The sequence below is a fragment of the Rhinoraja longicauda genome, chromosome 23 (assembly GCF_053455715.1).
Source record: "Rhinoraja longicauda isolate Sanriku21f chromosome 23, sRhiLon1.1, whole genome shotgun sequence".
Classification (NCBI taxonomy): Eukaryota; Metazoa; Chordata; class Chondrichthyes; order Rajiformes; family Arhynchobatidae; genus Rhinoraja; species Rhinoraja longicauda.
The window spans coordinates 34,069,736-34,358,093 of NC_135975.1; the positions used below are offsets into that span (position 1 = coordinate 34,069,736).

At 47.3% G+C, this 288,358-nt stretch overlaps 5 protein-coding genes across 9 annotated transcripts in view; 3 read left to right on the plus strand and 2 right to left on the minus strand.

The window, feature by feature from the left end:
* LOC144605131 (suppressor of cytokine signaling 2-like) overlaps window positions 1–5,950 on the plus strand; it is a 30,630-nt gene extending 24,680 nt beyond the window's left edge. The window contains exon 2 of the mRNA XM_078420203.1: window positions 5,177–5,950. Coding sequence (XP_078276329.1) covers window positions 5,177–5,637 — 461 coding nt within the window. The 3' untranslated portion in view covers window positions 5,638–5,950. The remainder of the gene's footprint in view (window positions 1–5,176) is intronic.
* A 13,785-nt stretch (window positions 5,951–19,735) lies between these two features.
* On the plus strand, window positions 19,736–43,457 carry cradd (CARD and death domain containing adaptor protein). Its single transcript, XM_078420033.1, has 2 exons — window positions 19,736–20,127; window positions 41,516–43,457. The coding sequence occupies exons 1-2, from the start codon at window positions 19,824–19,826 to the stop codon at window positions 41,815–41,817; spliced, it is 606 nt and encodes a 201-aa protein (XP_078276159.1). The 5' UTR covers window positions 19,736–19,823; the 3' UTR covers window positions 41,818–43,457.
* Window positions 43,458–94,215: 50,758 nt separating this feature from the next.
* plxnc1 (plexin C1) lies at window positions 94,216–224,640 on the plus strand. Of its 4 annotated transcripts, none has more exons than XM_078420034.1 (34): window positions 94,216–95,255; window positions 107,182–107,334; window positions 130,247–130,381; window positions 140,162–140,262; window positions 143,048–143,168; window positions 145,945–146,116; window positions 147,204–147,309; window positions 150,671–150,755; window positions 150,839–150,928; window positions 161,985–162,080; window positions 172,268–172,355; window positions 176,082–176,143; window positions 179,207–179,346; window positions 180,684–180,872; window positions 188,625–188,715; window positions 189,681–189,872; window positions 189,979–190,134; window positions 190,878–190,983; window positions 193,310–193,411; window positions 195,414–195,523; window positions 196,256–196,315; window positions 200,029–200,156; window positions 202,290–202,485; window positions 206,676–206,822; window positions 209,905–210,091; window positions 211,753–211,856; window positions 213,401–213,458; window positions 214,001–214,032; window positions 214,116–214,217; window positions 215,577–215,740; window positions 217,576–217,723; window positions 220,121–220,261; window positions 220,350–220,424; window positions 222,881–224,640. In XM_078420034.1, the coding sequence occupies exons 1-34, from the start codon at window positions 94,278–94,280 to the stop codon at window positions 222,980–222,982; spliced, it is 4,917 nt and encodes a 1,638-aa protein (XP_078276160.1). In that variant the 5' UTR covers window positions 94,216–94,277; the 3' UTR covers window positions 222,983–224,640. The 4 variants fall into 4 exon arrangements, with proteins under 4 accessions (XP_078276160.1, XP_078276161.1, XP_078276162.1 ...); XM_078420035.1 differs by having other exon boundaries at window positions 200,038–200,156; XM_078420036.1 differs by lacking the exon at window positions 180,684–180,872.
* Window positions 224,641–235,194: 10,554 nt separating this feature from the next.
* On the minus strand, window positions 235,195–278,382 carry cep83 (centrosomal protein 83). Of its 2 annotated transcripts, none has more exons than XM_078420039.1 (16): window positions 278,022–278,382; window positions 270,787–271,065; window positions 266,608–266,758; window positions 263,199–263,291; window positions 262,955–263,086; window positions 260,225–260,476; window positions 256,012–256,143; window positions 254,669–254,783; window positions 247,247–247,391; window positions 245,695–245,844; window positions 244,728–244,803; window positions 243,249–243,406; window positions 241,106–241,235; window positions 240,912–241,012; window positions 239,122–239,308; window positions 235,195–237,385 (listed from the first exon to the last, which is right to left on the minus strand). In XM_078420039.1, exons 2-16 carry the CDS (start codon window positions 270,936–270,938, stop codon window positions 237,284–237,286), a joined length of 2,076 nt encoding a protein of 691 aa, XP_078276165.1. In that variant the 5' UTR covers window positions 270,939–271,065; window positions 278,022–278,382; the 3' UTR covers window positions 235,195–237,283. The 2 variants fall into 2 exon arrangements, with proteins under 2 accessions (XP_078276165.1, XP_078276166.1); XM_078420040.1 differs by having other exon boundaries at window positions 270,787–271,055; window positions 278,022–278,085.
* Window positions 278,383–286,777: 8,395 nt separating this feature from the next.
* LOC144605042 (transmembrane and coiled-coil domain protein 3-like) overlaps window positions 286,778–288,358 on the minus strand; it is a 28,055-nt gene continuing 26,474 nt past the window's right edge. Inside the window, exon 3 of the mRNA XM_078420083.1 lies at window positions 286,778–287,572. Within this exon, the coding sequence (XP_078276209.1) occupies window positions 287,267–287,572 (306 nt within the window). The 3' untranslated portion in view covers window positions 286,778–287,266. The remainder of the gene's footprint in view (window positions 287,573–288,358) is intronic.

The window sequence follows — 288,358 nt, forward strand, 5'->3', positions numbered from 1 at the left end:
TATGCGGTGAGATACTCTCTGGTGATGCCGGGCAACGGCAGCGAGCCACAGCTCCCAGTCGGCCACGCCATCAGCTGTATTAAATGCATTTTCGACGAGCGATATTTCCGATTTACGATGGGTTTATCGGAACGTAACCCCATCGTATGTCGAGGAGCACCTGTATTGACCAACTACTCAGTGTGATGTAGCCGACCATTAGCATGCTGCAACAAAGCTTCCACTCCTTTGAGTGTTTTGGACTATTTGACATGGGGATGTGTGAGGAGTCGGGATGGCGGGCTGCATGCGGCACTGAATGACCATCGTGCCAGCGTTATACGCCTCTCATGGATACGCGAGGACCCGGCGGGCAGGCTTGGACCACCCGACTCTGGGAGATGAATGAATGTCCCCATGTGACTCCCAGTCCACATCACACGGCACAATGAGGGCAGCACGGTGACCTCTAAATGATGTGCCGTTGTCAGATAGTCACTGTGAATACGATGTCAAGGACAGTGAGCTTTCATAAATAGCTGTTCCACTGCACCCGCTGCTCCAGGTGTCAACTTCTCTACATCGGCGAGACCAAGCGCAGGCTCGGCCATCGTTTCGCTGATCCACTTCCGCTCAGTCCGTCTCAACCAACCTGATCTCTCGGTGGCTCAGCACTTCAACTCTCCCTCCCACTCCCAGTCTGACCTTTCTGTCCTGGGCCTCCTCCATTATCAGAGTGAGGCCCAGAGCAAGTTGGAGGAACAGCACCTCACATTTCACTTGGGTAGTTTATACCTCAGCGGTATGAACATTGACTTCTCTAACTTCAGATAGCCCTTTGCTTGCCCTCTCTCTCCATCCCCTCCCCCTTCCCAGTTCTCCCACTAGTCTTATTGTCTCTGACTAGATTCTGTCTTTGTCCCACCCCCTCCCCTGACATCAGTCTGAAGAAGAGTCTCAACCCGAAACGTCACCCATTCCTTCTCTTCCAAGATGCTGCCTGACCCGCTGAGTTACTCCAGCACTTTATGTCTACCTGCTGTTCTACACTGGCTAGGATGCTCTTCTGATTATCTGAAATAAAAAAGGGATAAAGGTAATCATTTTCTGGTAAGGCAAGGTCAGAAATGGAGCCTTCAGCCCGACACATCCGTGCTAACATTTTTATCCATCCACACAAATGCCATTTGCCCACAGAGTACCATTGAATGTGAAGACTGGTGAATATCGGGTAGTGACCTTGCCCTGGGTTCAGTTTCAGTTGAGTTTAGTTTATTGTCACATATACCGAGGTACAGTGAAAACCTTTTTGTTGCGTGCTAACCAGTCTGTGGAAAGACAATACATGATTGCAATCGAGCCATCCACAGGGTAGATACGTTATAAGGGAATAACGTTTAGTGGCAGGAGGGGAGTGAGAGGAGAGATGGGACAAACGGAACAGGGGTTAATGTGTCACATCAACTATGGTGGATGGGATGCCATGATTATAGAGGAACAAAACGCATTTCAGTAGTACTTGTGCGGAAAGCCATCATCTGTCGAGATTAATTCAAGGAACCAGGGAGAATGGGTTGGATTGCCATGGGAAGCCGAGTGGGAAGAGTTAGCTCGGGGCGTTGGTGAGCTTGCAATCAACCGTCACTGCTAGGCTTTCCCATGAGATATAAGAAGTTGCGAACAGGATGGGAAGATGGAGAGAGGGCCAGCACATTGCTGCAGCCAATATACTGCATTGCTGCCTCACAGCGATGGGGCTATGGGTTTGAGCCTGTCCTCGTGTGATCTCTGTGTGGAGATTTCAATCCTTGCCGTGACTGCACGGATTTCTCCTGGTAGCTCTGGCTTTGTCCCGGACCCCAAAGATTATGTACGGTAAATTACCCTCTCATGTGCTCAAGTGGCAAAATAATTTAAGGGGGGGGCGGGTGGATGGGGCATGTCAGAAGGAATATGTTGTAAGCCAACAAAGTAAATAGCAAGGGGATGGTCTGAGAAAGGGTCTCAACCCAAAACATCACCTATTCCTTTCCTCCTGAGATGCTGCCTGACCCGCTGAGTTACTCCAGCATTTTGTGTCTACCTAGGGGATTCAGATTGACAGATTGCTCTATTGGGGGCCAGATTCTACACAATGGGCCGAATGGCTTCCTATTTCATAATACATAAGAACCTTGCGAAAGTTGACAGTGGAAGTTGGCAGTGAAGGTTTCACGTTCTGTGTGAGTGCATTAAGCAGCCTGGATGTGGTCATCAATATACTGGAGTTCGAGGTGAAAGAGGAACCGATCTGCTACCTTTCACATTATGTCTTAATGATTTGGATGAGGGAATCGATGGCTTTATGGCCACGTTTGAGGATGGTACAAAGGTAGGCAGAAGGGCAGGTAGTGTTGAGGAAGGAGGGAGACTGCAGAAGGACTTGGCCAGGTTGGGAGAGTGGACAAAGAGGTGGTGAACAGAATACAGAGCAAACTGGCACAGACTACTTTCTAAAAGGGGAGAGGATTGAGAAATTGGAAGTGCAAAGGGACTTTGAAGTACAGGATTCCCAAAAGATTAATTTTCAGGTTGAGTCAACAGTAAGGAAGGCAAATGCAATGCTAGCATTCATTTCGAGAAGAGTAGAATATAAAAGCAAGGATATAATGCTGAGGCTTTATAAGGCACTGATCAGACCACATTTGGAATATGAGCATTTTGGGCCCCGTACCTAAGGAACCATGTGTTGGTTTTGGAGGAATAACTGGGTTAACGTATGAGAGTTTTAATGGCTCTGGGCCTGTCCTTCCTGGAGTTTAGAAGAAATGAATGAATGAATGAATGAATGAATAAGTTTATTGGCCAAGTATGTTCATATACAAGGAATGTGCCTTGGTGCTCCGCTCACAAACGATAACACAATCATACAGTTAACAATTAAGAATAAAGCATAAACACATCAAAACAATAGGGATACAACATTACGGTCTAAACGTGTGGGTGAAAATAAACCAGAGCAAAAAATAAACTACAGACTTTGGTTATTGAGTAAAACTACTACTTGTGGAAAAAAGCTGTTTTTATGTCTGGCTGTGGCTGCTTTGACAGTCTGGAGTCGCCTTCCAGAGGGAAGTGCTTCAAAGAGATTGTGGCCAGGGTGAGAGGGGTCAGAGGTGATCTTGCCCGCTCGCTTCCTGGCGCTTGCAGTGTACAGTTCGTCAATGGGGGGAAGGTTGCAGCCAACAACTTTCTCAGCTGACCGAACGATCCGTTGCAGCCTCCGGATGTCGTGCTTAGTGGCTGAGCCAAACCAGACCATGATGGAGAAGGTGAGGACGAACTCAATGATAGCAGTATAGAATTGGACCATCATTGCCTGTGGCAGATTGTGTTTCCTCAGTTGCCACAGGAAGTACTTTGAGCTCCGGGTTGTTGCGATGGCACCAGGACGCCTCCCCAAAGAGGGGGGGGGGATCCCATTAAAACCCTCCAGATAATGCAAGGCCTAGATAGAGCGGACGTGGAAAGGATGTTTCCAGCAAAGGGAGAGTCTAGAACCAGAGGGCACAACCACAGAATAAAAGGACGCTTTAGAATGGAGATAAGGAGGAATTTCTTTAGACAGAGGGCGGTAAATCTGTGAAATTCATTGCCAAGACATTGGGTATTTTTAAAGCGGAAATTGATAGGTTCTTGAGTTAGAAAGGGCGTCAAAGGTTATGAGGAGAAGGCAGAAGAATGGGGTTGAGAGGGAAAAATAGAACAGTCATGATTGAATGGCGGAGTAGACTCGATGGGTTGAATGGCCTAAATGACAAGGACATTGAAGGTGGCTTGTATCCTTGTCACTTTTATCACTAAAAGTAGCTGAAACCATTTGTAAATAATATATATTTTTTCCTCTAAGGACCATCACTTAAATTTGCATTGGAATCATTTTATAGAGAATAGACAGTAGACAAAAGACAATAGGTGCAGGAGTAGGCCATTTGACCCTTCGCGCCAGCACCGCCATTCACTGTGATCATGGCTGATCATCCACAATCTGTACCCCATTTCTTCCTTCTCCCCATATCCCTTAACTTAGCTATCTTTAAGAGCTCTATCTAACTCTCTCTTGAAAGCATCTAGAGAATTAGCCTCCACTGCCTTCTGAGGCAGAGAATTCCACAGATTCACAACTCTCTGGGTGAAAAGGTTTTTCCTCATCTCAGTTCTAAATGGCCTACCCCTTATTCTTAAACTGTGGCCCTTTGTTCTGGATTCCCCAACATTGGGAACATGTTTCCTGCCTCAAGCATGTCCAATCCCTTAATAATCTTATATGTTTCAATAAGATCCCCTCTCATCCTTCTAATTTCCAGTGTTTACAAGCCTAGTCGATCCAGTCTTTTAACATACGACAGCCCCGCCATTCTGGGAATTATCCTAGTGAACCTACGCTGCACTCCCTCAATAGCAAGAATGTCCTTCCTCAAATTTGGAGACCAAAACTGCACACAGTATTCCAGGTGCGGTCTCACAAGGGCCCACAGAGGCGTTGCTTTCTCTTTGCTCCTATACTCAACTCCTCTTGTTATGAAGGCTAACATGCCATTAGCTTTCTTCAATGTCTGCTGTACCTGCACGCTTACTTTCAGTTTTTTGAGCTGATATATTGTGCTGGTATCACACCGGAGTTTTCAAAAGCCAAGTTACCCCTCAGGTTCCTTTTAAATCTTTCCTCCCTCACCTTAAACCTATGTCCTCTGGTTCTTGATTCCGCTACTCTGGGCAAGAGTCTCTGTACGTTCACCCGATCTATTCCTCTCATGATTTTGTGCATGATTCCCCTTAGGTTTTTAATGTTCAAAACATTTTGATTGGTTAAAATAATTAATTTATCTTTTGAAAATGTGATAAAAACCGATAAACAGGTGGTGCAGCGGTAGCGTTGCTGCCTTGCAGCGCCGTAGGCCCGGGTTCGATCCTGACTATGGGTGCTGTCTATGCGGAGTTTGCACCTCCCATGACCTGCGTGGGTTTTCTCCGGGTGCTCCGGTTTCCTCCCACTCTCCAAAGGTATACAGGTATGCAGGTGTATGTGCAAATTGTCCCTAGTGTGTGTAGGATAGTGTTTGTGTGCGGGGATCGCTGGTGGGCCGAAGGGCCTGTTTCCGCGCTGTATCTCCAAACTAAAACTAAACAAACTGTTTATGTGTATTGTTTATCGTAGGATGGTACTGGGGAGCTCTTAATGCGAACGAGGCAAACGAGAAGCTAAAGGAGGCGCCTGAAGGCACCTTTCTGGTGAGGGACAGCTCACACCGCGATTACTTTCTCACCATCTCTGTGAAGACGGTTTGGGGACCGACCAACCTGAGGATCGAATACCAAGACGGCAAATTCAGACTGGACTCTGTGATTCTTGCAAGACCAAAGCTGCAGTGCTTCGACAGCGTGGTGGACATGGTGGAGTACTACGTGATCCTATGTCAGATGATACAGAATGCCCAGCGTCCTGCTCTGCAAAGCGGCGGTGTCCAGCTGCAACTGACCAGACCACTGTACAACCAAACACCAACACTACAACACTTCTGCCGGGTTAACATCCACAGAGCAACCAGAAGGATTCACGAACTTCCTCTCCCGACCAAACTCAAGGAGTACTTGTTGGAATACAAGTATCAGGTTTAAAAATCTTTTCAAAGGGGAAGGAAGTGCAGGAGATAAATTGTGTTCAGTGCCTTCCCCAAACAGGAACTTTGCCCAACATGTTCCCCTTCGAATGTTTTTTTTTTACATAGAATATTATGTAATATTAAGAATAAGGGGTAGGGAGGCCATTTAGAACTGAGATGAGGAAAAACATTTTCAGTCAGAGAGTTGTGAATCTGTGGAATTCTCTGCCTCAGAAGACAGTGAAGGCCAATTCTCTGAATGCATTCAAGAGAGAGCTAGATAGAACTCTTAAGGATAGCGGAGTCAGGGGGTATGGGGAGAAGGCAGGAACGGGGTACTGATTGAGAATGATCAGCCATGATCACATTGAATGGCGGTGCTGGCTCGAAGGGCCGAATGGCCTCCTCCTGCACCTATTGAACAAAAAAACCCCAAAAGAACAATCTCTGCTGTATCTGCTCCCAAGATGATGGTTTTATTCCAGGACATCCACGGTGTATTTATTAAACGTGGTTTCCTCCCTTCTGTAAATGGCCCCTTCACCTGTGTCTCTGCTGCATCCCATGGTTCTGCTCTTGCTCCCCTCACACCTTCAGACAGAACAAGCATAGAGTCCACCTGGAGTATCGTGTGCAGTTTTGGTCTCCTAATTTGAGGAAGGACATTCTTGCTGTTGAGGGAGTGCAAGGACATTCTTGCTATTGAGGGTAGGTTCACGAGGTTAATTCCAGAGATGGCGGGACTGACATATGATGAAAGAATGGAGCGACTGGGCTTGTATTCACTGGAATTTAGAAGGATGAGAGGGGATCTTATAGAGACGTATAAAACTATTAAGGGATTGGACAAGCTAGATGCAGGAAAAATGTTCCCGATGTTGGGGAAGTCCAGAACCAGGGGTCACAGTTTAAGAATAAGGGGTATGCCATTTAGAACTAAGATGAGGAAAAACCTTTTCACACAGAGAGTTGTGAATTTGTGGAAATCTCTGCCATAGAGGGCAGTGGAGGCTGATTCACTGGATGAATTTAAAAGAGAGTTAGGTAGAGCTCGAGGGGCTAGTGGAATCAAGGCATATGGGGAGAAGGCAGGCACAGGTTACTGATTGTGGATGATCAGCTATGATCACAATGAATGGCAGTGCTGGCTCGAAGGGCCAAATGGCTTCCTCCTGCACCTATTTTCTATGTTTTCTATTATCCAATCTTTTCACTTCAGTGTCTCCACACCCTGCTGTTCTGCTCCTTCTTTATTTGGAATGGGAAATTCAGGTATTACAGCAGCAAAACTGATTCATTTGTCTGAAGAAGGGTCTTGACCCAAAACATCACATATTCCTTTTCTCCAGAGATGCTGCCTGACCCGCCGAGTTACTCCAGCTTTTTGTGTCTGTCTTTGGTTCAAACCAGCATCTACAGTTCCTCCCTGCACATATTCATTATTTGGTTCATGAATTGGTCTGTCCTGAAGCAATCTAACCTTGGAAAGGCCTCCAGAAATCAATATTTAACAGTGTTACCCTTGGAGTTGACTTTCATAGAGTCATACAACATGGAAACAGGCCCTTCAGCCCATCTTGCCCACATCCACCAACATGTCCCATCTACACTAATCCCACCTGCCTGCGTTTGGCGCATATATCCCTCTAAACCTGTCCTATCCATGTACCTGTCTAATGTTTCTTAAACGTTGCGATAGTACGTGCCTCAACTACCTCCTCTGGTCACTCATTCCATACACCCACCCCCTTTGTGTAAAAAAAGTGATCCCTCAGTTTCCTATTAAATCTTTCCCCCTCACCTTAAACCTATTAGTGCCCTACCTGCACCAAAACACCATCCTGGAAAGTTTCCAGTCAGGTTTCAGAGCCCACCACAGCACAGAGTCTGCCTTGTTGAAGGTACACAACGACCTGCTTCTCGCCATCGACACCGGCGACTGTGCAATCCTGCTCCTTCTCGACCTCAGCGCAGCATTCGATACAGTGGACCACACCATCCTTATTGACCGTCTCCGGTACGCGGTTGGCATTGATGGCACTGCCCTGAGCTGGTTCGCTTCGTACCTCAAAGATAGGAGTTTCGCCATCAACATAGGCAGTTATTCCTCTGCTCCAGCTAGCCTCTCCTGCGGAGTTCCACAAGGCTCCATCCTAGGCCCCATTCTCTTCTCTCTATACATGCTCCCCCTTGGCCAAATCATTCAAAGGCACGGCATTTCTTTCCACTGCTATGCCGATGACACTCAGCTTTACCTCCCCCTGAAACCCAACAACCAGTCAAATTTAAACAGCCTCTCACACTGCCTTGAGGACATAAAATGTTGGATGGCACAGAACTTCCTCCAATTAAATGAGAGCAAGTCTGAGGTCATCCTATTCGGCCCCCCCGACTCCATCAAATTGATAACAGGCAGTCTTGGAAGCCTATCCTGCCTAGTCAAACCGCATGTCATAAACCTCGGCATGATATTTGACTCTGCATTAAAATTTGATAAGCAAGTCAACGCTGTGGTAAAAGCCAGCTTCTTCCAACTTCGAACCATAGCTAAAATCAAACCTTTCCTCAAATTCGACGACACAGAAAAAATCATTCACGCTTTCATTTCCTCCCGCCTAGACTACTGCAACTCCCTATACACTGGGATCAGCCAATCTTCCCTGTCCCGCCTGCAACTGGTCCAAAACGCCGCAGCGAGACTCCTGACGGGTACCCGTAAAAGGGACCACATCACCCCGATTCTGGCCTCTCTCCACTGGCTCCCTGTACGGTACAGAATCAACTTCAAGCTCCTCCTATTCACGTATAAAGCCCTAAATGGACACTCCCCCCCCACATCAAAAATCTTCTAACCCCCCTCTCTAACTCCAGGTCCCTCAGATCGGCCGACTTGGGGCTATTCACTATCCCGCGGTCTAGGCTTAAACTCAGGGGTGACCGCGCTTTTGCGGTTGCAGCTCCTAGACTGTGGAACAGCATCCCTCTCCCGATCAGAACTGCCCCCTCCATCGACTCCTTTAAGTCCAGGCTCAAAACATATTTCTACTCCCTAGCGTTTGAGGCTCATTGAGGAGGCGCTGTGAACTGTTTGCGTGCTACTGTATGTTTTCATTTTTTTTTTCTATTGGAACCTAATCAAATGTACAGCACTTTGGTCAACGTGGGTTGTTTTTAAATGTGCTATACAAATAAAATTGACTTGACTTGACTTGACTTGACTATGTCCTCCAGTTCTTGATTCCCCAACTCTGTGCACGAGACTCTGTGTGTCCACCTGGTCTATTCCTCTCATGATTTTGCACATGATTTCCCTTTGGTTTTTATTGTTCAGATCATTTTGATTGGTTAAAATAATGAACTAATCTGCAAATACACCTTTCAATCACAATTAATCACATTAAATCAATACACTTCATTTGTATTACTATTTATTTATGGAACAACTATTCCTCTTCAGTCCACCGTCCATTATATTGAACATAGACACAAAGGGCTGGAGTAATTCAGCGGGTTAGGCAGTGTCTCATGTTCCGAGAACATGGATAGGTGACATTTTGGGTCGGGACTGTTCTTCGGGCTCACCTGTCCATGATCTCCAGTGGTGCTGTCTGACCCGTTGAGTTACTCGAGCATTTTGTGTCTTTTATGTGGTATAAAGTGGCATCTGCAGTTCCTTGTTATTTATATTCCGTTACATTGGTACTTGTTTGCCTGTATTGCAATTTGCTCCTTGCAGTTGTTGAGGGGTCTTTGTTGCTGTCATTGTCCATCTCACCTTCAGCTGTGTCATAATGCAAAAATAAATACCATTAAAAATAATTTCAAACCAGGTTTATAAAAGAATTCATGCTGTGTTCACAAGTTATTGGAGTAGAATTAGGCCATTCGGCCCAACGAGTCTACTCCGCCATTCAATCATGGCTGATCTCTGCCTCCTAATCCCATTTTCCTGCCTTCTCCCCATAGCCCTTGACACCCGTTCTAATTGTCTGTCTCTGCCTTAAAAATATCCACTGATTTGGCCTCCACATCCCTCTGTGGCAATGAGTCCCACAGATTAACCACTCTCTGACTACAGAAGTTCCTCCACACCTCCAGGGCCGTCACGGTGGCGCAGCGGTAGAGTTGCTGCCTGACAGCGAATGCAGCATCAGAGACCCGGGTTCAATCCCGACTTGGGGTGGTGTTTGTACGGAGTTTGTACGTTCTCCCTGTGACCTGCGTGGGCTTTCTCCGAGATCTTCGGTTTCCCCCCACACTCCAAAGACGTACAGGTTTGTAGGTTAATTGGCTTGGTAAATGTAAACATTGTCCCTGGTAGGTATAGGACAGTTTTAGTGTGCAGGGATCGCTGGTCGGTGCAGACCCGGTGGGCCGAAGGGCCTGTTTCCGCGCTGTATCTCTAAACTAAAACTCCTTTCTAAAAAGCGCCCTTTAATTCTGAGGCTATGACCTTTGGTCCTAGACTCTCCCACCAGTGGAAACATCCTCTCCACATGCACTCTATCTATGCCTTTCATTATTCTGTAAGTATCAATGAAGTCCTTCCGCAACCTTCTAAACTCCAGCGAGTACAGGCCCAGTGCTAACCCACTCATTCCTGGGATCATTCTTGTAAACCTCCTCTGGACTCTCTTCAGAGCCTCTCCAGAGCCAGCACATCCTTCCTCGGATATGGGGCCCAAATTTGCTCACAATATCCCAAATGCAGCCTGACCAGCACCTTATGAATTCTCAGCATGTTACATGCAAAAGGTAAAATAGCATTCTGCGCATGTCACCGCTTGTCTTCAATGTCCCTTTGCTTCCTGATGCATCCACACAGACCCGACCCACTCACTATTGTTTCGTATACAACGCACAAAGTATGCAAAGGGTCACCACATATAGGGCACTGACAAAGTTACAAAAAGTGTTCAATGTAGTCCCGACGGTCCCTCTTTGTTCTCGGTGGGGTGACCTTGGCTGACCGCTGGTACTCACGGGAGCCTTTCCTGGGCCGACCGATGGTCAAAACGGCTTTTGGCACATTGGCCTTCAGCATTCAGAATATTGTAGAGAAGTTGGGAGGTCATGTTACAGTTATACAAGACGTTTGTAAGGCCGCATTTAGAGTATTGTGTTCAGTTCTGGGCACAATGTTATTGGAAAGACGTTGTTAAATTGGAAAGGGTACAGAAAAGATTTACCAGGATGTTGCCAGGACTCGAGGGCCTGAGCTACAGGGAGAGGTTGAGCAGGCTAAGGCTCTATTCCGTGGAACCCAGGAGGATGAGGGGTGATCTTACCGAGGTGTATAAAATCATGAGAGGAATAGATCGGATAGACGCAGAGTCTCTTGCCCAAAGTAGGGGAATCGAGAACCAGAGGGCATGGGTTTAAGCTGAAGGGGAAAAGATTTTATAGGGACCTGAGGGGTAACCTTTTCACGCAAAGGGTTGTGGGTGCTGGAGAACGAACTGCTGGAGCCAGGTAGTATCACAACATTTAAGAAACAATTAGACAGGTACATGGACAGAACAGGTTTAAAGGGATACTAGACCAAGTGTACCTGTTGGGCCCAAACCTCTCCTGCATTTGTTGCCAGGCAGTGGCATATCTAGGGTATGGCACGTATCGCACATGCCCTGGGCACCACTTGAAGGGGGACGCCACAGAGCAGTTTCTATTAAAGTCAGCCAAGCCATCCTCAGATAGTGAAAAAATAATTTTCTTCAGATGTATGATCTGTCTTTGATTATCATGAGGGAGAAGCACTAGGATGGCCAGATAACTTCCTTCAATTTAGTGGAATGCCTTCAACTTATAGAATTGTACAATGATTCAAACTGATGAGTCCCGCCAAAATATTGCAGACTACAAGACTACCATCGCTACAAGAGTATTATGGCGTTTCTGATTCTGACTCCATCTCTTGAAGGCAATATTACTTTGTCCAGGATCAGGTACCAAGAATGACATGGATGTTCACAGTCTTTGCTCTTTCAGCATTAAAAATGGAAATATTTGCAACTTGTATACTCTTTGTATCTGTGTGGTTCATTTATCTGTTTAATGTTCTGTCTGATATGATATGCATTTTTCCCTGCACTAAGTGTGAACTTAAGATGACATTTAACTCCCCAGGCTGTGTGGTACCTGGGCTGCAGTTCATCTCAAGTCTGCTCGTGGAAAGTCACAGATATTAATTACAGTTAAAACACAAAGTACGTGTGCTATAACACCAGGATAAGCGCTCGGCCAAGGAAACCAAACCGAAAGCCAAAGTACTAGTCCTTTTAGATGAGGCAGAGGTTCACTTGCACCTCCTCCAACCTCCATTGTACTGTATCCATAGTTCAAGTTGTGGACTCTTATACATCGGCGAGACCAAACGCCGACTGGGCGATCGTTTCACGGAACACCTTTGCTCAGTCTGCGTGAACAAACCTGATCTCCTGGTTGCTAAACACTTTAATTCTCCTTCCCATTCCTACACAGACCTTTCTGTCCTCGCTCTCCTCCATTGTCAGAGTGACACTAAATGCAAATTGGAGAAACAACATCTTATATTTCGCTTGGGCAGCTTACAGCCCAGTGGTATGAGTATTGATTTCTCTCACTTCAAGTAAGCCCGGCTTTCCCTCTCTCTCTATCCTTCCCCCACCCAAGCTTCTTATTTTCACCCTGCAGCTAACAATGGCCTGTTTCCTTTATCATCATTACATTTTTGCATATCTGTTCATTGTTCTTTATATCTCTACATCATCGTCAATATCTCTTGTTTCCCTTATTCCTAACCAGTCGGAAGAAGGACCTCGACCCGAAATATCACCCATTCCTTCTCTCCGGAGATGCTGCCTGTCTCGCTGAGTTACTCCAGCTTTTTGTGTCTATCTTCGGTTTAAACCAGCATCTGCAGTTTCTTCCTACACATTCTGTCTATCTACTATCTAAACTGGTTATGCAAACTTATGCTAAGGACAATAACTGACTCCATATTCGATAATAAGCTACCTACATGTTAACAAGTACATTAAAGCTGCTTGTGTAGATGCAAGTATATCATTGGGGTTATCAAGTGGGCACCTCACTTCGTAGGTGTTTCATTCAGTTAGGCCCACGACACCTAGGGGAGGCTCAATCGTTACTGTCGAACAATCTGGGTCGCAGTTCATCTCAAGTCTGTTTGGGGAAAGGTACAGAACAGAATCACAGAGGGGGAGCAGTGAGAGAGGGTTGTGGCGAGTCTGGAAGCCGATGTGTGTTGCAGACGGAGTTTATTGCATGGGCAAACCTCCGTGACAATCGCAACACTCAAAACTGTAGACAACCAACAAAACGTCTTCATCAGACGGAGTTCAATACTAGACTGCTTGTCCCTCCCGCGCTGGCACACCGCGTGACCTCGCTAGCCAATCCGAGGGTTTGAACTCTCCCAGCCAATCCCTATGTCCCTACAGGGTGATGCAGAGAGGAGAACTTCTTCAAAGTACCTTGAGGAGCTTTCGCAGTGGAGCAGACAAAATGTGTAGGAGGGAACTGCAGATGCTGGTTTATACTGAAGATAAGACACAAAATGCCAGAGTAACTCAGCGGGTCAGGCAGCATCTCTAGACAAAAGGGGATGTGACACAAAATGCCAGAGTAACTCAGCGGGTCAGGCAGCATCTCTAGAGAAAAGGGGATTATGACACAAAATGCTGGAGTAACTCAGAGGGGCAGGAAGTGTAAATTCCTTCAAGAATGTCCTTTTTATCTATAAGGGACCAGAATGTACACTTTACTCAATTTGCATCAAGGACCTATATTGCAAGAATATCTTTTTACTCACAGACTCAAAGCCTCTTGCAGTCAGAAGATAGCCCTATCTGCTAGAGTTGTGCATGTAAATCTTGGCTGAAGATGTTTTTTAAAAAAAATTGTTAACTTGTCAGCGTTTACATGGGTGAAAAGTTTTGTTTCACACAGTGGTTTAGTAACTTGACTCACTGACAGCAGACAGGGTTTGACTTTGTACACACACTGAGATTTTGTTTAGCAAATTTCAAGCGAGAATACAACACTTGCCACAGGAAAATTTGTGCGATAGGGCCTCAGCTCTCCATTTTGATCAAGCTTGATGACGATTGTAATGCATTTTGCTTTCATCAGTTCTGAGCGTACGCACTCTGTTCTCATCAATGGGTCTGTTTTTCTTCCACTAGCTCTTGCTTTCTCCCCACTTCAAGGGAGTGCTCTTGAATGGAAGTGGTGGAGCTATTGGAGTGTTTACATCATGGCTTTGATGTGCTTTCATGCAGCGATCAAAGGAGTGTGGAGGAGACATTACATATTAATGCATTTTATACATCAAATGGAGCGTTCACTATGGTCTGCTGAATCTTCTTTGACTGGAAGGTGGCACCGGGTGGCGCCAGCAATGGCTGCCTCGCCAAGTCTCTCTGTCCTTTCCTTCTTTGTGTTTTAATAGTACGTGTTAAATGTATGTTTTTAGTGTTCTTTAGTTTGTTTTATGTGGGGGTGGGGGTGGGGGTTGGGGGAAACTTTTTCTAATCTCCTACCTCGACGGAGATGTGATTTTTCTCCGTACTGTATCTCCGTCCGCACTGCGGCCTAACATCGAGGAGTTGGCGGCCTCTGACGGAGACCGACTTTTGAGAGCTCCACCGCGTGTGCCTACAGGACGTTAACATCGCGAAGCCCGCAATCCCTTAGCCAGGGATCGATCTCGGAGCTCCAACCGTGGGTACTTACGGACTTAACATCACGGAGCCCATGGTCTCTGGTCAGAGACCGACTTCAGGAGCTCCAAGCCGTGGGAGTTTCGACCTCCCCGACGTGGGAGTTTCGATCGCCCTCGACACGGGAGCTTCGACTGCCGGCTGCGGGAGCTTTGACGGATGGTTCAACTACCCCGACTGCGGGAGAAATAAAGAGGAAGAAGCTTGGACTTTTTGGCCGTCCATCACAGTGAGGAATGTGGGGAATCCGCTGTGGTGGATGTTTATGTTAACTTTTATGTAGTTGTGTGTCTTGTTGCTTTTTTTCCGTACGGCTGTATAGTAATTCGCATATCACTGTGCAAGTTGGTACACGTGGCAATGAAAGACCTTTGATACCTCCTTCCAGAATTGGTAGCATCTCTCTAAATATAGATTTTAGTTTTAGTTTTGGAGATACAGCGTGGAAACAGGCCCTTCGGCTCAACAAGTCCACACCGACCAGCGATCGCCGCACATTAACACTACCCTACACACACTAGGGCCAATTTTACATTTTATTCCAAGCCAATTAACCTACAAACCTGTAGGTCTTTGGAATGTGTTAGGAAACCGAAGGTCTCAGAGAAAACCCATGCAGGAGAACGTACGAACTACGTAAAGACAGGCAGCCGTGGTCAGGATCGAACCCGGGTCTCTGGCGAGGTAAGGCAGCAACTCTACCGCTGTGCCCTTTCCAGAATCGGTAGGTTCTCTCTATACATAGATGTGGCCTTAGTTCATGAGATGCCCTTCCATCTGAATTAGAGGGCAGTGGATTCACATCCCACTGGAGATTTGGATGCATAAACCCAGGCATGTCCTCCCAGGATGGAAGCAATCCTGTTGCACTATTTAAAGAGCAGAGGAATTTCTTTGGGACTCTGGCAGGCATTCACCCTTCCATTAGCAGCACCAACAGGCTGCATCTGTTCATTATCACTGTGCAGCTAGGGGACCTATTGTCTCTGCACAAATCCACTGCCCTGTTTCCAACATTTCAACGCTTGCCCAGCGATTGTGCAAGATGTGGGAGAAATAAAGTGTCTGTACAGCTCCTGACATTTGAGCGATTGGATGGGGGCAGAGAAAGGAGGGGGTGTGCGTGGAAAATATTAACCCACACAACCCTCGAACTGGCTGGAATTATGTGGGACAGTTAAAATGTCGCGCTTCCAATCCTGACCGACGCTATCACATGCACGTCAACCGTGCACCCCAACATTGAATGGAGCCCCTTCCCCGGATCACCCCCAAACTATGATCACCCCCAAACTATGATCACCCTAGGGTGGCCAACTGTCCCGTATTAGCCGGGACATCCCGTATTTTGGGCTAAATTGGTTTGTCCCGTACGGGTCCGCCCTTGTCCCGTATTTGGCCCGGGGGGGGCACTGTAGGATCGGACGCTGTCGGCTCCGACACTGTAGGCCCCGACGCTGCAGATCCCGACAGTTTAGGTCCCGACACTCTTAGGTTTCCGACATTTAAACTCCGGACAATCTCACCCAGCCAGCGGCCACGTGCTCCTGCTGCATCAATGGCCGCCTCCTGGCCCGGGTGGCCGCTATTTGGTGGAGCAGGAGCACGTGGCCGCTGGCTGGGTGAGGTCACGTGGGGCGCGGGGCGGTGACGTCACCTTGTCCCGTATTTGGGAGTGAGGAAGTTGGCACCCCTAGATCGCCCCCAAACTATAACCCTGGGGCAGCAAGGTGGTGCATCGATAGAGCTGAGATGGGTATCGTCCCGAAACGTCACCCATTCCTTCTCTCCCGAGTTACTCCAGCATTTTGTGTCTGCAGCGATAGAGCTACTGCTTTACAGCATTAGAGACACGGGAAGCTAAGAAATCTAGCAATATAGATAAATAGTAACTAAGAATAGCTTCAAGTAGCTTCGGATGGCACAGTGGCGCAGCGGTTGAGTTGCTGCCTTACAGCGCCAGAGACCCGGGTTCGATCCTGACTACAGTTGCTGTTTGTACAGAGTTTGTACTTTCTCCCTGTGACCTGCTTGGGTTTTCTCCAGGATCTCCGGTTTCCTCCCACACTCCAAAGACGTACAGGTTTGTAGGTTAACTCAGCTCATCATTCATTCTACAGTTACTTTGTGGCCTTTGCTTTCTAGTGCCTCTGCCAAGGTAAACAGGTCCCTCCTATTTACTCTGTCCACGCCCCATTGAATTTCATACTCTATTAAATCTCTTCTCAGCCTCTATTGTAAAGAAAACAACTATAGGTTATTCATTTTGTCTTTGGAGCTAAATGCTTTCAGTTCGGTGTACATCCCAGTCACTCCCTCTTTCCCTTCTCCCGTCAGACAGAAGATACGAAAGCTTGAAAGCACAAACCACGTACCAAGTGCCAATTCGCTTTCCAGAACCTGTTGCAAGAATCTAAAGATAGGCACAGAAAGCTGGAATAACTCAGCGGGTCAGGCAGGATCTCTGGAGATGCGCGGTGGCGCAGCGGTAGAGTTGCTAACTCTAGCGAATGCAGCGCCGGAGACCCAGGTTCGATCCCGACTACGGGTGCTGTCTGTACGGAGTTTGTACATTCTCCCTGTGACCTGCGTGGGTTTTCTCCAAGATCCTCGGTTACCTCCCATGCTCCAAAGACGTACAGATTTGTAGGTTAATTGGCTTGGTAAATGTAAATATTGTCCCTAGTCTGCGTAGGACAGTGTTAGTGTGCGGGGATCGCTGGTCGGCGTCGACCTGGTGAGCCAAACGGCCTGTATCCGTGCTGTATCTCTAAACTAAACTAAAAGGAATAGATGACATTGCGCGTCGAGACTCATCTTCAGACTGAGAGTCAGGGGAAAGGAAAATGAGAGATATAGATAGTAATATGCAGAGATATAGAACAAATGAATTCAAATATGTAAAACAGTAATGATGAAGGAAATAGGCCATTGTTAGCTGTGGGCTAGGTGAAAACGAATTACAGACAATGACACTAAACAAGTCGACTTTGAAACTAGTACAACGACTTGGGTAGGTTGGGGGGCGGAGAGAGAGGGAAAGCAAGGGTTACTTGAAGTTAAAGAAATCAATATTCATACCGCTGGGTTGTACGCTGCCCAAGTGAAATATGAGGTGGTGATTTGTATTTGGCCTCACTCTCACAGTGGAGTAGGCCCAGGACAGAAAGGTCAGTGGGAATAGACATAGAGACAAAGAAAGAATGGGAAGGGGAGTTAAAGTGTTCTGACGCCTTGCTCTGGATCCCTCAAGAAGTGACACCACAATGTCGGTGCTTCTGCTCTCAAAACACCCTCCGTCTGATTGCCTGCACTAAAGGTGACAAAGATTTTTTTAAGAGGTTGCATATTGTATGTTCTAAAAATAAAAGTCCCACGCCAGTGAGCAAAATAAAAGGCAGCACAGTTGCGCAACTGGTAGAGAGTCGCTGCCTCACAGTGCCAGAGACCTGGGTTCAATCCTGACCTCGGGTGCTGTCGAGAGGGTCAGAGTTTAGTTTAGTTTAGAGATACAGCGCGGAAACATGCCCTTCAACACCACCGAGTCCGCGCCGACCAGCGATCCCCATACTCTAGCACTATCTTACACCAGGGACAATTTACAATCTTTATCTAAGCCAATTAACCTACAAACCTGTTTGTCTTTGGAGTGTGGGAGGAAACCGGAGCACCCGGGGAAAACCCATGCGGGTCACGGGGAGAACGTACAAACTCTGTACAGACAGCACCCGTAGTCGGGATCGAACCTGGGTTTCTGGCGCTGTGAGGCAGCAACTTGACCCTGAAGAACTAATGGATAATTTTATTCTCCACACTGATCTCACAGCTTTTCTTGTCCTTCTCCTTGGTGAAAACAGGTGCAAAGTACTCACTTAATACAAGCACAAATTCCCTCCTTTATTTTGAGTGGTCCTATCTTCTCCCGAGATACCCTCTTGTTTTTACTATAGATATTATTTTTTCTCTTTCTTTAATCCAACTCGCATTGGTGGCCCCCTTTTGGCCTTTCTACTCAACCACTTTTCTTTACTGCTTTCCTTATATTCCTCAAAGGCCCTGTCTGTGGGAATGTACAAACTTTCTGCACGGTGGCGCAGTGGTAGAGTTGCTGCCTTACAGCGAATGCAGCGCCGGAGACCCGGGTTCGATCCTGACTGCGGGGGCTGTCTGTCCGGAGTTAGTTTGTACGTTCTCCCCGTGACCTGCGTGGCTTTTCCCCCGAGATCTTCGGTTTCCTCTCACACTCCAAACACGTACAGGTTTGTAGCTTATTTGGCTTGGTACCAATGTAAAAAATGTCCCTAGTGGGTGTAGGATAGTGGGCCGAAAGGGCCTGTCTCCACGCTGTATCTCCAAGTTGTAACAAATCGAGCTGTGTCCAAAGACAGGCAGCTCGATTTGTTTCAAATACCTATGAGAGAGAAGCGAGTGTTACCAAACTTCTAAAGTCATTGGGGTGGAACCTGCACCAAGTCAGATGTAAAGCCCACCTTTTGACCTGTTTTTACAAAATGTTAAATGGTCAATAGACAACAGGTGCAGGAGTAGGCCATTCGGCCCTTCGAGCCAGCACCGCCATTCACCATGATCATGGCCGATCATCCACATTCAGTACCCTGTACCTGCCCTCTCCCCATATCCCTTGACCCCGCTATCTCTAAGAGCTCTATCTAACTCTCTCTTGAAAGCATCCAGACAATTGGCCTCCACTGCCTTCTGAGCCAGAGAATTCCACAGGGAACTCTCCAACTCGACATAGATAACCAATCTACACTTAAACCCAAACCTATCAGGAGCAGATGAGGGCATTCGATTCAATTCGAGATACCAGCTACCAAGACAGATGTGTAGAGCAATTAATTCTTCCCTCGCACAATCAAAGCATGGAACAGTCTTCACCCTACTACAGTTAGTTACTCAACCAGACGCAACTACATTTAAGGAAGCTCTTCTTCTGCAAGAAGCCCTTGTTGCTCAAGTCCATACTCGGCCACCTCCAGTTTAATGGCATTTGGGATATTTTGGAGGACCAGGGCGGAGGATGGGATGTAGGTAGGTGGGAGGTGGGTGGGCCCGGGGCGGGTGGGCGGAGGGAGAGAGGGAAGTGGGCCCGGGGAAAGGGGGGAAGGAGGGAGGTAGGTAGGTAGGTGGGAGGGTCCGGGAGCCCCGGTGTCCGGGAGAGGGAGGTGGGCCGGGGGAGGGAGGGAGGGAGGTGGGCCGGGGGAGGGAGGGAGGGAGGTGGGGAGGTGGGCGGGCCGGGGGAGGGAGGGAGGCGGGCGGGCCCGGGAGCCCCGGTGTCCGGGAGGGAGGGAGGGAGGGAGGCAGGCCGGGGGAGGGAGGGAGGGAGGGAGGTGGGCCGGGGAGGGAGGGAGGTGGGCCGGGGGAGGGAGGGAGGTGGGTAGGCCCGGGAGCCCCGGTGGCCGGGGGAGGGAGGTACGTAGGCGGGTGGGCCCCGGTGTCCCCGGTTTCCGGGCCGGTGATGGAGGCGCGGCAGCGGCGGGCCCTGCGGCGGCTGCGAGGTGAGCTGGCGGATGAGCTGCGGCTGGACGGGCCGCTGCAGTACCTGTACCAGGAGCGGGTGGTGAGCCGCAGTCTGTTGGAGGAGCTGCAGGCCGAGCCCGTGGCCGCCCGCCGCAACCTCAGGCTGCTCGACTACCTGCCGGGCCGCGGGCCGCGGGCATTCGCCACCTTCGCTCACTCCCTCAGGGACGAGGCCCCGTGGCTCAGCCGCCGGCTGGAGGAGGAGGAGGCGCGGGAGGACGGGGACGACGAGACGCCGGCAGGTGAGAGGCTCCATCACCGCCATCGCGGCCCCTCCACCCGCTATCCGGGCCGGTGTCCCCACCCCACGACCCCCACCCCCCTCACCACGACCCCCACCCCACGACCCCCACCCCCTCACCACGACCCCCACCCCCCTCCCCCCTCACCACGACCCCCACCCCCTCACCACGACCCCCACCCCCTCACCACGACCCCCACCCCCTCACCACGACCCCCACCCCCTCACCACGACCCCCACCCCCTCACCACGACCCCCACCCCCTCCCCCCTCACCACAACCCCCACCCCCTCCCCCCTCACCCTCCCCCCTCACCCTCCCCCCTCACCACGACCCCCACCCCCTCACCACGACCCCCACCCCCTCACCACGACCCCCACCCCCTCCCCCCTCACCACGACCCCCACCCCCCTCACCACGACCCCCACCCCCTCACCACGACCCCCACCCCCTCACCACGACCCCCACCCCCTCACCACGACCCCCACCCCCTCACCACGACCCCCACCCCCTCACCACGACCCCCACACTTACATAGTGACCCCCACCTCCGCGCAATGATCCCCACCCCCTCATATTGACCCCACACTCACATAATGCCCCCCTCACCACGACCCCAACCCCATCACAGCGACCCCCACCCATGGTATCCGGGCTGGTGTCAGCCTCCATCCCCTCACAACGACCCCCCACTCCTACATAGTGTCCCCACCCCTTCACCACGACCCATACAATGTCCCTCACCCTCACACAATCTCCCCACCTGCCTCGACAACGGCCCTCGCCCCCGGTATCTGACCCTGCTGTCAACCCCACTCCCTTCATGACAACCTCCCACCCCTACAATGGCCCTCGCCCCCAGTGTCTGACCCATGTCAGCCCCACCCCCCACAAAGACCCCACCCCCCACAAAGACCCCACCCTCCACAAAGACCCCACCCTCCACAAAGACCCCACCCCCACAACAACCCCCACAATGATCACAAAATACATCACCTCACATTTATCAGGGTTAAGTTTAATTTATTATTTTCAGGTGTGCCGAGGTGCAGTGAAAAGTTTATTTGCTCCGTGCCAGTCAGCAAAAAGATTATGTATGATTGATTATTATCAAGCCGTGCACAGATACAGGATTAAGTGTATAAAGCATAGTGCAAGTAAAGTCCGATTAAAGATAGTTTGAAGGTCTGCAATGGGATAGATAGAAGGTCAGGACTGCTCTCTTGCTGGTGAGAGGACAGTTTAGTTGCCTGATAGCAGCTGTGAAGAAACTGTCCTTGAATCTGGAGGTATGCTTTTACAAACTTCTGTACCTGATGGGAGTGTGGAGAAGTGGTGTGTCCCTGATTATGCTGCCGGGCTTGCCAAGGCAGTGAGGCGTAGATGGAGTCAATAGAAGGGAGGTTAGTTTGTGTGATGGTCTGGGCTGTGTCCACAACTCTCTCTGCCATTCCCATCTCTCCGCCAAACTCCACCTGCCATTTCATAGCCCACTTCACCAACACATCAATCTCACCCTGTAGTTGAAGACCACCCTCCAAACTGCCAACAAATCCATCAACGTTCACGTTGTCTGCAAACTTACTAATTTTTTCCCCTACATCCATATCCAAATCATTCATGCCTATCACAAACAGCAAGTGATCTCTGTGGAACTGTACGCAGGCTTACAATTACAAACCTCGGCCATTATCCTCTGTCTCATATTGTCAAGTCAATTTTGGATCCAATTTAACAATTAATTCTGGATTTATATTTTGGAATAGTCTCTTTGTGTGACTTCCTCAAAGGTTTCACTGAAATCCATGTAAACCATATCCACTGCACTGCTCTCATCAACGCACTTTGTTACCTCCTCAATAAAATGCAGTCGGATTGGCCTGACAGGATCCTCCAGTGCCAAAGACATGCAAAATTATCTCTGATTAGACCCTGACTTTCCAATAGATAATTCATCCTGTCCCTCAGACCAACTTTACTATCACTGACATTGGCCTCATGGGTCTGTAATTGCTGGACATTTCCCTGCTGCCCTCTGGAACGGAAGGAAACACATTTGCCATCCTCCAATTATCTGCTGCCGCCCTTGATAATCCTGGCCAGCAAAGATTTGAGAATTACAGCCAGTGTCCCAGCAATCTCTCTCCTATCTGGGTAAATCTCATTGACCCCAGTGATTACGTTTAAACCACTAAGGTATTGTGTACCTCCTCTTTATTTATGAGACTTGCACAATACTTTCACCTTCCTCTTTCCTGAGTTCTCCAGTTACAAAATCTGCGATCCCTTATTAATACTGATGAAAAATATCATTTGGGAACTTGCCTACACTTTCTGTCTCCAAAGCGGAGATTATTAATGGGTTGGACACGTTAGAGGCTGGAAACATGTTCCCAATGTTGGGGGAGTCCAGAATCAGGGGCCACAGTTGAAGAATAAGGGGTAGGCCATTTAGAACGGAGATGAGGAAAAACTTTTTCAGTCAGAGAGTTGTAAATCTGTGGAATTCTCTGCCTCAGAAGCCAATTCTCTGAATGCATTCAAGAGAGAGCTAGATAGAACTCTTAAGGATAGCGGAGTCAGGGGGTATGGGGAGAAGGCAGGAACGTGGTACTGATTGAGAATGATCAGCCATGATCACATTGAATGGTGGTGCTGGCTCGAAGGGCCGAATGGCCTACTCCTGCACCTATTGTCTATTGTCAAACACAGATTGCCTCTTTCGGCACCTTTCTTTCTCTTGTTATCCCTGTGTCTTTAACATACTTATGAAATGCTATCAGATTTACCCTAATCGTAAAATAGACACAAAATGCTGGAGTAACTCAGCGGGTCAGGCAGCATCTCTGGAGAAAAGGAAGAGGTGATGTTTCAGGTCGAGACCTTTCTTCAGACTGTGAGTCAGGGGAGAGGGATAGTAGAGGTATAAAAAGGTGCAGAACAAAGGGATTGTGCAGGGGTGGCACAGTAATCGAGTTGCTGCCTTATAGTGCCAGAGATCCAAGTTTGATCCTGACTAGGGGTGCTGTCTGTATGGAGTTTGTATGTTCTCCCTGTGACCTGCGTGGACTTTCTCCGAGATCTTTGGTTTCCTCCCACACTCCAAAGTCGACGGGTTTGTAGATTAATTGGCTTCGTAAATTGTCCCTAGTGTGTGTAGGATAGTGTTAATGTGCGGGGATCACTGATCGGCGTGGACTCAGTGGGCTGAAGGGCCTGTTTCCGCACTGTATCTCTAAACTAAACTAAATCACAGCCGGCACCGATGACTCAATAAAGGTGAAGACAGCTGTGGAAGAGTCCTGTCTGCCTTTGATATTTTGTGATCTCTTTGCCTTCCTAATATTCTTCATAAGCATCACTGCTTTGAAAGGTGGTGGTGGGTGATACAGTTGTCTGGAAGTAGAGAAGTGGCATTGTTGGAAAGCATGACATAGGTTTCCACATGCACATGGCCATCAGCTCTGCATCCACCCCTTCCCTCCACCGTGTTTCTGAAGGGTCGGTTTAATGTCATCTGACATCTAGTGACTGAGCGAAGTCGTACTCTGGACTAAATGTCCAAAGATTTTGTCCTCAATTCCACATAGGCTCAATTCTTCAATTGGGAGAGTGGGCAAAGAAGTATCAGATGGAATACAGAATAGCAAAGTGTGGAGTCATGCATTTGGGTAGGTGGAATAAAGGAGTAGACTATTTTCTAAATGGGGAGGGAATCCAGAAATCAGAGGTGCAAAGAGACTTGAGTGCCGATGCAGGATCCCCAAAACGTTAACTTGCAAGTTGCATTTTTTGTTCATTAATCAGTGGTAAGGAAGGCAAATGCATTTATTTCGAGTTAAAGACTTGTGAGAATGCCACGTGGTTTTGTGAATGTTCGGTCTGGCAACTGACCATTTTTTGGTCATTAATGTTAACGAGATGATTCAGCAGGTGATGGTAAACATGAATTATTAATGAGCAACAAAATATAAATGCTACCAATTTCAATGTAATTGCATTTTGAAGTGAATGGTTTAGGTGTAGGTTTATTATAGACACGTGTACCAAGGTGCCATCCAATCAGATCAGATACTATCTATCTATATACTAAAACTCTCAATTGTTTGTTCCCGAACTACAGCGAAAACGGTACACGATAGCGCGACAATTTTAAGCCCACCTTACTCACCGTCGTCCCTTTGGTGCTAATGGAAGAAGTTTCATTAAAATCAGTTTTATATTTTTTAAGTTATTCACATTTTAAAGTTTAAATCTATCTCCTAGGGAGGGAGGGAAGGAGGGAGGGGAAAGGGGAAGGGAGAGGAGGAAGTGAGGGGGGAAGGGGAGGGAGGGAGAGGGGAAGGGAGGTGCTACACCAATGCAGGGAAGGTTTGGGCCCAACGGGTCCACTTGGTCTAGTACATTAATACAATCAAATAAAACTAAAGTAAAATAGGTAGAGCAAAGGGGCAGCTACTGAGTACAGAATATAGTTCTCAGCATTGCAGCACATCAGTTCCATAGACAAAGTCCAATGTCCGCAATGGGGTATTGGTGAATGGGACAGCACTCGATCTTATGGGCAATGGAGTGATTATACCTTGATTATAACCTAAACTATCTGATTTTGCTGAACACATAAAGAAAGAAATATCCCAGATTGAACCAAAGATATAAGAACTTGAGGTCCTTGGAACACCCGCCTTGATTTGGCATTGATCATGCCCATCCATGTCAAATAGTTCCATCTACTGGAAGCTTGGGGAGGTGTGTGTGAATACTGCTGTGAACAATAAATGAACAGTGTTAGAAGTACTGAGCTGGTCAGACAGCCTCTGTGGAAAAACACGTTAGAGCTTCAGGTCAATGATCTTTAATCAGTTTAGGAAAGTTGTAAATCGTAAATGTTTTCAATTTCAGGAAATGTGGAGAGGGCAGAGTAAATGTCATTATTGTGCTGGAGACCAAGGCAGACTGAATGACACAAAATGGTGCTAGTTTGGTGAGGGTGTTTAAGGCTTCTTAATCTGAGTAGAATATGAAAACAAAGGTGAGAGGAAAGAAATGCTTGAATTTTAAGTATAAAACAATACAGTTGCTGGAAATCTGAACTAAAAGAATATGGAAAATGTGGTTGCAGGCAACATCTATGGAGAGTGAAAAATGGTAGAGGTTCAGCGGAATTGTCCATTTCTGATTTGCATGTTGTTGGTTATCTGAAATTAGTAAATTCAATATTAAGTCTTTAGACTTCAGAGATACAGCGTGGAAACAGGCCTTTCGGCCCACCAAGTCTGCGCTGACCGGCGGTCTCTGTATGCGAGCACTATCCTACACATTAGGGATAATTTACAATTTTACCAAAGCCAATTAACCTACAAGCCTGTAGATCTTTAGAGAGTGGGAGGAAGCTGGAGCACCTGGAGAAAACCCACATGATCATAGGGAGAACGTACAAACTCCGTACAGACAGCATCTATAGTCATGATGGAACCCGGGCTCAGGCACTGTAAGGCAGCAACTCTACCGCTGCACCACTGTGCCGCCCTCTTTTACTATTAGTGTAGTCCCTAACATATGCACAGTGCACACATGTTGGAATTATGCAGAGCAAGCAGATGAAGATGTCTGTGCATCTGGTGATTTCACACCAGCACCACTCTCAATGCACCAGATGATGCCCTCTGTCCTGAGGACAGCTACTGCCCTAAGATGGAAGATGGAATTCTGCTCCTCAAGCTTATGTTGGGTCTCATGGAACAGCATAGGACATCAAAAATCAAGTTATCAGAATGAGATTAGAATGGAAAATTCAAGTGACGAACATTGGAAGCTCATGGTTAACCCAGCAGACTGAATGTTCTGGAAAGCCTTCACACCATTTGTTTTGCTAATGTCGGGGAGACCAAGCAGACCAACCTCCCTTCCATTGACTCCATTTACACCTCACGCCACCAGCATTATCAAGGATGTCGCACCCCGGCACTCCCTCTTCTCCCCTCTCCCATCGAGCAAGAGGTATAGAAGTGTGAACACGCACGCCTCCAGATTCAGGGGCAGTTTTCTTCCCAGCTGTTATCAGGCAACTGCAACATCATACCAACAACTACAGAGTAGTCCTGAACTACGATCTACCTCATTCGAGACCCATTGTAATCATGCATTGTCTTTCCGTTGACTGGTCAGTACCCAACAAAAGCTATTCATTGTATCTTGACAATAAACTAAACTCAGACATTGTGACCTCAAATGCAGGAACAGCAGTTTGATCTGGATTGAGTGCTTGGTGCTCGGAGGGTGGGAAGGGAAAAGACAAATGTGCAGATGATGCTTCAGAGAACAAGGGATTGATTTGTATGATAAATGGTGTACATTATGATATCAATATGATATTATGATATAGGGCAGCACGGTGGCGCAGTGGTAGAGTTGTTGCCTTACAGCGCCAAAGACCCAGGTTCCATCCCGACTGCGGGTACTGTTTGTACGGAGTTTGTACGTTCTCCCCGTGACCTGCGTGGGTTTTCTCCGGGTGCTCCGGTTTCCTCCCACACTCCAAAAACTTACAGGTTCGTTGGCTAGGTACAATTTTTAATCGTCCCTAGTGTGTCTTGGATAGTGCTAGTGTGTGCGAATGGGTGGTTGGCGCCGACCTGGTGGGCCAAAGTTAAACAGCAGTGCCCTTCTGCCTTCTGGAATAGAAGTAAAACATTTCCAGGTTCTGGTTAAAGAAGACCTGGGCAGATTTTCCTGGTGTCCAAAGATAATATTTATCTCTGAACAAACATCAGCAAATTAGATTATTTGGGGATGAATCACATTGGAGATTATGGGCTCCTCTGTGTGCTTTGGCTGCTGTTATTTTTTAGGCATCTCCACAGGGTCTCTGGATCAGGCATTACACTATATACGACTATATATACTACAGGCATAATTTTTATTGCTATTGGTTTATTATTGTTATCTGTACTGAGATACCGTGAAAAACATTTACTTTGAACTCTAGAGATACAGCGTGGAATCAGGCCCTTCGGCCCACCGAGTCCACGCTGACAAGCGATCCCTATACACTAGCACTATCCTATGAACACCAAGGACAATTTTTACCGAACCCAATTAACCTACAAACCTGCACGTCTTTGGAATGTGGGAGGAAACCGGAGCTTCAGCAGTAAACCCATGCGGTCATGGGGAGAACGTGCAAACTCCATACGGACAACACTGTAGTCAGGATGGAACCCGGGTCTGGTGCTGTAAGGCAGCAACTCTACCGCTGCGCCACCATGTGCATGCTATCCAGTCAAATCATACCGTACACGAGTACAATCTCAGCCATATACAAGTACAACAGGATGTGCAAAGAGAAAAATACCAGAGTGCAGAACATTGTGTTACAGCGCTGCAGTAGAGTTGCTGCCTTACAGTGAATGCAGCGCCGGAGACCCGGGTTTGATCCTGTCGACGGGTGCTGTCTGTACAGAATTTGTACGTTCTCCCCATGACCTGCGTGGGTTTTCTCCGAGATCTTCGGTTTCCTCCAAACCTGTTCCATCCATGTACCTGCGTAACTGTTTCTTCAATGTTGCGATAGTCTCTGCCTCAACTACCTCCTCTTTCCTTACACCCGCCACCCAGCTGGCAGGGTTTTGCAGGTCCTCTCACACGTCCCGCCCTCAGCGTTTGAGTGGCTGCCCTCAGGACGCCGGCTTCGCTGCCCAGGCTGTGGGACACAGAGGAGAAGGGCAACCTTTGTCCCCAAGGCTAATCACCCCCCCTCCCCCCCAAGAGTGTTTGTACTACTCTACACGTCTTTGTAAATTGTCCCACGGGGACAAATAAAGTGTTTTTGAACTTGATCTTTGAACTTTGTGTGAAAAAGTTACCCTTCAGATTCCTATTAAATCTTGTCCCCTTCACCTGAAAACTATGTCCTCTGGTCCTCGATTCCCTTACTCTGGGCAGGAGATTCTGCATCTGCATGAACAAATAATTCAAGCAACAGGTTTAGGACTTCACCATTAGGACCTGTCGTCTCCCACAATATTCTCATTGGGTCCATGCTCTCCATCTATCCATGGATATTTTTAAGGCAGAAATAGATAGATTGATTAGTGCGGGTGTCAGCGGTTATGGGGAGGAAGCAGGAGAATGGGGCTGAAAGGGAAAGATAGATCAGCCATGATTGAATGGTGGAGTAGAATTAATGGCCTAATTGTGCTCCTTTAAATTATCAGCTTATAAAGCTCATAACACCGGTCTAGCCATGTAAACTGAGCTAAAGCCTTCAACTGACAGCAAAAGAAAGTGGAATGGGTTTTATCTGCAATGACAGCTTGCAAGTCAAATGGTCAGGACACATCTGCCTTACTCCGGAATCATTGAGAGCTCTGGAACTGTGTCGTCAAAGAAACAGGCCGAGAGATAGAGATCAGAACTGGAAGTGCGAGTGAATATAAGCAAAGCTGGAATAGTTATTCACAAGTGTTCTTTTTATGATGTGTAGTGTAAATATCTGCACTGTAATGACTCGGCATCGGGGGACAAATGGTTGAGGAATGTGGTGGTTGGACTCTGGATGGAAACACTGCCTCGTGGCAATCCCTATGCAACGGTTTTGTTTTAAATGGGTGGATGTCATGTTTGTTGGATCTTAATGTTTTATGCTTTCAAGGAGTGGTTGCCATGGGAGATCTCCATGTTGGCAAGCAACAAGTATTGTATGTTTCTTTTCTGGGTGTAGGCCCACAAACTAGGCAACGTGGATGGGAAATTAAACACGCCACAACATTAATAATGCCCTCATGAAAGGGAAGTGTGTTCCTGATGTGGCCCAGCTTGGAACACAGCTTCTTGTCCTCAGGAGCACTGATTGCTTCGCCATTTAAGAGAACATTTCAGGAGAAAATTACCTGTTTGTAGGTAAACCGTGCCAGCTTTAAACGTTTTATTAGTTTGATAGCTCATCATTACAACAAGCAGGTCAAACTATAGAAGGCTGACCCTCACATCAAGGGCAAAAGCAAATACTGCAGATACAAGAAATCGGAATTAAAAAAATGAAAATCTTGAAATTCCTCAGCAAGTCAGGCAGCATCTATGGTGAGAAGGGGGATTCAACATTTTCTCTTGATGAACATCCATCAATAACAAGGAAAAATTACAGAATAACAGACTTTATAACTTTCCTGCCATATCTTTAAGCCTGTGTAGGAAGGAACTGCAGATGCTGGTTTACACTGAAGATAAACACGAAATGCTGGAGTAACTCAGCGGGACAGGCAGCATCTCTGGAGAAAAGGAATGGGTGACTTTTTGGGTTGAGACCCTTCTGACTGAGAGTCAGGGGAGAGGAATACTAGAGATATCTTTAACATCTTTATGCCTGCTTATCTCTATTTTTCCCATAATAAAGCTGAGTAACCTGAATGTGAACTCCGTTTTCCCCTCAACAGCCACTGGCTGACATTGTGGTGAAAGATAGGCTGAGAAAATTTGTTTCTTGTTTGATTCGTGACTCGCAACCAGTTTGTCAAGGTAGGCGCTGTAAACTGCAATGCTTTGTTTGGATGTTTTAATCTATTGAAGCATATTGTTAGCATTATCACCACCCATCCTGCTCTCAAATTTACTTGGACCATCTCCGACATCTCCCTACCGTTTCTGGATCTCACCGTCTCCATCACAGGAGACAGACTATTATCATATCATATCATATCATATATATATACAGCCGGAAACAGGCCTTTTCGGCCCTCCAAGTCCGTGCCGCCCAGTGATCCCCGTACATTAACACTATCCTACACCCACTAGGGACAATTTTTTACATTTACCCAGCCAATTAACCTACATACCTGTACGTCTTTGGAGTGTGGGAGGAAACCGAAGATCTCGGAGAAAACCCACGCAGGTCACGGGGAGAACGTACAAACTCCTTACAGTGCAGCACCCGTAGTCAGGATCGAACCTGAGTCTCCGGCGCTGCATTCGCTGTAAAGCAGCAACTCTACCGCTGCGCTACCGTGCCGCCCTATTGACCGACATCTACTACAAACCTACTGACTCCCACAGCTATCTTGACTACACTTCTTCCCACCCTGTTTCCTGTAAAAACTCTATCCCCTACTCCCAATTCGTCCATCTACGCTGCATCTGTGCCCAGGATGAGGTGTTCCATACAAGGGCATCGGAGATGTCCTCATTCTTTAGGAAACAGGGGTTCACCCCTTCCATTATAGATGAGGCTCTCACTAGGGTCTCCTCAATATCCCGCAGCTCCGCTCTTGCTCCCCCTTCCCCTATTCGTAACAAGGACAGAGTCCCCCCTGTCCTCACCTTCCACCCCATCAGCCGTCGCATACAACATATTATCCTCCAACATTTTTGCCACCACCAACGGGATCCCACTACTGGCCACATCTTCCCATCTCCTCCCCTTTCTGCTTTCCGCAGAGACCGTTCTGTCCGAAATTCCCTGATCCACTCGTCCCTTCCCACCTAAACCACCCCCTCTCTAGATACTTTCCCCTGCAACCGCAGGAGATGCAACACCTGTCCCTTCACCTCCCCCCTCGACTCCATCCAAGGACCCTGCTAGTCTTTTCAAGCGAGGCAGAGGTTCACCTGCACCTCCTCCAACCTCATCTACTGCATCCGTTGTTCCAGGTGTCATCTTCTCTACATCGGCGAGACCAAGCGCTGAACACCTCTGCTCAGCCCGTCTTAACCTACCTGATCTCCCGGTGACTCAGCACTTCAACTCCCCCTCCCATTCCCAATCTGACCTTTCTGTCCTGGGCCTCCTCCATTGTCAGAGTGAGACCCAGCGCAAACTGGAGGAACAGCGCCTCATATTTCGCTTGGGCAGTTTACATCCCAGCGGTATGAACACTGACTTCTCTAACTTCAGATAGTCCCTGCTTTCCCTCTCTATTCCTAGTTTAGATTTTAGAGATACAGCGCGGAAACAGGCCCTTCGGCCCACCGATTCCGCGCCGCCCAGCGATCCCCGCACATTAACACTATCCTACACACACTAGGGACAATTTTTACATTTACCCAGTCAATTAACCTACATACCTGTACGTCTTTGGAGTGTGGGAGGAAACCGAAGATCTCGGAGAAAACCCACGCAGGTCACGGGGAGAACGTACAAACTCCGTACAGCCGGCGCCCATAGTCAGGATCGAACCTGAGTCTCCGGCGCTGCATTCGCTGTAAGGCAGCAACTCTACCGCTGCGCCACCGTGCCGCACCAGTTCTCCCACTAGTCTTGCTGTCTCCGACTACATTCTATCTTTGTCCCGCCCCCTCCCCTGACATCAGTCTGAAGATGGGTCTCGACCCAAAACGCCACTCATTCCTTCTCTCCCGAGATGCTGCATGACCCGCTGAGTTACTCCAGCATTGTTTGTCTATCTTCATATTGTTAGCATTGTTGGATGTGAAGCAATTTGTATACTTCACTATGAATCTGCTACTTTTGTAAGTAAATAACCTGCAGGTTCAATATCAATATTGTCCGTTGTGCCCTGCAGTGGAACTGGGGACAGATTTGACTACTGTTACACATGGATCACCAGCCAAGCGATCACCATCCAGCGCCTGGTCTCCAGTCACCTTGGACCTTGTTACCATTGGACCAAGGGTGTGGGTGTTTCCCATTCATGTGGTAACTGGTGTACATTGGCTAATCCCAGTTTGAAAATGTGAGGTTCGGTCTTGCAGCATCAGTTACCTAATGGACAATCCCACCATAGACCAACGGGAACAGTGCTTTTGTTTTGTCTTTATTTTAGTTGTTAGAGATACATTGCGGATAGAGGCCCTTCGGCCCACTGTGTCCGCGCCGACCAGCGATCCCCGCACATTAACACTATCCTGCACCCACTAGGGACAATTATTACATTTACCAAGCCAATTAACCTACAAACCTGTACGTCTTTGGAGTGTGGGAGGAAACTGAAGATCTCGGAGAAAACCCACGCAGGTCACGGGGAGAATGTACAAACTCCGTACAGACAGCACCGGCAATCTAGATCGAACCCGGATCTCCGGCGCTGCAAGTGCTGTAAGGCAGCAACTCTACCGCTGCGCCACTGTGCCACCCAAGGCCTATGTTCTGAAACTTGCTGATGATTTGATAGTTGATGGAGAAGAACTTCAGTTGCAAATCTGCAATCTCATTTCTTAGATCTGGGAAGAGGACATGCCAGGGAACTTGGAGATGGTGCAATCATGGTCATCTGATGATCATTCTGCAACCTACAGAAGGGTCTCCCTGAAGTCTGCCACTGGGAAAGCCATCACCAGGATCCTCCTCAACTACGTCCCCCCCAAACCTTCACACAAAGGGTGGTGGGTGTATGGAGCGAGTTGTTGTCGGAGGTAGTTGAGGCAGGTACTATCGCAATGTTTAAGAAACATTTAGACAGGTACATGGATGGGCCAAATGCAGTCAGGTGGGACTAGTGTAGATGGGACATGACGGCCGGTTTTTCTACACTGTATGACTATGAAAAGCTTAAATTCGCTCATCAAATAACAGCCTGAATTCAGTCCACGTTTTGGCACAGTGATCATAATCTTGACTGTGCCACAACTCCGAGAAGAATATAGGGAACAGCAGCAGCTAATGTACACAACCTTTTTTTGATCTTGTAAAAGCCCTTGACTCTGTCACCTGAGGGATTTTGGAATATGCTCACATTTAGTTGCCCTCGGGACTTCATCTCCTTCCTGCATATGCTATATGGTAGCACAAGGTTCGTGGTCTCAACCAACAGACCCCATCTCAGCGCAGTCCCATGGACAGCAAGGTTGCTTGATCATCCCAATGCTTTTCCCAATCTTTCTTGCTGCAATATGTAACCTCACCTCCAACAAACTCCCCACTGAAGTGTAGCTAATGTATAGGGCGAATGAAAAACTCTGCTGGAACAGCTCAGCAGGTCAGGCAGCGTCTGGGGTGCGAATGGACCGGCCACATTGCGGGTCAGGACCTTTCTTGAGTTTGAAGAAGGATCCAGACTCAACGCCGCCTTTCCATTCCCTCCCCAGATGCTGCCTGACCCACCGAGTTCCTCCAGCATCTTGTGTTTTGCGCAAGATTCCAGCATCTGCAGTTTCTTGTGTCTCTGAGGAACTATTCAATTTGTACAGCCATCTCTCTGAAGCCAAGGTCACTCTAACCTCAGTCATCAAACTGCAGTACACAGATGACACTGGCAAATGCACAGTCAAAGGCTTGGCTGTGATTTATTGCGGAATTATTCTCTCAAGCATATGGGGAAATTGGCTCTTACACCAAACACCCATAAATCACAGGCCCTCAGACAGTTAGTTGGGTCAGTTCAGTTCAGATTAGTTTATTGTCACGTGTACCGAGGTACAGTGAAAAGCTTTTGTTGCGTACTAACCAGTAATTGTGGTAGGATGATTCAGTTGCCTGATAACAGCTGGGAAGAAACTATCCCTGAATCTGGAGGTGTGTGTTTTCACACTTCTGCACCTCTTGCCTGATGGGAGAGGGGAGAAGAGGGAGTGGCCAGGGTGCGACTCGTCCTTGATTATGCTGCTGGCCTTGCCGAGGCAGCGCAAGGTGTAAATAGTCAATGGAAGGGAGGTTGGTTAGTGCGGTGGTCTGGGCTGCATCCACAATTCGTTGCAATTTAGCTCTTAAGGATAGCGGAGTCAGGGGGTATGGGGAGAAGGCAGGAACGGGGTACTGATTGAGAATGATCAGCCATGATCACATTGAATGGCCGTGCTGGCTCGAAGGGCCGAATGGTCTCCTCCTGCACCTATTGTCTATTGTCAATTTCTTGAGGGTCTTGGATTGAGCTGTTCCCAAACCAAGCTGCGATGCATCCTGAGAAAATGCTTTCTATGGCGCATCTGTGGAAGTTGGTGAGGGTTGTTGGGGTAATGCCGAACCTGCTTAAGCCTTCTAAGGAAATAGAGGCGTTGGTGTGCTTTCTTGGTCGCTGCTTCAACATGGGTGGTCCAGGAGAAGTTGTTGGTGATATTGAATCCGCAGAATTTGATGTTTTCAACCATCTCTACTGTGGTGCCGTCGATGCAAACTGGATTGTTGGCTCCTGGTGTACAAAATGCCTCTTGGAAAATGCTTTGACAAAATGCCTCTTGGAAAATGCTTTGACAAAATGCCTCTTGGAAAATGCAGCTCATTCCTATATCTCAGGAGCTGCCTCTCCACAAAGATGGACATTGACGATAACATTCACCATCGTCATCGGTGTTGCTGGATAGCCTTCTGCAACAGTAGGAAGAAAGAGGTTTGCCGATCAGGATCTGAAACCTGGCACAAAGCTCATGGCCGACTGGGCAGCCGTGATTCCTACTTTCCTGTCTGCTCCAGTGTCGGGACTCTCTTCAGCAGACACCTTAAAAAAAAACAGGGGGGTGGTTCATGGCCAAAGAAGCATGCAGCACGGAAAACAGGCCCTTCAGCCCCTTCACCTATGCCAGCCAACCTGCCCCATTAAGCTAGTTTCATTTGGCTGTACTGGCCCAAACCTCTATAAACCTTTTCTATCTGTATCTGTCCGTGTGTCTTTAAAATGTCACGTTTATTCTTGCCTCTACCACTTCCTCTGGAGTTGTAGATAACCTTCAGAATCCATTTTTCAACCAAATTTAGTGTTACCTGTCAATTTACTAACCCTGCTGCCTTCATTCACATCCAAATCATGAATAAAATTACTGGAAAAAAGTGACCTGGCTTAACAGTCTCTAGCCTGGGGAAAAACAACCCTCCACCATAAGTCTCTGTTTTCTGTCATCAAGCTAATTTTGTATCCAATTGTCTTGGATTCCATGTGATCCTACCTTCAAGATTAGTCTACCATGTGTACCTTGCCAAAGGTCTTGTTAAAGTACCCGACCCTATACTCTAGATCAGTGATGTTTGTGTGCCGGACACCTTCACCACCATGTCACCCTGTGTTGCTGCTTTCATGGAACTATGTGCTCCCTGCATCCCAATGTCTCCATTCTGAAGAGTGGTGCCACCATAGTTCTATCCACCAAACCTTCCAAATCAACTGGCAAGATAAACAAGCCAAGGCCAACTCTGAGCGCAGCCCATGTCTACAAAAGCCTATGTGCCAGGCTCCCAAAGTAGACATTTTACTCCGAGCTGTGTCACGGCAAGAGTTATCCTGGTGGATTGCAAAACCAATGCAAGGTTGTACCCAAAGCCTCTCTGGAATAAATGTAACATCACCACAGACTCACACGAATCAATGGCCCTTGACATCTCAAAATGGGGAAGGAGCACTCTATGACACAGAGCCCCAAGCCCTTCTGTTGGGAGAAATCTGAAGCCCAACAATAACTGCAGAAGCCCCCCCCCCCCCCCCCTCCCAATCTAATGACAGTCTGGTGTCTCAGTGGCCATCTCAGAACCTCATGGACCTCAAATGGAAGCAAGGCAACCTTGACCCCAAGGGGTTGCCGGAGATGTACTCATTTTTCTCAAACTATTTATGACTCCTTTTTAATTATGGCAGAACTTGGAGGAACCTTACATGAGGTCTTTTACCTTAAAATACACAAAAGCATCAAGGTATTTAAAAAAAAATCAGATCATTGTGGTTACGTGGGAAATGTGGAAACTAAGTTGTGCGCAGCAAAATCTAACAATCATCGGATAAATAAACCAGAGTTTATTTTTAACCCTGTGTTAATTGTGGATAAATGGTGCCCCAAACTGCAATCTGAACAGTACACGTCGCAACTGCAGCGGAGCAGTAATGCAGCAAGTGGATATCAAGGTATTGGCAGAGGTGCAGGTTGCACTGCTTTAGGGATAGTGCTGAGCTGTGACAACTGCGGCCTAATGCTGAGTGGTTGCCATTTCTTCCCTCTCCTTGTGTCTATCGAACGTAGAGGGCTCTGACAAACCAGAAGGAAGCCTCTTTTTTTTGTAACAAAATTTAATTTGTTCAATTATTTATAACAGTTTTTAATATATTTGTTTTTAGTTCATCATTTGTTAACCCACTCATTCCTGGGATCATTCTTGTAAACCTCCTCTGGACCCTCTCCAGAGCCAGCACATCCTTCCTCAGATATGACTGGGGAGTGAACCTGCCACTGGGCCACAGCTAACACTGACGGGGAATGACTGACCAGTGCAGATGCAGGTTCACTTATGTCTCAGTGTGCGCTGTTCAGATGCACTGCATTTCCCCGTGATAAATCACTTCTCACGTCATTGAGATGAAGCAGATGGTTATTGTTCCTCACTATATCCTGCTCAGGGGTGAGGTTTTCCTGCTGTTTTATCATGGGCCAACCTGTGTCTTAAAACCTACACTTGGCTTCCAGTGGTTGTCAGCATGATTCAAAGTGTTCAGTCTTTGAGATCTGGGCATCAGGAGTAAGGAATAAATCTACTGTCGACACAAGGAACTGCAAATAAGCTCTGAACTACAGAGCCGAGGGACCTTGGTTTTGTCTTTTTGCACTGTTATTTTTTTGTTTTTGTGTGTTTATAAATAAAAAAATATATATATGTATGTATAAAGAAAATAGACACAAAATGCGCAGGACAGGCAGCATCTCTGGAAAGAAGGAATGAATGGGTGACGTTTCGGGTCGAGACCCTTCTTCAGACTAGAGTCAGGGGAAAGGAAAACGAGAGATATAGATGGTGAGGTGGAGATATATATATATATGTGTGTGTGTATATATATATAATTATAAAATATATATGTGTGTGTGTGCACATATATATATATATATATATATATAATATATATATATATACACACACACACACACACACACACAAAAAAAACAATAATACTGCAAAAAGACAAAACCAGTGCCCCCAAGTCTATGTAGTTTAGAGCGTATTGGAGGTTGTAGTGTTTAATAGCCTGATGGGAAGAAGCAGTTCCTGAACCTGGACGTTACAGTTTTCAGGCTCCTGTACCTTCTTCCCGATGGCAGGAGTGGGTGGTGTGGGTCTCTGATGATGCTGGCTATCTTTTTGAGGCCTTCGATGGTGGGGCGGTCAATACCCGTGATGGACTGGGCAGTGTTCACAACTTTTTGCAGACGTCTTTGCTCCTGGGCATTCAAGTTGCCGAACCAGGCCATGATGCAAACCAGTCAATATGCTCTCCACTGTACACATTAAGGTAGTATTTGCGGGAGATTTCGAATTCCTAATATTGTCGGGGTCTCCCATAATGTAAAGGGCTTGGACAGGGTGAAATTTGTTAAATGAGTCCCAAGAAAGCTTCCTTCATTATTTTATTGAGGGCTCCATTAGAGAGGGCATTATACTGAAGATACACAAAAAGCTGGAGTAACTCAGCGGGACAGGCAGCATCTTTGTAGAAAAGGAATAGGTGACATTTTGGGTCGAGACCCTTCTTCAGACTGAGAATTAAGGGGGATGGAAACGAGAGATATGGAAGAGTAAGGTGTGAAAATAAGAGATCAAAGCATTAAGGAAATGTAGAATGGTTCATTGTTAGCTGAAGAGAAGGTGATAAGGCATACTATAAGAAAATAACTGCAGATGCTGGTACAAATCAAAGGTATTTATTCATAAAATGCTGGAGTAACTCAGCAGGTCAGGCAGCATCTCAGGAGAGAAGGAATGGGTGACGTTTTGGGTCGAGACCCTTCTTCAGACTGATGTCAGGGGGGCGGGACAAAGGTGAAGGATATAGGTGGAGACAGGAAGATAGAGGGAGATCTGGGAAGGGGGAGGGGAAGAGAGGGACAGTGGAACTATCTAAAGTTGGAGAAGTCGATGTTCATACCACTGGGCTGCAAGCTGCCCAGGCGAAATATGAGGTGCTGTTCCTCCAATTTCCAGTGGGCCTCACTATGGCACTGGAGGAGGCCCATGACAGAAAGGTCAGACTGGGAATGGGAGGGGGAGTTGAAGTGCTCGGCCACCGGGAGATCAGTTTGGCGAACGCAGACCGAGCGCAGGTGTTGAGCGAAGCGATCGCCGAGCCTGCATTTGGTTTCGCCGCTGTAAATAAGTTGACATCTGGAGCAGCGGATGCAATAGATGAGGTTGGAGGAGGTGCAGGTGAACCTCTGTCTCACCTGGAAAGACTGTATGTCCCGCCCCCCTGAAATCAGTCTGAAGAAGGGTCTCGACCAGAAACGTCACCCATTCCTTCTCTCCTGAGATGCTGCCTGACCTGCTGAGTTACTCCAGCATTTTGTGAATAAGGCATACAGTCAGTAAATTAATCAGCAGAACAGTGAAACTAGAAGGAGAACTAGGGTGGGGGAGGGACGTAGAGAGAGTGAAAGCATGGGCTACTTAAAGTTAGAGAGATCAATATTCGTACTGCTGGGCTGTAAGCTGCCGAAGCGAAATATGAGGTGCTGTACCTCCAATTTGCGCTGGGCCTCACTCTGACAGTAAAGGAGGCCCAGGACAGAAAGGCCAGTGTGGGACTGGGAAGCGAAGTTAAAGTGCTTGGCAACCAGGGGATTGGGTAGACCTAGACATGGGTGGCCTAAACCCACCTGCGTGGGTTTTCTCTGAGATCTTCGGTTTCCTCCCACAGTCCAAAGACGTACAGGTATGTAGGTTAATTGGCTTGGTAAATGTAAAAATTGTCCCTAGTGGGTGTAGGATAGTGTTAATGTGCGGGGATCACTGGGCGGCCTGTTTCCGCGCTGTATCTCTAAACTAGACATCTGCAGTTCTTTCCTGCACACACAAGGCATTATACTGATCTGTCGTTTTCACCCCTTCCATGCCTCTTGTTTCCCTCCCCCCTGACACTCAGTTTGAAGAAGCATCTCAACCCAAAACGTCACCCATTCCTTCTCCAGAGATGCTGCCTGTCCTGCTGAGTTACTCCAGCATTTTGTGTCTATCTATTCGGTGTAAACCAGCATCTGCAGTTCCTTCCTACACAATAAAAGAACCCGTGTGGCATTGACATCAGGAGTAGCTGCAGATCAACACTCTCAATGATTAGATGGTGTTTGCAGATTTGTGAGATGTATTGGAGTGTGCTTTCCAAGGAATTACAGGATGCTTCCAACATGAGCTAATTCTTGGGAGAATATGGAAGGAAAAGAATGAAGAATATTCCTGAGGGGTTATGATGGGAACAGCACAAAATTACTTCATAGTTTATAGTTACAGCATGGAAACTGCCAACTGTGGCTGCACCGACCAGCGATCCCTGCACCTTACATACACTAGGTACATTTATACCAAGCCAATTAACCTACAAACCCGTACGTCTTTGTAGTGTGGGAGGAAACCGAAGATCTCGGAGAAAGCCCACGCAGGTCACGGGCATAACGTACAAACTCCGTACAGACAGCATCCGTAGTCGGGATCGAACCCGGGTCCCCGGTGCTGTAAGGCAGCAACTCTACCGCAGCGCCACCATGCTGCCCAGCAGCACCACAGTCATCTTGCAGCCTCTGAGTTAAGGGTCTGCTCTGCAATCCAGGTACAATTAATCTCTGATACCAGATGCAAAAAAATCTATACTGTCTAGACTTGCGAATAAAAGCTAGTTGGAGACGCACAATAATCTCCTTCAGTTAAACATAAAAACACATATCCCTCGTATCAAAATGAACTTCATCTGGGCCATCTCACACCAGCACTGATTCATTGTGCGGTTTTGAAACTCTTTCTTGGCAAGTGGGACTGTAAACATAAAACACATCGTTAATTGGTGCTGCACATTCCTAGACATTTTATGTGCTCCGGGGAGCAGTCAATGTTTCTACTCCAATAAGTACATTTTGGGCCTTATTTTCTCATTGTCCGTAATGGTGGAGAAATGAAGGAACATGAGGCAGCGCAGTACACAGAGAGAGAATGCTGCCAGTCACATAAGCCTCTAGCTGGATAGACAGTGCTCGGAACTGTGCTTCATCCTCAGAAAGTGTCTGTGAATCTTGGAAGGATACAGTAAATGTTCCCCAGTATTAAAAGTATGAGGGACGGCACGGTGGCGCAGCGGTAGAGTTGCTGTCTTACAGTGCCGGAGACCTGGGTTCGATCCTGACTACGTTGTACGTTCTCCCCGTGGGTTTTCTACAGGTGCTCCGGTTTCCTCCCACACTGCAAGAACGTGTAGGTTTGTAGGTTAACTGGCTTCAGTATAATTGTAAATTGTCCCTATTTAGGATAGCGCTGGTGAATGGGGGTGATCTCTGGGCGGCGCGGACTCAGTGGGATGAAGTGCCTGTTTTCCCCGCTGCATCTCCAAAGTGTTATGGATGATGATCAGTTACATTCACAAGCCTGTTGGCAATCCCTCGGAGGGGAGTGCAATGGAAGTGTTCAAGAACTTGGCAGAGATTAGGGGAACTATATACTCTGGTAGGAAAGTCAAGACAAAGGCATTACTAAGCTTAGAATTGGAGCCAAGCCATTGTGGGGAGATAACAGCAAGCAGTTCCTCACATTCTGTTACTGGAAATCCACTCCCTCAACCTGCTGGGGGTCGGTTGACAATATCAGTGCTGGAATGGGAAGCTTTTAAGGCTGGTGACTGGAGTTGCCTTTGTTGAATTGAATGATTGAGCTGCCTCGAGGTGCTAAGGTCCTGTGAGAGCCAGCAATTTGGATGCTTTCAGCAACTTTCTCTGTTGTCTTCCTCTCATCAATCCGCAGAGCATCAACCGAGCAACTATTCCAGGTCAGATTAATGCAGAGTTTCCTCTCGTACTGAGAATCCCTCCTCTCCAGACAGCAAAGTGCTGGAGTAACTCAGCGGGACGGGCAGCATCCATGGAGAGAAGGAATGGGTGGCGTTTTGGGCCGAGACCCTTCTTCAGACTGAGAGTCAGGGGAGTGGGAAGGGGGAGATACAGAGATAAGGAAGTGTCAGGTGTGATAACGAAACATCAAAGGGGGTAGTGATCAAGGAAAATGTAGAATAGATCTTTGTTAGGAGAAGGTAACAACAAAGCAAACATAAAATGTAGTCGGGGACAGTCAGACTCTTCCTACACTCTCCGTATAGCGGCTTGGCTCGAAGAATGGAGAGTGGAGGAGGAGGGGCCGCTGGTGGTGACGGACACGAGGAGTGGGCGGTTGGAGAGGGGTGTTGCCTCCAGTGCCTTCATGGTCGGCTGTGGGAGGTTCCCCTGGGACACAGAGGCGGTCGGCCGGGGCGAGGGGAGGGACGTTGGGTCTCGGCCTGCTGCAGCCTGGGCTTACCTGGATCGGGGGCACTCCAGTACTTCCAGCACCTGGACCCCACTTTAGACTGTTGTATTTCTTTGTAAATGGCGATTGTGCATTTGTGGCTTGTGCAAAAGGCCTTCACTGTGCTGTGCACCCGTGACAATGAAGAATGATTGAACTATATTGAGCTGCACGGAAAGCTACAGTGTCACTCAGTACCTCATTCTCTTTCTTCCAGATGATGTGCTGTCGACCATCTCGGACCACGTCTTGAACGGCGTGCCCACCGACAAGCAGTTAAATCAGCTCTCGGGCCAACTGGGAGGAGAATGGGAGCAGGTCGTGATGGATCTGGGACTGAGGAGTTCAGACATCTACCGATGTAAAATGAACAACCAGTACAACGTGCAGGCACAGATCTTGGCATCATTCATCCTGTGGAAGCAACGGCTGGGAAAGCGAGCGACAGTGCGGACCCTGTGTACCAGCCTCACTTCAGCCGATGTGGACCCCACAGTAATAAAGGATGCATTTCAGTGAACAGTCTGGGCTGGGTTTACCCACTGCTCAGACTCACTGTCTACCATACTCACTTCCCGGCACTAAAAGTGGAGGGCCAGTCGTATTTGACAGGGTGCAGTGAATAGCAGACATAAAATACTGGTGTAACCCAGTGGGCCATCTCTGGAGAAAACAGAACCCTTCCTCAGACTGAACGATAGAGAAGGCCACAACAAAACAGGGCCGGCAACAGATGACCTCAGGAAGGGTGGAGTCCACAAAGGCCCGTTGTTGGTTGGGGAAGATGTGACAATGAGAGGGATACAAGGATGCCAATGGTGGAACTAGTAGAACGACTAGGGGAGGGCGGGGGGGGGGGGGGGGGGAGGGGGGTAGGGAATGCAGGTGCTACTTGAAATTAGAGGAATCAACATTCATCGCGCTGGGTTGTAAGCTGCCCAAGCAAAATATGTTTGTCTAATTTGCGTGTGTCTCACTCTGAGGATGGGAATAGGAACAGGAGTTAATATATTTGGCAACCAAGAGATCGCGTAGGCCAAGGCGAACTGAGCATGTGTTCAGCGAAATGATAGCCAAGTCTGCGCTTGGTGTCGCCCATACATAACAGTCCACAGTGCGAACACCACATACAGTAGATAAGGTTGAAGGAGGTGCAGGTGAATCTCTGCCTTACCTGAAAGGACTGTCGAGGTCCCTGGATGAGGCCGAGGCAGGAGGTAGAGGACAGTGAATAGTGTGGGCTGGTGCTTGACGTTGGTCTCCCCTCTGATATTCAGAGACTTTTAAAACAGTAAAAATTAGTATATAATGAATATCTAGTCGGAGAGTGGTGACTGGAATTAATTGCCACAGATAGCTGTGGAGGCCAAGTCAATGGTTATTTGTAAGGCAGAGAGATGTTTGATTAGTGCGGGTGTCAGGGGTTATGGGGAGATGACAGGAGAATGGGGTTGAGAGGTGAAGATAGATCAGCCATGATTGAATGGTGGAGTAGACTTGATGGGCCAAATGGCCTAATTCTGTTCCTATCACTCATGAATATTTAAATATTTTTAAATACTATAATGAGAAAGATAACGTCTCCAGTTTAATGCTTGGCTTTTACAAACTCTGCCTTTGGGCTCCCATTGAATTCCATAACTCCAGTACATATCTGCCTGGAATGGCAAATTGTCAAATTGACATAGACCTTCAATGTCACCAACCCTGGGCACTGCAGCGTGTATCATGTATGCAGCGTGTATCATGTATGCAGCGTGTATCATGTATGCAATATGTGACAACTGAAAGAAAATGTCCTCCTTGTGACTCTGCTGTAAACTGCAACTCTACGGATAATCGAGGAAACAAGGGAGTTACTTTGAGAAAGTAAATGGTACAGAATGTCAGTGAAGTCTTTAGATTTTAATTCTGTTTTAAGCATTTTGGTGACTTGAAATTGTATAAAAGTACGAATAAACCAAGATATATATTATTCAAGTTTGGAAGTGTTGCTGAGACTGACCTCCCTCCCCCCCCCCCCCCTCCCCAATGTTTGCACATCCCCAAGCCTTTCCACTCGTCACTTTAATTTCATGTTTCATGTATTTTTTGTTTTTATGACTGTTGGCAGATCAATCTCCCTCCTGGGATAAATAAAGTTCTATCGTTGCATATCGTATCGTTTCTCAAACAAGTTGATTTATTCAAAGCCCTAACAGTACGCACGAGGAAACACTCTGAGAGAGCCCAAAGCGTTTCAAAAATTCAGAGCACCCACTGCATTTTTATATTCTCACGACACAATAATTACACGTGGATTCTACATTTTTGAGATAATTCATCATTGATCAATGTCTCTATAGCTATTCATTTTTTGTCTTTCCCCAGAATTATCTATAACCTTACAGTATGTTCCCCGCTATTTAGAAAACCACTCTCCCATTTATCTAACAAATGGGCGCAATAAAATGTACTACTCCCTGATCAGTCTTATTGCCCTCAGCTGACTTTACAACTCCCAGTGTTTATTTTAATTTAACTATGGTGTGTAATCTAAATACCATGATAAATTCCCTTCACTATGTTCAAATTCCCATACATCATGCTCCAGCAGTATGTAAGCTCTTGGGTTGAATATATTACATCTTCCTTATTCACAAAATGCTGGAGTAACTCAGCAGGCTAGGCAGCATCTCAGGAGAGAAGGAATGGGCGACGTTTTGGGTCGAGACCCTTCTTCAGTCTTTGCTTCTAAGTACTTTGGTGTTAGATTTGCAGTAGGGTTATTAATTCATTGATTTTGTTTTGTTCATTATATATTACCTATATGTATTTTTAGCGATTGTTGTGCTGATTAGGGGTGTCAACTATCTCACTCCCAAATATGGGACAAGATGACGTCATCGCCCCGCGCCCCACGTGACCTCACCCAGCCAGCGGCCATGTGCTTCCGCTCCACCAATGGCGGCGGCCTGGGCCGGGAGGCGGGTTGCTCCACGGGCCGCTGTCAGCTGGGACAGTGTAGGCTAACGGAGTGTGTTCGCCTAACGGAGGTTGCGTAGCAACCGGCCTCCCGGGCCTAATACAGGACAAGGGTGGTCCTTGTCAAGGGACAAACCAATTTAGCCCAAAATACGGGATGTCCCGGCTAATACGGGACAGTTGGCAACCTTGGTGCTGATGCAAGTACGAATTTAATTGTTCCATTGTCGGTGCTACGACAATGAAATACTCTTGACTCATCACGGTAACCGAGGAGTGTTGGCAGGCAAACCACTGGCTTTCGCGGTGAAAATATAACCTGCCCTAATGACCACCTGTTCCGAGGGGAATTTATTGACCAGCCGAGAGGTGGGGAGGGAAATAAATGCCGAGTGCTGACTGGAAACAGATTGCTTGGAACAGCGTGAGGAGACTTGTCTGCGTACTCGAATAAATCTGCCACAATAAAACAGACAGAGCATTTGGTGTTGATTCCAGCACTTCGGGAACACAAAGAGAGAGGCAAAGAAGGCATTGAAAGAAGGCAGCCAGGCCGGATGGATACATACATAGCTTTGAATCTTTGCCAGAGTCTGGTTCCCAGGTGGAATCTGGGTCTTTTCACTGTTCAGCCAGTCCCTCTCACTCTGATGTTATCATCTCTTCCTCCTACATACACAGGGCCCTTGAACCGTTGCACACAGTCTTATCTCACTGAAGAGAAAATATTTTTCTTGTCACTGGAAGTATGGCATCTGTCTTAATTTAGTAGCTGCAAACACCATCAGGAGTTGCAACCCAACCATCTATAGGAAGATAACGTGTGTGTGTGGGACTTGGCAGGTTTGCCACTAAAGCCGCAGCTGAGACAGGAATTGTGCTCAATGTCGACACAAAATGTTGGAGTAACTTAGCGGGTCAGGCAGCATCTCGGGAGAGAAGGAATGGGTGGCGTTTAGGGTTGAGACCCTTCTTCAGACGCTGAGTTACTCCAGCCTTTTGTGTCTACCTTCGATTCTAACCAGCATCTGCAGTTTTTTTCCCGACACATTGAGCTCAATGCAGCAGAAAGCCAATTGCAGGCTCGTCAACCTCCCCTTAGAGTGGCAGTGCGGACAAAAACAAAACAAATAGTTTCTGCAGCAGATGACCCATTGAATGTTTCCAGGAAGTGTGCTGACAACCTCATCTGCTGCTTTCTTGGAAGTCAGTGCAAGGCTGGCTTCCCTCCAAGGACCTCCAGGCATGGACTGGACGACTGCCCAAGGCTGGGAGAACCTCGTTAATATGGGTGCAATGACCACTTAATCGCCCTCCTGCTTTGTTAATAGCATGGAATGCATTAAATGTAATGAGGTGCAAATAACAAGAGGTGTTTGGGCAGTTCATATTACATGGACTGGAATACTTTATTGTCACGTGTGACCAGGCACAGTGAGATTCTTTGCTTGCATATCCAATGTACACAAATAGCAGCCACCTACGGCACTGACAACGTTACAAAGCACGCCGGCTCCGCCTTTTGTTCTCCCCCCCCCCCCCCCCACGCCGGCTCCTCCTTTTGTTCTCCCCCCACACACGCCGGCTCCACCTTTTGTTCTCTCCCCCCCACCCACCACATGCCGGCTCTTCCTTTTGTTCTCCCCCCCCCCCCCCCACACGTCGGCTCCACCTTTTGTTCTCTCCCCCCCCCCCCCCACATGCCGGCTCCTCCTTTTGTTCTCTCCCCCCCCCACGCCGGCTCCTCCATTGTTCTACCACACGCTCTCGTCGACCGTGAGTCAACCCGCGAGGCTTCACCGCCGCCGGGGCCCCACCGTCGCGAGGCTTCACCGCTGCCGCCACTTCGCCGCCACCGCCGAGGCCTCAGCGCTGTCCACGCCCCACTTCACGCCTCCGTGGTGCCCAGCCGTGGGCTCCGTCGGCCGCTCCGCCCACCCGGACTCCAACCCGCGAGGCCCAGCTCCTCCAACCGACCCGCGAGGCCCCAGCCGGGCCCCGACCCGGGCTTCTACGCGGCGATCCGGGACGCATCGAGACCGCAGCACCTCGGTAAAGGCCTCCGGCCACGATCCCAGTCCGCAGCCGCCTGGAAATTACAGCACAGAAACAGCCATTGGCCCCACTGGCTTGTGCCAGTATTAATGTTCTCTCACCCTCCACCTAGCCTATGTCATCCACACATCCTTCCATTCTGCTTTTCCTTAAAGGCCTATATGATCCTCACCTCATCTACTCCCCGCGGTAGCCTTCTCACCATGCTAATGGCATGGTGGCCTTTATGACAAGAGGAGTTGAGTATAGGAGCAAAGAGGTCCTTCTGCAGTTGTACAGGGCCCTTGTGAGACCGTACCTGGAGTACTGTGTACAGTTTTAGTCTCCAAATTTGAGGAAGGACATTCTTGTTATTGAGGGCGTGCAGTGTAGGTTTACTAGGTTAATTCTCGGAATGGCGGGAATGTCATATGTTGAAAGACTGGAGCGGCTAGGCATGTGTACACTGGAATTTAGAAGGATGAGAGGGGATCTTATTGAAACATATAAGATTATGAAGGGATTGGACACGTTAGAGGCAGGAAACATGTTCCCAATGTTGGGGGAGTCCAGAACCAGGTGCCACAGTTTAAGAATAAGGGGTAGGCCATTTAGAACGGAGATGAGGAAACACTTTTTCAGTCAGAGAGTTGTGAATCTGTGAAATTCTCTGCCTCAGAAGGCAATGGAGGCCAATTCTCTGGATGCTTTCAAGAGAGAGCTAGATAGCAGAGTCAGGGGGTATGGGGAGAAGGTAGGAACGGGGTACTGATTGTGGATTATCAGCCATGATCACATTGAATGGCCATGCTGGCTCGAGGGGCCGAATGGCCTATTCCAGCACCTATTGTCTATTGCCCGAATGAATGTGTCTGGGGCGGCACGATGGCTCAGCAGTAGAGTTACTGCCTTCCGGCGCCAGAGACCTGGGTCGATCCTGACGACAGGTGCTGTCTGTTCGGAGTTTGTGCGCTCTGCGTGACCCGCGTGGTCTTTCTCCGGGTGCTCCAGTTTCCTCCCACACTCCGAAGACGTACAGGTTTGTAGGTTAATTGGCTTTGGTAAAATTATAAATTGTCCCTAGTGTTAATGTGCGAGGATCGCTGGTCGGCGCGGTCTCAGTGGGCTGAAGGGCCTGTTTCCGCGTTGTATCTAAACTAAACCACACTAAAACACGAGCAACTGTAAAAGAACCAAGCTCCGTATCTGATTAGGAACAACTTAAACTCGAAATATCAGTAAACGATAAAAGCTTGAAAATTGAGGGGAAAAAAGTTGATGAGTTTTCTGCCAAGACCTCTTCATGACTTCAAGTTCAATTTTTTTGAGTGTGTTGATTGATTAGATATTTGTTCATTAACTGCCCTTAACGCATCAGGAAGCAAGGCAGACAAACAGTCAAGGTATAGAAGATAGACACAAAAAGCTGGAGTAACAGCGGGTCAGGCAGCATCTCTGCAGAAAAGGAATAGGTGATGTTTCGAGTCGAGACCCTTCTTCAGATGAAGAGGCAAGGGAGAGGAAAACTAGAGGTATGAAAAGGTTCAGAACAGAACCTTTGGGCGGTCAAGGTGGCGCAGCGGTAGAGTAGCTGCCTTGCAGCGCTTGCAGCGCCGAAGACCTGAGTTAGATCCCGACTACGGGCGCTGTCTGTACTTAGTTTGTACGTTCTCCCCGTGGGTTGTCTCCAAGATCTTCGGCTTCCAAAGACCTACAGGTCTGTAGGTTAATTGGCTTGGTAAATGTAAAAATTGTCCCTCGTGGGTGTAGGATAGTGTTAATGTGCGGGGGTCGCTCGGCAACCTGTTTCCGCGCTGTATCTATAAACTAAACACACAAAGCGCTGGATCACAGCGGGCAAGGCAGCGTGACAAGACAACGTCTCGGGTCGTGACCTGCATGGGTTTTCTCCGAGATCTTCAGTTTCCTCCCACACACCAAAGACGTACAGGTTTGTAGGTTAATTGGCTTGGTGTATGTGTAAATTGTCCCTAGTGTGTGTAGGATAGTGTTAATGTGCGGGGATCGCTGGACGGCGTGGACTCGGTGTGCCGAATGGCCTGTTTCCGCGCTGTATCTCGAATCTAAACCCTTCTTCAGACTGAGAGGCAAGGGAGAGGGAAACTAGAGGTATGAAAAGGTTCAGATCAAATCAGAGTTGGCACCGATGACCAAGGAACGGTGGAGCCCACAATGGTCCATTGTTGGCTGTGGAAGAGGTGACATTGCCAAGATACAGATCAGCAGGGATCTCATTGCATGCTGGTGTAGGCATCAGGAGTTGAAGGACCTGCAGAAGTCACAAGACATTCCTCAGCATGTTGGGAGGTAGGAGGCACCCTATCTAGGAAGAAACACCGGAGAACTGGGGGTGTAATAAATGCCACTGAGAGGAGCGAATGAGAATTTTGAGGAGATGTGTACTATTAAAAACGGGTTAGACAAGTGAAGTATAAAGAAACCTTTTTTTCATTTATTAGGTAATTCAAATAATGTTATAGAGTCATATAGTGTGCAAACAGACTTGGCCCAACTTGCCCACACCGACCAACATGTCCCATCTACACTAGTCTCACTTGCCTGCGTTTAGCCCATATCTCCTATCCATGTACCTGTCTAATTGCTTCTTAAATCTTGCCTCAACTACCTCCTCCAGCAGCTTGTTCCATACACCCACCACCCATTGTGTGAAAAAGTTACCCCTTAGATTCTTATTAAATCTTTCCCCCTTCACCTGAAAATCTACACTCTACAAATCTACAACTTCAGGAAGAGACTCTGTGAGTCTACCCGATCTATTCCTCTGATGATTTTATACACCTCTATAAGATCACCCCTTATCCTCCTGCGCTCCAGTGAATAAAGTCCCAGCCTGCTCAACCTCTCCCTATAGCTCAGACTTTAGAGTTCTGGCAACAGTCTCGTAAATCTTCTCTGCACTCTTTCCAACTTAACAAAGCCTTTCCTAGAACATGGTGATCAGAACTGAGCACAGTCCTCTAAATGCGCCTCACCGACGTCTTGTGTAACTGCAACATGACCTCCCAACTTCTATACTGACTGATGAAGGCCAATGGGCCAAACGCCTCTATGACCCCCCGATCCACCTTCAAGGAACTATGTACCTGCACTCCTGGATCCATCTGCTCTACAACACTCTCCAGAGCCCAACCATTCACTCACATTCACTGTGGAGTCACATTCACATTCAACTGCTGGAGGAACTCCGTGGGTCGAGCAGCATCTGTGTGGAGGGCAAAAATCCATGCAGGGTCTTGACCGGAAACATCCGCATTTCCTTTCTCCCCGCAGATGCTGCTCGGTATGTTGAATCCTTCCAGCGGTTTGTTTTTTGATTGATGAAATATTTAACACATGGACAACAGTCGAAAGACAGTGACGGGAGATGTAAAATGCTAGACCGCCTGGTGTCTGTGACGATTAATAACATAAAGGGTGACACGGTGGCGCAGCGGTAGAGCTGCTGCCTTACAGCGCCAGCGGCCCGGGTTCAATCCTGACTGCGGGTGCTGTCTGTACGGAGTTTGTACGTTCTCTTCGTGACCTGTGTGGGTTTTCACCGGGTGCTACGGTTTCTTCCAACACTCCAAAGACTTACGGGTTTGTAGGTTAATTGGCTTGCTACAAATGTAAATCGTCCCTAGTGTGTAGGATAGTGTTAGTGTACGGGGACCACTGTTTGGCACAGACTAGGTTTGCCGAAAGGCCTGTTTCCGCGCTGTATCTCTAAATTAAACTGAAAGACCATGGGACTTGGATATCGTGTTATACCTGGAATAATTCTGTAAACCAGTCACTGTTCTGGCTCTGCTCCGTTTCCAGGGCCATCCTCTGATGCCAGCCAGAACCTCTCCTAAAATCCGATTTTTCATGAACGCCTTGGATGCAAAGTTGTTAGAGAATTGTTAGAAAATTGTGGACAAATGGCTTTTTGACTGAAGACAGGCACAAAATGCTGGAGTAACTCAGCAGGTCAGGCAGCATCTCTGGAGAAAAAGGAATTGGTGACGTTTTGGGTCGAGACCCTTCTTCAGTAACTGAGATTCAGGGTCTCAGGGTCATCAATTTCACCCCAGTTTCACTGCCAACACAGGTGTGGGGGGGGAATTAATTAAAAATGTGTACAAAATCATGAGAGGAATAAATGAGGGTGGACGCACAGAGACTCGTGCCCAGAGTAGGGGAATTGAGAACCAGAGAACATAGGTTTAAGGTGAGGGGGAGAAGATTTAATGGGAATCTGAGGGGTAACATTTTCACACAAATGGGCGGCACGGTAGCGCAGCGGTAGAGTTGCTGCTTTACAGCGAATGCAGCGCCGGAGACTCAGGTTCGATCCTGACTACGGGTGCTGCACTGTAAGGAGTTTGTACGTTCTCCCCGTGTGCTGCGTGGGTTTTCTCCGAGATCTTCGGTTTCCTCCCACACTCCAAAGACGTGCAGGTATGTAGGTTAATTGGCTGGGTAAATGTAAAAAATTGTCCCTAGTGGGTGTAGGATAGTGTTAATGTACGGGGATTGCTGGGCGGCACGGACTTGGTGGGCCGAAAAGGCCTGTTTCCGGCTGTATATATATGATATGATGATATGAAAGGGTGGTGGGTGTAGGGAACAAGTGGGAAGCTGGAATAACTGCAGTTGCTTTAGCATTTTGTGTCTATCTTCGGTGTAAACCAGCATCTGCAGTTCCTTCCCACTCTCTGTTTGACTGATATCTGGCACAGCATGTCTGCCCTGGAGATTACAGACCAGCTGCTGTTTATTGAGGTTTATGTTGCTAAGTGCAACTGAGATCTAAACAAGGGAAACAACCACGTTTCCATATCTTTAGGTTCCCTATGGCTTTGTTCAACTTGATTGGAGTCTGATGAAGGGTGCGATTTGAAACAGCGCCTGTATATTTCCTCCACAGATGCTGCCTGACCTGCTGAGTCCCTCCAGCAAGTACTCCCAGCACACTTCCACCAGGGGGCACCTCGCCTACAGTCTGTCTGTTCTATTTGAACTCCTTTTGTTATTTTTGGTAAGTTTTTAAAGTTTGTGTTAATGTTCTCTGGTTTGTTTTATGTTGGGCTTGGGGGGAAGGGGGTCGGGGGAAACCTTTTTTCAATCTCTTACCTTGCCGGAGATGCGATAGCTTTTCGGATCGCTTCTCCGGTCGCTCTGCGGCCTAGCATCGTGGAGCTGGAGGCCTTGCCTGGGACTGACTTTGAGCCCCATCTGAGCAGGCGATCCCTTGCCTGGATCGACGCTCCAACCGCGGCCTGCGGACTTTAACATCGCGGAGCTCGCAGTCTCAGATTGAGACCGGTCGGGAGCTCCAAGCCGCACGACGATCGACTAGTCCCTTCCCGGGGTAGATCGCCCAGCGCAGGGGAGCTGAGATCACCCCCCCATGCAGGAGCTTGATCGTCCTGACGAGGAAGGCCCACCGCCGGCTACGGGAGTCAAGATCCTCCCGCCAACGGAAGGTTAGAGGCCCCCGACCGCTGGAGGACAAAGAAGGGAGAGATTGAGCTTTTTTTCGCCCTCCATCACAGTGAGGAATGTGGAGGAGTCACTGTGGTGGATGTTCATGTTAAAATGTATTGTATGTGTCCTGTTGCTTTTTATTGTTATGACTGTGTGACAAATGAAATTCCTTGTATGTTGCAAAACATTATTGTGATTGTGATTGTGACCATGTGGGTTTTCTCCACGCTGTATCTCTAACCTCAACCAAAACAAGGAACTGCAGATGCTGTATTTACAACAAAAAAAAACACACACTGCTGAGGTATCTCAACGGGCCAGGCATCTCTGGAAGACATGGATAGATGACGATTGGGACGTCTTCAAGCCCTTCTTAAGATGCAGGCTGACAGAAAGGGTGAGAAATGGAGACTAAATGAGGAGATGAGTCAAGAGGGTCTCAGACAAGGCCAACTTGTTTGCCATTTTGTTATTCATGCACCTTTCAAAACGCTGGGGGGACTTACCTACCATGTTCCACCATTTGAAACAACTAACATGTTATATTACACATTGTTTAGTTTAGTTTAGTTCAAAGATACAGCCCGGAAACCGGCCCTTCGGCCCACCGGGTCCGCGCCGACCAGCGATCCCCGCACATTAACACTATCCCACACCCACTAGGGACAATTTTACATTTATACCAAGCCAATTAACCTACAAACCTGTACGTCTTTGGAGTGTGGGAGAAAACCGAAGATCTCGGGGAAAACCCACGCAGGTCACGGGGAGAACGTACAAACTCCGTACAAACAGCACCCGTAGTCAGGATCGACCCCGGGTCTCTGGCGCTGTCAGGTTGTTATACCGCTGCACCAATGTGCCACCCGTGTTAAAAAATATATCCATTTTTCAGAACTTAGGACTTGAACATTAAGCTGAAATTTACGTTGATTGTCAGGTTGCTTTTCTGCCAACTTCCTCACAGTCATTTAATATGGTGATGGTATATTATTGCCACTTTTGCAGGCTCGAAGGGCCGAATGGCCTACTCCTGCACCTATTTTCTATTTTTCTATGTTTACTTTAGACTTTAGAGATACAGCTTGGAAACAGGCCCCTCGGTCCAACGAGTCCGTGCCGACCAGCGATTACCCGTACTCTAGCACTATCCTACACACTGGGGACAATTTACACATTTTTATTAAAGCCAATAAACATTCAAACCTGTACGTTTTTGGAGTATGGGAGAAAACCGGAGCACCCGGATGGGGGACGAGGGGTGATTTTATAGAGGTGTATAAAATCACAAGAGGAATAGATCGGGTAGATGCACAGAGTCTCTTGCCCAGAATGGGGTAATCGAGGACCAGAGGACATAGGTTTACGGTGAAGGGGAAGATATAATAGCAATCTGAGGGGTAACCTTTTCACACAAAGGGTGGTAGGTGTATGGAATACGCTGCCAGAGGAGGTAGTTGAGGCAAGGACTATCACAACGTTTAAGAAACAATTAGATAGGTACATGAACAGGACAGGTTTGGAGGGATATGGACCAAACACATGCAGGTGGGACTAGTGTAGATGGGACATGTTGGTCGATGTGGGCAAGTTGGGCCGAAGGGCCTGTTTCCACACTGCATCACTCTATGACTCCATGAGCAGTTTGTTTTTTGCTCTGGATTCCAGGATCCGCAGTGTCCCGAGATTCACCAATTGTGTTGCAGCTTGCGTGGATCCGAGTCTCAATCTGTAATATTGCCACATCCTCACAATAGCAATGGTGCAGGACACATTAACTGTGTGTTTCATAATATTAATACATCAGTATTTAAGAAATATTTGTTACATCTTTTGGGATGTCGCAGCTGTGTACAACAATATGAATTCTAACAAATTATTGTACTGTGGCGCAGCGGTAGAGTTGCTGCCTTAGAGCGCTTACAGCGCCAGAGAGCCGGGTTCAGTCGTAGCTACGGGTGCTGTCTGTATGGAGGTTGTAAATTCTTCCCGTGACCGCGTGGGTTTTCTCCAACATCTTCGCTTTCCTCCTACACTCCAAAGACGTACAGGTTTGTGGGTTAATTGGCTTGGTATTAGTTTTAAATTCTCCCTATTGTGTGTGGGATAGCATTAATTGCGGTGATCGCAGGTCGGTGCGGACCCGGTGGGCCGAAGGGCCTGTTTCCGTGCTGTATCTCTAAACTAAAACTAAAAAAAGGATTGTTTGGCTTAAACTTGCATTTCAGAAGCACCTCAATAACGGTGGGAAAAAAATCTCTTCGGCGAGTCCCGATGAAGACTTTCAAAAACACCTTCTTATTTACTGAGCGATCATTTGAGAGAACTGTCCCCAAGCAACCAAACATCCACATTATCGTGTGCTTCTCGGGGTTCAACAATAGATGTGGAGTGAAACATTATTTATATAAAAGAAACATTGGCTGGGGTAACAGCTGGGGTTGCCAACTTCCTCACTCCCAAATATGGGACAAAGGGTGATGTCACCGCCCCGCGCCCCACGTGACCTCACCCAGCCAGCAGCCACGTGCTTCCGCTCCACCAATTGCAGCCGCCCGGGCCGGGAGGCGGGTTACTACGCAACCTCTGTTAGACGGCGCCCTGGCCTCCGGGCCTACAGCGTCCGGGACTACAGCGCCGTCCGGGCCTAATACGGGACAAGGGCGGTCCCGTATGGGACAAACCAATTTAGCCCGAAATACAGGATGTCCCAGCTAATATGGGACAGTTGGCAACCCTAGTAACAGCTCCAAAGGTTTTGGAACCAAGAACAGGCTAGGCTGGGACTCTATTCCCTGGAGTGCAGGAGGACGAGGGGTGATCTGATCGAGGTGTGTAAAACCATGAGAGGAATAGATCGGGTAGACGCACAGTGCCTCTTGCCCCGAGTAGGGGAAACGAGAACGTGGGTTTAAGGTAAGGGGGACGATTTTATAGGTTACTTCAAGTTAGAGAAGTCAGTATTCATACCGCTGGGCTGCAAGCTGCCCATGCAAAATGTGAGGTGCTGTTCCTGCAACTCTGACAGTGAAGAAAGTTAAAGTGTTTGTCAACCCGGACACACACACACACACACGCACGCACACACACAAATGCGCGCACACACACACACGCACACACACACACACAAACATACACACGCACGCAGCCACACACACACACTCGCACAAACACACACAAACATACACACGCATACACGCAAAACAAACACAAACACACACACACAAACATACACACGCACACACACACACACGCACACACACAAACATACACACACAGACACTCTAACTGCTGTGAATGTCCCTCACGGGTCATTGCTGATGAATCAGTTGATCTACCCTGACTCATGTTTCCTTGCACCAGCGAGTAGTTGAAACCAATGAATGTCAACACAGGAAGCCCTGTCATTGGGAATCCCACCCACCCTACACGATGGTGCAGCGGGTAGAGCTGCTGCCTCACAGCTCCAGAGATCAAAGCAAATTGAAGGAACAACACCTCATATTTTGCTTGGGCAGCTTACAATCCAGTGGTATGAATATTGATTTCTCTAACTTCAAGTAACTATTGCTTTCCCTCTCTCTCGGCCGCTCCCTCACTCTAGCTCTGCGACGGGTTTCACTGTCCTCCTGATTAATGTTACTAACATTACTGCCTCGTTGTCACCTTCCCCACAGCTAACAATGAACCATTCTACGTTTCCCTGAGCATCGTCTGCTTTGATCTGTCATTTTCACACCTTACCCTTCAATATCTACAGACTCCCTCTCCCCTGACTCTCATTCTGCAGAAGGGTCTCAACCCGAAACGTCACCCATTCCTTCTCTCCAGAGATGCTGCCTGACCCGCTGAGTTACTCCAGCATTTTGTGTCTATGGCTAGGTTTGATCCTGACTTCTGGTGCTCTCTGTGTGGATTAGTTTAGTTTAGTTTAGTTTAGTTTTGTTAGTTTTGTTAGTGTCCGCGCCGACCAGCGATCACCACACACTAACACTATCCTATACACACTAGGGGCAATTGTACACTAATACCAACCCAATTAACCTACAAACCTGTATGTCTTTGGAGTGTGGGAGGAAACCGAAGATCTAGGACAAAGCTTAGACAGGTCAAAGGTTTCAAAGATTTTTTAAGGGCATGTCCCACTTAGGCGATTTTTTTGGCGACTGCCGGCGACTGTCAAAGTCGTAGCAGATCGGCAAAATTTTCTTTTACCCGACGACAATGACCACGACAATGACCACGACAATGACCACGACAATGCCGAGTCAGGTCGAGATTACACCGTCTTTGGAAACATCGTGAAATTCTCACGCTGTCAATGCTTCTCCGGCGTCCTCATTTTCGATGAAATCACTGACAAGTCAGTAAGTACTTGAGAGTTTTGAACTATAACATTTTGTATGGGTTACTTAAAAACCAAGCTTCACTGTAACAAGGCATAAACTGGATTTACTTCCAGTTTACTAATAGCTGTATTAAAAATAATAATTTAAAAAGTGGTTAAGTGGATTTTTGTGAAAAGTGTGTGGCCATTCTTTGGAAATGTACGGGAGATGCATATCTGGTTTCTGAGTTGCATATCTGGGTTGGGAGCCCACTTTGTAATGGCTGATGGCCATAAACATCGCAAAATTCCCACACTTACAGAGCGTCAAACTGTCGCCTCCAAATGTCCTGACGATAAATAAATTGGTTAAACACAAGCATTTTATGGTATTTTGAAATGGCTTTACTTATTTCAATATTATGTGCTTCTAAATGCATCTTAGAGAACCTAGCAAACCTGGGGACAGCGTGTGACAGCGCCCGCAATAAGCAACGATACCTGGCGACAAGCCAGCTGTCGCCGAGAAATTTCAAACCGGATGATTTCTCAGCGACGCGCTGAGATCCACTACGATCTTTGGAAGACTCCTCACGATCATGCCCGCGACACCCAGCGAACTGTCGGCGACAGCCTAGTCACCGGCAGTCGCCTTAAAATCGCCTAAGTGGGACAGGCCCTTTATTGTCACGTGATTAAGGTACGGTGATATGCGAATTACCATACAGCCATAATAAACAAAAAGCATCAAGACACACAACTACATAAAAGTTAACACAAACATCCACCGCAGCGGACTCCCCACATTCCTCATTGTGATGGAAGGCAAAAAAGTCCAATCTGCTTCCTCGTTATTCTCCCGCGGTCGGGCCGGTCGAACCATCTGTCGGGCGATCAAAGCTCCCACTGCCGGCGATCGAAGCTCCCGCATCGGGGTGATCGAAGCTCCTGTGTCGGAGCAATCGAAACTCCCGCGGCTTGGAGCTCCTGAAGTCGGTCTCACCAGAGACTGCAAGCTCCTCGATGTTAAAGACCGCAGGCTCCCGTAGTTGGAGCTCCGAGGTCGATCCCCGCAAAGGGATTGCGAGCTCCGTGATGGTCAGTCCGAAGCCTACTCTCTGTAGGCTTCGAGAGTGGAGCTCTCGAAGCCGGTCTCCAGCAAAGGCCGCCAACTCCTCGATGTTAGGCTGCAGTGCCTACGGAGATACGATACGGAAAAAAATCGTATCTCCGTCGAGGTAAGAGATTAAAAAAAGCTTCCCCCAAACTCCACATAAACCATAAACCAAAGAACACTAAAAACATACATTTAACACATACTATTAAACAACAAAGAAGGAAAGGACAGACAGACTGTTGGTGAGGCAGCCATTGCTGGCGCCACCTGGTGGTCACCGGGAGAACGTACAAACTCCATACAGACAGCCGTAGTCACGATCAAATCTGGGTCTCTGGCGCGGTAAGGCAGTAACTCTGTGCCACCGTTCCGCCCTTAAGGGCACCTGGAAGCCCAACCTGCCCACACTGGCCAACATGTCGGATCTGCATTAGTCCCACCTGCCTGTGTTTGGTCCATATACCTCGAAACATAGAAAATAGGTGCAGGAGTAGGCCATTTGGCCCTTCGAGCCTGCACCGCCATTCCATATGATCATGGCTGATCATCCAACTCTGTATCCCGTACCTGCCTTCTCTCCATACCCCCTGATCCCTTTAGCCACAAGGGCCACATCTAACTCCATCTTAAATATAGCCAATGTACTGGCCTCAACTACCTTCTGTGGCAGAGAATTCCACAGATTCACCACTCTCTGTGTGAAAAAAAACGTTCTCATCTCGGTCCTAAAAGACTTACCCCTTATCCTTAAACTGTGACCTCTTGTTCTGGACTTCCCCAACATCGGGAACAATCTTCCTGCATCTAGCCTGTCCAACTCCTTAAGAATTTTGTAAGTTTCTATAAGATCCCCCCTCAATCTTCTAAATTCCAGTGAGTACAAGCCGAGTCTATCCAATCTTTCTTCATGTGAAAGTCCTGCCATCCCAGGAATCAATCTGGTGAACCTTCTCTGTACTCCCTCTATGGCAAGAATGTCTTTCCTCAGATTAGGAGACCAAAACTGTACGCAATACTCCAGGTGTGGTCTCACCAATACCCTGTACAACTGCAGCAGAACCTCCCTGCTCCTATACTCAAATCCCCTTGCTATGAATGCCAACATACCATTTAATGACTGGTGCACCACGACACCCAGGTCTCGTTGCATCTCCCTTCTTCCTAATCAGCCACCATTCAGATAATAGTCTGCTTTCCTGTTCTTGCCACCAAAGTGGATAACCTCACATTTATCCACATTATACTGCATCTGCCATGCATTTGCCCACTCACCTAACCTATCCAAGTCACCTTGCAGCCTCCTAGCATCCTCCTCACAGCTAACACTGCCCCCCAGCTTCGTGTCATCCGCAAACTTGGAGATGTTGCATTCAGTTCCCTCGTCCAAATCATTAATATATATTGTAAATAGCTGGGGTCCCAGCACTGAGCCTTGCGGTGCCCCACTAGTCACTGCCTGCCATTCAAAGTCAAAGTCAAAGTCAAAGTCAACTTTATTGTCAATCCTCAGCCAGTTTACACAGACAGAAAATCGAAATACCGTTTCCCACAATCCCGAGGAACAAAGTGCATAAAATTAAGTTAAAATTAAAAAGGCACAGCAAACAACAATCAACATAAAATATAAAATATAGTCACTTCAATGACTTCAGATGAAGATGAATATATTACAATACAGTAGTGCAAAGCCTGTCCATAGCAGCGTTAAAAAAAAGTGTCTGGTGCTGGATGTGCGTGTGTGTGGGGTGTTAAAGTCCAGGTCCAATGGGGGCAGAGGAGAGAGGAGGAAGGGAGGGGAGAGAGTTCAGCATCCTGACAGCCTGGTGGAAAAAACTGTTCTTTAGTCGGGTGGTGCTCGACCTCAGGCTGCGAAACCTTCTCCCTGAAGGCAGGAGGGTGAAGAGGCTGTTGGAGGGGTGGGAGGGGTCACCCACAATGCTCAATGCTTTGCGGGTGAGGCGGGTGGTGTAAAGGACCAGGAGTGTTGGGAGTGAGGCGCCAGTGATCCTCTCAGCAGTGTTCACTATGCGCTGCAGGGTGTTGCGGCTGGAGGCTGTGCAGCTTCCGAACCACACAGTGATGCAGCTGCTGAGGATGCTCTCGATGGCGCCTCGGTAAAAAGTGTACATGATGGGTGTGGGCGCTCCCGCTCTCTTCAGTTTGCGGAGGAAGTAGAGGCGCTGCTGGGCTTTCTTGGCGATGGACGTGGTGTTGTTGCTCCAGGAGAGATCCTCGGTGATGTTCACCCCCAGGAATTTGGTGCTGCTCACCTGCTCCACAGCAGCACCATTGATGGTCAGTGGGTGGGGGTGTTGGGTGTGCGTTCTCCTGAAGTCGACAACAATCTCCTTTGTTTTCTCCACATTCAGGAAGAGATTGTTGTCTGTGCACCACGCGGCCAGCTGGTTCACCTCCTTCCTGTAGTGGGTCTCGTCGTTGTTGCTGATGAGACCTACCACTGTTGTGTCATCCGCAAACTTGACGAAGTGGTTGGAGCTGTAGGTGGGTGTGCAGTCGTGGGTCAGCAAGGTGAAGAGCAGGGGGCTTAGCACACATCCTTGTGGGGCACCCGTACTCAGCGTGATGGTGTCCGATGTGTTGCTGCCGACCCGTACAGACTGAGGTCTGGCAGTGAGGAAGTCCAGCAGCCAGTTGCAGAGAAGGGGGCTGAGGCCCAGATTTGTTAGTTTACAAACCAGCTGCTGGGGGATGATGGTGTTGAATGCTGAGCTAAAGTCTATGAACAGCATCCTAACATATGAGTTTTTAGTGTCCAAGTGGGTGAGGGCTGGGTGTAGAGCAGAGGAGATGGCATCCTCAGTGGACCGCTTAGCTCGATATGCAAACTGAAACGGGTCCAGGGAGGGGGGGAGGTTGGATCTGATCTGCTTCATGACCAGCCTCTCGAAGCACTTCATGATGGTTGAAGTCAGCGCTACAGGGCGGTAGTCGTTGAAGCAGGATGGAGAAGACTTCTTGGGCACAGGTATGATGGTGGTTTCTTTGAAGCACGAGGGAACAACAGCCTGGCTCAGGGAGATGTTGAAGATGTCTGTGAGGACATCTGTGAGCTCAGCTGCGCAGTCTTTTAGCACACGACCAGGAATGTTGTCAGGTCCAGAAGCTTTCCGGGTGTTAATCCTTAACAGTGTGCTCCTCACACTGCCTGGAGACAGACAAATAGCCTGGTCGTTGGGGGGGGGGAGTTGTTTTCTGCGCAGGTGTGTTGCTCTGTGCTTCAAAGCGTGCGAAGAAACCGTTGAGGTCGTTCAGGAGAGAGGTGTCACTGTCACAGGTCTGTGGTAAGCGTTTGTAGTCCGTGATAGTCCTAATACCCTTCCACAGGCTCCGTGTGTCTCTGCTGTCACTGAAGTGGGCTGTGATGCGCCGGGTGTAGTGTTGTTTGGCTTTCCTGATGCCACTGAAAAGGTTGGCCCTGGCTGCTCTGAGACCGGCTGGATTGCCCTCTCTGAAGGCAACGTTGCGGACCCTCAGCAGCCCATGGACCTCCCCTGTCAGCCATTGCTTCTGGTTAGCCCGGATGGTGATGGCTCTGGTGTGGGTCACATCATCAATGCATTTGGTGATGTAGCCTGTAACTGTCTCTGTGTATTCCTGAATGTTGGTTGTGTTGTTGTATGTTGCTGCCTGCTTGAACATGTCCCAGTCTGTAGTCTCAAAGCAGTTTTGGAGTGCAGCTGTGCTGTCCTCTGACCACACACGTACCTCTTTTGAAACCGGTTTGGTGTCTTTCACCCGGGGTCTGTATGCCGGTTGCAGCAGAACGGTGAGGTGATCAGAGAGGCCGATGTGGGGGAGGGGGGAAGCCTTGTATGCTCCTTTGATGGTCCTGTAGACAAGGTCCAAGGTGTTGTTTTCTCGTGTTGGGAAATCAACATGCTGGTATACTTTGGGCATGACAGTTTTTAGATTAGCATGGTTGAAGTCCCCAGCTACGATGAGAAAGCCATCTGGGTGTGCTGTCTGCTGCTCAGAGATGGCCCGGTACAGTTCGCAGAGTGCCTCCTCTCTGTCCTTGTTGTTGGAACTGGGAGGGATGTAAACAGCGACTAACAGGATAGCTGTTAGCTCCCTCGGGAGGTAGAAAGGCCGGCACTTCACAACCATAAACTCCGCCAGCGGTGAACAGTGTTTGTAGACCAACACAGCGTCCCGACACCAAGCATCACTGATGTAAACAATCACACCGCCGCCGCGAGTCTTCCCCCCGCTAACCGTAGCTCTGTCCGATCGGTAGCATGTTAGCCGGTCGAGCTGAACAGCGGAGTCCGGGATGTTGTCATTAAGCCATGTTTCCGTAAAAACGTAAACACAGCATTCCCTCACCTCACGCTGGGTCGACCGGAGAAGTCTTATAGTGTCCATTTTATTGTCCAGTGAGTGTACATTAGCCATTAGCATGCTCGGAATAGCCGGTCTGTGTGGGCTAGCCGCTAGCCTAGCCCGGATGCCTCCGCGCTTACCTCTCTTCTGCTTCCTCTCACACCGCCTGCGGCGTCTCCTTTCCAGCCGGGGGGCAGCACTCGAGGCCGAGGTCGAGGTCAGGCAGAGTATTCTGAGGCCGCTAAGTTCCTCTGCAAGCGTAGCGTCCAGTGTTGATGATGTTGTTTTCTGAAAAGGACCCGTTTATTCCTACTCTTTGCTTCCTGTCTGCCAGCCAGTTCTCTATCCACATCAATACTAAACCCACAATACCGTGTGCTTTAAGTTTGCATAATAATCTCTTATGTGGGACCTTGTCGAAAGCCTTCTGGAAGTCCAGATATAACACATCCACTGGTTCTCCCTTGTCCACTCTACTAGTTACATCCTCGAAAAATTCTATAAGATTCGTCAGACATGATTTACCTTTCATAAATCCATGCTGACTTTGTCCAATGATTTCACCACTTTCCAAATGTGCTGCCATCCCATCTTTAATAACTGACAATTTGTGCACTGCCTTAATCACCACTCTCGCCACCGGTGCCTATAACAGGGTCATTTAATTTAGTCGTATATTTTTTTTAATTAGAGAGGTTTTAAAGTTTAAACATTTAATTTCTAACCGATTTATAGGTCTTCAGCGTGTGACGTCACAATGCCCCTGTGAGATGAGCTCGCGCTGCCCCCCCTCCCCCACAACTCATGCAGATATATGTATAACATGTGGACCTGCAGCCACAACGGTAAACCACAGCGCCACAATGTTAGCGCCACCTTAATCACCACTGCCCTGGCCACTGTTTATAACAAGTTCTGTTTAAATTGGTCGTATATTTTTTAAGTTACAGACATTTTAAACTTTAAAACTGTCATTTCTAAACACATTTTTCCAAAGTGCTGTGCGTCTGACATCACCACGCACGGCCTCTCCTCACTCGCACTAACAAGATGGACGCCGTTAGTGGAACCGCCCGCCCGCAATCACCGCCTCCCCTCCCCTCCCCTCACTCTCCTCACTCTCCTCACTCTCCTCCACCCGGGGGACATTCCCGAGCAGGAGGGAGATGGTCGGACTAATGGTCCAATCATCCGTCCCTTCAACCCACTCCACGACGTCCTCGAGTCCCCCCTCCCGCCCGTGCCCAGCACCGTCACCGCACACAGGCCGCAGTGCAGCGGGCAGCTTCTTCTCCTCCTCCTTCAGCGGCCGCTTCCACCGATGGCGGCGTCGACGATGGCCGCTGCCACCGACGGCCCGTCGCTACTTCAGACAGATGGCGGCCTCCTCACGCTCCGCCATCTTGTGCGCGCCTCTCGCCGCGCCTCTCTCCCCTCCCGACGCTCCCAGATCCGCCGCTGCCCGCCTCGAGTAGTCCCACCTCCTCCTCCACGCTCGGTAAGTGTCTTTCGCCGCCAACGGCTCCACGGAGGGGAGTGGACGTGGGGGCCGAGTGGGTGGAGGGAAGGGTGGGGGTAGGTGAGGGTGGGGGGGAGGAGAGAGTGGGGGAAAGGGTGGTGGGGAAAGGGGGGGACAGTGAGAGTGGGTGAGGAGAGAGTGGGGCGAGGGGGAGAGTGGGACTGGGGAGGGGGTGGTGGTGGGGAGAAGAGAGGGTGGGGGAAGGGGGACAGTGGGGGTCAGGGAAGAGTGGGGGGAGGAAAAGGGGGAGGTTGGTGGGGGAAGGGTTCAGTGAGAGTGAAAGGGGAGGAGGGGGAGACAGGGAGGAGAGGGTGTGGGGGGAAGAGGGTGGGGGACGCGGGGACAGTGGGGGTGGGGAAGCGGGGACAATGGGGGTGGGGCGAGTGTGTGGAGGGGAGGGTGGGGGTGAAGGTGGGGAGGAGAGGTGGAGGAGAGAGGGGGGATGGGGGAAGAGAGAATGGGGGAAGGGAGGGGAGGAGAGATTGGCGGGGAAGGGGAGTGTGGGGGGAGGGAAAGGGGGAGAGTGGGGGGAGGACAAGGGGGAGAAGGTGGGTGGGGGAAGGGGACGGTGAAAATGGGGGTGGGGCGAGTGTGGAGGGGAGGGTGGGGGGAGGAGAGGGGTGGGAAGGAGAGAGGGGGATGGGGAGAGGGGCTGGGGGAGGAGAGAATGGGGAGGGGAGGAGAGATTTGCGGGGAGGGGAGTGTGGGGGGAGGAGAGTGGGGGGAGGGAAAGGGGGAGAAGGTGGGTGGAGGGAAGGGGACAGTGAGTGTGACAAGGGAGGAGGGAGAGGGTGAGGGAGGAGAGAGGGGGTGTGGGGAGAAGGGAGGAGGGGGAGGAGAGGGGTGTGGGGGGAAGAGAGTGGGGGTGGGGGGAAGGGGGACTGACAGCGGGGAAGCGGGGACAGTGGGGTGGGGGGAGGGGGACAGTGAGAATGGGGGTGGGGCGAGTGGGTGGAGTGGTAGGAGGGGGTGAGGGTGGGGAGAGGAGCGGGGGTGGGTGGGGGAGAGTGGGGCTGGGGGAGGAGAGAGTGGTGGAAAGGGGGGTGGAGGGGAAAGTGGGGGTGGGGAAGAGAGGTTGGGGAGGAGAGAATGAGGGGGTGGGGAGGAGAGAGGGGGTGGGGAGGAGAGAGGGGGTGGGGAGGAGAGAATGGGGAAAGGGGGCTGCTGGGGAAAGAGGGGTAGGGGAGAGTGCGAGTGGGGGTGGGAGGAAGAGTGGGACTGGGGAGGAGGGCAGAGTGCGGGTGGGGAGGAGGAGGGGTGGGGGAAAGGGGACAACAGGGGAGGGGGTGGTGGTGGGGAGATGGGAGAGTGGTGGGGGGAAGGGGGACAGTGGAGGTCAGGGAAGAGTGGGGGTGGGAAGGAGCAGAGAGTGGGGGTGGGAAGGAGGGGGGGCAGCGGGGGAGAGGGGATGGTGATGAGGGGAAGAGAGAGAGGGGGTGAGAGGGAGGGAGGGAAAGGGGGGGAAGGTGGGTGGTGGGGAAGGGAACAGTGAGAGTGAAAAGTGGGGGGGGGGGGTTGGGGGGAGGAGAGAGGGGGGGTGGGAGGAAGGGGGTGGTGGTGGGGGAAGAGAGTGGGGGGAAGGGGGTCTGTGGGGGTCAGGGGAGAGTGGGGGTGGGGGGGAGGGGACAGTGAGAATGCGAGTGGGTGGAGGGGAGGGTAGGGGTGGGAGGGGGATGAGAATGGGGGAGGAAGGGTGGAGGAGAGAGAGGGGTGCGTGAGAGGGGCTGGGGGAGGAGAGAATGTGGGGGGTGGGGGGAGGAGAGAGTGGGAGAAAGGGGGGCTTGGGAGAGTGAGAGTGAGGCTTGGGGAGGAGAGAATGGGGGGAGGGGAGAGTGGTGGAAAGGGGGTGGTGGGGAATGGGGGAGTGGAGGAGAGTGCGAGTGGGGGTGGGAGGGAGAGTGGGACTGGGGAGGAGGGCAGGGTGGGGTGGGGAGGAGGGAAGAGGGAATGGGAGGAGGGGTGGGGGGGACAGCAGGTGTGCGGAGAGGAGGGGTGGTGGGGGATGAGAGAGTGGGGGTGGGGGAGAAGGGGGACAGTGGGGGTCAGGGAAGAGTGGGGGGAGGAAAAGGGGGAGGTGGGTGGGGGAAGGGGACAGTGAGTGAAAGGGGGAGGAGGGGGAGACTGGGGGAGGAGAGGGGTTGTGGGGGGAAGAGGGTGGGGGACGCGGGGACAGTGGGGGTGGGGAAGCGGGGACAATGGGGGTGGGGCGAGTGTGTGGAGGGGAGGGTGGGGGTGAAGGTGGGGAGGAGAGGTGGAGGAGAGAGGGGGGATGGGGGAAGAGAGAATGGGGGAAGGGAGGGGAGGAGAGATTGGCGGGGAGGGAGAGTGTGGGGGGAGGGAAAGGGGGAGAGTGGGGGGAGGGAAAGGGGGAGAAGGTGGGTGGGGGAAGGGGACGGTGAGAATGGGGGTGGGGCGAGTGTGGAGGGGAGGGTGGGGGTGAAGGTGGGGGAGAAGAGGGGTGGGGAGGAGAGAGGGGGATGGGGAGAGGGGCTGGGGGAGGAGAGAATGGGGAGGGGAGGAGAGATTTGCGGGGAGGGGGAGTGTGGGGGGAGGAGAGTGGGGGGAGGGAAAGGGGAGAAGGTGGGTGGAGGGAAGGGGACAGTGAGTGTGACAAGGGAGGAGGGAGAGGGTGAGGGAGGAGAGAGGGGGTGTGGGGAGAAGGGAGGAGGGGGAAGAGAGGGGTGTGGGGGGAAGAGAGTGGGGGTGGGGGGAAGGGGGACTGACAGCGGGGAAGCGGGGACAGTGGGGTGGGGGAGGGGGACAGTGAGAATGGGGGTGGGGCGAGTGGGTGGAGTGGTAGGAGGGGGTGAGGGTGGGGAGAGGAGCAGGGGGGTGGGGAGAGTGGGGCTGGGGGAGGAGAGAGTGGTGGAAAGGGGGGTGGAGGGGAAAGTGGGGGTGGGGAAGAGTGAGGTTGGGGAGGAGAGAATGAGGGGGTGGGGAGGAGAGAGGGGGTGGGGAGGAGAGAGGGGGTGGGGAGGAGAGAATGGGGAAAGGGGGCTGCTGGGGAAAGAGGGGTAGGGGAGAGTGCGAGTGGGGGTGGGTGCAAAAGTGGGACTGGGGAGGAGGGCAGAGTGCGGGTGGGGAGGAGGAGGGGTGGGGGAAAGGACAACAGGGGAGGGGGTGGTGGTGGGGAGATGAGAGAGTGGCGGAGGGGGGAAGGGGACAGTGGAGGTCAGGGAAGAGTGGGGGGTGGGGGAGTTTGGGAGGAGCAGAGAGTGGGGGTGGGAAGGAGGGGGGGGCAGCGGGGGAGGGGGGATGGTGGTGAGGGGAAGAGAGAGAGGTGGTGGGAGGGAGGGAGGGAAAGGGGGGGAAGGTGGGTGGCGGGGAAGGGAAAAGTGGGGGGGGTTGGGGGGAGGAGAGAGGGGGTGTAGGAGGAAGGGGGGTGGTGGTGGGGGAAGAGAGTGGGGGGGAAGGGGGTCTGTGGGGGTCAGGGGAGAGTGGGGGTGGGGGGGAGGGGGACAGTGAGAATGCGAGTGGGTGGAGGGGAGGGTAGGGGTGGGAGGGGGATGAGAGTGGGGGAGGAAGGGTGGAGGAGAGAGAGGGGTGCGTGAGAGTGGGGCTGGGGGAGGAGAGAATGTGGGGGGTGGGGGGAGGAGAGAGTGGGAGAAAGGGGGGCTTGGGAGAGTGAGAGTGAGGCTTGGGGCGGAGAGAATGGGAGGAGGGGAGAGTGGTGGAAAGGGGGGTGGTGGGGAATGGGGGAGTGGAGGAGAGTGCGAGTGGGGGTGGGAGGGAAAGTGGGACTGGGGAGGAGGGCTGGGTGGGGTGGGGAGGAGGGAAGAGTGTGAATGGGAGGAGGGGTGGGGGGGACAGCAGGTGTGCGGAGAGGAGGGGTGGTGGGGGATGAGAGAGTGGGGGTGGGGGAGAAGGGGGACAGTGGGGGTCAGGGAAGATGGGAGAGTGGGGGGTAGGGAGGGGGAGATAAGGGTGATTGAGTAGGGGGTTGAGGGTCCTGCACCAATGTAGGAGAGGCTTTGGGTCCAAGGCTCGGTCACACACTCCCCCTCCCCTTCCCTGTACCACCTTTAATTGCGCTCCCCTCCCCTGGAGGAGCATGGCAGCACAGTGAAGGAGAAAGAAGATGGCCGCTGGCAGGACGGTGTCAGTGGCTCCCTTTCCCCTCCCCCACCCCATTCCCCCTCCCCCACCCCATTCCCCCCTCCTCACCCACCCCAACCCTCTCCAACCCCGCCCCTCCTCTCCCCCCATTGAGATTCATTTAATTTTTTTAAAGAGACAATTTATTTTAATTAAAAAACGCGATTTCCCCAGGTCACAATGGAAACCCTTGGAGGGGCATGGTAGGGGTGGGAGGGGGGTGAGGGTGGGGGGAGGAGAGAGTGGGGGATGCGGGGGTGGGTGAGGAGGGGTGGAGGAGAGAGGGGGGTGGGGGAGAGTGAGAGTGGGGCTGGGGGAGGAGAGAATGGGGGAGTGGGGCGAGGAGAGAGTGGTGGAAAGGGGGTGGTGGGGAATGGGGGGGTGGACGAGAGTGCGAGTGGGGGTGGGAGGGAGAGTGGGACTGGGGAGGAGGGCAGGGTGGGGTGGGGAGGAGGGAATGGTGGGGAGGAGGGGTTGGGGGAAGGGGCAGCAGGGGTGGTGGGAGGAGGGGTGGTGGTGGGGGGATGAGAGAGGAGGTGGGGGGCAAGGGGGACAGTGGGGGTCAGGGAAGATGGGAGAGTGGGGGTAGTGAGGGGGGCCATAAGGGGGATTGAGTAGGGAGTTGAGGGTGCTACACCAATACAGTAGAGGCTTTGGGTCCAGGGCTCCTCGGTCACACCCTCTCCCCTTCCCTGTACCGCCTTTAATTGCGCTCCCCCTCTCCTGGTGGAGCATGGCACCACAGTGAAGGAGAAAGAAGATGGCCGCTGGCAGGACGATGTCAGTGGCTCCCTCTCCCCTTTCCCCTCCCGCACTCGATTCCACCCTCCTCACCCACCCCTTCCCTCTCCTCTCCCCCAGGGGGATCGAGTAGGGGGTTGAGGGTGCTACACCAATACAGTAGAGGCTTTGGGTCCAAGGCTCGGTCACACCCTCCCCTTCCCTGTACCGCCTTTAATTGCGCTCCCCCTCCCCTGGAGGAGCATGGCAGCACAGTGAAGGAGAAAGAAGATGGCCGCTGGCAGGACGATATCAGTAGCTCCCTTTCCCCTCCCCCACCCTATTCCCCCTCTCCCACCCCATTCCCTCCTCCTCACCCACCCCAACCCCATTCCCCCCTCCGCACCCACCCCAACCCTCTCCACCCCCGCCCCTCCTCCCCCATTGAGATTAATTTAATTTTTTTAAAGAGACAATTTATTTTAATTAAAAAACGCGATTTCCCCAGGTCACAATGGAAACCCTTGGAGGGGAGGGTAGGGGTGGGAGGGGGGTGAGGGTGGGGGAGGAGAGAGTGGGGGATGCGGGGATGGGTGAGGACGGGTGGAGGAGAGAGGGGGGTGGGGGAGAGTGAGAGTGGGGCTGGGGGAGGAGAGAATGGGGGAGTGGGGCGAGGAGAGAGTGGTGGAAAGGGGGTGGTGGGGAATGGGGGGGTGGACGAGAGTGCGAGTGGGGGTGGGAGGGAGAGTGGGACTGGGGAGGAGGGCAGGGTGGGGTGGGGAGGAAGGAATGGTGGGGAGGAGGGGTTGGGGGAAGGGGCAGCAGGGGTGGGGGAGGAGTGGTGGTGGTGGGGGGATTAGAGAGGGGGTGGGGGGCAAGGGGGACAGTGGGGGTCAGGGAAGATGGGAGAGTGGGGGGGGGGGGCCATAAGGGGGATTGAGTAGGGGGTTGAGGGTGCTACACCAATACAGTAGAGGCTTTGGGTCCAGGGCTCCTCGGTCACACCCTCTCCCCTTCCCTGTACCGCCTTTAATTGCGCTCCCCCTCCCCTGGTGGAGCATGGCACCACAGTGAAGGAGAAAGAAGATGGCCGCTGGCAGGACGATGTCAGTGGCGTCCTCTCCCCTTTCCCCTCCCGCACCCAATTCCCCCCTCCTCTCCCACCCCTCCCCTCTCCACTATTTTGCAGATAGTGAAGATGGTTGTGAAAATTTCAACAGGATATTGATCGATTGGCCAGGTGTGCAGAGGAACGGTTGATGGAATTTAATACAGAGAAATGTAAGGTGTTGCATTTTAGGAAGTCTAACCTAGGCAAGACCTACACAGTGTTCTGGGGCTCTGGGTAGTATTGTAGAGCAGAGGGATCCAGGAGTGCAGATGCATGGTTCCTTGAAGGTCGAGTTGCACGTGGATAGGGTGGTGAAAAAGGCTTTTGGCACATTCCCGATCAGTCAGCGTATTGAGTGTAGAAGTTGGGAGGTCATGTTGCAGTTGTATAAGACGTTGGTGAGACCACATTTAGAGTATTGTGTTCAGTTCTGGGCACCCTGTTATAAGAAAGATGTTGTCAAGCTGGAAAGGGCACAGAGAAGATTTACGAGGATGTTGCCAGGACCGGAGGGTGTGAGCTAAAGGGAGAGGTTGAGCAGGCTGGGTCTCTATTCCGAGGAGTGCAGGAGGATGAGGGGTGATCTTATAGAGCTGTATAAAATCATGAGAGGAATAGATCGGGTAGATGCACAGCGTCTCTTGCCCAGAGCAGGGGACTTAAGGACCAGAGGACATAGGTTTAAGGTGAGGGGGAAAAGATTTAAGAGGAATCTGAGGGGTTACTTTTTCACACAAAGGGTGGTGGGTGTATGGAACGAGCTGCCGGACGAGATAGTTGAGGCAGGCACTTTCGCCATGTTTAAGAAACAATTAGACAGGTACATGGATAGGACAGGTTTGGAGGGATATGGAGAACAGAGACAGGTGACTTTTCATGTCAGGACCTTTCTTCAGACCCGAACCCAAAACATTGCCTATCCATGTCCTCCAGGGATGCTGCCAGACCTGCTGATTAACTCTAGCACTCTGTGTCTTTTTTTGTAAGCCGGCATCTACAGTTCCTTGTTTCTACAAATTACATGCTCATTTAGCTCCATCATGTGGTCAGTCAACCAATTAAAGACTGATGTTTGACAAAATGCAATCATTTCTTCCAACTATTTAATTGTATTGATGAGGAGAGCTCACAGTTCGATTCCTTTAACATCGCATAAGGTAATGGAAGAAACAACAAAATAATTAGCATGCACAGATTCATTTCATCCCAGACACAAGGATTGATGTTTGGGATTTTTTTAGTTTAGTTCAGTTTAGTTTATTGTCACGTGCACCGAGGTACAGTGAAAAGCTTTTGTTGCATGCTAACCAATCAGCGGAAAGACAGCACATGATTACTATTGAGCCATTTACAATGGATTAAAAAAAAAATTGTTTAATCAATTTTTTAATTTTTTTTATTTGTTTGTTTATTTATTTATTTTCTGGTCAATACAATACAACAGATTGAGCATACAGTTGTGAAAGTTAAATAGTGCAAAATCATTGTATCAATAATAAAACAATATAATCACACATGATATTTTCTGACCGAAAAAAAAGGTGTAGGCAGAAGCCAAAGCTTATTGTGCCTACCCTTAACACTTAACAAAATATAATTAAAAAAAACACAAGATCACAAGTCAGAAGCAGATAAACAAAACATAGAAAGAAACACAAATATAGTCAAGAACCATCATTTCTGTCATGTCAGTCATTTCTCAGTGCTAATCACATATTTTGTATCTTTCAAATGTAATATTTTTGAAAATTTTCTTGAATTTACACATATTACTAGACTCTTTTAATTCATTGTTGCAACTATTCCATATATTGGCCCCTTTAACAGTCACACTTCTGTTTTTCACATTTGTCCTTACCCACTTTTTCTCAAACATATAATTACCCCTGAGTGGATATACCTGCTCTCCCTCAATGAAAACAAACTTTGGATACAGTCAGGAAGTGTTCTTTCTTTTGCTCTAAACATTATTTGTAGAGTATTAAAGTCTACTAGGTCCATCGAGTTTAGGGCATATGATTTCATAAATAATGGGTTGGTTGGGTCATTTTAACCAGCCTTATTGACAATTCGTATAGCTCTTTTTTTCAATATAAAGATTGAATTAGTGCTAGTTTTGTAGGTGTTTCCCCATATTTCCACACAGTTTGTAATATATGGAATAATGAGTGAGCAATATAACGTAAATAGTGAATTTTGATTCAAGATGGCCTTAGTTTTGTGCAGTATTGTAATGGATTTAGACAGTTTTGATTTGATATGTTTTATGTGAGGTTTCCAACAGAGTTTATGAGTTTATTTATCACTCCCAAGAATTTATCTTCATACACACTTTCAATTTCTACATTATTAATCATAGGTGTCACCTCCGAATTTATTTTTCGATTTCCAAACACTATAAATTTTGTTTTACTTAGATTTATTGACAATTCCATTCACTCATCATTAGAAGAAAGGACCTGCCTTGTGTTGTTCACACTTGGACTTACAATGAGAGGGGACCTCATTGAAATGTACAGAATAGTGAACGGCTTGGATAGAGTGGATGTGGAGAGGATGTTTCCACTAGTGGGAGAGTCTAGGACCAGAGGTCACAGCCTCAGAATTAAAGGACGTTCTTTTAGGAAGGAGATGAAGAGAAATTTCTTTATTCAGAGGGTGGTGAATCTGTGGAATTCTTTGCCCACACAAGGCTGTTTTTGGCCGTCAGTGGATATTTTTAAGGCAGAGATAGATAGATTCTTGATTAGTACGGATGTCAGAGGTTATGGGGAGAAAGCAGGAGAATGGGGTTAGGAGGGAGAGATAGATCAGCCATGATTGAATGGCGGAGTAGACTTGATGGGCCGAGTGGCCTAATTCTACTGCTATCACTTATGACTTTATGACCTTATGACCTGACCACAGTGCAGATAATGACACTGACCACTCATTCACCTAGAGCAGGGTGAAGCTACTCCCACATACAGTACATATGTCCAAACAGAAAGGCCAGCCCCGTGTCAACAGGATAGCACGCAACAACAAGGCTTGTCACAGTACCTCAGTACACATGACAATAATATGCTAAACTAAACAACCACAGCACCTCAGAACCGCTCCCCCAAGCGCTCCCAACTCTGGACCCTCCCAGGAATGCCTATGCAGCCTGGAAATCCCTGAGAACGGTCATCTAGGAGGCAGCATTGCTTGCCTTTGGGAAAGAAAAGCCTAAGAATACCGACTGGCGTGTAGGGTTGCTAACATTCTCACTCCCAAATAAGGGACAAAAGGTGACGTCACCGCCCTGCGCCCCACGTGACCTCACCCAGCCAGCGGCCGTTTGTTCCCGCTCCACCAATGGCGGCCGCCCGGGCCAGGAGGCGGGTTGCTACACAACCTCCGTTAGGCGGTGCCCGGGCTTCCAGGCCTATACTGTCCAGGCCTACAGCGGCCCCATGGCCTACAGTGTCCGGGCCTACAGTGCCCCCCGGGCCTAATACGGGTCAAGGACAGTACCGTACGGGACAAACCAATTTAGCCCAATATACGGGATGTCCCGGCTAATACAGGACAGTTGGCAACCCTACTTGCACGAGGCACACTTAGATGAAACGTCACCCATCATTGAAGCTAAACACTCTGCGTGCCTCTCCCGTGATGTACAACCAAACCCCAGCATGCACACAAGGCCTAAAGTTTGCAAAGACAGCCACCCAGAGAGCAGCAAGGCATTATGCCAAAAGGTACTGGAGTGATAATCTGTAATAAAAAACTGCAGATGCTGGTTTAATAATAATAATAATAATAATAATATTCATTTATTGTCGTTGCAACAAGTGCAACGAAATTAAAAAATAGCAATCCTGACGGTGCGTAAAAAACATATATGCAATAAATGCAAAACAAATAAATACCAATATATTAAATACAAAAGTTTTAACAGTGTGACCTATTGCAGAAAGTGGTGTTCAGTTCTCGTATGGCCCTGGGGTAAAAACTGTTCTTGAGTCTGTTTGTTCGGGATTTGATCGACCTGAAACGTCGACCAGAGGGCAGAAGAACAAACAGACGGTGGCCGGGGTGGGATGGATCTTTTATTATTTTTCCTGCTCTACTGAGGCAGCGCAGGCTGAACAGGTGCTCCAGGGAGGGCAGTGAGCAGCCGATGATCTTCTGGGCCGTCGTGATGACCCTCTGAAGGGCCTTCCTGTCCTTTTCTGAGCAGCTGGCATACCATGTGGTTATACAGTATGCCAGCACACTCTCGATGGAGCAGCGATAGAAGGACATCATGAGCTTCTCCTGCAGGTTGGTCTTCCTGAGGATCCTCAGGAAGTGGAGTCTCTGCTGTGCCTTCTTCACTGTGGTAATGGTGTTGGTAGACCAGGTAAGATCCTCTGCGATGTGCGTACCCAGGAACCTGAAAGCGGGTACCCTTTCCACACAGACCCCATTGATGTAGAGTGGGTCGTGTTCTGCACTGGTTTTCCTGTAGTCTATTATAAGTTCCTTTGTTTTGGAGGAGTTCAGGACAAGATTGTTCACTGAACACCATGCTGCCAGCCTTTGGATTTCATCCCTGTAGGCTGTCTCATCTCCTCCTGAGATGAGTCCAACCACAGTCGTGTCATCCGCGAACTTGATGATGGTGTTGGTGGGATGGGTGGGGGTGCAGTCGTGAGTGTAGAGGGAGTAAAGGATGGGGCTCAACACACAGCCCTGTAGTGAGCCGGTGCTCAGTGTAATGGTGGAGGAGAGGTGAGGGCCTATTTTGACGGTCTGGGGGCGGTTGGTCAGGAAGTCCTTGATCCATTGGCAGATGGTTTGGGAAAATCCAAGGTCAGAAAGTTTGGTAACCAGTCTGCTCGGGATGACTGTGTTAAAGGCAGAGCTGAAGTCTAGGAAGAGCATCCTCACATAGCTCCCCTGGTGTTCAAGGTGGGTCAGTGCAGTGTGAAGAGCGGTGGCGATGGCATCCCCTGTAGACCTATTTGCTCTGTAGGCAAACTGGTATGGGTCAAAGGTGGGTGGGAGGCTGGCTTTGATGTGCTGGAGGACCAGTCTCTCGAAGCACTTTGTGATGACCGGTGTGAGTGCTACCGGACGGTAGTCGTTAAGGCCGCTGATGACAGACTTTTTCGGCAGTGGGATGATTGTGGCGGACTTCAGGCAGGGGGGGATGGTGGATTTTAAAAGGGACAGGTTGAAGATTTTTGTGAAGACCTCAGATAATTGGTCTGCACATTCCCTCAGCACTCTGCCCGTCACACCATCGGGGCCTGCAGCTTTCCTGGGATTCACTGCTCTGAGCACGCGCTCAACATCATTCTCCTGCACAGTGAAGATGTGGTTGTCGTGCTGGAGAGGGTGTTGTATCTGCCACTGTAGCTTTCACCTCGAAACGAGCAAAGAAACAGTTAAGTTCCTCTGCTAGCGAGGTGTCGCCGTCGGCAGTCGTGCAGTTGCTGGTCTTGTAGTTGGTGATGTGCTGGATGCCTTGCCATACCCGCCGTGGGTCATTGTTGGTGAAGTGGTCCTCAATCTTCCTCTTGTAGGACGCTTTGGCATCCATGATGCCTCTCTTCAGGTTGGTTCTAGCAGCACTGTATAGAGCTCTATCACTAGACATGAAGGCGGTGTTACGGTCTTTGAGGAGAGACCTGACATCCTTTGTCATCCAGAGCTTCTGATTGGGATACAACCGGATATGTTTGTCGACGGTGACATAGTCAACACAGTTTTGGATGTAGCAGAGTACAGTTGATGTATACTCCTCCAAGTCCTGATCCTCAAAAATATCCCAGTTGGTCCTTTCGAAGCAATCCTGCAGCTGCGAGGAAGCTCCTTCAGGCCATGTCTTAACAGTCTTTATGGTGACTGGAGCTTTCCTCCTGAGTGGGGTGTATGCTGGAGTTAAGAATATGGACAGGTGATCTGACTGCCCCAGGTGTGGTAGTGGTGCTGACCTGAAACCCTTCTTAATGTTAGAATAATACCTTGTCTAGTGTGTTTTTTCCCCTGGTAGTACATCTTATATGTTGTTCAAATTTCGGAAGAACTGTCTTTAGGTCTACATGGTTAAAGTCCCCGGCTATGATGTGGGCTGCTTCTGTATATGTGCTCTGTTGTGAGTTTATTGCACCGAGCAGGTAGCCTAAAGCTGTGCTAGCGTTAGCATTTGGTGGGATGTAGACTGCTGTTACTATAACCACTGTAAATTCACGAGGAAGGTAAAAAGGCCTGCATTTAACTGTCAGGAACTCCAGATCAGGAGAACAATGGCTATCCATGATTTGGATGTTAGTGCACCAGTTGTTGTGCACGTAAATGCATAACCCCCCCCCTTGCTCTTACCGGAGTCGATGTTTCTGTCCCTGCGAAACGCTGTACGCCCGGCTAGCTCAATGGCTCCGTCCGGGATAAGTGGATGAAGCCATGTCTCTGTTACTAAGAGAATACAACAGTCCTCAACGAGTTTGTTTGCTGATATTCGTAGTTTTAATTCGTCCATTTTGTTGATGATGGATCTGGCGATGGTGAGAAACATGCTAGGTTGCGGTGGTTTGTGTGGCTGTCTCTTTAGCTTGGCAAGTACCGGCATCCTCGCTTTTGCTTCCTGTCTCTCCTCCGCCTGCGACGCCTGTTCGCGCCGACAACTATCCACGGAGAGCCCGGTGTCCTGGCTATCTCCTCCGGTATATTTCGTGGGTGTGGAAATTCGTTCGTAAGGTCCCGATTGCACTGGAATCCTATGATCAGAAGATCCTTACGGTTGTAAGTATTTGCGTGATTAAAATTGACTAACAGACATAACACACATAACAGACATAACACACATAAAGAGCACCGAAAGGGAGAGCTGTGAGCCACTGCATCTGTGCGCGCCGCCATTTTACACCAAAACTAGACACAAAGTGCTGGAGTAACTCAGCGGCTCAGGCAGCATCTCTGGAGAAAATGGATAGGTGACGTTTTGGATCGGGAGTCTTCCTCAGACTGATTGTAGGAGGGGGAGGGGGGGCGAGGGACTGGAAACAAGAAAAAGACCAGGACAAATCAGGGCCTGTACGTCTGGAGTTTGGGAGGAAACTCCACACAGAGTGTGCAAACTCAGGATCGATCCCAGGTCTCTGGCGCTGTAAGGCAGCAACTCTACCGCGGTGCTACTTGTCGAACCATTTACGGACTCTAAAAACTCAGAACCCAGTTCATTTATCAAGATGAGAAGATGGTGTCTTGACCACAGTACCACTGAAACAGAGGGTCAGGTGGTCCTCTCAGTGCGGGACCTGGCTGCACACAAATTGGCTACCATGTTTCCTACAATTTGAAACAATGTCAGTGGGCTGCCCTGAACCCAGGGCCGTGGAAGATGCTGCATTAATGCTTTTTGTTTAAAGTACGTGCGTGGAATCCAAGGATGAGGCAGAAGTCCATAGTCAACTGATTCTTCACAGATGTCTGATTGCAGCTGAAGAAAGGCTTTAAATGCTGGAGTAACTCAGCGGGTCAGGCAGCGTCTCTGGATAAATGAATAGGCGACGTTTCGGGTCAAGACTAGGGTTGCCAACTGTCCCGTATTAGCCGGGACATCCCGTATTTTGGGCTAAATTGGTTTGTCCCGTATGGGACCGCCCTTGTCCTGTATTAGGCCCGGGGGGCGCTGTAGACACCGACGCTGTAGGTCTGGACACTAAGTCCGGACGCTGTAAGTCCGGACAGTGTAGGTGCAGAGGCCCGGGCGCCGCCTACTGGAGATTGCATAGCAACCCACCTCCCGGCCCGGGCGGCCGCCATTGGTGGAGCGGGTGCACGTGGCCACTGGCTGGGTGAGGTCACATCACCTTGTCCCTTATTTGGGAGTGAGATAGTTGGCAACACCAGTCGTCAGACATCAGCCTGCAGCTGCGGGCTTGTCGTGCACCTGAAAGCACCGGCGTTTCTAGGTCTTTGTTTACAATGCGATGCGATCATAAAAGAGCCTGCAGTTTCTGAATGCACTGGGTAGGGCTGTGGTTTCCTCGGCTGAGGTTTTTGCCAGTCAAGCCACTTTCTTCTCTTTCTGTGGTACCTTGTTTTTTTCCTGTGAATGGGAGGGTGTTCTCTTCTCTGGGATCTCCTATTTCTCCTTCAATCCCCACTGTGAGCCAGCAAGATGACGAGGCAGTGCTCACCAACCCTGGAAAACCAGTGGTTTATCCTGGTTCACCACTGAACGTGGTGGAGGTTCTCTGCTCCCCTTGTTGTCTTTTCGAGTCCCTGTAACCCCAATGAAACTATCTCACAGTGTTAACTTCCTTCCACTGAATATTGTTTTTAGACTTTACAGCGTGGAAACAGACCCTTCAGCCCAGCATGTCCGTGCCGACCAGTGATCCCGATACACTAACACCATCCTACACATGAGGGACAATTTACAACTGTTCCCAAAGCCAATCAACCAACAAACCTGCACATCTTTGGAGCATGGGAGGAATCCGGAGCACCCAGAGAAAACCCACGCAGGTCACGGGAAGAACATACAAACTCCGTACAGACAATATCCGTGGTCAGGATTGAACCCAGGTCTCAGGCGCTGTAAGGCAGCAACTCTACCGCTGCGCCACCGTGCCGTTTTCACCCCCCCCCCACGGTGGTAGTAACAAGGTACAGGACGTTTATCCTCCAGATGTTCAATGTGAGATCTATCCTTATATACACTTCAGTGAAAAAAACACCAATGGCTTGGAGCTCATACTGTGACAAGCCTTCCTTATGTCTTGTAACGTGAAGACTAAGGTTGGATGATTTTGGTCGGAGTAGAGACAACTAACCATGAACAGTTTCCCATTTATCCACCAGTGGTGAGCTTGTGAGAGGAGTGAAGGAAGAAGGTTTGGTGGAAGAGAGACACAAAACGCCACAGTAACTCAGCAGGACAAGCAGCATCTCTGAAGAAAAGGCATTGGTGACGTTTCGGGTCGAGACCCTTCTTCAGACTGACAGTCCTTCAGTTCTTCAGACTCTCAGACTGAAGAAGGTTCTCAACCTGAAATGTAATATAAGACAATAACTGCAGATGCTGGTACAAATCGAAGGTATTTATTCACAAAATGCTGGAGTAACTCAGCAGGTCAGGCAGCATCTCAGGAGAGAAGGAATGGGTGACGTTTCGGGTTGAGAGGAGTGAAGAAGCTCAGTCTGAAGAAGGGTCTCGACCCAAAACGTCACCCATTCCTTCTCTCCTGAGATGCTGCCTTACCTGCTGAGTTACTCCAGCATTTTGTGAATAAATTCTCAACCTGAAACATCACCTATTCCTTTTCTCCAGAAATGCTGTCGGATCCGCTGAGTTACTCCAGCATTTTGTGTCTCTCTTTGGTGTAAACCAGCATCTGCAGCTCCTCCTTACGCAAGACGGTTGGATCGATGAAGCAGCTTTATTTGACCTCACCTACACTTGCGGTTGATCTTTTGTTGAGGTTGATAGCCTGCTTGCCATCAGGCAACAAATGTAGACTAGTGATGAACACAAAACGCTGGAGTAACTCAGCGGGACCGGCAGCATCTCTGGAGAAAAGGAATGGGTGACGTTTTGGATCGAAACCCTTCTTCAGACTGAGAGTCAGGGATGGGGAAAAATAGAAATAAGGAAGTGTAAGGTGTGATAACGAGACATCAAAGGGGATGGAGATCAAGGAAAATGCAGAATAGATCATTGTTAGCTAAGAGAAGGTAACAAAATAAACAGGTAAAATGTAATCAAGGATAGTCAGGCTGGTCGGAGAACTGGGAAGGTGGAGGGGATGGAGAGACAGGGAAAGCAAGGGTTATGAATGTTATGGGAATAGCGCACCCGGTGGTGCAGTACCGGGGATATATTACCCATGAAGCTGTAGCCAGGGTGATCCTGGATTAAAATGGCTGAACCCAAGACTCGAGTGTAAAGCCTCTGTTAATTAGTTGTGTAGCTGTACTGTAGCAGGTTACAGAAAGGAAACACACTAACAAAACATGGTGTCAGATCGGGGCCTGCTTCAGGATCAATCGAAAGGACGACAGCAGACGACATTTGTGAGTAATTACTGCTGAGAGACGACTGTGGGGCCTACATTGTTTCCATTGATAGAGGGGCGGATTTATCAGGAAAATGGAGCAGCTGAAGCCCCCTAGGCAAATGAATTTTGAGGCAAGGGACCTGCCAATGGAGTGGAGACAATGGAGGGAAAAATTTGAGCTCTCTGTTGATTTGAGCATGGAAGGGAAGGAGGACAAGACAATGAGGAAACTGCTAATGTACCTAGTTGGACCGCAAGGGAGAGAGCTTTACCAAACGCTCGAGACACGGACGCCGGAGGGCAACGTACAAGAAGTTACGCTAGCGCAGGCACTCGATGCTTTCGAAAAGCATTGTCAACCCGTGAGGAACGTGACCATCGACAGGTATAGATTCTTTATGCGGAGCCAAGAGAGAGGGGAGACTTTTGATTCGTTTTTAATAGAACTGAAGCTCTTGGCAGCTCATTGCGGTTTCAGAGAGTTGAAGGATTCACTGATACGTGATAGAATAATATGCGGCATAAGGGATGACATGCTGCGGGAAAGACTTCTCCGAGAAACCTCACTTGACTTAGAAAAGTGTGTGAAGGCATGCCAGGCTTCGGTGCTGGCCAAGGCCAGAGTTGATGTCCTGGTAGGGGACCAGCGACAAGATGTCTGTGCAGTGAGGCAGGAGGGGAAACGATACCAGCCAACCATAGAGTGCAAATACTGTGGATACAAACATGAGAGAAAGAAGGAGAAATGTCCGGCATATGGCAGGGAGTGTTTCAAATGCCATCAGAAAGATCATTTCGCCTCACAATGCAGGGAAAAGCAGGGGCAGCAGAAGAAAGAAAAGAAAGGGTAAAAACCTGTGCATGCAGTGGTGGAAGTGGAGAGTTCCAGTGATGAGTATGATGACAGTCAAGAGGTTGATGAAATTCACACAATGGAACTGCAACCAGAAGCAGGAAAAGCAGAAAGTGTGCACAGGTTTGAGGAGACTCAATTCCCAAAGAAAATCTTTGCGACCATGATGCTGAAAGGGAAGGAAGTAAAATTCCAGGTGGACAGTGGAGCCACATGTAACATCATTCCCAAGATGTATGCGAAGGATGTGGATGAAACCAAGCAAGTATTGTCCATGTACAACAATACGACAGTGGTGCCTCTTGGGAAAAGCACGATGAGACTGGTGAACCCGAAGAATGGAAGGAAATACAAAGTAGAGTTTGTAGTCCTGGAGGAAGACTGCATTCCAATCCTGGGAAACAGGGCAGCCCAGCAGATGGGGCTCATCTCAGTGTGTACAGGGAACATAATGACACTGAATGGCAGTGAAATCCCTCTGACCAAGGAAAGATTGATAGCGGAGTATGCTGATGTGTTTGAAGGGACAGGTAAATTTGAGGGCAAGTATCATCTGCTGGTAGCTGACAGCATAACGCTGGTGATCCACCCACCACGAAGAATCCCTGTAGCCTTACGGAGTAAGCTGAAAGAGGAGTTGGGCAGACTGACAGAAGCGGAAATAATTGCCCCAGTAGAGACCCACACACCATGGGTATCCAGCCTTGTGTGTGTGGAAAAGCCCAATGGGAAGTTGAGAGTGTGTTTAGATCCGAGGGATCTGAACAAGGGGCTTAAAAGAAGTCATTACCCAATGACGACGATCAAAGATGTCCTCACCGACCTGAATGATGCCAAGGTCTTTAGCACGTTTGATGCCAAGAATGGGTTTTGGCATGTGGAACTGGACGATGAGAGTTCTCAGCTTACGACATTTAACACACCATATGGTAGACATAGGTGGAGACGCATGCTGTTTGGTCTGTCCACGGCCCCTGAGGAGTTCCAGCGACGACAGAACCAAGTGCTGGAGGGCCTGGAAGGAGTGAGGTCTGTTGCTGACGACATCCGAGTGTTTGGGAAAGGAAAAACGGCAGAGGAAACAGAAAGAGACCATGACAGGAAGGTTAAAGCTCTGATGGAGAGATGTCGTGACCGTCACCTGAAGCTGAACATAGAGAAGGCAAAGCTGAAGGTGAAGGAAGTCACTTTCATAGGACATAGAGTCTCTGCTGCAGGACTGAAACCAGATCCAGGGAAGGTAGAAGCTGTGCTACATATGCCTAACCCAACGGATGTCCAAGGAGTTCAGCGATTTATTGGCTTTGTTAACTACTTGAGCAAATTCCTTCCTGGATTAAGCGACCTATGTGAACCGCTACGCAAGCTGACACAGAAGGATGTAGTTTGGTGGTGGGCACAGGTGCATGACAGGGCGGTGATGGCCATAAAGAAGCTAGTAACTGCCGAGACAGTATTCAGATACTATGATCCATTCAAGGAGCTGACAGTACAGGCCGACGCGTCAGAAACTGGACTTGGTGCGGCGCTGATGCAGGAGGGCCATCCAGTTGCCTATGCCAGCAGGGCCCTGACGGATGCGGAGACCAGATATGCACAAATAGAAAAATAATTGCTGGCAGTGATGTTTGGTCTAGAGAGGTTCCATGTGTACACATATGGAAGGCCAGTGAATGTGCAGTCAGACTATAAGCCACTGGAGATAATCGCCACAAAACCACTTCATCGGGCACCAAAGAGATTGCAGAGGATGCTGGTGAGGATGCAGACCTATGATGTGACAATAAGATACAGACCAGGGAAGGAGATGCACCTTGCAGACACGCTGAGCAGAGCATATATTCAGACTGACAAGACCATGAGAGAACTGGAGACTGTAAACCTGGCAAGGCACATCCCAATAGCACAGCCTCTGCTAAATGGCATAAGGGATGCAACAGGAGAAGATGAGACTATGCAGAAACTGCAAGAGGTGATCAAACGAGGCTGGCCAGAGAACAAGAAGGATGTTGACCCAGAGCTCATCTTCTATTTCCATGTGAGGGACGAGCTGAGTGTTGGAGATGGTCTCATATTTAGGGGAGAGACAGTAATCATCCCTAAAGCCAGGAGTCGCGACATGCTCACAAGAGTACATGATTCCCACATTGGTGTGAATGGCTGTCTAAGAAGGGCAAGAGAATGTCTGCACTGGCCCGGAATGAATGCAGAAATCAAGGACTTCATACAAAAATGTGAGACATGTCAAGCTCAAGGGAAAGAGCAACCAAAAGAAACGCTGCATTCCCATGAAATTCCAGAGAGACCATGGGCGAAGGTGGGTGCAGATTTGTCCCACTTGGATGGAAGGAATTATTTGATCACTGTGGACTATTTCTCAGGGTATTGGGAAATAGACTATCTAGAGAAAACACTGGCAGTGAATGTCATCCATAAAATGAAAGGCCAGTTCGCAAGATATGGAATACCAGATCAGCTCATCACAGATAATGGGCCACAGTTCACAGCTGAGGAGTTCAAGAGTTTTACCAAGAAGTGGCAGTTTGAACATACGAGCACATCACCCTATTATCCACAGAGTAATGGAAAGGCGGAGAGCAGTGTGAAAGTTGCGAAGTCATTGCTGAGGAAGGCTAAGGCTGCCGGAGCTGATCCTTACCTGAGCCTACTAGCTTTTCGCAACACACCAACACCTGGCATGAGTATCAGTCCAGTTCAAAGATTGATGAACAGACGTACCAGGACCATTCTACCGACTACTCAGACCAGAAATTCCAAAAAAAGTAAGAGATGAGTTGAGAGCAGCTAGAGACAGACAAGCAGACTACTACAACAGAGGATCTCAAGATCTGATTCCCCTGAAAGCTGGCGATCCAGTTCGAGTGAAGCCGACCGATAATCGACATCAGTCCTGGAGGAAGGCTGTGGTTGTAGGCCGTGTTGCGCAACCCAGATCTTATGAAGTCAGAACCGAGGACGGCGTCATCTATCGTCGGAATCGGCGCCATCTGAGGAAGACCAACGAGCCATTTCATCGCGTTGATGTTGACCTAGATGACCTGGTGACGTTGCCTGAACCGGAGCGAGAAAATCGACCTATGAGCCGACCACCGGTCCCCAGGGAGCATCAAACCCTGACAACAAGATCTGGTAGATGCGTTCGAAAACCACGCTATCTGCAGGATTATGTGCCCACATAAGGATAGGGCCTGTACATGTAGTTAAATATAGATGTAAAGGATATTAGGTTATGGTTAAAAAGTTAATGTTATATTTTCGGTTATAGTTTGATATGCATTGTTTTATGTAATGGCTAATAAAACTAAATAAATAAACAAACAATTTAATAGATAAAAAGGGAAAGGGAATGAGGAACCAGACATGTGTTGTTCAAAGTTTAGATAATTCCGAGCACTGAACTGTCGCAGATCCAAGGGAGGAAAATTTGGAAGCTACCACGGAAATGGATTGTCAAAGGCATGTTGGAAAATGGACTGTTGGAGACATGTTGGACTCAGTGAAATAAGATACCATGGAAGAATTTAATTTATGGCTATACATGTAAAGTTCCTGTACATATCTGTTTTGTATATAAAGGGGGATGTTATGGGAATAGCGCACCCGGTGGTGCAGTACCGGGGATATATTACCCATGAGGCTGTAGCCAGGGTGATCCTGGATTAAAATGGCTGAACCCAAGACTCGAGTGTAAAGCCTCTGTTAATTAGTTGTGTAGCTGTACTGTAGCAGGTTACAGAAAGGAAACACACTAACAAAACAATGAAGTTAGAGAAATCAATGTTCATACCGCTGGGGTGTAAGCTACCCAAGCAAAATATGAGGTGCTGTTCTTCCAATTTATACTGGGCCTCACTCTGACAATGGAGGAGGCCCAGGACAGAAAGGTCAGTAAGGGAATGGGAGGGGGAGTTAAAATGTTGAGCAACTGGAAGATCGGGTACGTTTAGGCGGACCGAGTGGAGGTGTTCAGCGAAACAATCGCTGAGCCTGCGCTTGGTCTCAATGTAGACTGGTGATGTATTTCTGACCAATCCCAAATTGGAAAAGAATTCTTCATAATTCTTCAGATGTTTTTGTGAGGTTATAAAAAAGTGTTGAAGAGTAGATTGGGTTGGTCCTAGGTTTTTCTTGGATTTGCCACAGAGAAGATCCTTTGGGTCCGGAGATGTGGGCCACACCAGGAGCGCTGAAGAAACAGCAACAAAGAGTCTCCGCAAAATCCTCTGCATCCACAGGTGGTCTCAACGTCCTTCCCAGGTCAACGTCCCCAGCATCACACCAAACTGGATCCCGTCACCACAGCCCCACAGGAAGTACTTGCGCAGAGCTCCATCGCAAGACCACGGCCTGTAGAGGGCGTTCCCAAGCCCAGTCACGGCTCATCACCCGAAGACCAGAGAACCGAAGAGGAGAGAGCCGGAAAGGACGGACACGAGGAACATAGAAACATAGACAATAGGTGCAGGAGGAGGCCATTTGGCCCTTTGAGCCAGCACCGCCATTCATTGTGATCATGGCTGATCATCCACAATCAGTAACCCGTGCTTGCCTTCTCCCCATACCCCTTGATTCCACTAACCCCTAGAGCTCTGCCTAACTCTCTTTTAAATTCATCCAGTGAATCGGCCTCCACTGCCCTCTGTGGCAGAGAACGCCACAAACATGGTGGTAGGAGTTGTCTCTCGGGGTCTTTCACCCAGAGTGTTGTGAATCTGTGGAATTCTCTGCCACGGAAGGCAGTGGAGGCCAATTCACTGGATGTTTTCAAGAGGGAGTTAGATTTAGCTCTTAGGGCTACGGAATCAAGGTATATGGGGAGAAGACAGGAACGGGGTGCTGATTCTGGATTTCAACCATGATCATATTGATGGCCTCCTCCTGCACCTATTGTCTATGTTTCTAAGTCTTAACTTCCGCGCCCTCAAGGTCGGCTGTGGGAGCACCCCTGGGACACCGGATGAGGAAAGGTTCATGGGGCTAAGGCGACGGCTGGAGGCCCCACACCTGGATCAGGCACCGCTCCGTGCGGACCGGACAGTGGAAATGGCGACAAACCTGGACACTCGGAAGAAGATGTTCACGGTGTTTTGCACATGTGACAGTAAAGCACCATTGAACCATTGAGATTTCCAGAAGGGCAGAGGTAGGGTTGCCAATCGTGGCTGATCCTTCAGCTCAGTGTCAGGTTTACCCCAGGTAAGGGGACCAACACTGCACACTTCTCGAGATGTCACGTCACCAAGGCCCTAATATGATTAAAGTCACAGATTCAGAGCACGGAATTTGCCCCAAGATGCTCGCCAAGATGCCCAAACTATGCCAGTCTCATCTGCCCTCATTTGGCCCATATCCCTCTAAACATTTCCTGTCCATGTACCTGTTCAAATATCACCTAAATGTTATTATAGTACCTTCCTCAACTACCTCCTCTGGCAGCTCGTTCCATATACTTACCACCTTCTGTGCGAAAAAGTGCCCCTTGGGTTCCTATTAAACCTTTTCCCTCTCATCTTCAACCCATGTCCTCCTGTTCCTAATAGACACAAAATGCTGGAGTAACTCAGCGGGACAGGCAGCATCTCTGGAGAGAAGGAATGGGTGGCATTTCAGGTCGGGATCCTACTTCAGACTGATGAGAGCAGGGGGAGAGAAAGTTGGTAGAATGGTAAAGGTAAGCAACTTGCTTGGCATGGACGAGTTGGGCCGAAGGGCCTTTTCCTGTGCAGTGTGACTGCTGATTATGATACCAAACGGGATGTGAAACCTTGAATTCCAGCTGCTTCATTACATCTTGGAATTTATTACATCTTCACGACATCTTCATTACTTACAGGAAGTGTCGATGCTTCCGCATGGCACTGGGTACACCTGCCTTCAGCTCAGCTCCCTGCTTGTCTCTCCTTCACTATCACCTTCAAAGCAGAAGCCTGTGCAATTCATTGCTGCAGACAGCTGCGGAGGTCAAGTTAATGGACTTTTAAGGCAGAGATTGATAGATTCTTGATTAGTACAAGTGTCAGGGGTTATGGGGAGAAGGCAGGAGAATGGGGTTGAGAGGAAAAGATAGATCAGCTATGATAGTTCATGTTCATAAGTTCTAGGAGCAGAATTAGGGCATTTGGCTCATCACGTCTGCTCCGCCATTCAATCATGACTGATCTATCTCGGCTGATCTACTAATCAAGAATCAGTCAATCTCCGCCTTTAAGGTACCCATTGACTTGGTCTCCACAGCCGTCTGTGGCAATGAATTCCCCAGATTTACCACCCCACTGACTAAAGAAATTCCTTCTCATCTCCTTTCTAGAGGCACGTCCTTTTATTCTGATGCGGTGGCCTCTGGTCCTAGACTCTCCCACCGGTGGAAACATCCTCACCACATTCAGTGAATGGCGGAGTGGACTTGATGGTCCAAATGGCCGAATTCTGCTCCGAGAACCCATGGGCTTATGAACTGTCAGCATAATCAGCAGCTACTCACCAACCATACTGCAAGATCACGTTGTCAGACCACTGCCCTGACCACTCTGCTCAAACCACTCAGTGCTTTAGAAATTGTCTTTTTATCATCTAATCACCACTGACCTGAGCTCAGTGGACTGGCACCTGACAGCAGCGGGTTTCAAACTACAATGAGAGCCTTCTCACAACGTTACTTGTTCACCACGCCAACTGAAAGCCACAAAACGAACAGGATATTACTTTTACGGTAAACAAGTAAAATAGACTCACTTTGTCCTTGCTTTAGTTTAGTTTAGTTTAGAGATACAGCGTGGAAACAGGCCCTTTGGCCCACCAAATCCACACTGACCAGCGATCCCCGCACACTAACACTCCCACACACACTAGGGACAATTTACAATTATACCAAGCCAATTAGCCTACAAATCAGTACATCTTTTCAGTGTGGGAGGAAACCGGAGCACCCGGAAAAAAACCCACACATGTCACAGGGAGAAGGTACAAATTCTGTACAGACAGTACCCGTAGTCAGGATCAAAACCTGTTTCTCTGGCGCTGCAGGGCAGCAACTCTACCGCTGCTCCACATGTGCCTCTATGTTGCCCAGTATGGTGAATGAGGTGGTGTTCTCTGGATTGCACAGAGGTGATTATTGTGGTGCTATTACTCACCCATTATGTTATTATCCTCAGTGTTGCAGTTAGCTCCATTAGGATTGCTGGATGGCATTTAAATGTTTGTAAATCTAATTCTTTGAAATGTTATTGTCGTCTGAATGGAGGAGAAAACTGTGTTACCTCCTGACTTTCTTATCTACTCTTTCTAATTTTCATTAACTTCCAGCTTTATTGTCTTTGTTTAAATTCTTTGTTTTCTTGTCGCACATAAAGGGCGCTGATAAAGTTACAAAATATCCCATGGCAGGTCCTCCTTTGTTACCCCGCCGCTCCCGGCAGTCTCCCTCATGTTGGTTTTATGAAGCATTTATGAAGTACCTTGTGTTCAATTAAAGCATCTGGTAATTATATTAATGGGGTAGTAATAGAGGGATTTCCACATCCACTTGGTCTGCTTCAGGGATCCATTTTGCTTGATTATCCCCTGTGTAGCTGGATCATCTGTCTTATGTCTTGCACAGAGTGATGGAAGAAAAGCGCATAGAGTGGTTATAGACAATAGACAATAGATGCAGGAGGAGGCCATTCGGCCCTTCGAGCCAGCACCGCCATTCAATGTGATCGTGGCTGATCATTCTCAATCAGTACCCCGTTCCTGCCTTCTCCCCATACCCCCTGACTCCGCTATCCTTAAGAGCTCTATCCAGCTCTCTCTTGAATGCATTCAGAGAATTGGCCTCCACTGCCTTCTGAGGCAGAGAATTCCACAAATTCACAACTCTTTGACTGAAAAAGTTTTTCCTCATCTCAGTTCTAAATGGCCTACCCCTTATTCTTAAACTGTGGCCCCTTGTTCTGGACTCCCCCAACATTGGGAACATGTTTCCTGCCTCTAACGTGTCCAACCCCCTAATAATCTTATACGTTTCGATAAGATCTCCTCTCATCCTTCTAAATTCCAGTGTATACAAGCTTAGTCGCTCCAGTCTTTCAACATATGATAGTCCCGCCATTTCAGGAATTAACCTACTAAACCTACGCTGCACGCCCTCAATAGCAAGAATATCCTTCCTCAAATTTGGAGACCAAAACTGCACACAGTACTCCAGGTGCGGTCTCACTACGGCCCTGTACAACTGCAGAAGGACTTCTTTGCTCCTATACTCAACTCCTCCTGTTATGAAGGTCAACATTCCATTGGCTTTCTTCACTGCCTGCTGTACCTGCATGCTTCCTTTCAGTGACTGATGCACTAGGACACCCAGATCTCGTTGTACGTCCCCTGTTCCTAACTTGACACCATTCAGATAATACTCTGCCTTCCTATTCTTACCACCAAAGTGGATAACCTCACATTTATCCACATTAAACTGCATCTGCCATGCATCCGCCCACTCACACAACCTGTCCAAGTCACCCTGCAACCTCATAGCATCTTCCTCACAGTTCACACTACCACCCAGCTTTGTATCATCTGCAAATTTGCTAATGGTACTTTTAATCCCTTCATCCAAGTCATTAATGTATATTGTAAATAGCTGCGGTCCCAGCACCGAGCCTTGCGGTACCCCACTAGTTACTGCCTGCCATTCTGAAAGGGACCCATTTATCCCCACTCTTTGCTTTCTGTCTGTCAACCAATTTTCTATCCATGTCAGTACCCTATCTCCAATACCATGTGCTCTAATTTTGCCCACTAATCTCCTATGTGGAACCTTGTCAAAGGCTTTCTGAAAGTCAACGTACACCACATCCACCGGCTCTCCCCTTGGAAGAGAAGCAAAAGCTGCAGAATCGTACCACGGAACTGGAGGAGAGGTACTGCCAGGCCAAAGAACGACTGCAGCGTGCAGCCTTAGGTCAGAAGAAGGTCTTGCCCTTCAATTTAATTCATTTTGAAGCCTAGTTCATTGAAATCCAAGTTTGCCGTGAGAAATTCTGACTTCTCTGCTTCTGTTGACAGAGGAAAACATTGAATGAAAGTAAACAGAAAAGATTACAGGAAAAGGTACAGCTGCTGGAGGCAAAAAAAGAAGAGCTGGAGATTGAGAACCGTACATTTAAGTGAGTGTGCTTCTATTATTTTTATCATCTAACGTCCATGAAGGTGCTTCATTGAGAGGCAGGAATGGGTGCAGGCCCTTTAGCATGCCAAGCTTACACTATGGCGAGTCGTAGGCGAAGTACGTTGAGGTAGACGTTTATTATAACATTAACAACCGTGACAATCAATGCATCAAACGACAGACAACCATAAATCTTACTGTCTCCGCTGGAGGACTAAACGAGACTGCCTCGTTCCATTTACCTGCGTACCACCTCACCTGGTCTACCAATCAGAGGGTTCGATGGCCTGGACCAATCCCTGTGTCCCTACATGACCCCCCCCCAGAACCCTCGGTGCGGTACCGGGCAGGTGCCCGGACCACCCGACCGGAGCGGGTGCGGAGAGGAGAGGGGGGCCCTGCCGGGGGTGGGGACGGGGAAACCGGCACCACGGGAGGAGGGGAAACTGCCGGAGCCTGAGGGGGCAGTGGCAAGGAGACCGGGGGAAGCGGGGTCCCGAACGGGAGCAGCGAGGGGGAAAACTGCTGTACAGGAGCCGCGGCCGGAGGGCGGCCTCTGCGAGGAGGTTGAGCCGCTGTGACGGGCTGGTCTGGGTCCAAATAGGCAGGCTTAAGGCGGGATACCGAGACGACCTCTTGTCTTATACCCACTTCTAATGTGAAGGTGACTGTGCCTCTCTTCACTACCCTGAACGGACCCTGGTAAACTGGTCGGAAAGGGGGGCGGTGGGCATCTATGCGCCGGAAAACGAACTCGCAGTCGCCCAAAGCCGGCGGGACGTGTGAAGGGGGATCCCCATGACGAGAAGCAGGGACCGGGGCCAGGGACCCCACCCGCGCTCGGAGTGCAGCTAAGAGTGCTGTCATGGAGGGAGGGGGGGTGGAGCATTGGGGGAGAACGTCACCTGGTACTCGCAGGGGCGAGCCATAGACCAGGTCTGCCGAGGAAGCTCCGAGATCGTGCTTTGGAGCCGTGCAGATACCTAGGAGAACCCATGGGAGCTGGTCGGCCCAGTCGGGGCCGGACAGGCGGGCAGTGAGTGTGGCTTTAAGCTGCCTGTGGAACCGTTCCACCATCCCGTTGGCCTGGGGGTGATATGCGGTGGTTTGTTGTAACCGGGACCCGCACAGCTGGGTCAGAGCCACCCACAGGGATGAGGTGAATTGGGCGCCCCGGTCGGTAGTGATGACGTCCGGGACGCCGAAACGGGCAATCCAATTTAGCGCCAGAGCCCGCGCGCAGGAGGCTGCTGAGATGTTGGACAACGGGAGCGCCTCTGGCCACCGGGTGAACCGCTCGACTACCGTGAGGAGGTGTGTGTAGCCCCTAGAGTGGGGTAACGGGCCGACGAGATCTACATGGATGTGGAGGAATCGGACTGCGGGGATCGTGAACTGCTGGACGGGGGGCCGAGTGTGTCGGTGGACCTTGGAGGTTTGGCACGGAATGCAGGACCGGGCCCAGGAGGCCACCTGCTTCCGCAGCCCGTGCCAGACAAATCGAGCCGCAATCAGAGCCGAAGTGGCCCGTATGGACGGGTGTGCCTGGCCGTGAATAGTGTCGAAAACCTGGCGCCGCATGGAAGTGGGTACTACCGGGCGGGTGCGCGGCAGGGAAACGTCGCACCAGAGTTTAGTACGCGTGGGACCACAGGCTACCTGTGCCAACCGCAACCCCGAGGTGGTGTGGGGGTACAGGGATGGGGTGTCTTCCAGGCGCTGAGCCTCCGCGAGTTCCTGGAAATCCACCCCGGAACTTACCTCGGCAACCGGGCAAACCGCCGGTCTGGACAGGGCATCCGCGACGGCGTTTAGTTTTCCCGCAATGTGCCGAACGTCGGTGGTAAATTCTGAAACATAAGTGAGGTGTCGCTGCTGGCGGGCTGACCACGGATCGGAAACCTTCGAAAAAGCAAACGTCAGTGAACGCCACGAAAAAGTGACCCTCTAAAAAATAGCGAAAAATACGGATCGCCAGGTAGAGGGCCAGGAGTTCCCGATCAAAGGCACTGTAAGCTATCTCGGGGCGAGTAATCTGGCGTCTGAAAAAGGCCAAAGGGTGCCAGAGGCCGTTAACCTGCTGTTCTAAGACGCCCCCCACCGCCACGCCGGAGGCATCGACGGTGAGGGCGGTGGGGGCAGAGGCGCACGGGTGGACGAGCATGGTGGCGTTCGCGAGGGCCAGCTTGGCTGCTGCGAAAGCCGCGTCGGCAGCAGGGGACCACACGAGCTCGGTGGGGCTACCCGCGAGGCATTGGAAAAGGGGGCGCATGATCCGGGCTGCTGCCGGGACGAAGCGGTGGTAAAAGTTTACCCTCCCTACAAACTCTTGTAACCCTTTGATAGTGTCGGGGCGGGGGAAAGAGCGGATCGCAGCCACCTTCTCAGGCAAGGGAACGGCACCTGCCTGTGTGATCCGATGGCCCAGGAAATCTACTGAGGATAGTCCGAATTGGCATTTGGACGGGTGTAGGATCAGACCGTGGTCCTGCAACCTTTGGAATATGGAGCGCAGGTGGGACCGGTGTTCGTGAGCCGACCGACTTGCCACGAAAATATCGTCTAGATATATGAATACAAAAGGCATACCCCGACCCACATGGTCCATGAGGCGTTGGAACGCCTGGGCGGCGTTTTTGAGGCCGAAAGGCATCCGCAGCCACTCGAAAAGCCCGAACGGGGTGATGGTGGCGGTCTTAGGAATGTCTGCGGGGCGAACCGGGATCTGATGATACCCTCGGATTAAGTCCAGTTTTGAGAAAACCGTGGCACCCTCTAGGCTGGCCGAAAAATCTTGAATATGCGGGATCGGGTATCGGTCAGCCGTGGTGATGGCGTTCAGGCGTCGGTAATCGCCACATGGTCTCCACCCCCCAGATGCTTTTGGGACCATGTGTAACGGTGAGGCCCACGGGCTGTCTGACGGGCGTATGATCCCCAGTCGTTCCAAAGCGAGTGACTGCCAGCTTATCGGTGGGTAGGCGTCGGGCTCGGGCAAAAACAGGCGATCCCTCCGTGGGAATGAAGTGTACGACTCCGTGCTTGGCAGCAGGTGTGTCGTATCGCTGGACTAGGAGCTCCGGGAAATCAGCGAGTATCGCAGCAAACGGGTCGGAGGTCGTAGTGACGGCCTGGACGGTCGGGCTGGATGACACGGAAACCGAAGGAGCGGGAGGGTCAACGCTACTGGACGACGGCTGCAGGCTCTTCCCGCGGACATCAGGGATTAACGAGAAAGCCCAAAGGAAATCCGCGCCCAGGATTGCTTGGCCTACATCTGCGATGATGAAAGTCCAGTTGTAGGTCCTGGAACCAAAGGACAGGGACATGTCCCATGTTCCGTAGGTACGGACAGGGCTGCCGTTGACCGCAATGAGTGGGGGGGCCGGTCTTACCTGATCGCGCTTCTTGGCAGGATGGAGGCACAATGCTGACGATCGCCCCGGTGTCCACGAGGAAAACGGTACCCGTATGTTGTTCCGCCAGGTAGAGGCGATGGTTCTGGCCGATCGAGATTGCCTCTACATTTGATCAGCCGAGGCATTTCCCGAGAACGTGCAGGGGCTTCTACAGTTGCGTGCCGCTGCTCCCCATCTTCTATGAAAGAAACACCAGCCGCGCTGGTGTGTTTCTGTGTCGCGGGCCTGTTTCAAAATGGCTGCCATCGACGTAGCAGCTTGGCGGGGTTTTTGAAAAGTGGCGGGCAGATGGGCGCCATCTTGGCCGCGCGGTCGGTCGCTCATTTGTGTTGAAACCCGATTTACTGACCCGGGGCGCCTCGCCTTTGCCGCGACCAGTGCATCTGCCTTTTCTGCGAAATCCATCGGGTCCCCGAAAGTAACGTCTGCTAGGACTACGCGGATGTCCTCTGGCATCTTTTCGCGGAATGCCTCCTCGAACATGAGGCATTTGGTGTGTTCTCCCGCTAGAGTCATCATCTCCGACATGAGGACCGACGGCGGTCGGTCCCCGAGCTCAGGTAAGTGCAGGAGTGTGCTGGCCCGCTGTTGTTGGCTGCGCCCGAAGGTTTTCAGTAGCAGCGACTTGAGGCCCGCATACTTATCGGTTTCTGGTGGGTCGGTGACGTACTGCGCGACCCGTGCGGACGTTTCCGACGGCAGGACGCTCAGTAGGTGGTAGAACCGGGTCGCGTCCTCCTGTATTCCCCGGAGGTGGAACTGTGCCTCCGCTTGGGCGAACCACAGGCGTGGTTGGTGGGCCCAGAACGGGGGCAGATGAACGCCGATTGCGTTTGGCGTCGATGCCTCCCGTTGGGACATCTTGGTGATCTGTGATCACGTCGGGGTCACCACTATGGCGAGTCGTAGGCGAAGTACGTTGAGGTAGACGTTTATTATAACATTAACAACCGTGACAATCAACGCATCAAACGACAGACAACCATAAATCTTACTGTCTCCGCTGGAGGACTAAACGAGACTGCCTCGTTCCCTTTACCTGCGTACCACCTCACCTGGTCTACCAATCAGAGGGTTCGATGGCCTGGACTAATCCCTGTGTCCCTACAACACCACCTTTCATAATTAGATAGATGGATGGATGGAGAAAATAACTGCAGATGCTGGTACAAATGGAAGGTATTTATTCACAAAATGCTGGAGTAACTCAGCAGGTCAGGCAGCATCTCAGGAGAGAAGGAATGGGTGACGTTTCGGGTTGAGACCTTTCTTCAGACAGGTCTCGACCCGAAACGTCACTCTGTCTGTCTGTCTGTCTGTCTGTCTCTCTCTCTCTCTCTCTCTCTCCCCCCCTCTCTCTCCCCCCCTCTCTCTCCCCCCCTCTCTCTCCCCCCCCCTCTCTCTCCCCCCCCCTCTCTCTCCCCCCCCCTCTCTCTCCCCCCCCTCTCTCTCTCCCCCCTCTCTCTCTCTCCCCCCTCTCTCTCCCCCCCCCTCTCTCCCCCCCCCCCTCTCTCCCCCCCCCCTCTCTCTCCCCCTCTCTCTCTCTCCCCCCCCTCTCTCTCTCCCCCCTCTCTCTCCCCCCTCTCTCTCCCCCCCCCCTCTCTCCCCCCCCCCCTCTCTCCCCCCCCCTCTCTCTCCCCCTCTCTCTCTCTCTCCCCCCCCCCCCCTCTTCTGAAATACCAGCAGGAAATTCAAACGGAAAGGGAAGCGGGCGCTGGGCAAGTAGTTGCCATTGCACAGTCAGTGCGAGTAGTGAGCGCAGACAGTGGGAGCGGGGAGCCGGACACATCTCGCATCCATGCATCGTGCAGGGGCTCTGCGGCTCTGCCTGTTGCTGCTGTTCTGCAGCCCCCTGTGCGGCCGGGGCGAGGAGGACTGTTACCGCTTCGAGAACAGCATCAACAACATGGCCATGAGCGGCGGGGACGGCGGCAGGGTGTTCGTGGCCAGCAACAACTCCTTGCACCAGCTGAGCCGGCGCCTGGCTCTGCAGCAGTGGGTGCGCACCGGGCCGCGGCTGGACGGGCCGTGCGCGGTGAGGCAGGGGTGCTGTCAGCGCTGGGTCAACACCACCAACGTCAACCGCATCCTGGTGGTGGACGAGCAGCGAGGGCGGCTCCTCACCTGCGGCACCGTGAGGAGCGGCGCCTGCGAGCTGTGCCCGCTCAGCAACATCAGCCGCTGCCAGCAGGACGACAAGGGCCGAGTGGCCACCATGGACCCGCGGGCCTCCACCCTGGCCTTCCCGGTGCCCATCGGCAGCTCGACCTACCTGCTGACCGCCGTCACCTCCATGGCCGACGGCAGCAGGTTCGTGCCCGCCGGCTGCGAGAAGGCGTCGAGCTACTACGAGGTGAAGCAGACCAGCGTCTTGATCAGGTCGCTGGAGGGCCAGGTGAACAGCATCACCTTCCTCAACTTCGACTCCGAATACGACCAGCCGGCCTTCAACCTGCCGACCTCCAACCTGCCGCCCTCCGAGGAACACCAGTTCGTGCAGGGCTTCCACCTGAACGGCTCCGTCTACATCTCTGTCAACGCGGTGAACGCCAGCGCCAAAGTGGTGTTCGCCAGCGTCTCCAGCATCAGGCAGAGCGTCCTGACCCGGGTCAACTGCAGCCTAGCCGGGAGCGGGCCACTCCAGGTCCTGTCGTCCGCCCTGGTCCTCGCCCCCGGCTCCCAGTCCTACCTGGCCGCCGTGCTCACTCGCCACCAGCAGCCGCAACACAACGCTGTCTGCCTCTACGAGCTGCGGCGCTTCAACCCCCTCGAAAAGGTACGTTCACGCTGGGGACATAGATAGACACACTGGAGTAACTCAGCGCGGCCCGTAGATTGTCTGGAGAGGAGGAATGGGTGACGCTTCGGGTGGGGACAACTTCTTCAGACCGAGAGTCAGGGGGTTTGGGGTGGTGGATTTCTCGCCAGATTCACAGGGGGTGGTGTGGGGCGGGGGAGAAATAAATCAGAAACGTGTACAAAATCATGAGAGGAATAGATTGGACGCAAAAGCTTCTTGTCCAGAGTAGGGGAATCGAGAACCAGAGGGCATAGGTTTAAGGTGAGAGGGGGGGGGGGGGGGGGGGTTAATGGGAATCTGAGGGGTAACTCTTTCACACAAAGGGTGGTGGGTATGTGGAATAAGTTGCGAGAGGAGGTAGTTGAGGCAGGGACTACCGCAACGTTTAAGAAACATTTAGACAGGTACATTGATAGGACAGGTTTTGTGGGATATGGGCCAAGCGCAGGCAGGTGGGACTGGTGTAGATGGGGCATGTTGGCGGGTGTGGGCAAGTTGGGCTGAAGGGCCTGTTTCCACGCTGCATGACTCTATGATTCGATGACATGGAGTACTGCAAGGGGGGGGAGATGTGCCAACGATGGTCAAATAAAGATTGTTCATTCGGGCAGTCAGACCAGAAGCGGTTGGTCAACCTTCAGTGTCTGATTTACTACCTTCAGTGTCTGAAGAAGGGTTCCGACCTGGAACATCGCCCATTCCTTTTCTCCAGAGATGCTGCCTGGCCCGCTGAGTTACTCCAGCATTTTGTGTCTATCTTTGGTTTAAACCAGCATCTGCAGTTCCTTCCGACCCACATATATATACCATACATGGACACAAAAGGCAATAAACTGACCTTGAAACCTTGAATCAGTCGAAACTTGAGTAGAACAGATAGAACAAAGGGGAAGATATAGAGTGTAGAATATAGTTCTCAACTTAACTTAAGTTATTAAATCCTATGTGGAATAGAAACAGAATGGATGGAAGGATAATGATCAGGGCTCTTAGCTCTGCCAACATTCACATCCACTGTGGCACTGTGATTTCCCCAGATTTTCTAACATTTGACATGAGAGAGAAAAGAGGAACTTGACTTGCAAAACAAGGAAGTTCATGACCAATACGCAGAGTGTGATGGAGCAGGAAGCCTGCAGGAGTGTAGAAACCTTTAGCTCCAATCACTGAGCCCGATGGGGGGTGGTACAATGCTTTTCACTGTACCTCAGTATACCTGACGACCACAAACCTAAACCTAAATTCCTTAGTTCCCACTTGAGATTAGGAAGAACGTGCATGGAAAAATGTTGGCAGAAGGTATAAGATCTTCCAGAGAGAAAGAGGTCCAGTAGGCAAAATGGTACTGGTGGAGACCAAAATGGCAGCCTTAGTTTAGTTTGGAGAAACAGTGCGGAAACAGGCTCTTCAGCGATCCCCACACATTAACACTATCCGACACTAGGGACAATTTTACATAAATACCAAAGCCAATTAATCTCCAAACCTGTACGTCTTTGGAGTGTGGGATGAAACTAAAGTTCTCGAGAAAACCCATGCAGTCAAGGGATGAATGTAGAAACTCCATACAGACAGCACCCGAAGCCAGGATCGAACCCGGGTCTCTGGCACTGTAAGTGCTGTAAGGCAGCAACTCTACCACTGCGCCACCTTGTCGCCCACGTGGGGAGTGTGTGGAGGTGGAACATGTGTTGAAGGAATATTTTGCAAATATCTTTCTGGAAGAGAGAGGTTGACATGGATGTTAGTCTTAATAAGGAAGACTGTAAAGAGTTGGAAATTTAAGAAAGAGAGCAGAGAGAAAACAGATTAAAAAATTCACCACACACTTCCAAGGATGGAAATATCAAATACTAGAGGGCAGAGGTTAAGGTGAGAAGAACAAGGTTTAAAGGAGATGTGCAAAGCATGTTTGTTGCACAGAGTGGTGAACACACTGTCGGAGGTGGATATGATAGTGGTGTTGAAGAGGCTTTTGGATAGGCACATGGATATGCAGGGAATGGAGGGATATGGGTCATATGCAGGCAGGTGAGAGTTGGTTTTGGCATCATGTTCAGCACAGACATTGTGGGCTGAAGGGCCTGTTCTGGTGCTGTACTGTTCAATGTTCTATCTGTTGAAGTGGACATATCACTAGGCATATTGTAGGTAAAATCTTTGCCAGGCTTTTAAAGGATGGAAAGAGAGATAAGTGCAGATTTGATTTTGCAAAGGTCTTTGGGGATGGAACAGGAGGATAGAAACATAGAAAATAGGTGCAGGAGTAGGCCATTCGGCCCTTCGAGCCTGCACCGCCATTCAATATGATCATGGCTGATCATCCAGCTCAGTAACCTGTACCTGCCTTCTCTCCATACCCCCTGATCCCTTTAGCCACAAGGGCCACATCTAACTCCCTCTTAAATATAGCCAATGAACTGGCCTCAACTACCTTCAGTGGCAGAGAATTCCACAGACTCACCTCTCTGTGTGAAGAAATGTTTTCTCATCTCGGTCCTAAAAGACTTCCCCCTTATCCTTAAGCTGTGACCCCTGGTTCTGCACTTCCCCAACATCGGGAACAATCTTCCCGCATCGAGCCTCTCCAACCCCTTAAGAATTTTATATGTTTCAATAAGATCCCCCCTCAGTCTTCTAAATTCCAGCGAGTATAAGCCTAGTCTATCCAGACTTTGTTCATATGAAAGGATGGTCATCTTTGTGTGGAACCGCAGGAGATACTAAATATTTACGTAGAAACATAGAAAATGGGGGGAGGCCATTTGGCCCTTCGAGCCAGCACCGCCATTCATTGTGATCATGGTTGATCATCCACAATCAGTAACCTGTGCCTGCCTTCTCCCTATATCCCTTGATTCCACTAGCCCCTAGAGTTCTATCTAACTCTCTTTTAAATTCATCCAGTGATTTGGTCTCCACTGCCCTCTGTGGCAGAGAATTTCACAAATTCACAACTCTCTGGGTGAAAAAGGTTCTTCTCACCTCAGTTTTACATGTCCTCCCCTTTATTCTTAGACTGTGTGGCCCCTGGTTCTGGACTCCCCCAACATTGGGAACATTTTTCCTATATCCAGCTTGTCCAGTCCTTTCATGATTTTATACGTCTCTATAAGATTCCCTCCCATCCATCTAGAAAGATTATTTCTCATCCATTTTTACTGATAAGTAGATTATAGAAGTTAAGGAATTGAGGCATAGGAGTTGTTTATGTCTTGGGTCGTATATGGATTACCAAAGAGCGGGTTTTGGTGGTTATAGAGAGCTGTGAGCTGGATAAGTCTGCAGTACGTCCCGTCAAGTACATCCTTGGACCTTGTGGGAAGCTGGATCAAGGAAACTGCAGATGCCCTTGCAGAGATGGTCCAATCACTGAGCCCAGTAAGGGGGGGGGGGGGTGGTCCAATCGCTGAGCCTGGTTGGGGCTGGTCCAATCACTGAGCCCAGTGGGGGTGGGGTGGTCCAATCACCGAGCCCAGTGGGGGTGTTGTGGTCCAATCACTGAGCCCGGTTGTGGTTGATCCAATCATTGAACCCAGTGGTGGGGGGGGGTGGTCCAATCAGTGAGCCCAGTGGGGGGTGGGGCTGGTCCAATTACTGAGCCCAGTAGGGTGGGGTGTGGTCCAATCACTGAGCCCAGTGGGGGGGTTGGGGGGTGGGGCTGGTCCAATCACTGAGCCCAGTGGGGGGTGGGGCTGGTCCAATCACTGAGCCCAGTAGGGGCGGGGTGTGTGGTCCCATCACTGATCCCAGTGCGGGGGGGGGGGGCGTGGTTCAATCATTGAGACCAGTGGGGGTGGGGGGGGGTCCAATCACTGAGCCCTGTGGGGGATAGGGGGCATGCAATCACTGTTCCCAGTGGGGGGGGGGAGTGGTCCAATCATTGAGCCCAGTGGGGGGGGGGGGGGGGGGTGGTCCAATCACTGAGCCCAGTGGGGGGTGGGGTGGGGGGTGGGGTGAGGTGTGGTCCAATCACTGAACCCAGTGGGGTTGGGGCTGGTCCAATCACTGAGCCCAGTGGAGGGGGGAGTAGTCCAATCACTGAGCCCAGTGGGGGGGGGGTCCAATCACTGAGCCCAGTGGGGGGGGGGGTGGGGCTGGTCCAATCACTGAGCCCAGTGGGGGGAGGGGTGTGTGGTCCCATCACTGATCCCAGTGCGGGGGGGGGGGGGGGGCGTGGTCCAATCATTGAGACCAGTGGGGGGGGGGTCCAATCACTGAGCCAAGTGGGGGGTGGGGCTGGTCCAATCACTGAGCCCAGTGGGGGGGGGGGGGGTGGTCCAATCATTGAGCCCAGTGGGGGGTGGTGTGGTCCAATCACTCAGCCCAGTGGTGGGTGGGGGTGGTCCAATCACTGAGCCCAGTGGGGGGGGGGGGGGTGGTCCAATCACTGAGCCCAGTGGGGGGGGGGGGTCCAATCACTGAGCCCAGTGGGGGTTGGGATGTGGTCCAATCACTGAGCCCAGTGGGGGGATGGGGTGATGGGGTGGTCCAATCATTGTGCCCAGTGGGGGGGGTCCAATCATTGAGCCCAGTGGGGGGCGGTGTGGTCCAATACCAGGGAGGTGCCCTGGTAGTCTGGCTCACTGACCTCTACCAGGCTGAGACCAGGCGACAACTCTCAGACACCTACCATGATCCCACAGATGAGCACCAGGCCGTCATCTCAAACACCATTACTGATTTCATCACTTCTGGCTGGCTGCCTTCCGCAGCCTCCAACCTTATCGTTTCCCAGCCCCACTTCTCATTTTCGCCCTACAAACAGCTGACAATGGCCTGTTTCCTTTATCATCGTTACTTTTTTGCATATCTTTCATTCATTGTTCTTTATCTCTCCACATCACCGTCTATATCTCTCCTTTCCCTTATTCCTAACCAGTCTGAAGAAGGGTCTCGACCCGAAACGTCACGCATTCCTTCTCTCCAGAGATGCTGAGTTACTCCAGCATTTTATGTCTATCTTTGATTTAAACCAGCATCTGCACTTCCCTATTACACAGTATATCTTGGCATCAGGTTCAGCACACACATTCTCAGCTGAAGGTCCTGTTCCTGTGCTGTACTGTTCTACGTTCTAATTGATATGAGGAAGCACGTTTTCACCCAGCAAGTGGAGTGCCTGGAACGCAGTGACAAGGGAAATACCGCCAGCAGAAAGCTAGCATTCCACTTTGGTAGAGAGTGGACACTTCACGGATTGCCAACATGACTTTGTACACAACAGTTTGTGTCTCATTAACTTCAAACACAATCACAATAATACTTTATTAGCCAAGTATGTTTTGCAAAATATGAGGAACTTCATTTGCCATAGAGTCATAACAATAAAAAGCAACAGGACGCACACAATACATTTTAACATGAACATCCACCACAGTGACTCCTCCACATTCCTCACTGTGATGGAAAGCGAAAAAAAAGTTAAATCTCTCCCTTCTTTGTCCTCCTGCGGTCTTCTGTTGACGGGAGGATCTTGACTCCCGTAGCCGGCGGTGGGCCTTCCTCGTCGGGGCGATCAAGCTCCTGCATGGGGGGGGGGAGTTTCAGCTCCCTCGTGTCGGGCGATCTACACCGTGTTGGGGCTTGTCGAACCTCCTGCGGCTTTTGGAGCTCCCGACCGGTCTCAACCTGAGACTGCGAGCTCCTCGATGTTCTCCCGGCCGGTCTCAACCTGAGACTGCGAGCTCCTCGATGTTAAAGTCCGCAGGCTGCGGTTGGAGTGTCGATCCAGGCAAGGGATCGCCCGCTCAGATGGTTAGTCCATGGCCCGGCGGGGGCTCAAAGTCAGTCCCAGGCAAGGCCTCCAGCTCCACGATGTTAGGCCACAGAGTGACCAGAGATGCGATCCGGAAAACAATCGCATCTCCAGCAAGGTAAGAGATTGAAAAAAACTTTCCCCCGACCCCCCCCCCCCCCCAACATAAAACAAACCAGAGAACATTAACACATACTTTAAAAACTTACCAAAAATAACAAGAAAAGTTTGAAAACGACAGACAGACTAGGCGAGGCAGCCTGGTGCTATGAATGAGGTTTTTGAGGAGGTGACAAAGGAGATTGATGAAGGCTGGGCAGTGGATGTTGTAAACATGGATTTTAAAAGGCTTTTAATATGGTGGCGTATAAGATGCTGTTAGATAGCCACATGGGAGTGTATGGAATAGAGGGAAATGGATCATGTACAGGAGGATGAGGTCAGTTTAACAAGGCATCTTGTTCAACACAAACACTGTTGGCCCGCTCCTGTACTGTTTGATGTTCTATGCAGCAGGTTCCAATGTAGATCTAGATGGAAAACCTGCAGGACTGTGGGGTCCAGTGGAGTGAGTGAGAAGGGATTATGGGGAGAAGGCAGGATAATGGGGTTGAGAGGGAAAGATAGATCAGCCATGATTGAATGGCGGAGTAGACTTGATGGGCCGAATGGCCTAATTGTGCTCCGAGAACGTAGGAGAGAGGTGGGGGCCAGGACAAAGTCTGGCAAGTGATAGATGGATACAGGTAAGAGGGATTTTGATTGTCAGATGGGTGGACAAAGGCCAGAGATTGGAAGAATCTCTGGCCACGATTGTGAGAAAGACAAAATCTCTGGAAATCTCAGCAGGGATGTTCTTTCTCAGGTGATGCTACGCTGGTGATTCAGCTGCACCTCCAGGGATGCATTAGATTGCACACCATAATTAAAGGCAGCTAGTGTTTATCACCTAGTATTTAACAGACCCAGGCAGCACAGTGGTGCAGCAGCAGAGTTGCTGCCTCACAGCACCAGAGACACAGGTTCGATCCTGATCACGGGTGCTGTCTGTACCTTTTTTGCACGTTCTCCCCGTGACCTGCGTGGGTTTTCTCCGGGTGCTCCAGTTTCCCCCCGCACTCCAAAGACGTACAGGTTGTAGGTTAATTGGCTTGGGTTAAGTTGTCCCTCGTGTGTAGGCTAGTGCTAGTGTACGGGGTAATCGCTGGTCAGTGTGGACTCAGTGGGCCGAAGGGCCTGTGTCTGCGCTGTATCTCTAAAGTCTAAAAGACCCAGTGCTGCTTTGCGTTGGTTCAGAATTTTATTGGGGAGAGATACTGAAGACTAGCAACGTAATCAAGTGCCGAAGTTTGGTCACCCATTTCATAGCAACTACAAATACCAATTTGTGTACGGATAATGTGCAGAAATGATAGGAAATGATCTCCTGTACTGGTCAAGATTTGTCTTTGCAACAGATGCATGAGGATTTGTTAATCATAGAATGGAAGGAGAACATGCTACCCATGAAGTCCATCCCAACTCTGTACTAAAGCACTTCATCTCTCTCCTCTCACCATACATCTGCAATGTTTTCTTTCATCTATCTCTGTGCTTCCTCTTTGGGTGCCAGGTTGGAATCATAGAGTCATAGAGTCAAGGAGTCATACAACATGGAAACACGCCATTCGGCCCAACATGCCCACACCGATCAATTTGTCCTATCTACACTGGTCCCACCTGCCTGCGTTTGGCCCATATCCCTCTAAACCTGTCCTATCCATGTACCTGCCAAATTGTTTCTTGAACATTACGATAGTCCCTGCCTCAACTACCTCCTGTGGCACCTCGTTCCATACACCCATCATCCTCTGTGTGAAAAAGTTATCACTTAGATTCTTATAAAATCATTCCCCTTTCACCTTAAATCTATGTCCTCTGGTTCCCCTACGCTGGGCAAGAGAGTCTGTGTGTCTACCCGATCTATTCCTCTAATGATTTTATACACCTCCATAAGATCACCCCTTGTCCTCCTGCGCTCCGGGGAATAAAGTCCCAGCCTGCTCAACCCCTCCCTACAGCTCAGACTCTCAAGTCCTGGCAACACCCTTGTAAATCTTCTCAGCACCCTTTCCAACATAACAACATATTTTCTATACATGGTTCCCAAAACTAAACACAATACTCTAAATGCGGCCTCAACACTGTCTTGTACAACTGCAACATGACCTCCCAACTTCTACACTCAATATTCTGATTGGTGAAGGCCAATGTGCCAAAAGCCTTTTGACTGCCCAATCTGCCTGCGACTTCACCTTCAGGGAAGTCTCTGCCTCCGTTACTACCCCCTGGCGTGCATTCCAGTTCCCCAGTGCTTGGCTGTGTGAAATATTTTTGACGTGTGTTGTCCTTTTTGGGATTTTTGCACATCACCAACATTCCACATCCTTTAGTTCATGACCTCTCCACCGTCAGAAAGAGCTCCCAGTTCCTCTTTAGCAGCCCTGGCTGCACATATTCTGATGTGAGATGCCTCGATCAGGTCCCCTCGCCACCTTCCCCCTGCTTTGCAACCCCCAGCCCCCCTCCCTCCCCTCCACTCCCTACCCACCAGCACCTCCAGTTCACCCACTTCCTTATCGAGGTTAATCCCTGGGATGGAGGGACTGTCATATGGGAAAAAATTGGGAAGACTGGGCTTGTATTCACTGGAGTTTCGAAGGATGAGAGGGGATCTTATAGAGCCGTATAAAATTATAAAAGGACTGGACAAGCTAGATGTAGGAAAAATGTTCCCAATGTTGGAGTCCGGAACCAGGGGCCACACAGTCTAAGAATAAAGGGGAGGACATTTAAAACTGAGGTGAGAAGTAACTTTTTCACCCAGAGAGTTGCGAATCTGTGGAATTCTCTGCCACAGAGGGCAGTGGAGGCCAATGCACTGGATGAATTTAAAAGAGAGTTAGATAGAGCTCTAGGGGCTAGCGCAATCACGGGATATGGGGAGAAGGCAGGCACGGGCTACTGATTGTGGATGATCAACCATGATCACAATGAATGGCGGTGCTGGCTGGAAGGGCCAAATGGCCTCTTCCTGCACCTATTTTCTGTTTTCTATGTTCTATGTTATCCCTGGAATAGTTTTTGTTGATCTTTTCTGCATTGTGACCCGAGTCTGCAGATCCTGTGTAAGTGTGGGTGCTCAGAGCTGGAAGTAATACTCTGGCTGTTGCTGAACCACAGTGAAGCAAAGTCATTTGACTTCCTTGTTCTTGTAAATAAAGCCACAGGATTTTTTTAACCATTTGCTCAAGGACTCCAATCAATGTTTTTATGCACAAGTAGCCTCGGGTCTCTCAGTCCTCGTATCCCTTTGAGAATTGTACCATTCAGTTCAGTTCAAGGTGGCACGGTGGCGCAGCGGTAGAGTTGCTGCCTCACAGCGCCAGAGACCTGGGTTTGATCCTGACCACAGATACGGTTTGTACATTCTCTGTGTGACTGCGTGGGTTTTCTCCAGGTGCTCCAGTTTCAAAGGTCTTTTATTGTCACATGTACCAATTAAAGTACAGTGATATTCATGTTTCAAAGGTTTCAAAGGTTTCCTCCCACACTCCAAAGATGCACAGGTTTGCAGGCTAACGTGTCTCGATTCAGACAAAAGCACAGTCACCTGAAATATCAACAGAATCAAACATTATGATAGAAATCAGCCAGTCAAGGAGCATCTGTCGAAAGCGAAATTTTAGGTCAAAGATGCTTCTTCAGAACTTAGAAAGGAAGATAGACACAAGATGCTGGAGTAACTCAGCGGGACAGGCAGCATCTCTGGAGAGAAGGAATAGGTGAAGTTTCGGGTTGAGACCCTTCTTCAGTCTGCTTCTATCTCTTCTTCACTCCAGCGAGAGTTGTGAACACCCTCTCTCTCTCTCTCTCTGCTCGCCCTCTGTGATTCCTCCTGTTCTCCTGATCTGCCACTGTGTTTAACCAGCAGTCTGAAGAAGGGTCTCGACCCAAAACCTCACCTATTCCTTTCCTCCAGAGATGCTTCCTGTCCCGCTCAACATTTTGTGTCTATCTTTGGTATCAACCAGCATCTGCAGTTCCTTCCTACACAAGAGAGGGGCACGGTGGCGCAGCGGTAGAGTTGCTGCCTTATAGCACTTGCAGTAAGGCAGCAACTCTACCGCTGCGCCACCGTGCCGCACTCGTGTGGGAAGGAACTAGATGCTGGTTGATACCCGGGTTCCATCCCAACTACGGGTGCTGTCTGTACGGAGTTTCTACGTTCTCCCCATGACATGCGTGGGTTTTCTCCGTGATCTTCGGTTTCCTCCCACACTCCAATGCGTACAGGTTTGTTGGTAAATGTAAAAATTGTCCCTAGTGTGTGTAGGATAGTGTTAATGTGCGGGGATCGCTGGTCGGCGCGGACCTGGTGGGCTAAACGCCAGTTTTCCGCGCTGTACCTCTAAACTAAGGTCTAAATGGCAGAGGAAGTAGGGGGAGGACAATATGTGGAACAATGGACAGGTCTATAATGGGGCGAATGTGGTAACCATAGAATTGACACCTGAAACATTAACTGTGTTTCTCTCTCCATCTCCAGCCTGATCTGCTGAGTGCTTTAAGGATTTTTTATTTGGATTTTAAACATTTGCGTTTCTTATGATTTGCTTATGTGATCTTGAGCTGTTTGTAATAAGAACATGATGATACAAAATCACAAGAGGAATATGATCGGACAGACGCACAGAGTCTCTTGCCCAGAGTAGGAGAATCAAGAACCAGAGGACATGGGTTTAAGGTGAGGGGGCAAAGGTTTAATAGGAAACTGAGGGGTAACATTTTCACACAAAAGGTGGTGGGTGTAGGGAACGAGCTGCTGGAGGAGGTAGTTGAGGCAGGTACTATCACAACGTTTAAGAAACATTTGGACAGATACATAGTTAGGACAGGTTGAGAGGGATATGGGCCAAACACTGGCAGGTGGGACTAGTGTAAATGGGATATGTTGGCTGGTGTGGGCAAGTTGGGCATGACTGACTCTAAGAGTTTTAGGTAATGATCAATGTTTTGTTCTGTCTTTATTCACTGGGATTGTTTCTCCTCTCACCGGCAGTTCATTTTGTGAATCTGAGAACTGTCAACAATTCCAGGAGGGCAGATTCTGAAAGTAGGCATGCAGGTACAGCAGGCAGTGAAGAAAGCAAATAGCATGTCGACCTTCATAGCGAGAGGAGTTGAGAATAGGAGCAAGGAGGTCCCACTACAGTTGTACAGGGCCCTGGTGAGACTACATCTGGAGTATTGTGTGCAGTTTTGGTTTCCTAATTTGAGGAAGGACATTCTTGCTATTGAGGGGGTGCAGCGTAGGATCACCAGGTTAATTCCCAGGATGGCGGGACTGACATATGATGAAAAAATTGATCGATTGGACATATATTCACTGGAATTTAGGATGAAAGGGGAACTAAAAGAAAAATATAAAATTCTTAAGGGATTAGACAGGCTAGATGCAGGAAATATGTTCCCGATGTTAGGCGAGTCCCGAACCAGGGGTCACAGTGTAAGAATAAGACACAAAATGTTGGAGTAACTCAACGGGACAGGCAGCATCTGTGGAGAGAAGGAATAGGAAACCCTACTTCAGACTGGGGGATCAGTCTGAAGAAGGGTCTCGACCCGAAACATCACCTATCCTTTTTCTCCAGCGGTGCTGCCCGACCCGCTGGGTTACTCCAGCATTTTGTGTCTATCTTTAATTGATTTAATTATTTTAAAAATATATTTACCTCGATTTTAAAACGAAAGAGAAATTTAAAGTCCATGTTAGAGACAGCCAGCCTGGCAGAAGCTTTGCTTTCCCCTGACATAGTTTTGGGGTGGACGTTTGTACCTGCATTTATTAAAATGTAAACAGAAGCATAGAAAATAGGTGCAGGAGTGGGCCATTCGGCCCTTCGAGTCAGCACCGCCATTCAATATGATCACGGCTGATCATCCAAAATCAGTACCCCATTCCTGCGATCTCCCCATATCCCTCGATTCTGTTAGCCCGAAGAGCTAAATCTATCACTCCTTTGAATATATCAATAGTGTTAGCATTAATATATCTTATTGCCCTTTTACAGCCTTTTACATTTTTTTTTGACTCCCTTTTAGATTGATGAGCCTGTGCCCCAAATACACGTGGCTGTGGAACCGGTACACAGTACGCCGTTATTTAGTTACTCTGGATTGTTATCGGTGTCAGCTGCGTTGGTGGAGAACTGGGCTGTCATATTCCTCGGAGCAGAAGATGGACGATTAATTAAGGTCAGAGCCAAGATTTGCAGCCAAACTACATCTGGCCAGAAAGCCCTCCTTAAAGTTGCTCGCTAACTTTTTTTTAGATGGACTTGTACACTTTATTTTCAAAAATGCTCGCACGTATCTGCAGTTCTGACGAGGATATTTTCAGGTCAAACGTGTGCATGTTGCTTGGAAATAATGAGCTGATCCCGTGTGTCAGATGTGCAGGTTGGCATCGCCCAGCTGGGTCACTGTGGTCAGTGGAGTAGTGTCTGCCGGCTAAATGTATCGGAAGGAGCTGCGGATGCTGGTTTGCACCGAGGATAGACAACAAAAAGCTGGCATCACTCAGTAGGACAGGCAGCGTATCTGGAGAAAAGAAATAGGTGGCTTTCCGAGTCGGGTCCTTTCTTCAGAGCGAGAGTCAGGGGTGAGGGTAATGAGAGACATAGAAGGTATATAGAACAAACAGATGAAAGATATGCAAAAAGCAACGAAGATCAAGGAAAAGTGGAGCCAACAATGATCCATTGTTGGCTGTGGGCTAGGTGATAACGAGTTATACAGACAGTGGAACTCAACAGGGTGACAGTGAAACAGGGACGATGACGGGGGGGGGGGGGGGGGGTGGTGGGGAGGCAGAGACGGATAGGGAAGGTTTGCAAGGGTTACTTTCTTTTGACTGACTATCCACTGGGATAGGCCAATTTCTGGACAAAGTCTGCTGGTTTTGCCCCATTAACAAACAGTCCACAGGGAAAGTCCTGCTAATGTATGTTTATTGGAGTTATCATATCAGCACGTCATGTTCCTGCAAAGACTGTTGGATTTGACATATAATGTACAGAGAGAGAGGTCAATCTGAAGAAGGGTTTCGACCCAAAACGTCACCTATTCTTTGTCTCCCAAGATGCTGCCTGACCCGCTGAGTTACTCTGGCATTTTGTGTCTACTGGGCCAGTAATGATGTTGGCTGCTGAAGCTGCCTTGCCAGATGTGCAGAAAAGCTTTAGTGAAAATTGATTTAGACTTTTAGACTTTAGGGATGCAGTGCAGAAACAGGCCCTTCGGCCCACCGAGACCCTGCTGACCAGCGATCGCCCTGTACACCCCTAACACTATCAGAATTCAGAATCAGAATCAGAATTACCTTTATTGTCATCCAAAAAAAACAAGTCTTTTGGACGAGATTTCGTTACCCACAGTCCAACAATAATAGCAATAAAATAAGCAATTACACACACAATCACAAAACCAACACAAAAACAAAAAAAAGAAACATCCATCAGAGTGAGTCTCCACCAGTCACCTCCTATGAATACCAAACTAATTAACCTCCAAACCTGTACGCCTTTGGAGTGTGGGAGGAAACCAAAGATCTCAGAGAAAACACACGCAGGTCACGGGGAGAATGTACAAACTTAGTACAGGCAGCACTCGTAGTCAGGATCGAACCAGGGTCTCTGGCACTGTAAGGCAATAGTTTAGTTTAGTTTAGAGATTCAGCGTGGAAACAGGCCCTTCGGCCCACCAAGTCCGTACCGACCAGCGATCCCTGCACATTAGCACTACACACACACACGAGGGACAATTTTACGTTTTTTTAATACCAATCCAATAAAGCCAAAGGAGGCACAGTCCTCTTTCTTATAGTTTGGCTTTCTTCCCAACCAACTGTTCAAGTGCTTTCCATTGCAACATGCACCTTAATTTAGTTCAACAAAGAAACTACCAGGTTATGTCTTTGGAGTGTGGGAGGAAACCAAAGATCTTGGAGAAAACCCATGCAGGTCACGGGGAGAACGTACAAACTCCGTACAGACAGCACCCGTAGTCAGGATTGAACCCGGGTCTCTGGCGCTGTGAGGCAGCAACTCTACCGCTGCGCCACCGGGCCGCTATATCAGTGTGAGAATATGTTGCATCATCACTGTCACTCTGATGAAACTTTATACCAGGTCCAGGGATTGTTGGGTTAACATATGATGGGCGTTTGTCGGCACTGGGCCTGTACTCGCTGGAGTTTAGAAGGATGAGTGGGGGACCTCATTGAAACTTACCGAATAGTGAAAGGCCCGGATAGAGTGGATGTGGAGAGGGTGTTTCCACTAGTGGGAGAGTCTAGGACCAGAGAGCACAGCCTCAGAATTAAACGATGTACCTTTAGTAAGGAGATGAGGAGGAATTTCTTTAGTCAGAGGGTAGTGAATCTGTGGAATTATTTGCCACAGACGGCTGTGGAGGCCATCAATGGATATTTTTAAGGTGGAGATTGCTAGATTCTTGATTAGTGCGTGTGTCAGGGGTTATGGGGAGAAGGCAGGAGAATGGGGTTGAGAGGGAGAGATAGACCAGCCATGATTGAATGGCGGAGTAGACTTGACAGGCTGATTCTGTTCCAATAACTGATGAACTTATGTCCCAGTTTGTCCTGTCAGGTAAAGAGCCCATAAAAGGTCTCGTGTCACCATCTGAAAGACTGGGGGAATTTACCTTATTGTCATGGCCAGCTTGTGTTCTTTATCCGATGTTACTAGAACAAACTGTTTACCTCTCTGATGTTTTGTGAGATTGCTCTGCATTGCTGAATGGCAGCCACCATTCTAAAACTACAAGTATGATTGAATAATGCAACCTGGAAACAGGCCCTTCAGCCCACAGAGTCCACCCTACCCACTCACACATCGGTCTGTGCTATCCCATTTTCGCGTCCACTCCCTACTCACCAGGATCAATTTACAGAGGACAATTGACTTTAAAAAACCCGCACCCATTTGGGATATGGGAGGAGACCGGACCACCCAGAGGCGGAAACAGGGAGAAGGTGCAAACTCCACACAGACAGCTTCCAATGTCAGGATGAAACCCTGGGTCTCTTGCACTGTGAGGCAGCAGCTCTACCAGATGCACCACTTAGCTGTAACATTGTACATCGTCAATCAAAGCCTCACATCAGGTACAACGTACCCTCCATTTTTCCCTGTATCTGACCACCTCTTCTGAAATATATATAACTCCTCCATAAACAAACATTTGCTAAAAACTGCATGTAGGATGGGCATTTTAATATTGGCTATTGACAGATGTTGTAACCTTTTGTGAGTGGGAAAAAAACTGTGCTGAGAATCTCGTTAGGTTCGTTGTTAGTTGTCAGATGTGTTTAATTTGTACTGCGCTGAGAGGAGTCTGTTGAGAATGACCACAATCTTGCTGATTATGGTGCAGACACACATGCGTGATTTTTTTGAACAACACTTCCATTTTTGGGCATATGTTTGCAGCGTGAATTTCATCTTCCTCTTACTTTTCGGCTCAACGTCATATTTTCCAAAAATTGGTAACTGGCTCCTGACCTCCCAACACCTCCAATTGAAACCTTTCAACCTCCTTTAGACTTCAGAGAGAGACAGTGTGAAAACAGGCCCTTCAGCCCACCGAGTCTGTGCCGACCAGCGATCCCTGCACATTAACACTATCCTACACACGAGGGGCAATTTACAAATTTACAAATTTAGCAAAGCCTGTACGTCTTTGGAGTGTGTGTGGAAATCGGTGATCACGGAGAAAACCCACGCGGTCATGGGGAGAACGTACAAACTCCGTACAGACAGCACCCGTAGTCAGGATGGAACCCACCGCTCTGGTGTTGTGAGGCAGCAACTCTACCGCTGCGCCAATGTGCCATCCTGTTGAAATATTTTCATGGACACTTTTGATCCCATCCCTTCACTCCTTGGCTTTGGCTTCCAATGTCTTCTCATCTCCGGCCGTACCCTCAGTTGGCCCATTGCCATATACTGAGCTACCCTTCCGTCCCTCACGTCCTTCCTGCTTTATGCCAGACCTTGCTTTGAGCATGATTTCATCCTTCACGCATTACTGCTTAGTTGGCAACTGTGTTATTTTTCTTTTCATCTTCTTCTTTCGTGTCCATCATCCGTGTTTCAAATGTTACATCACTGTCATCGTCCGTCCTGAAAAGGGCGCAAGCTTCCGGCGACAATCAGTGGGAGCCATCACTTGTACAATAGATGATGGTGGTGGTAGCAGAATTAGCTCAGGACACGTCCAGTTTCCTGCCCCACTACGTGGGCGCTTCTGCTGTGGGGCCTTTTCTTTTCATGTTATTATCTAATTTCATAAGTGATTGGAGCAGAATGAGGCCATTCAGCCCATCGGGTCTACTCCGCCATTCAATCTTAGCTGATCCATCTCTCCCTCATAACCCCATTCTCCTGCCTTCTCCCCTTCACCCAGAGCAGTTCCATTTTGTGCTCCATGTTTCCCCTGTTGAGATCACCCTTCACAGAACACAATATGGTTGCATGCTTCTGTTTTATAGAGTCATAGATTGATACAGTATGGAAACAAGCCCTTGGGCCCAACTCGCCCACACCGGCCAACAATGTCCCAGCTACCCTAGTCGCACTTGCCTGCACTCCATACCCCTCCAAACCTGTCCTATCCATGTACCTATCCAACTGTTTCTTAAACGATGGGATAGTCCCAGCCTCAACTACCTCCTCTGGCAGCTTGTTCCATACACCCACCACCCTCCGTGTGAAATAGGATTCCTATTAAATCTTTTCCCCTTCACCTTGAACCTATGTCATCTGGTCCTTGATTCCCTTACTCTGGGTAAAAGACTCTGTGCATCTAGCCGATCTATTCCTCTCATGATTTTGTATATCTCTATAGATGTCCCCTCATCCTCCTGCGCTCCATGGAATAGAGACCCAGCCTACTCAACCTCTCCCTGTAGCTCACACCCTCTAGTCCTGGCAACATCCTCTGGTCCTGACAACATCCAATTCAAGCTTGAAAGGGTTCAGAACAGTTTTCTTAGTATTCTGTTCCATGGAAAATAAAAGGTAAATGTTTAAGTGCTGTGCACATCACAGGCAAAAGGCTCAAAATGGATTTCTAGTGCTACAGCAAGGAGATATTAAGAAGGAGTTTTAACATTGAAACAAAGATCTTCTTGCAGAGGGCAACCTGTGAAATGAACATTCAGACAAATCTGTGCAGGGCAAAATCCTACAATCATTTAAGAATCATTTAGGGTGGTCACGGTGGTAAGGGCGGTCACGGTGGTGCAGCGGTAGAGTTGCTGCCTTACAGCGAATGCAGCGCCGGAGACCCGGGTTCGATTCTGACTAAGGGTTCTGTCTGTACGGAGTTTGTCCGTTCTCCCCGTGACCTACGTGGGTTTTCTCCGAGATCTTCGGTTTCCTCCCACACTCCAAAGACGTACAGGTTTGTAGGTTAATTGGCTTGGTAAATGTAAAAATTGTCCCTAGTGGGTGTAGGATAGTGTTAATGTGCGGAGATCGCTGGTCGGTGCAGACCTGGTGGGCCGAAAGGGCCTGTTTCTGTGCTGTATCTCTAAACTAAACTAAACAATTGATGGCTCAATATCGGATGTATCAGGTCATTGTGGACAAAGACCCAAAAGTTGCACATACCGCCATTTTCATCTGCAGTTTTTTTTACAACTTTGGTGCCTTTTCAGTTTTTGTATTGTTTTTTGTACGGTTCCTCTCATGATTAGAAAAAATATATATTTACATCGATGAATTAAATATTAAGTCGTAATATGAGGCCGTGCTTTTAGATTGTCAGATTGCTGGATTGTTCGATTTTATCTGTGGATTTCTGTGTGCTTCCCCTTTCTAAAAGAAACAGCATTTCAAGTTTCTTTAAACTGAGTTTCCAATTTTGAAGAAGTAACCAGAAAGGTTGACGAGGGCAAAGTTGCAGCCTTTGTCGACATGGAGCTCAGCAATGCATTTGATGTTCCACGCGGCCGTTGTCATGGTGATCCCTCGAGGTCGAGGATGATGGTCCATGTTCCGTTGTGTTTATGAACTCTCAGGTGGCTTATGAGTCCAGTCCTGGCTTTGAAAGTTCTTTGGCATTCAAGGCATGTAATTCCAGATGTCAGATCAGGCTTTGGTTGTTGCTTCCTCTCTTTCCGTTTCCTTCTCTTTTCTTCTAATTCTGCGCATCTGTTGGCTTCAAAGGTCGCTGTTCCTTTTTGGATGATGGTTGGCCAGAGTTTCCTGTCCTTGGCATTGGTTTGCCAGTTTTCGATGTCCATTTCACATTTCTTCATGCTGGCTTTAAAGGCCATCTTTGAGTTTCTTCTTTAGTCCGCCTCTTTTACGTTTGCCTTCTTTAAGCTGGGAGTAGAAGACTTGCTTTGGTAGACGCTGGTCTTCCATCCGAACAACATGACCGCTCCATCTTCGTTGGTTCTTGATGGCGAAGGCTTCGATGCTTGATGCTTTTGCTTCATTCAGCACGCTGACATTGGTTCTTCTGTCTTTCCAGTTAATATTTAAGCTGCTCTGGAAGGTTAGATCGCATAGGATTGAGGGAGAGCTAGCCAACTGTATAGAGAATCAGCTTCATGGAAGGAAGCGGAGGGTGATGGTGGAGGTTGTTTTTTTGGTCTGGAGGCCTGTGACTAGTGGGGTGCCTCACAGATGGGCCCATTGCTGTGTGTGGTTTAGATCACTGATTTGGTTGCGAATGTACATGCCATGATTAGTGAGTTTGCAGATGGCACTAACTTGGGTGGTAACGTAGACAGCGAAGATTGTTATCAAAGATCACAGCAGGATCTTGATCAGTTGGCCAAGTGGGAAGAGGAATGGTTGATGGCGTTTAACTGCAAGGTGTTGCTTTTTACGAAGCCAAACCAGGGCAGGACCTTCACAGTGAATGGCTGGGCTCTGGGAAGTGTTGTACAGCAGAGGGATCTAGGAGTGCAGGTGCATGGGTCGCTGAAACCGGCTTCACAGTTAGATAGAGTGGTCAAGGAGGCTATCGGTGCATTAGCCTTCATCAGTCAGGGTATTGAGTATAGAAGTTGGGTTATGTTACAGCTGTACAAGATGTTGATGAGGACACATTTGGGGTGTTGTGTTCAGTTTTGGTCACCTTGCTCTAGCAAGGATGTTGTTAAGCTGGGAAGATTGCAGAGAAGATTTACGAGGATGTTGCCAGGACTTGAGCGGCTGAGCTATAGGGAGAGGTTGAGCAGGCTAGGATTTTATTCCTTGGAGCGCAGGACGGGGTGATCTTATCGAGGTGTATAAGTTCTTCACGGGAATAAATAGGGTGAATGCACAGTCTTTCACCCAGAGTAGAGGAATCAAAGAACCAGAGGACATAGTTTTAACACAATAGGGGATAGATTTAACAGGAATCCGAGGAGCGACTCTTTCACAGGGTGGTGGGTAAATGGAACGAGTTGCCGGAGGAGCTGCCAGCAGGGTAGAGTTGGTGCCTTACAGCACCAGAGACCCGGGTTCGCTCCTGACTATGGGTGCTGTCTGTGCGAAGTTTGTACGTTCTCCGTCTGATCACGTGGGTTTTCTCCAGGATCGCCAGTTTCCTTCCACACTCTAAAGATGTGCAGTTTGTATGTTAATTGGCTTTGGTAAAAATTGTAAATTGTTCCTGGTGTGTAGGATAGTGTTAGGACACTGGTCGGCGTGGACTCGGTGGGCCGAAGATCCTATTTCCGCGTTGTGTCTCTAAAGTCCAGAGTCTAAAAGTAAAGGAGATAGTTGAGGCAGGACAGTTGGGGACTCGGCAACAGGCCCTGCCCACTCGCTGCAGAGAGGGAACCACCGAACAGCCCCTGCTCGTCCCCAGGGACCGGAGAACAGGAGGGGAGGGTGGAGGGAGTTGGCGACGGTGGATGCAGAAACCAAGAGCCATTAAGAAGAAGCGGGACCTCACCCTCAAGGTTGGCTGCGGGAGGCACCCCTGGACCACAAAGGCGGAACGTGGCCGGGCGAGGAGAGGGCCGACAGGTCGCTGGACGATCCATTCAGAGGCAACGGGCCTTTATGGCTAGCTGTAGCTTGGATTTAGAAAATGGCGCCAAAACCTGGTGACTCTTACATGTCTCAGTGGGCTATTTCCATACACTTTGTACTTCATCTGGGATTGTGCTTATGTATGGTAATAATTTCCTGTACTGTATGTAAAAAATAATTTCACTATACCTCGGTACATGTGATAATTAAATCATTGTACTATAAGAATATTTAAAAGACATGTAGACAGGTACATGGATAGGACAGGTTTTGAGGGATATGGGCCCGATGCAGGCAGGTGGGTCTAGTGTAGATGGAGCATGGTGGTCAGCATGGGCAAGTTGGGCTGAAGGGCCTGTTTCCGTGATATATGACGAGTATGACTGATATTTTGCCAATGAATTTGTCCCATCAAAATCTTTGGGTTAGAGTCTGCTCAAATGTATCATCCTCAAATAATAGGCAGGAGAATGGAGTTAGGAGGGAAAGATAGATCAGCCATGATTGAATGGCGGAGTAGACTTGATGGGCCGAATGGCCTAATTTTACTCCTATAACTTATGAACATTATCGTGTCACACAAATTTGTTGCATCTTTACTCATGGGCTGCGTTGACTGTAATTACAAGATGCATCTTCTCAATGTGCCTGCTAAGGTCATACAACACGGACACAGGCCCTTCAGCCAAACTTGCCCATGCCGACCAAGATGCTCCGTCTACACTAGGCCCACCTGCCTGCATCAGGCCCATATTTCCTGTCCTGTCCATGTACCTGTCTAAATGTCTTTTAAATCCTCTTACTGAACAATGATTTAATGGTTCTTTATTATCACATGCACTGAGGTACAGTGAAGTGCCATGTGTATAGAAATAGCCCACTGAAGGAAAGCCAAGGTGCGGGTGGAAATGCTTGGAGAGTCACTTGTGTAGGAAGGAACTGCAGATGCTGGTTTACACCGAAGATGGACACAAAGTGCTGGAGTAGACAATAGATAATAGGAGTAGGCCATTCGGCCCTTCGAGGCAGCACCTCCATTCACCGTGATCATGGCTGATCATTCTCAATCAGTACCCCGTTCCTGCCTTCTCCCCATACCCCCTGACTCCGCTATCCTTAAGAACTCTATCTAGCTCTCTCTTGAATGCACTCAGAGAATTGGCCTCCACTGCCTTCTGAGGCAGTGAATTCCACAGATTCACAATTCTCTGACTGAAAAAGTTTTTCCTCATCTCCGTTCTAAATGGCCTACCCCTTATTCTTAAACTGTGGCCCCTGGTTCTGGACTCCCCCAACATTGGGAACATGTTTCTTGCCTTTAACGTGTCCAACCCTTTAATAATCTTATATGTTTTGATAAGATCCCCTCTCCTTCTAAATTCCAGTGTATACAAGCCTAGTCGCTCCAGTCTTTCAACATGTGACAGTCCCGCCATTCCGGGAATTAACCTAGTAAACCTACGCTACGCGCCCTCAATAGCAAGAATATCCTTCCTCAAATTTGGAGACCAAAACTGCACACAGTACACCAGGTGCGGTCTCACTAGGGCCCTGTACAATTGCAGAAGGACCTCTTTGCTCCTATACTCAACTCCTCTTGTTATGAAGGCCAACATTCCATTGGCTTTCTTCACTGCCTGCTGTACCTGCATGCTTCCTTTCAGTGACTGATGCACAAGACACCCAGATATCATTGTACGTCCCCTTTTTGTAACAACACCATTCAGAAAATAATCTGCCTTCCTATTCTTACCACCAAAGAGGATAACCTCACACTTATCCACATTAAACTGCATCTGCCATGCACCCGCCTACTCACACAACCTGTCCAAGTCACCCTGCAACCTCATAATATCTTCCTCACAGTTCACACTATCACCCAGCTTTGTATCATCTGCAAATTTGCTAATGGTACTTTTAATCCCTTCATCCAAGTCATTAATGTATATTGTAAATAGCTGAGGTCCCAGCACAGAGCCTTGCAGTACCCCACTGGTCACTGCCTGCCATTCTGAAAGGGACCCATTTATCCCCACTCTTTGCTTTCTGTCTGTCAACCATTTTTCTATCCATGTCAGTACCCTACCCCCAATACCATGCGCTCTAATTTTGCCCACTAATCTCCTTTGTGGGACCTTGTCGAAGGCTTTCTGAAAGTCGAGGTACACCACATCCACCGGCTCTCCCCTGTCAATTTTCCTAGTTACATCCTCAAAAAATTCCCGAAGATTTGTCAAGCATGATTTCCCCTTCGTAAATCCATGCTGACTCAGAACGATCCTGTTACTGCTATCCAAATGCTCCGCAATTTCGTCTTTTATAATTGACTCCAGCATCTTCCCCACCACTGATGTCAGACTAACTGGTCTATAATTTCCCGTTTTCTCTCTCCTCCTTTCTTTAAAAAGTGGGATAACATTAGCTACAATCCACAGGAACTGATCCTGAATCTATAGAACATTGGAAAATGATTACCAATGCGTCCACAATTTCTAGAGTCATCTCCTTAAGTACCCTGGGATGCAGACCATCAGGCCCTGGGGATTTATCAGCCTTCAGTCCCATCAGTCTACGCAACACCGTTTCCTGCCTAATGTGGATTTCCTTCAGTTCCTCTATCACCCTAGGATCTCTGGCCACTAGAACATCTGGGAGATTGTTTGTATCTTCCTTAGTGAAGACAGATCCAAAGTACTGGTTCAACTCGTCTGCCATTTTCTTGTTCCCCATAATAAATTCCCCTGCTTCTGTCTTCAAGGGACCCACATTTGCCTTGACTATTTTTTTCCTCTTCACATACCTAAAAAAGCTTTTACTATCCACCTTTATATTATTGGCTAGTTTACCCTCGTACCTCATCTTTTCTCCCCGTATTGCCTTTTTAGTTATCTTCTGTTGCTCTTTAAAAGAGTCACAATCCTCTGGCCCACTCTTCTTTGCTATGTTATACTTCTCTTTTATTTTTATGCTGTCATTGACTTCCCTTGTCAGCCACGGGTGCCTCTTACTCCCCTTAGAATCTTTCCTCCTCTTTGGGATAAATTGATCCTCCAACTTCTGTATTATTCCCAGGAATACCTGCCATTGCTGTTCCACCGTCTTCCCTGCTAGGGCCTCCTTCCAGTCAAATCTGGCCAGCTCCTGCCTTATGCCTCTGTAATCCCCTATACTGTAATACTGACACTTCTAATTTTCCCTTCTCCCTCTCAATTTGTAGAGTAAAACGTATCATATTGTGATCACTGCCTCCTAGCAAATTTGCAGATGATACTAAGCTGGGGGGTAGTGTGAATTGTGAGGAAGATGCAATAAGGCTGCAGGGTGACTTGGACAGGTTGTGTGAGTGGGCGGATACATGGCAGATGCAGTTTAATGTAGATAAGTGTGAGGTTATTCACTTTGGAAGTAAGAATAGAAAGGCAGATTATTATCTGAATGGTGTCAAGTTAGGAGGAGGGGGAGTTCAACGAGATCTGGGTGTCCTAGTGCATCAGTCAATGAAAGGAAGCATGCAGGTACAGCAGGCAGTGAAGAAAGCCAATGGAATGTTGGCTAACGGCAGCGGCTGACTAGCAGTCTGTCCGTCTTTTTTTTTCCCTTTTTTTGTTGTGTGTCGGTGTTGGGATGGTTTTTATATATATTTTTTTGGTTGTGTATGTGTGGGAGGGGGTGGTGGTGTGAGTGGGTGGGTGTGGGGGGGGGGGGGGAACTTTTTTCTTCCTCACGGCACGGGGTGCGGCTCGGCTGCGGGGCCTAACATCGCCCGCTGCGGCTCGGCCGCTGGACTTTACATCACCCGGTGCGGCTTGGCCGCTGGACTTTACATCGCGGTGCGGCTTGGCCGCTGGACTTAACAGTGCCCGGTGCAGCTCGGCTGCGGGGCTTAACATCGCCCGGTGCAGCTCGGCTGCAGGACTTTTCACCGCTGGTGCGGCTCGGCTGCGGGACTTAACATCGCCCGGTGCGGCTCGGCCGCGGGGCTTAACATCGCCCGGTGCAGCTCGGCTGCGGGGCTTTTCATCGCTGGTGCGGCTCGGCTGCGGACTTGACATCGCCCGGTGCGGCTCGACCACGGGACTTAGCTGCGCAAGGCTTGGTCGCGGGCCTTTCATCGCCCGGTTCGGCCGCGAGACGTTTCAGCGCCCGGTGCGGGGACTGTGCGGGTCGGTCGGGGACGAACTGTCTGTCCGTGGGCGTGGGGAAGAGAGTGGAAGTTTTGTTGCCTCCATCACAGTGAGGGGGTGTTTGGAGTCACTGTGATGGACGTTTGTGTTGGGGTTATGTGTCTTGTGTTCTTTTTTTTTTCTATGACTGCTACCGAACGACAAATAAAGCTCTGTTATAACAAGAGGAGTTGAGTATAGGAGCAAAGAGGTCCTTCTACAGTTGTACCGGGCCCTGGTGAGACCGCACCTGGAGTACTGTGTGCAGTTTTGGTCTCCAAATTTGAGGAAGGATATTCTTGCTATGGAGGGCGTGCAGCGTAGGTTCACTAGGTTAATTCCCGGAATGGCGGGACTGTCGTATGTTGAAAGGCTGGAGCGATTGGGCTTGTATACACTGGAATTTAGAAGGATGAGGGGGGATCTTATTGAAACATATAAGATAATTAGGGGATTGGACACATTAGAGGCAGGAAACATGTTCCCAATGTTGGGGGAGTCCAGAACAAGGGGCCACAGTTTAAGAATAAGGGGTAGGCCATTTAGAACGGAGATGAGGAAGAACTTTTTCAGTCAGAGAGTGGTGAAGGTGTGGAATTCTGTGCCTCAGAAGGCAGTGGAGGCCAGTTCGTTGGATGCTTTCAAGAGAGAGCTGGATAGAGCTCTTAAGGATAGCGGAGTGAGGGGGTATGGGGAGAATGTGGTGGTTATGGCAGGAACGGGGTACTGATTGAGAGTGATCAGCCATGATCGCATTGAATGGCGGTGCTGGCTTGAAGGGCTGAATGGCCTACTCCTGCACCTATTGTCTATTGTCTATAATGGCTCTTTTACCTCGAGTCCCCTTATCAGATCAGGTTCATTACACAACACTAAATCCAGAATTGTCTTCTCCCTGGATGGCTCTAATACAAACTGTTCTAAGAATCCATCTCGGAGTCACTCCACAAACTCTCTTTCCTGGGGTCCATTACCAACCTGATTTTCCCAGTCTACCTGCATGTTGAAATCTCCCATAACCACCACATTTGCGACAAGCCAATTTTAGGTCTTGATTCAACTTGCACCCTATGTCGAGGCTACTGTTTGGGGGACTGTAGATAACTCCCATTAGAGTCTATTAACCCTTACAATTCCACATTTCTATCCATACTGATTCTACATCTCCTGATTCTATGTCACCCCTTGCAAGGGAGTGAATATCATTCCTTACCAACAGAGCGACCCCACCCCCTCTGCCCACCTGTCTGTGTTTTCTATACGTTGTGTACCCCTGAATATTCAGTTCCCAGCCCTGGTTCTCTTGTAGCCATGTCTCTGTGATTCCCACAACATCATACTTGCCAATGTCTAACTGAGCCTCAAGCTCATCCACTTTATTTTTTATACTTTGCGCATTTAAATACAACACTTTAACTTCGGTATTCACCTCCCCTCTCACACCGGTCACAATTGGCCCTGACCTTACTCTCTTATCCCTTCTAGAACTTCCCTTCCCATTTATTCGAGAGTCCTTTGCAATTTCTCCTGTATTCGCTTCCCCTTTAACTACATCTTCATATTCCCAATTTGTCAACCCCTCTCCCCCACTACTTAGTTTAAAGCCACACTTGTAGCACTAGCAAACCTACCTGCCAGAATGTTGGTCCCCCTGCTGTTAAGGTGCAACCCGTCCCTTTTGTACAGGTCACCCCGACCCCAGAAGAGAACCCAGTGGTCCAGAAATCTACATCCCTGCTTCCTGCACCAGCCCCTCAGCCATACATTCATATCCCCGATCTCTCTGTTCTTGCCCTCACCAGCACGAGGTACAGGTAGCAGTCCAGAGACAACCACCTTCGACGTCCTACTTCTCAGTCTTCTTCCTAACTCTCTAAACTCACGTCGCAGTATCTCCTTCCTCTTCCTCCCGACCGGTTCGTGCCCACGTGCACAACTACTTCCGGTTGATCGCCTTCCCTCGCTAGGATGTTCTGAAGCCGCTCCGTGATGTCTTGAACCCTGGCACCAGGGAGGCAACAGACCATCCTCAAGTCCCGCCTGCCACCACAGAATCTACTCTCCGTACCTCGGGCAATGGAGTCACCCACTACTATGGCTCTTCCTGACTTCGGTCTCCCCAGTCGAGTCTCCTCGCCTGGATTAGAGCCGCCAACCTGTCCGCCGCTCGGACTGGAAGCGTCTTCTGCCCCGACAACTCCCAAGAGGGTGTACCTGTTTGCAATAGACACAGCCACTGGGGTCTCCTGGAGTTCACTTCCCCCTTGAAATGGTCTCCCACCTTCGCTCGACCTGGACCCTTGGCGTGACAGCCTCACAGTAGGTCCTGTCCAGGAAACTCTCGCATTCCCGGATGGCGCTGAGGTCATCCAGCTGCTTCTCCAACTCCACCACACGTCCATTCAGGAGCTACACCTGAACACAGTTCTTGCAGGTGTAGCTCCCAGAAGCTCCAGTGGTGTCCTTACCTTCCCACATCCTGCAGGAAACACACAGCACCAACTTATCGGCCATTACTTTATTGTCTAAAAACAAATCAGGCTCAAAAACAAGTGACCTCAGCCTCCACACCGAAGACTCGCAGCCAAAGTAACTCAGCAGGACAGGCAGCATCTCTGGAGAGAAGGAATGGAGAAGGGTCTCGATCTCTCCCCTGATTCTCAGTCTGAAGAAGTGTCACGACCCAAAAGAGAGACTTGGGCCTTTTGGAAGGGTGGGCTGAAAGATGGCAGATGGAGTTTAATGCTGATAAGTGTGAGGTGCTGCATTTTGGTAGGACAAATCAAAATAGGACGTACAGGGTAAATGGTAGGGAATTGAGGAATGCAGTGGAACAGAGGGATCTGGGAATAACTGTGCATTGTTCCCTGAAGGTGGAATCTCATGTGGATAGGGTGGTGAAGAAGGCATTTGGTATGCTTGCCTTTATAAATCAGAGCATCGAGTATAGAAGTTGGGATGTAATGTTAAAATTGTACAGGGCATTGGTGAGGCCGAATCTGGAGTATGGTGTGCAGTTCTGGTCGCCAAATTATAGGAAAGATGTCGACAAAATGGAGAGGGTACAGAGGAGATTTACTAGAATGTTGCCTGGGTTTCAGCACTTAAGCTACAGAGAGAGGTTGAACAGGTTGGGTCTTTACTCTTTGGAGCGTAGAAGGTTGAGGGGGGACTTGATAGAGGTTTTTAAAATTTTGAGAGGGACGGACAGAGTTGACGTGGGTAGGCTTTTCCCTTTGAGAGTGGGGAAGATTCCAACAAGGGGACATAGCTTCAGAATTGAGGGACAAAAGTTTAGGGGTAACATGAGGGGTAACTTCTTTACTCAGAGGGTGGTGGCTGTATGGAATGGGCTTCCGGTGGAAGTGGTGGAGGCTGGCTCGATTTTATTATTTAAGAGTAAATTGGATAGGTATATGGATAAGAGGGGATTAGAGGGTTATGGTCTGAGTGCAGGTAGATGAGACTAGGTCAGGGAGAGTGGTCGGCGTGGACTGGAAGGGCCGAACGGGCCTGTTTCCGTGCTGTAGTTGTTATATATATGTTATGTTATAAAACGTCACCCATTCCTTGTCTCTGGAGATGCTGCCCGTGCTGCTGTTACTCCAGCATTTTGCGTCTGTCTTTGCAGAATAGCTTGGCAACTTGCCGTAAGATACTCAGTTTTTCACACTGTCTTGCAACCACAGTGTTAATGGAATCAGTGCAGTTAGGTTTCTCAGGCTGAAGACTTAAACCAGACGTTAGTAGATGCACAGCAAGACCACAGCTGCAGCCATTTTGCAGCCTAGTTGTGACCATGCTCAGTGCTCATTCTGCACACTAAAGACTCAGCTTTCCTCCTGTCTTCAGTTTGTCACAGCCAAATATGGCTTCCAGTGCCCATTGCCAAGCGGTAGAGTTGCCCCCTCACAGCGCCGGAGACCCGGGTTCAATCCTGACCACGGGTGCTGTCTGTACGGAGTTTGCACGTTCAAGGGTGACGCGCAAGGTCTCCATTAGCCCACACGGACCAGCAGAGAAGACACGGGTATTTCCTGAGGGAAAAGTGGTCAGGAACTGCACTCTGTCCTCTCAGCGATTCATTGTCGAGAGTCATGAGTGTCTAACATTCACATATTTAACATCTTCCAGAATTAATGTACAGATGCTTCTCGACTTACGATGCTTTGACTTACGATATTTTGACTTTATTCCGGTGCAAAAGCGATACACGTTCAGTAGGAACTGGACTTCCAATTTTGAGTTTTGATCTTGACCCAGGCTAGCAACTCTGTTTCTCACTTTCAGTTCAGTTCTGTATTCAATAAATTACATGAGATATTCAACACTTTATTATAAAATAGGCTTTGTGTTCGAAGATTTTGCCCAACTGTAGGCTAATGTCAGTGTTCTGAGCACGATTAAGTTAGGCTACGTTTGGCTATGATGTTGGTAGGTTAGGTGGCTATGATGTTGGTAGGTTAGGTGGCTATGATGTTGGGTAGGTTAGGTGGCTATGATGTTGGGTAGGTTAGGTGGCTATGATGTTGGTAGGTTAGGTGGCTGTGATGTTGGGTAGGTTAGGTGGCTATGATGTTTGGTCGGGTAGGTGGCTATGATGTTTGGTCGGGTAGGTGGCTATGATGTTTGGTCGGGTAGGTGTATTAAATGCATTTTTGACTTACGATATTTTCGATTTACGATGGGATTATCAGAACGTAACCCCATCGTAAGTCGAGGAGCATCTGTATACTGTGTGCAACCTTGTCCACCAAGAGAGTTGTTGCTCATCTTCTGCATTCTCTTCCTTAAGTTGGTCCTTACATCAAGTTGTAGGATGGCTTTCCATTATTCCAGTTTCAATCATTGACTCCTACGAGTTCATCAACTGGAATATGGAAGCTGGACACAAAATGTTGGAGTAACTCAGCGGGTCAGGCAGCATCTCTGGAAAAAGGAACAGGTGACGTATCGGGTCATAACCCTTCTTCAGTCAAGGGATATGGGATATGGGGAGAAGGCAGGAACGGGGTACTGATTGTGGATGATCAGCCATGATCACGGTGAATGGCGGTGCTGGCTCGAATGGCCGAATGGCCTCCTCCTGCACCTAATTTCTATTCAGTCCAAAGAAGGGTCCCGACCCAAAACGTCTCCTATTCCTTCTCGTCAGAGTGGCAACCTGACCCACTGAGTTACTCCAGCATTTTGTGTCTATCTCCGTATCAACCAGCAACTGCAGTTCCTTCCTACACAATCTTGTATATGGAGGGCCCTCCGTCTACGCCGCATCAGTGCCCGGGATGAGGTGTTTCACACTAGGGCTTCCGAGATGTCCTCGTTCTTCAGGAAACGGGGCTTCTCCTCCTCCATTATAGATGAGGCTCTCACTAGGGTCTCTTCTACATCCCGCAGCTCCGCTCTTGCTCCCCCTCCCCCCACTCGCAACAAGGACAGAATCCCCCTCGTTCTCACCTTCCACCCCACCAGCCAGCGGATCCAACATATCATCCACCAACATTTCCGTCACCTACAATGGGACCCCACCACTGGCCATATCTTCCCATCCCCTCCCCTTTCTGCGTTCCGCAGAGACCGTTCCCTCAGTAACTCCCTGGTCCACTCGTCCCTTCCTACCAAAACCACCCCAACCCCGGGCACTTTCCCCTGCAACCGCACGAGATGCAACACCTGTCCCTTTACCTCCCCCCTCAACTCCATCCAAGGACCCAAAAAGTCTTTCCAGGTGAGACAAAGGTTCACCTGCACCTCCTCCAACCTCATCTATTGCATCCGCTGCTCTAGATGTCAACTTATTTACATCGGCGAAACCAAGCGCAGGCTCGGCGATCGCTTCGCTGAACACCTGCGCTCGGTCCGCATTAACCAAACTGATCTCCCAGTGGCCGAGCATTTCAACTCCCCCTCCCATTCCCAGTCTGACCTTTCTGTCATGGGCCTCCTCCAGTGCCATAGTGAGGCCCACCGGAAATTGGAGGAACAGCACCTCATATTTCGCCTGGGCAGTTTGCAGCCCAGTGGTATGAACATTGACTTCTCAACTTTAATTGTTCCTCTGTCCCTCCCTTCCCCTCCTCCTTCCCAGATCTCCCTCTGTCTTCCTGTCTCCACCTATGTCCTTCCTTTGTCCCGCCCCCCTGACATCAGTCTGAAGAAGGGTCTCGACCCGAAACGTCACCCATTCCTTCTCTCCCGAGATGCTGCCTGACCTGCTGAGTTACTCCAGCATTTTGTGAATAAATCTTCTATATGGATTCTGCCTCTGTCTATTATTAGTCATGCTGGGCAATAATTGCTGGTTCATGGGCCATGGAGTGGGGGTTACAGAGTGATGTTTACAAGAATGATCCCAGGAACTAATAGGTTCACACATGATGAGCGTTTGTCGGCACTGGGCCTGTGCTCGCTGCAGTTTAGAAAAATGAGGGCGGACCTCATTGAAACGTACAGAATGGTGAAAGGCCTGGATCGAGTGGATCTGGAGAGGATGTTTCCACTAGTGGGAGAGTCTAGGACGAGAGGTCACGGCCTCAGAATTAAAGGACATTCTTTCAGAAAGGAGATGAGGAGGAATTTCCTGAGTCAGTGTGTGGTGAATCTGTGGCTATGGAGGCCAAGTCAGTGGATATATTTACAGCAGAGATAGATAGATTCTTGATTAGTACGGGTGTCAGGGGTTATGGGGAGAAGGCAGGAGAATGGGGTTAGGAGGGAGAGATAGATCAGCCATGATTAAATGGTGGAGTAGACTTGATGGCCTAATTCTGCTCCTATCATTTATGGCCTGAAGATCTTATGATGTAGTGGGGAGGATTATGTAATGCAGTCCACCCGGGGTTCACAGTGGCAATTGCTCATCAGAAATAAGTGACCTGGATGGATGTAGCTATCACACATTTTAAAGCCTGCAGATACAAAAACTCAGAAATTTGGTAAACAGCGATGAGGTGAATGCATCATTTTTTAAGAGGTAGCAGAGCAATAAAAGGATGGCAGCACGATGGCGCAGCGGCAGAGTTGCTGCCTCACAGCGCCGGAGACCCAGGTTCCATCCTGACTATGGGTGCTGTCTGAACGGAGATTATACCTCCTCCCAGTGATCTGCGTGGGTTTTCTCCGGGTGCTCCGGTTTCCTCCCACATTCCAAAGACGTAAAGGTTTGCAGGTTAATTGGCTTTGGTAAAAATTGTAAACTGTCCTTAGTGTGTGTAGGATAGTGCTCGTGTGCGGGGATCGCTGGTCAGCGCGGTCTCGGTGGGCCACAGGACCTGTTCCCCTGCTGTATCCCTAAACTAAATGAAACTAAACTTGAGACGTGGCAAGGGCAACTAATTACAAAATGAATGTGAAGGGACGCAGTTTGGTCTGAGCAGAGAGAGCTGGGCTGTTGATTCCCACATCCCTGTAGCTGACATGGTCATCTGATGTGTAGGAAGGAACTGCAGAGGCTGGTTTAAACTGAAGACAGACACAGAAAGCCAGAGTAACTCAGCGGGACGGGCAGCATCTCTGGAGAGAAGGAATGGGTGACGTTTTAGGTCGAGACCCTTCTTCAGACTGAGAGTCAGGGGAAAGGGGAATGAGAGATATAGATAGGACTAAGGAGAGCAGGAGGAATCACAGAGGGGGCGCAGCAAGAGAGGGTGTTGCCAGACTCGTCGGAGAGAGGAGGAGAACTTCTTCAACGTAAAGGTACCTTGAGGAGATTTTGCAAAGCGTGTAGGGAGGAACTGCAGATGCTGGTCGGTGGTTTTACAAACAGGGCAATTGAATGTGCAAACGAGAGAGTCAGGCAGAACCATCTGTTACAGGAACAGTAAGTTCTGGGCATCACACTGAGGAAGGACCTCGAGACCTCAGTGTCGGCACCAAGTCAATAGGTTTTCACACTGGAGGGTGTCACTGAGCCGAAAGGCTTAAACTAACCGCTCCAGAGAGTTAGTGTTCAACCAGTCCTTCCGCTGTGCGATCCACTTTGTGATTTTCCGCCCAACTATCTTTAACACTTGCACCAAAGTGGACCGCTGTACTAACACATTCTCGGAAAACACACGCTTTACCCAGTAGCTCACCCTTCCATTTCCAAAAGTAATCTATCTTTGAGCAGACATCCTCCGGAAACATAGAAATAAGTTGTCTTCAGATGTACAGCCCACCAGGCCTGTGCAGCTTGTGATTTACCATGCAGCCAAGCCCAGCACGTTAACACAGAGTGATGCAGCGTGGAAACAGGCCCTTCAGCCCACACTGGCAAACATGTTCCAGCTACACTAGTCCCACCTGCCCGAGTTTGTTCCATGTCCCGCCAAACCTGTCCTACCCATCTCCGATCATTTGCTGCAGCTCGGAGGATACATATTGCCACCTCCTCCAAATGTCAGTACGTTGCTTGGAATATCGAAAAGACAGGGTAAAATAAAGTGTGGATTGTGCTGGTGTTTGTACAAGGAAGCAGGCGGCCACTCTACCACAGAAGCACAGCACGCACTGGAGTTCAGATGCCTGGGTGTGCATGTGTCCTGCACTCACCCAACCCCCGCCCTCCCACGATAGGCGCAGCACGTCAGGCAGCATCTCACTTTAGTTTAGGTTAGAGATACAGCGTGGAAACGGGCCCTTCGGCCCACCGAGAACTAGGGTGGGGGAAGGACGGAGAGAGAGTGTGCTGCACGGTGGCACGGCGGTAAAGTTACTGCCTTACAACGCTTACAGCGCCGGACACCCGGGTTCGATCCCAACTAGGGGTGCTGTCTGTACAGAGTTTGTACGTTCTCCCCGTGACCTGCGTGGGTTTTCTTCAGGATCTTCGGTCTCCTCCCGCACTCCAAAGACGTACAGGTTTGTAGGTTAATTGACTTGGTATAAATGTAAAAACAATTGTCTCTAGTGTGTGTAGGATAGTGTTAGTGTGCGGGGATCGCTGGTCAGTGTGGACTTGAACGGCCGAAGGACCTGTTTCTGCGCTGTATCTCTCAACTAAACTAAACTTTTCAAATGATGGGTGAAGTTAAGGTAAGTTTCTGGTTTTGTTTTTACTCTTACTTCAACAGAGGACATAGCTTTAAGATGAGGGGGGAAAGATTTAATAGGAACCTGAGGGGTAATCTTCTCTTACAAAGGGTGGTGGGTGTGTGGAACGAGCTGCTGGAGGAGGTAGTTGAGGCAGGGACTATCGCAACATTTAAGAAACAGTTAGACAGGTACATGAATAGGACACGTTTAGAGGGATATGGGCCAAACGCAGGCAGGTGGGACTTGTGTAGATGGGACATGTTGGCCGGTGTGGGCAAGTTGGGCTGAAGGGCCTGTTTCCACATTGTATCACTCTATGACTCTATGACAATGATTCTCATTCATATAATCGTGTATGGGATGTGTAGGAAAGAACTGCAGATGCAGGGTTAAACTGAAGATAGACACAAAATGCTGGAGTAACTCAGCAGGACAGGCAGCATCTCCGGAGAGAAGGAATGGGTGACGTTTTGGGTCGACACCCTTCTTCAGGCCTGTGTATGGGACGTTAGTTTCCACTATCTGAAGCCTTGTTGTTGCTGGTGGCAACTGCGAGGTGCCACCTTGCCATGGAAAGTCATGTGCCACCTTGCCATGTCAGTGGGGCCAGCTGTTGGGAGGCGGGCACCAGAGTGCATGTAGGCCTTCACTTCCCCATCAAGCCTTCCTGTCGAGTGCTGTGCTGTGGGGGACTGCGTTGCCCCGGCAACACTCCCACCACAGCCCCCTCAGTGCAATGGTCCACAATGCACTGCATCACTCCTGGAGAGGAACAAAGCACCAGCGTTAACATAGTCCAGTGTGGTCAGGCCAGGGAAACCACAGCCAACAAAGTTGGATGGCGGGACTGTCATGTGAGGAAAGACTGGGCTTGTATTCACTGGAGTTTAAAAGGATGAGAAGGGATCTTACAGAAACGTATAAAATTATAAAAGGACTGGACAGGCTAAATGCAGGAAAAATGTTCCCAATGTTGGGGAGTCCAGAACCAGGGGCCACAGTCTAAGAATAAAGGGGAGACCATTTAAAACTGAGGTGAGAAAAACAATTGGCCTCCTCCTGCACCTATTTCCTATGTTTCTGTGTAGACCGTGAGGTGAGTTGCCTTGCTAGATAAAAGGGGTGACATGGAAGGATATGGATCTTGTACAGGCAGTTAAGAGTTTGTCTTGGCTTTATACTCTAGAAAAGTACTTGCCAAGTGCCCGTTTTTAAGTGGGGATCAACAGTAGCGTCCATGTGATGCAAGCATGTGAATCCGTGCTGACACCCAATCAATCCCACACCCACTAGGGACAATGTTTACATTTACCAAGCCAATTAACCTACAAACCTGTATGACTTTGGAGTGTGGGAGGAAACCGAAGATCTCAGAGAAAACCCATGCAGGTCACGTGGAGAACGTACAAACTCTGTACAGACAGCACCCGTAGTCGGGATTGAACCCGGGTCTCCGGCGCTGCATTCGCTGTAAGGCAGCAACTCTACCGCTGCGCCACCGTGCTCGCTCATGGGTCTGCAGTAACTTGCGGAAACCTCCTGTTGTGAGTGGCCCTTTAAGTGCTGTTACTGTGAGCACATGGTACCATGGACCCTAGTCTGTCTGTGACTGCCAGACCTCTGCCATTGCCTTGGAGCTCGCAGCTGCAATCTATGCTGGCAGCAGCAGAGGGTGGCACGGTGGCGCAGCAGTAGAGCTGCTGCCTTACAGCGCCAGAGACCCTGGGTCGATCCTGACCACGGGTGCTGTCTGTATGGAGTTTGTACGTTCTCCCCGTGACCTACGTAGGTTTTCTCTGAGATCGCCGCTCGTATGGGGAGTGGCAGTTTTAGCTGATGTTAGTTAAGGACAGATTCTGCCTCAGACTGGGGAAACAATGTATCATACTATTTGTGAGATTATTAACTGCATGACTTTTATTGCAGCTGGTTCTGGATAAAAACATGAAAGTACTTCGTCCGAGTGTTCTGATTGAACTACACGATGAATCTCCAATTAAGCACAGCATAATGTTTGATAAAATAGATCCACATTACTTCTACCTGTTAACTGAGAGGACGGTAAGCTGATTTTTTTTCATGGTCCTTCACACTTCTATCTTGTGATTAATGTCTTTCATTCCTGGCATGTGACATTATGGCAAAGCTGATGCTTATAACTATCTGCAGTTGGCCTGAAGGTGGTTGCTGGATGGCCCTTTGATCTACTGCTTGCTATAGGAGATGAGGAGGAATTTCTTTAGTCAGGGGATGGTGAACCTGTGGAATTCATTGCCACAGACAGCTATGAAATCTATTTATCTTTGTCTTAAAAATGTCCATCGCCTCCACCTTCTGTGGCAAAGGATTCCACAGCTTCACCACCCTCTGACAAAAGAAATTCCTCCTCATCCTCCTCAATGGACGTCCTTTCTTGATCAGTACAGATGTCAGAGGTTATGGGGAGTCGTCAGGAGAGTGGGGTTAGGAGGGAGAGGTAGATCAGCCATGATTGAATGGCAGTGGACGATGGGCCGAATGGCCTAATTCTACTCCTATTCCTAATGACCTTTAATTCTGAGGCTATGACCTCTCTCACGAGTGGAAGCAAAGGTCAATAAGAAGAACAGTGAAGTGCAAATCTCTGAGGAGTTCCGTACTATGGCCCTTGCTGCAGGATGACAATCCTGCAAGATTTTGCTCCGCCATTTTAAAAAGAAATTTAGAAGCCACCGAATCCAGAGGCACTTCCCCTTGTCCCTGAGAAGTGTGCTTCATATTGAGGATGTAGCTGCATTTCAAAAGCTAATTCTGGTTTCGATCTGGAGTATTTTAAAACAGAGACGTGTCGTGAGCAACTGGCAATGACATCATTGCCAAGAACATGCTTTGTGCGCATTTACGAAGATTAGTTTGCCGTTGATGTACTCTCCAGCATGTATTTGGTGAGATGCAGAGGAAATATAGGGTGGAGGGGTTGGTAGGAAATGTGGCCAACAGCACAAACGATGGGAGAAATAGAAAGGAATACATGAAGGAGGACAGATGGCAAAGTAAATCCCATCTGAGTGGTCAATCCTGGCTTGAGGCATAAGGGAAGTTACTAAATGTAGTGCAGAAGCTAAGAAATCTAGCAATACAGATAAATCTATCTATATACTAAAACTCGTTTGTTTGTTTGTTCCTGAACTACAGCCAGCGATACACGATAGCGCGACAGTTTTAGGCCCACTTAACTCACCGTCGTTACTTTGGTGCTAATGGAAGAAGTTTCATTGCAATCAGTGTTATATTTTTAAAGTTAATCACATTTTAAAGGTTAAATCTATCTCCTAGGGAGGGGGGTGGAGGGAGGGGAGGAGGATGAAGGATAAGGGGGGTTTGAGAGGGGGGAGGGAGGTGGAGGGAAAGGGAGGGGGGAGGAGGGGAGGGGGGAGGAGAGGGTGTTGCACCAATGCAGGTGAGGTTTGGGTCCAACGGATCCACTTGGTCTAGTAATAATTAAAAATAGCTTCAAGTAGCCACAGGCGACATGGTGGCGTAGCGGTAGAGTTGCTGCCTCACAGCGCAAGAGACCCGGGTTCGATCCTGACTACGAGTGCTGTCCGTATGGAGTTTGTACGTTCTCACTGTGACCTCGTGGGTTTTCTCCAGGATCTCCGGTTTACTCCCACGCTCCAATGACGTACAGGTTTTTAGGTTAATTGGCTTGGTATAAAATGTAAAATTGTCCCTAGTGCATGCAGGGTGGTGTTAATGTGCGGGAATCGCTGGTCAGTGTGGACTCTGGGCCGAAGGGCCTGTTTCTGCAAAGAAATAAGGCCCTTCGGCCCACCGAGCCCACACCGACCAGTGATTCTCGTGCACTAACACTATCCTACACACACCAGGGACATTTTACAATTGTACTGAAGCCAATTAATCTACAAACCTGCACGTCTCTGGAGTGTGGGAGGAAACCGGAGATCCTGGAGAAAACCCACGGGGAGAACGTACAAACTCCATGCAGACAAGCACCCTTAGTTAGGATGGAACCCGGGTCTCTGGCGCGGTAAGGCAGCAACTCTACCGCTGTGCCAACGTGACGCCATGTGGTGATCACGAAAACACATCAGCGTACAGGTGTTTGAGAAGATTCTGCAAGTAATTTAGTTTAGTTTAGAGATACAGCGTGGAAACAGGCCCTTTCGGCCCACCGGGTACGTGCTGACCAGCGATCCCCGCACATTAACAATATCCTAAACACACAAGGAACAATTTTTACATTTACTAAGCCAATTAATGTACAAACCTGCATGTCTTTGGTGTGTGGGAGGAAACCGAAGGTCTCGGAGAAAACTCAGGCAGGTCACGGGGAAAACCTACAAACTCCGTACAAGCAGCACCCGTAGTCAGGATCGAACCTGGGTCTCCGGCGCTGCATTCGCTGTAAGGCAGCAACTCTACCGCTGCGCCACCATGACTGCCCAAAGTACTTGAGGATTCCCTCGGCCTTCAACACACGTGCTACAGCACATACTTTGGTCGGGTGCATCTCAGTCTGTGTGGCAGCTGCTCTGCTCTTGACTGCCTGATCCTGCAGAGAGTGGTGAATGCAGCCCAGTCCATCGCAGGCTCGTCACTCCCTTCCATCTCGAGCAGCTTCACGATGCATTGCATCTAGAAGGCTGGACGTATCGTCAAGGATGCCTGTCACACTGACCAGCCCCTTTTTGCTCTCCCACCATCTTGGTTAGTTCTGTTTAGTTTATCAGTTCAGTTTAGTTCGGTTCAGTTTATTGTCACATGCACCGAGGTACAGTGAAAAGCTTTGTGTTGTGTGCTAACCAGTCAGCAGGAAGACAATACATGATTACAATCAATCCATTTACAATGTATAGATACATAACAAGGGAATAATGTTTAATGCAAGGTAAAGCCAGCAAAGTCCGGTCAAGGATAGTCCAAAGAGGTAGATAGTAGTTCAACATTGCCCTCTGGTTGTGGTATGATGGTTCAGTTGCTTGATAACAGCTGGGACAAAACTGTGCCTGAATCTGGAGGTGTGCGTTTTCGCACTTCTGTACCTCTTGCCTGATGGGAGAGGCTTAGGAGACAGGAACTTGAAAGCTCAGACGTCTAGACTGAAGGACAGTTTCATTTGGTTATTCTATGAATGTACTTCATTATTTTTTTGCACTGCTCAGATGTTGCATTTACAATATTGCACCATTCTGCTATTTTGCAGTTGTTGGTGTTTTTATTGCTGACCCCATTCTCTTGCCTCCTCTAGCTCTGTGCATGACATTGCTCTGCTGCATTCCATCTGCCACTTCTCTGCCCACTCTCCCAACTTGTCCAAGTCCTCTGTAAACTCCTTGCTTCCTCAACACTTGCTTCCTCAACAGTGCATTCAGAAAGTATTCAGACCCCTTCACTTTTTCCACATTTTGCTACGTTCCAGCCTTATTTTAAAATGGATTGAATTCATTTTTTTAATCGTCAATCTACACACAATACCCCATAATAAAAAAGTGAAAACAGGTGTTTAGCAATTTTTGCAAAGCAATTAAAAAGACATAACTGAAATATAACATTTACATAAGAATTCAGACCCACACAAAATTGAGCTCAGGTTCATCCTGTTGCCATTGATTATCCTTGAGATGTTTCTACAACTTGATTAGAGTCCATGATTAGAGTCCATCAATGGTAAATTAAATTGATTGGACGTGATTTGGAAAGGCACACACCTGTCTATATAAGGTCCCACAGTTGACAGTGCATGTCAGAGCAAAAACCAAGCCATGAAGCCGAATGAATTGTTTGTACACCTCCAAGACAGGATTGTGTCGAGACACAGATCTGGGGAAGGGTATAAAACAATTTCTGCAGCATTGCAGGTCCCGAAGAGCACAGTGGCCTCCGTCATTCTTAAATGGAAGAACTTTGGAACCACTTCATAGAACTGGCCGCCCGGCCAAACTGAGCAATCGGGGGAGAAGGGCCTTGGTCAGGGAGGTGACCAAGAACCTGATGGTCACTCTGACAGAGCTCCAGAGTTCCTCTGTGAAGATGGGAGAACCTTCCAGAAGGAAAACTATATCTGCAGCACTCCACCAATCAGTCCTTTATGGTAGAGTGGCCACTCGGAAGCCACTCCTCAGTAAAAGGCACATGACAGCCCGCTTGGAGTTTGCCAAAAGGCACCTAAAGGACTCTCAGACCATGAGAAACAAGACTCTCTGGTCTGATGAAACCAAGATTGAACACTTTGGCCTGAATGGCAAGTGGCACCGTTCATCGCCTGGCCAATACTATACCTACGGTGAAGCATGGTGGTGGCAGCATCATGCTGTGGGGATGTTTTTCAGTGGCAGGAACTGGGAGACTAGTCAGGATCGAGGGAAAGATGAACGGAGCAAAGCACAGAGAGATCCTTGATGGAAACCTGCTCCAGAACGTTCTGGACCTCAGACTGGGGCGGAGGTTCACCTTCCAACAGGACAATGACCCTAAGCACACAGCCAAGACAATACAGGAGTGGCTTTGTGACAAGTCTGTGAATGTCCTTGAGTGGCCCAGCCAGAGCCTGGACTTGAACCCGATCAAACATCTCTGGAGGGACCTGAAAATAGCTGTGCATCGACGCTCCCCATCCAACCTGACAGAGCTTGAGAGGATCTGCAGAGAAGAATGGGAGAAATTACCCAAATACAGGTGTGCCAAGCTTGTAGCGTCATACCCAAGAAGACTTGAGGCTGTAATCGCTGCCAAAGGTGCCTCAACAAAGTACTGAGTAAAGGGTCTGAATACTTATGTAAATGTGATATTTCAGTTATTTCTTTTTAATTAGTTTGCAAAAATTTCTAAACACCTGTTTTTGCCTGTTTATTATAAGGTATTTTGTGTAGATTGATGATTTAAAAAAAAAAGAATTGAATCCATTTTAAAATAAGGCTGTAACGTAGCAAAATGTGGAAAATGTGAAGGGGTGTGAATACTTTCTGAATGCACTGTACCTGCCCCTCCACCCATCTTCATGTTATCCACAAACGTGGCCACGAAGCCATCAATTCCATCATCCAGATGATTAATATATAACGTGAAAGCAGTGGACCGGACAATGACCCCTGCCTAACACCGCCAGTCACTGGAAGCCAACCAGAAAAGACTCTCCTTATTCCCACTCTTTGCCTTCTGCCGGTCGTTTGTACAAATAGGGGAGAGTTGTGGGGGACGTGCCGAACTTCCTCAGCCTTCTAAGGAAGTGGCGGCATTGGCGTGCTTCCTTGGTCATTGCTTTAAGATGGGTGGTCCAGGAGAAGTTGTTGGTGATATTAACTCCTAGGAATTTGTCGTTTTCAACCATCTCTACTTCGGCGCCGTCAATTCAAACTGGGGTATGTGTACCGCTTCACTTCCTGAAGCCCATCACCATCTCCATTGTCTTGCTGACATTGATAGAAAGGTTGTTGTCTCGACACCAGGACACAAGAAATTCATCCACTGTTTTCTGGTAACATTACCAAACCCTTTTGCTTTCATTCTATCATTCCATTACAGACTCATTTCATCTCTTCAGCAACAGCAGCATTGAGCCCACATTCAGTATATTCTAACTACTCCTTTACCACTTCTAACCACTTACTGATTTGCCCTGTTAACATCTTCAGTCTACGTTTACAAATTGATGGAACAGATTGTATAGGAAGGAACTGCAGATGCTGGTTTAAACGGAAGATAGACACAAAAGCCTGGAGAAACTCAGCAGGGTCGGACAGCATCTCTGGAGAGAAGGAATGGGTGACGTTTCGGGTCGAGACCCTTCTTCAGATTCTTCTTCATTCATCTTTAGAATTTTTTTATATCTGTTTTTATCAGTCTTGGACTAGCTGTCAAAGAACATTCTGCGAACACAACATATTTTCCATCTTTCATCAAGATTACTTCCTAAAAATAACCAGACAGTAATTTCTTGGAAATAATGTGATGGTAAAATCCATGCTCACGACCAAACTCTCTCCATCTCTCATTTATATGTACTGGACACTACAATGCTCTCACCATCTCTCATTTACACCGATCAGCCAAAACATTATGACCACTGACAGGCGAAGTGTATATCATTGATTATCTTGTTACAATGGCAACTGTCAAGGGGTGGGATATATTAGGCAGCAAGTGAACAGTCGGTTCTTGAAGTTGATGTGTTGGATGCAGGAGAAATGGGCAGGAGTAAAATACCGGAGTGACTTTGACAAGGGCCAAATTGTTATGGCCAGATGACTGGGTCAGAGCATCTCTGAAAGGGCAAGGCTTGTGGGGTGCTCCCGGTCAGCAGTGGTGAGTACCTACCGACAGTGGTCCAAGGAGGGACAAACCACAAACCGGCGACAGGGTGTTGGGCGCCCAAGGCTCATCAATGCGCGAGGGCAACGAAGGCTATCCCGTCTGGTCTGAACCGACAGATGGTCGACTGTGGCACAAGTCACAGAAAATTTTAATGGTGGTCACGGGAAGAATGTGTCACAATACAAAGTGCATCGCACCCTGCTGCGTATGGGGCTGCACACGGAGGACCAACAGCATATTATTAGGCAGGTGGTTATGATGTTTTGGCTCATCAGGTCATAATGTTTTGGCTGATTGGTGTATTTGTACTGTACAATATTCAAAGCTGGATTATCAGCCACGTGTGTTGATTTAAAACCAGCTCCGATTATCCCATTTTGAAGCTTGCAATTGAAATGATTAGTTTAGTTTAGTTGAGAGATAAAGCGCAGAAACAGGCTCTTCGGCCCACCGAGTCCGCGCAGACCAGCGGTCCCCGCACACTAACACTATCCTACACACACTAGGGACAGTTTACACTTACACCAAGCCAATTAACCTACATATCTGTACGTCTTTGGAGTGTGGGAGGAAACCGAAGATCTCGGAGAGAAAACCCACGCGGTCACGAGGAGAACGTACAAACTCCGTAAGACAGCACCCGTAGTCGGGATGGAGCCCGGGTCTCTGGCGCTGCAAGTGCTGTAAGGCAGCAACTCTGCCGCTGTGCCACCGTGCCGCCCCTAAAACCTTTTAGAAACCTAAAATAAAAACAGAAAATGCTGGAAGTGCTTGTCGTATCAGACAATGATCTTAAACGTTGACTTTGTTTCTCAATCCACAGATGCTGCCCAATCTACTGAATAATTGCAGCATTTTCAGTTTTTATTAAATCAATGTGCAAGCTTGATGGTGTGTGATACGACTAGACTGAGGTTTCTCTGCAGTCTTCTGAATATTGACATTGAGTACAGGCAGCAGTTTAGTTTTAGCTCACATTTGTAAACATTATTAGCATGTGTTATGTACCCTGCTCATCTGTTGAAAGGCTTTGGGTGAAAACTGTTGTCTCTTTATCCTTAATTTATATGTTTTTTTAGATTTAGAGATACAGCGCGAAAACGGGCCCTTCGGCCCATCGAGGCCGCGCCGCCCAGCGATCCCCGCACATTAACACTATCCTACACACACTAGGGACGATTTTTATATTTACCCAGTCAATTAACCTACATACCTGTACGTCTTTGGAGTGTGGGAGGAAACCGAAGATCTCGGAGAAAACCCACGCAGGTCACGGGGAGAACGTACAAATTCCGTACAGACGGCGCCTGTAGTCAGGATCGAACCTGAGTCTCCGGCGCTGCATTCGCTGTAAGGCAGCAACTCTACACCTGCGCAACTGTGCCGCCTAATTGTGGGCATTCATTACGCATGCACGCAGACGCACACACACACTCACACTCTCATACGCATGCACACCTACACACGCGCACACACATGCATGCATGTGCACACGCACACACACACACACATGCATGCATGTGCACACACACACACACACACTCTACACCTGCGCAACTGTGCCGCCTAATTGTGGGCATTCATTACGCATGCACGCAGACGCACACACACACTCACACTCTCATACGCATGCACACCTACACACGCGCACACACATGCATGCATGTGCACACGCACACACACACACATGCATGCATGTGCACACACACACACACACACATTGCGCCGTACAATGGCAGCCTCACCAGCAGTCTGTCTCGGTCTTTTCTTTCTTTGGTGTTTTTTGTATGTTAAATGTATGGTTTAGTGTATCTTCAGCTTTGTATTATGTGGGGGAGGGGGGTTGGGGGAAACCTTTTTAAATCTCTTTCCTCGATGGAGATGTGATTTTTTTTCTGTATCGTATTCCTTTCCGCGCTGCGGACTTAACGTCGTGGAGCTCGCGGTACCTTGGTTCGGGACCGACTTTGGGAGCTCCAACTGCAGGAGCTTCGACCGCCCCTACGCGGGAGCTTTGATCGACGGCTATGGATGGTTCGACTGCCCCGACCTCGGGAGAAGAAGGAAGATTCAAGATTCAAGATTCAAGATTCAAGATAGCTTTATTTGTCATCCAATATTGGACGAAATTCAGTCACCCACAGTCCAACAACAAAAGCACTAAATAGGCATTAAAATTACACAACCCCAAAAACACACAAAAAAGAAACATCCATCAAAGAAACATCCATCACAGTGAGTCTCCTCCAGTCCTCTCCTCACTGTGATGGAAGGCCACAATGTCTTTCCATTCTCCTGCTGTCCTCTCCCGCAGTCAGGTTGTTGTGGTTGCAGGCCGCGCCGGATGGTCCGCAGCGGCCCGAGCCTAAGGCGAGTCGCAGCCGCTCCCGCAGCCTCCGAGGACGGCCGGCTCCGCCGATGATAAGTCCGATCCGGGGCGGGCGAACACGCTGCTGCTGCCGCTGTTGCTGCACGTCGGGGCGGTCGTGGCTCCCGACATTGAAGCCCCCGCCCAGCAGAGAAAAATCCAGCGACATATTTTAGGCCGCGCCGGACGGTGAAATGTCCGCGACCCAAGCCCCACGATCCGGGGCGGGCGAACACGCTGCCGCTGCCGGAGCTCCCGATGTCGGCATCCACGTGGCCCGAGCCTAAGGCGAGTCGCAGCCGCTCCCGCAGCCTCTGAGGACGGCCGGCTCCGCTGATGGTTAGTCCGGTCCGCGGGCTCTGCGAACCGGAGCCCTGGAGGCCGCCAGCTCCAGGAGTTGGGCCGATGGTTGGGCCGCAGCGGGAACGGAGACACGGCCCAGAAAACAAAGGTCGGGTCTCCGTTCGGAAGGGACACATATTTACAATTTTACAGTCCCCCCCTCCCCCCCACATACACACATAGTACACAAACACAAAAACACGACATCACAACTACAATTAAGACAAAAAAACAACAAAAACACAAAGACAAATGGACCGCAGGTAAGCCGCAGCTGCTATGGCAGCGCCGCCAAGACTTTATTGCCTTCCATGACAGTGAGGAATGTGGGGAAGCTGCTTTGGTGGATGTTTATGTTAACTTTTATGTAGTTGTCTGTCTTGGTGCTTTTTTTCTATAATGACTGTATGGCAAATTAAATCTCACTGTACCTTAAATGTACACGTGACAATAAAAGACCATTGAACATGCACGCACACGCACACGCACACAGACACACGCACTTACACACAAACACACACAGAAATACATGCACATACACACATATACACATGCATATACACACACATGCACACATACACACACAGACACCAAACACACGCACACATATACATACATTCATATAATACACACACACACGGTGCAGAAAGCAAGGTCCCATGGGGAATCATCCTGAAAGGGAAAGATAGATCAGCCATGGTTGAATGGCGAAGTAGACTTGATGGGCCGAATGGCTTAATTCTGTTCCTATCACTTATGACCTTCTGAACTTGTGTGTGAGGAGATTGCTAACCATTTCTTTTCTCCTGGCTCTGCAGGTGAGATGGCGGAAGGTGGCAAATTGTACGCAGTACAGTTCGTGTGAAGATTGTTTGTCAGCACAGGACCCGTACTGTGGATGGTGTGTGCATGATGAAAGGTCTGTTTGTGCAAAGCAGCCGAGTAGCAGCAACACTGCTGGACATCTATGTCGTAAAGCACTGATGTCAATCTGAAGATAGACACAAAAAGCTGGAGGAACTCAGTGCATCAGACAGCATCTCTGGAGGAAAAAAGTACGTGACGTTTCGGGCGAGACCCTTCTTCGGACTGAACTCGAAACGTCACCTATTCCTTTTCTCCAGAGATGTTGTCTGTCCCGCTGAGTTACTCCAGCTCTTTGTGTCTATCTTCGGTTTAAACCAGCATCTGCAGTTCCTTCCTACACACTGATGTCAATCTGTTTTGTACTCAAAATCAGGATAGTGTTTGTGAGCAGGAGTATTTTTTTGCACAATGTCAAGGTTGTTTCTTTAGTTTATGTTAGTCCTCCTGGTCTTTATAATACCATAAATAATACTATATTATACTACTAATACTAAGGGCATGAACATCTTGGACCCAACCTGATGCAAGACGCTTTATAGTGGCCCCTCCCACTTGTACTCACATCTCATTTGAGTTGAGTTTGGTTTCTTATTGCGTACAGTGAAAAGTTTTTGTTGTGTGCTAACCAGCTAGCAGAATGACAACACGTGATTACAATCGACCCATCCACAGTGAACAGAAATAGATGAAGGGAATAATCCCACTTTCTCACCCACTCCATACACACTATCTTACACACACTAGGAACTAGGGGGCAATTTACAGAGGGCCAATTAACTGACATCCGCTCCCATTTTTTGAAATAAATTATTGACCCAATTAAATGTTTCCCTTAATGTAATTGTTATTCTGAACCCTCCTCCTGTATCGGAGCATTTGTTCGATCCTAGGGATAATATTGAACTTGGAGAATTTATAACACAGAAGAAACATTTAGACAGGTACACGGATAGGACGGGTTTAGAGGGGTATGGGCCAAACATACCCCTCTAAACTAGTGGGACTAGTGTAGATGGGACATGTTGGTTGGTGTGGGCAAGTTGGGTTGAAGGACCTGTGACTCTATGAGGAGGCCATTCAGCCCATCATGTCAGTGCTGGTCAATGTGGTGCTCCCCAGCCAAAGGCCACGTACCGACACTGGGTGCCATGGCTGGTAGATCATGGTCTTTAAACGCAGATATAAATCTATGCATTACTAAAACTCTCATCTTGTATGTTTGTATATTTGTTCGTTTCTAAATATATTTGTACCCGAAATACAGCCAAAACGGTACACGATAGCACAGCAATTTTAGGCCCACCTTACTCACCATTGGCCTGCGGTTCAAATTGTTGTTATATTTTAAAATTTAGTCACTTTTTAAACTTTAAAAATCACTTTTTAAACTTTAACAAATCCCTTTTCCACTTGCCCTGCCCGTCAGCCGCGTCTGCGCAGTAATACCTCCATGTTCGACGTCACAATGGGAACCCAACGTGTCCACACCTGCGCAGTTGGAGCCCGTTGATCTAATACTTACGTAAGATGGCCACCGCATCCGCGCTCAAAGTGCGCTGGTTGTCCGCTGGGGCTTCTTCCCGCTCAAAGCAATGGCCGTCACCATCCAGCTGCCGCTGCAGGAGAGGTTTGCACCCAACGGGACAGTGGGTCGCTGGACACCGCTCCGGGGCTGGGATGAATGCTTCCCTTTCCTCTCCTCCCTCGCCCTCTCCCAGCCCCAGGGGAGGTTTGGACCAAACGGGTCCACGCCCGTCTAGTATACAAGTGATTAAGATTTATACCTTTAGCGCTCGCTTATACATTGAGTTTCTCACCCAATGCCTTCCGAGTGGAAACAATTATTCTGTATCTTCTTCCTAATCCTTCTACAAATTAATTTCTATGTCCCTGGTTTTGGACTTCGCTGGTAAGGGTACCAGGTGCTTCTTCATTTCTCTGTAATTTTATATAAGTACCGCTTAGCTCCTCTGTTCAAAAGCAAGCAGTCTCAACGTATTTCATCGTTCCTTGTGTGTGCAACTTTTTAGTACTGGCAACATGCTGATAAATCTCTGCTCCTTTGTCAACCCATTCACATCACTCCAGTATTGTGGTGACCAGAAATATCCAGCTCTTGATTCAACAACCCCTGTCTTGGGTCATTGCCTTGGGATGAAGGACATGTAGAGTTGTAAACCAGGGCATTTTCTGTTGAGGTCCAGAGGCCACTGTCCCATCATCCTGACCCAATGAGTTTGATGCTGTCAGTTCTCCTTAATAACTAGGCCAAAGATAAGTGCAAATTGCTGGAGTATCTCGGCAGGCCAGGCAGTATCTCTGGAGAAAAAGGATGGATAACGTTTCCATTCGGAACCCATCTTCAGACCCGAAACATCACCCATCCATTTTCTCCAGATATGCTGCCTGACCCGCTGAGATACTCCAGCACTTTGTATTTATCTTCGGTGTAAACCAGCATCTGCAGTTCCTTCCGACATATTAATATCTAGGCCGTTAGTTTAAGTGTTTTGTTTCCTGATAGATCACCATTGTCTACTTTGGTTGACCTGCACTGCTGAGCAAGGCAGCTAAAAGGTAGCATCTAGAAAATGTTTTTGCTGAGGTGACACATTGCTGCCATTTTCAGAAAATAACCTTGCATTAATCTTCATTAATATCCAACATAATTCAGCTTTCTGCATCGTGCAAATGTTATTATCAATAATATTTAGTGTTTTGACCTAAAAACAAAGCCTGCTTTCCTGTATATTAAAAGGTTGGAATTTAAAGCTAAAATTAACATTCTCACATAATTCCACTCAACACAATTTGCAAAAAGTGTCAATTTTTTACAGGTGCTCCTTTAGCAGTGAATGCCAAGAACGAATTTGGATAAAGTTCACAGGACAAGCTGACAGTTGTCCAAAAGTTGCCTTACAACCTTTGGCAATTGATGATACTTTGGACAAGGAACCGGTAATATCAAATTAACTCAAACTTTAGAAATTACATTGTGGATTGTTTTAATATGTCCATTTTGTGCACAATTGCCAATTGCCACACTAAGCTGTGGAGGCCCAAGTCAATGGATATTTTTAAAGCAGAGATAGATAGATTCTTGATTAGTACGGGTGTCAGGGGTTATGGGGAGAAGGCAGGAGAATGGGGTTAGGAGGGAGAGATAGATCAGCCAAGATTGAATGGCGGAGCAGACTTGATGGGCCGAATGGCCTAATTCTGTTCCAATCACCTATGACGTGACCTCATAAGTGTGATAGACCAGAGATTCTGCTCTGCTCTCTCTGTTACTGAAAAGACACCTAGTCACTGGAAAAGGAGCAAGAAAGGAGAGCGTTGTTAGAAATTTTGGAAATCATAAGTTAGATGATTAAGTTATCGTCTGTGTTAAAATTCGAGCTCACGTACAGGGGAAACGGGATGGGGAAATGGCTAGCATAGCATGTTAGGAGGGTAATTAGATGTGTCAATGTATTTAGCTCAGGCGCAGCCAGCTTAGATAGAATAATAATACTCACAGTGAGGTTGTAAATCAGTATGAGAGTAATAAAATACCCAGGAAATGCGTCTTTTGCCCATTTGTTAGATCTGGGACAGGGGTGTTCAAAATAACAGGAAACACTAGGTTAAAGATAACTCTGGGGAAAGACAAAGATAAAAGATTACAGAGACATTGATTAATGATGATTTATTTCAAATCCACAAGTAATCGTTGTATCATGAGAATATAAAATGTTCTAGGTACTTTGTATCTTTGAAACTTTTTGGGTTTTCTGTGTGTGTTTTTCCAGTGCCATAAAATTGACTTTCATAAAATTGTCTTCCATAATATGGCTTGTTGGATAGATTCACCACTGATCTGTGAGCTGTTTTATTTGAGTCCGGGCCCCGCTAAGTAAAGGCAAATACATGGTTCGGATGTGACACAGAAATTACTCCAACAGTGAAGTATAATCATGTATAAGAAGGAACTGCAGACGCTGGTTTACAATGAAGATAGATACAAAATGCTGGAGTAATTCAGCGGGTCAGGCAACATCTCTGCAGAAGAGGAATACGTGACGTTTCGGGTAGAGACCCTTCTTCAGACTGTCTTCACATGATGATACCCCTATCATCCTGGTAGACAGGACAGGATAGAGATGTTTCCAGGGTAAAGAGGAGGCTGGGGGGGCGGGGGGGGGAAGAGCAAAGTCATGGCATTGTAAGTTCAGGTCATAATAAATGCAATGCAATTCTTGATTAGTGCAGGTGTCAGGAGAAGGCAGGAGAATGGGATTAGGAGGGAGAGATAGATCAGCCATGATTGAATGACGGAGTGGACTTGATGGGCCGAATGGCCTAATTCTGCTCCTATCACTTAAGGCATTATGAATAGGGAATTCAAGATTTTTTTTGTCCAAATAGTGATTAGAACGTGAATCACGCCATTGCAGAGAGTAAATGAGCCAAATAACAGGGGGGATCCCTAAGGGGAATCTAGGTAAAGATGTGAGGCCGAAAGGAACAGCAAGAAATGCCAAAGATCGACACAAACTGCTGGAGTAACTCAGCGGTTTCTGGAACTCCATTGAGTTACTCCAGCATTTAGTGTTTCTCCATTGATGCTGCCTGTCCCGCTGAGTTACTCCAGCATTTTGTGTATTATCTTTGGTATAAACCAGCATCTACAGTTCCTTCCTACACAGAAGGAAATGCCAACATTGTGTGACAAAGACCAATGGAGGAGGATCATGTAAAGCATAAACTCTAGCAGCGAACAGCCGGGCCAAATGGCTTTTTATTCTGATGTGATACTGCTTAAACTCTGAAACTAGATGAAGACATAAAGCAACAAGGAATAGGAGAAGCAAGGATCTGCAGATGCTGGAATCTTGAGCAAAACACCAAGTGATGGAGAAACTCAGTGGGAAAGGCAGCAACTGGGAAGGGGATGGACAGATGACTGTTCAGGATGGGTCCCTCCTTTAGACACAGTCTGACAGTCCAAAGAGGAGTCACGGCCTAACATTTTGCCTGTCCATTCCCTCCACAGATGCTGACTCATGCTGAGTTCCTCCGCCACTTTGTGTTTTGCTCAGGATTCCAGCGTCTGCAGTTCCTTACATCTCTTAATCCTTGTTGCCTCATGTCCTTACCTAGTTTCAGAGTTTATGCGGCATCACATCAGAATAAAAAGCCATTTGGCATCTCGTTGTGGCTTTATGTTTAGTTTAGTTAAGAGATACAGAGCGGAAACAGGCCCTTCGGCCCACCGAGTCCGTGCCGGCCAGCGATCCCCGCACACTATCCTCCACACACACAAGGAACAGTTTACATTTATAGCAAAGCCAATTAACCTACAAACCTGTACATCTTTGCAGTGTGGGAGGAAACCGGAGATCCCGGAGAAAACCCATGTAGGTCACGGGGAGAAGGAAACAAAATCTGTACAGACAGCACCCGTAGTCAGGATGGAACCGGGGTCTCCGGCGCTGTGAGGCAGCAACTCTACCGCTACGCCCCTGCCTACCTGGTTTCCCCATAAAACCATCTGTGCAGATTTGGCTCATCTATTCCATGCAATGACACATTCCACGTTCTAATGACTCTTTGGACATAAACAATTTTCTTTAGAGTTTCCAGATAGATTTATTGGCTTTTGATCTTTTCCCCTTTTTTTTTTGCGGGAACGTTGTTCTAACAGGTGAGGTTTGCTCAGAGATATATCTTTTAACTTTATTTTATTTTTCAGCATTTTAACGTGACATTAAAATGGAAGCTTGGCAATGTAAGCAGACAAAAGGCAGAGGAGTGTATGTTGAGGAACACTGTGACTGATGAGGTTATTTGCCAAGGCAGTTACAGCACTCAATGCCTCTGCCGTCTGTCCAGCAAGACCTACCTTCAGCTCAAGAATCAGATGGGTACAGTATTCGTACAAGGAGAGATTGGGTTTTGTCCGAAGATACACACAAAATGCCAGAGTAACTCAGCGGGACGGGCAGCATAGCTAGAGAGAAGGAAAGGTCTCGACCCAAAACCTCACCCGTTCCTTCTCTCCAGAGATGCTGCCTGTCCCGCTGAGTTACTCCAGCATTTTGTATCTCCGGTTTAAACCAGCATCTGCAGTTCCTTTGGGCTTTGTCCATCGCTTGCAACTCGATGTAACATTCATTGTTCAGTATTACGTGTTTAAATAAATCCATGACTACCTTAACATTATCAAGAAACAAAGTAATATTGTTAAGTGCTGATATTTCTCATGAAGCAGCACCCGTTTGGGATTTGCCATGAGTAAATCCGACACAAAAGAACCTTCTCTGTTTCTTTGTAAGAAGTAACTGCAGATGCTGGTTTAAACCTAAGATAGACACAAAAAGGTGGAGTAACTCAGCGGGACAGGCAGCATCTCTGGAGAAAAAGGATGGGTGATGTGTCAGGTTGAGACCCATTGAGTTTGGTTCTGATCACCCGCCCATTTATTGAATTGATGGCAGATTGTAGAGCTCTGATGCGTTGAGAGATGGACTGACTGAGTCCTCTGCTCCTGTTCCTCCTAACTAGTATAGTTAGTGTGTAAACCCCTATTGACCCGGTGAGAAGGGGAACTGGCAGGTGAAGGGTGGGTCTGTTGCCACGTGAGGCGGCAGGCAGTAAATAGGTAGTAAAAAAATGCTGGAGTAACTCAGCGGGTCAGGCAGCATCTTGAGAGAGAAGGAATGGGTGACATTTCGAGTCGAGACCTTTCTTCAGACTGATGTCAGGGGAGGGGGCGGTTCCCATATTTCCCCGATCCATTCTCCTCGTGATTGTATACACTTTATTCCTACCAGACTCAGTCAGGGAACTGTAAATGAAGGCCAGAGTTAAACCAAGCTGGTGTTCAAGGCAACGCTCTCTCCTGAGGGCTCCTGCCCGTCTCACCCCATGCAAAGCCCGAGTTGAAAATTGCATCTTAAGATTCCACAATGAGAAGATTTTAACGCACTTTTCTTGCCTGTTTCCCTGCAGGCCCAGTCGTCGTAGAGGCATCTGTTCAATTAACGTCTGTGAACGTCACCACCAGGGCCAACCTGCATAATTGTTTTAACATTCATACTTCCCGCGGTGACAAGCCGTAAGTTCGTCAGCTCATTGTTTAAAGTAGAGCCATTCAACGAGTCTGGATTAAAATACTTGTCACAAAACAGAACCATTGCAGAAAAAGATGTGGAGCCATCTTGGGTGGTGCAATAGTAGAGTTGCTGCCGGAGACCCGGGTTCCATCCTGACTACGGGTGCTGTCTGTACGGAGTTTGTATGTTCTCCCCGTGACCGTGTGGGTTTTCTCCAGGTGCTCCGGTTTCCTCCCACACTCCAAAGACGTACAGGGTTGTAGGTTAATTGGCTTCGGTAAAATTGTCAATTGTCTCTAGTGTGTGTAAGAAAATAACTGCAGATGCTGGTACAAATCGAAGGTATTTATTCACAAAATGCTGGAGTAACTCAGCAGGTCAGGCAGCATCTCAGGAGAGAAGGAATGGGTGACATTTCGGGTCGAGACCCTTCTTCAGACTGATGTCAGGGGGGGCGGGACAAAGGAAGGATATAGGTGGAGACAGGAAGATAGAGGGAGAACTGGGAAGGGGAGGGGAAGAGAGGGATAGAAGAACTATCTAAAGTTGGAGAAGTCAATGTTCATACCACTGGGCTGCAAGCTGCCCAAGTGAAATATGAGGTGCTGTTCCTCCAATTGCCGGTGGGCCTCACTATGGCACTGGAGGAGGCCCATGACAGAAAGGTCAGAGTGGGAGGGGGAGTTGAAGTGCTCAGCCACCGGGAGATCAGGTTGGTTAAGGTGGACTGAGCGAAGGTATTGAGCGAAACGATCGTCGAGCCTGCGTTTGGTTTCGCCGATGTAAAGAAGTTGACATCTAGAGCAGCGGATGCAAAAGATGAGGTTGGAGGAGGTGCAGGTGAACCTCTGTCTCACCTGGAAAGACTGTTTGGGTCCTTGGGTGGAGTTGAGGGAGGAGGTAAAGGGACAGGTGGTGCATCTCCTGCAGTGGAAAGTGCCCGGGGATGGGGTGGTTTGGGTCGGAAGGGACGAGTGGGATTGTGTATGTGTAGGATTGTGTAAGTGTGCGGGGATTGCTGGTCGACACGGACTTGGTGGGCCGAAGGGCCTGTTTCCGCTCTGTATCTCTAAACTAAACTAAACTGAATTGCAAAAATTCATATTCTGAAGGATTTCTGTTCCTGAAGCATCATTATGCTCATTCATTCTCACTATGATCATGGAGCTGTACATTAATGCAGGACTTGCTAATACAAGGTATCACAGTCTTTGAACAAGCTCCACATAGTTCAGCTTGGGATTTTCAATGGCTGAGGAATGCATCTAGAGACTGAATTAATTTAGCAATGAATTCCACAGATTCACCTCCCTCTGACTAAAGAGATTTCTCCTTCCTAATGAAACCGTGGAATTCATTGCCACAGAAGGCTGTGGAGGCCAAGTTAATGGATATTTTAAAGCTATAGATAAATAGATTCTTGATTAGTACGGGTGTCAGGGGTTATGGGGAGAAGGCAGGAGAATGGGGTTAGGGGGGAGAGATAGATCAGCCATGATTCAATGGCGGAGTAGACTTGATGGGCCGAATGGCCTAATTCTGCTCCAATCACTTCTAAACCTTATGACCTCAGCTCCCAATACTTTCACCTTCTTCCTCTATTGCCCGTCCACGCCTCCAGATTCAGGGACAGTTTCTTCCCAGCTGTTATCAGGCAACTGAACCATCCTACCACAACCAGAGAGCAGTGCTGAGCTACTATCTACCTCATTGGTGACCCTCGGACTATCTTTGATTGGACTTTACTGGCTTTTAATTTAGTTTAGAGATACAGCGCGGAAACAGGCTCTTTCGGCCCACTGGGTCTGCGCCGACCAGCGATCCCTGCACATTAATACTATCCTATACCCACTAGGGACAATTTTTACATTTACCAAGCCAATTAACCTACAAATCTGTACGTCTTTGGAGTGTGGGAGAACGTACAATCACAGGGAGAACATACAAACTCTGTACAGACAGCACCCGTAGTCAGGATCGAACCCGGGTCTCCGGCTCTGCATTCGCTCTCAGGCAGCAACTCTACCGCTGTGCCACCCTGAAGCCCTATTTATCTTGCACTAAAGGTTATTCCCATATCATGCATCTATACATTGCAGATGGCTCGATTGTAATCATGTATAGCCTTAACTCGGTACACGTGACAATAAGCTAAACTGACCTGAACTCTCCAGGACTGGAGAACGTGTGCAGGCGGATGTGCTGGGCTCATCCTCCTGCTCTGCATTTTTTACCTCCCCTATTTATTCCCCCATTTCCCTCTCCCATTTACTCAATGATCAGATAACCTTGTCTCTGGCTGACCCCCCTGGTCATCCTGGTTTTACCCTGTCAGTGACATGCCTTCCCCCACCCTCTAGGTTTTTGTTGTGCCCTTTTCGGTTCTAAAATGTCCCCGACGTTGAGGCATTGACTTTAGACAGACACAAGAAGTTGGCATCACTCAGCGAGACAGGCAGCATCTCTGGAGAAAAGGAATAGGCGATGTTTTGGGTCAAGACCATTTCTTCAGACCGAGGGGGAAAGGGGAACGAGACATAGAGAGATATAGAACAAAGGAATGAAAGATATCCAAAAACTAACAATGATAAAGGAAATGGTCCATTGTTGGCTGTGGGCTAGGTGAAAACGAGTTATACAGATAATGAATACAGTGAAACTAATACAATGACTCACTCACCAAGACCACAGTGAAACTCATACAATGACCAGGGGTGAGGGCGGGATGGAGAGAGCGGGGAAGCAAGGATTACTTGAAGTCAGAGAAATCAATATTCATACCTCTGGGTTGTAAGCTGCCCAAGGCAATGACTTTACTATGCGTCTCACAGGTGTGGCCTGAGTATACACCCAGCATTTTCCACTATCGTTTTAGATTTCCAATGCTGGTGCTCCTCGACTTACGATGGGGTTACGTTCCGATAAACCTATCGTAAACCAAAAGTATCGTGAGTCGAAAATGTATTTAATACACCTGACCGACCGAACATCACGGCCATGGCAGCCCCCAACCGTGGCTGACTGGGAGCTGCGGCTCGCTGCCGTTGCCCAGCAACACGAGAGAGCATTGTGCCAGTCTGAGCAGCGGGAAGGCCTGCCAGCCCGGCAAAAGCCCGGCAAAATATCAGCATTCAAAAATTCAACGTACGGTATCTACCGAATGTGTATCGCTTTTGCACTGTGGTAAAGTGGAGACATCGTAAGTCAAGGAGCATCTGTATCTGCAGCTTGTTGATGTGCTGCCCCTGGTACACTCTGCAACGGGGTGATTAGGCCTGGTGAGATCGTGTGCTGTTGTTTCTTTGTTTCTCTGCAACTATCGCCTGCTAACCAAAGTTTCCTTTTTCCCTCCTTGTTCGCCAGATGTTCCGATTGTGTTGATTCTGGATGTCACTGGCAGGCGGCTGTGCATAAGTGCACTGCAATTCATAATCAAAATACAGTGCAGGTGACGGCCATCAGCCTTATTAATATCAAATATCAATTTTAAAAGAGAACAGATATGAAATTAACATCAACTTCTTGTTTCAGGCCTGCCCTCATGTTACTCATGTTACTCTTGGAGAAGAATCTCCACATACAGACCTTCACATTTACCTGAAAGATGCTGAACTTCTCAAAGTAAGACTTAAATACCCACCCTTGTAACTGTGTGAGGGTAAAGATCATCATTTAGTTTGGGAAGGAGGTTTACACCGAAGATAGATACAAAATGCTGGAGTAACTCAGCGGGGCCGGCAGCATCTCTGAAGAGAAAGAATGGGTGATGATTCGGGTCAAGACCCTTCTTTAGTCTAAGAAGGATCTCAACCTGAAACGTCACCCATTCCTTGTCTCCAGAGATGTCGCCTGTCCCGCTGAGTTACTCCAGCATTTTATGTCTATTTAAACCAGCATTTACATTTTCGATTTAAACCAGCATCTGCAGTTCCTTCCTACATTTCTTTAGTCTATCACAGTTAGAAACCTAGAAAACATAGAAAAATAGGTGCAGGAGTAGGCCATTCGGCCCTTTGAGCCAACACTGTCATTCAATGTGATCATGGCTGATCATCTAAAATCAGTACGCCGTTCCTGCCTTTTTTCCATATCCCTTGATTCCTTTAGCCCAAAGAGCTAAATCTAACTCTCTCTTGAAAACATCCAGTGAATTGGCCTCCACTGCCTTCTGTGGCAGAGAGTTCCACAGATTCACAGTTCAGTTTAGTTTATTGTCACGTGTACCGAGGTACAGTGAAAAGCTTTTGCTGTGTGCTAACCAGTCAGCGGAAAGACAATGTATGATTACAGTCGAGCCATTTACAGTGTACAGATACATGATACGGTGAATAACGTTTAGTGCAAGGTAAAGCCATCAAAGATCATAAAGTAAGAAATGCTGCTGTAGGACTAGTGATTATAAGAGTGTGGAGCGATTGTAATATGTGATTGTAGATCTGCTTCTGTGGCTGGCACGTAAATAGTCGCCTGGGTTGGGCGCCATCTTGGAAGCAACAGGGCCTTCCATTGATGTCCCAGACTGCTTAAAGAGTGTGATTGAGCCACATTTCATCGGGGGAAATCCTGCAAAATGCTCATGGATTTGGAAGAAAGATGTGTAGGAAAACAACTGCAGACGCTGATACAAATCGAAGATATCACAAAATGCTGGAGTAACTCAGCAGTTCAGGCTGCACCTCAGGAGAGAAGGAATGGGTGACGTTTCGGGTCGAGACCCTTCTTCAGACTGATGTCAGGGGAAGGGGTGGGACAAAGAAAGGATGTTGTTGGAGACAGGAAGACAGTGGGAGAACTGGGAAGAGGGAGGGGAAAGAGAGGGACAGCTATCTAAAGTTAGAGAAGTCAATGTTCGTACTGCTGGGGTGTAAGCTGCCCAAGCGAAATATGAGGTGCTGTTCCTCCAATTTGGCTCACTATGACACTGGAGGAGGCCCATGACAGAAAGGTCAGATTGGGAGTGGGAGGAGGACTGAGCGAAGGTGTTGAGCGAAACGATCGCCGAGCCTGCGTTTGGTTTCGCCGATGTAGAGAAGTTGACATCTGGAACAGCGGATACAATAGATAAGATGCAGGTGAACCTCTGCCTCACCTGTAAAGACTGTTTGGGAAGAAAGATGTCGACGGATCATCTGTGGTTCAGAGTCACAGCGTGGAACCAGGTCCTTCAGCCCAACTTGCCCACACCGACTAACATGTCCCATCTACACTAGTCCCACCTGCCTGCGTTTGGTCCATATTCCTCTAAACCTGTCCTATACACATAGCTGTCTCAGTGGTCAGGTCACCCTTGGACCGGCAGGTTCAAGCCCCATGTCAGAGCTTTGAGCACCTAATCCAGGCTGGCATGGTAGTGCACTTGAATTAGATAAGAGGCTTGTATTCAGATGTGATGTTCAGCCCAGGGTCTACTTCCCTTCTCAAACAGGCAGAAAGGTCAGCAGGTCTTTATTTTGAAGGAATCTAGCAGGGTATTTCCCGTAATTATCTCTCTGTTAACGCTCACTGAAACAGATATTTTGCTCAGCAGCTTACAATCCAGCAGCATGAACAATGATCTCTCTACCTTCAAGTATCCATTGCGTTACCTCTCTCCCTGTTCCTCCCCCATCCTTGTTCCCCGGCTAGTTTCAATGTCCTCCCGTTTAATTTTACCATTTGTACGCCTCCTTGAACCTTCCCCATGGCTAACAATGAATCATTCTATATTTTCCGTGACCATGGCCCCCTTTGATCTGTCGTTTTCACACCTTACCCTTCCATACCTCTCTGTCTTTATCTCCCTGACTCTCAGTCTGAAGAAGGGTCTCGACCCGAAAGGGCACCCATTCCTTCTCTCCAGAGACACTGCCTGACCCGCTGAGTTACTCCAGCGTTTTGTGTCTATCTTCGTGGTAAACCAGCATCTGCAGTTCCTTCCTACACACTCACTGATCACGTAACTTAGTACAGTTTGTGGAGCCTCACACTGTACAGTTTCCACAGTTCCCACGTCACAGGTACATAATGTGGTCAAAAAGGCTTTTGGCACATTGGCCTTCATCAGTCAGAGTATTGAGTACAGAAGTTGAGAGGTCATGTTGTAGTTGTATAAGACGTTGGTGAGGCTGCATTTGTTCAGTTCTGGGCACCATGTTATGGGAAAGATGTTGCCAAGTTGGAATGGGGGCAGAGAAGATTTACGAGGATGTTGCCCGGACTGGAGGGTGTGAGATATAAGGAGAGGTTGAGCAGGCTAGGACTCTATTCCTTGGAGCGCAGGAGGATGAGGGGTGATCTTGTAGAGGTGTATAGAATCACGGGTAGATGCACAGACCCTCTTGCCCAGAGTAGGGGGAATTGTGAACCAGATGACATAAGTTCAAGGTGAAGGGGAAAAGATTTAATAGAAATCTGAGGGGTATCTTTTTCTCACAAATAATGGTGGGTGTATGGAACAAGCTGCTGGAGGAGGTAATTGAGGCAGGGACTATTGCAACGTTTAAGAAACAATTAGACAGGTACATGGATAGGACAGGTTTAGAGGGATATGGACCAAACGCAGGCAGGTGGGACATGTGTAGATGAGACATGTGCAGATGGGACATGTGCAGATGGGACATGTGCAGATGGGACATGTGCAGATGGGACATGTACAGATGGGACTAGTGCAGATGGGACTAGTGCAGATGGGACTAGTGTAGGTGGGACATGTGCAGGTGGGACATGTGCAGGTGGGACATGTGCAGATGGGACTAGTGCAGATGGGACATGTGCAGATGGGACATGTGCAGATGGGACATGTGCAGATGGGACTAGTGCAGATGGGACATGTGCAGATGGGACATGTGCAGATGGGACATGTGCAGGTGGGACATGTGCAGGTGGGACTAGTGTAGATGGGACATGTGCAAATGGGACTAGTGTAGATGGGACTAGTGTAGATGGGACATGTGCAGATGGGACTAGTGTAGATGGGACATGTGCAGATGGGACGTACAGGTGGGACATGTGCAGGTGGGACATGTTGGTTGGTGTGGGTAAGATGGGCCGAAGGGCCTGTTTCCACGCTCTCTCACCCTGTGACTCTATTACAACAATGAATTTGCTCAGTGACTGGTGCCTTGCAGTCACCTGACGATGTGAAAGGCACTGCATAAATGCTCACTCAAATCTGAGTTATCACAATGAGGAGGTGAAACATAGTGGGGCTGTGTACGATGACTGTACAGTAACAAACATTGTCCAGGGGCCGAGTGGTGGCGGCAGAGGGAATGAGGGTAACGACGGTGGATGGAGGACTGAACTTGGAGCTAGGACAGTCGGTGCCAGCACTTAAAGATTGATTCTCTCCATGTGGGGGTGATGCTCCAGGAGAATCTTTGGCAAAGATCACTGCAAAATGTAATCTGCCTCTCCCTCCAGTAACCAGAAATGAATCTGATTTGTGTTTAGTGGGTAAACTGGCATACGGAGCTGTCTGTTGAATCTTGTGTTCAGCATCGTTGCCAGTAATGTGACCGCCTGACATTTTCCACACTTAAAGCAGAGTTTTCTGTAAATTCGCAGAGGATACAGGAGCATCAGGGATGGGGATTCTGCCGGGGTAGATTGCATGGAATTTCAGGATATCAGGAATGTGTGAGACTTTAAGGGCGGCACGGTGGCGCAGCGATACAGTTGCTGCCTCACAGCGCCAGAGACCCGGGTTTGATCCCGACTACGGGTGCTGTCTGAGTTTGTACGTTCTCCCCGTGACCTGCGTGGGTTTTCTCCGGGTGTTCCAGTTTCCTCCCACACTCCAAAGACGTACAGGTTTGCAGATTAATTGACTTGGTAAAATTGTAAATTGTCCCTAGTGTGTGTGGGATAGTGTTAGTATGTGGGGATCACTGGTCGGCGCGGACTCGGTGGGCCAAAAGTCCTGTTTCCGCATTGTATCTCTAAACCAAACTAAACTTGGAAGGGATTTGAAAGAAGAGCTCCAAATTGCAGTGGTAGTTCGCAGTGATGGAGGGAGGGACAGGGAGGAGAAGTTGAATGGTTGATCGGGTCAGAGTCACACATCCTAAAGAGCTTCAAGACAGACACAAAACGTGGACAGGCAGCATCTCTGGAGAGAAGGAATAGGTGACGTTTCGGGTCGAGACCCTTCTTCTGGTAGTTCACTCACAGGTAGGGATGTCAACTTTCTCACTCCCAAGTAAAGGACAAAAGTGACGTCACCGTCCTGCGCCCCACGTGACCTCACCCAGCCAATGGCCACGTGCTCCCGCTCCACCAATGGCGGTCGCCCGGGCCGAGAGGTGGGCTGCTACGCAACCTCCGTTCGGCGGCGCCCGGGCTTCCAGGCCAACACTGTCCGGGCCTACTGCGGCCCCCGGGCCTACAGTGTCTGGGCCTACAGCGGAACCCCGGGCCTACAGTGTCTGGGTCTACAGCGCCCCCCGTGCCTAATACGGGACAAGGGTGGTCCCTTACAGGACAAACCAATTTAGCCCAACATACGGGATGTCCCGGCTAATACGGGACAGTTGGCAACCCTATTCACAGGATTGTTATCACTCGCAAAATCAACATTTATTGTTGGTTTTTAATGTGGATCTGATGCCAGACAAGCCACAAATGCCATGTTACCTTCCCAGAATGGTGCAGCGGGCAGGGATTCAGGTTATTGGGTCATTGGGATCACGGGGATCGATGCTGGGCCAGTTGCTATCTGTAACCAATATCATTGATTTGGACGAGAATGTGCAAGACATGATTAGTAAATTTGCAGATGATACTGAATTTAGATAGACTGAAGATGGCGATCAAGAAATACCACGATCTTTTGATCTGCTGGGCTGGGATGGTGAAGAAGGCATTGGGCACTCTGGCCTTCAATAGTCAGGGAACGGAGAATAGAAGTTGGGATGATATGTTATAGTGTACAACACATTGGAGAGGCTGGCTTGGGGTGTTGTTTTCATTTTTGGTCATCCTGCAATCTGAAAGATGCCATTAAGCAGAGAAGCACAGGTGCAGAGAAGATCTACGAGGATGTTGCCAAGACTTGAGGGCCTGAGCTAAAGGAACAGGTTGGGCAGGCAACGACTTTACTCCTTACAACACAGGAATCTGAGAGGTGGTCTTCAAAGGTGCAGTTTAATTTAGTTTATTGTCACCTGTACAGTGAAAAGCTTTAGTTGCGTGCTAACCAGCATGCAGAAAGACAAGACATGATTAGAATCGAGCCGTCCATAGTGGACAGATAGATGATAAAAGGAATAACATGAATAATGTTTCATGCAAGATAAGGCCAGTAAAGTCTGATCAAAGATAGTCCAAAGGTCTCCAATGAGGTGGATATTTGCTCAGGACTGCTGTCTAGTTGTTGATAGGATGGTTCAGTTGCCTGATAACAGCTGGGATGAAACTGTCCCTGAATCTGGAGGTGTGCTTTTTCACACTTCTGTACCTTTTGCTCGATGGGTGATGGGGGAGAAGAGGGGGAGAAGAGGGCGAGGCCGTGTATAAAATCATTTTGGGAATAGATAGGGAGAATACATACTATTTGCATCCTCTTTTTCCCAGGATAGGTGAATCGAGAACCATTAAGCATAGGTTTAAGGTGCGAGGAGAAATATTTAATAGGAACTTGAGGGACAGCTTTTTCACATAGAAAAATGTGGATATATGGAAAGACAATAAACTAAATGACACTATATTGAAAGGTATTTGAGGCACTTACAATAACAATGTTAAATGACATTTGGTCAGGTATATTGATAGGAAAGGTTTGGATGGGCTATGGGCCAGTTGTGTGCAAATGGGACTAACTTGGATGTGGCATCTCGGTCAGTATGGACAAGTTGGGTTGAAGGGCCTCTTTCCTTGCTCTATAACTATATGTGTCGGAGGCAATTGCAGATGCTGGTTTACACCAAAGACAGACACAAAACGCTGGAGCAACTCAGCTCCAGGCAGCATGTCTGAACTCCTTCTCTCCAGAGATGCTGCCTGCCCTGTCTCGCTGAGTTACTCCAGCATTTTGCATCTATCTTCTATATAACTATAACTCTAATGACATCATTAAACCAGATGGGTTTTTACGACTATCCAGAGTTTTATAGCAGTCTGAAGAAGGGTCTCGACCCGAACCGTCACCCATTCCTTCTCTCCTGAGATGCTGCCTGACCTGCTGAGTAACTCCAGCATTTTGTGATACCAGAGTTTTATAGACATCATTACTGGTATCAGGTTTTGTTCCAGAATTAATTAATTCCATGAACTTCAATTCCTCTGCTGCTGTGATAGAGTTCAAACATACATCAATGAATTAGTTTAGTTTAGAGATACAGCAGGGAAAAAGGCCCTTCAGCCCACCGAGTCTGCACCGACCAGCAATCTCCGCATATTAACACTATCCCATGCACATTAGGAACAATTTACAATTATACCAAGCCAATTGACCTACAAACCTGTACGTCTTTGGAGTGAGGGATGAAACCGAAGATCTCGGAGAAAACCCACGCAGGTCACGGGGAGAACGTACAAACTCCATACAGACAGCATCCACAGTCGGGATCGAACCCGGGACTCCGGCGCTGTAACCGCTGTCAGGCAGCAACTCTACCGCTGCGCCACCGTGCCGCCCCTAGTGGTCCAGACTTTTCCATTTGTTGAGCTTCATTGACGTACTGAGCAATCACCCTTCCATTTTATGTCAGCAACTTGTGCAGATTGTTGGTTGATACTTTCTTCATGAGATTGGCTCACTTCAAAACAAGTGCCTTCTCCCTACAGCTGTTCCAGAGGTTGCACAATCCAATTCCTGTTTCAATGAGCTGCTTCCTCTTGCTTTTCAGCCACAAGGATGAACCTTCTCGGGTGCCTGTCCTTACGCAAGTTAGAAGTGACTGTTTTCTAAATTTGCTGATGCATTGGATTGCCCACCACTTTATATACTGCACACAATATTCTGCTAAAAGAACTTGGATGGACATTTCCGGTTGTTTTCTTTTATTGATAGAGGTTTTAAAAATTTTGAGAGGGACGGACAGAGTTGACGTGGGTAGGCTTTTCCCTTTGAGAGTGGGGAAGATTCCAACAAGGGGACATAGCTTCAGAATTGAGGGACAAAAGTTTAGGGGTAACATGAGGGGTAACTTCTTTACTCAGAGGGTGGTGGCTGTATGGAATGGGCTTCCGGTGGAAGTGGTGGAGGCAGGCTCGATTTTATTATTTAAGAGTAAATTGGATAGGTATATGGATAAGAGGGGATTAGAGGGTTATGGTCTGAGTGCAGGTAGATGAGACTAGGTCAGGGAGAGTGGTCGGCGTGGACTGGAAGGGCCGAACGGGCCTGTTTCCGTGCTGTAGTTGTTATATGGTTATATGGTTATATGTTTTGCATAGTTCAGTTTAGTTTAGAGATACAGCATGGAAACAGGCCCTTCAGCCCACCGGGTCCGCGACGACCAGCGATCCCCGCACACTAGCACTATCCTACACACACTAGGGACAATTTACAATTTTACTGAAGCCAATTAACCTACAAACCTGCACGTCTTTATAGTGTGGCAGGAAACCGGAGCTCCCGGGGAAAACCCATACCGTCACAGGGAGAACATACAAACTCCGTACAGACAGCACCTGTAGTCAGGATCAGACCTGGGTCCCTGGCGCTGTTAGACAGCAACTCTACTGCTGCACCACCGTCCCACTGATATGGTGCACTAGAAGATTCACTATTGGAAAATGATTTGATTTGCAGATACGAGGAAAAAAATTGTACTCTTGAAATAATCAGACTGTCATAAATATCCATTTGATTAAGTAATAATATTAGAAAGCAAAATCTACCATCCTTATCCAGTCTAACCTACATGTGAGGAACGAGGAACTGCAAATGCTCAAGAAAGGAGCGAGAGAGAAAACGGGGAATTACAGACCAGTTAGCCTGACTTCGGTGGTGGGAAAGATGCTGGAGTCAATTATTAAAGAGGTAATAACAGTGCATTTGGATAGCAGTAAAAGGATAAGTCCAAGTCAGCATGGATTTATGAAAGGAAAATCATGCTTGACTAATTGTCTGGATTTTTTTGAGGATGTGACAAGTAAGATGGATGAAGGAGAGCCAGTGGATGTAGTGTATCTAGACTTTCAGAAAGCCTTTGATAAGGTCCCGCACAGGAGATTGGTGACTAAAATTAGAGCACATGGTATTGGGGGTAGGGTGTTGAAATGGATAGAAAATTGGTTGGCAGACAGGAAGCAAAGAGTAGGAATAAACGGGTCCTTTTCAGAATGGCAGGCAGTGGCGAGTGGAGTGCCGCAAGGCTCGGTGTTGGGGCCTCAACTGTTTACCATATATATTAATGATTTGGAAGAGGGAATTAGAAGCAACACTAGCAAGGTTGCAGATGACACAAAGCTGGGTGGCAGTGTAAACTGTGGAGAGGATGTTAGGAGGTTGCAGGGTGACCTGGACAGGTTGAGTGAGTGGGCAGATGCGTGGCAGATGCAGTATAATACAGATAAATGTGAGGTTATCCACTTTGGTGGCAAAAACAAGGAGGCAGATTATTATCTCAATGGTGTTAGGTTAGGTAAGGGGGAGGTGCAGCGAGACCTGGGTGTCCTTGTACACCAGTCACTGAAAGTTGGCGTGCAGCTACAGCAGGCAGTGAAGAAAGCTAATGGAATGTTGGCCTTCATAACAAGAGGATTTCAGTATAGGAGTAAAGAGGTTCTTCTGCAGTTGTATAGGGCCCTGGTAAGACCACATCTGGAGTATTGTGTACAGTTTTGGTCACCTAATTTGAGGAAGGACAACCTTGTAATTGAGGCAGTGCAGCGTAGGTTCACGAGATTGATCCCTGGGATGGCGGGACTGTCATATGAGGAAAGATTGAAAAGACTAGGCTTGTATACACTGGAGTTTAGAGGGGATCTTATAGAAACATATAAAATTATAAAAGGACTGGACAAGCTAGATGCAGGAAAAATGTTCCCAATGTTGGGTGAGTCCAGAGCCAGGGGCCAAAGTCTTAGAATAAAGGGGAGGCCATTTAAAACGGAGGTGAGAAAAAACATTTTCACCCAGAGAGTTGTGAATTTGTGGAATTCTCTGCCACAGAGGGCAGTGGAAGCCAAATCATTGGATGGATTTAAGAGAGAGTTAGATAGAGCTCTAGGGGCTAGTGGAATCACGGGACATGGGGAGAAGGCAGGCACGGGTTATTGATTGTGGACGATCACAATGAATGGCGGTTCTGTCTCGAAGGGCGGAATGGCCTCCTCCTGCACCTATCTTCTTTGTTTATTCTAGAGCAAAACACAAAGTGCTGGAGGAACTCAGTGGGTCAGGCAGCATCTGTGGAGGGAGTGGACAGATGTTTCAGTTGGGACCCTTCTTCAGACTGACAGGGGTGGTTTGGGGGGGGGGGGGGAGAGAAGGCTGGAAAAGAGAGGTGGGGGTGTTTCAAAGCCCAGTGGAGTAAATGGCAAATATAGAGGGTAAAATGAGTTTAAAGAGATTCTAGCAACTCTACCGCTGCGCCAAGGTGCCGTCCAAAATGTAATGATAGGAATGACCACCGCACGGAGGCGCAGTGGTAAAGTCGCTGCCTTGCAGCGCCAGAGACCCGGGTTTGATCCTGACTATGGGTACTTGTCTGTACGGAGTTTGTACGTTCTCCCCGTGACCTGCGTGGATTTTCTCCGAGATCTTCGTTTTCCAACCACACTCCAAAGACGTTCAGGTTTGTAGGTTAATTGGCTTGGTGTACGTGTAAATTGCCCCCAGTTTGTGTAGCGTCATGTTAATGTGCGGGGATCGCTGGTCGGTGTGGACTCGGTGGGACGAAGGTGGGCTGTATCTCTGCACTACACTACACTGAACTGCATAACACTCACTACCTGCTGGGCTTGTTAATGCAGATACAGTGGAGGGTTCTTCCAAACTCAATTGTATAACCAAAAGAATAAGAGTAAGATTTTAAGGTTTTGAGTAAGAATGGGGTGGAGGGATGGAACTGGTGGATTGTCCTTTCAAAGTAGCGGGTATAATGATGGGCCAAATGGTTTCTTTCAGAACCGCATGTTTCTGATTTTATAATAAATCTGGGTGTAGATGAGACACCGTGTGGCCCCAGTCTCTGTGATGAGGGTTTGAAGATCATTTGAATTGTAATGAAATCCTAGAACCTGGTTGTGAGGGAGACAGTGGGAACTGAGCAAGTGACTTGGTACCTGAAACGTTCAAGGCAAGACAAATAGCAATTCAGTTTTATAATATTCTAAGAATAAAGGGGAGGCCATTTAAAACTGAGGTGAGAAAAAACTTTTAAACCCAGAGGGTTATGAATTTGTGGAATTCTCTGCCACAGAGGGCAGTGGAGGCCAATTCACTGGATGAATTTAAAAGAGAGTTAGATAGAGCTCTAGGGGCTAGCGGAATCAAGGGATATGGGGAGAAAGCAGGCACGGGTTACTGATTGTGGATGATCAGCCATGATCACAATGAATGGCGGTGCTGGCTCGAAGGGCCAAATGACCCCCTCCTGCACCTATTTTCTATGTTTTCTAATTCTGATCCCACCAAAATCAGTGCAATGTGATTTTTATTAGAGGCAGACTGGATCAGATGGGCTGAATAAAATGTCGTGCAACTTTAAGAACTGCACTATAAGCTTCGTATTGCAATGTTTTACAGAAATCTAAACTGAGCTGTGTATATAATGGGAAAGCCGAATTGACATACCCAGCGAGGTGGATTAACAAATCTATGATCATCTGCCGCAGGCCCACGGTAAGTTGAGTTTCTTTCCATTAATTAAGCTTCCTTCTGTTAGATGTGAATTATTTTATCTTTATCTGTCACTAGGATTGCCAACTTTCTCGCTCCCAAATTAGGGACAAGATGGCTTCACCGCCCCGCACCCCACGTGACCTCACCCAGCCAGCGGCCACGTGCTCCCACTCCACCATTGGCGGCCGCCTGGGCCAGCAGGCAGGTTGCTATGTAACCTCCGTTAGGCGGCGCCCAGGCCTACGGGTCTACACTGTCCGGGCCTACAGTGTCCAGGCCTACACTGTCCGGGCCTACGGTGTCCAGGCCTACAGTGTCCGGGCCTATAGCTCCCCCGGGCCTAATACGGGACAAGGGCGGTCCCGTACGGGACAAACCAATTTAGCCCAAAATACGGGACGTCCCAGCTAATACGGGACAGTTGGCAACCCTATCTGTCGCACTGCCACATCAAAATGTAGGCCCGGTTTCATAATTCAATTTTGAACTTCCATCAAATTAACTTGTGGGGGGAATGTAATATCAGTTTTATAATATTCATTCTCTTTCGAGGCGAACATGTTCTGATTTTATCGTGTTGCTGTTGCATACTTTGCTTGCAATACCTTATGTATAATTTTGCTTTAGGCCCTTTTAGAGATGGTGCTTTGAATGGAAATATCAATAATGGCCTAAGTGTATTTTCTTCCTTGATTCTATGATCATTAGGCAATGTGAAACTTGGAATACTTATAACCATATAACCATATAACAACTACAGCACGGAAACAGGCCCGTTCGGCCCTACCAGTCCACGCCGACCACTTTCTCTGACCTAGTCTCATCTACCTGCTCACAGACCATAACCCTCCAATCCCCTCCCATCCATATACCTATCCAATTTACTCTTAAATAATAAAATCGAGCCTGCCTCCACCACTTCCACCGGAAGCTCATTCCACACAGCCACCACCCTCTGAGTAAAGAAGTTACCCCTCATGTTACCCCTAAACTTTTGTCCCTTAATTCTGAAGTTATGTCCCCTTGTTGAATCTTCCCCACTCTCAAAGGGAAAAGCCTACCCACATCAACTCTGTCCGTCCCTCTTAAAATTTTAAAAACCTCTATCAAGTCCTCCCTCAACCTTCTACGCTCCAAAGAATAAAGACCCAACCTGTTCAACCTCTCTCTGTAGCTTAAGTGCTGAAACCCAGGCAACATTCTAGTAAATCTCCTCTGTACCCTCTCCATTTTGTCGACATCCTTCCTATAATTTGGCGACCAGAACTGCACACCATACTCCAGATTCGGCCTCACCAATGCCCTGTACAATTTCAACATTACATCCCAACTTCTATATTCGATGCTCTGATTTATAAAGGCAAGCATACCAAACGCCTACTTGTAAGGCATTGCAAAATATAAACCATTAAATAGTGGTGAGGACATTGGGTGAGATCGTTTCAACAGTATCGTAGGCTTGAACACATAATCCAAGCTGATTCTCCAGTGCACCAATGAGACGGTGCCATCTTTTAGCAGAGACATTAACCTGCATTTCTAAATGAGTGTTCAAGTTTACAACGAGGTGGGACCTCATTGAAACCTGCCAAAGAGTGAAAGGCCTGGATAATGGAAGTGGAGAGGATGTTTACACTAGTGGGAGGCTGTTGTACTGGAGACCATCGCCTCAGAATGAAAGGACATACATTTGGAAATGAGATAAGAAAGAATTTCTTTAGTTGGAGGGTGGTGAATCTGTGGAATTCATTGCCCCAGACGGCGGTGGAGGCCAAGTCAATGGATATTCCTAAGACGGAGATTGACAGATTCTTGATTAGTCCGGGTGTCAGGGGTTATGGGGAGAAGGCAGGAGAATGGGGTTGAGAGGGAGAGATAGGTCAGCCATGATAGACAGGCGGTGTAGACATGATGGGCTGAAGGACCTAATTTGGCTCCTAGAATGTGGGGAAAAACCCAGATTGTTGTAATGGGTTTAGGTTTTTTTTGGTTTAATTTAGAGATACAGTGCGGCAATAGGTCCTTCAGCCCAATGAGTCCACACCGACCAGCGATCCCCGCACACTAACACTATCCTACATACAGTATACAGAACTTTATTGTCATTCGGTACCGAGGTACCGAACGAAATTACAGCAGTCACAGAACACAACAAAAAAGAAAAGAACACAGGACACACGACCCCAACACAAACATCCATCACAGTGACTCCAAACACCTCCTCACTGTGATGGAAGGCAACAAAACTTCCACTCTCTTCCCCCCCACGCCCACGGACAGGCAGCTCGACCCCTACCGAGGCGACCGACACGCACAGCCCCCGCAAAGGGATAGAAGTCCCCGCAGCCGAGCCGCACCGGGCACTGAAACGTCCCGCGGCCGAGCCGCGCCGGCGATGTTAAGTCCAGCGGCCGAGACACGGCGGGCGATGGAAGGCCCTGCGGCTGAGCTGCACCGAGCGCTGAACCGTCCCGCGGCCGAGCCGCACCGAGCGATGGAAGGCCCCGCGGCCGCGCCGGGCACTAAACCGTTCTGCGGCCGAGCCGCGCCGGGCGATGGAAGGCCCCGCGGCCGAGCCGCGCCGGGCGATGGAAGGCCCCGCGGCCGAGCCGCACCGAGCGCTGAACCGTCCAACGGCCGAGCCGCACCAAGCGATGGAAGGCCCCGCGGCCGAGCCGCACCGAGCGCTGAACCGTCCCGCGGCCGAGCCGCACCAAGCGATGGAAGGCCCCGCGGCCGCACCGGGCACTAAACCGTTCCGCGGCCGAGTCGCGCCGGGCAATGGAAGGCCCCGCCGCCGAGCCGCACCGAGCGCTGAAACGTCCCGCAGCCGTACCGGGCACTGTTAGGTCCCGCGGCCGAGCCGCGCCGGCGATGTTAAGTCCAGCGGCCGAGCCGCGCCGGGCGATGGAGGGCCCCACGGCCGAGCCGCGCCCCGGGGAAGAGACCTAAAAAAAGAAAGGTTTCCCCCACCCCACCCCACCCCACCACCCCCCGCCCCACCCCACACATACACAGCCAAAAATAAAAACAAAAACCATCCCAACACTGACGCACAAACAAAAAAAAAAGGAAAAAAGACAAACAGACTGCCAGCGAGCGGCAGCCGTTAGGCGCAGCCACACGTGAACAATGCCCGGGACAATTTACAATTATACCGAGCCAATTAACCTACAAACCTGTATGCCTTTGGAGTGTGGGAGGAAACCGAAGATCTCCGAGAAAACCCACGCAGGTTGCAGGGAGAACGTACCAACTCTGTACAGATGGCACCCGTAGAAACACACTATACTTGGTCACCCGAATAGTTCAGTTTAGTTTATTGTCACGTGTACCGAGGTACAGTGAAAAGCTTTTATTGTGTGCGAACCAGTCAGTAGAAAGACAATAAATGTTTACAATCGAGCCATTTACAGTATAGGAAGGAACTGCAGATGCTGGTTTAAACCGAAGATAGGCACAAAAAGCTGGAGTAACTCAATGGGACTGGCAGCATCTCTGGAGAGAAGGAATGGGTGAAGTTTCAGGTCGAGACTGATCGTCTAAAGAAGGGTCTCGACCCGAAATGTCACCCACTCCTCTCCAGAGATGCTGCCTGTCCCGCTGAGTTACTCCAGCTTTTTGTGTCTATCTTTGAGCCATTTACAGTGTACAGATACATGATAAGGGAATAACGTTTAGTGCAAGGTAAAGTCCGATCAAGGATAGTCTGAGGGTCACCAATGAGCTAGAAAGTAGTTCAGCACTGCTCTCTGGTTGTGGTATGATGACTCAGATGCCTGATCAGCTGGGAAGAATGTGTTGTAATCAGAAACAACTCATCTGCAGATTTAAGGAAAAGTGTAAACTTTATCGCTGGAACCAGTGTGACTCACAACACGATAGAAAGGGGCAAACAAAATTATCCACACAATGTCAGACCAATGTACAGCTGCTCATTGTACTAGAGTTCAGCAACTTTCACTTTTGGCCTATTTGTTGTCAACACTATCATAAATTCATAGTCCATAAATTATTGGAGCCGAATTAGGCCATTCGGCCCATCATATCTAATCCGCCTTTCAATCATGGCTGATCTTTCTCTCCCTCTCAACCCCATTCTCCAGCCTTCTCCCTATAACCCCTGACACCTTATGTACTGAATAGTGAAAGACTTGGATGGACTGGATGTGGAGAGGATGTTTCCACTAGTGCGAGAGTCTAGGACCAGAGACCAGTAGGTAGGCCCCCTTCAGTCATGGCTGACCATGGGTGAGTCGGATGCAAGCCTGGGCAATGTCATATGAAGGACAGGCTGTTGCCCATTCAGCACGTCCTCTCTCTCCACGTCGCTGATTGATCCAAAGGAACAGCAGAGCCGTTACAGTTTGGCACCAGTGCCGTTGCAGGAGCTGCCAGAACGAGGTTGTAGACAACCACCAACTGCCTGAGGGACTCCGACTCCGGAGTTTTCTTGAGGTTTACTCCTGGAGCCTTTTCCATGACTGGATATGGCCACGAGGCAGTGGAGGTTTTAGATCAGAGTTTACCCTCTCCTAGATGGACTGCCTTCCCAGGCCGACGAGCCTCATCTGCCCGAGACTCGTGGGGGGGGGGAGCCTCGACCTTCCCGTCTATAGACAATAGACAATAGACAATAGGTGCAGGAGTAGGCCATTCAGCCCATCGAGCCAGCACTGCCATTCAATGCGATCATGGCTGATCACTCTCAATCAGTACCCCGTTCCTGCCTTCTCCCCATACCCCCTCACTCCGCTATCCTTAAGAGCTCTATCCAGCTCTCTTGAAAGCATCCAACGAACTGGCCTCCACTGCCTTCTGAGGCAGAGAATTCCACACCTTCACCACTCTCTGACTGAAAAAGTTCTTCCTCATCTCCGTTCTAAATGGCCTACCCCTTATTCTTAAACTGTGGCCCCTTGTTCTGGACTCCCCCAACATTGGGAACATGTTTCCTGCCTCTAATGTGTCCAATCCCCTAATTATCTTATATGTTTCAATAAGATCCCCCCTCATCCTTCTAAATTCCAGTGTATACAAGCCCAATCGCTCCAGCCTTTCAACATACGACAGTCCCGCCATTCCGGGAATTAACCTAGTGAACCTACGCTGCACGCCCTCCATAGCAAGAATATCCTTCCTCAAATTTGGAGACCAAAACTGCACACAGTACTCCAGGTGCGGTCTCACCAGGGCCCGGTACATCTGTAGAAGGACCTCTTTGCTCCTATACTCAACTCCTCTTGTTATGAAGGCCAACATTCCATTGGCTTTCTTCACTGCCTGCTGTACCTGCATGCTTCCTTTCATTGACTGATGCACTAGGACACCCAGATCTCGTTGAACTCCCCCTCCTCCTAACTTGACACCATTCAGATAATAATCTGCCTTTCTATTCTTACTTCCAAAGTGAATAACCTCACACTTATCTACATTAAACTGCATCTGCCATGTATCCGCCCACTCACACAACCTGTCCAAGTCACCCTGCAGCCTTATTGCCTCTTCCTCACAATTCACACTACCCCCCAGCTTAGTATCATCTGCAAATTTGCTAATGGTACTTTTAATCCCTTCGTCTAAGTCATTAATGTATATCGTAAATAGCTGGGGTCCCAGCACCGAACCTTGCGGTACCCCACTGGTCACTGCCTCCCATTCCGAAAGGGACCCATTTATCCCCACTCTTTGCTTTCTGTCTGTCAACCAATTTTCTATCCATGTCAGTACCGTACCCCCAATACCATGTGCCCTAATTTTGCCCACTAATCTCCTATGTGTGACCTTGTCGAAGGCTTTCTGAAAGTCGAGGTACACCACATCCACTGACTCTCCCCTGTCAATTTTCCTAGTTACATCCTCAAAAAATTCCAGTAGATTTGTCAAGCATGATTTCCCCTTCGTAAATCCATGCTGACCCGGAATGATCCTGTTACTGCTATCCAAATGCTCAGCAATTTCGTCTTTTATAATTGACTCCAGCATCTTCCCCACCACTGATGTCAGACTAACTGGTCTATAATTACCCGTTTTCTCTCTCCCTCCTTTCTTAAAAAGTGGGATAACATTTGCTATCCTCCAATCCACAGGAACTGATCCTGAATCTATAGAACATTGAAAAATGATCTCCAATGCTTCCACTATTTCTAGAGCCACCTCCTTAAGTACCCTGGGATGCAGACCATCAGGCCCTGGGGATTTATCAGCCTTCAGTCCCATCAGTCTACCCAAAACCATTTCCTGCCTAATGTGGATTTCCTTCAGTTCCTCCATCACCCTAGGTTCTCCGGCCCCTAGAACATTTGGGAGATTGTCAAGTCAAGTCAAGTCAATTTATTTGTATAGCACATTTAAAAACAACCCACGTTGACCAAAGTGCTGCACATCTGACTAGGAAAAAAAAGAAACATACAGTAGCAGGCAGCCAAACACAACGGCGCGGCCATCTTGAACAAAATGTTAATTCAATCAATTAATTGTGTGTATCTTCCTCAGTGAAGACAGATCCAAAGTAACGGTTTAACTCATCTGCCATTTCTTTGTTCCCCATAATAAATTCCCCTGCTTCTGTCTTCAAGGGACCCACATTTGCCTTGACTATTTTTTTCCTCTTCACGTACCTAAAAAAACTTTTGCTATATTGAGTAATGAGGAAGGGTTAGTTAGCAGTCTTGTTGTGCGAGGCCCCTTGGGCAAGAGTGATCATAATATGGTAGAGTTCTTCATTAGGATGGAGAGTGACAAAGTCGATACAGAAACAAGTGTTCTGAACTTAAAGAAAGGTAACTTTGAGGGTATGAGGCGTGAATTGTCCAAGATAGACTGGCGATTGATGCTGAAAGGGTTGACAGTGGACATGCAATGGAAGGCATTTAAAGGTCGCATGGATGAACTACAACAAGTCTTCATCCCAGTTTGGCAAAAGAACAAACCAGGAAAGGTAGTGCATCCGTGGCTAACAAGGGAAATCAAGGATAGTATTAAAACAAAAGATGAAGCATACAGATTAGCCAGAAAAAGTAGCATACCAGAGGACTGGGAGAAATTCAGAGTCCAGCAGAGGAGGACAAAGGGCTTAATTAGGAAAGGGAAAATAGATTATGAGGGAAAACTGGCAAGGAACATAAAAACAGACTGCAAAAGCTTTTATAGATATGTCAAGAGAAAAAGATTAGTTAAGGCAAATGTAGGTCCCTTGCAGTCGGAAACAGGTGAATTGATCATAGGGAACAAGGAGATGGCAGACCAATTGAACAAATACTTTGGTTCTGTCTTCACTAAGGAAGACATAAACCGTCTGCCGGAAATAGTGGGGGACCGGGGGTCTAAAGAGATGGAGGAACTGAGGGAAATCCAGGTTAGTCGGGAAGTGGTGTTAGGTAAATTAAATGGATTAAAGGCAGATAAATCCCCAGGGCCAGATAGGCTGCATCCCAGAGTGCTTAAGGAAGTAGCCTCAGAAATAGTGGATGCATTAGTGATAAATTTTCAAAACTCTTTAGATTCTGGAGTAGTTCCTGAGGACTGGAGGGTAGCTAATGTAATCCCACCTTTTAAAAAGGGAGGGAGAGAGAAAACGGGGAATTATAGACCAGTTAGCCTAACATCGGTAGTAGGGAAAATGCTAGAGTCAGTTATTAAAGATGTGATAGCATTACATTTGGAAAGTGGTGAAATCATCGGACAAAGTCAGCATGGATTTACCAAAGGCAAATCATGTCTGACGAATCTTATAGAATTTTTCGAGGATGTAACTAGTAGAGTGGATAAGGGAGAACCAGTCGATGTGTTATATCTGGACTTTCAGAAGGCCTTCGACAAGGTCCCACATAGGAGATTGGTGTACAAACTTAAAGCACACGGTATTGAGGGTTCAGTGTTGAGGTGGATAGAAAATTGGTTGGCGGACAGGAAGCAAAGAGTAGGAATAAACGGGTCCTTTTCGGAATGGCAGGCAGTGACTAGTGGGGTACCGCAAGGCTCAGTGCTGGGACCCCAGTTATTTACAGTGTATATTAATGATTTGGACGAGGGAATTGAATGCAACATCTCTAAGTTTGCGGATGACACGAAGCTGGGTGGCAGTGTTAGCTGCGAGGAGGATGCTAGGAGGCTGCACAGTGACTTGGATAGATTAGGCGAGTGGGCAAATGCATGGCAGATGCAATATAATGTGGATAAATGTGAGGTTATCCACTTTGGCGGCAAGAACAGGAAAGCAGAGTATTACCTGAATGGTGAAAGGGGAGATGCAACGTGACCTGGGTGTCATGGTGCACCAGTCATTGAAAGCAAGCATGCAGGTGCAGCAGGCAGTGAAGAAAGCGAATGGTATGTTGGCATTCATAGCAAGAGGATTTGAGTTTAGGAGCAGGGAGGTTCTGCTGCAGTTGTACAGGGCCTTGGTGAGACCGCACCTGGAGTATTGTGTGCAGTTTTGGTCTCCTAACCTGAGGAAAGACGTTCTTGCCTTAGAGGGAGTACAGAGAAGGTTCACCAGATTGATCCCTGGGATGGCGGGACTTACATATGAGGAAAGACTAGATAGACTGGGCTTGTACTCGCTGGAATTTAGAAGACTGAGGGGGGATCTTATAGAAACATATAAAATTCTTAAGGGGTTGGAGAGGCTAGATGCGGGAAGATTGTTCCCGATGTTGGGGGAGTCCAGAACCAGGGGTCACAGCTTAAGGATAAGGGGGAAGTCTTTTAGGACCGAGATGAGAAAACATTTCTTCACACAGAGAGTGGTGAGTCTGTGGAATTCTCTGCCACAGAAGGTAGTTGAGGCCAGTTCATTGGCTATATTTAAGAGGGAGTTAGATGTGGCCCTTTTTGCTAAAGGGATCAGGGGGTATGGAGAGAAGGCAGGTACAGGCTACTGAGCTGGATGATCAGCCATGATCATATTGAATGGCGGTGCAGGCTCGAAGGGCCGAATGGCCTACTCCTGCACCTATTTTCTATGTTTCTATGTTTCTATCCTCCTTTATATTATTGGCTAGTTTACTCTCGTACCTCATCTTTTCTCCCCGTATTGCCTTTTTAGTTAACTTTTGTTGCTCTTTAAAAGAGTCCCAATCCTCTGTCTTCCCACACTTCTTTGCTATGTTATACTTCCTCTCCTTAATTTTTATGCTGTCCCTGACTTCCCTTGTCAGCCACAGGTGTCTCTTACTCCCCTTAGAGTCTTTCCACCTCTTTGGAATAAATTGATCCTGCAACCTCTGCATTATTCCCAGGAATACCTGCCATTGCTGTTCTACCGTCTTCCCTGCTAGGGCCTCCTTCCAGTCAATTTTGGCCAGCTCCTGCCTCATGCCTCTGTAATCCCCTTATAGCACCTGCCCACTGCCCATTGAGGCCATAGCCTCTGAATTAAAGGAGGTTCCTTTAAGAAGGGGATGAGGAGGAATTTCTTTAGTCAGAGGGTAGTGAATCTGTGGAATTCTTTGTCACAGAAGGCTGTGGAGGCCAAGACAATGGATATTTTTAAGGTAGAGATAGATGGATTCTTCGAAGGTATTTATTCACAAAATGCTGGAGTAACTCAGCAGGTCAGGCAGCATCTCAGGAGAGAAGGAATGGGTGACGTTTCGGGTCGAGAACCCTTCTTCAGTTTGAAGAAGGGTCTCGACCCGAAAAGTCACCCATTCCTTCTCTCCTGAGATGCTACCTGTCCTGCTGAGTTACTCCAGCATTTTGTGAATAAATACCTTTGATTTGTACCAGCATCTGCAGTTATCTTTTTCCGATAGATGGATTCTTGATTAGTACGGGCAATCGGGGTTATGGGGAGAAGGCAGGAGACGGGTTGAGAGGGAAAATATAGATCAGCCATGATTGAATGGCGTAGTAGACTATATGGGCCGAATGGCCTAATTCTGCACCTATCACATGACCTTTCTAAAGCTACGTCCTTCTATTCTGAGGCTGTGGCCTCTGGTCCCACCAGTGGAAACATCCCTTCTATCCACTCTGTACTGTGTTCTGACCTATAAAGATGTTTGTCCATTTTCCATTATCAGCTTCACCAAATCTCTCTTCTCTTGGATGAGAGAGCTGTGTTATATGCATCAGTATTTCTGTTGGAATTTAAGATATTTGCACTTTTAAAAATAAATGCAAAAACTCACACATGCACGAGTGGGTAAATTAACGTTGTGACATTGTGCTTTCGATTGCAGTTTGATAATGAACGAAGGATAATTCCTGTGAACCTTATCCATACTAATGATGCCAAAAATATTATTGACAATCCAAACAAAATCACAGGTAATTAGATGTTCATCCATCGTTTAATACTCTTTAGATATAAACTAGACCAAGTTTTGGTTCTCCAGCGGCCCAATCCCCTCTCTCCCACGATAGGCACAGAGTGCTGGAGTAACTCAGTGGGTCAGGCAGCACCTCAGTTTGGTTTGGCTGAGAGAAACAGCCCTTCGGCCCACCGAGTCCACACTGACTTGCGATCCCTCTCATTAATACTACCCCACACGCACTTGGGACAATTTCCACAGACACCAAGCCAATTAACCTTCAAACCTTTACATCTTTGGAGTGTGAGAGGAAACCCAAGATCTCGGAGAAAACCCACACGGTCATGGGGAGAACATACAAACTTCGTGCAGACAGCACCTGTTGTCAGGATGGAACCCGGGTCTCTGGTGCTGAAAGCGCTGTACGGCAGCAACTCTACCGCTGCGCCACTGTGCCGCCCCCTGCATCCTCTCTGGCTTAGTCACATGCTTCCTTTTAGCATGGTGACCACAACTACACAAAGTACTCCTGGTGCAGTCTCATCAACATATTATACAGCTGCAACAAACTCTTGCACTTATTGTTCCAGCAATGAAGCCAAACGTGGTTTACTCCTTTCCCCCCCACCCTGCCCACCTGTCATTGACAGTGAGCTGATATAAGATGGCGGGCAGGCACTGTTGCTGAAGTGTGGAGATCATTTTATGCGTCGGTGCCAAAACACATGTTCATTCCTCTCCTCCCACCTCACCAAATTCAATAAAGGTGCCCTGGTGGAATCAGTAATGTTATTGCCACTTGTTCTACGTTACTCCCTGTAATCTGACTCTGTCAGCGGCTCCCACACAACTGCGACCTGTTGTCGCTGAATTGTTGTTATTTTGGGGTTTTTTAATCAGAAATATTTATTCAAATATTAAAATAATATCTATAATACAATAAAACCAAAATAGAACCCACCACCAATATACAAGACAAACAATGAAACTATTATACAACTATCCTACACTCCTTGTCGAGGATGCATTCAACCCCCCGCGGTGCCCAGCGGTCCCGGCAATCCCCCAGGGTGCCCGTGGACAGCGCGTGGTCCCTCTCTAAACCCACCCGGGCGTGGACGTAACCCTGGAAAAGGGGCAGGCAGCCGGCTCGGGCAGAGCCCTCTTCTGCCTGGCGCCGTGACTCGCGGATGGCCAGCTTGGCCAGGCCCAGGAGCAACCCAACCAGGACTCGCTGAATTGTTAAGTGATTTTACAATATGTCTGCAAAAACGAGGTATTGCACTGAACCCACAGTATGTACAAGTGACGATAAAGTATCGTCATCATTGTCATCAGCAATATCATCATGATCAGAGGAGGAGGAATAGATCGGGTAGGTGCACAGAGTCTCTTGCCCAGAGTAGGGGAATCGAGGACCAGAGGACATAGGTTTAAGGTGAGGGGGAAAAGATTTAAGAGGAATCTGAGGGATAACTTTTTCCACACAAAGGGTGGTGGGTGTCAAGCTGCCAGAGGAGGTAGTTGAGACAGGGACTATCCCAATGTTTAAGAAACAGTTAGAGAGGTACATGGATAGGACAGTTTTGGAGGGATATGGACCAAACACGGGCAGGTGGGACTAATGTAGCTGGGACATGTTGGCCGGTATGGGCAAGTTGGGCCGAAGAGCCTGTTTCCACGCTGTATCACTCTATAACTCGAAGACTCTAATATTAGTATGTATCTATAGTAAGGTTTACACCTTGACCCTTGTTACCAAAACTACAGCTTGCTCTTGTGTACAGTAAACCCTCATGTTAAGACCACAGTTTAAGAGTAAGGGGTAGGCCATTTAGATCGGAGATGAGGACAAACCTTTTCAGTCAGAGAGTTGTGAATCTGTGTAATTCTCTGCCTCAGAAGGCAGTGGAAGCCAATTCTCTGAATGCATTCAAGAGAGAGCTAGATAGAGCTCTTAGGGATAGCGGAGTCAGGGGGTATGGGGAGAAGGCAGGAACGGGGTACTGTTTGAGAATGATCAGCCATGATCACATTGAATGGCGGTGCTGGCTCGAAGGGCCGAATGGCCTACTCCTGCACCTATTGTCTATTGTCTATTAAAAGACCCCTTTATAATGGATTTTGGTTATAGCGGACGGACGTGCCCACGCCCCCCCTGACCCACACCACCTCCCATCCACTTACAGCCCTGGTTCCAACGCCTCCCCCGGCCCACAAGGAGCGGCAGCGAGCCCATCACCCACCGCACGGTCCAGTGACACGGCTGCTGTTGCGGCTCACGTTGAAGCCCCTGGGAACAGCGCTCTCTTCAGGCCGCCGCCAACAACAGGACGTGCTCGGGCATCGTGTGGCCCCCTCCGCTCTCACCAGCTGCTGCTTCATCCTGTCGGCCGATGCTTTGTCCACTCCCTCCTCCACCACCGCCTTCTCCTCCTCCTCCTGTCGCTGTGCGCACTCCACCGCTCCCTCCTCCACCACCCTCTTTTCATCCATCTCCCTGGGAGTCACCGACATACTCCACCTGGGAAGATGTTTATGGCTGTGAAAGAGGAGGAGGAGGTGGAGGGGAGGAGGGAGCGGTGGAGGGGTCAGAGCGACGGGAGAAGGAGGAGGAGGAGGGAGCGGTGGAGTGGTGGAGGGGACAAAGCATGGGCCGACAGGATGAAGGAGCAGCTGGTGACAGGGGAGGGGCCCCACGATGCCCGAGTGCGTCCTGTCGGTGGTGGCAGTCTGAGGAGAGCGCTGTCCCCAGTGGCTACAACGTGAGCCGCAACAACAGCCGTGTCACTGGACCGTGCGGTGGGTGGGTGACAGGCTCGCTCCCCATATCCCTTGATTCCATTAGCCCCTAGAGCTCTATCCAACTCTCTTAAATCCATCCAGTGATTTGGCCTCCACTGCCCTTTGTGGCAGAGAATTCCACAAATTCACAACTCTCTGGGTGAAAAGGTTTCTTCTCACCTCAGTTTTAAATGGCCTCCACTTTATTCTAAGACTGTGGCCCCTGGTTCTGGACTCGCCCAACATTGGGAACATTTTTCCTGCATCTAGCTTGTCCAGTCCTTTTATAATTTTATGTTTCTGTAAGATCCCCTCTCATCCTTCTAAGCTCCAGTGAATACAAGCCTACTGAAGTAGGGTCCCAACCCAAAACATCACCTGTCCACATTCTCCAGAGATGCTGCCTCACCTGCTGAGTTACTCCAACACTTTGTGTCCTTTTGTATATTAACCATCATCTGCAGTTCTTTGTTTCAACTACTGTACATACAATTATAATCCTTTACTCGGTTTAGTTTAGTTTAGAGATAGCGCATGGAAACAGGCTCTTCAGCACACCGAGTCCGCGCCGACCAGCGATCCCCACACATTAACACTATCCTACACACACTAGGGACAATTTCCACTTACACCAAGCCAATTAACCTACAAACCTGTACGTCTTTGGAGTGTGGGAGGGAACTGAAGATCTCGGAAAAAACCCACGCAGGTCACGGGGAGAACATTCAAACTCCGTACAGACAGAACCCGTGGTCAGGATCGAACCCGGGTCTCTGGCGCTGCAAGCACTATAAGGCAGCAATTCGACCACTGCGCCACCGTGCCCCTATGTCGGTTGTAGAGGCAATCGGCAATAATGGACACCATTCCCCTTCCCTCCCCCAATGGACCGTTATAACGAGGGTTTTCTGCATTGTGTTTTTGCATTCCCATTGTATTGAGCTATCTGTTTTTACAGTTTATAGTTGTGATGACCAGAAGCCAGGCTGTGCTTTCTGTACCCCACAAAAGAGTTGCACGGTAAGGAATATTCTCCTTTCATTCATTTTTAATGTTGGGATTGTGTAAATATAACTTTCACTGAGTCTTGCCTTTTTGATACAAATGACACAAATCAATACTGAATTTCAGTTCCACCAATGCTAGATACCGGAAATGAAAAATAAATTCCTGGAAAAACTCAACAGATCGGGCAGTGTCTGTGGAGAAAGAAACAAGGTTAAGGTTTCGATGGACACAAAATGCTGGAGTAACTCAGCGGGAGAGAAGGAATGGGTGACGTTTCGGGACGAGACCCTTCTTCGGACTGATGTCAGGGGACAAGTCCCTGCCTCTCCCCTGACATCAGTCCGAAGAAGGGTCTCGACCTGAAACGTCACCCATTCCTTCTCTCCCGAGCTGCTGCCTGAGCCGCTGAGTTGCTCCAGCATTTTGTGTCTACCTTCGATTTTAACCATCATCTGCAGTTGTTTTCCTACACTAGGTTAATGTTTTAATAGGACTGTTCCAACGCAAGGACATCAAGCTGAAATGTTAACTTGTTCTCTCTCTGTGGATGCTGTCTGACACCCGTAATGCTTCCAGCAATTTTGGTTTCAGAGTAATCTATGAGGGACAAATTGTTCTAGCTGTTTCTTATTATTCTATAAATGCACTTTTATTTTTCTTGAGATTATGGAGTATGGATCCACTTGATCCACATAATCCACATGAAGGCTATTTAGAACTTGCCTCGTGCTAAACTGACCCATCTGGCCTGGTTTTATTCCTCCAACCTTATTTCAACAAGGTTGTTTACATTGGCAGATTTCCAGTGATCGGCACCATTGGGGTGGCCAACTGTCCCGTATTAGCCGGGACATCCCGTATTTTGGGCTAAATTGGTTTGTCCCGTACGGGGCCGCCCTTGTCCTGTATTAGGTTTTGGGTCGAGATCCTTCTTTGAATCTGAAGAAGGATCTCGACCCGAAAGGTCATCCATTCCTTCTCTCCAGAGATGCTGCCTGACTCGCTGAGTTACTCCAGCATTTTGTGTCGACCTGTTCCCCTTTACTTTGATGAGCTTCCATCAACATCTGGCGAAGACAGATGTAAAGCACATTTTTTTAGACTTTACAGATGCAGCACAGGAACAGGCCATTCGGCCCACCATGTCTGCGCCAACACGGTGGTTGCATCGGCCATTTTTCTACGGAGTGGTCTGCTGGAGCAGCAGCATCTCAGCGGCGGAAGGGAAGAGACTCGACAAGCTGGTCGGGAAGGCCAGCTCTGTCCTGGGTTGCCCCCTCGACTCAGTGCAGGTGGTGGGAGAGAGGAGGATGATGGCAAAGCTAACATCGCTGCTGGACAACGACTCCCACCCCATGCAGGACACTGTCACTGCACTGAGTAGCTCCTTCAGTGACAGACTCCTTCACCCCAAGTGCGTGAAAGAGAGATATAGGAGGTCCTTCCTTCCCACTGCTGTGAGACGGCACAACCAGCACTGCTCCCAGCAGACGAGTCAACAATAACAGCTAAGAACACACAGAAAACTGATGACAATTTATGTATCTTTATTTATAATGAATGATCTCTTGCTCTCTTGCTGTCCACTTTGCTACTGTAACACTGTAAATTTTGCCGGTGTGGGACGAATAAAGGAATATATTATTATAAACACTGATCCCCGTACACTAACACTATGCTACACAAGGACAATTCTAGGGACAATTTACAATTTTCCTGATGCCAATTAACCTACAAATCAGTACGTCTTTGAAGTGTGGGAGGAAACCGGAGCACCCGGAGAAAATTTATGCGGTCGCAGGGAGAAGGTACAAACTTCATACAGTCAGGATTGAACCCGGGTCTCTGGCGCTGTAAGGTGGTAACTCTACCGCTGCGCCACCGTGCGGCTCCCTTTGCACTTCAGCCGCATCCTCTGCCTCCATCAGTAGACTCCCTTTTAGATCCCTGGGATGGCGGGGCTGTCATATGGGGAGAGATTGAAAAGACTGGGCTTGTATTCACTGGAGTTTAGAAGGATGAGAGGGGATCTTATAGAAACATATACAATTATACAAGGACTGGACAAGCTAGATGCAGGAAAAATGTTCCCAATGTTGGGCGAGTCCAGAACCAGGGGCCACAGTCTTAGAATAAAGGGGAGGCCATTTAAAACTGAGGTGAGAAAAAACTTTTTCACCCAGAGAGTTGTGAATTTGTGGAATTCTCAGCCACAGAGGGCAGTGGAAGCTAAATCACTGGATGGATTTAAGGGAGAGTTAGATAGAGCTCTAGGGGCTAGTGGAATCAAGGGATATGGGGAGAAGGCAGGCACGGGTTATTGATTGGGGACGATCAGCCATGATCACAATGAATGGCGGTGCTGGCTCGAAGGGCCGAATGGCCTCCTCCTGCACCTATTTTCTATGTTTCTATGTTTCTATCTCTTGTTAACCCTGGTTCTTTTCCTACAACCCTACTCTTGTCCACGTGCCTACAGAACATTTTTAGTTTTTGCCGGTCTTATCTCACATTCTTGCTTTGCCTCTCTTATTTCCTTTTCCACTTCCACTCTGAAAGTTATGTAATCAGCCCGCTTCTCATTTATGTGAACAACTTGTCATTTGCCACGTACTTTTATTCTGCTCTGTAGTTTTAGCTTCCATTTTTCTATCATGCCTTAGGCACGGTCGTTAATTTTCCTGTCCTTCTCCTTCATAATAAACTACTTCAAACTCACAAGCTTTGGGGGGTGGCACGATGGCGCAGCGGTAGAGTTGCTGCCTCACAGCGCCACAGACCCGGGTTCCATCCTGACCACGGGTGCTGTCCGTATGGAGTTTGTACGTTCACCCTGTGACCAGCGTAGGTTTTCTCTGCGAGCTCCGGTTTCCTCCCACACTCCAAAGGCGTACAGGTAAAAAATGTACATTGCCCCTAGTGTGTGTAGGACAGTGTTCATGTGCGGGGATCACTGGTCAGCACGGACTCGGTAGGCCACAGAGCCTGTTTCCGTGCTGTGTCTCCAAACTACACCAAACTAAACTAATCTCTGCCAACTAGAACTGGTAATTTAAAAAACTCTTCTTGTGCTAGGAATCGATCGTTACGTCTATAAGACCAGACCGTGTGGCATCATCAGGAAGAAACACATTGAGCATTGTTGGGAAAAGGCTAAATATTGGATTGCGTGCCGCACTGCTGATCCATGGGGTGGCTGACCACAGTGTAGCCAGGTAAGTGAAAGCAGTCACAGACTGAGGTTTTACTGATAGGCAACCCTTTTTGAATGTTATGGACCTATGCCACATTCTCTATCGAAGTTGAGATAACCTGATATGCTTGTTTAAACAAACGTGTATAAGTGGCGCAGTGGGTAGAGCTGCTGCCTCACAGCGCCAGAGACCCGGGTTTGACCCTGACCGTGGGTGCTGTCAGTGTTCTCCCTATAACCACGTGAGTTTCCTCCGGGTGCTCCGGTTTCCTCCCACATCCCAAAGACGTGCGGGTTTGCAGGTTAATTGGCCCTCAGTAAATTGCCCCGAGTGTGTTGGGAGTGGATACAAAAGTGGGATAACATCAAACTTCTTGATTTGTACGGGTGACAGGGGCTATGGGGAGGGATCAGGGGTTAGGAGGGAGAGATGGATCAGCCATGATTGAATGGCAGGGTAGATTTGAGGGGCCGAATGGCCTAATTGTGCTCCTATCCCTTATGAACTTCTGAACTATGTGTGAACGGGTGATCAACTGTTGCCGTGGATTTGATAGGTCGAAGGGCCTGTATCCATGCTGTACCAACCAATCAATCTATTGATCAATCGATCGATCACAGTTATACTGTCTATTAAAGTAGATTTCAAGTTTAAATTAGATCTCCTTGGGCACCAGGAACCATGCACTGTTGGGAATCATCACGTGATTTAACTTCTAGTTACCACTCATCCTCCTGTCAGCGAGGCAGCTTCTGTGTCTAAATGTCGACGTGTCCATTCGTGAGTGTTCCTAGCAACAACGTCTGGTTTGTTTTCATTGCTGGGGAACAGATACAATAGACAATAGGTGCATGAGGAGGCCAGTCGTCTCTTCGAGCCAGCACCGCCATTCACCGTGATCATGGCTGATGATCCACGTTCCTGCCTTCTCCCTATATCCCTTGACTCCGCTATCTTTAAGAGCTCTATCTAACTCTCTCTTGAAAGTATCCAGAGAATCGGCCTCCACTGCCTTCTGAGGCAGAGAATTCAGTCTGAAGAAGGGTCTCAACCCGAAACGTCACCCATTCCTTCTCTCCAGAAATGTTGCCTGTCCCGCTGAGTTACTCCAGCAGTTTGTGTCTACCTTCCATTTAAACCAGCATCTGCAGTTTTTTTTCCCCTACAGAGAATTCCACAGATTTGCAACTCCATACCTTTGCGCTGAACAAATATGCCCTGATTAACAAGCAGATAATGATGGCCAAATAAAGTGCTTTATGCCCCAGCATCTGTTCTCCCTCCTCTCCAGCACTGAGGCCATGGAATATGGCACTGCAAGAGAATGTTGTTTCCTTTTTGGACATTTCCTCTTCCAGATCAAACGTCTGCACGATTGAGAACAGCACTCTGGTGAAATGCGTTTTACCAACGGCAATCCATGGCAAGAAAACCGTGTGTTTGTTGTATGATTCTGAAGAGGACTGTACGGCCACCAGAACTGCTTTCCTGGAGTACGTCACCAACACCTATGTGACTGAGATTCACCCAGCAGTATCCTGGCTTCAGTAAGTAGGGCAGCAGTCTGGGCAATGGATGATGTGCCCATGCTATTTAATCCGTTGTTTCAAATGTTACTCTGGCTGATTGTACCTTGCAGGAGATAGGAACGTAGACACATAGGAAACAGGTGCAGGAGTAGGCCATTCGGCCCTTTGAGCCAGCACCGCCTTTCAATATGATCGTGGCTGATCATCCAAAATCAGTACCCCGTTCCTGCTTTCTCCCCCAAATCCTTTGATTCCGTTAGCCCTAGGCACCCACAGGTACATGTGACAATAAAGTCTCATTCGGTGAATGATTTAGATTACAGCCTGCTTTGGTTTATGGCAAGGGCCTGGAAATGGGAAACCACAACATGCTCTAGGAGTCTGCGGAGTAAAGGGTAGTTGGAAACGGTGGCGCAGCGGTAGAGTTGCTGCCTCACATCGCCAGAGACCCCGGTTCGATCCTGACCATTGGTGCTGTCTGTATTGCGTTTGTTGCCTGCCTGCAGTCCGTCTGTCTTCTGTGTTTTTTGTTGTTTTTGTAGTTTTAATATGATGTAGTGTTGTATGTTATGTTTTGGGGGGGGAGGGTGGGAGGGAACGGGAACTGTAACTGTAACATTCTCTCTCCAGAACGGAGACGCGACCTTTGTTCTGTGTCGTGTCTCCGTTCCGGTTGCGGCCTACCACCGGCCATGCACCTGGGACCACCTGGGTCTCTGGTTCACAGAGCCCGCGGTCCGGACTCACCACCTGCGGCGCTGGCTGCCTGCGAATGCTGCGGGTGCGGCTGCGACTTGTCTCCGGAGGCTCCGGCGCGGGCCGCGTGGACGTCGGAAGCCCGCAGGCCCCTGGGTGGGGGCCAACATCGGGAGCTCCGACAGCGGCAGAGGCAGCGTGTTCACCCGCCCCGAATCGCGGGGCTTGGGTCGGCCCGCAACGGACCTTTCACCATCCGGCGTGGCCTGAAATAGGCCGCGGGATTTTTTTTCACCGCCCAGCGGGGGCTTCAATATCGGGAGCCCCGACCGCCTCGATGTGGCAACTCCAACAGCCTGACCGCGGGACAAGACGGCAGGGAAGAGAAAAAGACATTCTGGCCTTCCATCACAGTGAGGAGGGGACTGGAGGAGACTCACTGTGATGGATGTTTCTTTTTGTTTGGTGTTAGTTGTGATTGTATGTGTTATTGCATTTTTATTGATTAATCTTATTGGTCTTATTGTTCAACTGCGGGTAATGTTTCATTTTACTACACATTTATGTGTATGTAACAAATAAACGACTATTGATAGTTCTCCCTGTGACCACGTGGGTTTCCTCCCACACTCTAAAGATGTACAGGTTTATAGGTTAATTGGTCAAAATTGTCCCTCGTAAGAATGGGTGACGTTTTTGTTGTACTTCGTGGTCCGGTACCTGTTGTACCTTTAGTGACTCTGGAAGGACCACAAGTACACTTGTGTAAAAGTTACATTGCTGGAGCTCAACTCCAGGCTCTTTATTCCGTGGCCACCTGCATCCAGAGTGGCCGCCTAATCACACCAATCACTTATATACACAGGCATACAAAGTAGTCCTTGTTTTGATAAATATTTTTATTAAACATAAGTACATATTAATAAAATATACTTATCACATACATTCGTAATATTATTAATATTAACAATTATGTCTTACATATTTCTATACTTTTTTTCTTTTTTTCCAGAGAGGGAAAGATAGAGAAAAATAAAATAAAAATAAGAAATCCAAATTGGAGAAATGAATGGAGTATTAAAAAAGTTATCTATCATTGGAGATATATCCATGATTTATTATACATAATTCTTCCTCCATTCCATTATTCAGGCCACGGTCAGGTCCTCGCACCAAGCCATTTTGACCCTTTAAATATGCAATAAATGGAGACCATATTCCTCTGAAAAGATTCAACCTGTCCATTAGTACAAGTCTCAATCTTTCCAGATGAAGTGTCTCCGACATTCCTGTAATCCACATTTTAATTGTGGGGGATGTAGGACCTTTCCAGAATTTCAATATTAATTTTTTCCCAATTATTAAACTATAATCAATAAAAATTCTTTGATTCATTGTTATTAATTGATCTGTTTCTAATATTCCCAGTATTATTAAGTTTGAGTCAGGGATCAGCTTCATATTAACAACATTCGAAATTATTTTAAATATTTCTGTCCAGAATTTAGTGATTTTTTCACAGTTTGTGAATATGTGCGTTAAGTTAGCTTCCAATTGCTGACATTTGTCACAAATGGCAGATATATTTGGAAAAATACTATGTAATTTAGCTTTTGAATAATGTAGTCTATGTAATATTTTAAATTGTATAAGAGAGTGTCTAGCATTTAGCGAACAGTGATGTATGTGTTGTAAACTTTCATCCCATATATCGGGTCTAATAATTTGACCTAATTCATTTTCCCATGATTGTCTATATATTTCTGTCCTTGGAGCGTCGTTTTCCAGTAAAATATTATAAATATATGATATCAATTTTTCTGTATTTGGGTGTTTATTCAGACATTCATCTAAAATCTCTGTCTTTCTATTTCTAATTTCATGTGTATTTGCTTTTACATAATCTCTAATTTGTAAATATCTAAAGTAATCTTTTGAATGTAATCCATAAATTTGTTGTAATTCTTGAAATGAAAGGAAAATTTTTTCCCTATAGAGATCTCCCATCTTATTAATTCCACAGTTTTTCCATTGTAAAAAACCTTTATCTATCATTGAAGGTTTAAATGTGATGTTATTTACAATAGTAAGAGCTAGTGGTATACATTCCAATTTTAATGTTTTCTTTATTTGTTTCCAAATACGTATTCCACTATCTATTATAAGGTTTTCACTATAGGTTTTCTTACTTATTTTATTATTGGCGAATAAAATTGAACTAATTTCAAAGGGCAAACAATCTTCTTTTTCCATTTTTAACCAGGTTGGTTGTTTATCTGTCTCTACTAACCAAAAGTTAATATTTTTAATATTGACTGCCCAATAATAAAACGTAAAGTTTGGTAGAGCTAGACCTCCATTTATTTTTGGTTTACATAAGTGTTCTTTTTTTATTCTATGGCTCTTATAATCCCAGATAAAGTTAGTGACTATGGAATCAATCTTTTTAAAAAAAAATTTAGGAAGATATATCGGAATCATTTGGAAAAGATATAATAATTGTGGAAGAAAAATCATTTTTATTGCATTAATTCTACCTATCGTTGAGATTGGTAATGTTTTCCAATATAAAATATTTTTATTTAATTTATTCAATAAGAGCGGAAAATTAGATTTAAATAAAGAATCAAATCTTTTTGTTACATAAATTCCAAGATATTTTATTTTTTCGTTTGCTATCTTAAAAGGAAATTGTTGTAATATATGTAGATTATTTACCCTTATCGGCATAAGTTCACTTTTATTCCAATTAATACTATATCCTGAATATGATCCAAATTCAGTTATTAATTTTAGTAAATTTGGAATACTAATTTCCGGGTTTGTGATATAAAGTAATACATCATCCGCATATAAAGAAATTTTATTTTCATTATTCGTTGTGTCATATCCATATATTTCAGGATGTGTTCTCACCCGTTGAGCTAAAGGTTCTAATGCAAGTGCAAACAATAGTGGGGATAAAGGACAACCCTGTCTGCAGCCTCGAAATAGATTAAATTTATTTGATAGTATTTGATTTGTTATTATTCTAGCTGTTGGATTGGTATATAATAATTTAACCCAAGTGATAAACTTCTCTCCCAAATTAAAAAATTCCATAACCGAAAACAAATAAGACCATTCCACTTGGTCAAAGGCTTTCTCCGCATCTAACGAAATAATTACTAAGTCTTTATTAATACCTCTTTTCGAATATATAATATTATATAATCGTCTGAGGTTATATGAGGAATATCGTTTTGGTATAAATCCTGTTTGATCGGGGTGAATTAGTTTATTAATAACTGTGCTTAATCTTTGTGCTAATATTTTCGTTAGTATCTTTTGATCAGTATTTAAAAGAGCTATAGCTCTATATGATCCTGGGTCCTCCAGATCTTTGTCTATTTTAGGTATAAGTGTTATAATAGATTCATTTAACGTTTCTGGTAGTTTCTGATAAATATAGATATTTTCATAAAGTATCTTCAGACGTGGTGTGATCAGATCATAAAATGTTTTATAAAATTCCGAACCGATACCATCTGGTCCCGGTGTTTTACCATTTTTTAATGATCTGATAGATTCTTCAACTTCTTTTACTGAAATTTCCGCATTTAGTGATTCTCTATTTTGTAAATCCAACCCCTTCAGATTACATTTTTTTTTAAATGCTTCTATTCCTATCCTATTTTCTGTCGTTTTAGCTGAATATAGATTTTTATAATATTGCAGAAATCTCTCATTAATATCTTTAGGTTGTACTAAAGGTTCGCCAGTATGTGATTTAATCCTATGGATTATTTTTTCTCCTTCCATCTTTCTAAGTTGACGAGCCAATAATTTATGAGGTTTATCTCCAAATTCAAATTGTGATTGTTTGGTGTATTGGTAGTGTTTTACGACTTGATCTGAGTATATTTTATTTTATTTATATTTCAGTGCAGCAATTTTATTATGTATTATTATAGATGGATTAGCAGCGTTCTCTGTATCTAATTGTTTAATCTCCTTTTCTAATTCCTGTTGTTCCCTCCGATTCTTTTTATTATAGAATGCTTGAGAAGATATCATAATTCCACGGACATATGCTTTAAAAGTTTCCCATAGTAGGGCAGAAGATATTTCCGGTTTATCATTTATTTCGAAAAAAATCTTAATCTGTTCTATAATATATTCCTGAGTTGTTTTATTTTTTAATATTTGTGGGTTAAATCTCCATTGTCCCCGTTTTTCCATTTTACCATTTATTTTAATCATAAATGTTAAAGGTGCATGATCTGAGATTGTAATATTATGGTATTTTGAATTATAAGTGAGTGAGATAAGTTTAGCATCGACCAAAAAATAATCTATTCTTGAATAGGTTTTATGTACAGGTGAATAAAATGAGTATTCTCGTCCAGTTGGGTTTTCCACTCTCCAAACATCTTTAATATTACTAGTATCCATATATGCATTTAATAAGTCACTGGTAGTCCTTGTGACCAACAAAGTAGTCCTAGCAATATCACAATAGTTTTGGGTCGAGACCCTTCTTCAGACTGTCAAAGATCAGTTCAGTTTAGTTTATTGTCATGTGTCAGGTACAGTGAAAAGCTTGTGTTGCATGTTAACTAGTGAGATGAAAGACAATACATGATTACAATTGAGCCATCCACAGTGTACCGATACATGATAAAGGGAATAATGTTTAGTGCAAGGTAAAGCCAGCAAAGTCCAATCAAAGATAGTCCAAGGGCCACCAATGAGGTAGATAGTAGCGCAGGACTGCTCTCTAGTTGTGGTAGGATGGTTCCGTTGCCTGATAACAGCTGCGAAGAAGCTGTCCATGGAGCTGTGCATTTTCATATCTCTTTTATATCTTTTGTCTGGTGGGAGAGGGGAGAAGAGGGAAGGGCCAGGGTGAGGTCATAAGGTCATAAGTGATAGGAGTAGAGTTAGGCCATTCAGCCCATCAAGTCTACTCCACCATTCAATCATGGATGATCTATCTCTCCCTCCTAACCCTATTCTCCCGCCTTCTCTCCATAACCTCTGACACCTGTCCTGATCAAGATCTATCTATCTCTGCCATAAAAATATCCACTCTCTTGGCCTCCACAGCCTTCTGTGGCAAAGAATTCCACAGATTCACCACCCACTGACTGAAGAAATTCCTCCTCATCTCCTACCTAAAAGAACATCTTTTAATTCTGAGGCTATGACCTCTAGTCCTAGACTCTCCCACTAGTGGAAACATCCTCTCCACATCCACTCTATCCAGGCCTTTCACTATTCTGTATGTTTCAATGAGGTCCCCCCTCATTCTTCTAAACTCCAGCGACTACAGGCCCAGTGCCATCAAACGCTCATCATAGGTTAACCTACTCATTCCTGGGATCATTCTTGTAAACCTCCTCTGGACCCTCTCCAGAGCCAGCACATCCTTCCTCAGATATGGGGCCCAAAAATGGCTGACAATATTTCAGATGCGGCCTGACCAGCACTACATAGAGCCTCAGCATTACATCACTGTTTTTGTATACAAGCCCTCTTGAAATAAATGCTAGCATTGAGTTTGCTTTCTTTACTACCGATTCGACTTGCAAGTTAACCTTTTGGGAATCCTGCACCAGCACTTCCTTTGCACCTCCTTTGGTTCCTTTGCACCTCTGATTTCTGGATTCTCTCCCCATTTAGAAAATAGTCTTAGCCTTTATTCCTACTGTCAAAATGCATGGCTCCACACTTTGCTACGCTATATTCCATCTGCCATTTCTCTGCCCACTCTCCCAACCTGTCCAAGTCCTTCTGCAGAGTCCCTGCTTTCTCTAAACTACCTGCACTTCCACCTATTTTTGTATCATTTTTGGATACTGGCCCTTGATTATGCTGCTGGCCTTGCCGAGGCAGTGGAAGGAAGGTTGGTTTGAATGATGGTCTGGGCTACGTCCACAATTCTCTGCAGTTTCTTGCGGTTTTGGATGGAGCTGTTCCCAGACCAAGCTGTGATGCATCCCGATAAAATGCTTTCTGTGGCGCATCTGTAGAAGTTGGTGAGAGTGGTTAGGGACATGCTGAACCTTCTCAGCCTTCTTAGGGAGTGGAGATTAATGCCAAAGCAGTAAGATTTAATTTCAAAAGACCAAGTGGACCCGTTGGGGTCCTCCTCCCATTCACTCCGCTCTCCCCTCCCCTCTCACACCTTCCCCTCTCCCCCCTCCCCCCCCACCCACTCCCCATCCGCTTCACCCCTTCCCCCATCCCTCCCCCTCCCTCCCCTCCTCCTCCACCCCTCCGACCCCATCCCATCCCCCCTCCATCTACTTCCCCCTCTCCCCCATCCCCTTTCCCCCTCCCCTCCCTAACCCCCTCCACACCTCCCTTCGTTCGGCCCAACCAAGGCGCCATTGCCGGGCGGGGAGTACCGCAGTGGCCGGGCAAGGGGGGGACAGGGAGAAGGCACTGACCTCGGCCCCGTTTCTCCTGTGGGCCGGGCGTGGAGCCGAAGCTTCTCCTGCTGCGAGCGGCGGGGTCGGCCATCTTGTGGATCCTCTGCAGCAGCCTCTGTGGTGTGCTACACCATGGGAGGAAGCGGGGCATGCTGGGACGGGCGCTGGTCCTCCCGCTGGTCCTCCCAGGGGGAGGGGGGGAGCTCAATTTGTTAAAGTTTATTAGATAAATTGTTTTTAAAGAGTGACAAAGGTGGGTTTATTCAGACCACGAGGGAATGGAGAGTAGGGTGGGCCTGAAATTGTCGCGCTGTCGTGTACCGTTTTGTCTGTGTAGAGGGCATGGTACACACATAAACATATACACACAAACAAACCAAGAGTTTTAGAGATATATATATATATATATAATATATAGATAGATAATGATCAATGTTACACCGGGTAACATTGATATTGATAACCAGGATATCAATGTCAAATGATATTTGATAGCCCTCTCAAATATCACACATTACGTGGGAAGATGCAAACATATATTAGTCTGACCTATAATGCCAAACCTTAGTCTTGTTCAATCCAGAGGGACTCCCCTGTCCTCCACTAATATTCATCTGTTGTTGAAGTCTTGATTTCTTCTTTCTGTTTTTATTTACAGTGGAGGACGCAGAATGACAATAAGAGGCAAAAATTTAGATGTGCTTAAACAGATGCAGGTGTCATTATCTGAAGGTCAGCGGTCATGGGTTGTAAGTTCATTTTATCTTCCTGTTCCTGAGAGCTGCATTAAAAGTGGAATAACTGATTTTTCAGATGGTGATGTTGCAATTTAACTTGGGGGTGAACTCTGTATGTTAATGCTAGAGTCATGGTCATAGGGTGGTACAGCGTTGAAACAGGCCCTTCGGCCCAACTTGCCCACACCGACCAACAATGTCCCATCTGCACTCGTCCCACCTGCCTGCGTTTGTCCATATCCCTCCAAACCTACTATCCATGTACCTGTCTGAATGTTTCTTAAACCTTGCGATAATCCCTGCCTCAACTACCTCCTCTGGCAGCTTGTTCCATACACCCACCACCCTCTGTGTGAAAAAGCTACCCCTCAGATTCCTATTAAATATCACAATATCTGTCATAAGAGGAAAGATTGGAAAGACTGGGCTTGTATTTATTGGAATTTGGAAGGATGAGAGGGGATCTTATAGAAACGTATACAATTATAAAAGGACTGGACAAGCTAGACGCAGGGAAAAATTTCCCAATGTTGGGGGAGTCCAGAACCAGGGGCCACAGTCTAAGAATAAAGGGGAGGCCATTTAAAACTGAGATGAGAAAGAACTTTTTCACCCAGAGAGTTGTGAATTTGTGGAATTCTCTGCCACAGAGGGTGGTAGAGGCCAATTCACTGGATGAATTTAAAAGATAGAGCTTTAGGGGCTAGTGGAATCAAGGGGTATGGGGAGAAGGCAGCACGGGTTACTGATTGTGGATGATCAGCCATGATCACAATGAATGGCAGTGCTGGCTCGAAAGGCCAAATGGCCTCCTCCTGCGCCTATTTTCTATGTTTCAATGTTAAATCTTTTCCCCCTTCACCTTAGACCCATGTCCTCTGTCCACAATTCCCCTATTCTGAGCAAGAGACTCTGTGCGTCTACCCGATCTATTCCTCACATGATTTGATACCCCTTGCTATCTGTTTGTTGTCTAGGAGTGTTCAACTGATCAAGGGAACTGGATCTGTGAATCTCCATTTATCCAAAATGGAATTCCAGGCAACTACTCTGTAGTTTTTCGCATCTCTGGATCTGAGCAGCAAGTCAATCTGATATACCACGAGAATCCTGTATTTTACAACTTCACAAAGGTCATTGACGAAAAACAAGTCCTGATAACAGTGATGGTAAAAACAAAAGCTATAAAAGCTATTTCATCTTCTCAGATGCTTGACATTCACCGCTCACTTATTTTGAGGCATTCTCCATTGACAATTTTTTTAAATTTTGCAGCGGAAGGTAGATGAGTTACAACTTTCTACAAGTGACGTCAAGATCATCGTTCACAGCAATAAAGCCGACCCGTTAGAATGCAACATTACAGAAGTGATGGTCGACAAAATAAAATGTGTCTTAAACACAACTGACATTTCAATATCAAAATTAGAGGTACATTCAAACGATTGTTTTTATTTGTGCTGGTGTCATGGTGAGATCATTCTTTGCACCGTCTCTAATCATAGAGTGATACAGTGTGGAAACAGGCTCTTCAGTCCAACTTGCCCTCACCGTCCAACATGTCCCATCTGCACTACTCCTAATGGTATCCTTACATATTGTACAATGTACACAGAATTGCACATCCCGTCCTACCATGATATAATTTGAGGGAAATCTATTTTACTAAATGTTTTTTTTCATTCAAATACAAAGGTTATTGCAAGTTAATGTTGCTCTATACAGATGATAATGGTAATAAAGCTGACAGGACCTTTTAGCCACATGAACCAAGAGAAAAAGATTAACATGTGCTTGGATAAATCTGGTGACAGGGCAGTAGTTTAGTTTAGAGATACAGCACAGAAACAGGCCCTTCAGCCCACCGAGTCCACGCTGACCAGCGATCCTCGTACACTGATGCTATCCAGGAACAATTTACAATTTTTACCAAAGCCAACTAACCTACAAACTTGAAGGTAGACACAAAATGCTGGAGTAACTCAGCGGGTCAGGCAGCATCTCTGGAGCGAAGGAATAGGTGACGTTTCGGGTCGAGACTCTTCTTCAGACCTTATCATTCAAAGTGGAATATTGAAGTTGTTGATTTAAAATCTTAATCATTTACAGTTATTAACTCCTAGTGACTTAAATTTTGTTGCTTTAAAAGTATTAAAGTTATGTTTTCTACCTAGATGAGAATTGGACAATACACTAGAAACCTAATTATTCCACCGACCAACAAATACATTTTCTTTGGATTTCTTGTGATACCTGTTATGCTGGTGATTTTCAGTGCCAGTAAGTATTTAATGTACAATTTTAAATGTTATTCGATAAAATAACTGATATCTGTTAGTGCTCTCCCAGCAATTGTCTTGTCTTGCCTGCCACTTGCTTTGGCCAGAGTTGGAATAATGGGAATGAGGGAGGGATGTGGGATGTGGGATTGATCAACGTAGAGAAGAATGGATGGCATAGAGGGAATGGTGGAACAAATCTGAATTGATGGATTCGTAGTTTAATGGATGAAGATTGAGTGAACATGGAGAAAATGGATGGATGGATAAGAACTGTTCCTAAACTCACAGTGGTTGTGTAATTAAGGCATCAAGAATTAATTACTGGCTAATTGTGTGTTATTGCAGTTGGTCAAAATTAGATTAAACTTAGAATGACTCTGAGTGACCTGATCATCCGTAGCATCTTTAGCAGCTAACAACCCAGCGTTATGAATATTGATTTCTCTAACTTCAAGTAACCCTTGCATCCCCTCTCTCCGTCCCTCCCCCACCCTCGGCTAGTAATTTTACTAGTTTCAAAGTCATCTTGTTGAGTCTCATTGTCTGTAACTTGTTTTCACCTAGCCCAGAGCTAACAAAGGCCCGTTTCCTTTAACATCTTTTCGTTTTTGCATATCTTTCATTCATTTGTTCTATATTTTTCACCCATATGTTTAGACCGTAATGGTGTATCCTTATTGTTTTGATGTGTTTATGCTTTATTCTTAATTGTTAACTGTATGTTTGTGTTGTTATTTGTGAGCGGAGCACCAAGGCACATTCCTTGTATATGCATACTTGGCCAATAAACTTATTCATATCATATTTCTCTATATCACCATCTATATCTCTCATTCCCCTCTCCCCTGACTCTCAGTCTGAAGAAGGGTCTCAGTCACTGAAAGGAAGCATGCAGGTACAGCAGGCAGTGAAGAAAGCAAATGGAATGTTGGCCTTCGTAAGAAGAGGAGTTGAGTATAAGAGCAAAGAGGTCCTTCTACAGTTGTACCGGGCCCTGGTGAGACCGCACCTGGAGTACTGTGTGCAGTTTTGGTCTCCAAATTTGAGGAAGGATATTCTTGCTATTGAGGGCGTGCAGCGTAGGTTCACTAGGTTAATTCCCGGAATGGCGGGACTGTCGTATGTTGAAAGGCTGGAGCGATTAGGCTTGTATACACTGGAATTTAGAAGGATGAGGGGGGATCTTATTGAAACATATAAGATAATTAGGGGATTGGACACATTAGAGGCAGGAAACATGTTCCCAATGTTGGGGGAGTCCAGAACAAGGGGCCACAGTTTAAGAATAAGGGGTAGCCATTTAGAATGGAGATGAGGAAGAACTTTTTCAGTCAGAGAGTGGTGAAGGTGTGGAATTCTCTGCCTCAGAAGGCAGTGGAGGCCAGTTCGTTGGATGCTTTCAAGAGAGAGCTGTATAGAGCTCTTAAGGATAGCGGAGTGAGGGGGTATGGGGAGAAGGCAGGAACGGGGTACTGATTGAGAGTGATCAGCCATGATCGCATTGAATGGCGGTGCTGGCTCGAAGGGCTGAATGGCCTACTCCTGCACCTATTGTCTATTGTCTATTGACCCGAAACATCACCTATTCCCTTTCTCCAGAGATGCTGCCTGACCCGCTGAGTTACTCCAGCTTTTTGTGTCTAGCTGTAGCAAGATTCAGGATATGGGAAACAAAAAACCTAAATGCTGAAAGAACTGAGCCAGTCGAGCAGTATCTATGGGAAGTAAAAACAGTTAATGCTTCAGGTCTGATCAATCATTTTCAACCTGACAACGAAGTTGCCTTCTCTTTCCACAGGTGCTGTTTGACTGGCTGAGTTAATCAGGTCATAAGTGATAGGAGCAGTAGTCAAGTCTGCTCCGCCATTCAATCATGGCTGATCTATCTCTCCCTCCTAACCCCATTCTCCTGCCTTCTCCCCATAACCCTTGACACCCGTACTAATCAAGAATCTATCTGTCTCTGCCTTCAAGAATTCATCCAGCATTTGTTTCTGTTGCAAAGTTTAACGATCTGCAGTTTTCTTTTTTCCATGTGCGGGAAATCATCAAAAGGATAGCAGTGTCAGAAATATTTCAGGAAATGCTTTGAAAGATGTTGGAGCATTTTAATTTGCTGATGGAGTGTGGTTTTCACAAGCTTAATTCTGTACCAGTATTTAGTATTATGTATTATTTCTCGGGTCACATTTCATAAACTTTGACTAGAAATCTGTCTGAGCCTTCTGGTTTTGGAAAGGTTTCTCCTGCAGTGGTTACTGCTATTTGACCCAGAACTTAGTTTGCTTTGATTCACAGCTGATCAAATGATTCCCTTTCTCCAGTATATTTTTGGGCATCGCGTCAGAAAGACAAGCAATTCTCTAAAAAACTGGATTCCCAAATGGAGCTCTTGGAAAGTCAATTCCGGACACAAATTCGAGAAGGTAACTAGTAACTGTTTAATGTTGAAAGTTTAACTATTGCATTTAGCAATGCATCACCTGCGGTTGTAAAGGTGATACAGTACTTTAGAGTTTCACTAATCTAGTTTAGTTTAGTTTATTGTCACGTGTGCCGAGGTACAGTGAAAAGCTTTTGTTGCGTGCTAACCAGTCAGCGGAAAGACATTGCATGATTACAATTGAGCCACTTACAGCATATAGATACATGATAAGGGAATAACGTTTAATGCAAGGTAAAGGCAGCAAAGTCCGATCAAAGATAGTCCGAGTGTCTTCAATGAGGTGGATAGTAGTTCAGTACTGCTCTCTGGTTGTGGTGGGATGGTTCAGTTGCCTGACAACAGCTGGGAAGAAACTGTTCCTGAATCTGGAGGTGTGCGTTTTCACATCTCTATACCTTTTGCCTGAAGGGAGAGGGGAGAAGAGGGAGTGGCCAGGGTGCGACTCGTCCTTGATTATGCTGCTGGCCTTGCCGAGGCAGCGTGAGGTGTAGATGGAGACAATAGAGGGTGGTTGGTTTGTGTGATGGTCTGGGCTGTGTCCACAATTCATTGCAATATCTTGTGGCCTTGCGAGTCAGTCCCCCTTGGTCCCCCTTCCTGACTCTCAGTCTGATGAAGGGTCTCGACCCGAAATGTCACCTACTCCTTTTCTCCAGAGATGCTGCCTGACCTGCTGGGTTACTCCAGCATTTTGTGTCTATCCTCAATAAACCAGCATCTGCGGTTCTTTTTTATACATACTTTTAATTGGACTTTCTCTTGCTCAAAATGTTTTACCTTTTATCCTTCATCTGTACACTTTAGTTCAGTTTAATTTTTTTTAGAGATACAGTGCGGAAACAGGCCCACCGGGTCCGCACCGACCAGCGATCCCCGCACATTAACACTATCCTATCCCAACTAGGAACAATTTTTACATTTACAAAGCCAATTAACCTACAAATCTGTACATCTTTGGAGAAAACCAAAGATCTCGGAGAAAAACCCATGCAGGTCACTGGGAGAAGGTACAAACTCCGTACAGACAGCGCCCGTAGTCGGGATCAAACCCATGTCTCCGGCGCTGCATTCGCTGTAAGGCAGCAACTCTACCGTTGAGCCACCGTGCCACCCTAAACACTGTGGACAGCTTGATTGTAATCATGTAATGCCTTTTCGTTGACTGATTAAACAACAAAAGCTTTTCACTGTACCTCAGTACCCAGGGTAATAATAACATGACAATAAACTAAACTCAACGAGCATAATATTGTGTAGGAAAAAAACTGCAGATGCTGGTTTAAATCAAAGGTAGACACAAAATGCTGGAGTAACGCAGCGGGTCAGGCAGCATCTGCGGAGAGAAGGAATTCACCCTGAGAGTTGTGAATTTGCGGAATTCTCTGCTACAGAAGGCAGTGGAGGCTAATTCACTGGATGACTTTAAAAGAGAGTTAGATTTAGCTCTAGGGGCTAGTGGAATCGAGGGATATGGGGAGAAGGCAGGCACAGGTGGATGATGATCAGCCATGATCACAATCAATGGCGGTGCTGGCTCGAAGGGCCAAATGGCCTCCTCCTGCACCTATTTTTTATGTTTCTATGTTTCTAAAGGGTCGAGACCCTTCTTCAGACTGATGTCAGGGTAGGGGTTGGGACGAAGATAGAATGTAGGAGACAGGAAGACTAGTGGGAGAACTGGGAAGGGGGAGGGGATGGAGAGAGAGGGAAAGCAGGGACTATCTGAAGTTAGAGAAGTCAATGTTCATACCGCTGGGGTGTAGGTATGTTCATACCCAAACAAAATATGAGGAGCTGTTCCTCCAATTTGCGCTGGGCCTCAGTCTGACAATGGAGGAGGCCCAGGACAGATGGTGAAGTTTAAGGTGAAATACTACAGGTAGCTGTTTAGAGCGTGATAATTGACTTTAAAATAACACAGGTAGCATTTAGTCCAAGGACAGAGTAAATGTTGGAAATGTTAAGCTCTTTGTATTTTCAAGGTTTCGTTGAGCTGCAGACTGAGGGGTCAGATGTGTGCCTGCTGAGGGATTACAACAGTATCCCGTTCTTGGATTATATGCATTTTGCAACAAGAATATTCTTTCCTGAGGTAACACTTATAACTTGATCTCTTCAAATGTTGCAGAACTAACAATGACAAAACCAGAGAGAGACACAAAAGGCTGGAGTAACTCAGCGGGTCAGGCAGCATCTATGGAGAAAAGGAATAGGTGACGTTTGGGGTCGAGGCCCTTCAGTCTGAGAGTCAGGGGAACGGGTCTTAAGGAATAAGAGTAGAATTAGGCCATTCGGCCCATCAAGTCTACTCTGCCATGGCTGATCTATCTCTCCCTCTATCTCTCCCTCCTAACCCCATTCTCCTGCCTTCTCCCCATAACCTCTGACACCTGTCCTAATAAAGAAAGCGAGGAAACAACAGATATTGATGGTACTTAGAAGAAATGAGTGGAAGATCAGCAAAGAGCAACAATAAACAAAAAAGCAAGCACACAATCAGTAAAATTAATCAGGAGGACAGTGAAACTAGTCGGAGTACTAGGGTAGGGGAGAGACGGAGAGAGACGGGATGCAAGGGGTTACTTAAAATTTGAGAAATCAATATTCACTATCAATATGGGGTGTAAGCTGCCCAAGCAAACGATGAGGTGCTGTTCCTCCAATTTATGCTGAGCCTCACTCTGACAGTGAAGGAGGCCCAGGACGGAAAGGTCAATGTGGGAATGGGAGGGAGAGTGACAAAACCGTGTCAGTCCAAGTTATTTGGTCATGTTAATGTATAGAATTTGTTATTATTTTGTCCTCTTTTTAATGTTTTCTCCAGTCGGTAAATGAATCAAGTGAAACAAGCTTTGTGAAGGATCTGATCGTCACGATGCCACAGGTACACTTTATGTGTATTAGCATTCATTTATTCGTGAAACAATCACCTAAAGTTCACTGTTGATGATAGCCAAACCTCCTAGGGGTGAGTTGCTTCTACTCCAGCTCTTTGGGTTGTAATATGGTTGATGAGGCCAATGTGCGACCCGGCAGATTTGGCCAGCAGTCGGCCCTTCGGCCTACCGGGCCCTCGCCGACCAGCGATCCCCGCAGATTTGGCCACAAGTGGGCCAAGCAGTCCTTGACAGAGAGAGTGGGTGATTAGTTCAGGAGGTGGTGTGTTTCTTCCACTGTTCACAGTGGGCTTCTTTGTAAGCTGATGAATGACCTCAAGGTTCTCAGTACCATCTCCAATGTCACTTCTTCATCTGCAGTGGTCATGGGCTACGGATTTTCAGTGACTTGGTGGGAACGTTATATCAGTCTCTATGGATTAGAGTCATAGAGTGATACCGTGTGGAAATAGGCCCTTCAGCCCAACATGCCCACACCAGCCAACATGTCCCATCTACACAAGTCCCACCTGCCCCTGTTTGGCCCATATCCCTCTAAACCTGTCCTATCCATGTACCTGTATAACTGCTTCTTAAATGTTGCGATAGTCCCAGCCTCAATTACCTCCACTGGCAGCTTGTCCAAACACCAACCACTCTTTGTGTGAAAAGGTTACCCTCAGGTTCCTATTAAACCTTTCCCCCCTCACCTTAGACCCGTGTCCTCTGGGTCTCGATTCCCCCACTCTGGGCAAGAGACTCTGTGCGTCTGCCCGATCTATTCCTCTCATGATTTTATCCACCTCTATCAGATCATCCCTCATCCTCCAACTTTTGATCTTTCCCCTTGGCTACCTGGTGGCCTGTTGCCGTAGCAGAATTGAAAAACAAATTCCCTGTTCTGGCTGTCTCACGCAGGCATGAGGACAATGTGGCCCACTCTGGCTGAATGGAATAAGGACCTCAATGCTGGGCACTGGGAGATAGGGGTGCCAACTTCCTCGGTCCCAAAAAAGGGACAAGGTGACATCATGACCTCATGACCGCGCCCCACATGACCTCACCCAGCCAGCGGCCACATGCTCCCGCTCCACCAATGGCGGCCGCCCGGGCCAGGAGGCAGGTTGTTACGCAATCTCCGTTAGGTGGTGCCTGGGCCTCCAGACCTACACTGTCCGGGCCTACTGCGGCCCCCGGGCCTACAACGTCCGGGCCTACAGCGTCCAGGCCTACAGTGTCCCCGGCCCAAGCACGGGATAAGGGCAGTCCCATACCGGACAAACCAATTTAGCCCAAAATACGGGATGTGCCGGCTAATGCGGGACAGCTGGCAACCCAACTGGGAGAGGTCTATGACACTTGTTCACTTAAACTGTCAGTAGAGTTGGAATTTTTTTATGGAGTCTGGGTCAGCAGCATCTTTCCAGCATCTTGAAGAGTCCATGGCTGTGGGATAGGTGACAATGAGGGATACAAGCAGGAAAATTAATCAGGAGGACAGTGGTATAAGTTGTTCACGTTTAGTTTAGTTTAGTGACACAGCGCAGAAACAGGCCCTTCGGCCCACCGAGTCCGCACCGACCAGCAATCCCTGCACACTAACCCTATCCTACACACACTTGGGACAATTTGTATTTATACCAAGCCAATTAACCTACAAACCTGTACGTCTTTGGAATGTGGGAGGAAACCGAAGATCTCAGAGAAAACCCGTGCAAGTCACGGGGAGAACGTACAAACTCCGTACAGACAGCACCCGTAGTCGGGTTCAAACCCAGGTCTCTGGCGCTGTAAGCACAGTAAGGCAGCAACTCTACCGCTGCACCACCGTGCCACCTCAGAGCACATAGTAGCACGTAGATAATGGCAGTCCTTGGAAAATGAACACAGTACAGGGTTTGTAGCCTGGATCTTCTCACACGCTTTTTCTCAGGCTTCATGATGATGCCCCCCTCAAAATAAGCACAGCACCTCTTAGATGATATAGTCGTCGAATAAAAGACCACAAGGGGATGACTGCTACACCTGAAGCATGACTCTGGGTCTGATCACTGCTTAGACCACTCAAGAATTGAAGAGGCGTGGCTGTGTTCTGCAGCTGCGGCTCACCGGCAGTCTCTCTGTCTTTTTTTTGTTTTTTGTCTATTGTCATCGTTTAATGTACGTTTTGTTCTATTTTTAACTCTGTGTATGTGGGGGGGGGGGGGGGGGGGGGGGGTGGTGGGGGGGGGGGGGGGGGGGGAAACCTTTTTTCAAATCTCCTCCTCAACGGAGATGCGACCTTTACCGTGTCGTATCTCCGTTCGCGCTACGGCCTAACACTGTGGAGTCGGCGGCCTCCAGCTGGGATCGACCTTGAAGACTCCGGTCGCAGGGCCTGGACTTACCATCTCGGAGGCTTCGGCCGTGGGCCCTGCAGACCGCAACATCGGGAGCTCGCAGGTCCCTGGCTGGCGACCGGTTTTTGGGAGCTCCAGCCGTAGCAGCTTCGACCGCCCCGAAGCGCAAGGTACGATCGACCCGCTCGCAGGCCCTTCATCACCCTGCGTGGCTCGGCCGCAGCACTTTCCATCGCCCGGTGGGGGCTCAGGACCTTCATCGGCCTGCTTGGCTCGGCCCTGGGACTTTCCATCGCCCGGTGGGGGCTCAGGACCTTCATCGGCCTGCTTGGCTCGGCCCTGGGACTTACCATTGCCCGGTGGGGGCTTCAAAAAGTTGGGAGCCTTGACCACCTCGTGGCACCACGGGAGAAGAAATGAGGAGGAGATAAGACTTTGCCTTCCATCACAGTGAGGGTATGCCTAGAGCAATCACTGTGATGGCTGTTTGTGTAAAAATTGTATCTGTGTGTCCTGTGCTTTTTGTTGTCTACTGCCGGACCCTGACGTGAGAGGACGCTGGCGTTGTTTATTCACCGCTTCTCCGTTAGGATAGTTTGTCTGTTTGTTTTTATGTTATGATTGTTTATGTAAAGCGCTTCGAGCTTCTGGAAAGGCGCTATATAAAATAAATGCTTATTATTATTATTATTATAAGACCAAATCAACTGCACAAGATATACGTTGCTGCAAGAAAATCAATGTTGAATTTCTCTTTCCCTTATTTATTGCTGGAATACAGGCCAGAACCATACCCGGAGAGAATGTTTCCTAAATAAGAAAAATGTCTCCACTGATCAGTTTCTGCATCAGGTTTAAGATGGATTGTTTTCAAAACTCAAAATCATAATGCAAACGCCAGCTTGCAAGCCAGCCACCAAACGGGTGCTTGTCTGTACGGAGTTTGTACGTTCTCCCCGTGACCCGCGTGGGTTTTCTCCAGAATCTCCAATTCCCTCCCACACTCCAAAGACGTGCAGCTTTGCAGATTAATTGGCTTGGTATAATTGTACATTGTCCCAAGTGCGTGTAGGATAGTGTTAATATGTGGGGATCGCTGGTCAGCATGGATTCAGTGGGCCGAAGGGCCTGTTTCCACACTGTATCTCTAAACTAAACTAAATTGATGGGAGCATATTTAGTTTATGTATTTGTATCAATAGATTTTACATATATTTCTTATTGCTTTTCTTTTGAGATAGTCCATATGTACAGACCAATTTCACGAACATATTTTATAATTCTCCTTTCGTACAATGTCATCTAACCTAAAGATAAGCTTAAAGACTTTTAATACAAAATCATGTTGCATTATCTGCTTCATATCCCTGCTTCACTTGAAGCGTGTACAGGAACAAAGCGACCTGAATCAAGGATTTCATGCTTTGTACAATTTCCTGAACAATGAACGGTTTCTCGTGATCACAATACATGTTCTTGAACAACAGAGGGATTTCACCATTAAAGACCGGTTAGTTTTCAGTAATAGTTTTGTCAATGCTTTCCTTCAAAACTCTTGGGCATGCTTTAGTTACCCAGCATGTGACTGGACCTTATTGACTGATATTATTATCAATGTAAAGTTATTTTGTAAATCGTGTGGGAAAGAAAACTGCAGATGACAATAGACAATGAACAATAGACAATAGGTGCAGGAGGAGGCCATTCGGCCCTTCGAGCCAGCACCGCCATTCAATGTGATCATGGCTGATCATTCTCAATCAGTACCCCATTCCTGCCTTCTCCCCATACCCCCTGACTCCGCTATCCTTAAGAGCTCTATCTAGCTCTCTCTTGAATGCATTCAGAGAATTGGCCTCCACTGCCTTCTGAGGCAGTGAATTCCACAGATTCACAACTCTCTGACTGAAAAAGTTTTTCCTCATCTCAGTTCTAAATGGCCTACCCCTTATTCTTAAACTGTGGCCCCTTGTTCTGGACTCCCCCAACATTGGGAACATGTTTCCTGCCTCTAAGGTGTCCAACCCCTTAATAATCTTATATGTTTTGATAAGATCCCCTCTCATCCTTCTAAATTCCAGTGTATACAAGCCTAGTCGCTCCAGTCTTTCAGCATATGACAGTCCTGCCATTCCGGGAATTAACCTAGTAAACCTACGCTGCACGCCCTCAATAGCAAGAATATCCTTCCTCAAATTTGGAGACCAAAACTGCACACAGTACTCCAGGTGCGGTCTCACTAGGGCCCTGTACAACTGCAGAAGGACCTCTTTGCTCCTATACTCAACTCCCCTTGTTATGAAGGCCAACATTCCATTGGCTTTCTTCACTGCCTGCTGTACTTGCATGCTTCCTTTCAGTGACTGATGCACTAGGACACCCAGATCTCGTTGTACGTCCCCTTTTCCTAACTTGACACCATTCAGATAATACTCTGCCTTCCTATTCTTACCACCAAAGCGGATAACCTCACACTTATCCACATTAAACTGCATCTGCCATGCATCCGCCCACTCACACAACCTGTCCAAGTCACCCTGCAACCTCATAGCATGTTCCTCACAGTTCACACAACCACTGCGAATTTGTATCATCTGCAAATTTGCTAATGGTACTTTTAATCCCTTCATCCAAGTCATTAATGTACATTGTAAATAGCTGCGGTCCCAGCGCCGAGCCTTGCGGTACCCCACTAGTTACTGCCTGCCATTCTGAAAGGGACCCATTTATCCCCATTCTTTGCTTTCTGTCTGTCAACCAATTTTCTATCCATGTCAGTACCCTACCTCCAATACCATGTGCTCTAATTTTGCCCACTAATCTCCTACGTGGGACCATGTCGAAGGCTCCACCAGATGCTGGTTTAAATCGAAGGTAGACACAAAATGCTGGAGCAACTCAGCGGGTCATTTGTCCCGCCCCCTCCCCTGACATCAGTCTGAAGAAGGGTCTCGACCCGAAACGTCACCCATTCCTTCTCTCCAGAGATGTTGCCTGTCCCGCTGAGTTGCTCCAGCATTTTGTGTCTATCTTCGATTTAAACCAGCATCTGCAGTGTTTTTCCCACATAAATATTGAGCCATATTTTTACTGAAGGACAGGGCAGGCGCAAGGGGAAGAATGGTTTATTCACGCTTCTAACGTTCTTGTGTAACACCAATTAGGTAATTCTCCATCCCCTCAGCAAGGGGTGGACCGGTGGCGCAGCGGTAGAGCTGCTGCCTACAGCACCAGAGACCCGGGTTCAATCGTGACCTGCGTGGGTTTTCTCCGGGTGCTCCGGTTTCCTCCCACACTGCAGACATGCAGGTTTGTGGTAAAATTGTAAATGATCCCTTATATATGTAGGGTAGTGTTAGTGTGCAGGGATTGCTGGTTGCAGGCCGAAGGGCCTGTTTCCGCACTGCATCTCTAAACTAAACTAAACTTTACTTCAGCTGAGTTTAAGTAAATTGCGTCTGTAATTTAACTCTTTGGAGCCTTAATATCGTGTTTCTTACTGGAGCAAAACTCCACCCATATGTTGGCGTTCAAGAAAGCAATTGGCAGACTGAACAGTCTCCTTTTAGAACGTGTTATATGCTCTACCATCTGAGCCTCTGCACATATTGCTCAAAAACTGACCTTAATTTGATGTTGACAGGTGTCGGTTTGCTTCGTTTCTCACTGTGGCATTTCACAGTAACTTGGTTCACCTGACCAACGTGCTTGACCAGCTCCTCAAAGACTTGATGGATCGATCGTCCGCACAGCCGAAGCTGCTGCTACGCCGAACAGAGACGGTGGTGGAGAAGCTGCTGACAAACTGGGTGTCCCTCTGCATGTACGGCTTTCTCAGGGTAAGGAGCATACGCATTATTAGAACCTAGGTTGAAGGTGAAGGGGAAAAGATTTAATAGGAACCTAAGGGGTAACTTTTTCACACAAAGGGTGGTAGATGAATGGATCCCACCACCTTTGTTTAGCGATACAGCGCAGAAACAGGCCATTTGGCCCATCGAGTCTGTGCTGACCAGCGATCCCCGTATACTAGCACTATCCTACACACACTAGGGACAATTTATAATTATACCAAGCCAATTAACCTACAAACCTGTAACTCAAATTTCACTGTACCTTAATTGTTACATGTGACAATAAATTGAATCTTGAATCTTCAACGATCTGACAAAGTAGTTGAGGCAGGGACTATCCCAACGTTTAACAAACAGTTGTACAGGTACATGGGTAGGACAGGTTTGGAAGGATATGGGCCAAACGCAGGCAACTACTAGTGTAGCTGGGACATGTTGGCCGCTGTGGAAAGGTTTAGCTGAACGTCCAGTCTCCACGCTGTAGGACTCTATGACTATATTATCATGCTGTAGTGTGGGTGAGTATAATGTACTGCAGTATGGAACATATTGTCAGTGCAGTAATCATAAATCCCTACTTGCAGCTTACACATCACATTGCAGTATCGTTCTGTACGTATTTGGTAACGAGAGCACAAGCGGTAGAACTACTGCCTCACAGCGCCGGAGACCCGGGTTCCATCCCGACTACGGGCGCTGTCTGTACAGAGTTTGTACGTTCTCCCCGTGACCTGTGTGGGTTTTCCCCGGGCGCTCCGGTTTCCTCCCACACTCCAAAGACACGGGTCTGTAGGTTAATTGGCTTGGTGTAATTGTAAATTGTCCCTAGTGTGTGTAGGATAGTGCTAGTGTACTAGTATATCAGGCAGCATTTGTGCAGAGACAATCAGACTCAACATTACAAGTCAATGCTCCTTCATCAGAACTGGGAGGAATCATCAGTCTGTAATGTGTAGGAGGGAACGGCAGATGCTGGTTTACACCGAAGATAGACACAGAATGCTGGAGTAACTCAGCAGGACAGGCAGCATCTCGGGAGAGAAGGAATGGGTGACGTTTCGGGTCGAGACCCTTTTGCAGACTGTTTGCCAAACCTGTAATGCTGCATCTTTTTCTCTTTCCACAGACACTACCTGCTGTGTTTGGTATTCCTGGTATATTCTTGATTTGAGTGAATTCTAGATGGGTTTTTATGGCAACCTGACTACTTATCTTTACTGAGACAGAATTATTTCCACATTTAAAAAAAATAAAATCAGTCGGATTCAGACACCTATTCTTTGGATAATTCATCTCACAAAACTTAGAACATTACAGCTAGAGTTGCCAACTATCTCATTCCCAAATACGGGACAAGGTGACGTCACCGCCCTGCGCCCCACGTGACCTCACCCAGCTAGCGGCCACGTGCTCCCGCTTCTCCAATGGCGGCCGCCCGGGCCGGGAGGCAGATTGCTACGCAACCTCCGTTAAGCGAACACACTCGGCCCCGTTCCCCGAACACACTTACTTAGCCTCCACTGTCCCGGCTGACAGCGGCCCGCGGGCCTAATACAGGACCAGAGCGGTCCCATACGGGACAAACCAATTTAGCCCAAAATACGGGATATCCTGGCTAATACGGGACAGTTGGCAACCCTAATTACAGCACAGGAACAGACCCTTTGGCCTACAATGTCTGGGCCAAATATAACACCAAGTTAAATTAGTCTCCTCCACCTCATAAGTTCATATGTGATCGGAGCACTATTAGGCCACTTGGCCCATCAAGTATACTCTGCCATTCAATCATGGCTGATCTATCTTTCCCTTCTAACCCCATTCTCCTGCCTTCTCCCCATAACCCCTGACACCCGTAGTAATCAAGAATCTATCTGTCTCTGCCTTAAAAATATCCATTGACTTGGGCCTCCACAGCCGTCTATGGCAATGAATTTCCCAGATTCACGCCCTACCTGCATGTGATCCAGACCCCTCCATTCCTTGCTTGTGATATGACTTGTAAACGCTCATATCGCAGCTTAAATTATTGTAGGCCGTTTTGCTGATTAACGTACTGAATGCATCGCCTGGCGTTATGATGAGGTAAATATTCCATGAAGATGTCCACTACTGAGCTAGATTGACCAAGGACATCCCCTATCTGTGCATTGCTAACACAGTTGCTCTTGGATGAGGTCACGATTGAAAGGCCATAATTGGTTTTGCAACAGTGTTCAGTTTAGTTTAGTTTAGTTTAGAGATACATCGAGGAAACAGGCCCACCAGGTCCGCGCCGACCAGCGATCCCCGCACACTAACACTCTCCTGCACACACAACACTACAATTATACCAAAAACAATTAACCTACGAACCTGTACATTTTTCGAGTGTGGGAGGAAACTGGAGATCCCGGAGAAAACCCACGCAGGTCACAGGGAGAACATACAAACTCCGTACAGGCAGCACCTGTAGTCGAGATCGAACCCGGGGCTCTGGCACTATAAGTGCTGTAAGGCAGCAACTCTACCGCTGTGCCAACATGTTAGGAGGATGTTTTTTCTGAAGTTAGTCAGACTTCCTCTTAATTTGACCATGGAAAATCAACAATGTACTTTACTTTGCTTGGGCAGCTTATCACCCAGCAGTATGAATATTGATTTTTCAAACTCCATAACCCTTGCATTCCCCCTCTCTCTGTCCCTCCCCCATCCTAGTTCTCCGACTAGTTTCACTGTCCTCTTGATTAATTTTACCGATTATATGCCTCCTTTTCACCTTCCCCTCAGCTAACAATGAACCATTCTACATTTCCTTGAACAGCATCTGCTTTGATCTGTCGCTTTCACACCTTACCCTCCATATCTCTTCCCTGACTGTCAGTCTGAAAAAGGGTCTCGACCCGAAACACCACCCATTTCTTTCCTCCAGAGTTGCTGCCTGACCCGCTGAGCTACCAGTATTTTGTGTCTATCTAACTTCCATTACTCAACTGCAAGTTGAAATGTTTATGTATTGTATGAATGGAACGTGGCTGTGCAGAAAGTAGTGTTTCTTTTCTTACCACGCATGCTGGAAGACACAATTAGTTTAGCATTTGATTAGTACGGGTGTCAGGGGTTATGGGGAGAAGGCAGGAGAATGGAGTTGAGAGGGAAAGATAGATCAGCCTTGATTGAATGGTGGAGTAGACTTGATGGGTCGAATGGCCTAGTTCTGTTCCTATCACTTATGAAAGCAGTAACAATGAAAGTATTTATTTCTTTTAATTGCTCAGTTTCAAAAAATTGTTGACCTAGTTTTCTTTATTTGTGAGAGTGGGTAACACAAAGACAAATGGCATAATAACCGGTGTGAGCGGGCAGGTATATGTACATAGAGGCATTGGTGCACTGCATGAGGGGGCAGCACCATGGCAAATGTGTTTCAAAGCAGACAAATGTGACAACATCTGCTTTGGACCAGAAAGAAGAGATTTGAGCATTATCAATGAAACTAAAGAATTACGTCCAATACATCCAATACAATAGGGCGGCACGGTGGCGCAGCGGTAGAGTTGCTGCCTTGCAGCGTTTACAGCACCGGAGACCCGGGTTCGCTCCTGACTACGGATGCTGCCTGTACAGAGATTGTACGTTCTCCCCGTAGGTTTTCTCCAAGATCTTCGGTTTCTGCCCACACTACAAAGACGTACAGGTTTGTAGGTTAATTGACTTAGTATAAATGGAAATTGTCCCTCGTGTGAGAGTGTAGGATCGTGTTAGTGTGCGGGGACCGCTGGTCGGTGTGGACTCGGTGGGCCGAAGGTCCTGTTTCTGCGCTGTATCTCTAAAACAAACACTACTGATTTTTAGAATCTTAATCTGAAACTACAGAATCTTAAAAGATTCAGGCTCACTGTGCACACACCATGAACAGGTTATCGGCCAGTACAAAACTGAAGTTGAAAGTAACATTAGTATTGTGAAAGTGAATGTTTAAGGGATGATTTGACTGACATTCATCGAGAGGGAGAGATAGATCAGCCATGATTGAATGGCGGAGTAGACTTGATGGGAAAAATGGCCTTATTCTGCTCCTAGAATTTATGAACACAATAACAATGAAAGCATTTATTTCCTTTGATCGCTCGGTTTCACAGCATTGTTGCCGTAGTTTTCTTTATTGGTGAGAGTAGATGCTTTTCTAATTGCAGGAGTCTGTTGGAGAGCCATTATTTAAGCTGGTATCTGCCATCAAGCAGCGGATTAACCTTGGCCCAGTGGATGCCGTCAGTGGGAAAGCACTCTACACACTGAATGAAGACTGGTTGCTCTGGCAGGTTACTGACTTTAAAACTCTGGTAAGTACACTCTCAAACGTGGCACTCATTTTAATTAATCACCACTGATCACAAAGGGGTAACCTTTTATTGCTGCTACACTGTAGGAGTTTAAATTGAATTAAATTAAATAAATTTAAAAGAGAGTTAGATAGAGCTCTAGGGGCTAGTGGAATCAAGGGATATGGGGAGAAGGCAGGCACGGGTTACTGATTATGGATGATCAGCCATGATCACAATGAATGGCGGTGCTGGCTCGAAGGGCCCAATGGCCTCCTCCTGCACCTATTTTCTATGTTTTTATGTTTATTTCACTGTTTTAGATCAGGGGCCTCCAAACTTTTCAGCATGAGGGCCACATTAAATATTTGGCACATTTTTGCGAGCCGTAGGAAAAAAGAAAGAAGTGTGAGTTTTATAAATTTAATGAACTCAAAAAAGTTTAGACTAGGTTATGTTAGATTACATTAGGAAAGGTTAAACTAGGTTAGGTTAGATTAGGTTAGTTTACATTAGGTTTATATGGCAACAAATAAATAATATTCAATTTTTAAAAAGAGCTTGAAATATTGGAATATATGTACCGTAGGTATACAATTATTTATAAAACAGAAAAAATACAGTGACCACCACTGGGGAGAGAGATGGGGGGGGGAAGAGAGAGAGAGAGAGAGAGAGTGGAGGGGGGAGAGAGAGAGACAGAGAGTGGGGGGGAGGGGGAGCGAGAGTGAGAGTGGGGGGGAAAGAGAGAGAGTGGAGGGGGGAGAGAGAGAGAGTGGAGGGGGGAGAGAGCGTGGGGGGGGGAGAGATTCGGGGTAGAGGGAGCAGCGGGTGAGAGCGGGAGCGCGGGGTGTGGGAGGGTGTCAGAAGGTCCGGTGAAAGAGCGCCGCCACTTGCGGGGGCTGCTCCCTCCCTCTCTCTCTCTCGCTCTCTCTCTCTCTCTCTCTCTCTCTCTCTCTCTCTCTCTCCCTCCCTCTATCTCTCTCTCCCTCCCTCCCTCTCTCTCTCCCAGCGCCAGCGAGATCTGCGCCGCTCCTCCACTCTCTTCCCCGGTCCCGTCTCCCTCTAACGCAGCGAAATAAGAACAAACACGCGTGTAGTTGTTGTTCAGAAGCCCCGCATCCCCGGGGTGAGCGGCGGCGGCGAGGAGGGAAGTTTTACTTGTATTTTTTTTAATATTTCGCTGCGTTCGAGGGAGACGGGGCGGGGGAAGAGAGTGGAGGAGCGGCGCAGATCTTGCTGGTCTGGGTGAGGGGGAGAGGGAGAGAGGGAGGGAGCAGCCCCCGCAAGTGGCGGTGCTCCTTGACCGCCGCCGAAGAGCTTGCTGCGGGCTGGATAAAATCTGGTGGCGGGCCGGGTGTGGCCCGCGGGCCATCGTTTGGAGGTCCCTGTTCTAGATGACTCTTTTAAAATTTAGCAGTACGTTAAGTTTTAACTCGCTGATAGCCCTGAACTAGTTTAGTTTAGTTAATTGTAACGTGTACCGAGGTTCAGGGAAAAGCTTTTATTAATGACTCAATTAATGACTCAATATCATTCTAGTAAATTATATTATCTATATCTTCACTCTTTAAATAGGCAGAGTGTATCCATTTCATATGAAATCGTGATACTGCTACAAGCCATCACCCTCCACTAAAGAATTTTGAAGGCTCTGGGTTTTTTTTGAAATTGCAAAGCATTATTTGAAATGCAAAACTGTGAAATTGGCCAGTCCAACTTCACTCCAAAGCTTTAAATATTCTGCCTGTTATACGTGTCTGTCTACTTGTTTACCACCTGCGTTTTCTCTGGGCGCTCCAGTTTCCTGCCACATTCCAAAGTTGTACAGGTTTGTAGGTTAACTGGCTTTGTTAAAATTGTATATTGTCCCTAGTGTGTAGGATAATGCTAGTGTACGGGGTAATCACTGGAAATGTAGGTGGAGAGAGCCACGCGCGTCAACAAAGATAAAGAAACACAGGGAAAATGGAGAGGTGGGAGTGTGAGGCTGAAGGGAATGATATCAGCAGTAAATGGGAAGCAGACAGTGAGATGCTCGCACAATAATGGAGATAGGGAGCTGTGTGGTGTTACACCACACATGGTGGCACAGCGGTAAAGTTGCTGCCTTACAGCGAATGCAGCGCCGGAGACCCGGGTTCCATCCTGACTACGGGCGCTGTCTGTACGGAGTTTGTACGTGACCTGCGTGGGTTTTCTCTGAGATCGTCGGTTTCCTCCCACACTCCAAAGTCGTGCAGGTTTGTAGGTTAATTGGCCTGGTAAACGTAAGAATTGTCCCTAGTGGGTGTACGATAGACTGATGTCGGGTGAGTGCACGGTACAGAAGTTAGAGAAGTCAATATTCATACCGCTGGGGTGTAAGCTTATTCTTTTATGCAAGGTTTTATTCATGTATATCATTATCTGGATAGCATGTAAACAAAAGCTTTTCACTGTACCTCGGCACACGTGACAATAATAAACAAAACTAAAACCACTCATAAATTCTTGCTGCACTGTTTTCTCAAAATGTAGGCAAGGAATGCTATTATTTTCGATTTCAGATTAATTTCACGGTGCGTTTGTGAATTGATTATCACAATCAATCAATCACAATAATACTTTATTAGCTAAGTATGTTTTGCAACATACGAGGAACTTCATTTGCCATACAGTCATAACAATAAAAAGCAACAGGACACACAAAATACATTTTATTATAAACATCCACCACAGTGACTCCTCCACATTCCTCACTGTGATGGAAGGCGAAAAAAAGTTCAATCTCTCCCTTCTTTGTCCTCCAGCGGTCGGGGGCCTCTAACCTTCCGTTGACGGGAGGATCTTGACTCCCGTAGCCGGCGGTGGGCCTTCCTCGTCGGGGCGATCCAGCTCCTGCATCGGCGGGGGGGGGAGGGGGAGGGGGGGAATTTCAACTTCCCCGCGCCGGGCGATCGGATCCCGGGTCGGGGCTTGTCGAACCTCATGCGGCTTTTGGAGCTCCTGACCGGTCTCGCTGAGACAGCGAGCTCCGCGATGTTAAAGTCCGCAGGCTGCGGTTATGAGATGTTCTTTCGGCTTTGTGGATCTTGCCTCTGAGTAATATTTCTCTTGGCAGAAATTGGACGTTACGTTTCAACTGAATACTGAGGATGACATCGAACGCGATCAGGACAGCAGCTCCAGATTTGAAGTGGAGGTTTTGGACTGTGACACTATAGGACAAGTAAAGAAGAAGATTTTTGAGACTTTCTACAATAAATATGGTTACTCCCAAAGGTGGCAAATGGAAGATATTGACCTGAGTAATTTATCACTTTAGTTTTCAATATTTTTGTTAAAACAGCTCCAAACAGAAATGATCATTAATAGGTTAATCGGCATGAAAACCATTGCATAAACCAAGTGCAAACCGTGGCCTTCGGTTCTAAGTCTAGTCAGTTTACTTTAGTTCAGTTTAGAGTGGGCGATACGGTGGCGCAGGTAGGCGTGTTTCCGTGCTATATCTCGAAACTAAACTAAACTAAGCTGCAGCACGGAAACAGGTCCTTTGAACCACTAAGTCCGCACCGACCAGTGATCCCCACACATTAACACCATCCTACACACACTAGGGACAATTTACAATTTTTACCGAAGCCAATTAGCCTACAAACCTGTACGTCTTTGGAGTGTGGGAGGAAACCAAAGATCTCAGAGAAAGCTTACGCAGGTCACGGGGAGAACGTGCAAACTCTGTACCCCTTGGACAGCACCCATAGTCAGGTTCGACCCCGGGTCTCTGGCGCTGTAAGTGGTGGAAGGCAGCAACTGTACCGCTGCGCCACCGAGCTGCCCTCGAGTTAATCTCATGGAAATGGAGTTATGGAATTATCCCCACTGATCAGGTTAAGGACATTTCAACGAAGGATATAATAATAAAGGACAACATACATAAAGGATAATAAATATATAGATATATCAATAAATATAATAAACTTAAAGGATAATAAAGGATAATAAGTAAATAAAGGATAAAACAAAAACAGAATGATGAAATGAATTAGTGTGTCATGGGGCATCTGTGGATGGGAAAGGTATATCAATGCTTCGAGTCAAGACCTTGCATCAGGAATGAGAGGGACAGGGGAAGAAGGGTCCTGACCAAAGACGTCAAGTATGTCCATTTTGCTCCACAGATACCGGCGGATGCTCCTTCTTGATGCCTGTTTGTGCCAAATGTGGGCCGACTGTGCCTAAACATGCCTGAGCTGCTGAAACACACTGGGCCAAATATCCGAATGGCCAAATATCCCAAACACACTTGGGACAAATATGAGCCAGATGCCTCCTCTCCTTAAAAAATTGTTAAGCAAAAGCACTTAGTCAGGTTTTGTGATATAAGACAACCTCTATCTATATATAAATAATGATGATACCAAAATATTAATTTAAATGAAATATCTTCCAACTTTTTTGGAGATTACCTTAAGGCAACCACAACAAATCTTGTCTTAATTATTATTAATAACTGACGCAGCAGTAGAGTTGCTGCCTTAAAGTGCCAGAGACCCGGATTCGATCCTGACTACGGGTGCTGTCTGTACAGAGTTTGTACGTTCTCCCCGTGACCTGCGTGGGTTTTCTCCAAGATCTTCGGTTTCCTCCCACATTCCAAAGACGTAGGTTAATTGGCTTGGTATAAATGTAAAAAACATTGCATCTCTGTGTGTATGGAGTAGTGTTAATGTGCGGGGATCGCTGGTCAGTGTGGACTTGGTGGGCCGAAGGGCCTGTTTCCATGCTGTATCTCTAAACTAAACTAAATTTAGCGTAATTTTTTTTTGTTGCATTTGTGAATCAATGCTTTAATGATTATTTCAAACAAACCTGAAACTGCTGGATATTTATATCACACGTTTCTAGGATATCTTCTGATCGAATCAAACTATTTGGTGAATATTTTACAATTCTGTTCTTGCTCTAGAGCTTGTTAAGAATGGAGAACATCAAAGACTAGAAGACATTGATCAGACAACACTGGACCTTGAAGCTGGGATGAAGAAGTTGAACACCATTGGCCATTACCATGTATGTTGAGTGTATGAGGCCCAGACAATTCACCAGTTTGTTTTGAATTTGCAGCAAATGTTTCTGCAAAGGTGCAAAGCAGAATCTGGAGTGGTGGCAAACTGTAGGTGACTATGTGGTGGGAGGAGGTACCAGGGGAGGAGGTCATGGAGGAAGTGTATGGAGAATGCAGGAAGGAACTGCAGATGCTGGTTTACACCGAAGACAGACACAAAATGCTGGAGTAATTCAGCGGGACAGGCAGCATCTCTGGAGAGAAGGAACGGATGCCTGTCCCGCTGAGTTACTCCAGCATTTTGTGTCCATCGTAAGAGTATGGATTAGGTGAGGTTTAGGGGGGGAACAAGCGGGTTATCGAAGGAAGGGAAAGGTGGGCTATTGGGCGGGTTGGTTGGTGAAAAAGGTAATGGGAACAAGAAAGCAAGTAGTGAGGGAATGTGTACGAAGGTCACAGGAGGAAGGGAAAAACTCACAGGAGGAGAGTTAGAGAAGGGAGAATGATCAGCTTACAGGGGGGACACCAGGTCATAGGAGAAAGGAGAGAGGGGGATAGGAGGGAAGGGAGGGAGGTGAGAGAAAAGGTTTATGGCGAAGGTAAATTCATGGGGATCGGAGAAGAAATCATAGTAGTAGGGGATCCGAGTGGTTGAGGTTACAGGAAAAGGGAGTTTGGGGGAAGGGAACTGGCGGTGAGAGAGGGAAGGGGGAAGAGGGAGAGATGGAAGGGGGAAGAGGGAGAGAGGGAAGGGGGAAGAGGGAGAGAGGGAAGGGGGAAGAGGGAGAGAGGGAAGGGGGAAGAGGGAGAGAGGGAAGGTCCAAGAAGGAGCAGGTTGGAAGAGAAGGGGAAAACAGGTAAGAATGAGAGCCACAAGTTCCAGGGAGGGAGACAGTAGTTCTCAGATAAGAGCAGCCCATGGGAGATGGGTAAGGTGACTACATGAGACATTGGTAGTTACAGGTGTGGAGGAGTTATTGAACAAGAGGAAGGGCAGTGAGTGAACAGTGGGGAGGATGAACTGACTATTGGGTGTGAGGACAGCGGGTTATGTAGGGATCGGACATTAGTAGAAAAGGTTAAAGAGGGAGTGAGCAACCAGGTCATCGAAGTCAAGTCAAGTCAAGTCAATTATATTTGTATAGCACATTTAAAAACAACCCACGTTGACCAAAGTGCTGTACATCTGATTAGGTACTAAGGAAAAAAAAAGAAACATACAGTAGCACGCAAACAGTTCACAGCGCCTCCTCAATGAGCCTCAAACGCTAGGGAGTAGAAATAGGTTTTGAGCCTGGACTTAAAGGAGTCGATGGAGGGGGCAGTTCTGATGGGGAGAGGGATGCTGTAATGTTGGCAGTTGGTTGGCGGGAAGTGGAGAGCAGAGTGTGTGGGAGTCAGCTGTAGACGAGGCTATTTAAGAAATAAATAAGGGGATGAGATAGGGAGTTATGGGGTGAGAGGAGAGCAGACATGGGGAACTGATGGGAGCACAGTGTGTGTGTATTTGACACTGTCAGTAACACAATTATTCTTACAAACCATTCAGATTGCAAATGAAGCATCTTTAGTTGTGATTAGAAAAAGAGAAAAAGGCTCAAAGCCAGGTAAGACATACTGCCATTAATTTTCAAAGTAAATGATTATAACTCTTGAATTTCAATAAATATTTCATTAAATAGCACCATGAAAGCTTTTACTGTGTTGTTACCGAATGAAAATTACTCTGGGCTGTTAATCAAATGGTTTTTGACATCTTTTTTGATACATATCTAAAACTCATTAATATCTGACAATTCAAAATGTTACTGAATGCTATTTATTCAAAGAATGTTTGAATAATTCTTTAATTATTCTAATTATTCAATTTGAATACATTTAAATGTTTTATTGAATTATTCAATAATGATAATTCAAATGGAATAAATTGTTCAATCTAGATATTCAATTAAATTTATCAATTTATTTATTAATTGAATGATTGGTAATTATTAATCAACCGTTCATATTGAATGTGAATATTCGAAGGGTTTGAAACTAAGTGCTGATTTATTTTCCACATTGGTATCCCTTCTCTTTTCTGCAAAAGTCAAAATATAATCATTATATACTAGGAAAATACTGACAGTTTTTATTCCCGTTATTCCAGATAGTGAGTGGGCAAACAATCTTTGTCACTTGGTATGTATTTTGTACTTCAGATCAATTCTACTCATCATTTCCAATGATGTGGTCTTTTTTTGACTATATTTTACTCTATTTAGATCTCACCACAGTCAGTATCTGTAGAAACCCCTGTACCAGAACAGGGCAAACAAAAGTTCAAAGTCAAAGAGATGTATCTAACAAAGCTGGTGTCCTCCAAGGTATTGTGACATTCTTGTTTCTTTGCTGTATGGAATCATAGAGTGATACAGTGTGGAAACAGGCCCTTCGGCCCAACTCGCCCACACCGGCCAACAATGTCCCAGCTATTTATTCACAAAATGCTGGAGTAACTCAGCAGGTCAGGCAGCATCTCGGGAGAGAAGGAATGGGTGACGTTTCGGGTCGAGACCCTTCTTCAACGTCCCAGCTACACTAGTCCCACTTGCCTGCATTTACAACTGCAGCATTTATATATCTACAACTGCAACATTTCATAGCCTTTCTAAACTACTTATGAAGACAAGCAAATTCCCTTCACAAATCCAGTTTGGATGAAATTAATTTTCATCACTTTAGGGGCATTCACAATCTCAGGACACAGTAATATACTTCTGCAGTCATGAAATGCATTGCTTTCTGCAGCGTAATAGGTAATTTGTGCAAAGCAAGCATCCACGAACAATAAATAACCACAAATAACCTGCTCTGCTTTCAGTATGTGAGGTATAATATTGTTTTGGTATTGTTTTAGTATTAGATTATATTGTATTGTTAGTATATTAGCATTGTTTTAGTATTGGATAATATTGTTTTAGTCCTTCGGCCAAGACCATGCCGACCAGCGATCCCCGCACATTAACACTACCCTAGACACACGAGAGACAAGTTGCACTTTGACCAAGCCAATTAACCTACAAATCTGTACGTCTTTGGAGTAAACGTACAAACTCCGTACAGATAGCACCCATGGTTGGGATCAAACCCGGGTCCCTGGTGCTGCAAGGCAGCAACTCTACTGCTGCGCCACCATGTCGCCCTGATAATATTGATTAGAACACCAGGAGCAATTTGTTGCTTTACTCCAAAGCAGGGCGGTGGCTCAACGGGTATAGCAACGATACCTGGCGACAAGCCAGCTGTCGCCGAGAAATTTCAAACCGGATGATTTCTCGGCGACCCGCTGAGATCCACTATGATTCTCGGAAGAGTCCTCACGATCATGCCCGCGAAACCTCAGCGAACAGTCGGCGACAGCCTAGTCGCCGGCAGTCGCCTTAAAATCACCTGTGGGACAGGCCCTTTAGACTATCCTACACACACTCGGGACATTTTTTACATTTACCAAGCCAATTAACCCACATACTTGACGTCTTTGGAGTGTGGGAGGAAACCCGAGATCTCGGAGAAAGCCCACGCAGGTCACGGGGAGAACGTACAAACTCTGTACAGACAGCTTCCGTAGTCGGGATGGAACTCGGGTCTCCGGCGCTGCATTCGCTGTAAGGCAGCAACTCGGCCGCTGCGCCACCGTGCCTGTTCCACCTGTTACTCATACTGTTTCATTTCTTCTGCTTCAGGTTGCACTTCAGTCTTTTGTTGAGAACCTATTTCGAAGCATCTGGAGCGTGCACAACGGCAAGCCCCCTATTGCCGTTAGGCATATCTTTGACATATTGCAAGGACATGCCAGCAACAAGAAGATAACCGATCCTGACGTGTTGCATATTTGGAAGACTAATAGGTATTGAATTGTGAACCAATGTGTCCATTGTTGCCGTCTACTCTGTTACCTCTGGGTGTTCAGCCAGTAGCAAATGCACATCATAACTCAACACTGGGAGTCTTCAGCTGCATGGCGAGGCAAATTATATGGTTTTGATCCAAAGAATAAAGATTCAACACAGTTAACATATAATTGAGAGCATTGGGTTAAATCTAGTTAGGGACTAGCAGAATGGAGGGATATGGGGAGAAGGTAGGCACAGGTTACTGATTGTGGATGATCAGCCATGATCACAATGAATGGCGGTGCTGGCTCGAAGGGCCAAATGGCCTCCTGCTGCACCTATTTTCTATGTTTCTATTGGAGAGTAGCCCCGCCGAGCCTTGAGGACATGTGCACAAGAGCAAAGGCCTGCAAAGATGTCCCAGGCATTCATGCTAAGACAAGACCCAGTGATTGCTGAACTGGTCACCACCTCATTCATTCTGTAATCTTCACCAGCCTAGCCTCTCAGAACAGCCTGCAGACAACCTATAGAGTCAAGAGTCAAGAGTGGAAAATGAAATTCTTACTTGCAGCAGCACAACAGAATATGTGAACATAGTACAGTGTAAACAATATGATAAACGAGAGAGACACAAAATGCTGGAGTAACTCAGCGGGACAGAAGGAATTCCTTCTCTCCGGAGATGCTGCCTGTCCTGCTGAGTTACTCCAGCATTTTGTGTCTATCTTCGGTTTAAACCAGCATCTGCAGTTCCTTCCTACGCAATAAATGACATATATATATATACTTGCACACACACACACACATATATTATATATATATATATACTTGCAATGAAATGCAAGTAAGAATTTCATTGTTCTATCTGACATACGACAATATATATATATATTCTGAAGAATGGTCTCCATCCAAAACGTCACCTATTCCTTCTCTCCCGAGATGCTGCCTGTCCCGCTGAGTTACTCCAGCACTTTGTGTCGACCTTCGGTTTAAACCAGCATCTGCAGTTCTTTCCTAGTAATTGAATGGGTTCTATCTTGAGCAAATTACTACATCTGTCAGTTGCCGGGTAGAAATAAACAAAGCCTTCGGCCGACTCCAATCAGTGGTCTGCCCCTGTGTTAGAATACCTTGTCCGATGATGACATAATACCATCCTCTTCCATCCCATCAGTCATAGAGTGATATAGCGTAGAAACAGGCCCTTCGGCCCAACCTGCCCACACCGGCCAACATGTCCCATCTACGTTAGTCCCACCTGCCAGCATTTGGGCCATATCCCTCCAAACTTGATATATCCATGTTCCTGTCTAACTTCTTCTTAAACGTTGGGATAGTCCCAGCCTCAACTACCTCCGTTGGAATTTGTTCCATACACCCACCACCCTTTGTGTGAAAAAGATACCCCTCAGATTCCTGTTAAATCTTTCCCCCCTCACCTTAAACCTATGCCCCCTAGTTCTCAATTCTTACGCTCTGGGCAAGAGACTCTGAGCGTCTACCTGATCTATTCCTCTCATGATCTTATCCACCTCTATAAGATCACCCCTCATCCTCCTGTGCTCGAACTCCCAGCCTACTCAACCTCTGCCTAAAGCTCAGGCCCTCTCAACCTGGCAACACTCGTAAATCTTCTCTGTACCCTTTCCAGCTTGACAACATCTTTCCTATAACACGGTGCCCAGAACTGAACACAATACTCGAAACCTGGCCTCACCAACGTCTTGTACAACTCCAACATGTCCTCCCGACTTTGATACTCGTGAGAGGTCATGAATCCTTAATGTTCTAATCTTTAAATTGACATGGCTACATTTTAACAATGCCTTCTTTTTCTCCCCAGTCTTCCTCTCCGTTTTTGGGTAAACGTTATTAAAAACCCCCAGTTCGTGTTTGACATTGAGAAAACACCGCACGTGGATGGCTGCCTCTCCGTCATCGCCCAGGCCTTCATGGACTCGTTCTCTCTATCATCGCAACACCTTGGCAAGGTAAATATGTAAGGGCTGGTATCAACCTAGCAGTAAATCAGGAGGTAGACACAAAATGCTGGAGTAACTCAGCAGGTCAGGCAGCATCTCTGGAGAGAAGGAATGGGTGACGTTTTGGGTCAAGACCCTTCTTCAGACTGATGTCAGGGGAGGGGGCGGGACAAAGATAGGATAGAGTAGGAGATATGAAGACTAGCGGGAGTATTGGGAAGGGGGAGGAGAAAGAGAGGGGCAGAAGAACTCTCTGAAGTTAGAGAAGTCAATGTTCATACTGCTGGGGTGTAAGAACATTGACTTCTCTAACTTCAGGTAGTCCCTGCTTCCCCTCTCTATCCCCTCCCCCCTCCCAGTTCTCCCACTGTCTTCCTGACTCCGACTACATTCTATCTTTGCCCCGCCCCCTCCCCTGACATCAGTCTGAAGAAGGGTCTCGACCCGAAACGTCACCCATTCCTTCTCTCCAGAGATGCTGCCTGACCCGCTGAGTTACTCCAGCATTGTGTGTCTATCTTCAATGCACTGGTGTCAGGCCTCCCCAATCAGCCTACTGTTAAGTACACTTCTTCAGAAGAACTAATTAACATTGAGGTTCCGTGGGATCGGAGTTGTAAATGACTGATTGATGATCCTTTATTTTGAAGGTGCTTCATTTGTCACGGGGTACAGTGAAATCCATTTTCTGTGTATATTTTGTGTACAAGCTTCACTGTACATTAGCACTTAGATACATCTTACATAAGCATCTCAGGTACAGTACAAGTGTGTAGCAGTGGTACACTGAGACAGTGTACAGAGTGGCCAGATTGGCGGCAGTTTCAAGTTGCAGTTATGAGTGCGGGGATCTTGATCTGACCATGAAGGTGTGTTGCAGGGTCGGCCTGGCCAAGCGTGGTCGTGGTGTCCTCCGTTGAATTTTAATTACTCCCCATCCCATTACGGGCCAAGGAGAATTACAATCACAATCAATGATTTTGTCACAGAGATACAGCGTGAAGACAGGCCCTTCAGCCCATTGAGTCCATGCCGACCCGCGATCCCCACAAACTAACACTATCCTACATATACCAGGGACAATTTACAATTTTACCAAGCCCAGTAAGCCTACAAACCTGTACATCTTTGGTGTGGGAGGAAACCGAAGCACCCGGAGAAAACCCACAGGGGGAACGTACAAACTCCGAAACAGACAGCACCCGTGGTCAGGATGGAACCTGGGTCTCTAGTGCTGTCAGGCAGCACCTCTACCTCTGCGCCACCGTGCCATCCATATATTGCAAACAATGTCAGTTTGTGTTCCTATCATTGCTTGTTTTGGGGAACTGGCCACAAACAAATTGGAAATGTAAAAATAAGATCAAAAAGGTCTATGGTCACGTAAAATCTTACTAAATGCATTTACCAATGAACCAGAAAGTTTGAAATGGAAGAGCTATTCATTTAGGTTAATTCCACCATCTAATCAGATTGTGGCTGGTCTGGTTCATTGGTGGAATGTTTAAATGGCAGGATATATAACTCTCTCAGGACTGGTCAGTGAAAGCACCTTGATGCTTGAGTGGACTGATTGAGGGTTCACACCCCATTTCTGTAAAGCCCAGGCAGATTGTCTAGGCTGACCCTCCAATGTAGTGTGGAGGGACTGCTGAAGATGCCATCTTTCATGTGAGATGTTCCACCAAGATCCATGTGCTGTTGGAGATCCATGGGCACTACTTTAAGTAAGAGCTGTCCTATCCAGGAGCTTGGTGGTGAATCTGTGGAACTCATTGCCACAGAAGGCTGTGGAGGCCAAGTCAGTGGATATTTTCAAGGTGGAGATAGATATGATTCTTGATCAGTACGGGTGTCAGCGGTTATGGGGATAAGGCAGGAGAATGGGGTTAGGAGGGAGAGATCAGCCATGACTGAATGGCGGCAAGAACTTGATGGGCCGAATGGCATAATTCTGCTCCTATCACTTATGAACTATCCAATAGTTACCTTCAATGGCCATCAGAAAATAAACAACATCTCAGGTGAATTCTCTCCAGAAATGCAATCTAATGCCATCTAATTTACTGCGTAATTCCATCATCTGAGTTTTTTTGCTTTTTAAACAAATCAGATGGGAAGGAATTTCTTTAGTCAGAGGGTGGTGAATCTGTGGAATTCATTGCCACAGACCACTGTGCAGACCCAAGTCAGTGGATATTTTTAAGGTGGAGATTGACAGATTCTTGATTAGTACGGGCGTCAGGGTTATGGGGAGATGGCAGGAGAATGGGGTTAAGAAGGAGAGATAGCCATGATTGAATGGCAGAGTAGACTTGATGGGCCGAATGGCCTAATTCTGCTCCTGCCTCTTATGAACCACGTATTTGTCCACCAGCATTATGCTCTAATTTTCCTTCTTTTCAGCACTCTCCCACGAATAAAGTGCTTTATGCCAGAGACGTTCCACATTACAAGGAGGAAGTGAAAGGTTATTACAAATATATTGCGGACCTGGGTATGGTGAGCGAAGAGGAGATGGAGAACTTTCTCACGGAGGAATCCCAGGTACTGAGTTTTAAGTCAAAAATTTCACAGCCAATTCATTTAAACGCCAGAGGGTAACATTCCAAACCGTGTGATTATTTCCTTGCAGAAGCATCAGAATGAATTTAAAGAAAAGGATGCCATGATTGAACTTGGGAAATACATCCAAAAATATTCTGTTCAGGTAAGGGGCTTTGTACCCATGGCAATAGATAATTGCTGTGTTGGTCTCGCCATTGTTAACAGGTTGGGACGAAAAGGTCTTTAGCATGCTGCTCACTGTAGCATTGGTGTTTAACTTTTAGTTTAGTTTAGAGATACAATGCGGAAACAGGCCCTTCGGCCCATCGGGTCCGCGCCGACGTGGCTGGGCGAGGTCACCTGGGGCGCGAGGCGGTGACGCCACCCTTTGTCCCTTATTTGGGAGTGAGGAAGTTGGCAACCCTAGGCTAGGGTGTCTCCATAGTGAATGAGGTTGGAGTTCACGAGTGTGGGGGGAGGTTGACCTCGGGGGGGGGGAGGTTTATCCCAGGGTGGGGAGTGGGCTGATCTCAGGGTGGGGAGTGGGCTGATCTCAGGGTGGGGGGGTGGTTTATCTCAGGGGGGGGTGTTCTCTCGGTGGGAGAGGGTGATCTCAGGGCAGGGAAGGGGTTGTTCCGGGGGTTGGGAGGGAGGGGAGTTGGTTTCTCTCAGAAGGGGAGGGAGTTGATCTCAGAGTGGGGAGGGTTTCATAAGTGCATAAGTTCCAGGAGAAGAATTAGGCCATTCGGCCCATCAAGTCTACTCTACCATTCAAGCAAGGCCGGTCTATCTTTCCCTCTCAACCCCATTCTCCTGCCTTCACCCCATAACCTATGACAACACTCTTACTAACCAAGATCCTGTCAATCTCCACGTTGAATATATCCATTGAAGGCCTCCACAGCCGTCTGTGGCAATGAATTCCACAGATTCACCGCCCTCCATCTAAAGAAATTCCTCCTCAACTTTCTAAAGGTACGTCCTTTTATTCAGAGGCTATTGCCTCTGGTCCTAGACTCTCCCACTAGTGGAAACATCCTCTCCTCATCCACTCTATCCAAGCCTTTCACTATTCGGTAAGTTTCAGTGAGGTCCCCCCTCATCCTTCTAAACTCCAGCAAGTACAGGCCCAGTGCCGACAAACGCTCATCATATGTTAACCCACTCATTCCTGGGATCATTTTCGTAAACAACCTCTGGACCCTCTCCAGAGCCAGCACATCCTTCCTCAGATATGGGGCCAAAAAGCGCTCACAATATTCCAATTGCAGTCTGACCAGTGCCTTATAGAGCCTCAGCATTACATCCCTGTTTTTATATTCTAATCCTCTAGAAATAAAAGCTAGCATTGCATTTGCCTTCCTTCGTACCGATTCGACTTTCAAATTAACTTTTTGGGAATCCTGCACCAGCATTCCCAAGTCCCTTTGCACTTCCGATTCTCTCCCCATTTAAAAAAGTCTACGCCTTTATTCCTACTACCAAAAAGCATGACTCCACACTTTGCTACACTATATTCCATCTGCCACTTCTCTGCCCACTCTCCCAACCTGTCCAAGTCCTTCTGCAGAGTCCCTGCTTTCTCTAAACTACCTGCCCTTCCACCTTTCTTTGTATTATCCGCAAACTTGGCTACAAAGCCTTCAATCCTCTCATAGAAACATAGAAAATAAGTGCAGGAGTAGGCCATTCGGCCCTTCAAGCCAACACCACCATTCAATATGATCATGGCTGATCATCCAAAATCAGTACCCCGTTCCTGCTTTCTCCCCATATCCCTGGATTCCATTAGCCCTAAGAGCTATATCTACTGTAACTCTCTCTTGAATACATCCAGTGAATTGGCCTCCACTGTCTTCTGTGGCAGAGAATTCCACAGATTCAAAACTCTCGGGGTGAAAAAGTTTTTCCTCAACCAAATCCCTCATCCAAATCATGAGTATACAACGTGAAGAGTAGCCCCAGCACCGAGCCCTGCAAATCTCCGCTAGTCACTGGCAGCCAATGCAGGAAAAGCCCCCATTATAACCACTCTTTGCCTTTGCCATCCAGCCAACCTGCTTTCCATCCTGTATGGAAACATAGAAAATAGGTGCAGGATGAGGCCATTTGGCCCTTTGAGCCAGCACCGCCATTCATTGTGATCATGGCTGATCATCCACATTCAGTAACCCATGCCTGCCTTCTCCCCATATCCCTTGATTCCACTAGCCCCTAGAGCTCCATCTAACTCTCTCTTAAATTCATCCAGTGAATTGGCCTCCACTGTCCTCTGTGGCAGAGAATTCCACAAATTCACAACTCTCTGGGTGAAAACGTTTTTTCTCACCTCAGTTTTATATGGCATCCCCTTTATTCTTAGAATGTGGCCCCTGGTTCTGGACTCCCCCAACATTGGGAACATTTTTCCTGCATCTTGCTTGTCCAGTCCTTGTATAATTTTATACGTCTCTATAAGATCCCCTCATCCTTCTAAACATCGGTGATCCCGTGGGATCTCAGGTTGGGGAGGGAGGTTTCTCTCGGGGCTGGGAGGGGTTGTGTTGGGTGGCGGGTCTTTCTGCCAGTCGAGGGGGTGAAGACGCTGGCTCTCCTCACTGACCTCGGCCCGTGTTGCAGCTGGAGAGTGGACCAGAGGGCGAGGACCTGACCGACATGAGGGACGCCGTCGTGCAGATCCGCCAATACTACGTCCAGAAGTCGACCTGCTCGTGGGAGTGAGCATGCTCTCAGCTGCGGCCTGTGGCCCGTGTGCGTTCTCCACGCCCACAGCGACAGTCAGCCCAACCTGGTCATCGGTGGCACTGCAGCCCCCCACCGCTGAGCCACCAGCTGATGGACCTGTCGTATGGACCTGTCGTCCCTTGAAGCTTTAGAAGCAGGGAACTGCAAATGCTGGTTTATACCAAAGATATGCATAGAGTGCTGGAGTAACTCAGTGGGTCAGGCAGCATCTCTGGAGAGAAGGAATACCAATGAACCAGGGAATTGCAGGAAGGCGTGGAGGTGGAAAGATGTGACTGCTAGAGAGGTGGAGGTGAAGGAAATGTTGGAGGATGACGTATTGCACCTCTCCTTACAGTCTGAAGAAGGGCTCCGACCCGAAACGTCACCTATTCTTTTTCTCCAGCGGTGCTGCCTGACCCGCTGAGTTACTCCAGCATTTTGTGTCTATCCCTTTGAAGTTTTGTACATTTTGCTATTTTTGTCTGTTGTGTTTAGGCCTATTCAACCCTAGGAGTCAAGGCAATTATTTCACAGCAGGTGAAAATCCTAAAATAAACTGCAAATCCCAAATGTAAACAGAAAAGCCTGGGGTATACTCAGTAGGTTGAGGCAGCAGCTGTGGGAAAGAGAAACAAAGTTAACGTTTGGCACACTAAAATCAATGGAACAGGTTTTAATTTAGTCTTGGCAAACTCAACGGGTAAACATTGGGCCTGAGTTCTTCTAGCGTTCTGTTTTTGTTCTGTATTATTGCATCTGCAATCTCTTTACTCTACCGAAATAAGTCTGTTGTGCCTGAGAATTATATATGCGTTTTGCACAAATGTTCATTATGTAAAATAAATGGAACCGACAATGTTTACAAAGCAAGTGGTCTACCTTGTCATAGAGTGTGGAAACAGGCCCTTGCCAATATCAGCCCACAACTTGCCCACACCGGCCAAAAATGTCCCAGCTACACTAGTCCCACTTGCCTGCGCTTGGTCCATTTCCCTCCAAATCTGTCCTATCCATGTCACCTCAAGCAAGGGGTGCCAACTATCTCACTCCCAAATAAGGGACAAGGTGACGTCACCCAGCCAGCGGCCATGTACTCCCCCTCCACCAATGGCGGCTGCCCGGGCCAGGAGGCAGGTTGCTATGCAACCTCCGTTAGGCGGCTCCTGCACTGTCCGGACCTACAGCGGCTTCCGGGCCTACGCAGTCCGGACCTACACAGTCCTGGCCTACAGCATCCGGGCCTACAGCATCCGGGCCTACAGCATCCGGGCCTACTGAATCCGGGCCTACAGTGCCCCCCGGGTCTAATACGGGACAAGAGCGGCCCCGTACGGGACAAACCAATTTAGCCCAGAATACGGGATGTCCCGGCTAGTATGGGACAGTTGCCAACCTTACCTCCAGCATTCTCTCCCACCTTACTTTGTAAATCTGTGTCACTACTTACATGTCTCACAAACAGAGCATTAACATTACCAGAAATATAAGTGGACTTTCTAATTGAGTGTCATGGGGTATAGTGGATGTGTACAATGGTGGTACAAAGCACAGGGGCAGCGTCCATTTGCCATTGTACCATCCATCTCAACACTGTCCTTCGTTTTAACACATACTGCATTTGCTGAGATTGTTAATTTTGTTTGCACTAAAATAAACGACTTTTCTACTTTTTACTTCTCAGCCTCATTTTGTGTCTTTCATTCGCACTGTCACTTAATTTATGTCAATGTACAAATTAAATAAATGACATTGCAGCTGTGAATAAGTTGGCACCTTGCAGTATTAAAAAAATCTGTCTTTTGACTGTAATTGTAAGAAATCGCTCATAAAATGCTTTGTCGTGTAACTATCTATTCCTTATGTAGTTACTTGAACATAAAACAATTAATTAATTTTACAGCATTAGGTATTATAACTGGGTTATCAACTATATTATCAACTGTGTAACATATTCTCATCAATCAGGATTCAAGTCCTCCAAATAAATTAGTAAATAATTCACTGGAGGGGAGGAGAGTGGGAGAGAAACATAGAAACAGAAAATAGGTTCAGGAGGAGGCCATTAGGCCCTTCGAGCCAGCACCACCATTCATTGTGATCATGGCTGATCATCCACAATCAGTAACCTGTGCCTGCCTTGTGGGGGTGGGAGCGAGGGAGAGGGAGAGAGAGGGAGGGGAGAGGGAGAGGGAGGGGGAGAGAGAGGGAGGGGGAAGCTGGAAGGGGGAGAGAGAGGGGGAGAGTGTCAGAGAGAGAGAGTGTGTTACAGAGATACTGTTTGGAAACAGGTCCTTTGATCCACCGTCCATATTGATAATCAATGACCCATTTACGCTAATGCTACATTCATTCCATTTTTTATTCTCCCCACATTTTTGTCATCTAAACCCAGTTTCTACCAAACATTTGCACAGTATTTACCAATGAGTCTAAAGCAAGGAACCATTCCATCCTTGATTTTCAAGCCAATTTTGGATTTTATTTCGAGGTTTCAACTGGCAAGATTAGAGACAAAGCTGTTGCCGTGGTACATCTGGATTTTCATCAGACGTTCAGGTTGGGATCCTGTGAGTGATGGGCAGGGTTGCCGACTGTCCCGTATTAGCCAGGACATCCCGTATTGTGGCCTAAATTAGTTTGTCCCGTACCGGTCCGCCCTTGGCCCCGTATTAGTAGGGTTGCCAACTTCCTCACTCCCAAATAAGGGACAAAGGGTGACGTCACCGCCCCACGCCCCACGTGACCTCACCCAGCCAGCGGGAGTGAGGAAGTTGGCAACCCTAGTGATGGAACACTGGAGATTTTAATGTTGCAGCACTGGATATTCGTGATAATTTATGCGAAGAAATTGGGTAAAACTAGACCAAGTGGACCCGTTGGGCCCAAACCCCTCCTGCATTGGTGCAGCACCCTCTCCTCCCACTACATCCCCTCCCTCCCTCCTCCCCTCCACTCCATCCCCCTCAACCCCCGTTATCCTCCCTCCTTAGGAGATAGATTTAAACTTTAAAATGTGAATAACTAAAAATATAACACCAATTTCAATGAAACTTCTTCCATTAGCACCAATGGGACGACGGTGAGTACAGTGGGCCTAAATTTGCGCGCTACCGTGTACCGTTTTGGCTGTAGTTCAGGAACAAACAAACAAACAAACAAGAGTTTTAGTATATAGATATATCCAAGAGAGCTGATGGTACAAAGTTAGATGGTCACATGAGCAAATGGCAGAATGTTTAGCTTAGTTTGGAGATACAGCGTGGAACCAGGCCTTCGATCTACCGCGGCCACGCCGATCAACAAAGGATTAACAACCCTATCAGGAAGGTTGGCTCCGTCCTGGGGGTGGAGTTGGATTCATGGGAGGTGGTCTTGGAGGGGAGGATGCTCCTCAAACTGCGGAGCATCCTGGACAATACAGCTCACCCCCTCCATGACACACTGGTCAACCTGAGTAGAACCTTCAGCAACAGACCTGGTCCCACCAAGATGCAGCACAGAACGCCACAGGAGATCCTTCTTCCCTGTGGCTATCAAACTGTACAACTCCTCCCCTTTCTGTCGGTTAGACAGACTCCCCTCCCCCCCCCCCCCCCCCTCCTCCCTCCCCAATCTTTGCACATCCCCAATTCTATCCTACACACGGGGGACAATTTATATAAGCCAATTAACCTACAAACATTCACGTCTTTGTAATGTGGGAGGAACCCGGAGCACCCAGAGAGAACCCATGCAGTCACAGGAAGAACGTGCAAACTTCAAACAGACAGCACACGTGGTCAGGATCGTACCTGGGTCTCTGGCCCTGTAAGGCAGCAACTCTGTGCCACCCCTGAATATAAAAAACATAGAAAATAGGTGCAGGAGGAGGCCATTTGGCCCTTCGAGCCAGCACCGCCATTCATTGTGATCATGGCTGATCATCCACAATCTGTAACCTGTGCCTGCCTTCTCCCCATATCCCTTGATTCCACTAGCCCCTAGAGCTCTATCTAACTCTATTTTAAATCCATCCAGTGAATTGGCCTCCACTGCCCTCTGTGGCAGAGAATTCCACAAATTCACAACTCTCTGGGGGAAAACGTTTCTTCTCACCTCAGTTTTTAATGGCCTCCCCTATATTCTTAGATTGTAGCCCCTGGTTCTGGACTCGCCCAACATTGGAAACATTTTTCCTGCATCTAGCTTGTCCAGTCCTTTCATAATTTTATACGTCTCTATAAGATCCCATCTCATCCTTCTAAACTCCAGTCAATATAAGCCTAGTCTTTCCAATCTTTCCTCAAATGACATTCCCGCCATCCAGGGGATTAACCTCGTGAACCTACGCAGCACTGCCTCAATAGCAAGCATGTCCTTCCTCAAATTAGGAAGGAGGGATGTAGATAGACTAAGTGAATGGGAAAGGATACACAAGATGCAATATTACATCGGAAAATGTACAGTCATTTGGTGCAAAAATAGCGTAGCTTTTTTAAAAATGGAGAAAGATTAAAGTGCATTTAGAGGGGTCTGTGTCTTTCTACAGCAAATCATTAGGGAGACAAGGAGTAGGTTTGTCTTTATTGTAAGGTTTCAGTGGAAGGGTAAAGAATTCTGACTGAAATTATATAGGGCCACCTTAAGACTACACCTGGAAATGTTTGTATACATCTGGTCATAAGGAATAGTAGAATTAGGCCATTCGGCCCATCAAGTCTACTCCGCCATTCAATCATGGCTGATCTATCTCTCCCTCCTAACCCATTCTCCTGCCTTCTCCCCACAACCTCTGACGCCTCTGATACTTAGGTCTTCTTCCCGAAGTAGAGTTGCTGCCTTACAGCCTAGAGACCCGGTTCGATCCTGACTCCGGGTCCATATGGCACTGTGACCGCGTGGGTTTTCTCCAGATGCTCCGGTTTCCTCCCACACTCCAAAGACGTGCAGGTTTTAGGTGAATTGGCTTCTGCAAATTGGGAATTGTTCCTGGTGTGTGGGATAGTGCAAATGTACAGGATGATCGCTGGTCGGCGCGGACTCAAAGGGCTCGATTCCACACTGTCTCTCTAGTCTACAGATTAGCAGATTGATGGCTGGGGCGGTAGGTATATTGTGTGAGCAAACTGGGCCTACGTAGGAATGTAGAAGAAAATCTCTTTCATCAATCACAGGGTAGATAGGGGAACAAAGCTTCTCTTGGTATTTTGTCTGGAACGAGGAATCACCATCTCAAAACAAACATCACCCATTTAGGACTTTCTTCACCAGGTGAATTTTTGGAATCCTCAATTTAAGAGAAGTTGTGAAGACAGTTGCTGAATATATAATAATTTTTGGATAAGAAAATTGAGAAACACAGGGTTAGCGTAGGAAGATGGTGCTGGGCTACATTGAAAGGCAAAAAAGATATGGAAGTTGGGAGGCCATGTTGCAGTTATACAAGACGTTGGTGAGGCCATATTTAGAATATTGTGTTCAGTTCTGGGCATCATGTTACAGTAAAGATGTTGTCAAGTTGGAAAGGGTACAGAGAAAATTTACGAGGATGTAACCAGGATCGAGGGTCAGAGCTATAAGGGAGAGTAGGCTGGGACTCTATTCCTTGGAGCGCAGGAGGATGAGGGGTAACCTTATAGAGGTGTATAAAAACATGATGGGGTAGATGCACAGAGTATCTTGCCCAGAGTAGGGGAAGAAAATAACTGCAGATGCTGGTACAAATCGAAGGTATTTATTCACAAAATGCTGAAGTAACTCAGCAGGTCAGGCAGCATCTCAGGAGAGAAGGAATGAGTGACATTTCGGGTCGAGACCCTTCCTCAGACTGATGTCAGGGGGCCGGGACAAAGGAAGGATATAGGTGGAGACAGGAAGACAGTGGGAGATCTGGGAAGGGGGAGAGGAAGAGAGGGACAGAGGAACTATCTAAAGTTGGAGAAGTCAATGTTCATACCACTGGGCTGCAAGCTGCCCAGGCTGCCCAGAGTAGCGGTATCGAGAACCAGAGAATATAGGTTTAAGATGAAGGGAAAAAGATTTAATCTGAATCTAAGGGGTAACTTCTTCACACAAAGGGTGGTGGGTGTATGGAACGAGCTGCCAGATGAGGTGGTTGAGGCTGGGACAATTGCAATGTTTAAGAAACATTTAGACAGGGACATGAACAGATTTAGAGGGATGTGGGCCAAACACAGGCAGGTGGGACTAGTGTAGATGGGATGTGTTGGTTGGTGTGGGCCAAACACAGGCAGGTGGGACTAGTGTAGATGGGATGTGTTGGTTGGTGTGGGCCAAACACAGGCAGGTGGGACTAGTGTAGATGGGATGTGTTGGTTGGTGTGGGCCAAACACAGGCAGGTGGGACTAGTGTAGATGGGATGTGTTGGTTGGTGTGGGCCAAACACAGGCAGGTGGGACTAGTGTAGATGGGATGTGTTGGTTGGTGTGGGCCAAACACAGGCAGGTGGGACTAGTGTAGATGGGATGTGTTGGTTGGTGTGGGCCAAACACAGGCAGGTGGGACTAGTGTAGATGGGATGTGTTGGTTGGTGTGGGCCAAACACAGGCAGGTGGGACTAGTGTAGATGGGATGTGTTGGTTGGTGTGGGCCAAACACAGGCAGGTGGGACTAGTGTAGATGGGATGTGTTGGTTGGTGTGGGCCAAACACAGGCAGGTGGGACTAGTGTAGATGGGATGTGTTGGTTGGTGTGGGCCAAACACAGGCAGGTGGGACTAGTGTAGATGGGATGTGTTGGTTGGTGTGGGCCAAACACAGGCAGGTGGGACTAGTGTAGATGGGATGTGTTGGTTGGTGTGGGCAAGTAGGGCCAAAGGGCCTGTTTCCATGGTGCTGTACGCCTATGATTCCAAATATCCTGCTCGTGTTTCTATGTTACAGCAAAATAGCACATGGGAACACACTCTTGCACCCAGAGTCTGCTTCTACTTCTTCTTTCGTGTCCATCATCCATGTTTCAAATGTTACATCACTGTCATCGTCCGTCCTAAAAAGGGTGCAAGCTTCTGGCGACAATCAGTGGGAGCCATCACTTGTACAATAGACGATGGTGGTGGCAGAATTAGCTCAGGACACTTCCAGTTTCCAGCCCCACTACGTGGACACTTCTGCTATGGGGCCCCAGAGTCTGCTGATCATCCAGCGTCCATTTACATTCATTCCGCATGGGTCCATTTTATTTCCCCCACAATACCATCTCCTCAGATTCTACCTCTTACCAACACATTGGGGGTCACCTACAATAACCTACGAACCTTCGAATCTTTGGCATGGGGAGAGAACCGAAGCAGCCGGAGAAAACCCATGCAGTCACAGGGAGAAGGTGCAAACTGCACACAGACAGCGCCCGAGGACAGGATTGAACCTGCACCACTGAAATTGAGGCAGCGGCTCTACTAGTTACACCAGTTATTTTCACTCCTAAAACAACAGTTATTATGAGTCAGAACTACTTTAGTTTCCATGCATTGTTGCTGCGATTGTTCTACAGTGTATAAAGTCAAATTCAGACACAAGGAACTGCAGATGTTGGTTTATAAAAAGAGACACAATGCTGGAGTAACTCAGCATCTCTGGAGAACATGGACAGGTAACATTTCTTCAGACTAATTGTAGTAGGGATCTTTAAGCGGCAGATGGGTGGACAAATGCCAGAGATGGGAAGAAGACAAAAGACTATGATAAGGAGAGACGAAGCTCAAAATGTAGGTGGAAGGAGAAAGAGCAAGAGGATAGTGAGAGCAATGGCTGCAAATCTAGAAGGGCATGAGGAGAGGGGAGAAGGGGACGAAGGATGGTGTTGTAGGTCACCTAATGGTTTAAGTTTATTATTGTTACGTGTACAAGGTACAGTGAAAACTTTTGTTTTGCCTGCTATCCATTCAGATTATATAATACTATACCTGAATGCAATTAAGTCAAACACACGTTCAATAGGGAAAACCAGAGTGCAGAGGAAAGTTTAGTTTAGTTTAGAGATAGTTTAGCGCGGAAACAGGCCCTTCAGCCCACCGGGTCCGCGCCGACCAGCGATCCCCGCACATTAACACTATCCTACACCCACTAGGGACAATTTTTACATTTACCAAGCCTATTAACCTACAAACCTGTACATCTTTGGAGTGTGGGAGGAAACCGAAGATCCCGGAGAAAAACGCAGATTACGGGGAGAACGTACAAACTTCGTACAGACAGCACCCGTAGTCGGGATCGAACCCGGGTCTCCGGCGCTGCATTTGCTGTAAGGCAGCAACTCTAACGCTGTGCCATCGTGACCACCCTTTCACGGCAATGTAGACCAATAGCTCCATCGACAAAGCCCAATGTCTGTGATGAGATAGAGGTGAATTGGACATTCCCCTCACTTAAGGAAGGACTTACAACAGATGGGAAGAAGCCGTTTTTGAGTCTAAAGAGATGGAGAATGTAGTAATATGGTATCAGGACAACAACCTCTTCCTCAATGTCGACAGGATGAAAGTGCTAGTTATCAACTTCAGGCAGCATGGTGGAGTACATGTCCAAATCAGCATCAATGGAACTGAAGTGAAAATGGCTGAAAACTCCAAGTCCCTTGACGTTGTTATTAGCAACCATTAGCGTCATTATTACAATTTATCAGGATGCATCACAGCTTGGTTTGGGAACAGCCCCATCTTGGACCGCAAAGAATTGCAGATGCAGCCCAGACCATCACACAAACCAACTTCCCTTCCATCGACTCCATTTACACCTCACCCTGCCTCGGCAAGGCAAGCAGCATAATCAAGGACCAGTCGCACCCTGGCCATTCCGTCTCCTCCCCTCTCCCATCAGGCAAAAGGTACAGAATGTGAAAACGCACACCTCCAGATTCAGGGACAGTTTCTTCCCAGCTGCTATCAGGTGACTGAATCATCCTATCACAACCAGAGAGTGGTGCTGAACTACTATCTACCTCTGAGATGACCCTCGAACTATCCTTGATTGGACTTTGCTGGCTTTACTTTGCACTAAACGTTATTCCCTTATCATGTATCTGTACACTGTGGACGGCTCGATTGTAATCATGTATTGTATTTTTGCTGACTGCTTAACACGCCACAAAAGCTTTTCACTGTTCCTCGGTACACGTGACAATAAACTAAACGATGTAGTGTGGACCAACTATATTGGTGCAGCAGCCAAGAAGGAACACCGTTGTCACGACTTCCTTAGGAGACTGAGGAAGGATGGCACATCTTCAATGACACAAACTTCTAAATTGAAGAATTCAATGTTGTGAGCTGCCCAAGCGGAATATGAGGTGCTGTTCCTCCATTTTGTGTGTGGCCTCACTCTGGCAGTGGAGGCTACCCAGGACAGAAAGGTCAGTGTAGGAATGGGAAAGGAAGTCTAGATAGTTAGCAATCATTAGATCCTGCAGGCCTTAGCAGATCGAGCACAAATTTTTACGGCGAAATGGTCCCGTAGTCTATGTTTGGTCTCCCTGATGTGAAGGTGGCCACATCGGGAGCACTAAATGCAGCAGATGAGGTGAGAGGAGGTGCATGTGAACATCTGTCTCATCTGGAAGAGCTGCAGGGGTCTCTGGAAGGTGAGGAAGAAGGTAGAAGATCAGGAGTTAAATCTCCTGCGGTGTCGGAAAAAAATAACACGGGAGTGGGTGGTTTGGGATGAGTGAACAAAGGAGTTGTAAAGGAGTGGTCTCTGCAAAATGGGGTGGAGATGGGAATATCTTGACGGTGGTGGGATCACATTGAAAATGGCATACGTTGAAGGTTGAAGTCACATTTACATCTGCGTCCCCATTCACTAAGTCCATCAGTCTTTATAGTTTAGTTTAGAGATACAGCGCGGAAATAGGTCCTTCAGGCCTAGTCCGCACCAACCAGCGGTCCCCGCACATTAACACTATCCTGCATCAGTCACTGAAAGGAAGCATGCAGGTACAGCAGGCAGTGAAGAAAGCCAATGGAATGTTGGCCTTCATAACAAGGGGAGTTGAGTATAGGAGCAAAGAGGTCCTTCTGCAGTTGTACAGGGCCCTAATGAGACCGCACCTGGAGTACTGTGTGCAGTTTTAGTCTCCAAACTTGGGGAAGGACATTCTTGTTATTGAAGGAGTGCAGCGTAGGTTCACGAGGTTAATTCCTGGAATGGCGGGACTGTCGTATGTTGAAAGACTGGAGCGACTGGGCTTGTACACTCTGGAATTTAGAAGGATGAGAGGGGATCTTATTGAAACATATAAGATCATTAAGGGATTGGACAGGCTAGAGGCAGGAAACATGTTCCCGATGTTGGGGGAATCCAGAACCAGGGGCCACAGTTTAAGAATAAGGGGTAGGCCATTTAGGACGGAGATGAGGAAAAACGTTTTCACTCAGAGTTGTGAATCTGTGGAATTCTCTGCCTCAGAAGGCAGTGGAGGTCAATATCTGTTTTCAAGAGATAGAGTTAATGATAACGGAGTCAGGGGATATGGGGAGAAGGCAGGAAATGGGTACTGATTGTGCATGATCAGCCATGATCACGGTGAATGGTGGTGCTGGCTCAAAGGGCCGAATGGCCTACTCCTGCACCTATTGTCTATTACACGTTCTAGGGACAATTTACAATGTAACCAAGCCAATTAACCCACAAACTGGAGGAAACCGGAGCACCCAGAGAAAACCCAAGCAGGTCACGCAGAGAACGTACAATTTCCATACAGACAACACCCGTACTCAGGATTGAGCTCGGACCTTTGGCGCTGTAAGGCAGCAACTCTATCGCTGTGCCACCGTGCTGAGCAGTAAGTGAATGAAATCCTGTAACATGATAGAAAGCAGCAGTTAATATGTCAAAGGCAGCCAATTAGTAGCATTAATGACCCATCTGTTACTGTGCTGTATAACTCCATGAATCTATATAGGACAGAACACTTGGCCAATCTGTTTGTCCACCTGAGGCTATGCGTAGGACCTCACTAACACAGGTTGTGCATGCTGAATGAACACACCCACAAAGGATGAAGCAGGGAGTTGTGCCACCTTGCCCTTGCCAGGCAACTTCAATTAAATATCACTCCAACTCATTGGAAAGACATGCTGCCACTTGGCCTGGCAATCACTGTTTTGTCATCTGGAATAACAAAACTTTAAAAAAGTGATTTCTTGATTAGTTTCAAAGATTATGGGTAGAAGGCAGGAGAATGGGTTTGAGAGGAGAAGCTAGATCAGCCATGATTAAATGGTGGAGCAGACTCAATGGGTCGAATGGCCTAATTCTTCTACTATGACTTATGAACATGATTTCTTTGCAACTTTTTATTCATCCAAAACATAATGTGCTGGAATAACTTAGCAGCTCAGGTAACAACTGTGGAAATAATGGACAGACGACGTTTCAGGTTGGGACACAAAATGTTGCCTGCCCATTCCCTCCACAGATGCCGCCTGACCCGCTAAATTCCTCCAGCACTTTGTGCTTTGCTTAAAATTCCAGCATCAGCTGCCTCTTGTGTCTCTCTTTCTTTCATCCGCTTCCATTGCAATATCCAGTTGGAGGCTTCAGTTAGAAAATGGCTTATTGAAATCTGGAACCACATTTCTGAAGGCAGAAGATGGACACAAAATGGTGCAGTATCTCAGCAGGACAGGCAGCATCTCTGGAGAGAAGGAATGGGTGATGTTTCTTCTTCAGACTGGTAGTCAGGGAAGAGGGTCTAGAGATATAGAAGGGTACGGTGTGAAAACGACTGATCAAAACGGATGTGATAAGGAAAAGTAGAATGGTTCATTGTTAGCTGGGGGGAAGGTGACAATGAGGCATACAATCAGTAATATTTAATCAGGAGGACAGTGGAACTAGTCGGAGAACTAGGGTGGGGGAGGGACGGAGAGAGAGGGAATGCAAGGGTTACTTGAAGTTAGAGACATCAATATTCACACCGCTGGGTTGTAAGCTGCCCAAGCAAAAGATGAGGTGCTGCTCCTCCAATGTGCGTTGGGCCTCACCCTGACAGTGGAGGAGGCCCAGGCAGAGAGCAGCTTTGATAACCTCCACACATGTACACAATATGATCAGGCAAAATGTTTATTTGGTATCATCGATAAAAACTTTCCAAACCCATTGTACTTGCAGGTACGTTAATTAATTAAAAAGGAATTGTACAAACACATTCAATCAGAAATCACTTAAAAGACCAAGTAAGTAAAAATCATGAATGAAAAAACATGTCAAACATCTTAATGGAGTTTATTATAAATTAGATATCCCTTGATAGATTGGAAACAATTACAAATAAATAAAACAAGAAATAGTGGTAAAAGAAATAGCATCTTGGTGAGAGCTCTCCCTGGCAAGGGCCAACACCAACTACTTGCTTCACAGTCAAATTACTGCAGTTATCACCAGACATACAATTCTGTAGTTATGAAAAAAATTAAAGAAAGCAGATAAAGCACAAGATTAAACCCATAGTACATTTCAGAATAAACCTTTAATGCCATTCTGGATAAACTGTATAATTTTTTTAATTCATAAATTGCACAAAGTAAAGTAAATTATGCAAAGGTGTTTCCTCGCATGTTGCTGGGATTATGAGATTGCATTTTAAGCTTTAATTTTCTGTTCCAGCACATTCGCAGGTCTAATACCGTTGGCACGCTCCACTGCTGTTGTGGTGACACTTGGTTGCAGAAGGAAGTTGGTTTGAGTCCAGAATTAGAAACGTGGTTTCATTTTACCAGCAAGTTCACATAAACCATGTGGTTAATGTCCTGGTTGAAACATCAAATTTTGTCCCCTTAACTCCCTCCAACTATTGAAACAGCCTCATTTTAGACTTGAAAACCCCATTAATCCTTTTTTTCTGTATTATTACTTAAAAGGTTGTTTTTTAAAAACTTCTTTCTTTAAGATAAATCAAATTCAGGAAACGCAGGTTGACCACAACTTAATTCATAAAGAGGAATTCAGTTAATGTTTGCACGAGGTCGAGGGAGGCATAAATCATGGCAAAGGAACATTCTGAGCAGGGCGAGGCCATTCTGCCCGACACACACCATTTCACACGGGTCAAACATAGGCAGATTCACATTTTAACTCTGTGTCTCTTGCTATCGTTACCTTTTGTATGATGTTCTTCAGAAAACCTAGTCCCTGGCATTGAGTGGCGATACTCTGTTCCAAGGCTCAATTCTCAAACTGGTTCCCACTATTTTCTTTTGATTCTTGTAAGGACATGTTTCTAAGAATAAAGGGGAGGCCATTTAAAACTGAGTTGAGAAAAAACTTTTTCACCCAGAGAGTTGTGAATTTGTGGAATTCTCTGCCACAGAGGGCAGTGGAGGCCAATTCACTAGATGAATTTAAAAGAGAGTTAGATAGAGCTCTAGGGGTTAGCGGAATCAAGGAATATGGGGAGAAGGCAGGCACAGGTTACTGATTGTGGATGATCAGCCATGATCGCAATGAATGGTGGTGCTGGCTCAAAGGGCCAAATGGCCTCCTCCTGCACCTATTTTCAATTTTTCTATGTTTCCTACTGGAAATACGGGCGTCAGAGGTTATGGGGAGAAGGCAGGAGAATGGGGTTGGGGTAGAGAGACAGATTAGCCATGGTTGAATGGTGGAGTGGACTCAGTGGGCTGAATGGCCTAATTCTACTCCTATCACTTATGATCTTATAAATATCCCAAAACAGTTACGCAATTGATCACCTCAGATCTTGCACAGTGCTATCTGGATGGAAGTACTTGAAGTTACGATTATGCTGAGTAGGCGGTCTTTGAATGGGTGTGCATGTAGATTAAGGAACCAACACACCCAGACTGCAAGGGAATACCAATGACATTCCTGTTGTCAGGTACGTGTTCTGAGCTTTCATGTAATAAAATTCAAAAAACAACTCAAAAAGCACGTGCCATTATACCAAACATGGTCAATATTTCAATTTCTCTAACTTCTTCAAATATAGAGGCAGCAGAATGGCTTCATCATGAAACCATATCTGCAGAGTAGTGTGTGTAATGGAGATAAGGGAGGAATAAATCCGGACTATATGCACGGTATCATGTTATAATGTACAGTTCAGCTGAACAGCATACTGCCCTGTCCACAGCATCACATCCCACCTCTTCAAAAGGCACAAAGCGTTATGCGTAAGGACTTGAGATAGTACGTTGCATTATGTAAACCAGTTTCACATACATTTCCCGACACGTACTCTATTCAAAATCAAATTGTGCAATAACTAGTATCAAATAAATGACAATTATTTGTTCTTTATGACTCAAAAATGCTGTTCCAACATCTGTAAACATCAGGTCAGTCGAGAGCACCGAGCTCCTGTAGTTGCTGCTTTTGATTAGTCTCCAGTTCCTCGAGGCGTTTGCGGATCAGATGCAGCTCGTTCTGATGTTGTTCTTCCTTAAACATGAAGAAAGGCCATACAACTTTTAAAGAATGATCCACGTTTAAAAACACCGGTCAACATTTTCAAAAGACTGTTTTTTTGCGGGTGCTTTTTAATTCTGCACCATACAATAATCAAAATGATGAACTTACCAAAAACAAACTCTTCAGTAAAGGAAAATGACACCATCACCCATAGCTGTTATCAGGCAACTGTACCATCCTACTAACAACTAGAGAGGTTCTGAACTACTATCAACCTCATTGAAGACCCTCGGACTATCTTTAATTGGACTTTAATTGCACTAAATGTTATTCCCTATGTCATATATCTGTACACTGTAAATGACTCGATTGTAATCATGTGCTGTCTTTCCGCTGACTGGTTAGCACGCAACAAAATGTTTTTCACTGTACCTCGGTGCACGTGACAATAAACTAAACTGAATTAAAACTGACTCATGGCAATTTCAGTACCAGATTACCTTGACCAACGAGAATCTTTCTGGGCTGCCTAATTTTCTCCTAAATGTCTTAGCACTTAAAATTTTGATCAATAGATTCTTGTAGGCTTTTCCCTTTGAGAGTGGGGAAGATTCCAACAAGGGGACATAACTTCAGAATTAAGGGACAAAAGTTTAGGGGTAACATGAGGGGTAACTTCTTTACTCAGAGGGTGGTGGCTGTGTGGAATGAGCTTCCGGTGGAAGTGGTGGAGGCAGGCTCGATTTTATTATTTAAGAGTAAATTGGATAGGTATATGGATGGGAGGGGATTGGAGGGTTATGGTCTGAGAGCAGATAGATGAGACTAGGTCAGAGAAAGTGGTCGGCGTGGACTGGTAGGGCCGAACGGGCCTGTTTCCGTGCTGTAATTGTTATATGGTTATATGGTTATAAGAGAACAAAGGGATTTGGAGCAACGTTAAGTAAATAGAGCTGATATAAAGATCACATGCTATTCAAGGACTTGAACACAGAAAGTAGGTGCAGGTGTAGGCCATTCACCTGGCATTCAAGCCAGCACCGCCATTCGACATGATCATGGCTGATCATCCAAAATCAGTACCCCGTTCCTGCTTTTTCCCCATTTCTCTTCATCCTTCCTACCTATTATGTACCAGTCCTCTAGGTATGAAGCCCACCATTCATTAGTCTTGTTAATCATACTTAGTTGCAAGTCCATGATATATCTGCAATCTCTACGCTTGGACTCCCGACACTTCTCGACCTACATTTCCAGCTTTTTTTTGTAGGAAAATAACTGCAGATGCTGGTTCAAATTGAAGGTAGACACAAAATGTTGGAGTAACTCAGCGGGTCAGGCAACATTTCAGGAGTGAAGGAATGGGAGACATTTCGGGTTCTTCTTCGAGACCCTTCTTCAGGGGAGGGGGAAGGGACAAAGATAGGATGTAGTAGGAGACAGGAAGACAGTGGGAGAACTGGGAAGGTCTTCCTATCTCCTACTACATCCTATCTTTGTCCCACCCCCCCCGACATCAGTCTGAAGAAGGGTCTCGACCTGAAACGTCACCCATTCCTTCTCTCCTGAGATGCTGCCTGATCCGTTGAGTTACTCCAGCATTTTGTGTCCAGCTTTTAAAAAATTATTTATAAAGTGTTCCATCCTCTCTAGCTCCAAATTGGAATAGAACATACTTTCCAATATTATCTTTAGTGCAAGACAATATTCCCATGGAAAATCTTAGCAGATCAAAAACATCTACTGATTTCACCAAAACATGTTACCTGAATGTTTCCAAATGTTGCTTCATTGCCTTGCATCACGGTAGGTGGTAGAAAATTGACCGTATTACCCAGACCAGTAGATGAAAGGTTTGCTCCCAGAATAAGCCTTCGGAATTCATTGTGTCTACGCTGCAGATCCTTTAACCTTTTCTGAACTCTGGCATGATTTTCATAAGGAACATTTTGTCTGGAAAAATGGATCATTCAAAAGTTGAACAGCAATGTCAAATATATTATTGTCCTTTTGCCTCTTTCACACTAGTTCTACGGTTTTACTTTCTACTCCCTAATTACTGTGACTTGCTCTGGCTACACTGATTTACAGGACTCAGAGAAAAGCAGCTTTCTGAAAGGGTTTCCTTACAGATCATTATTTTAACCTCCTGAGCCTGCATTAACCATTAATACCGCTCAACAAAAAAACCCCGTTTATTTCAATGGTACTTTATGAATATTGAAGAGTGTAGGGTGAATCCTGGGTCCACGTCCCACGGTGGAACACAAAAGCAGGTAGTCTCTCAAGCCTATTCCACCAAATCAACAAGATCATGCTTTATATTCTACATGCAGCCCTAAAGACCCCCAAAACTTCTGATCTTTACTTTGAATTACACATATGAACTGGGGATTCACCTGCTTTGAACAGAGAATTCCAAAGATCCACAACCACAAAGGTCCCCCCTACCTAGTCCTCAATGAACAATCCGTCAGCCTGATGCCATGATAACTCAGTCTGGACCATCCAGGCTGGCATAACAGCATCCATCCAAGAGTTCTCAAGAATTTTGAACGCTGTAATGAGATTACTTCTCATTCTTATCTTTTGAATGTGGGAGATCATTCTCCTCAAACTCTCCTTTCAGGACAACCCTCTTATCTCAGTAATAAATCAATCTGATCAATCGTCATCGCAGTCTCTATGGGATAACTATACGTCTCCTTTGGGGAGAGGTTCAGCAGGCAAGGACTAAAGCATGGTACCTGAAAGTTTCCAAAGGACTATATTCCATGGAGTGCATGAAGATGAGAGGTGATCCGACAGAGGTGTACAAAATCATTGAGAGGAATAGATTGGGACGATGCACAGAGTCTCTTGCCCAGAGTAGGGGAATCGGGAACCAGAGGACAGAGGTTTAAGGTAAGGGGGGAAAGATTAGTTACTCGAAGGGGTTACTTTTTCACACAGTGGGTGGGTATATGGAACAAGCTGCCAGAGGAGGTAGTTGAGGCAAGTACTATTGCGATGTTTATGAAATATTTGGACAGGTTTATGGCTAGGCAGGTTCAGAGGGATATGGGCCAAACGCAGGCAGGTGGGACGAGTGCAGATGGGACATGTAGGTTGGTGTCGGCAAGTTAGGGCCTGTTTCCACACTGTATGACTCTATGACTTTGGATTAAATTATGTAATGGTTCTGGAGACAGTGTCTCATTGGTTACAGGGACCATCTTCAATTATATCATCATTTATAGAATCAAAGAACTGTTCAGGAATGGTAGGAGCCATACGCCAGGCACATCCCAAATAGAGCAATCCAAGAAATATCTTCTAGGACTTCTGACAATGCGAACTGCCCCAGTAAAAGTCCAGAGCTTCAAATGCTGAGAACAAGAGGGACCGGTGGGGGGGCATTTACGTCCGTCCGTCCGTCCGTCTGTCTGTCTGTCTGTCTGTCTGTCTATGAAAGGTGGTGTAAGCTTGGCATGCTAAAGGGCCTGCACCCATTCCTGCCTCTCAATGAAGCACCTTCGCGGATGTTAAATGATAGAAATAATAGAAGCACACTCACTTATATGTACGGTTCTCAATCTCCAACTCTTCTTTTTTTGCCTCCAGCAGCTGTACCTTTTCCTGTAATCTTTTCTGTTTACTTTCATTCAATGTTTTCCTCTGTCAACAGAAGCAGAGAAGTCAGAATTTCTCACGGCAAACTTGGATTTCAATGAACTAGGCTTCCGAATGAATTAAAATGAAGGGCAAGACCTTCTTCTGAGCTAAGGCTGCACGCTGCAGTCGTTCTTTGGCCTGGCAGTACTTCTCCTCCAGTTCCGTGGTACGATTCTGCAGCTTTTGCTTCTCTTCCAACCACTCTATGCGCTTTTCTTCCACCACTCTGTGCAAGACATAAGACAGATGATCCAGCTACACGGGGGATAATCAAGCAAAATGGATCCCTGAAGCAGACCAAATGGAAATCCCTCTATTACTACCCCATTAATATAATTACCAGATGCTTTAATTGAACACAAGGTACTTCATAAATGCTTCATAAAACCAACATGAGGGAGACCGCCGGGAGCGGCGGGGTAATAAAGGAGGACCTGCCATGGGATATTTTGTAACTTTATCAGTGCCCTTTATGTGCGACTCTTTGCATACCTTGGATATGCAAAACAAAGAATTTAAACAAAGACAATAAAGCATTCACTGCTGGAAGTTAATGAAAATTAGAAAGAGTAGATAAGAAAGTCAGGAGGTAACACAGCTTTCTCCTCCATTCAGACGACCGTCCGGCGCGGCCTGCAACCACAACAGCCTGACTGCGGGAGAAGACGGCAGGAGAAGGGAAAGACATTGTGGCCTTCCATCACAGTGAGGAGAGGACTGGAGGAGACTCACTGTGATGGATGTTTCTTTGATGAATGTTTCTTTTTTTTGTGTGTTTTTGGGGTTGTGTAATTTTAATGCCTATTTAATGCTTTTATTGTTGGACTGTGTTTTTGGGGTTGTGTAATTTTAATGCCTATTTAATGCTTTTATTGTTGGACTGTGGGTGACTGAATTTCGTCCAATATTGGATGACAAATAAAGCTATCTTGAATCTTGAATAACATTTCAAAGAATTAGAAGATTTACAAACATTTAAATGCCATCCGGCAATCCTAATGGAACTAACTGCAACACTGAGGATAATAACATAATGGGTGAGTAATAGCACCTCTGTGCAATCCAGAGAACACCACCTCATTCACCATACTGGGCAACATCTAACTAGAGCAGACGTTGAAATACTGAAAGGACTGCAGATGCTGGAAATCCGAAATAAAAACAGAAATTGCTCCAAATACTCAGCAGATCAGAAGGCATTAGTGGAGATAAAAACAGTGTTAACATTTTAAGTCCATCAAGACCATTCCCCATAATAGCTTTGATGTAAAGTCAGACCAGAAACATTAACCTTTACCCTCTCTCCATAGATGACACCTGACTTCTAGAGTATTTTCTGTTTCCAGGCCAGCTAGAGCAAGCATGAACGATAATTACCCAGGAGTCTTGAATTCCATATAACCATAATAATAATTTATTAGCCAAGTATACTTTGCAACATATGAGGAATTTGATTTGCCATACAGTCGTACCAATAAATAGCAACAAGACACCCAAATAATTTTTTAACATGAACATCCACCACAGCGACTCCCCCACATCCCTCACTGTGATGGAAGGCAAAAGAAGTTCAATCTTCTTCCCTTCTTTGTTCTCCCGCGGTCAGGGCACTTGAACCTTCCGCAGTCGGGGCGAGCTTGGCTCCTGCAACCGGTGGTCGAGCCCTCCACATCGGGGGATCAAGCTCCCGCATCGGGGGATCTCGGCTCCCCACACCGGGCGATCGGACTCCCGAGTCAGGGCTGGTCGAACCTCCTGTGGTTTGGAGCTTCCCGACATCAGCCTCTACCCGAGACTGCGAGCTCCTCGATGGTGAAATCCGCAGGCCGTGGTTGGAGCGTCGATCCCAGGCAAGGGATCTCAGGCTCCGATGGTAAGTCCACACCCCCGCGGTGGGGCTCAAAGTCAGCCACGAGCAAGGCCGCCAGCTCCATGATGTTAGGCCGCAGAGTGACTGGAGATACGATCCGGAAAACAATCGCATCTCCGGCAAGGTAAGAGATTGAAAAAAGTTTCCCCCTCCCCCCACATAAAACAAACCAGAGAACATTAACACAAACTTTTAAAACACACTAAAAATACCAAAAGAGACAAAAGGACAGACAGACTGTTGGCGAGGCTGCCATCGCTGAAAGCGCCACCCGGTGGAATGTTTATCACAGAATGGGGAAAATATATGAAAGCGGAAGAGATAAATTGCCGAAATACAAAAATTATTCAAAGGGAAACAGCATCTTACTTTTCAGCTTCCTGCTGTGCCCGTTCTGCTTGGCTTCTTCCATTTCGAACTTCCTCCTTTAAGCGGTCAAGCATTTCTCGTAGCTTTTTATTGTTCTCCAATAAATCATTTTCTGACTGTGTCGCAGTGTTAGCCTGGATCTGCAGTTCACTGATTTGCTTCAGTTGAGTGGTGGTGGGGAGGGCAAGATGCAAAAGAGGAAAATTTAAATTTAGTTCCTGTTGAAAGTGAAATTTCATTTTGTATTTCAGTTTAGTTTAGAGATAGTTTAGAGATACAGCGCGGAAACAGGCGCTTTGGTGCATCGACCAGCGATCCCCACACATTAACACAATCCTACACTCACCAGGAACAATTTACATTTATGCAAAGCCAATTAACCTATGTCTTTGGATTGTGGGAAGTAACCGAAGATCTCGGAGAACACCCACGCTGGTACAAACCCCGTATAGACAAGCGCCCGTAGTCAGGATCAAACCCAGGTCTCTAGCATTCGCTGTAAGGCAGCAACTCTACCACTACGCACATTCATTTTGCTGATTTTGAATTTAAATTTATAATTCGTCATCTTTGCTTTACAATTTTTAAGATTTTCTAAACCAACATACAGGCAACATAAAAAAGTCTCAATTTAAAATTTACAATCAAGGTTAAAACGTGGTTTAAATCCTCAGAGAAATATGCATTATTGTAACTGAAATGTTGCTGATTATTCAAAATGTGTATTAGCTTTTCATTAATTTCTTAGGAGGAAGGAAAGCAGGAAATATGTTCAAGCTATTTTACAAATAGTCACAAAGGATTTTTTTGGGGCTCAAAGAGAATTTAGAGACATCCATAGATAGACACAAAATGCTGGAGCAACTCGGTCGGCTCGGCAGCATCGCTGGAGAAAGGAACGTGACATTTCGGGTCGGAATCCTTCTTCAGACCCGACCCGAAATGTCACCTGTTCCTTCTCTCCAGAGATGCAGCCTGGCCCGCTGAGTTGCTCCTGCATTTTGTGTCTATATTCGGTATAAACCAGAATCAGCAGTTTCTTCCTACACTTAGAGACATCCATAGTCTGCTGCAAAAAGTGCTGCAGAGTTAGAGGTGCTCTGATTAGTTTAGTTTAGTTTAGTTTAGAGATACAGCGCGGAAACAGGCCCTTTCGGCCCACCGGGTCCACGCTGACCAGCGATCCCAGCAAATTAACACTATCCTATACCCACTAGGGACAATTTTTACATTTACCAAGCCAATTAACCTACAAACCTGCACGTCTTTGGAGTGTGGGAAGAAACCTAAGATCCCGGAGAAAACCCACGCAGGTCATGGGGAGAACGTACAGACTCCGTACGGACAGCACCCGTAGTCAGGATCGAACCCAAGTCTCTGGCGCTGCATTCGCTGTAAGGCAGCAACTCTACCGCTGCGCCACCGTGCCACCCAAATAGATTAGAAAATAATATTTTCAGAGACCATTCAGTGGAGTACCTGTCTCAGTTCATCATTGTCATTCCTTTCTTTCTCAAGTTCTTCTATCTGATGCACTTGCTGTTGAAACTTGGACCTGCAGCATAAAGTAACAACAAACAGGCACCAAAATGTACACTTTGCTGGCTCTTTCTATGCAAGTCCAGTGAACAAACGTTTAGTGGGTCACATTACTGAAGTTTACTGTGCTCTACCCCTCCATTCTCAAGAACCCTTTACCTTTCAACATCTCGACTGGTTCCACATTCCTAATTCCGTTTAAAAAAATTGTTTGCACTTTTATCCTGCCCGGTTTCTCACTGAGAAAAGTGCTTTCCTCCTTCAGCCCCTGCTGTATCACCTTATCTTCAGAGTTCAGCTTCCACTTCATCTTATTACACCTTTTTCCAAAGTTCACAACCACCTTCAACCAGTGCCTCCATACAAATTTGCCTATCATCTCACACGGACTCTCTCTTCCCATCATTTCAATTACAGATAAGGCCAACTCAATTCCTTCCCTTGTGTCAAAGATAGACACAGAATGCTGGAGTAACTCAGCGGGACAGGCAGTAGCTCTGGAGAGAAGGAATGGGTGACGTTTTGGGTCGAGACCCTTCCTCAGAGTTCTCGTTCCCTTGTACCACTCTTAACTCCTACCCCTTCCCCCAAACAACCTCCAAGCCTGCTTTTCTTTCTGTTGACTGTACATCAAGGAAGTTCTCTATCCCAAGTCATTTCCAACATCACTTCCACATTTCCATCTCCCATAGGCACAGGGAATCCTGTTTCAACATGAGGCTAGATCAAAAAGAGTGTTTGATGGATAGAGTGTAATAGGGGAAAAAATAATTATTCCTTAGCCTTGACATTTACCCCCAAAACTTAAAAATCGTTATAAAATAGGCAAGGCATTTTCAGATAACTATGAGAAGTGTGTAAAATAAAAGTCAAGATGTACACCAAGCTCTGGTGCTCCAGTTCAAACCTGAGGTTGAGCACCTCCCTCTTGGATGCCTCCTCTTCTAACAGCACGGCGTGCATCTTCTCGCCCAAATGATCCTTCTCAGCCTGCCACGTCACATCCTGTTCAGCCTTCAGCCTCTCCAGGTCAGCCATTTTATTTTCTATTTCCAATCTTCGAGTAAATAAATGCTTTGATTACTTTTCAACAAGGAAAATCTGGCCAAGATTTATCAGTGTTCAAGTAAAGTCTCCGTGGATGAAATTGGACATGGGTGAGAAGAAAATCAAATATTGGTTTGTTCGAATGACTTTAGATTCCACTGGTCTCAATAAATGTATCGGGCACAGCAAGTAACGAGGGGAAAGAACAACTACATCTTCCTAGGTCCTTCCCCACAAGTAACTTCATCCTCTCCCACTTTGTTTGGAATGATGACAAGGGGAAGGCCATTCAGAAAAACAACCTCAATGTGATGAAAGAAAAGAGTCATGGACCTTCTACTGCAGAAATTATAATAAAATGCATTGATATAGTTTTGTAGGATAACTACAAGATCTATATCTCCAATGGATGACTTTGGAACAATGGTTATTATTATTATTAAAAAAGAAAACTTGGCAGTGGAGCGATCAGTGATCAGTCTGAAGAAAGGTTTTGACCCGAAACGTCACTCATTTCTTCTCTCCCGAGATGCTGCCTGACCCGCTGAGTTACTCCAGCATTTTGTGTCTACCTTCGAAGAAAACTTGGCAGTTCACTTGTGATCATAAGATCATGTGATAGAAATAGATTTAGGCCATTCGGCCCATCAAGTCTTCTCCACCATTCAATCATAGCTGATCGGTCTCTCCTTGCTGTTGTGCACAGCAAGATCCCAACACTAGCAAAAACATAAATGGTCTGATCAACCTGAAGGACCGTGGAACTGTCTCAACATGCAGACATGATTTATGTTTAAAATCTGACCTAAAGATACTAGCTTTGATAGCACTCCAGAACTATATGTTTAAGTCCACGATGGATGTATCATCATTATCTTTTGACTCGAGAAATGATCACCAACTGTGTTAGCCTGATATCTGTTTGACGAGTATTGCACATTGGTATATTCCAGGCCAAGTGTTCTTGTACAAATGCAATTAAAATTGCCTCCCCCAATTGTTCAAGGGAAGGTAATTCAATTTATTAAGTAATCTACCCCTAGTCAATGGGAAAATGAACTAAAAGACCACTGTTTACCAACAACAGTACAGTAAACCCTTTTTTTAACAGACCCCTTCATAACAGACACAAAAAACTGGAGTAACTCAGCGGGTCAGGCAGCATGTCTGGAGAAAAGGAATAGGTGACGTTTTGGCCCGACACCATTCTTCAAACTGAGAGGCAGGGATTCATAATGGATTTTGGTTATAGTGGACAGACCTGGTGAGAAAAAGGTGAGAAAATGGTCTTTGACCACTAGCTCTGGATACATGGAGCTGGATTTCAAGAATACCAAATGTGTTTGATGAAAAGAATTGGCGCTCAATATGCTCACAATTTTTCTTTGAAAAGTTTTAAGAAGAATACACACTTTTCACCCTGCAGTGCTGCGAGTTTCTGGAAATCCTCTTCTTTAGCCGCCTGAACCTTCCGTATCAGCTCTCTTTCTTTTGCTGCCATAAGCTCTTTGTGTCTTTCAATGTTGGCCTTCAGAATTTCATTATCTGACTCCAAACCTGTTGGGCAAAAACAAAAATGAATGCTTAAACATTGTTCATAGGTTCATCAATCCAATAATAAAGATATTTAGAAAGGAAATAAATACCCAAACAGAAGACAGCAATATATATACATACACATATTTTATTTATATATATATGTGTGTGCATGCGTGCGCGGGTGCGTGTGTGTTTATATATAGATATATAAACATACACACACATATTATATATATAAACATAGCACAAAAAGTAAGGAAATTTGTGTTTGGTAGATTATTTCTTTGTTGTAACAATGCTTCTTGGCAATAAATCTTATACCGTTGGAAAGCCTGTTTATTTCCCTTTTAAATGGTGCCACATTTGTAAGGAACATGCATTTGTGGGATGAGCAGCAGAGCTGAGTATATGGGTTGCGCCCATGAAAAATTTGCCAAATCTTCTCTGCCAATGCCAAACAGCTTATTCTGCTGTTGCTATTGACTCTTGTTTTGAGCTTCTGGTACCCCCAGGTGCTGACAATCAGGTGCCTGTTTGGCACCTGATTGGCAGCATCTGTGAGCATGGGCCCTGCTACAGTGGTCAGTAGGTGTCTGCTCCAAGAATCGGCATGCCACGTTTGACTGATCTGGATAGGGCCCGTGCGATAGGGCAACTTCAAGCTGGTGTTCCGCAAAACCAAGTTGCGGCATTATTTGGAGTGAGCCCTTGTACTATCTCCAAAGTGAAGGCCAAGTTCCATATAACGGGGGATGTCAGAGATAGGCCGCGAAGTGGGCGTCCCAAGAAGACGACACCCGAAGAAGACCGTTTCCTCACCCTGTCAGCACTTAGGAACCGTAGGCTGTCTTCTACAGATTTGCAGTCAAGGTTTACAGGACGATATGGCCGACGGCTTTCTGCCCAGACAATTCGGAACAGACTGCACGCAGCCGATCACCGGTCTCATAGGGCTGCCAGGAGGCCTGCCATGACTACCCTTCATCGTCAGGCCCGTTTGCGCTGGTGTCGGCAACACGTGCACTGGAACCTGAACATGTGGAGGAACGTTATGTTCAGCGATGAGTCCAGATTCTGCCTACGGCAGTTGGATCATAGGGTCAAAGTATGGAGAAGACGTGGAGAACGCTATGCTGATTGCTGCACCGATAGAGTAACATCTTTTGGTGGAGGCAGTGTGATGGTGTGGGGCGGCATCTCCCTCACTGGAAAAACGAGGCTTGTCATCATTGGAGGCAATCTCAATACAGAGAGATATCGAGATGAGATTCTGCAACCAGTGGCAATCCCATATCTCCACAGTCTGGGACCGAACTCTATCCTCCAAGATGACAATGCTTGCCCCCACAGAGCAGGGTTTCTCAGAGACTACCTCCAGAATTTGGGAGTGGAGAGGATGGAATGGCCTGCCAGCAGTCCTGACCTCAACCCCATTGAACACTTGTGGGATCAGCTTGGGCGTGCTGTTCGTGCCAGAGTGACCAACACAACCACGTTGGCTGACTTGCGACAAATGCTGGTTGAAGAATGGGATGCCATCCCACAACAGTGTGTGACCAGGCTGGTGACCAGCATGAGGAGGAGGTGCCAGGCTGTTGTGGCTGTGTATGGTTCTTCCACACGCTACTGAGGCTCCTGTTTATTAAATGAATAAATTGCCAATATGTCTTGTTTCTTCAGACTTCAATCATCCAATCCACCAAACAACACCGAACAAGAGTCAATGGCAGAATAAGCTGTTTGGCTTTGGCAGAGAAGATTTGGCAGATTTTTCATGAGCGCAACCCACATACTCAGCTCTGCTGCTCATCCGACAAATGCATGTTCCTTACAAATGTGGCACCATTTAAAAGGGAAATAAACAGGCTTTCCAACGGTATAAGATTTATTGCCAAGAAGCATTGTTACAACAAAGAAATAATCTACAAAACACAAATGTCCTTACTTTTTGTGCTATGTTTATATATATATATATATATATATATAGAGGAAGGAATTGGATATGCTGGTTTAACTGGTTTAAACCGAAGATAGAGACAAAAAGCTGGTGGAAAGGAATAGATGATGTTTCGGGTCGAGACCCTTCTTCAGACCTGAAGAAAAAGAATAGGTGACGTTTCAGTCTGCAGTTTTAGGTATTTATATCATCCAAGTCAGCAATGATTGTAGTTCAGGAATGTCACTTGCATAACCCCAAGACAAACTGTCGGAACGGAATCATTGCACACTAGTAGTGGATGCTTCCTTACTTGCACCATCATTATTGTTCTAATAGGGTTTATCCTGGTCAGTCACTTCAACATTTAACACAGGGCTGTGGCGGATCAGGCCACTCCTCGGGTCAGCCCCCTCGTTACGTGACGGACAGGTGAAAGGGGTTAAAAGCCAGACCAAGGGAAGGCGTGGATCATCCCTAGGAGAACTACGCTGTGGGCACCAGCTCACAGCCTAATAAAGAATCTAACTAAACACTGCCTGGCGTCTTGCCTTTTCTCTGGCCTCCGCCAGGCCACTACATTGGTGACCTCGACGGACATCACACGTAGTGATGTCGAACAATGGGCAACCCGGTCCTGCCGCCCTCGGTCCTGCCGACCTCGAGGCCGTCTCCCTCAAACTCCCGACCCTGTGGACCGAAGAGCCTGAGGTCTGGTTTCAGCAGGCAGAGGCACAGTTTGCTGTGCGAGGGGTAACCGTCGACTTGACGAAGTACTTTTACGTCGTCGGCGCCCTGGACCAGGTGACAGCAAGGCGAGTAAAGCCTTACCTTAATGACCCCCCCGCGGATGACAAATATAAGGGCCTGAAAGAACTCCTTATCAGGAGGTTCGGCCTCAGCGACGCCGAGAGGGCAACTCGCGTTATGAGCCAGGGGGGGCTCGGGGACCGACGGCCGTCGGCCCTTCTGGAGGACATGCTCGCCCTTATGGGCGACCACCCGCCCTGTTTCTTATTCAAGCAGGCCTACACTGCGGCGAACGGTAGCCCCATCAACACTTAAGGGGTCTGCCAGCTCGCCCGTAACTTCGGCGACAGCTGGTTCACGTGGCAGTTCATCATTGCCGATGTTTCCCAGCCGCTGCTGGGCGCCGACTTCCTGCGGGCGCATTCCATGCTCGTGGATGTCGGGCGGCAGCGCCTGGTGCACTCCAGCACGCTGAGGCCGGTCTCCCCCAACGTCGGACACCTGTCGTCCGTGGATGCGACGTACGCGCTCATCCTGGCGGACTTCCCGGACATTGTGGAAACCCACTTCTCCTCCTCCACTCCCAAGCACGGGGTGCAACATCACATCCCCACCACCGGGCCACCCGTGCACGCCCGAGCGCGGCGTCTCGCTCCAGACAAGCTCCGTCTAGCTCGAGAGGAGTTTCATCAGATGGAGTCAATGGGCATCGTGCGCCCTTCCGATAGCCCGTGGGCGTCACCACTCCACTTGGTCCCCAAGGCGGACGGGGGTTGGCGACCGTGCGGGGACTATCGGAGCTTAAATGACGCGACCGTTCCCGACAGGTGCCCGGTTCCGCACATCCAGGACTTTAATGCCCACCTGGCCGGAGCATCCGTGTTCTCCAAGGTGGACCTTTTGCGCGGATATAATCAAATCCCGGTCCACCCCGATGACATCCCCAAGACTGCCATCATCACCCCGTTCGGCCTATTCGAGTTCCTACGGATGCCGTTCGGGTTGAAGAACGCCGCACAGGCCTTCCAACGGCTTATGGACTGTGTGTGCCGTGGCCTAGAATTCGTCTTTGTCTACTTGGACGACGTACTCGTGGCCAGCCGCTCGAAGCAGGAGCACTGCACCCACCTCCGCCAGCTGTGTAAACGCCTCAGCGAGTACGGTTTGTCCATCAACACTTCCAAGTGCCGTTTTGGGGTGACGGCCATCGATTTCCTCGGCCATCGGGTGACCCCACAAGGGGTGGTACCTCTTCCGGACAGGGTCGAAGCTGTCCGCCGTTTCCCCCGACCGACCACTGTCAAGGGCCTGCAGGAATTCGCTGGGATGGTCTCGTTCTATCACCGCTTCCTGCCGTCGGTAGCCCGAACTATGCGCCCACTCTTCCACCTCATGGCTGGTCGCCGCAAGGAGGTCGAGTGGGACGACGAAGCAGGAGCGGCCTTTGAGCAGGCTAAGGAGGCCCTGGCCAGGGCCACGATGCTCGTCCATCCTAAGGAGGATGCCCCAACCGCCCTGACCGTGGACGCTTCGGAGGTGGCGGTCGGCGCGGTGCTAGAGCAGCACATCGACGGGTGTTGGCGGCCACTCGCCTTCTTTAGCAGGCACCTCAGCGGGGCCCAACGGCATTACAGCGCGTTCGACCGGGAGCTCCTCGCCCTCTACCTCGCGGTACGCCACTTTCGGTACTTCCTAGAAGGGAGACCCTTTACCGCGTTCACAGACCACAAGCCACTCACATTTGCGTTCGCCAAGGTTTCGGATCCGTGGTCTGCGCGGCAACAGAGACAATTGGCTTATGTGTCGGAATATACCACCTCAATTCGGTTCGTGGAGGGAAAAAACAACAGGGTGGCCGACGCCCTGTCTAGACCCGCGATCCACGCCGTCCTACAATTGGCCGGGGGGATCGACTATTCCGCCCTAGCAGCCGCACAGCTGGGGGACGAGGAGATGGCCGCCTATCGTACAGCCGTGTCCGGCCTGCAGCTGGAGGACATTGTCTGTGGCCCCGGGGATACAACACTGTTGTGCGACACCTCCACTGGCCTGCCGCGGCCCATCGTCCCTGTCGTCTGGCGTCGCAGGGTATTCGAGGTGCTCCACGAGCTGTCTCACCCCTCCATTCGGGCGACGGTGGCCCTTGTATCCTCCCGTTTCATGTGGCACGGGCTGCGTAAGCAGGTCGCACACTGGGCACGTACCTGCATCCCGTGCCAAACTTCAAAAATCCAGCGACACGTGCGTGCGCCTCTGCAAGAGTTTCGTGTCCCTCGGCAGCGCTTCGACCACATTCATGTAGACATCGTGGGGCCGCTGCCGCCGTCCCGGGGCATGACCCACCTCTTCACTGTGGTAGATCGCTTCACGCGGTGGCCGGAGGCCATTCCGCTGGCAGACACCTCGACGGCCACCTGCGCGCGGGCCTTGGCGGCGCACTGGATCGCCCGGTTCGGGGTGCCACTGGACATTACATCCGACCGGGGGCCACAGTTCACTTCGGAACTGTGGTCGGCCATGGCAAGACTCTTGGGTGTCAGCCTACACCACACTACGGCGTACCATCCACAGTCGAACGGGTTGGTGGAACGCTTTCACCGCCAGCTGAAAGCTGCCCTGAAGGCTCGGCTCACGGGCCCAGACTGGGTGGACGCCCTGCCGTGGGTTTTGCTGGGGATCCGCACCGCACCCAAGGAGGACTTGGCCTCCTCCTCCGCCGAGTTGGTGTACGGGGCCCCCTTGACGGTTCCCGGGGAGTTCATCCCACCAGCGCACGGTCGAGTGGAGCAGCCTTCTGACGCCCTGCAACGTCTTCGGCAGACGGTGGGCAGGCTGGCACCTGTGCCCACATCACGTCATGGGACATTCCAGCCACACGTCCCTGCCGCTCTGGAGGACTGCCAGTTTGTGTTCCTGCGCAGGGACGCACACCGATCACTTCTCCAGCGGCCGTACGAGGGCCCCTTCCGGGTCCTACAACACGGCTCGGCCACATTCGTTCTGGACATGGGGGGTCGCAGAGAGACTGTTTCGATCGCACGGCTGAAGCCGGCACATGTGGACATTGATCGGCCGGTGCCGGTTGCACAGCCCCGCCCGCGCGGTCGCCCCCCGTCCAAGCTACCCCCTCCAGTGTCTGCTACGACCCCTCCACCTGTCGGTCAGTCGCCGGTCCCTGCGCCGGTCATGGTGCGCACCCGGGCTGGTCGCCTCGTGCGCCCTCCTGTCCGTTTTGTACCTCCGGTTCTTGGGGGGGGGGTCCTGTGGCGGATCAGGCCACTCCTCGGGTCAGCCCCCTCGTTACGTGACGGATAGGTGAAAGGGGTTAAAAGCCAGACCAAGGGAAGGCGTGGATCATCCCTAGGAGAACTACGCTGTGGGCACCAGCTCACAGCCTAATAAAGAATCTAACTAAACACTGCCTGGCGTCTTGCCTTTTCTCTGGCCTCCGCCAGGCCACTACAGGGCCAGCTTTAGTAAGCATGCCGACTTCCCATCTCACTCAACAGTGCCGCGGTTAATCCGGGTAAGGCCAATATATCTCAACCCCTCTTCTCCCTCCACCCCCCCCCCCAACCCCCAGCCACCTTCACCTGGAACCATCTGCCCATCAATTGCTCCTTTTCCAAATTCCCCCCTTACCTGCCAGCTCTTGGCTCCCCCTCCCCTCTTTATACTGGCTACCACCACTTTATGCACTCAATCCTGATCTCGACCCAAAATGTGGATGTTCCCGTTGTCTCCACAGATGCTGCCTGATCCACTAGGTTCCTTCAGTAGTTTGTTTTTTATTGCCTTAATTAATGCCACTCTTGGTTAACTTTCTCCACTTCCATCATGGGAGATCTGACATAATGGTGTCTCCGTTATGAATTCAGCTATCTTTCTCCCTGCCCACTAACCCGAACTAAACATAACCATTTCAAACATGGTAATCTTTTTAAAACCCCGAGCTATATGCTTTCCATCAAACCCAGTGCTGCTGAAACCCATGAGGCCCATCACCTCTAAACTCAATGATTGCAATCCTCCTAGCTATTAACTCTCTATTAGCTAAACTACCCACTCTTTATTAACTAGACGTTGTTCAAAACTGTTGCATGTATTCTGTTGTGCAATCTTGTTCTTGATGACTAGATTGGTTCTGCGAACACTGGTACTCTTTGTGCTCTCCTTTAAAATATCTCCATGCAAGTGGCAGCAAAATCGGGAGATGTAAAACAGTTACCATTTCAACAAAAGGTAGACACAAAATGCTGGAGTAACTCAGCGGGTCAGGCAGCATCTCGGGAGAGAAGGAATGGGTGACGTTTCGAGTCGAGACCCTTCTTCAGACTGATGTCGGGGGAGGGAGCGGGACAAAGTCTGACCCGCTGAGTTACTCCAGCATTTTGTGTCTACCTTCGATTTAAACCAGCATCTGCAGTTTTTTTCCTACCATTTCAACAATACCACCCAAAGTCACCACATTTCTGAATTATTTTCTTTGCATTTTCATGAACAACTGAGTAATTAATATGTGTCAGTGTTCAGGATCTTTATAATATCCCCATCAGGAAACATATAGCAACATATAGTTTCTAAATCAAAGAGAATTCAAGAAGGATACCATCCATTAGGCTTTGCATCTTATCTCTTTCTCTCTCAACTTCCCCTTTGGATCTCGCCGCATCTAGTTTGACGTTTGTAACTTCTAGCTTATGGGCATGTTTACATTCTTCTAGCTGTAATGACAAAAAAGTAATTTAGGCTCCACCATCCTTCCCATTTAAACTGTAATTATTGTGCCTGATAAAATGCAAATCATTCTCAGCAAAACAATCAAAATTCCCCCCTGACCAATTCCCCCCTTTTACTGTACACTGTGGAACTAAGACTTGCAAACAGCAATGACACATCTTAGAAAGACACAAAAAGCTGGAGTAACTCAGCGGGTCAGACAGCATCTCTGGAGAAAAGGAATAGGTGACGTTTTGGGTCGAGACCGTTCTTCAGACTGAGTGTCATGGGAAAAGGAAGCGAGGGATGTAGATGGTGATGTAGAGAGATATAGAACAAATGAATGAAAGATGTACAAAAAAGTAACGATGATACAGGCCATGGCTGGCTGTGGCCTAGGTGAGAACGAGTTCAGACAATGAGACTCAACATCTTATGTATGGTTTGCATCTTATCACAATGAGTGTGGCTCTGACAATGCCATTACTTGACTGTAATCATGCTTTATATACTCTTCAATCTGCACAATGTTGGCCACAAAAAAATGGGCATGAGGCTGCCATGACATCACAAACTAGTGACCGCTGGAGCAGAGGAACAAATCTGGAGGACATCAGGAATTTGCAGTTCCTATTAACTTGCTTCTTTACAACCTTTTTTCAAAACAAGAGATTAACACGAATCTGAGGGGTAACTGTCACACAAAGGGTGGTGGGTGCATGGAAGGAGCTGCCAAAGGGGGTAGTTGTTTCAGGGACTATCCCAACGTTTAAGAAACAGTTAGACGGGTACATGGATAGGACAGGTTCGGAGGAATATGGGCCAAACGCAGGCGTGGGACTAGTGTAGCTGGGACATGTTGGCCGGTGTGGGCAAGTTGGGCCGAAGGGCCTGTTTCAACGCTGCGTGACTCCATACATCCAAATATACCAAAGGAAAAATAGTTTTTTCATTCCAATTCATAGATTGTCAAAGAAAGTACAGCTTTAAAATCTGTCCCTAACGTAGTTTTAAGACATGCGAGACTGGTGTGGAACATCATATGGAATATAAATGGATGCAAATAGACTTTATGACAATTTTTATATCGGAAGGCTTTTATCTATCCGTCACTCACATAATGTTATTGTGATAAATGGTACAAATAAGAGCTATAATTGCTGAATAAATGCCAGGTACAATTGTTTAAATACTCCATAGAATCAGATGCAAACATCTTATTTTCTGACTCACTTTGACCGACAAAGCATTGACTTCCCGCTCAGCTTTGTGCAACTTGGTGGTCAACTGTGTGTTCTGTTCAAGAACCAGCTGCAGCTCCTGCTCCAAACGCTCAAGATGCATTTTTAGCGATTGCTTCTCTGCCTAGGAACAAAACAAAACACCGCAAATTGCACCTTTCACATGATGATTACCACCAACGTCACATGAATGGTCTGAAATGTCGAGTGTGGTCAGACCCATGATTGCAGGGTCCACTGTGTTTAATTTTGCCAGACCAAAGCTTTCAACGGCATGTCAGAATTAGATTTATTTCCTTTCACAGTCTCAAAGCTTTAGTTATGGTTAAAGATAATAGAATAGTTGTGAATTTTGGCGGGACGTCCAAATGTTTCCCTCCACAGATGCTGCCTGACCCGCTGAGTTCCTCCAGCACTTTATTTTTTGCTCAACAGTTCAGCATCTGTGGTCTCTTGTGACTTAAGTTCCATAGTGCAAAGTTGGAAAAAAGGAAGTAGGGGTATGCTGAAAGGGAAGCTTGTGTAAAGAATGAAGAACAGACCCAAAGGAGATAATTTAACCTTTATCGTTGGTCATTCAAAATCTCATCAAATTCAAACATTGTCAGTGTAACTGCGAGAACCTGCACATTCTGGGCAGCATGGATCATAGCTCTAGGGGCTAGTGGAATCAAGGGATATGGGGAGAAGGCAGGCACGGGGTATTGATTGGGGACGATCAGCCATAATCACAATGAATGGCGATGCTGGCTCGAAGAGCCGAATGGCCTCCTCCTGCACCTATTTTCTATGTTTCTATGTTTCTATTGCAGGTGGTGCAGCGGTAGAGTTACTGCCTTACAGCGCCAGAGACCCGGGTTTGATGCTGACCATGGGTGCTGTCTGTACGGAGTTTGTACGTTCTTCCCGTGACCTGCATACGTTTTCTCCGGGAGATCTTTGGATCCTCCCACACTTCAAAGACATACATGTTTGTAGGTTAATTGGCTTGATATAATTATAAATTGTTCCTAGTAGTAGGATAAATGTTGGTCGGTGCGGACTCGGTAGGCCGAAGGGCCTGTTTCTGCGCTGTATCTCTAAACTGAATTAAACTAAACAATTCAGGGTACCATGGATCATTGTATGGCAGACAGGCCTAGTGAAAACAGAGATGGCTCAGATATTTACCTGATTGGTAACTTCTGGAGATACCTTCAAAGCTATCACTGCAATAAGCAATGTGACCTTTTTATTTCACTAATTTCATACACTGAACATTAAGCAGTACAGGTAATATACAGAAGAGGCAGGGCTATGCAAGAATCAGAAGACTCCGCAACAAAACAGGTCTCACAATTCACTCCCAAGCCTACAAAGACCACATGCAGCACTACAAAGATGCCCTCTCCCGCGCCCACTCCACCTACTACTCTCAAATAATTCACTCTGGCTCCGGAAACCCAAAAACACTCTTCTCTACAATAAACAAACTCCTCAGCCCCCTGGACACCATCTCCCAATCATTCACAGTTGACAAATGCACCACTTTCCTTTCATTCTTCCAAAGCAAAATAGACAACATCTACAGCACCTTAACCACCAACGCACCTGCTCCCCCTCAAACCACCTGCCCCCCCCTTATCCTGTCAGCCCCTGCCTCAATTCTCCCCAATCTCCACCACCGACCTCTCTGACCTCTTCACAGGAATAAAAGCTGCCACCTGCTCTCTGGACCCCATCCCCTCCAGCTTTGTCAAGGCCTGCCTTCCTGCTCTCTCTCCACTTATCACTGCAACAATAAACTCCTCCCTGTCCACTGGCATCGTCCCGCCATCCCTCAAAATCGCTGCTGTCACCCCCATTCTGAAAAAACCTGGTTTAAACCCTGACACCCCAAACAACTTCAGACCAATCTCCAACCTACCCTTTCTGTCCAAAGTTTTGGAACGTGCTGTAGCTTCCCAACTCAAATACCACCTCTCTACCAATAACCTGTATGAAACTTTCCAATCCGGATTCCGCTCAAACCACTGTACTGAAACTGCGCTCCTCAAAATCACAAACGACATTCTCCTCTCCTCCGACGCTGGCAACCTCAACATCCTCATCCTACTTGACCTCAGCACCGCCTTTGACACCATAAATCACTCCATTCTCCTCACCCGACTTGAAACCTCCCTTAACATCACCGGCACAGCCCTATCCTGGTTCAAATCTTACCTCTCTGACAGACACCAGTTCATCTCCATTAACAACTGTAAATCCCCCACCGCTCCCCTCCCCCAAGGTCCAAGGTGTCCCCCAAGGCTCAGTCCTTGGCCCCCTCCTCTTCATCCTCTACCTGTTCCCCCTTGGTCAATTAATCCACCGTCATGGTCTCAACTTCCACTGCTTCGCCGATGATATCCAGCTCCTCATCTCCACCAAGTCAATCTCCCCCACCACACACTCTACACTGACAAACTGCATCACTGAAATAAAATCTTGGCTTCAATCAAATTTCCTCAAACTCAATTGCAACAAATCTGAAATCATCATCATTGGTCCAAAAACGCTCACCAAATCCACCCAAAACTTCATCCTCAACATTGATGGTCTCCCAGTATCCACCTCACCTCACATCCGGAATCTTGGAATCATCTTTGATCAAGCCCTCTCCTTCGACAAACACATCAAACACATCACAAAGACAGCCTTCTTCCACCTCAAAAACATTGCCCGTCTCCGTCCATCCCTCTCCTCCACAGCTGCAGAAACCCTCATCCACGCCTTCATCACCTCCCGTCTGGATTACTGCAACAGCCTCCTCTATGGCGCACCCTCAAAAATCATCAGTAAACTTCAATACATTCAAAACTCCGCTGCCCGTCTACTCACCCACACCCCGATCCGTGACCATATCACCCCCGTCCTTTATAAACTCCACTGGCTCCCCATCCCCCAGAGAATCCAGTACAAAATCCTCCTCATAACCTACAAAGCCCTCCATAACCTGGCCCCATCCTACCTGACCGACCTCCTCCACAGGCACACTCCCACCTGCACCCTCCGCTCTGCTGCTGCCAATCTCCTATCCCCCCACATCCGGACCAAACTCAGATCCTGGGGGGACAGGGCTTTCTCCATCGCTGCTCCCACCCTATGGAACTCACTACCCCAAAACGTTAGAGACTCCTCCACACTCACCACATTCAAAACATCGCTGAAGTCTCACCTGTTCAGTACTGCCTTCAACCACTGAAGGTCACCTCACCTTCTGTCTCCTTTCTCTGTTCGTTTATTTATTTACTTATTTATCTATTTATTAATTTCCCTATGTTCTCTAAATCTCTGTAAAGCGTCTTTGAGTATATGAAAAGCGCTATATAAATAAAATTATTATTATTATTATTATTAGAAGTACGCAAACCAACAAGTCATTACGGTCATGGATAGATGTCTTTTCACTATAGACAGGCATTTGGTAAAGTTATTGGTGGTGCTTCACTACTTGCAGTAATGGATTTCAAACTACTTTTGGAAGATCCTCTGATTATTTTGGGAAGGATGAAGGTTTTATTGGCCCAATGTTTGACATTGGAATCAGGGCAGAGAGGATATGACCCTCTCTAGAGTCAAGAACCTTTCACATCATCGAGAGTCAAGGAGCTTTTAGGTTCTAATCATCTCAGGGATTGCAATCAATGCAACTGGCCTGCAGTTCAGCAACTCGTGTCGCTGAAGCTGGAGGCTAATTGCTGGAACCTTAGCCATGCAATTCTTTATGTGCGATTGCATACTCTGTAACTGGCTCGATTGTCATGTATTGTCTTTCCGCTAACTGGTTAGCTGGCAACTTTTCACGGTACCTCAGTACAGTAAACTAAACTGAACTGAACTTTAGCAATATAGTGGTGTTCGCTGTTGTAGCATAACAAATTCACAAGCTATTGGAGTAGAATTAGGCTATTCGGCCCATCGAGTCTACTCCGCCATTCAATCATGGCTGATCTCTGCCTCCTAATCCCATTTTCCTGCCTTCTCCCCATAACCCTTGACACCCGTTCTAATCAAGAATTTGTCTACCTTAAAATTTCTCTGCCTTAAAAATATTCACTGACATGGCCTCCATGGCCTTCTGTGGCAATGAGCTCCACAGATTAACTACCCTCTGACTAAAGAATGAAATTTGAATGAACTGGTCACATGTGCTTCCATACGACGATGTAAAAACAAAAGCTTACCTCCAAAGACTTGATGGCACTTTGAAATTCAGCTAACTGTCTCAGTTGAATTCTCTGCACGTTCTCAGCTTGTGCTCCGGAATTCTCTCTCTGAGCCCGGAGCTCTGCCACCTCAGATTCCAGACACTTGATTTTCTGACAGTGTTGGGCCTTTTCCCTCAAGAGTGCTTCGACACGTTTACTATCTCTCGTGGGATCAATACTCATTATCTGGTCATGCAGAGCTTGTTTGTCAGCTTCCAACCTAGCAACCTACCACAGGAAAGAATAAACCCCAGAAATAACAATCTGTTTTTACAGCGTTAGCCACATGGTTTTGTAGAAGCATGTGCAGCATACAAAAAAGCTCAAACGTTTAGGAAAGCATTAGGTTCGACATAGCTGCAAAAATCTGATATACCCATAGTTTAACACCTTGTGGGTTTAGGGGTTGGGGTCAGATAAGCGCTCTCTGTAATTGAAGTACACGATGGTCTTGTACTTCACATGCCTATTTACATACAATGGGACATGGGAAAGACTTTGCAGGCCTTGTGAAAACAAGCAGCAAATGAAAGAAGAAACATTCAGCCACTGTCCAGCACCACCAGCGGGACATGATAAGTGGCAATGCTGACTCACGTTGAGAAACTTGGAGGGGAGAAATGCAAGCAAGGCCCTGCCGTTAAACTTGTGAAACTCAATATCATTTGTTTCTCCCAGCCCTCACGTAAAATATTGCAATCTCTGTGCCGCAAATGGAAAATCTCCATTTCCCTGCACTAGCAAATTAGAAAAAAAGAATATTTGACAGGGGAGAACTTCGAAAATGCCAAAAGACTACAAGCATGTCATCCTTTCATTCCCTTCCACCTGTAAGGAACAGTGTGTCCAATGACATTATTCATTCTTACGTACATAAATGGTGACATGGTGGTGCAGCGGTGAAGTTGCTGCCTTTAAACGCCAGAGACTCGGCCGTGTTCAATCCTGACTACGGGTGCTGTCTGTACAGAGTTTGTACATTCTCCGTGTGACCGCGTAGGTTTTCTCTGGGTGCTCCGGTTTCCTCCCACACTTCAATTTTACCAAAGCCAATTAACCTACAAACCTGTACAGGTTTGTAGGTTAATTGGCTTTGGTAAAATTGTAAATAATCCCTAATGTGTAGGATAGTGCTAGTGTATGGGCTGGTCGCTGGTCGGCGTGGACCTGGTGGGCTGAATGGCCTGTTTCTGTGCTGTATCTCTAAAATGATTACTTAGTCTATTATTTACATACGTATACACGCTCTCCCTGAGACTGTGTGGATTTTCTCCAGGTGCTCTGGTTTCCTCCCGCACTCCAAAGACATATAGGTTTGTAGGTTAATTGGCATTGGTAAAAATTGTAAATTGTCCCTAGTGTGTAGGATAGTCCTAGTGTACGGGGTGATCGCTGGTCGGCGCAGACTCAGTGGGGCGAAGGGCCTGTTTCCACGCTGAATCTCTAAAATCCCCACGGATTACTCCCATCTAGATATACACCCTCCTTCTTGTGCATCTATCTGGTGTGTGTGGTGGAACAGGACACAGCCAGGCACTGTGGTCTGCCATTTTATCTATAATGCATGATGGAATGCAGACTGGCTAGGCTGTGCAATCTCTCACTCAATTTAAGCATCAGTCCTCAGGTGTTTGTGAAGAGGGTTTTGCAAAGTCAACAGGAATATGAATGAATCTGCTGCATCCAAATTCAATGCCAAGGTTGATGCTGGGTTGTCTGACCAATTTGATTATTTTCCTACTTTAACATGGCAGTCATGGTGCACCTGTATCAACCTCATTGTTTTGCCTCTAAACATACCAGTGTCTCAGCCATCAACGTCTTGATTTCTGCCTGAGGCTCCAACTCTCCACTGGAACTCCCTCGACTTTGACCAACTGACTGCATGCATCATGGTCTGCAGGAGATCCTCTGCATCTCTGCCTTTGCAGAGTGAGCAAAGAAACCACAGATCAAGATGATGCAAGGCCTGTTCCTCTGCATTCAAAACCTCGGACCCCATGTGCAATAGAGTTTTGCAATCAGGGTCCTTGCATAAACTCACTGTACAGTACCAATTTCCTTTGCAGATCATTACATTTTCTAAGTCAATGTCTTTCCGATTCCCCACCCACTTCATCTCTCTTTTTACAGGAACAGAAACCAGTTTTAAAAAATTGGAAGTTTGAACCTCTTTACCACACTCCTGCCTTTTTATTTCTGTCAAATAAGGGAGGAATCTTCAATGGAGAACAGACTGAGGCTTGCGATTTTATTAAGGACAGAAACATATTGCAAAAGATTGTCGGGTCCCGAAAGATCCCCCCTCTGTTTAAATAAGAGAGGTGAAAGCAGAACAGTGGTAGCCAGCATAATGCATGGCCAGTGGAAACAACACTGACAACAACAGCATGCAGGAAGAAAGGTGGAATGATGAATGCAAAAATACTTGGGCATCCTACGATTCAACTGGCAGATAATATTTATGGGCAGGCACAACAGGTTAGTGGAAGAGTGGCAAGCAAATTAGTTCATAACACGAAAAGACACAATGTGCTGGAGTAACTCAGCGGGTCAGGCAGCATCACTGGAGAATATGGACAGGCGACGTTTTGGGTCGGGACCCTTCTGAAGAACCAGCACTTTGTGTCTTTTTGTTGCAGGCCAGCATCTGAATTTCCTTGTTTCTACACATCATGACAGGAATTCATCATCAACTATTCTTACCTCAGCTTCAAATTTGATCGCTTTGTCACTCAGGATTCGTTCATTCTCTTCCTTTTGATGCTCAATCTCTGATTTTAGGAACGTGTATTCATACCGCATTTTATTATATTCAGCTCTGTATCTTTCAGCTTCCTAAAACATTAAAAAATGGTCTTCAGTTTCATACAACAAACTAACTTTTTTTTTTTTAAATCACTCAAAATTGTTATTAATAAGGAAGGATTTTCCTTGGCATTATTCTCACCTCTTCTTGTTTCCTGAAGCGCTCCCTCATAGGTGCCTCAAGATCTTGTTGTATTTGTGCTTTTAATAACTCCAGTTTTTGAGGTGTTACTATCTAGGCAAGAAAATAAGAAAGGTCATCAACTGCAGAAACAATTTCATCTCATTTTAATTTCATCAAAGTCTGTCTTTTCCTTTGCTTCCAAGTGTATAATCCACGTACAACTTTGTAGGTTAATTGGCTTCTGTAAATTATCCCTTGTGTGTAAAGTGGTGCACACTGTGGTAAAGAGGGCTGCATTATCACCAGTGATGCTGCCCAACCACGTAACAGCCAGTTTATAGTATTCAGCCCTTGCCACAGTCAATGGGTACACTGGGAGTCAAATTTGTAAGAAGGAGAACTGATGATGACGTGATACCACTCCGGCTTTGTGGATTTAGATTGAATGATGAGGCCAATGTAGGAACAGCACATTCTTCCAAAGATAGGACAGGTGCTCACGGGATGGTGGGAGTGGGGGGTAGTTTGAGGTCCTTATGGAGGGTTCTGTGCGTTTCTTCTGGCTATGGTGTCTAGAATCTGGGATCACAGTTCTCCTTCCTCCTTCAAGGCACTCCATTCAATTTATCTCCCAAGTGGTGATCACTGTTTGACGTGGCCTCGGTGGACTAAAGGCCCTGTTTCCATGCTGTATCTCTAAAGTAAAGGTAAAGCCCTACACTGCATAGGGTCCAAGGAATCCCATGGACTGAGACTGCAGAGGACCAGAGGTGAACATTTACACGATTCCCCTGCCACCCCCCCATGTGGGGCTGGTCCACGTACCCCAACAATTGTCAAGCCTGGTTTCAAATACAGAATCAAGTTTGCAAGGGTAGCTTACAACTGGATGCACTCTGATAATCTCTCACTGTTCAATTACTCATGAATTGCAGCATAAAATGAGGCAATTCAGCCCATCAGCCCCGTGTTAACTCACACATCCCAAATCTTCATGTTACCTTCTCCTCTGTAGCCCTACTGCATATCGTCTCTCTTTTACTGATCAAGACCCCTTTCATTATTTTGCCACTTATTTGCTTTAAGGGGTGATTTACAGTTACCAGTTGGCCTCCCGGCATTTGGGAGTGGGGACACCACCTGCTGGAAACTCATGCCACCATGGACAGTACAAGCAAACTCCACACAGACAGCAATTGAGGTCGTGGACAAAGGCACGCCCCTGGAGCTGAAAGGCAACAAAATAACACCTGTGCCACTGTGTTTTGCTATTTTCCCTGCAGATTTCTGAAAGTCCCTAGCAAATCAAAATCTTTATCTCAAGGTTTCACTCTGTACAATAACTCGTGTGACAACTGAAACAGTTGGGGTATTTTCCACACGTTTTATTTTTCTACTGAATAGCTTGTAATTCTGAAAACCATAATTGATTTTTGAATTTCACCAAAAGGATTAAATCCATCAGCATTTTTGTTAAAATAAACACGCTTAAAAACATTTATAAAAACTTGGAACAATCAATGTTAATGGGCAAACTTAGATGAATGAGCTCTAATATATAATCTTGTCACTGAAATCAAAATCAGCATACCGTTCATCACATGAGGCTCATGTTATGGTTCCCATTAGCTTACAATATAGGAAGGAAGGTAACATTTGATGGCGTCTCAGTTTGGCACAGTGGCGCAGCAGTAGAGTTGCTGCCTTACAGTGCCAGTGACCCAAGTTCGATCTGGACCATGGGTGCTGTCTGTACAGAGTTTGTACGTTCTCCCCGTGACGGCTGTTATTTTCCCAGGTGCTCTGGTTTCCTTTCACGTTCCAAAGACATGCAGGTTTGTAGGTGAATTGGCTTTTGTAAATTGCCCCTCGAGTCTATGGATGCGAAACTGGGATGACACAGAACTAGTGAGCGGGTGAACGTTGTCGGTGTGGGCTTAGTGTGGCCCGAAGAGCCTGCTTCCACGCTGGATCTCTAAATTACAGCAATTAACTACATTTAAGACTTCTGTCTCGATCACTTCAATGTTCCAGATTTAACTTTCTTATATTTACGACAGAACGTGTCTTTCACAATCTCAAGATTTCACCGTCCATTATACACCCAAGCTGGGTAATGTAGGAAAACATAACAGCCAACTCATCAAGCCTCCATTCATTACAATGCAATAAGTGATTACAAAGCATGTGTTCAACGATCAAAACACAAAGTGCTGGAGCAACTCAGCATGTCGAACAGCAAAGGGATGATGTGGAGGCAAAGGGATGATCAAGTGTTGAAGTTTATCATAGAGGATGATTTGTCACCTATCCTCTCCGATTGTGGTCTGTTGGTCAGGAAGTCAAGGATCCCGTTGCAGAGGGGAGCACTGATTACAAGTTCCACGAGTTTGGAGATGAGCTTGGTTGGGATAATGGTATTGAAAGCAGAGTTGTAGTCTATGAATAGGCATCTGATGTAGGCGTCCTTCATATCCAGGTGTTCCAGGGATGGGTGTTGGACCAGGGAGATGGCATCAGCAGTGGACCTGTTGTTGCGGTAGGCGAACTGCAGTGGATCTGGTAGGCTGGATTTAATGTGTGCCATAACCAGCCTCTCAAGTACTTCATGATGGTGGATGTCAAGGTCACTGGACAGTAGTCATTAGAGCATGAGATGTTGCTTTTCTTTGGCACTGGGATGATGGCAGTCTTCGTGAAGCAGGTGGGTAGCTCAGAAAGGAGTAGGGAGAGATTAAAGATGGCCGTGAAAACTCCCCCCAGTGCAGTTTCCAAGGATGCAGCCAGGGGCTCCAGACAGTTGCTTTCCTTGTATTCACTCTCACGAAGGCCAATCTAACTCCGACAACCGTGATTCCGGGAAAAGGCACACTCGAGTCTGACTTCTGCTCAAAGCGAGTATAGAATGCATTGATCATCAGGGAGGGCTGTAATATCACCAGTGATGCTGTCCGACCACGTTACAGCCAGTTTATAGTATTCAGCCCTTGCCACAGTCAATGGGTACACTGGGACTCAAATTTGTAAGAAGGAGAACTGATGATGACGTGGTACCATTCCGGCTTTGTGGATTTAGATTGAATGACGAGGCCAATGTAGGAACAGCACATTCTTCCAAAGATAGGACAGGTGCTCACGGGATGGTGGGAATGGGGGGGGGGGGAGGTAGTTTGAGATCCTTATGGAGGGTTCTGTACGTTTCTTCTGGCTATGGTGTCTAGAATCTGGGATCACAGTTCTCCTTCCTCCCTCAAGGCACTCCATTCAATTTATCTCCCAATGCTGTTTTTTGATCCCTATTGTCTCAACATGGCTGAACACAATTTATGTTTGAAAAAAACTCAGTTAGAGCAACTTGGGATCTATTGCCACTTTAAATTTGTTAGGCATTTGCTTAGATTACAATTTATGCAAACTATAACGTCACCTGCATTTTCAGTTCCTCTTGTTCCCTTGTTTTATCTAGCAATTCCCCACGAAGTTCAGCAAGAAGTAGTTGGAATTTCTCCTGAGTACTTTGTTTGTCTGTCAGCATCCGCGTCAGTTCATTCTGGGATTTTGTGTATTCATTCTGCAACCTGCAGCAATAGTCAAACATTTTTACATGAGTATTGCCATTCAACCCGTTTAATAAAAAAAGATAGTTCTATAATTCAAAAGATTGAAGTGCATATTTCATAAGTTCATAACTTCTATTGTGTTGTATACTGCTTGAGTTACAAAGAACACTTTTCTGACAAGGCTTTTAAAAAATATCATAAGCAATCGCCAAGTTTTTCTCTCGTTTTGACGGCACTGAGCCTGTACTCGCTGGAGTTTAGAAGGATGAAGGGGGGCCTCACTGAAACTTACGGAACAGTGAAAGGTCTGGTTAGAATGGATGTTGAGAGGACGTTTCCACTAGTGGGAGAGTCTAGGTCCAGCGGTCTTAGCCTCAGAATTATAGGACGTTCCTTTAGGAAAGGGATGAGGAGGAATTTCTTTAGTCAGAGGGTGGTGAATCTGTGGAATTCATTACCACAGAAGGCTGTGGAGACGGTCAATGGATATTTTAAAGACACAGATAGATAGATTCTTGATTAGTACGGGTGTCAGGGGTCATGGGGAGAAGGAAGGAGAATGGGGCTAAGAGGGAGAGATAGATTGAATAATGGAGTAGACAAAGGGTTAAATTGCTAATTCTGCTCCTATCTCTTGTGACGTTTAACTGGTAATCAGTCTGGCTATCCACTCCTTGCACCTGACCTCCCTTGTTATAGAACGGTGAATAGAACCAGCCATACTAATCCACGCTAGTGACGTCCTACTGAGATTTCTCCCCGCATCTGGGGAGATGTGTACCATGCTCAGTCTGCAGTAACTACCCAATTAAATTTTCTTGCAACACCCAACACATTATATAGTGTAAAAAGGAACTGCAGATGCTGGTTTACACCAAAGATAGACTCAAAATGCTGGTGTAACTCTGCGGGTCAGGCAGCATCTCTGGCAAAAAGGAATAGGTGGCATTTTGGGTCGAGATGTTTCGGTCTGATGAAGGATCTCGACCCGAAGCGTCAACTATTCCTTTTTCCCAGAGATGCTACCTGACCCGCTGTGTTAATCCAACATTTTGTGCACATTATCTTGCTTGCTTCAGAGTACAATCAGTAAATAGGATTGGAAACCTCTCCTAGTGTCCTGCAGTCAGGAATAAATTCACGTTATTTGCCTAGAAATTCTAATGAAGTGAGCATTTGAATGATTATATTTAACATGTTGGCCCAATGTATCAAGTTTCAGTTATGTCCAAGGTCTCACATTTTTGCAGACGAACATGTGCTGTCCAGTCTTTCTCTTTGTTTTATAGTATTGTAAATATTATTTTTAATAATTGAATACATTTTCTTATTTAGAAAAAAGGGATTCTCACACGCCGTTGTGGTGGCTGTTTATGTTTAATCTTTATGTCGTTTTGTATCTTGTTGCCTTTTTGGTATGACTGAATAATAAATCAAATGTGCTGTCCAGCCTTTCTCTTGCAAACCTATGGTGGTAAAGTAGGCAGATGCCGAATCTGGGTTCGGTGGTGGGAAGATGTTGGAGCTCAGCATGTGGTGGGGATGGGGTATGGTAGGATCGCAAATGGACACTGCCTGTATTGACTTTGGCAGAGATGGTTGCAGTCAGAAACATGGTTTGGCTTGGGTTGGGAGTAGAAAGCAGGGAATGGAATTGGAAAGTGTCATACTGACGTGAGAAGGTTAGGAGTAGGAATGGCGATCAGAGAACATCCTGGAGCCATGAGAACATCCTGAAATCTGGTGCGAGTGTGGACGGCTGACTGTTCGGGTGGACAGGGACTGCAGAGAGAGTGACAGCGGTCGGTACAACTCTGGTCACATCATGGTGAAGAGCAAGTGTGTGGCCTGGACATTGAACTGATGGCTGTGGGTCTGCGCTGTGCTCTAGGGATTCTCAGAGACTCTGCCCGAGCCAGCTGCCTGCCCCTTTTCCGGGGTTACATCCGTGCCCGGGTGGGGTTAGAGAGGGACTATGCAAGGTTCACGGATACCCTGGGGGATATCCGGGACCGCTGGGCACCGCGGGCGGAGTTGAATGCATCCTGGACAAGGATTGTAACATAGTTGTATAGTAATTCATTTAATATATTTGTTTGCCTTGTATTATGGTGGTGGGTTCTGTTTTGTTTTATAGTATTATAAATATTATTTTTAATAATTGAATAATTTTTTTGATTTAAAAAAAAGGGATTCACACACGCCATTGTGGTGGCTGTTTATGGTTAATCTTTATGTAGTTTTGTATCTTGTTGCCTTTTTGGTATGACTGTATGATAAATCAAATTTCACTATACCTCGGTACACGTGACAATAAAGGTCTATTGAACCATAGAGTAAGAGTGAATTATTCTGAGAAAACATGCAATGTGGTTTAAAATCCCCTGCAATGTTTCCAAATAATTTAACCACAGAAAAACATAAGTATAACTGGCAGGTCCCACAGTGTGCTCATATTTCCTGTTTTCTTTCAATAATTAGTTTTATAATCAAAGGTGAGAGTATTGGGCCGCACAGTGGTGCAGCGGTAGTGTTGCTGCCTTATAGCGCCAGAGACTCGGGTTCAATCCTGACTATGGGTGCTGCCTGTACGGAGTTTGTATGTTCTTCCCGTGACCCATGTGGGTTTTCTCCGGGATCTCCAGTTTCCTCCCACACTCCAAAGACGGGCAGGGTTGTAGGTTAATTGGCTTGGCATAATTGTAAATTGTCCCTAGTAGTGTGCGCAGGATAGCATACGTGTGCGGGGATCGCTGGTTGGTGCGGACACAAGGGGCTGAAGGGGCTGTATTTCTAAACCAACTAAACCATTTTTACTTCTCCTCCTTTTTCACATTTATATTTGTTATTTCATACAAATTTGTATCTATTTGTTTTAAACTTACTAATTTACTCGTAAACCTTTACTTCTCCCATCATCAATTTTTTGGCCATATGTTGCCACCCCTTAAACTTCCGACAAGTCTCAATCTTACCACCTTTCTTGGCAACATTTTAAACCTCTTCTTATAATCTAGAATTACCCTATGCCTCCTTGGTTAACAGTGGATGGATCACTTCCCTGTGAATATTATTGAACTCCATCCCCATTGAAACAGGACAGTACCAATCCACAAGGAACTAGTTACAGTCCTATAGCATACGTGTGCGGGGATCGCTGGTTGGTACGGACACAAGGGGCTGAAGGGGCTGTATTTCTAAACCAACTAAACCATTTTTACTTCTCCTCCTTTTTCACATTTATATTTGTTATTTCATACAAATTTGTATCTATTTGTTTTAAACTTACTAATTTACTCGTAAACCTTTACTTCTCCCATCATCAATTTTTTGGCCATATGTTGCCACCCCTTAAACTTCCGACAAGTCTCAATCTTACCACCTTTCTTGGCAACATTTTAAACCTCTTCTTATAATCTAGAATTACCCTATGCCTCCTTGGTTAACAGTGGATGGATCACTTCCCTGTGAATATTATTGAACTCCATCCCCATTGAAACAGGACAGTACCAATCCACAAGGAACTAGTTGCAGTCCTATATTGAATGATCTGGGACAGTATTTTTCAAATATAGTGCACATTTTTACTACAGGGCGGCATGTTGGTGCAAAGGTAGAGTTGCTGACTTAGTGCCGGAGACCAGGGTTCGAACACAACTATGGGTGCGGTCTGTACAGAGTATGTACGTTCTCCCCGTGACCGCGTGGGTTTTTCCCCAAGATCTCCAGTTTTCTCCCACACTCCAAAGACTACAGGTTTGTGGGTTAATTGGCTTGGTATAAATGTAAATTGTTCCTAGTGTGCAGGATCATGTCAACGTGAGGGTCACTGGTTGGTGCGGACTCGGTGGGCCGAAGAGCCTGTTTCCTCGCTGTATCTCTAAACTAAACTAAACTAAGCATTTGTTCTGAAGTCACCCAGGCCTCTATACACACTTCCCTCCAATTCCTCATCCTCGCACATTCACTTCTGTGTGTTCGTCAGCAAAAATGCACAGCATTTTAAGATTTGCATCGTTTCTATCAAATGAAATTGCTGACAATACCTTGTGTGCTCAGCCTTCAGCGTTTGATAGTTGTTCTTGTGATGTTCACATCTCATTCTCTCATCAATTAACATCTTTTGCAGCTCTGAATCCGCCCCATACAGATCTATCCCCACATTTAGTGGAGACGGCTGTCGGGTAAGATCTTCCATTGCAGAGCACCAACGAACAGATGTCAGCGCTAAAAAAGGATTCAGGAACCAGCTTACAAGAAACTCTCTTCTGAAAAACACTTGTCACGTGCCTGGAAACCTCACTCCTGAAGCCACCTGAAATAAACTGTCACGCAAAATGTCATGATCACAAGTTCTCACTCAATTAACCACTCTGATTTGTTGCAACACACATACTAATAAAATTATTCTCATTTAGTTTGCTGGAGGAAAAAAAAATCGTTAAAATATTAAAATACCAGCTAACTCTACAGCAGGACAATGCAAAGAACTGTACTTACACATCCCAGGATCCTAAATATGATGTTTGATCTGTTTTTAATAGGTAATTTTGATTTTATTTTATCATTCGATGGCAGCCTTGCCAACGGTCTGTCTGTCTTTTCGTCTTTTTTTATTATTTTTACTGTGTTTTAAAAAATTTGTGTTAATGTTCTCTGGTGTGCTTTATGTGGGGGGGGGGGGGGAGGGAGGGGGAAACTGTTTTTTAATCTCTTACCCTGCCGGAGATGCAATTGTTTTCTGGATCGTATCTCCGGTCGCTCTGCGGCCTAACATCATGGAGCTGGCGGCCTTGCTCGGGGCTGACTTTGAGCCCCACCGCGGGGCCGTGGACTTACCATCGGAGCCTGAGATCCCTTGCCTGGGATCGACACTCCAACCGTGGCCTGCGGATTTCAACATCGAGGAGCTCGCAGTCTCGGGTAGAGGCTGATGTCGGAAAGCTCCTAGCCACAGGAGGTTCGACCAGCCCCGACTCGGGTGTCCGATCGCCCGGTGTGGGGAGCCGAGATCCCCCCGATGCGGGAGCTTGATCCCCCCGATGTGAAGGGCCCGACCGCCGGCTAGGGGAGCCAAGATCGTCCCGTCAACGGAAGGCCCGAGGTCCCCAACCGTGGGAGAACAAAGAAGAGAAGCAGATTGAACTTTTGTTTTCGCCTTCCATCACAGTGAGGAACGTGGAGGAGTCACTGTGGTGGACGTTCATGTTAAAATGTATTTGTGTGTTTTGTTGCTTTTTATTGGTATGACTGTATGGCAAATCAAATTCCTCGTATGTTGCAAAACATACTTGGCTAATACAATATGATTATGATCTGTTTTTAATTAGATAGAGTAATTCGTCAGCACGATTTGAGCAGATCCAATTGCCTCCTCTGTGTTTCTGCTACATTTTGGAGATATAAAAGTCATGGTTATGCTGTAAAATACTAAGAGCTCCTAATCTGAAGCCCAGCTAAAGTTTAATCCTCTTTAAAAGTGGCTACAGATGAACATCGGGCATATACAACACGAGACTTCACAGGGACGTTCTTCAAGGTCAAATCCCAGCTGGGATTTTTTCTAGTTGTGTCTAAGTTTGCAGATGACACCACTACAGTGCAGGAAGGAACTGCAGATGCTGGCTTAAATCGAAGATAGACACAAATAAGCTGGAGTAACTCAGAGGGTCAGACAGCTTCTCAGGAGAAAAGGAGCAGGTGAATTTTTGCGTCGAGACCAGATCTGTGTTTAAGAGATCGGACCAGACCAGACCAGAGTGCCAATCCAGAGCATGAGCATACCTCAATCAATGATGAGGTAGAATACAGGGAGGAGATAGAGAATATAGTAACATGGCGTCAAAATAACAACCTCTCCCTCACTCAGAAAAACGAAGGAGCGAGCCATGGACTTTAGAGAGCAGAGTGGAATACAGAATCAAGAGATTTGAATTCCTATGCTTAAGTATCACCAACAATTTATCTTGGTCTAATCACATTGACGGTTTGGCCAAGAAAGCACACCAATGCCTCTACTTCCTCAGAAGACTCTTGAGATGTCTTCAATGACCCTTTGATTTCTATAGATGCACCATGGAAAGCATCCTATCAGGATGTCTCACAGCTCGGCTTAGTAACTGCTATGCCCATGACTGCAAGAAATTGGTGGTGCAGCGTTAAAGTTGCTACCTTACAGCGCCAGAGACCCAGGTTCCAACCTGACTACGGGTCTGTATGGAGTTTGTACGTTCCCCCTGTGACCACGTGGGTTTTCTCTGGGTGCTCCGATTTCCTCCCACACTCCAAAGACGTGCAGGTTTGTAGGCTGATTGGCTTCTGTAAATTGGAAATTGTCCCTAGTGTGTAGGATAGCGCTAGTGTAGGGGTGATCGCTGATTGGCGCAGACTCGGTGGGCCTAAGGGACTGTTACCGTGTTGTATCCCTAAACTAAAAATAAATTGTAGACATTGACGAACAGTAGAATATCTGCAGATCTATCTAGTACATCAAGCAGGCCAACCTCTCCTTCTCCCCCCACCCCACCCCCCTAACCCCATTAACTCTATGCATGCTTCATGCCACTAACATAAACAAGGACCACTCACACCTCAGTTATTTCCTCTTCTCTCCTCTCCTATCGAGCAGAAGGTCCAAAAGCTTTGACGCAGGTAGCGCCAGATTTAAGGACAGCTTCTTCTCCATTGTTATCAGACTCTTGAAAGGACCTCTTAGAAGCCAAGTATGTATTCCTGAGCCCCCAATCTACTTTGTTGTGTCCATTGCACTATTTCTTGTATCTGCACTTTAGCGGTAGCTGTAACACTACATTCTGCACGGTTAGATTGCATTCATTTTTGGTTGACCAACCTGAACAGAACACAAAACAATGTATCTCAGGTAGACACAAAATACTGCAGTAACTCAGCAGGTCAGGCAGCATCTCTGGAAAGAAAGAATGGGTGACGTTTCGCGTCGAGACCCTTCTTCAGTAGTATCTCAGTGCACATGTCAATAATAAACACATGCCAAACCTTAAGTAAATACCATTTTGACACTCGAGAGCTCCTTCCTGGTTATCAAAACCCTACATTCCTGGAAGAATTAACGCAAAGATCATACTAACCTTTAGAATTGCACCTCTTAAAGTCTATCCCAAGTCAAAAATAAGATGGATTTTCAGACATTCTGCTGCCAGTTAATGTTGCCAATTGTGGTTTTGACTAGGGCATTGCAATGAACAAATGAGCTAAGAGCCTTTATTTTCTCAACCTGTGAGTGCTCAGCCCTGACTTTCCATCAGTTTACTCACAGGCTCATAAGTCTGCAGAAAGTGACAACTTCATTGTTCCGGTTTGGGCAGCACAAATGACAAATGAACATTGTTGACTCTGGAGGCCAGGACCCAACTTACTATGGTGGTGAAAATAGCAGAAGCTACAATGCAGCAACATTTCTTGTGCGAGGGAAATAATCTAAATTGTAAATGCCTGAGTACTGGCCTTCCACCCCAACCCTCTGTCTTCCATCAGTAAGCCAGTTCTGAATTCACAAGGTCAGAGATAAGATTAAGCCCAAAAAAGCCTCAATTGAAAATTATAGCTGTAGGATTGTGTCCTAGTTTACATTAAAATGATTTCTTCTACCCCCATCCCAGCCATGGTATTTTGTTTAAAATCACATTACACTTAGGAAACAGTCATTCCGTCTTCTCCCCTCTCCTGTTGGGCATACGATACAAATGCTTGAAAGCATATACCACTGGATTTAGGAACAACTTCCTTCCGTCTGTTATCAGAATACTAAATGGTCCTCCAATAAACTAGGGTATAGTCCCGATCTTCCATCCAACATCATTGAGGGCCTTGGACGTTTTCTCGATAACTAACACTATAATGCAATATTCTGTACCCTGTTATTTTTCTCTTTGCACGATCTGTTGCATGTATCATATTATTTGATTGGATAGCATGCAAACAAAGCTTTTCACTGTAACTCAACTATAATCACTCTGTAACCTTTCACACCATTATTAAACAAGAACCAATCAATCTCCCCTTTAAAAATACCCGAAGCCTTGGCCTCCACAGCCGTCTGTGGCGATGAATTCCACAGATTCACCAGGTTAGGATCGAACCTGGGTCTCCAGCGCTCTGAGGAAGCAGTTCTACCAGCTGTTGATGCATCATTTGGCAATTATCTTTGAGGATGCTTCGAGAACATCCTTGAAGTCGTTTCTCTGTCCTTTAGCAATGTCTTGCCATGGGGGAGCTTATTATTTGCTTTTAGCCACCAAAGTGAAAGCAGTTTCTTCAGAATGGAATGTTATCCAGGTCACTCCACCAAATGGGAGAAGTGACTGAGGAAAGGCAGGGAATTATTAACCTAACATTTTTTTTCAGAAAATTACTCAACTCACAAAGAAGCAGGTTCAAATGGGCCCTTTCGGTTCATCTTCTCCAAGCAGCTGATGCCCGTCTACACTAATCTCTGCTTGCATTATGCCTGTATTCCTCTGCATCTTTCCTATTCAAGTACCTGTCCAAATATCTTTTAAACGTTGTACAACGTATGGACAAATCTGCCTTGTCCATATTTTCTGGGAATTTGTTGCAGATAAACACCAACTGTGTGAAACTTATCCCTCAGATGTCCTTTTAGTTTCTTCTTTATCACCTTAAACCTGTGCACTCTAGTTCTGAACTCCCTTGTCCTTTTGGTGAAAACAAAATCATGACTCTCATAATCTCATAAAAAGGTGATCTGTCAACCTCCTATATTCCTGTGCAAATAAACCCAGCTGATTGGATTTCTCATAACTGCAGCCCTCACTTCCAGACAACATATTGGTGAATCTAAGGTAGACACAAAATGTTGGAGTAACTCAGTGGGACAGGCAGCATCTCTAGAGAGAAGGAATGGGCGACGTTTCGGGTCGAGACCCTTCTTCAGACCCCTCTCTCCAGAGATGCTGCCTGGCCCGCTGAGTTACTCCAGCATTTTGTGTCTACCTTGAATTTAAACCAGCATCTGCAGATCTTTCCTACACATATTGGTGAATCTCTTCTGCACAGTTCATAAGTTAGGCCATTTTGCCCATCCAGTCTACTCCGCCATTCAATTATGGCTGATCTATCTTTCCCCCTCAACCCCATTCTCCACCCCATAACCCCTGACACTCGTATTTATCAAGAACCTATCAATCTCCACCTTAAAAATATCTATCAATCTCCACCTTAAAAATATCCATTTAGGGCCTCCGCAGCCTTCTGTGGCAATGAATTCCACAGATTTACCACCCTCTGACTCAAGAACCTCCTCCTCATCTCCATTCTAAAGGTACTACCGTCCTTTTATGCTGAGGCTGTGCCCTCTGGTCCTAGACTCTCCTGCTAGTGGAAACACCCACTCTACATCAACTCTAACTAAGCCTTTCACTTCTCAGTAGGTTTCAATGAGATCCCCCTCATCCTTCTAAACTCCAAGCTTTCCAGACCCAGAGCCTGCATCAATTAGCAATATATTTCAATAGTTTTTAGAAAGTTAAAATGTAATTTGATGTTTCAAATATTATGGATAGATTAAAATAATTTCTGTTAGTTGTAGTGTGTAGGAAGGAACTGCAAATGCTGGTTCAAACTGAAGATAGACACAAAAAGCTGGAGTAACTCAACAGGACAGGCAGCATCTCTGGAGAGGAATGGGTGACGTTTCAGGTCGAGATCCCACTTCAGACTCTGAGTACGGTGTTTGTAGAAGGGTCTCGACCCGAAATGTCACCCATTCCGCCTCTCTCCAGAGATGCTGCCCGTCCCACTGAGTTACTCCAGCTTTTTGTGTCTATCTTCTGTTAGTTGTAAAATCTATGACAAGGTTTAACAATATTAATATTAAACCCAGACAATTAGGAAACATTACACACCTTACACACTGGAATTATTTCTGCAAAAGTCTACTAATATTTGGTCTATTATTAATTTTAAATTCAAGACTATTGGATTTCTATTACAGAAGATATTAAGAAAAAAGTGGCAAATTCATAAATAAACTCTGATTTGTGTTAATGGCAGGTCTGATTCAAGTTAATCAATATCTAGTCTGTCCTCTTGAGTGATGAACTTTGTTTTGCAGGTAATCCAAAGAGATCACATATACTCTTCAGAACTACAATCAAGGCAAATTGAAGTACAATAGATACAATAGAAAGGGGGAATTTACAGAATGCAGAATATAGTGTAGGAAAGAATGACACAAAATGCTGGAGTAATTCAGCGGGATAGGTAGCATCCCATTCCTTCTCTCCAGAGATGCTGCCTGTGCCGCTGAATTAATCCAGCATTTTGTATCTATCTTCAATAGTGCAGAATATAGTTCTCAGCATTGTAGCGCATCAGTTCCATGGACAAAGTCCAATGTCCACAATGTGATGAAGGTGACTTGGACAGTACCCTAGCTTATGTAAGGACTGTTCAGAAACCTGATTACAGAGGGAACTAAACTGTTCCCTAGTCAGTTGGTACACGCCTTTATGCTTTGTACCTTCTAGCAGTCAACAGGGAGAAGAATGACCGGGGTGGGACATGTTTGTTTATGTTCGGTTATTTTCCGAGGCAGCATGAAATGTAGATGGAGTCGATGGTTGCAGGTCTGGTCTGTGAGATGGACTGGGCGACATCAATAACTCACTACAATTTCTTGAAATTCCAGAAATGTTGCCTGAACCAGTGAGTTACTCCAGCTTTTTGTGTCTGACTTTGGTTTAAACCAGCATCTGCAGTTCTTTCCGACACAGTTTCTTGTCGTCCTTTCCTGAATCAAGCTGAGATGTAACTTGACAGAATGTTTTCTATGGTGCATCTGTAGAAGTTTGTGAAAGTCATTGGAGACATGCCGAATTTCCTCAGCTCTCAGGAAGTAGAGGTGTTAGAGTGCCTCCTTGGCTATCACATCAATGAGATGCGGAGGTTAAAAAGTATAATTTAATCTATGTAATTAAATATAATTATTTCTCGATCTGTACACTTTGCTTTATTTTATCTTCCTTCAATGATACTTTTCAAATGTCCATCGCTGGACATTCATGAATAGGTTAATGTGTAGATAGGGATTAAAACAATATTGCAGCTTTGGTCACAAGGACCAAACAACGGCCTACTTCTGCGATTTCTACCGTTTGTTATATTGTGGTGAAATGCGACAACTGTCTTTCGCGCCGAGGAATCTGCAGTGATTGCAGCCCTGATTGCGCCCACACCCGGTCAACCTCCCTCCGCAAACCCCAGAGATGGAGTCGGGCCCTACCGTCTGCGGTCCGGGCTTCCAATGAAGCGGGGTAGACCTTCACGATCAGCCCGCTGGCAAAAGCCGACCCTCTCCCTCTCCCTCTCCGCCGCCCTCCGGCCTAGTCCGCCCTCGCCGCTCCTCCCGGTTGCCCGGGCAACGGCGAACGCTCGTGCACGGCGGCGGGCGGCCGGGCTTTTGGCGGGCTCGGCCTTCCTCTCCTGCCGAGGGAGCGCTGTTGTTGTCTGCAACAGGCAGATCCGAGCTGCAACCCGCTGTCGTAGCTCCCCCGGCCACAAGCCGGCACCGTGTGTGTGGAGGTGGGGGGAAGCCGGGCGCCAGCGGCGAGAAAAGCCCGAGGCCGCAGGCGGCGGGAGCGAGCAAATGGCGGCGGGAGGAGGAGGCGGGCTCTCCCCAGGCACTTTCCTCAGCAACCGCAGGAGATGCAACACCTGCCCCAACACTTCAGTCTGAAGAAGGGTCTCGCCAGAGATGCTGACCCGAAATGTCACCATTCCTTCTCTCCAGAGATGCTGCCTGTCCCGCTGAGTTACTCCAGCATTTTGTGTCTATCTTTGGTGTAAACCAGCATCTGTAGTTCCTTCCTGTACCTCCTTCCTCGACTCTGTCCAGGGACCCCGACAGCCCTTTCAGGTGAGGAAGAGGTTCACTTGCACTCCCTCCAACCTCATCCACTGTTCCAGGTGTGGACTCCTATATTTGGACAAGACCAAGCGTAGACTGGCTGATCATTTCGCTGAACACCTCCGCTCAGTCCGCCTGGTCTTTACGATCTCCCAGTTGCTAAACACTTTAACTCCCCTTCCCATTCTCACACTAACATTTCTGTCCTGGTCTTCCTCCATTGTCAGAGTTAGTGAGGCCAGACACAAATTTGAGGAACATCACCTCATCTTTCGCTCGGGTAGCTTACAACCCAGCGGTACGAATATTGATTTCTCTAACTTGGTAACCCTTGTTTTTCCTCTTTCCATCCCTTCCCCATGCTAATTCTCCGACTAATTTCCCTGTCCTTTTGATTAATTTTTATTGATTGTAAACCTTCTTGTCACCTTCCCCTCAGCTAACAATGAGCCATTTTACAACTTCTTGTCAGCGTCTGCTTTGATCTGTCCTTTTCACACCTTACCCTTCCATATCTCTAGACTCCCTCTGCCCTGACTCTTAGTCTGTGGTCTGTGGCAGTGTCTCGACCCGAAACGTCACCCAGTCCATTTCTCCAGAGATGTTGCCTGTCCCACTGAGTTACTCCAGAATTTTGTGTCTATGTCCTGAGGTCTGCTGGCCTTGTCCTTTATCCTTGATCGGCAGTTCTGGAGCTTTGCGGGCTCAAGTGCTGCAGTATTGGAGGTGCTGTGGGTTGGACATATTCAAATCATCTTCATGAGATACATCAGAAAAGTTAGTTTACAACATGTTATGACTAACTACATTTTAGTTACAGGCCGCTGTATGGAACATAACTCTAAAGCGTTGGAAACACTGATGTCCCCACTGGTCAATGATCCTTGACTTCACTCCACAAGAAAATACATGCACCACGACATTTATCCAATATTTTTCCCAACTCATACAGATTTTCTGCCTTCTGAAAATGAAAAAATATATATTAAGCTGGAAATAAAAGCCAAAAAATCTGGATATACCCAGTAGGACCAGCTGCGTATGTGGAGAGAAACGAAGACATTCACCCTAGACTACATCTCCACCCACCCTGTCAATTGTAAGGATGCCATCGCTTTGTCTCAGTTTCTCCACCTCCATTTGATCTCAAGATGAGGCTTTCCACTCCAGGTCTTTCAATAGTAAAAAGTATAGACTAATCGGGATATTGATTAGTGCACGATGCAGAATTAATGCCAAATTGCTATTTTGGAGCTCAATACTCTTCTCTAAACTCACACAGCTGCGCAAAAATTAAACTATTGACAAAAATCCTACCAATTCCATTTAAATGTAGCATCCACAAATTGTAGATCAGTTAATGGCGACAAATACAATTGTGTCATTGCTCCAACATTCCCCAATCTTTCTCATCACAAGGTTGATCCATATTTCCAATATGCGAATAGAACCAATCTTCATAGCTAATGGGATGGCTCAAGGTGATTACTTCAGAACCAAAGTCAAGCCGAATAATAATAGTCGAACTGCAATATGCAGATAACACTTGCACTTATGAGCACTCTGAGGCCAAGCTCCAAGATAAAACTGACATGCTTGAGGATGGTCCTGATACTCCCAGTGCATAGAACAGTACAGCACAGGAACAGGGCCTTCTGCATGCTACATCTGTGCCGAACATGATGCCAGTTAAACTAATCATCTATGCTTGCAAGTGATCCATATCCCATTCATTCACTGCACATCCAAGCACCTATCTTTAAGCCTCTTAAGCACAACTACTGTATCCACCTCTACCACTCTGGCAGAATGTTCCAGGCACCCAGTACTATCATTTAAAAAATGTGCCCCACGCATCTCTAAACTTTTCCTCACTAAGCTATACCCTTTAGTTTTTGACATTTCCTCCCTGAGAAAAAGTTCTGATTACCAGCATCTGAAAATAACCGTGTTCGTAATGAAAAGTGATCAGACATTTGCTATCAATAGTTCCATGATGCAAAGGGTATTGCTTTCATTTGATAATGAACCTGGGTCATTCTGGTAAGGGATGATATGCACTGGAAGATCATAGTTGAGTGGATTAGACAATAGACAATAGGTGCAGGAGTAGGCCATTCAGCCCTTCGAGCCAGCACCGCCATTCAATGCGATCATGGCTGATCACTCTCAATCAGTACCCCGTTCCTGCCTTCTCCCCATACCCCCTCACTCCGCTATCCTTAAGAGCTCTATCCAGCTCTCTCTTGAAAGCATCCAACGAACTGGCCTCCACTGCCTTCTGAGGCAGAGAATTCCACACCTTCACCACTCTCTGACTGAAAAAGTTCTTCCTCATCTCCGTTCTAAATGGCCTACCACTTATTCTTAAACTGTGGCCCCTTGTTCTGGACTCCCCCAACATTGGGAACATGTTTCCTGCCTCTAATGTGTCCAATCCCCTAATTAGCTTATATGTTTCAATAAGATCCCCCTCATCCTTCTATATTCCAGTGTATACAAGCCTAATTGCTCCAGCCTTTCAACATACGACAGTCCCGCCATTCCGGGAATTAACCTAGTGAACCTACGCTGCACGCCCTCAATAGCAAGAATATCCTTCCTCAAATTTGGAGACCAAAACTGCACACAGTACTCCAGGTGCGGTCTCACCAGTGCCCGGTACAACTGTAGAAGGACCTCTTTGCTCCTATACTCAACTCCTCTTGTTATGAAGGCCAACATTCCATTGGCTTTCTTCACTGCCTGCTGTACCTGCATGCTTCCTTTCAGTGACTGATGCACTAGGACACCCAGATCTCGTTGAACATCCCCTCTTCCTAACTTGACACCATTCAGATAATAATCTGCCTTTCAATTCTTACTTCCAAAGTGAATAACCTCACACTTATCTACATTAAACTGCATCTGCCATGTATCCGCCCACTCACACAACCTGTCCAAGTCACCCTGCAGACTTATTGCATCTTCCTCACAATTCACACTACCCCCCAGCTTAGTATCATCTGCAAATTTGCTAATGGCACTTTTAATCCCTTCATCTAAGTCATTAATGTATATCGTAAATAGCTGGGGTCCCAGCACCGAACCTTGCGGTACCCCACTGGTCACTGCCTGCCATTCCAAAAGGGACCCATTTATCCCCACTCTTTGCTTTCTGTCTGTCAACCAATTTTCTATCCATGTCAGTACCCTACCCCCAATATCATGTGCTCTAATTTTGCCCACTAATCTCCTATGTGGGACCTTGTCGAAGGCTTTCTGAAAGTCGAGGTACACCACATCCACTGACTCTCCCCTGTCAATTTTCCTAGTTACATCCTCAAAAAATTCCAGTAGATTTCCCCTTCGTAGATCCATGCTGACTCGGAATGATCCTGTTACTGCTATCCAAATGCTCAGCAATTTCATCTTTTATAATTGACTCCAGCATCTTCCCCACCACTGATGTCAGACTAACTGGTCTATATTTACCCGTTTTCTCTCTCCCTCCTTTCTTAAAAAGTGGGATAACATTTGCTATCCTCCAATCCACAGGAACTGATCCTGAATCTATAGAACATTGAAAAATGATCTCCAATGCTTCCACTATTTCTAGAGCCACCTCCTTAAGTACCCTGGGATGCAGACCATCAGGCCCTGGGGATTTATCAACCTTCAGTCCCATCAGTCTACCCAAAACCATTTCCTGCCTAATGTGGATTTCCTTCAGTTCCTCCATCACCCTAGGTTCTCCGGCCCCTAGAACATTTGGGAGATTGTGTGTATCTTCCCCAGTAAAGACAGATCCAAAGTAACGGTTTAACTCGTCTGCCATTTCTTTGTTCCCCATAATAAATTGATAATGGTTAGACAAGGCTTATTGACAGAGCCTTGAAGTCTGCTCGAGCCTTGGAGTCTGAAGAAGGGTCCCGACACAAAACGCCACCCATCCTTTTTCTCAAGATGCTGCCTGACTGCTGAGTTACTCCAGCACTTTGTGTACATCCAAGGCTTATTGACAGTAAGTGCTGGTTTGATGTTTTATGTAAGAATATTAAATGCTAGGAATATAGATGCTGAGACTTGGAACATACCAACTTACAGACTTGGCTTTTACCAACAGTAGGATACTGAGTCAACCTGAAAAACTCTACATCAGTCACTGAAAGTAAGCTTCAGGAAACGGGGCTTCCCCTCCTCCATTATAGATGAGGCTCTCACTAGGGTCTCTTCTACATCCCGCAGCTCCACTCTGGCTCCCCCTCCCCCCACTCTCAACAAGGACAGAATCCCCCTCATTCTCGCCTTCCACCCCACCAGCCAACGGATCCAACATATCATCCACCAACATTTCCGTCACCTACAACGGGACCCTACCACTGGCCATATCTTCCCATCCCCTCCCCTCTCTGCGTTCCGTAGAGACCGTTCCCTCCGTAACTCACTGGTCCCTTCCTACCCAAACCACCCGAACCCCGGACACTTTCCCCTGCAACCGCACGAGATGCAACACCTGTCCCTTTACCTCCCCCCTCAACTCCATCCAAGGACCCAAACAGTCTTTCCAGGTGAGACAAAGGTTCACCTGCACCTCCTCCAACCTCATCTATTGCATCCGCTGCTCTAGATGTCAACTCATTTACATCGGCGAAACCAAGCGCAGGCTCGGCGATCGCTTCGCTGAACACCTGCGCTCGGTCCGCATTAACAAAACTGATCTCCCGGTGGCCGAGCACTTCAACTCCCCCTCCCATTCCCAGTCTGACCTTTCTGTCATGGGCCTCCTCCAGTGCCATAGTGAGGCCCACCGGAAATTGGAGGAACAGCACCTCATATTTCGCCTGGGCAGCTTGCAGCCCAGTGGTATGAACGTCGACTTCTCCAACTTTAGATAGTCCCTCTGTCCCTCCCTTCCCCTCCCCCTTCCCAGATCTCCCTCTATCTTCCTGTCTCCACCTATATCCTTCCTTTGTCCCGCCCCCCTGACATCAGTCTGAAGAAGGGTCACGACCTGAAACGTCACCCATTCCTTCTCTCCCGAGATGCTGCCTGACCTGCTGAGTTACTCCAGCATTTTGTGAATAAATCGATTTGTACCAGCATCTGCAGTTATGTTCTTATACTGAAAGTAAGCATGCAGGTAAGCAGGGAGTGAAGAAAGCTAATGGCATGTTGGCCTTCATTGCAAGAGGATTTGAGTTTAGGAGCAAGAAGGTCCAACTGCAGTTGTACAGGGCCCTCATGAGACCACACCAGGAGTATTGTGTGCAGTTTTGGTTTCCTATTTTGAGGAAGGACATTCTTGCTATTGAGGGAGTGCAGCGTAGGTTCACCTGGTTAATTCCTGGGATGGCGGGCTGACATATGAGGAAAGAATGGGTGGACTGGGCTTTTATTCACTGGAATTTAGAAGGATGAGAGGGGATCTTATAGAAACATATAAAATTCTTATGGGATTGGACAGGCTAGATGCAGGAAAAATGTTCCCCAGGGCTAGCGGAATCAAGGGGTATGGGGAGAAGGCAGGAAAGGGGTACTGATTGTGGATGATCAGCCATGATCACATTGAATGGCTCGAAGGGCCAAATGGCCTACTCCTGCACCTATTGTTTATGTATCTATGTTGGGGGAGTCCAGAACCAGGGGTCACAGTTTAAGAATAAGGGATAGAACATTTAGGATTGAGATGAAGAAAAACGTTTTCACCCACAGAGTTGTGAATCTGTGGAATTCTCTGCCACAGAAGGCAGTTGAGGCTAATTCACTGGATATTTTCAAGAGTTGGATTTAGCTCTTAGGGATAACGGAATCAAGGGATATGGGGAAAAAGCAGGAACTGGGTACTGATTTTGGATGATCAGCCATGATCATATTGAATTCTGGCTCGAAGGGCCGAACGGCCTACTGCTGCACCTAATTTTGATGTTTCTATCCACACGAATTGAGCTACTGTGGAGATGGTGACCAGCTTTAGGCTCCTTGGCATCCACATCACCTGGTCCCTTCACACTGATATGGTGATCAAGTAAACGCATCCTCCTATTTATTTCCTTAGGCATCTGAGAAGACTCAATATGTCTGCGTTCTCTCGAACTTTTACAGATGCACAATAAAGTATTCTGACGAGATGCATCTGAACAATCTTTCTGCTCTTTTAACTTACCTGACCCTGCAAAGAGTGGTGACTTTGCTCGTCGCTTCCTTCCATCCAGTCCATCTTCATGACGCATTCTATCAGGAAGGCTGAAAATATCAGCCTGCCACCCTGGCAGTTCATTTTTCTCTCTACTACCATTTGGGAAAAGGTACTGGAGCTTGAAAGCTTGTCCGTTCAGAACTGACTCCTCGAGCAATCACCTCTTTCACACCCCCTTTCCTGAAGTGCTGCCACACACTCTTATTCTTATTAATCCACCGGGTGGCACCGTCAGCGATGGCAGCCATGCCAACGGTCTGTTTGTCTTTTTTGTTATTTTTAGTGTGTTTTAAAAGTTTGTGTTAATGTTATCTGGTTTGTTTTATGTGGGGGAGGGGGGTCGGGGAAACTTTTTTTCAATCTCTTACCTCGCCGGAGATGCGATTGTTTTCCGGATCGTATCTCCGGTCACTCTGCGGCCAAACATCATGGAGCTGGCGGCCTTGCTCGAGACTGACTTTGAGCCCCACCGCGGGGGTGTGGACTTACCATCGGAGCCTGCGATCCCTTGCTACGCTCCAACCACGGCCAGCAGATATCACCATCGAGGAGCTCACAGTCTCGGGTAGAGACCGATGTCAGGAAACTGCAAAGCCGCACAAGGTTCGACTAGCCCCGACCTGGGGAAGATCACCCCGATGCAGGAGCTTGATCGCCCTGACATGGAGGGCCCGACCACTGGCTACAGGAGTAAGATCGTCCTGTCAATGGAAGGCTCGAGGCCCCTGACCATGGGAGAACAAAGAAGGGAAGTAGATTGAACTTGTTATCGCCTTCCATCAGTGAGGAATGAGGCAACACTGTGGTGGATGTTCATGTTAAAATTTGATTTTTGTTGCTTTTTATTGGTATGACTATGGCAAATGAAATTCCTCGTATGTTGCAAAACATACTTGGCTAATAAAGTATGATTATGATGATGAGGTTATAATGCTTTAATTATTTTTGTATTATTTGTGATTTTGCATGATAGTCTTGTATGGTCTGTGGTTTTGTACTCGTATTTATTGTTTTATTTATCTCATGTCCACAAGAAATTTCAATGCACGTTGGTGTATACGACAATAAAATATAAATATTTTTTCAAAAAAATGATCATTTAATTTGAGGCCTTTATCTGAGTCACCAGTGGATTTTAGTTCACAGCAAACAGGCATCACATAACAAGTTTAATACAAATCTCATTCTGAATCAAGTGATAGGACTAACAGGATCATTGTGTCGTCAGTGTGGAATCTCAAAAGATGGCTCACATAACAAACCTTTTTGCACTATCCCCAACCGTGGCCTCTTTCTGGTCGCGTTTTACATTAATAGTTAAAAACCCTGCAAAATATCTCCCAAAAAAGTATAGCGTTCTTCATCAGTAATGCCTGGACAAATTCAAACCCATGATTAAATGTGACCTATTGTATTAGTTATGGTTGCATTTCAGCAGTGTAACAGCCCTGGTCCTAAGCACTTCTGGTGAGAGATAGATTGCACTTTTCCCCCCACATAAATATACATACATTTAAACTCATAAATTCTTAGAGATAAATTCTTTAAGACCCGTGATAAATGTATCTCGTGGTGAGATATGAAAAGATGACTATACAGTACTACAGTGTTTAAAATTGTTCTCTTTCAAAATAATCACATACGACCAATATTTAACAAACACGTGGATCATAGAAATGAACTCCAGGGAGGTCCACAGTTACAAATTGGAATAGAAACATTGGCTGGTAACATTTACCTCAGAGATGGCATTAAAGTGTTCATTTTTCAGGACTGGTTTAATAGACCAAGTAGCATGGTGGAAGTGATCAATGGCACAGAGCCCAACAAAGACAGTCATCGTGTGAACTTTCTACAATCGGCACATTGAGCTTTGCGAGTTTTTGAGAGTTTTCTCTCTCTCTCCCTCTTCACGAACAGGTTTTAGGTAGACATAAGGTGAAGGCATTCAAGGAAACAAAATGCGACATTCTTGTACTACTCTTCTCATTCCATCTTGCTGTTTTCCAGGTGGTCTATAAAATAATATGTAATCAAAAAAAGTGATCCCTTCATCAGTATTCTTTTCAAAAAATCATCTCATGCAAGGAATGACACAGCATAAAGTCAAAGGAAAACAATGGGTAATGGCTCTGGACTGTAGCAGCAAAAGAAGATGAGATGATTTTGCAACAGAATAATTTATTGGACACAATTGACAAAATCCCGTTTAATGTTGGTATACAAGGTGGAAGTCATTTTATAACTCAGCAGGTCAGACAGCAAAAGGAATTCCTTTTCTCCAGAGATGCTGCCTGTCCCGCTGAGTTGCTCCAGCTTTTTGTGTCTATCTTCGGTTTAAACCAGCATCTGCAGTTCCTTCTTCCTACGCAAGTAATTTGATAAATTCTTTTATCATAGAATTTTCCTATTTGAAAATAATATCAGCCTGACAAGAACAACATCATAACGGATATATAAAAATATGCTCTGTCAGACACTGAAGCTGATCCCATTTCTTCCAACAGATGAAAATGAACATCACTGCGCAGATTGTACACATGATGTGCAAACGGCTCTTCATGAGAGGAATGGTGAACTTGGCGACTGTGGAGACGCAGACAAGGATGACAGTCATGATGGCCAAAAGGATGTTGATGCATTTGGCCAGCAGCACCTTGGCATTGGCATTTTCAATCTGCACCACTTGCTGCTGCTGCTGATGTAACTCCAAGGTGGCGAGGCGTGTCTGGCACGATTCCAGCGCTTCCTGCAGAACACACAACACAGGGATCGTCAGCGGGTGTGGCTGAAGTAGCCAGGTAAGGTAACACATGGGATTTATTTTAAGCAGGAGCCATCTGCGTTGAATGAGACAATTAATGATTCAACCTGACACCTTTCATCAACTCCACGCTAGTTTGTTTCGGTTTCAGTTTAACTTATTGTCATGTGTACAGTGAAAAGCTTTTGTTGCATGCTAACCAGTCAGCGGAAAGACAAGACATGACTACAATCGAGCCATTCACAGATGACAGATACAAGATAATGGAATAATGTTTAGTGCAAGGTAAAGCCAGTTAGGTCCAATCAAATGTGTAGGAAGGAACAGCAGATGCTGGTTTAAACCGAAGATAGACACAAAATGCTGGAGTAACTCAGCGGGACAGGCAGCATCTCTGGAGAGAAGGAATGGGTGACGTTTCGGGTCGAGACCCTTCTTCAGACTGATGACGTTTAGAGTCGATACCCTTCTTCAGACTCATCGACCTGAAACGTCACCCATTCCTTCTCTCCAGAGATGCTGCCTGTCCCGCTGAGTTACTCCTGCATTTTGTGTCTATCTTGGGTCCGAGCAAAGGTAGTCCAAGGGTCGCAGATGAGATAATAGTAGTTCGGGACTGCCCTTTGGTTATGGTAGGATGGTTCAGTTGCCTGATAACAGCGGGGAGGAATGTCTGTGGGCAAAACACGATGGTGGCCTTGACTGACCTTTTAAACCTGACCTATTTTTTAAATCACTGTGCTCGGATAACGGGAAGATTTTTCTATTTGC

Coding starts and splice junctions, on each gene's coding strand:
- cep83 (XM_078420039.1), bottom strand. CDS start 270,938: ATGGAAGATCTTACCCGACAGCCGTCTCCACTAAATGTGGGGATAGAT. Junction 256,144..260,224: donor GTGCCATCAAGTCTTTGGAG/GTAAGCTTTTGT, acceptor TTTTGTTCCTAG/GCAGAGAAGCAATCGCTAAA. Junction 241,236..243,248: donor GCACAGCAGGAAGCTGAAAA/GTAAGATGCTGT, acceptor TGTCTTGCACAG/AGTGGTGGAAGAAAAGCGCA.
- cradd (XM_078420033.1), top strand. CDS start 19,824: ATGGAGGCGCGGCAGCGGCGGGCCCTGCGGCGGCTGCGAGGTGAGCTG. Junction 20,128..41,515: donor GGACGACGAGACGCCGGCAG/GTGAGAGGCTCC, acceptor TCTTTCTTCCAG/ATGATGTGCTGTCGACCATC.
- plxnc1 (XM_078420034.1), top strand. CDS start 94,278: ATGCATCGTGCAGGGGCTCTGCGGCTCTGCCTGTTGCTGCTGTTCTGC. Junction 196,316..200,028: donor TGATCGTCACGATGCCACAG/GTACACTTTATG, acceptor CTTCACTTGAAG/CGTGTACAGGAACAAAGCGA. Junction 214,218..215,576: donor CAAAGCTGGTGTCCTCCAAG/GTATTGTGACAT, acceptor CTTCTGCTTCAG/GTTGCACTTCAGTCTTTTGT.